We start from the raw sequence: 215,299 nt of genomic DNA, 5'->3' as shown, positions 1-215,299 counted from the left end.
CCTGATAGGACGCAGCACCTTGGTGACTGTTGGGGAACAGGCTGGGCTTCAGGTGCCAGAGGACCTTGGGTAAATCAAGAGGTGCCAGTCCCTGCAGTCCAGCCTCAACTTCTCTTCTCTCTCCTCAGTCGGGAAAAAACAATTCATTTCACTTGGTAGAAAATGTGCCCAGTCAAACTGGAGCCTTTTCTGGGTCCCATGCTTACCAGTGTGCTGCGTTAATCTGCCAGCCCTCTGTCAAGGGCCTTCCTCCTGTGGTGTGCCCCTCCCGCTGTCACTCTCCAGCAACCAGGTGTGCTCTTCAGAAGCCACTTCCTCCTGGGAACTGAACCTGGACTTTGGAGAAGCGGCCACGAGTCCATAGTGGGAGCCAGGCATCCTCAGAGTGGGGCTGAACAAACTGAAGATGATAATTAATAATTAAGATGGTTAGATGATTAATTAATTATCTTAATCAACATACTTGTGTATACATGAGGGAAAGCTAATAGGTTTGCCTCAAAGCACAGCTGGCTGGAGCACTGGATTGAGATGGCTCTGAAACTGAGCTCAAAGGAAAGGAGCGTGGTGATTAATTAGCGTCTGCTGCCAACCGGGGAGGGGAGAATGGTAGCTTGCCCACCATGCACTTGTCATCCTGATCGAAACAATTTCTTCCTGTTTCCTATTGAGGCGTAACCTTCATAAAGTGCATTGATTTTAAGTGTATAAGTTGAGGTATGTTTACGTATTTATGCTTAAATGTGTATATATGTGTATAAATGTTTATACACATATGCACACATTACCACCACTGAGATCAAAATACAGACCATTTCCAGAGGCCCAAAATGTCCCCTTGTGCCTGTTTCGAGTTACTGTTGTCTCAAAGGCAGCCAGTATTTTGACTTCTATCACTATAGATTAGATTTGCTTGTGTTCTATTTCATATAAGTTGAATTAAACAATATATATTCCTCTCTCTGGCTTCCTCCACTCAGTTGAATGCTTGTGCAGTTCGTTAATGTTGTTGAACGGTTTGTTCTTGCTCATTATTCCATTGCGTAGCTACACCTCAATTTGTTTGTCTAGTCTCCTGTTGCAGTTGTTTCCAGTCTGAGCTATTATGAATGAGGCTGCCGTAAATATCCTTCTACATGTCTTTTGGTGGACTTAACTGCTCATTTCTGTTGTGTGTACATATATCTATATCTATACATCTATATTTATATGTACATATATAAATCTCTCTCTCTCTCTCTCTCTCTCTCCCTCCCCCCTGCCTCCAGGAGAGAGAGAGAGTGCAGAGTCACAGGGTAGATAAATGTTTAGCTCCTGGAGTAACTGAGTTTGACTCACCAAGCCCTGAACTCATCAAATGTGAACAGTTTCCATTACATGTCAAACAATATGCTGGGCTCCAGGTATACACAGACCCGTTAAACTCAGACTCTGATTCTGAGATATGATATCAACTTAGAGCAAGACTTAAAGAAAAGCAAACACCTAATACAACCAGGCAGCTCAGTCTCTAACCTTTCCCTATTTTCTTCCTTTCTTCCTCCCTTTCTCCCTTTCTTTCTCTCCTCCTTCCCTTCCTTCCTTCCCTCCCTCCCTCCCTCCTTCCTTTCTTCCCTTTCTTCCTTCCTTCCCTTCCTTCCCTCCCTCCCTCCCTCCCTCCCTCCCTCCCTCCCTCCTTCCTTCCTTCCTTCCTTCCCTTTCTTTCTTTTCTTTCCAGGGTCTTTGTCACCCAGGCTGGACTGCAGTGGTGAGATTTCAGCTCCCTGAAGTCTTGACCTCCCAGCCTCAGGTGATTCTCCCACCTCAGCCTCCCGAGTAGCTAGGACTACAGGTATGTACACACCCAGCTAATTTTTGCATTTTTTGCAGAGATATGGTTTCACCATGTTACCCAGGCTGGTCTAGAACTCCTGGGCTCAAGTGATCCACCTGCCTCAGCCTCCCAAGGTGCTGGGATTACTGACATGAGCTGTCATGCCCGGTCTCCATATTTTCAATTACTTAATTGAACTTTGGTTTCCTGCAGGCTCTAATAAATCTTGAATTCCTCCCAATTCTTTCTAGACTTTCCAGAGGTTTGTTTAGGCTTGTTTTGCCAGATATCACATCTTTAGCTTTCTTTGGTTGTCCTAGAGCAGTTTTATCTGTATTGGCTTGGAAGAGGTTTGGGGACACATCCCCAGTCCAGTGATCAGTTCTCTATGCCTAGAAATTGTTTTTTCCAATCAGAAGAAAATAAACTTCTCCAAGAATGACCTGTTTTAACCTGGGCGTTTTGAAATAATAGCTGCTATATGTATAGCCTGTATTGAATACTTATATTTGTCCATGAAATACTTCTGGCTGTAGAAGACTCCTGACTTGTAAATTTGCTTTTGATTTTAACAAGGATCACACATCTTGTTTCAGCAATATAGGGCTTTGTTCATGGTGGATGCACAATAAATATTTATTGAATGAACTTAATGAAAATCATTTAAGAAAACATTACATCGACTGTAACTAGAGGCAATGGAAAGTTCCTTGCAGTTCTAAGGTTTTAAGGCAAAGCCCTCAGGATATCTTCGCCATCAGCCTTTGGGAAGGAGCGGGGAGATGGAGAAGGGAGGGAGGGAGTGGCTCTTTCCTTCACAGCAGACAGGAGTGGAGCTGCGTGGGCAGCCGTCTGGGGTCCCTGGGTTGGGTGTATTCATCCAGCCTCCAGCTACTCTGGCTCTAAACAACTGTCAGTACTCTTGGATTTCTAAATTCTGTCTTTCCTCAAAGATGAAGGACTTGGGTTTTCTAGTCCCATCCCAGTTCGTTTCCGTTTCAAGCATTTATTGGGCACCTACTAGGTTCCAGTGACTGGGCTGGGGGCTAGATTGCACACATGAGTTGCACAGAACTCCATCACCCCGCTTACCGATTGAGACGAAGCGTCTACCTAGACGCGGGGTGATGGAGGGAAGGCCTTCGGCTCTCCATCAGTTCTGTGATCTTGGAGCAGCTACGTCTCCTCTAGGGGCGCTATTTCCTTACCTGTAAAATAGGGAGGTTGCAAGGTTTTCCGTCCGAAGTCGCGTCCAGCTGTCCTGGGCCGGGGCGCTATGCATCTGCCCCCCACCGAGGGACGCTGAGGACAGGGTGGCTGGACAACCGGACGGGCCTCAGGGTGGACAAACCCAGAGCTTCCCAGGGTGCGCCCCTCACAGATGGTGCCGGAAACCTCCTGGAGGGCCTCTGCGCCGCCCCCATTCCCGTTTGTCCCCGAGGCGCTGTTTTGATTGATTCAGCGGAGGCGCGCGGTTTCCGTCGCCCCTCTTAGCAAACGCGCCCACCCCCAAGCGGCGGTCCAGATGGCCCCGCCCCGCCCCCGCGCGTCCTCGCGGCCCCGGCCCCGCGCTCTGTCCCGCGGGAGTCCCGCCTAGCAGAGCTGCGCCGCCCCGCTGGGGAGCCAGTGTTCGCGAACCCAGCCAGGACTCCGGGTTCCGCGCCGCTGCCCCGACGCCGTGGGCCAGCTAGGGAATTTATGGAGGAGGAGGAGAAATCCTCCAAGGACCCAAACTGGCTTGGCGGAAGCCCAAACAGCCACCAAACGGTCGATTTAAAAAACTCATCCTGCTCTCCCTGGAAATCTCTCCAAGCCTTTCTCGCCTGGCCTACCTCGGCTCCCTGACCCAGCTTCAGTACTGCGACGGTTATTTTAAATCTGCCAGCTGTGTTGACGCCGTTGTCTGGCCTTTGCAGGTGCTAGGCCTGGGCACAACAGGGGGCTTTGCCACCCATCGGCTGCATAACCGAGCAGCAGTCGACGACTCCTCCCAGGCTCCGGTTTATCCTCTGTAAACAGAGGTAACAGCACCTCCCTTACAGCGTTACCTGCAGATCATTCCTATGTGACATCATTCCAGATGTGACATCAGCAGCACGCAGTTTTGTCATTGTGGAGGACAGTAAAAAGGTTCAGGGTGACATCTGACATCAGACTGCCTGGGATGAGATCCCCCGTCCCTGTCGGTGGGGCACGATGAACAGCCTTCTTAACTCTCTGGGCAGGAGTTGCTTAACGCTAGCGATCACCAGCAGCAGGAGACAAAGACCTATGGAGGACCCCTGTTCTGGACCACATCTCCCTTAGCTGAGCCATTACTTTTTATTTTTTATTGTGCTAATATATACATGTGACAAAATTTACCATTTAGCCATTTTAAGTGTACAATTAGTGGCATATAGTGCATTCATCATGTTGTGCAATCATCACTATTTATTTCCAATTTTTTTCTCACACATAACAGAAACTTTGAACCCATTCAAAGGTAACTTCCCATTCCCACCTCCCTCCAGTCCCTCGAAACCTCCAATCTACTCCCTGTCTGTATAAATTTGTCTGTTCTAAATATTTTCATACAAACTGTCATTTATTTTTTATTTTATTTTTCTGAGATGGAGTCTTGCTCTGTTGCCCAGGCTAGAGTGCAATGGCATGATCTTAGCTCACTGCAACCTCCACCTCCTGGGTTCAAGCGATTCTCCTGCCTCAGCCTCCCAAGTAGCTGGGATTACAGGCATATGCCAGATCACCTGGCTCATTTTGTACTTTTAGTAGAGACAGGGTTTCTCCATGCTTGTCAGGCTGGTCTTGAATTCCCAACCACCTGCCTCAGCCTCCCAAAGTGCTAGGATTACAGGCATGAGCCCTTGTGCCTGGCCTGGCTAATTTTTGTATTTCTGTATTTTTAGTAGAGACAGGTTTTCACCATGTTGACCAGGCTGGTCTTGAACTCCTGACCTCAGGTGATCCACCTGCCTTGGCCTCCCAAAGTGCTGGGATTACAGGCATAAGCCACTGCAACCTGCTCGTGGCTTATTTTTATTTTATTTTATTTTGACACAGAGTCTCGCTCTGTCACCTAGGCTGGGGTGCAATGGCACGCTCTTGGCTCACGACAACCTCTGCCTCCCAGGTTCAAGTGATTCTCCTGCCTCAGCTTCCCAAGTAGCTGGGATTACAGGTGGGTGCCACCACGCCTGGCTAATTTTTGTATTTTTAAGTAGAGACCGGGTTTCACTGTGTTGACCAGGCTGGTCTTGAACCCCTGACCTTGTGATCCGCCTGCCTTAGCCTCCCAAAGTGCTGGGATTACAGGAGTGAGCCACTGCGCCTGGCCTCGTCACTTATTTGTTTAAGCACCCTTTGCAGAGCTATAGCAGCTCTCTCAGTGCAGGAATGTAAAATTTGTATTTAGTATTTAGTGTGTTCACATAAAATCATTAAATTTGGTATGTGAAATTTAGTGGTAATTTTATTCAATCTATAATTTGGTAATTACATTATTTCTAAAATCATTTTTTGTAGCTCATTGTAGAAAATAGGGAAAATATAGAAGGGTATAAAATAAGAGGCTAAACATCATTGATAATTCCAATGATGTTAACATTTGGGTGGATTTTCTTTTAATTAGATTAGATTACTTTTAAATTCATTGAATGTTGGCTGTGAGCTGCTGAATCTGAGTTTTTGCCATTTTGAGAAGGACAACTGTATTTGAGATGAAAAGGCCACCCACAGTCTGTGAGGGAAAGGAAAGGTCTAAGAATATCTGGGTTTCATGTCAGTTACACAAGCAGACCCAGAACACACACATTTGCAGAAGGAGCTAAGGAAAAAGAAGATGAAGAAATCCTCTAAAATTACTTGCACATAATGTTTGTCAAATGGAACTTTCTCTAGACAGACCTGTTCCCTAAATAATCTCTATTACCACTTTTGTCTTTTTTTTTTTTTTTGAGACAGATTTTTGCTCTTGTTACCCAGGCTGGAGTGCAATGGCGTGATCTTGGCTCACCGCAACCTCCGCCTCCTAGGTTCAAGCAATTCTCCTGCCTCAGCCTCCCGAGTAGCTGAGATTACAGGCACGCGTCATCATGCCCAGCTAATTTTTTGTATTTTTAGTAGAGACGGGGTTTCACCGTGTTGACCAGGATGGTCTCGATCTCTTGACCTTGTGATCCACCTGCCTCGGCCTCCCAAAGTGCTGGGATTACAGGCTTGAGCCACCGTGCCCGGCCCACTTTTGGCTTTTTTAAAAAATGAACACACTAGCCACATGCCTGTACATGCAGCATAAGGCATGGTCTTCTTTCAATTTTAAAATTTATTATTATTATTACTTTTGAGACGGAGTTTTGCTCTTGTTGCCTAGGCTGAAGTGCAATGATGTAATCTCGGCTCACTGGAACCTCTACCTCCCAGGTTCAAGTGATTCTCTTGCCTAAACCTCCCAAATAGCTGGGATTACAGGTATGCGCCACCACACCCAGTTAATTTTGTATTTTTAGTAGAGAACAAGATTTCGCCATGTTGGCCAGGCTGGTCTTGAACTCCTGGCCTCAGGTGATTTGCCTGCCTTGGCCTCCCAAAGTGTTGGGATTACAGGTGTGAGACACCACACCCAACCAAATTTATTATTATTTATATTTTTACTTTTTTGAGAAAGGGTCTTGCTCTGTTGCCCTGGCTGGAATGCAGTGGTGCGATCACAGCTCACTGCAGCTTCAACTTCTTGGGCTCAAGCGATTCTCCCACCTCAACTTGCTGTAGCTGGTACTACAGGCACAAGCCACCATGCCTGGCTAATTTTGTATTTTTTGTAGAGACAGTGTTTCGCCATGTTGCCCAGGCTGGTCTTGAACTCTTAAGCTCAAGTGGTCTACCTGCCTTGGCCTCCCAAAGTGCTGGGATTATAGGTGTGAGCCACCACGCTCAGCCCATAAGGTACTTTATATGTATTATCCATTCAATCCTCACACTGGCCCCAGGAGGTAGATCTTAAATAAATGCATATTTTCCATCTCAGCTCTGCCACCTATGTGCTGTGTGACCTTGAGTGAGTGACTAAATGTCTTTGTGCTTCCAGTTCCTTCTAAGTTTCTTGGGCATATTAAATAATTTACTAGGTAAAGGTCTTGGAACACTACGAGTGCCTGGAATTTGTAGGTACAATGGGAGTGTTTGTTAGTTGGTAGGATTATTCTTTACAGACGAGGACCCCAAGATGCAGATGAATTAATGAGCTCCCTGATGCCACATTTTTGTCACCTTCTTGGACTTTGGAGAACTGAAGGCTGACTCAGATGGAGAAGCGTTTGGGTATATGACGGGCTTCTAAACAGGGTCCCTCCTTCCCACCTGCCATGGGAGGCAGCAGGGTCTGAGGCAGAAGACAGAGGAGAGAACATAGGTCCTATGTCATGCCTCGGCCTCAATCCACAGATGGCTTCCCAGTCCCCTTAGATGGGAGCAGAGTGCTGACCTAACCCACAATGAGGAAAGGCTTCTTGAGGAGTTGCTGCTTAAGCTGAGACCTGAAGGGTACAGAGAGCCAAGCCAGGCCGTTATGATGGGAAGACCATTCTAGCATAGGAACCGGCCTGCACCAAGAGCGTTATGTGCTTTATAAACTGTGAGAAGCTCATGTGGCTGAGGTCCCTTCCTCTCTGGCCAGCTTCAGGGCACTTGTCAGGGTCATGTCATTATCTATTTGCTTGACTGTCTTTCCCCAGCACACAGAACAGGTGTATGTATGTATGTGAGATGGAGTCTTGCTCTATCGCCCAGGCTGGTGTAATCTTGGCTCACTGCAACCTCTGCCTCCTGGGTTCAAGTGATTCTTCTGCCTCAGCCTCCTGAGCAGCTGGGACTACAGGCGCATGCCACTATTTTTAATAGAGATGGGGTTTCACCATATTGGCCAGGCTGGTCTTGAACCCCTGACCTCCTGATCTGCCCGCCTCAGCCTCCTAAAGTGCTGGAATTATAGACGTGAGCCACCATGCCTGGCCTACACAGAAAATGTTTTGAGGGCATGAAGTATTGTCAAAAGACTCTTCACATTTCTGTTTCTGGCCAAGATGATATAACGGGATAGTTTTACGCCTCCTGCCTTAAGCAACTGAAAAGCCAGAGAAAAAATGGAAACAACTGTTATGAGACACTAAATGATGGGTATCGTGGGGCAGCGATTTCTGAGAGAGGGGGAAACACGTGGGGCGAGCCCTGTAATTGCCTGGCTTACAGCCTGGAGAGAGTTTCTAGGCTATGGAGCAAGAGGAGGACCTAGGTGGAACCCGGCATCAATCTGAATTGAGGAGTCAGAGCTGAGGGTGCGGTGAGGCCAAGGTGGCTCAGGTTCCCACCAAAGACAGGAGAGGAAATTGCTACACAGAGAGACGAGTAGCTAGAGATCTGCAGATGGTTCTTCTTGCCGTGCCACCCTCTCCTCCCCCAGGCTTCAGCTGAGAACTGATCAGTGCCTGTGTGTAAACTGTCTGAAGCTGGGAAAGTTCCACCCAAAAGAAGCAGGCAGAACAACCCTTGGAGTTTCCACAGGGTTGTGATTAGCTGGCATTCCCACCAGCCAGAGCAGAAACCTCCTAACTCACAGGGCATTGGGGAGAGTATTCAGAAGGGTAGGGAAATCAGCCCTTGGCTAGTCACAGGCTAGTCCTAGTCCTGCCTGAGAAAGCTGAAAAGCAAGCCTCAGAAGGATCCAGCTGGCTCCAAGTCACTAGACTCTGTTCCAGGACAAAGCTCAAGAATATTTTTTCAAAATACAAGAATATCCAGCACCCAACAAGGTAAAATCCACAATGTCTGGCATGAAATCTGTAATTACTGGGATACAAAGTACAGTAGCTCTCCTCTATCCATGTTTCCACTCCCTATAGTTACTGGGATACAAAGTACAGTAGCTCTCCTCTATCCATGTTTCCACTCCTGTGGCTTTAGTTATCTGTGGTATAGTACAATAAGATATTTTAAGAGAGAGGGAGCTAGAGAGACTACATCCACATAACTTTTATTATGGTGATTGTTATAATTATTCTATTTTTATTATGAATTATTGTTGTTAATCTCTTATGGTGCCTAATTCATAACATAAACTTTATCAAAGGTATGTAGGTATAGGAAAAACATAACAGAACAGGGTTTGGTACATAATATCCAGGTTTTAGGTATCCCCTTGGGGTCTTGAATGTATCCCTGTGTAGATCAGGGGGGACTACGTAGTAGGAAAGTGTGATCCATAATGAAGAAGAAAAGCAATTATTTCAAACCCAGAAATGATATATATAATATAATTAGCAATGTCTGAGATAAACATTGTACCAGGTGGGGTCAGGTGCGGTGGCTCATGCTTGTAATCCCAGCACTTTGGGAGGCCGAGGTGGGCAGATCTCTTGAGGTAAGGGGTTCAAAACAAGCATGGCCAACATGGTGAAACCCCAGCTTTACTAAAAATACAAACATTAGCTGACTGTGATGGCACATGCCTGTAGTCACAACCACTTGGGAGGCTGAGGCAGGAAAATCACTTGAACCCCAGAGGTGGAGGTTGCAGTGAGCCGAGATTGTGCCACTGTACTCCAGCCTGAGCAACAGAGTGAGACTCTGTCTCAAAAACAAAAAAAATTGTACCAGATGGGATTAACAGCCGATTAGATACTGTAGAAGAAAAGATAATGAACATGACAGTCCACCAGGAGAAACTCACCAAAATGAAAAAGAGAGAGAAACAAGACTGAAAAAAGGAAGAGGGCATCATCCATCCACTATGAGACAACTTCAAATGGCCTGATATATGTGTAAATGGAGCCTCCAACAAAGAGAAAAGAGAGGAGGGAACAGAAAACAAAAGTGAAGAAATAATAGTTGAAAACTTTTTAAGTTTGATGAAAACTATGAACAACATACAAGAAGCCCAGTGAACCCAAAGCACAGATCTCTTCTGTTTCCAGCGCGTGGCTCCCAGCTGGCATGCATTCAATGTCTGCTGAATGATGAACGGTTGGCGTCAGTGCAGGCTGTCTCCCTGCGTTCTCCCTTTCTCCTCCTCTCCTCCCACCCCAGCACCCACTTTGCTTCTCTCTTGCTTCCAGTGCTTCTATTGGCCAGAGCTGTCTTGGATGCCTATGGTGGCCTCTGGACTTTAAAAGCCACTTGACCTTTAGTCTGGGAGCTTTTCCTTGCTGTAGGCTTTGCCACTGAGAGCCTCCAATGGTTTAGCCTCCTCCAAATTTGAGCATAGCCAGGGGTTTAGAGATTAAAGCTAAAATATCATCAGTCCTGCTGGCACAGACTTCCTAGGGACTCGTGTTCCTGTAGTTCCCCTGTGGTGGCTGGGTCAGGAGGAGTGCCCAGGCTGGACTGGATGCTGTGTGACTTGCCTCATGTACTTCTCATTGTTGAGAGAGCCTTTCTTCATGTTTTGTTGCCCAGCAAATGCCTATTTATCCTTCAAGACTTAGCTTAAGTGCCTCCTCTTCCAGGAAGCCTTCCAGCCCAACTCTGTGCCCTCACTCTGGGTTCTCTGCAATTCCACATTCACTGACACCCAACTGATTACGCTTTCCTGCTTCCTCTTTCTGTGTCTCCACTGGACGGTGAGCCCACTGAGGGCTGGGGCCATTCTTGTCCCCTGTTGGATTGCTGAATTCCAGTATAGCACATGTAGTACACAGATACTCTATAAGTGGTGTTTATCAGATGTCTACTTAGCAGCCATTCTGTCTCACTTTTGCCCTTTGTGGTTTGGAAATCCACTCCACAGTGCTCCTTAGCCTCACCCAGGCTCTCCTGATTCTTGGTACTGCAGAAGGGGCTGGTGGAGGTGGGAGAGAGGACCCTGTTCAGAAGCTGTAAGGAGGGCTGTCTCCCTGAGTCACACGTGGGAAGTGGTCCTCAATTCCTGGCACATGTGGCTGAGAGGACTCAAAGGGGACATATGCCCTGGGATGGGGAGACTCAATCCCAAGTTTTCTTGTCAGGGGGTTGCCCTACTGGCAGCAGGTGAGCAGGGACAGGCTCGGTGGAGTATTCCTGGCAGCAGCAATGCACCAGACCTGCCTCCTCCTCACTCGTGCAGTGGGAGCAGGTGGCCTGGCTGTAGGGAGGGGGTAGGGAGACCCAAGAGAGGGAGGGGCATGGGAGAGGAAATTGAAAAAGCAGAGGGGGGCTTGGGGGTGTGTGGCTGGCCAGGCGGTTGTTTGACGAGTAAATGTGCTGGGCACGCTAATGAGCTGTGCTCATTCATGGCGAGCTGCCTCCTGAATCGGGGAGCTGGCCAGGTTCTGGGGTGGAGGAACCAGGGATGGGAGCCAAGCTGGGGAGCTGCCCGGCTGCTGGGGCAGGGCCTCCTGTGACGAGCTGTCGGGGGAGTCTTTGTCCTGGGTCTGGGGGGGCTCCTTCCTTCCCTCCCTTCAGAGGAAAAGCCAGGTTTTGCCAGGCAGCAGCAAGTCAGCTCAGGGCCTGCTTGGAATTCACTGTCCAGGCTGGTCTGGAAGCTTCTAGGGCAGGGGCTGGCTCTCAGGACCCACAGACAGGGCTGATCTTGCACCCTTGCTCTCCCACCCCTCCTCACACCCCTTCACCCTGTCACTCTGAGAACCAAAGGACATGGCTAATCAACACTCTTTCCATTCTCCACATGGGTCCTGGCTTCTGAGGGGCCTTTCGAGGTCATGGGGCTCAGAGCTACTGCCGGAGCAGAAGGTTGGAGGCCAGGCATCTCAGCAGCCTGAGTGCTGTCTGTGACAGGCCTGCTAAGTGCCATGTGCTGGGGTGTGTGTCTGGGGGAGCAAGTGATGCTAGGGGGTGGGCAGGGGTATGGGATGTGGAAGGGTATGAAGAAGCAGCTGCAGGTGCCAAGAGGGGATAAACAAAGCAGCAGGCACCAAGGAAGGGGGATGCCACTCTGTCCGAGGCTGCAAGGGCACGGATAGAGGGGCTGGGGCTGCGTGGAGCAGGAGCAGGAGCTGGTGGGCTGCAGGGCAGAAGTGGCCCTCTCAGACTCCATCCTGGTTTGTGGGAAGCTTCCCTAAAATCCCCCCACACAGACACCCCTGAGAAAGCCTGCCCCTTGAGAAACTGAACTGATGCTCAAGAACCCACTGCCCAGATGGAGGTCACTGACAGGGATGTGTGAAATCAGCTGCATAAATTGTGACACACTGGCCACGGCTCTGTTTGTGCCGTGATAGCAGAGAGGCTGCAAAATGTTCATCAACATGGAAAAGAAAAACAAAGAAAATGCCTGAGACTTGGGTACCTGGCGGGTGATAAGGCTCAACCTTTCGGAGTCTATCAACCTCCCCCACTCCCACCATATCTGACACCCTCCCTGCCTAATGCATCCATGCTGTACCTGCTCCTGGGCCACTCCTGGGACAGGAGGTGCTTCTCAGGCTGCCCAGCTGTGTCCTCTTGCCAGGCAGCCTCCTATCAGGGCCCTGACTGCTGGACACTGCCCCAGTGAGCCACAGCTGTCCTTAGTTTTGAGGAGGTCTTTCAGCTTTTCTGGGGTTGAGGAGAATTCTCTCCCCACCTGGATGTCCTGTGCACGCCCACATCCACACATGCCTTACAGTGAGAAAAGTCCCTACCCAGCTGGGTGTGAGGCCTGGGTCTGACTGGGGTGGCCTATGGGGTTCTCTCCAAGCAGGCTGCCCAGACCTTTGCCAGCCTTCTCTGTTTCTTTTGATGGCAAGATGGATATTCGTTTTCTTTCTTTTTTCTTCTTTTTCACTCCCCACACAATTCCACTCTGAAGCAAGGATATTCCTTTCATTTGTTTCCACCTGTCAGAAATGGAGGCACACTGATGCGAGTGGAGGAGGACGTCTGCCAGATTTCCAAGTCCCCTTAATGTCTCAACCCTCTCTTCTACAACTGGGGAAGAAGCCGGTGTAACTATGGCACAAATGTGCCCTGCTGAGCCAGTGTCCCAATCAGAGCCATTCTCATCCTGGGTGTGGGGCTGGCTTGTTCCCCTCTGAGAAGTGGGTACATTGAGGTAGGGAGGAGACTGTACTTAGCCTAGGGCTTTCATGGACCCCCAAGTCTCCACAGTCAAAGTCCAGGCTAAGTAAGGTTGGTGGCTTTAGGATGCCACCTGGGGCGCAGGGTTTCCCCTCACCAAGAATTGACATAGCCAGTCGGGTTGGGCCAAAGGCCGCTTCTACCGTAGGGAGATGGCGGGGGCGGGGGGGGGGGCGGGGAACGGGTCAGGGCCCCAGGGGAAGGCGTCCAAGCGGCATAATAAGATCCCCCTCCCACCCTGAACTGGCAGCTGGGGCCAGGGGTGCCATGGTGCGTGCACCTAAATGTGCGCGTCCTCGCCGTGTGCGTGTGTGTGTGTGTGTGTGTGTGTGGTAGAGTCGGGACTTGGCAGGTCAAGCCACAGCCCACTTCCCTCCTCCCCCCTCCCGCGCAGCCCCTGCTCGCTGGCGGCGCCTCGGAGGTTCCACCTTTGAAACTGTAGGCGGCTTGCAGCCGCCGAGTGGTCGTCTGGAGAGGGGAGCTGTTGGGGGAGGGCGGGGAGGAGCCTGGCCCTGGATGTGTGCTTTTCGATTGATGGATGACTGCTGGGTGGGAGCGAGCGCGCGGGTGTGTGTGTGATCGTGTGTGTGTGGTGTGTGCACGGGGTGCGTGCGCGCGCGGGGCCTGCCCATTTTTCTCCTCGCAGCAGTCAGTTGGGAGCTGGAGTGAGGGAGAGGGAGACGCAGGCGGCGGAACAGCAGAGGAGCCGAGAACCCTCCGCCCAAGGCGTCCTCCCTCAGTCAGCGCACAGGCGCCGTCGCTTGGAGGAGCAAGGTGCCTCCCAGCCCGCGGGCTCTTGGGTGGCTCTGCCCGGGGACTGCACCTGGAGGCGGCCCCGGACGGGGATGGTCAGCGGCTGCCGCCGTCTGGCTCACGAGCGGGACGCGGTGAGGGCACCATGGCGCTGACGCCCGGGCGGGGGTCCTCGGCGGGGCGGGTCCGGCCGGAGCTCTGGATGCTGCTGTGGGCAGCCGCTTGGCGCCTGGGTGCCTCGGCGTGCCCCGCCCTCTGCACCTGCACGGGCACCACGGTGGACTGCCACGGCACGGGGCTGCAGGCCATCCCCAAGAACATCCCGCGGAACACCGAGCGCCTGTGAGTATGGCCCCCGCCCCTCGCAGGGAGCCCCAAGGTTGCCCTCCCACCCAGACACAATTCCGGGCTTGAGGGCGGGGGCAGGACCATTGGAGCCTGCCCCGGGTTCCGCAGCCCACAGGCGGGTCAGTGCCTGCCAGGGTCTTTTCCGAGACAGGAGCCAGGAGCGCCGTGGTTTCCCTTTCCCTGGGATTCAAAGGGCCCTCGCGGGTTTGTCAGTTCCCGTCCTCACACCTGCACCCTGCACTTCGCACCCGCAGGCCCTCCCCACTGCGCTAGCACTGTATTCCTCTAGGGTGCCTGCGAACTGCTGCCAGAAAGCCTTCCTGGCACCAGGAGGGACGCTTCCCACACTCACCAGGCACAGTGTCTCCTTTTGGGCACATGGGGCTGGCTAGGCTGCATTCAGAGCCAGCTGCTCGGATTCCCGATGCGAGAGCTTGCTCCTGAGGATAGGCAGCAGGGTGGGATGGAGGCGAAGTTTCTGGTCTGCCCCTTCTCCATTGTTTCCCCCAGAGCCTCAAGAATTCTTCCCCGCAGGTACCACACATTGGTCCCCACTTCGCTGCCTCCTCCACACCCAGCCATCCCCAACCCAGGCAGACAATGGGACCTGAGGGCTTTGGGTATGGGCTTGGGGTATGTAACATTCGGCATCCAGAGAGGGGTAGGTGTGTCTTGGATGGAGAACCCAGCGCATAATGTCAAGAGGTCAGAAGCTTCGAGAAGGGAGCCCAAGGTTAAAGACATTGACCATGGCAAGTCATAAAAAAACAGCATTTCTCTTCCCCTGTTCTCTCTCACTTTTGAATTCTTGAGGAAACTTGACCCTTTTCTAGACTCACTGAGCTAGTAGAATGTGTGTGTGTGTGTGTGTGTGTGTGTGTGTACAGACCTTTATACTCTGTTTTCTGTGATTCCCCTGCAGAATGTGTTTGTGTGTATTCCTAGTATTAAGGGGCCACCTTAATAGCCTGAGGCCATGAGAGTCCCTGTAATGGGCTGTGTGTGTGTGTAGATTTTGGTCACATGCAGGGCCTTTGTACTGCTCACAGAGATGACTGCACCAGGAGATTTTTGAACAGGGCTTTGGAGAAGGCTGCTGGCGCCTTTGAAACCTACCTACTCCTCCTTCCCACACTCCTCAGTGACTGCAGCGGCTCTCAGGAAAGGCGTGCATATTTTGATAACTTTCGTGCACATTTTCATGGCTCCCAGCTGGTCAGAGACAGAAATTTGACCCTGAGGAGAACTGTCTCTTGAATCAGACTCTGTACCAAGGCCAGCAATTGGCACACATTTGCCCCAGACTCTTCTTGGCTGCATCTGAAAAATTCCTGTGGAGGTTTCAGAGAATTTGCAATCTAGATGCAATCTAGATGAGAAGTGTGTGCATGTGTGTGTGTGCGTGTGTGTATGTGTGTGTGAATGCCTGTGTGTTTTAGGGCGGGGGAGAGGTGGTACCACACTGAGTTTCCATGGGAAGCCTGTGCATTATCCTATGTGGAACCAGAGAGGAACTGAGGGTCAGAAATCTGTTCAGAGGACCCCTGTGGTAGCCTGGTCACCCTTCATGCCTGTCCCCTCTGTACCTGCTCCCTGCTCCCCGCTTATTCACTAGAGTTTCTCCTGCAGCTGCTACACTGGCTGTAGTCTAGATTTAAGATACACACATTAGCCTCTCTTCTTTGCTTTTGAATCTTGAATCCTAATATCATCTCCTTCATCCTTACTCTCTCATCACCTTTAGGGTTTAAGACTTCATGAACTCTTTAGCTCTTTTGTGATCAGAGTGAGGTGAAAGTGAAATTTCCTAGTATCGAGGAAAGAATTGGTGTTCTGGGAGTTATACTACCTGGGTTTCCCAGCTGTCACCTATTAGTTGTGGGACTTTGGGCAAGTTTCTTAACTTCTCTGAACCTTAGTTGCTTTCCATCTGGAAAATGGGGCTGAGGCTACATAAAGTCTCTGGTTCTTGTGAGGATGGAAGAGCATGTATGGGAAGTGCCTGGTACCTTCTGATGTTCGCTAAATGAGAGCCATTATTATGAAGGGATAGGGAGGGGACTCTCATTATTTTAATTCAGCAAATGTTTCTGGAGCCAGGAACTGCCCTCGGTGCTGAGGGAGTGAGCCCACCCCTGTCCTCAAGGGACACATGGTCTAGCGGACTGGGCAGAGGCCCTCTAACTGAGCTCTCAGGAGAGGGAGGGCCAGGCAGCCTCAGGGAATGGGCTGTGGGAACACAGGGTTGATAAGCCCTTTTCAAGGTGAAGGGGTTTCTCAGAGGATGGGCCACTTTATCAAGGTTGGTTTGGATTTTGCCAAGCAGAGAAGGGAGGCAATCTAGGCAGAGGGAACAGCTGGGCTCCAGGCCCAGCACATTCTGCTGCTTGTCAGGTCATGAGACATGCTCTCTTGCGCACCTCTTTTTTTCCCCTGTTTTGTAGAGATGAAGATCTGGCTATGTTGCCCAGGCTGGTCTTAAACTTCTGGGCTCAAGCAATCCTCCCACCTCAGCCTCCCAAAGTGCTGGGATTATAGAGCATGAGCCAAAAGCCTGCAGGTGTGAGTATAAGGCAAAAGCCTGCAGGTGTGAGTATAGGGCAAAAGCCTGCAGTGTGAGTATAGGGCAAAAGCCTGCAGTGTGAGTATAGGGCAAAAGCCTGCAGGTGTGAGTATAGGGCAAAAGCCTGCAGTTGTGAGTATAGGGCAAAAGCCTGCAGGTGTGAGTATAGGGCAAAAGCCTGCAGGTGTGAGTATAGGGCAAAAGCCTGCAGGTGTGAGTATAGGGCAAAAGCCTGCAGTGTGAGTATAGGGCAAAAGCCTGCAGGTGTGAGTATAGGGCAAAAGCCTGCAGGTCTGAGTATAGGGCAAAACCTGCAGGTGTGAGTATAGGGCAAAAGCCTGCAGGTGTGAGTATAGGGCAAAACCTGCAGGTGTGAGTATAGGGAAAATGCCTGCAGGTGTGAGTATAAGGCAAAAACCTGCAGGTGTGAGTATAGGGCAAAAGCCTGCAGGTGTGAGTATAAGGCAAAAGCCTGGAGGCATGAGCGTGCCTGGCCTGATATAGGCAGATGGACCAGCTTGTCCCTGGGGCTGAAACATGCTGTGGCCAGTGGCTAGTGGGTGGGATAGGACTTGAGGCTGGAAAGAGAGTTGGGAAAGGTCAGGAAGCCTTTCCATTTGTGGACTTTTCCTCTAGAAAATTCCAGGGGTGAGTTATCCTTCAGAAGTGGAGCAGGTCTGATCTCTGCCATGTGGTTAAAGCTTCCTGGACTGGGAAAGCGCAGGGAGCCTGCCTGTTCTCCAGGCAGCTGGTGAAGGAGCTGCTCGAAGAGGAAAAGAACATCTTGAAAGAGGCCTTGGTGAGAGCCCAGGCAGACTCAAAATAACTGTGGCAAATGCTCTCTCTAATCAATATGAGTGTCGTGCAGTATCAGAGCCTGGAACAGCGGCTTCTTCTGAGGCGGTGAAATTTTTATGGACTGCAGCTGTGCATTCGCCTTTTGTACTTCGGGCGGTTCCTGCGGCAGCCTGTGAGGCCCAGTAACTTTATGATCATATATTCTATAACTCTGGGTCTAGTCCTGTCCCCCCAAATGGAAAGAGATTGTCATTGCTGCGGGGACTTCTGGGAAGAGATTGAGTAGGCCCCAGAACTGCTGAGGAAATTGGTTCAGCCAGAGGGGCTGTGGGCTGGGCAGGGAAGGGATGCTAAATAATTCACTGTAATAAACAATTAAAATACAGAGCCAGGGATGGGAGAGGCAGCGGGGGAGGCTGGGAAGCCTCGACTCTTTGTACTGCCCAGGCACAGAGGGATCCATGGTCACCAGGAAGTTTTTTTTCTTCCACAATGACCTTGACTTTCAGTTGGACTTGATTTTTAATTAAAACAATCTTATAACTAAAGTGTCCAGGAGAGTGTGACAGGAGAGTGCAGTATAGATAGACATCGCCCAGGTGCGAGGCTTTGCACCTGTGGCAGATTGCCCTTGTGGGTGCAGAGAAGGGAGGTCGCCTGAGCATGGAGGAAGGTAGGCAGGGCCACTGGGAAGGGCTACTGTTTTCCCTTTACCTCCAGGCCCAGCACATTCTCCTGCTTGTCAGGTCATGGGGCCTGCTCTCTTGTAATCCTCTTTTTTTTTTTTTTTTTTTTTGCTTTTTTGTAGAGATGGGGATCTCGCTGTGTTGCCAGTCTGGTCTCAAACTTCTGGGCTCAAGCAATCCTCCCACCTCAGCCTCCCAAAGTGCTGGGATTACAGGCATGAGTCATCATGCCCAGACTTGCTGTCCTCCTTATGTGCTCTTCCCTCCTTGCCGGTCCTTCCAACCTGCCCTATCTCCATGCCTGCTGCAGAGGCCTGGGAGGCGCGCTCTGGGCTCAGCTCCCTGAACTGGAGGTCCCATTGAACAGGGCTGGGTGGTCACACATAAGGAAGGCTGCCCAGGGCAGCTGAGGGTGATGCTCTGGGGAGCCTGTTTGGAATGCCAAATAATAATTGAATGCTGACCTTGGTAAATGAGGTCAGGGGCCATTGCAGCCACATTTGCTATCAGGCCTGGTCGGATCTGAGGGGGCCACTGTGGTCTCCTGCAGCAGAGACCTGCACTGTGCAGGGGAGGTACTTCCTGGCAGGGCAAGGGTCTCCAGCTTGCTTAGGCTTTGGTGTGGTGGCCGGTACGCTGGCTTATGGCTGGGCTCTGGATGACTGGTGTTAGGATCCTCGTGCTGTGCCTCTCCTTGCTCCAAGACTCAGTTTCCCCATCTGTAAAAGGGGATGATGACAGTTACGCAGGTTGGTAGGAGCATGAGGCAGCGCACCTGGCTTGGTGCATGGCTGGTGTTCACCCTTGCCTCAGCCTCTGGGGATGATAACACCTACTATCTCAAAGGGCCTTTGCAAGATTCACTCATGTGATGGTTGTGAAATGCTTTGTGATTCAGTCGTTAGATTATTATTGTCATTACTTGGGAAGCTCAAGCTCCAGGCTCGAGGTTTCAGGTGGGGCAGAAGAGAGCTCGGGAGGTAAGGATTTGAGTGTTGGGGCATGCTGCCGGGGGCTCTTGCAGTCTGCCTGTCGAGAGCACTCATTTACCTTCCCTGGGCATCTCTGCCCGCTTCCCTTGGGATCTGGGGACAGAGTGGGGACTGTATGCAGGGAGGGGGGTCGTGATGGCATGGTTGTGAAGCCAGACTGCCTAGGTTTTTAACCCAACTCCGCCACTCAGCAGCTGGGGAGGGCCTTGGGCAAGTGATGGGGTTTAATTTCCTCATTCAGCAGATAGCTGTCTATTGAACGTCTGCATTGTGCGGGGTGAATAGTGCCGGACAGAAACAGAAACCCGAGTTTTAGTCCAGCTGGGGAGATAGAGATGAATGACATAATACAAGAAGAAGCACGTAACTGCAAGCTGGGAAAAGTGCTCTGGAGGAAAGGGCGACTTCTCAGAACCCCCATTTCTTTTCTTATAAAGTGGGGATGATGATAGGGCCTGCTTCAAAGGGTGGTCCTGAGGATTAAATGCAGTAATGCTCGAAGAAGCGCTTTGCGCAGGGCCTGGCAGACAGCGAGTGCCCAATAAATGGTAGTATTATTGTTATTAAGGTGACAGAATTGCAGGGATGTGAAGGAAATTTGGGTGTCACTCAAGGCTGGATTCCCAGGGTGGCCCTCCTCTTCCCCATCAGGCAGCCGCTGGGGACCCTGGAGCACAAGGGAGGAGCTGACCTTCCAAGGTCCCCCTTCTGGGGCGGGGTTGGCTGGCGGTGGCCCTGACTGCCTGAGGCTGCCAGCAGGGGCGGCCGTGCTCTTTTGGGGCTGGGCGGCTCCTGCATTATTGGGAGCAGACGGGTGCTTGGCGGAGTTGCTGCCTCCAGTTCTGTGCCGGCATTAGCAGCGCGGCGGGGCTCTTGCTTAATGGGATTTTCTTCCCAAATGCTGTAATTATCACCATACAAATACTTATTACCCAGAGCAGATGACGGCCGGGCCTTGGGCGGTAGCCAGGAAGTTTGGCTGTGCTTGGGGGGTGGAGAATTGGCTTCACTTTTTGACGGAGCTCATGACCCCCTCCTCTCCTTTCTGGAAGCCAGCCTGTGGTGGACAGACAGCTGTTGGGCACCTGCAGGGCGCTTAGTGTCGTTGAGAGAGGTCTGAGAGGTTGCGGCCTGGTGAGGGAGAAAGAACAAATATGTAAGGATGTCCTTAGGGATGAGGAATACAGTGGCTACCAGCTCAGGCTTCCATATGAGAATGGCCCAGTTTGAACCCTGGCTTCATCACCTACCACCTGAGAGATCTTAGACTACTCACTAGTGACTTAGTTTCCTCATCTGTAAAATGGCACCAGTGGCAGCATTTACTTCGTAGGGCTGTGAAGTTCAGATGAGATAATTTTTTTTTTTTTTTGAGTCAGAGTTTCACTCTTGTTGCCCAGGCTGAAGTACAGTGGAACGATCTCGGCTCACTGCAACCTCCGTCCCCCAGGGAGGAGGGATTACAGGTGCCTGCTACCACACCCAGCTAATGTTTTGTATTTTTAGCAGAGAGGGGGTTTCACAGTCTTGGCCAGGCTGGTCTTGAACTCCTGACCTCAGGTGATCTACCCGCCTCGGACTCCCAAAGTGCTGGAATTACAGGCATGAGCCACCGCGCCTGGCCAAGGTGATTTTTTTGAGATGGGGTCTCACTGTGTTCCCCAGACTGGTCTCAAATTCCGGGGCTCAAGTGATCCTCCCACTGAGCCTCCCGTAACTAGAACTACAGGCATGCACCACCAGGCCCAGATAATTCCTTAGTTTTGATAACTGTCCATGGTTATGAAAGAGGTTAATGCTAGGCAAAGCTGATTGAAGGCAGCAAGAATAACGATGAATCATTAGAACAGAGTAATGCCTCGCACATAGTCAGTGCCCCTTCAGTGTGGAGATGAGCTGATGAGAGTCTTGAGATGGGAGTGAGATGGGAAGGAGGGACTGGATTGTTGCTGTGTTGGGGAGGCAGGGTTCAAACTGGGTCTTGAAGGCTGAGCGAGACTTTGGTAAATATCGAGGCGAAGCGAGGGTAAGGGAGTCTGGGAGCATTCAGAAGTTGTGCCATGTGTTTGGGAAGGAGAGTGAGAAGCAGGACCCCCTGACTGGGGAAGATTTGTGTTGGTGAGTTCTGGCAGAGGAGATTAAAGTAATGGGTGGGCACCAGGCCATGGGGCAGGGAAACAGGAGCTCCCAGAGGGGAGTGTATATACCACCCAGAGCGGGGTTTATAAAACTTTTTATTAAATTTAAAAAAATAATTCAGTGATTTTTAGAATAAACTTAAGGACTTGTGCAAACATCACAATTCAATTTGCTTTATCATAATCACGCACAAAGGTAATTTTTTTCTGAAGCATTTTAGAATAGCTTGGAGACATTGTAACATTTTTCCTTTAAATACTTGGTGAGTGTTTTCTAAGAACAGTGAGGCTACCAACATCAGAAAATTAAACATCAGTGCAAAACTACTCTTGACTCCAGAATTCACATTCAGTTTTCATCAGTTGCCCCGATAATGTCTTTCATGGCTGTTTTCTTGCACGTCTACAATCCTGTCAGGATCACACCTGGCATTTAATGGTCACGGCTCTTTCGTCTCCCTGGATTTGGAAGAGTTGCTCAGCCTTTCTTTGTTTTTCTTGACCTTGACGTTCTTGATGTATGCAGGCCGGTTATTTTGCAGAGTGCTTCTCGTTTGGCTTCATCTGATCTTTCCTCACTGTTGAATTTGGGTTATGCATTTTTGCCAGGAATGCCAAATAGGACTCCATGTCCTTCCTGGTGCAGCATGTCAGGAGGCATGTGATGTCGGTTTGTCCCAGTAGTGGTGATTTTGTCTGTAATCACTTGGTAAGTTGACATCTGCCAGGCTTCTTTGCTGAAAGGTCATTGCTTTCCTCTTTGGTATTAACAGGTAATTTGTCGGGGGATTGTTTGAAGCTAGGTACTTATCCTGTTTCTCATCAAACTTTCATCCCCCTAATTTTAGCATTCATTGATGATTTTGTAACTCCATCATTTATTCTCTATTAATTGGCTTTATATTCCCTTCTCTCTCATCTGTTTTTTTTCTCTTTTTGAGACAGAGTTTTTGCTCTGTCGCCCAGGCTGGACTGTGGTGGTATGATCTCGGCTCACTGCAACCTCTGCTTCCTGGGTTCAAGCAATTCTCCTGCCTCAGCCTCCCAAGTAGCTGGGATTACAGGCACCTGCCACCATGCCCAGCTAATTTTTATATTTTTAGTGGAGACGAGGTTTTACCATGTTGGCCAGGCTGGTCTCACACTCCTGACCTCAGGTGATCCACCTGCCTCGGCCTCCCAAAGTGCTGGGATTACAAGCACTGCACCCAGCCTGATTTCCTTCTTTTTTATGGCTTCATAGTATTCTGTGGTGTATCTGTACCACATTTTCTTTATCCAGTCTACCGTTAATGTCTTGCCACCACCTTGACTTTAATGTGGTGAGGCTGATTTTGGACTTCTGTCTTCCAGAATGGAAAGAATACATTTGTGCTACTTTCAGCCACTAGGAATCTTCTAAAGTCATAGACTTCAAAGCCATTTTTTTTTTTTTTTGAGACAGAGTTTTGCTCCTGTTGCCCAAGCTAGAGTGCAATGGCGCAATCTTGGCTCACTGCAACCTCCACCTCCTGGGTTCAAGCGATTCTTCTGCCTCAGCCTCCGGAGTAGCTGGGATTTAAGGCTTGTACCACCATGTCTGGCTAAGTTTTTGTATTTTTTAGTAGAAATGGAGTCTCACTATGTTAGCCAGGCTGGTCTCGAACTCCTGATCTCAGATGATCCACCTGCCTTGGTCTCCCAAAGTGCTGGGGTTACAGGCATGAGCCACTGTGCCTGGCCAAGTTCAAAGCTATTGCAGAAGCCAAGATATGAGAGGAAGTGGAGCCTCAACCAAGGCAGAGAGAATAAGTGTGACGGGCATGGCAGACTCTGAGGCTCGAGAGCCTGTGAGAGTGATCTTGAGACTGGAATAAAGCTGGAAAGGGCAACTGATCCTGGAGGAGAAGCTGTGAATTTGGCTTTCGCCTGTTTTCTTTGAATTGCCATTAAAAGTGTATGTGAAAAAGATGGCCCCAGAGATCATGATGGGGAAGGTTACTCTGGAGTATGTTCAGGCTGAAGAGAGAGATGGGGGGAGAGGGGAGGCTCCAGGGAAGCACTTCAACCCATGAAGACAGTGGAACAGAAACTTCGGTGGGAATAAAGATCTCCTGGGAGGCTGGCACGAAATGCAGGAGGTGTTAGTTCTGTAGATCTTTGGCAAGGCAATTCCAGTGATTTGGATTCTGGAGTGCCCAGGACATAGTTTAAGAAACACTGCTTGGTACTGGGGTTTCCTGGAGAGGAAAGCACATCCTTTGACGACTCACACACTTTAGCTCCCACCCACATCAGAGGGCAGGAGAAAGGGAAGGCGTGGAAGGAGGAGATGGCAGAGAGGTGGGAGGAGCTTCTGTCCCACGTTTGACATGGGGGAGTACTGGCTACATGTTTGTGGATTTGAACCTGGGCCTAGTAGTTATTGCAAAGGCCAAGGAAGGAGTTTGGTGAAGAGGAGGAGGGTTAGCAGTGTGGAGTGCATTCAGTCTGTCTGAGGACGAGGTCCAAGGAAAGCTTCTGGAACACAAGATCAGGGGTCACTGGCAAAGTGGGGAGAGCAGTTTTCTGGGAGAAGCCAAAGACAGGAGGCAGATGGCTGGCAGCAAGTAGGTGGTGAGAAAGTTTGCAGAGGAAAGGACAGGCACAGGAGCTCTGATGGGGAGCAGGCTCAGGAGAGAGTTGCTTGCAGCATAGGGGCAGGTGGACTGGAGTCTCTTTGAGCGGGCAGGAGAGAGCCAGGGGTTTTGGGGAATTTGGGAATGGGGAGGGCTGGCAATGGGCCAGAGAAAGGCAGAGGCAGAGAGAGGTGAGAGGGAGTTCTGATGGTGGCGTGTTGGTGGCTTAGAGCCCCTCCCTCTCGCCTCCAATGAGCTGCTTTACCTGAGTTCCCTATTTTACTCCTCATCACACTCTGGTGCAGGGGAAGGTATTACTCTCCTCTGCTTTGCAGATGAGGAGAAGGTTCAGAGAGGTGGAGCCATGTTCCTAGGGTTGAACAGCTGGCTAGTAAATGGTAAGCTGAGATTCCCTGAGTCTCAAGGCTCTAAGACATGCCTGTGTTTAGTTTTTAAATTTGACTTTTGCTCTCTAGTCTTAATGAGGCCTGACTTCATTTACTCATTTATTCATTATTTGCCAGACACTCATTCAGCATCTACAAAACACCTGCCAGTGCTTAGCACTGGGGCTGTAAAGGCAAATTGGGCGTGATCGATTCCTGCCTGCACGTGTTTGCTGGGTGGACCCAGTTGCAGGCTGGTATAGGGAGTGAGGTGTCTGGTGTGGGGGTGGAGAGTGGTGAGCAGAGTTGGGCACATTCAGGGCGGTGGTGGTGCAGGCAGAGGTCAGTGGCAGGGAGTTGGTGGGTGGGTGGCCTCCCAGGGGCCTGCGTGGGTAGAGAGCACAGAGGCCTAAGGGCTGTCAGGGGGGCCCTGGCTGCAGGGCTGTGGTTTTGGGGTGGGCCCCAGATCTGGGAAGGGGATTGGCAAGAGCAAGGTGGGGCCTCAGAAGTGAAGGGACTGGGGTGCCCTTTGGGCCTCAGGACAGAATGTACCATGCAGTTGGGATTAAGAGCTGGGCCCGACTACCTCACACCCACTAGGATTGCTGCTATCAAAAAACGGGAAATAACAAGTGTTGACCAGGATGTGTGCACTGCTGGTGTGAACGTGAAACAGTGCAGCTGCTGTGGAGAGCAGTATGGTGGTTCCTCAAAAATTAACAGCTGAATCACCGTATGACCCAGCAACTTCACTTCCAAGTAAATACCCAAAAGAACTGAACACAGGGTCTCGAAGGGGATGTGTACCCCCATGCGTTATTTACAATAGCTAAAACGTGGAAGCAAGCCACATCTCTACCCACAAATGAAGGGCAGTTGCCAGGGACTGGTGGAGAATGAAGGAACTCCGTAGTATAGAGCTGCAGTTTGCGGGTGAAAAGGTTCTGGAGATAGGTTTTCACAACAATCTGAATATATACGTTTTAAAGTAGTACAGTATGCTACAGAACTATACACTTAAAAATGATTAAGATGGTATGTTTTATATATATATATATATATATATAACCACAATTAACAATTAGAATTTTTTTTAAAAAAGAGCTAGGCCCTGGGGTCAGACATGCAAGAGCTCAAGTCCTGCTCCTTGACCAGCTGGGTGGCCTGGAACAGGGCATTGAAATTCTTTAGGCCTCATGCCCTCATCTGTCAGTCAAGTCTGACAAGGAGCCTTTGAGTCAGGTACTACTGTGAGGCTTAAATGAGCTGGCTTGTTTGGATACTAATGTAGCGACTGCTATTTCTCCAGCCAAGGAAACAAAATGGGACCCCAGGAGCCCAGGCGCATGGGTGGAGTGGATTGGTAGCAAATGGGCCCTGGCGTGGGGTCCCTGCTTCCTCCTCAGGGCTTCCGCACTGGTCACATGTCAGCAGGTGGTCCCAGGCTGGAGTTGGTGTCTGGCTGTGGCTCAGCCTGATGTGTTGGAGGACTGGGATGCTTGGAGCCCTGGCTCCTCACCGACTGAGGCCTGAAGATGTGGAGAAGGCCCAGGTGGATGACAGAAGTGCATGCAAGGCCTCGCCCATGGTGTGCCAGCAGCCCCCAGGCTCAGTGGGCAGGGTTGCTCCCACAGCCTGTATTCAGTGAGCACCTATTACGTACCAGACACCCTTGCAGGTGCCGGGGATACAGCAGTGAGGAAACCAGCTGTGGCCTCTCCCCTCACAGGTAGCTGGGAGGCTGGCCTTGGACAAAGGACCTCCTATTGACTGCAGCTCCAAATAACAGTCAGAGCTCTGGAGGAGGGAATAGGCAGGCACCTGGGGAAGCTGGTTTAGAGGAGAGGCATTTGACTGGGAGCCTGGTGCGTGTGCTAAGGGCAGGGAAAGAGGGCTGCTTGCTGAGCTCCAGGCTACTCCAGGCCAAAAGGAAGCACTGACCCTGAAGGGAATGGAGGAGCAGAGTGGAAGCCCTAGGGCTGAGGGGCTGACATTTCCTATTAAAGGGCTGAGGAATAATTATTCTTCTACCCTATGGGCCACGGCAGGTTGGCCAGAGGCCTCCGCACTTTGGGAGCCACAGCTCCCTGTTCCTTGGGGTCAGATTCTGTGCTCACTCTGCCCTTCTGGGCTCAGGTCTCCAGGACTTCAGAGGCCCCCAATACCTGCCCAAGGCTTGCAGATGCTCTCAGGGATCCCTCTGTGATCCCCCCTTCCCCATAACCTCATATTCTCGAAACTCTGGGCTATGCCCGTTGGGCCCTCAGGCCCTCCTGCCTCATGGCTGCTTGAGGCCAATGGTGGCTTTGCTCAGATCCTCGTCACCCCCACTTGAGCCTGGGAGGTCAAGGCTGCAGTGAGCTGTGATCATGCCCCTGCACTCTAGCCACAGAATGAGATCCCATGTTTTTTTAAAAAAGTGAAAGGTAGAGCTGGGATTCCAGCCCAGGCCTGTGTATCCAAGGCCTGAGTTATTTGGCCCAAACACCGAGCCATGTGGATTGGCTTCCCAGCTCTGCCACTCAACCTGTAGGGTCCATTTCCTTACCTGTAAGGTAATGTCAAAGACTCCCACTTCCAAGGGATGTTGTGAGAAGTATGTGGAGCTTATATTTATGCAGCAGCCAGGCCAGTGCTGCCCTGTGGAAGGCACCTGCCCCATTCCACTGGCTACCCTGGTGCTCCTGAAGCCTGAGACAGCCCCTGAGCAGGAGGAAGACACCTGTCCTTTCCTATTTCCTGCTGAGGGCGTCTGGAGTCACCCAACTGTCTCACTTAGCAGCTTCGACCCTAAGGGAGCTATTTCCTTTCTCTTATTGGGCTCACTTATAAGAATGAAGGACCTGGAAGAGACAAGGTTGTTGGTGACAAGGCAGCATCCTCTGCATGTGGAGCTTTTTCGGGGTGATGTCTGTTTGGGGAGAATGTTTATTTTCCTCTCTCTTCTTTTCTTCTCTCTCTCTGTTCCTTCATTTCTCTTTCTCTCTCCTCCTCCCTCCCTTCTTTCTTTTCTTTCTTTCTTTCTTTCTTTCTTTCTTTCTTTCTTTCTTTCTTTCTTTCTTTCTTTCTTTCTCTCTTTCTTTCTTTTTCTTTCAACAGGGTCTTGCTCTCTTGCCCAGGCTGTAGTACAGTGGTGCAATCATAGCTCATTGCAGCCTCAACCTCCTGGGCTCAAGTGATCCTCCCACCTCAGCCTCCCAAGTAGCTGATATTACCATGACTGGCTAATTAAAATAAAATTTTCTTTGTAGAGATGAGGTCTTGCAATGTCGTCCAGGATGGCTTCAAGCGATTCTCTTCTCTTGGCCTCCCAAAGCACTGGGGTTATAGGAGTGAGCCACCACACCTGGCCGAGGAGAGCATTTCTTAATGTATGTGTTTTTATTTTTGGAGTAGGGAAATAAACATGGAAAACCCACTCAACTGATGCGATTTAAAAAGTCAGTTTTAATGCAAATTCTTTCCTGCATTCAAGAAACACTTGTTGAAACATCTATCATGTGCCACGTTCTATGTTGCACCCCGGAGATGCAATAGTGAGAAAAACACAGTCTGTGTCCCCAGGGAGCTTCCAGCTCATGTAGAGGCTGGGACATCAGTCAGGGAGTCCCCCAAATCAATATAAATTAGCTCTGGCTGGGTGAGATGGCTGACACTTGTAATCCCAGCACTTTGGGAGGCTGAGGCAGGTGGATCACTTGAGGCCAGGAGTTGGAGACCAGCCGGGCCAACATGGTGAAACCCTGCCTCTACTAAAATGCAAAAAAAAAAAAAAAAAAAAAAATTAGCTGGGCATAGTAGTGAGTGTCTGTAATCCTAGCTATTTGGGAGATGGAGGCATGAGAATAGCTTGAAACTGGGAGGCGGAGGTTGCAGTGAGCCGAGATTGTACCATTGCACTCCAGCCTGGGTGACAGAGCAAGACTCTGTCTCAAAAAAAAAAAACCAATATAAATTGGCTCTGATTTGTGCTACATAAGAGAGGGTTGGGGTGCTCTGTGGGCCTGTGATGGGAAGGTTTGCCAATTGGAGTTAGTAGGCAAAGAGGAAGGAAGAAGCATTCTAGGCAGAGGGATTAGCAAGTCAGAAGGCATGGGGCAGGCTGGGTTGGTGGGCATAAAGCAGGCCACTCAGGAGCTTGTAGTTCATAGTAAGGAGATTTTTGTTGTTGGGGCGGAGTTTTGCTCTGTTGCCCAGGCTGGAGGGCAGTGCTCAATCTCGGCTCACTGTAACCTCCGCCTCCCAGGTTCAAGCGATTTTCCTGCCTTAGCCTCTCAAGTAGCTGAGATTACAGGCACCTGCCACCACACCCGGCTAATTTTTGTATTTTTAGTAGAGTCAGGATTTTGCCATGTTGGCTAGGCTGGTCTTGAACTCCTGACCACAGGTGACCCACCTGCCTCAGCCTCCCAAAGTGCTGAGATTACAGGTGTGAGCCACTGTGCCTGGCCAGTAAGGAGACTTTTTTTTTGATTCCAAGAGCAATGGAGATTCATTGAAGGCTTAAAGTGGAGAGTAACATGATCAGATTTGCATCTTGAAAAGACCACTCTGGCGGTGGCTTGGAGAGCAGATTGGAGGGGGGCCAAGGTGAATGCAGGAAGCCTGTGAGGTGGCGTTGCAGGGCTCAGGCTCAAGGATAGAGGACTGGGGTGGGTGTTGTTGCTGGGGGGTGGGATGGGAGAAATGCAGCCAGGGCCAGCCTGCAGACTGGGGTGTTAAGCCTCTGTGGGCCCCTTTACCGCTGTCTGGGCAGCGGCTTGGGAGGGACATTTTTCTTTCCTCTGTTCTCTCCATCTGACTCTGCAGACTTTCAGCGCTGCAGGGGTAAGATTTCAAAGCAAAGAGCTGGGTGTACAGTTCCTGAGTAGGCTTGTCTTATTCAGTGACAGCATGTGCAATTTTGTTTTTTTGAGACCCTGCAGGAAGGGTGAGCCTCCCCATTCACTGCAGGCTGTGATGAGAAAGGAACGTTCTGGTCCCTGAGGGAACAGGAATGGCTGGAGCTTCAGCTTGAGAAATTGCGAAGGCAGTGCCAGGAGCCCCCCAAACAGTCAGAGGGGCCTGGGGAGTGTATTCCTGCAGCCCCAGGAAATCCCAGCATTTCTTTTGGTTTCTCACAAACACCCAGAGACTGGGGATCAAATTCTTGTTTCCTGAGAGGATTCAGGAAATCCTTGTGTGTTTTTGTTTTTGCCTTGGTAACTTTGCTTTGGAGGATTTTCTCCCAAATCATTTGCCACTGAGGTTTTCCTTTCAGGCCAGGACCACACAGGAATGGAGGGAAATCAGGGCCATTTGCTACTGGAGCATTTTTCCTCCTTGGGGAGAAGGATGAGTGTAAACTCATCACTTGTGGAAGGGGAGAATCGACTTAGGGTGTCTTCTCTGGTCTTCTATCCTCCGGCCTGCAGGGAAGTGAGTCTCTGACTCCTCCCAGTTCAACCTAGGCCTGCCAGTCAGAGCTGAGCCTGGGGATACCACCTCTTGGCAGAGCCATGGTCCTAGAGGGAAATCACAACAGTGGCAGTTAGTAAGGATAATCGCAGCCAGTATTACTGCTATAGAGAGCACGAATTGTGTGCCAGGCATTATTCTTGGTGTTTTAGAAATATCAAGATGTTTAAACCTCACCACATCTCCAAGAGGTGGGTCCTGCCACCTCCTCGTTGTATAAATGGGGAAACTGAGGCATAGAAAAGCTAACTTACATGTCCAGGGTCACACAGCCAGTGTAATGGTGGGGCCAGAATTCAAAGCAGAATGGTCTGGCTCCAGAGCCCACACTTTTGGAGACTAAGAACACTTAGCTCAGCCTGGCTGGGGAGCCCCAGATATTATTGTGTAGGCAGAGCACATGGTTTTGTTACAGAGCCCCAGTGCAGGCATGTCCTCTCCAAAGCCCCCAAGTTATGCTCTTCAACTCTGTCCAAGGAATGGCCATTCGAGGTAAGAGGATGGGATGAGGGGAGAGAGGGAGAGTCCAGCAACAGGAGGACTTGTGACGTAGGAGACAGTGTGGAATCACATGGGCCAGGGGCTAATCCAGGCCCCACCATTTATTAGCTGTGTGGGCACTGTGCAAGTTGCTTCATGCATCTGTGCCTCAGTTTCTTCCTTAGCAAGTTGGAGAGCATGACTCCCCTTATAGGTTGCAAGATGAGGGTGAAACGAGATGAAGCATGCTTAGGGTCAGGCCCAGAGCCTGCACACAGTAGGTGCCCAGGAAGAGGTGTGGGCTCTGGTGGCAAAACTGCAGGGGCCCCAGGTGGTGTCTGGATCTTGGGATCTTCCTGAGACTGGAGGCTGGGGCCTACCCTGGTGGCCCCACTCCCCTGGCTGCCCTGGTCTTAAGATCCCAGCAGCATCTCCCAGTCTCCCCCTAGCAGCTTGTTGGGGGAGGGGGCTCCATGGGAACATTGAGAACCTCCTATTGGACAAATCAGATGTGGCAGAAAAATGTCCTCCTAGCCTTATTCTAGCAGCCTTTGCTCAGGGCAAGTGGCTGGCTGTGAATTTGATCCTGGGGGGAGAGAGGGTGGGTTACCCAGTGGAGGTCACTTTCTCGGGCTAAGTGGCAATAATGCCCCCTTAGGCAGCAGCCCTCGGACCTGGGAGCTTAGTGAGAGCTTGCAGGCTTCAGGCTGGGGTGAGGGGTTCTTTCCTGAGAGGAGGCATCAAGCTCTGCGTTAGAGAGCAAGGCTGATGGTGGCAGGCTGTGGTGGGCTTGGGCCTCTTTTGACATTCTGGCCTGGAAGCAGGACCTCAAGGGAGAGGCTGTGCCTGCCTTGCTGTCTGTGCCAGTGTCTTTTCCCCCCATTCATCTTTAGTCTTATGTGGTGGTGGAGTGGGGTATAGGAAGTAAGGAGGAGGGGCTGGACCAGGGAATGCACCCCTGCACCGGCATTATGGGGGCTGGTACAAAAGGGTGAGAAGAGAGGTGTGCTAATGCGGGGTGTTATCAGAATGTCCCTTCCACCTCTGTCCCCCCTTAGTGGGATTTCTGTCCTCAGGGATTCTTGAGTTCCATTTTGGGTCCTGCCTTGTTCAGATAAGTCAGTGTTTGTCTTTGCCTCAGTTTTGTCATCTGTGAAATGGGAATAATTGTCATAGTCAATTGCTTTTGTTGCCGTGAAAAGGAATGAGTGATGAATGATATGTAAAATTCATCAGATTGGTCATGACCTTTGACCAAGTAATTCCTTTTGGAGGAATGTATTCCTCCCAAATGCCCATCAAGATTTATGAAATATTGTTTATAACTGGACAATATCTAAACAGTGCAGGGATTCCAGTCACAGGGAATCAGGGAGGGAGTGGTCCAGTAACTTGATATATCCAAATGAAGGGACACTTTCTGGCCGATCGGAATCTTAAGTGGAGAACACACAGTGTATCGGGCTGTAGAAGGAGGAGTACCATGTATGTTTCATTCATCCTCTTATCTTCAGAACCTTGCAAAAACACTTTGCACATAGAAAGTGTTCCATAAACATTTGTTGACTTAACTACATAAAAATTGTATTCAACAAAAACAGGCTTAAGGGCAAATATTTCAGAACATTAATGGGAGTTATTTCTTAGTGATGGGATTATGTATGACTTTGTTTTTTTTTATTTTTTGGGAAATTGAAAAATATTCAGTAATATGCACAGTACTCATTTTTAAATGCAATAATTTTTATTTATATGTTGACTATTATGGATATTTTATGTTGGATATTATGTTGGTTTGTAAAAAGATAGATGTCTTTAAAAAGATGAAAACATTGCAGAAAAGTATAAAAAAGAAACTAAGGTCACCTTGAGTCCTACCACTCAGCTATGACAGCAGCCATTACTATGTGGCACGAAGCCCCCAGCTCATTCTGTGTTCATTCGTATACGTGTATTCATGTGTGTGTTTGTGTTTCCACATAAGCAGTGTATTAGTCCGTTCTCATGTTGCTAATAAAGACATACCCGAGACTGGGTACTTCATAAAGGAAAGAGGTTTAATTGACTCACACTTCCACAGGGCTGGGGAGGTCTCAGGAAACTTACAATCATGGCAGAAGGGGAAGCAAACACATTCTTCTTCACATGGCGGCAGCAAGGAGAAATGCAGGAGAACTGCCCTTTATAAAACCATCAGATCTCATGAGACTCATTCACTCTCAGGAGAACAGCATGGGAAAGACCTGCCCAGATGATTTAATCACCTCCCACCGAGCCCCGCCCATGACACATGGGGATCATGGCAGCTACAGTTCAAGATGAAATTTGAGTGGGTACACAGCGAAACCATATCAAGCAGGTTCATAGAAAAGGGTTGTCTTGTGACCTTTTCCCACATTCTGTGTCATGCACAATTTTTGTTGTCAAGACAAATAGAACCGTACCGTTTTAAATGGCCACATGGTATTCAGTTTCGTACATGTGCTGAGTTCAATCAAGCAATGCTCTACTAGCATCTGGTTAAGTTGTTTAAGATTGTTGCTCTTATAATCATTGATGACATATTTTTATAATAGAAAAACAACAACCAAAAATGCCTTGTGGTTTTAGGTTTGGGGATAAACATTTCAGCCCAAAGAAAACCAGCCCTGCTTGGGAATAGAACCACTTTTAAAGGACTTCATGATGACATTCAGTGTTTGAAGAAAGGCCAGGGTGCAGAGGGAGCAGGTTGGGGTACAACACAGTGGGGCTCAGAGCGGCTGTTTCTGGAAATAATATTTAGTTCATTGAAAAATGATCTTTACATTGAGCAGAGCCATCTCATTCGGAGAAGGTGTCCTTGTAGCAGGGAGGCAGCTCAGTCCGGGGCTCTAACCAGTGGCTTATGTTAGCACCGAAAGGCCTCAGGCCCTTCTGAGAAATCCTGTTAGGAAAGCAATGTGGAGCAGGGAACGAGTTTTTGCAGCTGCTTCTGAGGATCAGGAGCCGGGCCCAAGGGAAGGGCATCGAGAGGATGTGTTGAGTGTTGAGACAGCCTGACCTGGTAGAAAAAGCCTGGGCCGGCGGGTCAGATGACCATGGGTTCAGATCCCTGCTCTGTCAATTACCAGCAGGTGACCTCGGGAAGATACCTAGCCTCTTAGAGCCACTTTCATCTGAAGGATGAACATGGTTTTACCACTTTCTTGCATTGTGTGAGGGTGTGTATAATGCCTGGATCGTGGATGATGCAGAAGAGGAATCTGTGTGTTGTTGATCTTAGTGGAAGCAACCCTAGAACATCACCCAGACCAAGCACTTTCTAAACACCTGGAGGACAGGGGCTTTGTTTCTCAAAGTAGCTTGGACGTGGGTTGAGCTCATGGCTATACCCAGAACTTTTGACTAAAGCTGGCTAAGTGAGAAGACTGGGCTGCAGGTGAACATGGAGTGTGTGTGTGTGTGTGTGTGTGTGCGCGCGCGCGCGCGCATGTGTGAGTATGCATGTGCCCATGTGTGTGCCTGTGCATGTGTGTGTATTGGGGTAGGTCCAGTTAGGTTTTGCAAAGCACACTGGTGACAGTGTTGAGGAAGAGGAGGAGGCAAGCGGGGAGCTGCCCCAGGGAGACAGATGCTACAAGGGACAGCTGAAGTGAGGACTGAGGGAGATTCTGCTGTGTGGGGCTCAGTGAGGAGAACGTCACTCCTGGAATGGCCTGCTTTGGTGAGACTGAGTGAGGCTAGGTTGGGCAGACAGCTCTTCAGGTGGGTCCAAGGTGGCCTTGGAAGGAAGGAGGTGCCAGGCAGCCCAGCATGTGTGAGAGGAGGAGCGGTTGGTCTGGCCCCAGGGCCCCAATGACGGTGGGGGAGGGGGCCTCGCTTCCTGGCCTGCCCTCCTGCTCACCGCTGCAGGACTGGCCCCCTGGCAATGCCCCATCCTCCCCGCCCAGAACCTCCGCTTGCCCTGGTTTCTCCTCTGTTTGCACTCTCTGGCCTTCTGTGATCTGGGCCCGGCTTCTCCCATCCCTGCTTCCCACAGCTCCCAACTCTCCGCCTGTCTGCTGTCTGCTTCGGCCCTCAGCTACTCCAGGCCAGATGCAGTGTGGTCCTCGGGGCACATCAGCTCCCTTCCTGTTGTCGTGTGCGGTTCTTCCCTGTCTTTTGGGTTTCAGCTTGTGTCCCGCTTCCTCAGTCCTTTAAAATTGCATTGCCCTCCCTGCTCTCTCCTGCTTAGATACGGACAGCTCGCAGGAGCCAGTGCCACCAGATGATAACACTGGTGTCCCCATGGGGCCCTTTTGCAAGTGCAGGTGATGCCCTTTACTTGCTTATACCTCTGCTAACCCTATGAGGTAGACACAGTTGTTGCCCCCATTTTATAGATAAGGAAACAGGTTCAGCGAGGATTCTGCCTGAATAGCCTCTCTCCTTGACTAGTTTCCAGATTCCTCCCTGGGTGAATGTCTCATCTCCAACCAGACTGAGCTGCGTCAGGGTGGAAACCACATTTTTGGAAACGATACCCCCAGTGGTGCGTCCTGCACCTATGACTTCAGTTGGTTGGATGTCTGCTGGGAAGAGGGCCCTGCTTGTTGGGCCTTGACACAGACTCAACTCACAGAAGCCCCCAGCCCCACTGATGAGATGACTGGCGAGCCAGACGGGGAGGGTGCCTGGAGCAGAGACCCTGGCCTGGGGGCCCCCCGGGTCACCTCCCTGCTTCCTTCTCTCCTTCCTCCTCCAGGGAACTCAATGGCAACAACATCACTCGGATCCATAAGAATGACTTTGCGGGGCTCAAGCAGCTGCGGGTGCTGTGAGTATGGGGTGCTCCCTCCCATCCCACCCCCAAGAATGCCACAGCTGTCCTTGGCAGGGCCCTGGCTGTGGGTGGTAGGGTGGTGGGCTGGCTGGGCCTCTCCACTGTGGAGTTAGTCTTGGCAAGACATCCTGAGGGGTGTCAGGTGGGGTGATGTTGAGTCTTGAGTCTGAACTCATCATAAGGTCCGTCGCCCTGTGATCCAGGGGAGTGCAAGGGTCCTAGGACCTCATTCTTTCAGAACTCCCAGCTCTGCAGTTCTGAGGGTTTCTGGAGGATCAGGGACCTCATGAGCAATTGTCTCTGAGGTCAGAGCTGACAGGCCACTGGGCGGGGATCTACTCCAGAACCCCCGACCTCTGCCCTTCCCAGGCTCTGGGAGTCCCTTCTGACTCCCAGACTCTGTCTGCTGCGGGAAGCCCATCCTCTCTCCTGGGATTCCCCTCCTCTCTGCCCCCAGGCCTCCAGCAGGAGCTTCTCACACTTCAGGTTTTTGGAAACAAAGCAGAGAAAGAGAAGTGCCTGGTGTCGGTTCCCCCTGCCCTGCCCCCATCATCTTCTGAGGCCCATGCAGGGGTACGCAAGCCACCTGCTCACGGGTGGAGAGGGACAGGTGCAGGGGGACAAACATACTTGACTATCTCAAAAGTTATCATGCAACAATCAATCTGTGCCCCACCAGCTGGATGCTCTGGGTTTCAGGCATGTTGGCGGCGAGGGGATGCAGAGTCCCACAGAGCCAGGTGGTTTGATTGGCGTGGGTACCCCGCTCTTTTCTTCAGCAGATGGGGCCAGGCAGGGTGAGGTGCAGGCAGAGAGGGTGTTATCTGCCAATTGTAGAGTGTGTTGCTGCCTGTGTGGGCTCTGCCCACTTGGCACAGGCTCCCCTCCCCTGATACTGGCCGGTTCCCCTGCTCTGTCCCTTGGACACATGCCTTCAGGGCCCCAAGAGGCCAGGGCATGTGCGCCAGCAGCTCAAGCCAGCCTGTGCTGCCTGCTGCTGGGCCAGGCTCCCTGGAGCCTGATTGGAGCTGAGACCTGGTGCTTGGGTGCCCCGTGGACTTCTGCCTTGGAAGGCAGCTTCAGAGGGTCGTGGGGCTGCAAGTGCATTTTGTGGTGAGGTAAGATGTTGAGAGCCTGAGAAGCCCGTGTTGGGGAATTTGCAAAGGTGTGAGGAAATTGTGTCCACTCCGGCCAGGCATGGGCCTGTGTGAGGCTTGGGCATGGCTTCTGTCTCACTCCCTTGCCAACACTGCCCTGGCAGAGTGTGCCTCTGCCCCTCTGTCACGCCCACTTCTTCTAGCAGCCTTTGTCCTATACCCTGTAGCTGTCCTTGTCTCTTTGCTTCCCCAGGCAGCTGATGGAGAACCAGATTGGAGCAGTGGAACGCGGGGCTTTTGATGACATGAAGGAGCTGGAGCGGCTGTGAGTCCTGGTGGGGTGCGGGTTGGAGGGTGGGGGGCTGGCATGAGAGGGAGCTGGCAGGCCAAGCTGCTGCTGTGGATGAGGGCGCTCAGGGGAGGGGACCCCATGCCCAGCCTGCCTCCATCAGGTGATGGAGCCAGGAGCAGCTGCAGCTGTGAAAGTGGTCACAGGGCATGGTCACAAAGAAACCTGGAGTGGGTCCCCACCCCATATTCTCAATGCAACTGTCCCTGTTATTTGTCCCTGAACATACATGATGGTTAAATGTTTACATGATACAGAGGAAGTGAAATTTCTTCCTGTCATCTCATCCTGGCATAACGACTGTCCATTGATCTGTGTGTCCTTAAAGGAAGCCCTGATATGCCAAGGGGACCCATCAGGGAAGCCCTGGTGGATTGGTGTCTTAGGTGCACAGGGCCACAGTACAGAAATAGGAAGGCAAAGGCCTGTTCTGATTCACATGGTTTATTGCCAAACAGGGCTTTTAAGTTTGAAAATGGGTCTTGATCAACTTTTGCATTTCAGTTTGGCAACGATGAATAAAAGGAACGTGGTGGGGTGAGGTGGGGGATGGGCACTCATGTCACCATGGGTTGCCCTTCTGCAAAGGGGTTTGTCTGTACATATTAAGAGTCCTTGCAGCTGTGTCCTTTACAGAAAAAAAAAAAGAGTCCTAAAGTTCATGCTCTTTGAACCAGAAAGTCTATTTTATTTTCAAGAAATAATCAGAGACATGGCTAAAAATTATATATCGGGATATTAATCGCACATCATTTATTTGTTTACTTATTTTTGAGATGGAGTCTTTCTGTCTGTCAGGCTGGAGTGGCACGATTTCAGCTCACTGCCATCTTCACCTCTGGGTTCAAGCGATTCTCCTGCCTCAGCCTCCCAAGTAGCTGGGACTACAGGCACATGCCACCACACTTGGCTAATTGTTTTTGCATTTTTAGTAGAGACAGAGTTTCACCATGTTGGCCAGGGTGGTCTTGATCTCTTGACCTCATGATCTGCCCACTTCAGTCTCTCAAAGTGCTGGGATTACAGGCATGAGCCACTGTGCCCAGCCATTGCACATTATTTAAATAGAAAAAAATTGGAAACCCATTCTAGTGGATACATAAGATATGAAATCACATCTTTGAAGAACGGTTAAGGCCATGGAAATGTGCTAAAAATATAATGTGAAGTGGAAAAGGTAAAACACAATTGTTACTAAAATTAGTTTGCATGTGGATAGAATACAGGAGGAAGAAGACAGTTGGAACTAAATCTCATTATAGTGAATGATGGATTATTGTAACTTTAATTTTATTATTTGTGTTTTTCTCTTTTAATGGGTTTTCTTATGACACGTTGATAATTATGATTATAGCTATCACCACTCTATGCCAGGCCCCCCGGGTAATCTCTTTGCCCTATAGCAGCATCTCATTTAATCCTTAAAACAACACTGCTCTAAGTGGAATTTCACAGATGAGAAACAGAGGTACACAGAGGTTAAGTCACTGGTCCCTAATTGTGCAGAAGAGAGGACTAGAACCCGGGTCATGTTGCCTTCAAAGTCTGAGCTTTTAATGAAGATGACCTGACACCTCACCTTTCATTTTTATATTAAAGAAAATAAGATATTAAATAAAAGGAAAATAATATGATTGCCTCATTGCCCTCCTACAGCCTGAAAGAAAGCAAGGCAATCTTTCTTTTGAGTTCCTCATCCGGGCCGAAAACGAAATGGTAAGAAGCCCAAAGCTAGACCAGATGTCAAATGCTGCAGTTGTTTTCTTTAAAAGACTTAGAACAAGAGAGGATTAAAAACAAACAAACAAAAAAAAAAAAACAAATAAAAGACTTAGAACAAAATACATGTTAATGACCTGGCTATGAGGGGCTGATTTGGACCTGACCCATCCTGGCTCCACCTCTGGTGCTGGGAAAGGGGAGGAGGAGAGGAGTCTGGGGGGTCAAGACATGACCCCAGTGGTGAGTGGTGACTTTAGCCCTGCAGGCATCTTCCTGAGTGGTGCTAAAAATATAGTTTAGTAGCTGCCGCCTAAGTTGGTGGAGACCAGTGGTGCATCAGTTAATCAGAACAGGTGATTAAAGTGCAGAGTCATTAAAAAACCACACATTCCGGCCAGGTGCAGTGGCTCACACCTGTAATCCCAGCATTTTGGGAGGATGAGATGGGTGAATCACTTGAGGTCAGGAGTTTGAGACCAGCCTGGCTAACATGGTGAAACCGCCATCTCTACTAAAAATACAAAAATTAGCTGGGCACAGTGGCACGTGCCTGTAACCCCAGCTACTCGGGAGGCTGAGGCAGGAGAATCGCTTGAACCCAGGAGGCGGAGGTTGCGGTGAGCCAAGATCGTGCTGCTACACTCCAGCCTCGACGGCAGAGCAAGACTCTGTCTCAAGAAACAAAACAAAACAAAAAACCTATACATTCTTTAGAAATTCCATTTTATGTTAAAACATATAAGTGTGCATTTACTGACCCCCTCCTCCTTTTCTTGGCTAAGGTCTTTCTCTGGTGTGAAACATTGGCGTTCTTTCTGCGTTGTTTGCCTCGCTTAAACCCACACATACACCTTGTTTATGATTTTTGGTTTTGGTTTCTGGAAGGTGGAGTGAGATTTTCCAAAGGGAAATCCCACGGGGAGCAATCTCGGGGAGAATTCCTGATTTTTATAATGACACCCACTCCCTGCTCCACCACCCATCTTTTACTTAATTTAACAGCCGTTTAATTAGCAGCTTTTCTTTCATCAAATCTTTCTAATGTATTCCACTTTGTGTTCATAGAGATGACTTTTTTCCACTAGTAGTTCATTCATGTATGTAACAGTTAATTAAATGACATAATTAGAATGACAGTACCTCTGGCATAAACAGGTTTGGGCGTGGACATAACTGGCTCTTGTAAGCAGTTACAAACTTCAGTGTAGATGCAGTAGTGTGCAGCTGAGCTGGCTTCGAGGGCTCAGGACAGTGTGGCCTCAGCGGGTCTGCAGCTGGGAAGGAGTGGAATGTGCCCAGTCACCCTGGGAGATGGCCTGGCACTGTACCATGGCCAAGATCATAACATGGGAGCAGCCAGGGTGGGGAGTAGAGAAAGGCAAGCTTCAGGATCCTACATCTACCATCCAGTAATGGCTTGAGTGACTCACTTACCTGTTGGCATTCCTCTTCTCTCACTTTTCAAAGATGGGCAACTCAACAAAGTCAGCAAACCTATCTTGGTCACTTGTGAAGAGCCAAGCCACGTGTCGAGGTGGTGGCAGGAAACCTTTGGTGGGGGGGTGGGTTGTTGGGAGTCGGGAGGGTGAGTGCATGACTGCAAAGTGCTGTTGTCACTTCCAAAAGAAAGAGGCTTACCTTTACATTCTTCTTTCCTGCCTGTGATCAGGTAATAGCCATAATGCATTTGCATCGGTGCCTGGCACCTAGTAAGGACTGATTATGATGGTAGCCACGACTACCGTCATAATCATTCTCAGCAATCTGCATGTCCCTCGCCATGTGGGGTCCTTTCTTTAGTGTCCTGTAATTTTCCATTTTAAACTAAAAATTTTAGTTTCCCTTTTCCATTTTCCCTTTTCCTCCTAAATAATTTTCAGAACCAGAAGCCAGAAAAATGAGAAAGTCTTGGGGGGAAAACAAAACAAAATGAAAAACAGTGATTACTAGACAGTGTAAATACAGGATTAATTTATTGGACCAAGGATAAGGAATTTGGGGCTTTCTGATGTCTACTTCTGTTGCTTTAAGGATTATATTGATTTTTGTTCCCCCCAAGGCAATGAAGTGTTTCCTTTGGAGCCTGCCCTGAAAAGTAAACTTCCTATGGGTGCGGTGGCTCAAGCCTGTAATCCCAGCATTTTGGGAGGTCGAAGCAGGTGGATCATGAGATCAGGAGTTTGAGACCAGCCTGGCCAATATGGTGAAACCCCATCGCTACTAAAAATGCAAAAATTAGCCGGGCGTGGTGTTGTGTGCCTGTAATCCCAGCTACTCAGGAGACTGAGGCAGGAGGATTGCTTGAACCCAGGAGGCAGTGGTTGCAGTGAGCCAAGATTGTGCCATTACACTTCAGCCTGGGCAACAGAGCAAGACTCTGTCTCAAAAAAAAAAAGTAAACTTCCAGTGGGTCTCTGAATGTTGATTTAATTGTCTGTACTATGGGGAACATGACGGTACCCCGTGTGGTGGCGATGGCCTTTCTCACATATTAGATGAAGGATAACCTTCTAGGAGATAACCACAGACCAATTACTGCTGGCTACATGGAAGTAATATTTTCCCCTTCTCTCTGGAAGAAAGCTTTTGCCTGATATGGTTTATCATACAGTTGTCCTTTGGTATCCATGGGGGATTGGTTCTAATACCCCCTCAGACCTCCCTGGGGCTACAGGCCTGAGCTGTGATGCCTAGCTAATTTTTTTGTATTTTTTGTAGAGATGAGGTTTCTTTTTGTTACGGAGGTGAATCTCAAGCCCTGGCCTTGAGCAATCCTCCCCCTTGGTCTCCCCAAGTGCCGGGATTACAGGCATGAGCCATGTAATCCTTGAGCATGCTTTTTTTTTGAGACAGGGTCTCACTCTGTTACCTGGGCTGGAGTACAGTAGCGTGATCTCGTCTCACTATACCCCCCACCTTCCAGGTTCAAGTGATTCTCCCACCTCAGCCTCCCGAGTAACTGGGATTACAGGTGCATGCCACCACGCCTGGCTGAGCATGCATTTTTATTAATGATAAAAATAATCTGCTAGGCTCGGTGGCTTATGCCTGTAATCCCAGCACTTGGGAGGCCAAGGTGGGCAGATCACAATGTCAGGAGTTCTAGACCAGCCTGGCCAACATGGTGAAACCCTGTCTCTACTAAAAATATAAAAATTAGCTGGGTGTGATGGCGCACTCCTGTAATCCCAGCTACTCAGGACGCTGAGGCAGGACAATCGCTTGAACCCTGGAGGCAGAGGTTGCAGCGAGCCAAGATCATACCACTGCACCACAGCCTAGGCAACAGAGAGAGACTCCATCTAAAAAAAAAAAAAAGTCAATAAAGCTATTTTCTTTCTTTTTTTCCTTTGAGAAAGACTTTTGCTCTGTCGCCCAGGCTGGAGTGCAGTCATGCGATCTCAGCTCTCTGCAACCTCCATCTCCCAGGTTCAAGCGATTCTCCTGCCTCAGCCTCCTGAGTAGTTGGGATTATAGGCGCCTGCCACCGTGCCCAGCTAATTTTTGTATTTTTAGTAGAGACAGGGTTTCACCATCCTGGCCATGCTGATCTCCAACTCCTGACCTCAGGTGATCCACCCACCTCGGTCTCTGAAAGTGCTGGGATTACAGTCATGAGCCACTGCCCCTGGCCGCTATTTTCATTTTGAAAAAAGACCCAAAGCAAACAATGAAAAGAAAGTGAAACCTCTGTTGAGCCAAATGTGGATGAAATTGGGGCTGTGTGGCCATTAGGGCATGTCTCCCATTTCAAGTGTAGTCAGGTTTCCAACTCACAGGGGGAGATGGCTTTAGAATCAGTGCCTTGTAAGCCACACAGGGCTTGCAGATGTGAAGTGATGATGACGATGGCTATGGGAAGAAAGAGTGGAAGGAGAGGTGCTGGTCAGGGCTTCCACAGACACTCTGTTCCTATCCTTCCTGTGTGCTGGGTGGTGGAATCTTCACTTTACAGATCAAGAACTGAGGCCCAGAGAAGGTAATTTCCCTGGGATGCCACATAGACCCTGTTAGGATTTGAACACTGGGCCTTCTGCCTCTGAATCCATCTGGCACTTTCTGAGAAGTCCTTTGGATTTCCTGGCCGTCTCGGTGATTTCCAATTCTTCTCTTTTTTAGGCGACTGAACCGAAACCAGCTGCACATGTTACCAGAACTGCTGTTCCAGAACAACCAGGCTTTGTCAAGACTGTGAGTGACTCTCTGTGGCCAGAAAGCTCCCCCTGTGGTTTTGTCTCTCACCCTGTGGGAGGCACAGTGTTCGGTCAGTGGGGCCTGGATGTTCCCATGACCTTGACCCTGCACTCCTCCCCCGGCAGGAATGGTCCAGGACATCGAAGGCCAGGCCCTTTCTATAGGAGGGTGCTGTGCAGGGTATTTCTCCATGGCAAGCACTTGGAAGAACCTGCAGTTCATCCAGATTTGTGAGCTGCTGCTGGCAGAATGGGTACAAGGGTGTTCTGCAGGCAGGCATGCTTATGGACGGCGATGCCAGCCTTTACAAGGGGTCATTCTTACCCATCTCTCACCAAGTCTTTGATAACCTGCAGGGAGCTGAATATTTGTTCATTCAATTAAACCCTTCTTGAACCTATTTCTATTTCCAGCTCTTTCTACCTTTTAGGGTCATGAGGTCTGTAAGGTTATTAACCATGGCATAAAGTTGTATTTTTATTTGCTGTCAATACTTCCTTCAACTTTAAAGGATAGTTCTGCTGCACCATGATTCGCCACATGTGTCTGTAATTTTTCTACCATGTTTTATTTTATGGGATCTTGGGTTGGGTAAGGCCTTTGAGATGATCTAAGGTATGTCTTCTGCAGCTCCTTAGCATATGGTCCTGCAGTCTTTGCTTGCCTACCTCTAGTGATGGAGAGCCCATCACCTCTGCAGACAATCAATTCTATCAGTGGACAAATAAGTCAATTAGAAAAATTTGTTACTTTGGGCCCTAAATATGCTCTCCAATAACTTATATTTTCTTATTTTTGCTTTCTCTAACTACCTAGCTTTTGGAGGGCTGTCAGGTTTTTGAGTTTTGAGTTGGGAAGTTTTTTAGTTCCCTTAATTGCTGTCTTTAATGACCTTAAGAACCACTGGCGGGGCCTCCTGCATGCCTGGCATGGCACTGCTGGTTCATTCCTGAAGGAGACAGCACCTAGGTAGAGAACGGGGTAATAAGCAATGTAGGTAAGACTGAGGGGTGTGGGTTGGGTGGGAGGTGGCAACCTGTGGTTACCTGAGGGCTAAGGGGTATGACCATGGGCTCTGAGAGTCTGGGGCTGGGTTTTGTCTCCTCTGATTAAACATAGCTAGTTCTTTCTGCCTCTGTCATGATTTCCAGACCTCTCCCTAAGCCCAGTGATCTCCAGAATTTGTTGTTGACCTTACCTTCAAACTTTTATTTATTTATTAATTTATTTTTGAGATGAGATGTTGCTCTGTCACCCAGGCTGGGTACAGTGGCATGATCTTGGCTTACTGCAGCCTCAATCTTCTGGGCTCAAGCTATCCTTTCACCTCAGCCTCCAGAGTAGCTGGGACTACAGGTGTGCACTGCCATGCCTGGCTAATTTTTTAAACGTTTTGCGGAAATGGGATTTTGCCATGTTGTGCAGGCTGGTCTCAAACTCCTGGGCTCAAGCGAGCCACCGGCCTGAGCCTTCCATAGTGCTGGGATTACAGGCGTGAGCCCCTGCGCCTGGCCAAGCTTTTGTCTTTACAATGGAACTCTAATTTTCAGTCTGTTTAAATGGTCTCTCTGATCACTTCCTGTTGCTTTCTCCTCCTGGCCCGGAGACCATTCCACAGCGACCCTTAGTGATGCTCTCTTTTGCTGGTCTTTGCCACCATCCTTGGGCTTGAGTTGGGCCTTCTCCTCCAGTTTCCTGTAATTGGTAGCTTGGCCAATCCATTCTGTGCCAGACACACACCGCGGGTGCTTAATTTTTCCCTATGTGACTGTGAAAGGCCGAGGATTCTTTCCAGCAGGTGCATCCATAGTGATGTCTGTTGAGCCTGAGGGCCATGCACTGGATTGTGTGGTCCATGCTGTTGCTGGCCACATGCAAGCAGCTGGCCTTGCCCTATCTTGGCCCCAGCAGCTCCTGTTTTCTCTCTGCTGACTTGCAAATGTTATCACAGCTCTACCTTTCTGCAAATATTTGTCTTGAACGTCTTTTCTCTTGGTCTCAATTCTGCAATTCTTTTCCTCTCCTGAGTCCTCTTAACCTTTCAAGCTTTTGCTGTCACCCTCCTGGTGTGATTTGCCTACTTGGGTCCTTTCTCCTTCCCATTTTGATCTGATGCCCTCCACAGGGATCAAGGTGTATGTATACTGCACAGTTGCCATCAAGCCCTGGGTGCCCACTTTCGCTCTCCCTCATTGATTTTAAAATCTCTGAGACCCATCATGTGAATCTGAATCCAGCAACTTCCAGCCCTTTACTTGAGATCATCTCCAGCCATATTCATTTTTAGGGGGGAGCTGACTTCTTTTGTCAGAACCTTCCACCAGCCCTTGGGGATAAAGGATAGCTCTGCGGGGGACTCCCTCCCTCCTTTACTCGAGTCCACCCTTCTCTCGGGACATTGGTGCCTTGCACACCCCTGTGTTCCTTCCTGAGGAAAGTGACAAATTGGCTGTCTTCTTGGTCTGTGTCTGGGAAACTTGGATCCCCCCCTGGAATGAAAGGTGGCTTGGGAAGCAGAAAGTGGAGGGTCAGGTGGTCCTGGGCTCTTCAAGGCATAACACTAGGTGGTTTCATTGTTCAGAGCCTATTTCTCTAACCCATACATGGTAGGGCTAGCAGGAGTCTGAACTGGTACCATGAACGGATCACAATCAAGCCCGCAGCCGGCCAGCAGCAGATGTTCATCCATCGTGCCCCTGGTAACTCATGGTGAGCAAATAGCTCCTTGGTGAAGTTGGTGCTCCTGTGCTTGATGTCTTGCCTGACACATGTGGCTGTGAAGCAAGCAATATCTCCCAGCATTACTGCCAGCGAGGCAGGTTGGAAAGAGGAAGTGACTTCCCGAGAGTTAGGATGAAGCCCTCTGACTCCTAGTCCTGCCCTCTTCATGGTTTCATATTTTCCAGGAGTCCTAGAGGAAAGGACATCTATATTTTAATGAGTATTAAATAACCAGATTCTATAACCAAAAGCTGGCACAAGGAGATTCATTCAAGGAGCAGAAAGCCTTTGCAGAGGACAGCAGTCTGTGTGACACCTGGTCTTGGCACCCTATGGGACTGGGAGGCAGAGGGCTCCAGACACATTGGATATCCTCATTGTAGTGGTCCCAGGCCAGCTGCTTTGGGGAAGGGGTGGTTGGCAGCCAACAGAGGGACTTCCAGAAGGGGAGTGGAAGTCTTGGTGGCCCTTTGGGGGACGTTTCTAGGCTCTAGAGCCAGAACTTCTCCCTAACACTGCCTTTTCTTTCCAGGAATCAGGTTCTTAACTCTTGGCATCCAGGAGCATAGCAGGATTTGGGTGAAGGGAGACTCTTCTTTAGCTCATCTGTAAGCAAGGCATGCAAACTGGGAGCACTCCTGCAGGGCTCTGGCAGGACTCCCACGTGGTGTGCCCTGCTTCATTTGCATTGAAGCCAAGGCATTTTGTGGCCTCCAGGTCAGGCCATCTCAAAATGGGCACTGTCTTGGGGAAATGATTCAACAAACCTTGTTGATCTGGTTGTTTGTCCTGGTATCTGGGCTCACCTTGGAGATAGTTATAGGGAAGGATACAGGAGCAAACGTTTTGTTTGTTTTGTTTTGAGACAGAGTTTTGCTTTTGTTGCCCAGGCTGGAGTGCAATTGTGTGATCTCAGCTCACCATAACCTCTGCCTTCTGGGTTCAAGCGATCCTCCTGCCTCAGTCTCCTGAGTAGCTGGGATTTCAGGCATGCGCCACCATGCCTGGCTAATTTTGTATTTTTAGTAGAGATGGGGTTTCTCCATGTTGGTCAGGCTGGCCTTGAACTCCTGACTTCAGGTGATCTGCCCACCTTGGCCTCCCTAAGTGCTGGGATTACAGGTGTGAGCCACTGTGCCCAGCCAGGAGCAAGTATTTAAAAATCTACTTGTTAATATTCTTCTAATATTATACTTCCCGCGCATGCCCCCCCACCCCGCCCCATTCTATTGACCTGAGTACCTGACATTCTAAGGTATCTCTGTTAACTCCCCCAGTTGGTCTGGCCAAGGAGTTCTCAGCACACTTGGTTCCAGAAACAGAATATCTTGCCAGCTGGTGATAGTAAAGGTGAAGGTGGGGTTTTATGGGGCACAGCTGGCAGGCTCAGAGGCTCCCAGAGCAGGAGGTGAGGTCCAGCTGGCCCTCCCAGGGACTGGCACTGAGACGTGAGGGCCGTTTCTAGTTCTTTGTGAATATGCATCTTATTGTCTGTTCTTCCCTGCAAACCAGTGTGCTGGGCTTAGCAGCAGCATCTCGGTTCCATCATGACTCGGGTCAGCCATGCTGCCAACTCGCCTCCTTCCTGTTACCTCGGAGCTCAGATCCACACAGTGTCTCCAGACCCCAACTCCAGATTTCTGGGAGAAAGAATCTGATTGGCCAAGATTAGGTCAAGCGGTCACCCCAGGCCAGTGAGCTGTGGGGGGCTTGTGGGATCCGCTGGGGCGGTGACACTATGGTGCCTGCTCTGCCTTGAGAGCTGGAGGTGGGACCTATTCCCTTAAAAGGCAGTGCCCGGCATTCCTGGTCTCTCACCTGTTGACCTCCCCTTTGCTTTGGAAGGATCTGTTACTAATCCTTCCCATCTGGAGCAAATTAAGGACTTTCTTGCCCAGTCTGTTATGCTAAATCAGCATGAAAATGGGCTTGAGAGAGACCAAATGTGCGGGGTAAGGCATGGTCACCCAAGTCTGTAGGTGGTGGCGCAGCCCACATTTCAGTTGATTTTGTCCGTGTGGCCTCCGGAAGTTAAAATCCTGCTAGGGGTTATTCTGCACTAATATTTCCCCTGGTGTGTGGGGTTAGTCTGTCCATTTCTTTCCTATGCAGGATCTATGGCTCAGACAAGTGTTTGCCTTGGACCACAGAGCAGCTTGATGATAGGGTTGGAATTAGACACCAAGCCTTCCAGGGACTCTCAAGAGCCTGAAAATGGTCTTAAACTTTGACCTAGGAATTTCATATTTGGGGATCTGCCCTAAGGAAATAATAAAACATGAGCACAGACATGTTCGTTGCCATATTACTTAGAATGTTGAAATATAGAATAATGAAAAGAACATGGAAATAACATACATGTCCAACATTAGGGGCATGAAGAAGTAAACGATGATGCATCTACTTGATGGAATATTTATAGTCATCAAAAATGGCCTTTATGAAAGATGTCAAGAAATGCAGATATATGTGTTTGATATCAAAAGCCAGGATTCCACATGGCATTGACAATATGACCACTCAATAAATCACTCTAAATAATGCAAGAAAAAATGCCTGGAAAATGCCAGCAGGGATTGTCTGTGGGTGGCTTTTTCCTCTTCTGTTTCCCAGATGTTCTCTAAGAAGCATGTGTTTTATGCTTATGGTGGGAAACCTCCTAGTTTTTAAATAAGGACTGAAAAGCCCCTGTGGTCTGAGGTGAAGGGAAGGGCTGTGATACGCCGCTGCAGCGCTTCTCTTACCCAGCCTGTTTGCTCTTCTATGAGATACAGATAAGGGCGGGCTGCCCCAAGGGGCTGACCTGAGGATTAAAGAGAGCTGTGACACTCTCCTGTGTCAGATGTGAACACTGTGGCATGCCGGAGGTACCCAGGAAATAATGTCAAGTGAGTCCACACTGGGGCTGCTTTGGAGGTTGGTGCAGCCCTGGGGTGACCTGCTCCTGGATCTGTGTCCCGTGTTGATTCCAGCTTCCCCCATCCCTTGTGGCAGCTCAGCCTTAACTTACAACCATCCCTTCACTTTGCAGGGGCCTTCCTTCCACAGGGTTGTTTTTTTTGTTTTTTTTTTCTCAAGGGGCTTAGGTGCCCCTGCAGAGACACCCTGAGGAGGCTGTAGAGGGAGGCTGGCATGTTCAGGCAGGAGGGCCTTGGCTCTGGCACAGCACCTGGGCTGAGGATGTGGGGGATCTGCCTTCTGTCCTCTTGGGCACTTTCCTGAGCAGGCTGGGGAGGGGGAATGTGAGGCAAGTAGGTGATGCTTCCCTGGAGGCATTTCTCGGTGCCCTGAAATTCCAGATGCCTTCTGCACTTCCTCAGGGATGCCCCCATTGCGGGTGGGCCTGGGGTTCTGCACAGCAGCACTCACACCTCTTCAGAAAAGAGCGTGACCCCTCTCCCTCCCCACTGCAGAAGTGAGCCTGTCCCATGACATCCTTCACTGCCACACTCTCCTGTCACCTCAGGGCCTCATGAAAGTTCTCAGGGACCGCAGTCATCATAGTGACAATTAGAAAGAATGGAAGGTTATTGTGTGCCAGGCTCATGCTGAACAACTTACAAATATACCTGATTTCATCATCAGAACATCTCTATGAGGTCAGCATGTCCGACATTTTACAGATGAAGAAATGCAAGCTCAGGGGGCATGTGACACACCCAAGGGGCTAAGCCAAATGTGAACCCATCTATCTGACAGTAAAGCTCATCCTTACATAACACCCCTCACCTGCCTCACACACACACCATCTCCACCCATCCACCCATCTGTCCATCCACCTATCATCCACTGCTCTTCACCTCCCATCTACCCTCCCTCCATCTACCAACCCATCAGTCAACCCACCCATCTCTCTCCCTACTCCTGACCCATCCCTCCATCCCCCATCCCCTCCCATCCATTCTCCCATCCAGCACTGACTACCCATCCATGACCTGCCTATTCATCTACTCTTCCACTCCCACCCATAAACCATCCCCCTCCCCCCACTTATGCATCTACCAACCTACCTATAAACCCAGACATTCTTCTATACACCAATTCCTCCCCACCTTCCTCCACCCTTTTATTTACTCCTCCTCACCTTCCATCTGCTACTCACCCACCCACTGATGCAATGGTTCCTGAGGGTCTCCTGTGGGCCAGGCTCTGTGTTGGGTAGTATGAACCCTTGGAGTGATGTCTATGTAAGATGGATAGGGAGGTGGTGGCCTCTCAGGAGGTGACAGGCATCGGTGCTCTTTGAGAGCAGCTGGCCACCCTCTGACCTACCAGCAGGTTGGAGCAGGTGGGGGCAGGTGCTGTACTGGCTGGACTTAATATCTCCTGTGGGGGGGCAGGTATACCCTGATACCAGGTTACCTGGGTTTGGGGGTCAGCTTCATCACCTGACAGTGAACCCTCAGAGGATGTGGTGATGTTGCTTTCGTGAACACACAGAGGTGTTAAGTTGAGGGCTAAAAGGATATGCTGGAAACCTGATTGCTTCTTACAGCACCGAAACTTACAAACTCACCAGGTTTGGATGGGGAGCAGGGTGTCTGCCCACCACGCATGCTGCCACCTTGGCCTCTGATCTGGGGAGGATCTCCACTGCTGTGCTGCTCTGCTCTGGCTGATCCCCTCCTCATCCAGAAGCTGCTTCTAGAAGCCCAGTTCCTCTGGGGTTCCTTTTAGCCTTGAAACCAATATGTGTCCTGACAAGATTGACCTTTTGTGTCTCTGCTGGACCTGGAAGGGGTGGGGGTGGGTGACTAAGGGCAGCCCAGGGCATTTATTTCCCCTTATTTATATCCCTGTCATAAGGACCACCGTAACTCATTAACAGGGCCCTGGTGGGTGGAGAGGCGTGGATGTGAGATTCACAGGAGTCCTGTTGAAGAATGCCTGACCCTATCGACCCTGTCTCAAGCTGGGTTTAATTAAACTGTCAGCACTGGTCAGAAGAACAAAGCTTCCCTTCCCGTCTGGGTCCCCAGCCCCCATCAGAGGCAGGAGGGCATTCTCTGCTGAAATGAAGAGCTGTTAAAAATGGATCTGTCTTGCCTCTGAGGGAAATTACCCGAAGCAGGAAGGTGACCTCACTATTGTGATGCATCCGTGCCAGGCAGTGGAGCAGCAAAACGGAGTCAGCTGTGCCAAGACACCAGCACACGAGGAATGGGGTTCCCAGCTGCCCCTCCCCAGCCAGAGCCTACTTCCTGCAGGAGCTCCCTGGGGACTCCTTACAACACCGTCCATCACTCCTTAGACTTCCCTTTTCCCAGAAAGGAGTTTCACTAGCTTTGTCCTTCGAGATAGTAAGATGTTCCTGGCATGAATGGTAAAAAGGAGCTTCCTTGGTTAGGCGGTTTGGGGAAGAGCTGGGCTAAGCAGAGCCCCGCGTCAAGGACTGTTCAGCCTGTTTAACACACTCATGTGTGCTGTAAAGCTCCCGGGAAGATGTGGAGTGTTGGGTCTCCCAAACATATCTGACTGTGAATCTCAAAAAATTTATTTTTTTCAGGGGATATCTTTCAGTATCTCATGGGCCTAGCATTAAGTAACTTTCAGAAGTCTCAGACAATAAGAATCAGAGCCGAGATTTGAACCCAGGCCCACCTGACCCCAAACCCACATATTTACCTTCAAACTGTCAGTCCTTGAATTAGAGTATGATTAAGAGTTGTCTCAGTGGGGAGTTTATTAAAATTCAGATTCCCAGGGTCACACTCGTCAGAGACTCTGAATCAGTCAGTGTGGAAGGGCCCAAGAATCTGCATCACCATCCTGCTCCCCTTTATCTGGCTCATACTTGAGAAGCCTTGCTCCCCAGCAGGCGTGGTGAGTCTTAGGAGGGGCTTCCTGTCGGGTAGAGCTCCTCTTTGCTTCTGCCCCGCCTGGTTCAGTGTGAGAGCCATGCTAAGTAAGCAAAGGCTCCAAGCACAGATGCTTCCCCTCCTGCAGCCACGCAGAGAACAATTTGAGGATTATGAGTTGGCAATTATGGAGCACTCTGGATTTTCGAAGTGCTTTCCAATCATTAAATCTGCGCCTGCTGTCAAGGCTCAAGTGAAAGAGGTGAGCATCCCACTGGGCCGGCACGGGAGTCTCGGGGAAGAGGGCAGCCAGCCTGAGATTGACATCCCGCACGCCAGAGCGAGCTGATGCGCCCAGCATGGATGAAGTGTCCTAGACACAGCCCTGGTGCCCGGCTGTGGGCTTTGAATCTGGCTCTGCCCCTGCTGGCTAAGAACCGCACAGGCTTTTACAAATTTGAACAGCTGAGGGAGCCCAGGGCCTGAAGGAGGGCCATGGGGGGTGGCGAGAGGTCAGTGGGTCATCCCCAGAGAATGCCTGGCAAACGCGGGGTGCCCTGCATTTACAGGGGCTCAAAGGCATAAAAAGCCACTGGTCCTCTCCTATAGCATTACAAAAATCAGTATGAGACAAACAGAATTTGTAAGCATTGAGAAGATTCTGAATAGAGAGGCATGCATGCAGAAGCGGGCTCTTATGAATAACTTTTAGGGAGGTGAGGATTTTAGAAAAAGCATTTCAAAAATTATACAAATATTTTTCAATTAAAACATTAAAAATAAAAATTTATTTGAAATACAATTTTAAAATACAAAAATAATTTTGCTAGAGAGTGAACATTTGAAAAATAGAGAAAAGCAAAGAACGGCGATAAGGGATTTAGTTTTCCAGCTAAATAAGGCATTTAAAGATGATTGAGCTAACATGCAATTTTTTTTTTTTTTTTTTTGCTTCAAATACCTTTATTTCCATTTGATTCAAGGCTTCTTAGGGTAGTTAGGAAGCTGCCTAGTGGCTGGAGGGAGAGGCTTAGGCAGAAGCCCTGTTATTTTGCAAGGGCCCTTCAGAAGTCACTGGGCTCAGTAGGCTTAGTCATGCTTGAGAGTGAGCCTTTTGAAGAGATACTCGCCCAGCCCAGCCTGCGGAGATTGGTCAGGTGGTCACCCACCTTGATGATTTTCACTTCTTCATCTAGGAAGTAACTCTCCAGGAAGTCACAGAGATGGGGTGTCTGTTCGGGCAGAACCCAGGGCATGAAGATCCAAAATGGCCTGGTTCAGGCATTTTTCTGGGGCCATGGCGGCTTCCATGGTGTCCAGGGTTTTACCCCACTTATCTTGAGTCGGCTTCTTGATGTCCTGGAAGAGAGTGCGGCCACCACACTGGTTTTGCATCTTCAGGAGACACTCGTAGCCCTCGTGCTTTTCCTTGGCCAATTCGCAGAAGTGGCTCACACCTTCCAGAGCCACATCCTCGTGGTCAAAATAGTAGCCCAGAGAGAGAGGTGGGTGTAGGAGGCCTGCAGGTACACATGGACCAGGCGGTTGACGGCTGCCTCCATGTCGGTGGAATAATTCTGACGAACTGGGAGCTCATGGCTGGTCAGCAGAAAGGAGCTAACCACAAAAACGGTGTTAGCAGATCCCCAGAAGCAGGAGATGGTGAGAAGATGGTTCTGGAGGTTGCGAGTAGAGAGGAAATCGGAGGGTGGTCGGAGGCTGGAAGAAAGAGTCCCCGGGATCTGTTCCTCCAAACACCGTTGAAGCAAGAGACAGATGGGTGGGACCGCCAAACGGCTAACATGTAAAATTAAAAAAAATAAAGTTTGGGCCGGGCATGGTGGCTCACACTTATAATCCCAACACTTCGGGAAGGCTGAGATGGGAGAATTGCTTGAGGCCAGGAGTTTGCGGCCAGCCTGGGCAACATAGCAAGACCGTTTCTACGAAAAATAAGAAAAAATAGCTAGACGTGGTGATGTGCACCCGTAGTCCCAGCTACTCAGGAGGCTGAGGTGTGAGGATCGCTTGAGCCCAGGAGTTTGAGGTTATAATGAGTTATGATTGTGTCACTGTACTCCATTCTGGGTGACAGAGCGAGACACTGTCTCAAAAAAAAGTTTAATACCAAAGCAATATGTTATTATAATGATAGTTACTGTTTGTTAAGCACTCATGTGCCAAAAACTTTATGTGCATTTTCTCATTTTAATTGTCATGGTCCTATGCAGTGAGTGCTGTTATTTTCCCATTTTCACAGGCAGGAGAATTGAGGCACAGATTAAGTAAACTTGGTTGCATAGCTAGTTGTCGGCAGATCCAGGCTTGGAGTACGGGGAGTGTCTCCCAGAGGGTGTGTTCTTCTTCACCATGCTATGCAGTCTTTTCATTGTAGAACATGTGAGAAAATAGAGAAGCAGGAAGAAGAAAGGGACTACTCATGAGTCTCTGGGAAGGTGGGTTTCAAGGTATCAAAGGGCATGGGAGGCACAGGAGGGTGAAGAGGAAGAATCGGACTCCAGTGGAAGGAGTGGCTGTGCAGACACAGGGGTGGGGATGCAGTTCCCTGTGAGCAGGGCCCCACAGTTTTAGAGTGTTGTGTGGGCTCAGCCTGGAAGGAAGTGTAGATGGGCTCTAGACCTAGAATGTTCTGGAGTGAGGAGTTTGGATGGGTGATAGAGGGAGCCATGGAGTATTCTGGAAGAGCAGAGTGATTTAGTGGAGAGTGAGCCTTAGCCACTCCCCACAAAGGCCTCCTTCCCCTCCTCTGGCTCTCTGAGCCTGAGCTGTGAACAAGAGGGAGAGATTGGCCCACCTCTGCCTCACCTGTGTCTCCCATGGGTGGCTGAAATGCCACCTACCCATCATAGCTCCTTAGTTCCTCCCTCCCCAGAAAGAATTGGTTGTTGCCTCCCCAGTGCCCTGTTTTTTTTTTTTTCTTTATAACACTTTTAAAAATCACGGTAAAATATACATATTTATAATTTCAACTATAAGTGCACAATTTAGTGGCATTAAATACTTTCACAGTGTCGTGTAACCATCATCACTATACCCAAAATGTTTCATCATCCCCAACATAAACTCTGTACCCAAGCAATAGCTCCTCATCTGCCACCTGCAGCTCCTGGCTGCTTCTCTTCTGACTCTATGACTTTGCCTGATCTCAGTACCTCACAGACATGGACTCATACAGGATTTGCCCTTCTGTGACTGGCTTATTTAACTTAATGTAGCATTTTTTAGGTCCACTCATTTGTGGTGCATATCGAGATTTCATTCTTTTTCATGGCGGGATACTATTCCACTGTTTGGATAGACCACGTTTTGTTGATCCATTCAGCTATTGATGGACAGTAGGTTGTCTCCACCTCTCAGTGCCATCTTAGCAACTGGAGCCTCTGTCAGAGCCCCCACAATGCTCCTCATAGCTCTTTGCCCTGCCTTCCCCACCAGACTGGACAGGGGCTCAGGCAGGAGTCATTTTTGTTTCCCCAGCATAGGTGGGGTTAACAGGCTGGCAGGTGTGGTTTCTTTCTGGTGGCAGACACTGTCCCGAAGGCTGAGGAAGGCCAGTGACCAGAGCTGCTTGTTCTTTGCTGTCTGATTTCGGGCCTTGGGGCTCTATGGGTCTGTGCTGGGCTCCAGCTTCATGGATTTTGTAGATTCAAAACTTCCCAGATGACTTATCTTTTGTTTGGCCTGTGGTTGGCCTTGACTTGTGGCCCAGAAACATGAAGCCAGTTATTTAGGGTTTAGTGCTGGCTTGCAAGATAAATAAAATCTACTGGGGGGTGTTGAGTGGAGGGGGGCTGGGGTACCTCTTTGGGGGGGTAGTCACAGAGCCCTGAAGAAGGCTCCTGCTTCCTGTGAGGCAGGGAGAGCTTGAGCAGGGAGTGAAGGGAGAAGGAATCCAAGAGGAAGCATGGACCTTTCAGTGGGTGGAGGCGGGCATGAGTTGGTGCCAGGCTGGTGTGGTCCAGCATCCCTGGATGGTGTGGTCCAGCATCCCTGGATGGTGGGGCTCAACCAACTCAAGTTTTGGTTAGGATGGGCCAGGACTCGCCACCTCCTAGTTAGACCTTCCCGTAAGCCATGACGCAGGTGGTTCTATTTTGTATTTGGAATTTCCACCCAGGCATCAGTAGATTTTGAGGAGCTCAAAGAAGTAATGATGGGGTTCCTTAAGCTTTTTGCAGTGTGTGCTCTAAGGCAAAATGTGATCACTCTAATGCAGACTTTGATTTGGGGCTGGATTCCTATAGTTTGGAGTCAGTTTGGTGGTGCAGCACTGGCTCTGATGCTAATGAGCAACGCTGCCTCACAGTGGATTAATCAGCTCTGGAGTAATCAAAATATGGGAAGACTCATTGTTAATATAATAGCTCAGATCTTTCAAATGTTGTGTTTGGGGTGGGGTGGGAAAAGTGTCACAAGGCTTCTTTTTGGTGATGTGGCTGGGAATTGCTGTCCTGTGCGTTTGGGCCTGTTCCTGCCCTATCTTCTCCATCCCATACTGCAGGGCAAGGAGCTGCTGTGCTCCTCATGTCACAGTCCGTCTGGCTTTGGCCCCAGTGTTTACATGGAGCATCTTGGAGAAGCATGATCTTTGTCCCAGAGGAGCTCTGAGTGTCTCCTGCTCTTGCAGGAGTTTTGGAGTAGGGGGAAGGGGATAAAGAGAAGGTAAGGAGCTGATAACCCCATACCCAAGCCTTAATCTCTGGCTCTTTTCCCCTTACTTCTCCTGGATCCAGTCATGTACTGACTTTTATCTGGCCATTTGCTGGAGCTGACGAGTGGCCTGTCATAAGTAGACCTTCACATGGAACCTGCATACAAGAGTGGACTACGACCCGGCAGAGATGGGTCAGGATTCTCACATTAGAATTGGGCCTGACAAGGGCCTGACAAGAGCCTGTTGAGGTGGATGCTCATCTGAAAGGAAGTGCTTGCAATTTAGGAAAAATGGACAGCATAAAAACAGGTCGGGCACAGTGGCTCACACCTGTAATCCCAGGACTTTGGGAGGCTGAGGTGGGGGGGGCGGGCTGATCACCTGATGTCAGGAGTTCGAGACCAGCCTGGCCAACATGGTGAAACCCCGTCTCTACTAAAAATACAAAAATTAGCTGGGTGTGGTGGCATGCACCTGTAGTCCCAGATACTTGGGAGGCTGAGGCAGGAGAATCGCTTGAACCTGGGAGGTGGAAGTTGCAATGAGCTGAGACTGTGCCATTGCATTCCAGCCTGGGTGACAGATTGAGACTCCGCCTCAAAAAATACTGAACTTTTTTTTTTTTAGATGGAATCTCTCTCTGTTAGCCAGGCTAGAGTGCAGTGGTACGATCTCTGCTCACTGCAACCTCTGTCTCCTGGGTTCAAGCGATTTTCCCGCCTCAGCCTCCCAAGTAGCTGAGATTATAGGCACCTGCCACTATACCTAGCTAATTTTTGTATTTTTAGTAGATACGAGGTTTTGCCATGTTGGTTAGGCTGGTCTCAAACTCCTGACCTCAGGTGATCCACCCCTTACTCGGCCTCCCAAAGTGCTGTGATTACAGGCATGAGCCAGTGCACCCGGCCAATACTGTACATCTTTAAACCACTTGATTCTTTGCAAAATGCTCTTAATACGACTCTTAGAGTTTGATACATGGTATATTTTTTTGCATCTTAAAGAGTCAACTTGTCCACTGACTTATCCAGGCTGCTAATGGACATGGACCCCATTTCTGTATGATGCCTTGTCACAGTTTAATAGACTTGGAACCAGTTTTGCCTTCAAGAATACTGACTCATTGGATTTTCCTCATCTAGCCAGGATCCTGGGCCTGAAGTATGGTCATAGCTGCAGGCTGGGCTGCCATTAAAAACTACCATAGACTGGGTGATGTAAGCAACACAAATTTATTTCTCATGGTTTTGGACTCTGGATGTCTGAAATTGGAGTGGCAGCATGATTGGGTTCTGGTGAGGGTTCTCTTCCTGGCTTGCTGACAGCCGCCTTCTTACTGTGTCCTCACACAGTGGATGGAGGGAGAGCAAACTCTCTGGTGTCTCTTCTTAGAAGGATGCTAATCCCACCATGAGGGCCCCACCCTCATGTCTGCATCTAATCCTAACAATGGTCCCATCTCCAAATACCATATATTGATAGGTAAGGCTTCATTATAGGAATTCAGAGGGGACGCAGTTCAGTCCACAGCATGCTCTTGCTGTCTGGGTTAGCTTCCTATTGCTGCTGCAACTAATTGCCACAACTTAGTGGCTTAAAACAACTCAGATTTATTATCTCATGTTTCTGGAGGTCAGAAGTCCACAGTGGGTGTCATAGGGCTAAAATCAAGATGTTGGCAGAGTTGTGCTCCTCCTGGAGGCTCCAGGGGAGAACCTGTCCCTTCCCTTTTCCAGTTTCTAGAGGTGCCTGCATTCCTTGGCCTGTGGCTGTATCGCTGATTTCTGCTCCTGTAGCCACATTTTCTCTGACTCTGACCCTCCTGCCTCTGTCTTTCCTTGTAGGGACCCTTGGGCTTATACTGGGTTCACCTGGATTATCCAGGCTCATCTCCTTAAGATTCTTACTTAACCTAAGCACATCTGCAAATTTGTCTTTACCATGTGAGGTAACACACTCACAGGTTCTAGGGATCAGGATGTGGACATCTTTGGGGACAGCATTCTTGTTTGCCACATTGTCTCTTCCCTTTGAAGGAGAACAGTAATTCTCAGTGACAAAAGGCACCCTGATCCCCTCCCTGCCAGGGGGCACAGAGGCATGCCCCCACACACCACCCCAGCCCAGGAGCATCCAGGAGGCAGCTCTGCTGGCTCTTCCAGTTGGTAGTTAGGCTCCTTGGCATTGAGTCCTCTCTTTTCCTCCGAAGGTCCTGGGTACTGATTATCTGTGGAGCTCTGGACAAGTTACCTAACCTCTCTGTGTCTATCTTCTCATCTGTAAAGGGTTCGGGGGGAGTTATGAAGATTAGGGGTGATCGTATGGAGCATGTAGTGCAGGTATTATGATTGTGATCATCACCCAAACCATTGCAAGTGACAGAGTGGTGGGCGGACATGTCCCATCTTGCCCCATTGCTTGGATGCAGAGGACAACTTACTGTCCTAGAAGTTCTCACAAGTTGGTTTTGGCTGGGGGGTTGCCATCTCCCAGTTCATCCTGGACTTGGCCTCGCCTTGGCCTCAGCAGGAGGTTACAGGCCGGGCCCTGGAGCCTGCAGGTTGCCTCCCTGCCTGTCTCTGACTCAGCGGGGCCTGCCCTCAGTTTCAATGCCGGTCTTCTCAGCAGGGGTCGGGGCTTCTTATCTCTCTCTTGCATCTTGCCTTAGCGCACTCAGGGTTTGGCAGGCAGCTTAGCCTGCTGCCTGAGAGCTTTACTCCTGAAGTCTCTCTTTTCTTTGGTTTATTGACTGAAAATGGGGTAGTGACTTCATACACTGGAAGAAAACTGGCTACAGCCTCTTTCTCTGAATGCATTCCCCAAGAATCGTTTTAAATATACAGTTCTTTATTAGATTAACTTGGTGTGAACATTAACATGAATTAGAACTTACTACCCTTAAATTCTTGATCTACAACAGAGCAAGATTTGAAGAAATAAACACCTGGATACAGTGCCTTACCTTTCTTACCTTTATCATTAATTCTTAACTGGAATATATCTCCACTTACTCTAATCTCTTTCTTTTTTTTTTTTTAGATGGAGTCTTGCTCTGTTGCCCAGGCTGGAGTGCAATGGTGTGATCTCGGCTCACTGCAACCTCCACCTCTTGGGTTCAAATAATTCTGCCTCAGCCATCTGAGTAGCTGGGATGACAGGCGCCTGCCACCACACCCAGCTAATTTTAGTATTTTTAGTAGAGACAGGGTTTCACTATGTTGGCCAGGCTGGTCTTGAACTCCTGACCTCAGGTATTCTGCCCACCTTGGCCTCCCAAAGTGCTGGGATTAGAGGCGTGAGCCACCACACCCAGGCTGTTTAATCTTAACTTTAATGTTGAGCCTCTAAGCATCAAAAGTCCTTCCTAGGACATGCACATAGTTTCATTACTTTGGGACTTCAGGTGATCTTGGCATTAGAAGTCTGTGGAGGCAGCAGAGGTTGTTGTGTGTAAACGAAGGGTTAATGTTCATATTCACAAAGACACGTTGGCATTCATTGATGTATCTGCAGCTCGGTTCTATTCCACTCAAACCCAAACCCCGTCCCTCCTTTTTTCCCAGTTCTAAGCTGTCCTACCTCTCGTCAGTAGTGGCTTTTCTAAAATTTGTGATAAAAACACATAAAGCTTACTGTCTTGACTCTTTTTAAGTGTGCAGTCCAGTAGTGTTAAATATGTTCACATTCGTCTTAAACAGATCTCCGGAACTGTCATTTTGCAAAAGTGAAACTCTATATCCTCCATTCCCCTCTCCCCACAGCCTCAGGTACGTACCATTCTATTTTCTGTCTATGAATTTGACTACTTTAGATACCTCCTATGAAGGGGACCATATGGCATTTGTCTTTTTGTGTCTGGCTTATTTCACTTAACATCATGTCCTCCAGGTTCATCTGTGCTGTAGCATGCGTCAGAACTTCTTTATATTTTAAGGCTGGATCATGTTCCATTATATGTATATCCCCCATTTTGGTGATCCATTCATCTGTGATGGACAGCTGAGTTACCGCTATGTCTTGGATATTGTGAATAGGGCTGCTGTGAACATGGGTATACAAGTACTTACCTCTTTGAGACCCTGCTTTCAATTCTTTTGGATATACACCCAGAGTGGAATGACTGGATCATATGGTAGTTCTAATTTTAATTTTTTGAGGAAGTGTCACACTGCTTTCCGTAACAGCTGCACCATTTCACATTCCCGCCATCAGTGCATAAGGGTTCCAATTTCTCCACATCCTTGCCAACACTTGTTATTTTCTCTTATTTTTTAAATAGTAGACATCCTAATGAGGTGATATATCCTCATCGTTTTGATTGCATTTCTCTGATGATTAGTGTGAACATTTTAGTTATGTTGAGCACAACACGATTAGCTATGCTGGTCATCTGGATATCATCTTTGGAGAAATTTCTATTCAAGTCTTTTGCCTGCTCTTTAATTGGGGTTGTTTGAGTTTTTGTTGTTAAGTTGCAGCAATTCTTTATATATTCTAGATAGTAACCCCTTATCAGATATATGATTTGCAAATATTTTATCCCATTCCACAGGTTTCCTTTCCATTCTTTTGAATGTCCTTTTACAAATGTGGTTTTAAGTTTGATGTAGTCTCATTTGTCTATTTTTGCTTTTGTTGCCTATGCTTTTGGTGTCATATTCAAGAAAGCACTGCCAAGTCCAATGTCATGAAGCTTTCCCCCAATGTTTTCTTCTAGGAGTTTTATAGTTTTAGGTCTTACATTTAGGTCTTTGATCTATTTTGAATTAAATTTTGTATATGGTATACAAAAAAGATAACGTCCAACTTCATTCTTTTGCATAGAGATATTCAGTTTTCCCAGCATCATTTGTTGAAAAGACTATCTTTTCCTCATTAGATGACCTTGGCACTCTTGTCCACATATACAGGTAAGGGTTTATTTTTGGGCTGTCTATTCTATTCCGTTGGTCTATTTGTTTGTCTTTATGCCAGTACCATATTGTTTTGATTACTGTAGCTTTGTAGTAAGTTTTGAAATCAGGGAGTGCAAGTCTTCCAACTTTGTTCTTTTTTAAGAAGAGAACTAGTTTGGCAGTGTTTGTTGTGAAAAGGGCCTATGACTTCAAGCTGAGGATGAGTCAAGAGTATGCTAAGAGGCCAAGCATGGTGTCTCATATCTGTAATCCCAGCACTTTAGGAAGCCCAGGTGGGAGGATTGCTTCAGTCCAGGAGTTAGAGACCAGCAAAGGACCAGAGAACAGTGAGACCCTTACTCTACAAAAACAAAAAATTAGCTGGGTGTGGTGGTATACACCTGTGGTCCCAACTACTGGGAGGTCAAGGGGCTGAAGCAGGAGGATTGATTGAACCCAGGAGTTTGAGGATGCTGTGAACCATGAGCATGCCACTGCATTTCAACCTGCATGACTAGTGAGACCCTGTACAATGCGATGTGGTGCGATGCGGTGCAATGCAATATAATACAATACAGTGCACTAAGGTGGCCAAGAGAGTGAATGTGGTCTCCGTTTGAATTAATTGAGACAAGGTGTCCTCTCCAGGAAAGAGGACAGTCCTGTTTCAGTCTGTGCTGATTCAAGCACATCCAGAGAACAGTGTTCAGAACCAGGATCAGTTTTATCGTGTGTGCTTGTGGGGAGGTCTCTGAACATGCTTGGAGGAGGACAGCTAATGCTGGAAGCCATCTGGAAACCATTTCATATGGGATAGAGTCAAGGGGCCTGGGGCTGTTTGGTGCAATGGAAAGAAAATGTAGAGGAACCCTGGGAGTAATTTTCAAATCTATGTGAAGGGCTGTCATGAGGACAAGGGAGCAGATTCGTTCCAGAAGCTGGGTCCAGGGGGTGGAAGTGGATGTTGTTCTGCATGAGGCAGGCTTCCTAGACACGAGCTGGCTGCTGAGGGGTGGGCTGCTGTGCTTGTCACCTCATTCCTGGAGGAGTTCTGGGAGGGGCTGAATCCGAATCAGGCAGGACTGCATGCTGGAGCTGTTGTGGGGAGCCAGGGCTTGATAACCTCAGGGTGCTTTTAGATGCAGAGCCTCCCATAAGGGAGGCACGGGTGACTTGGGAGCAGGGGAGAGGCCGATCCAAGTGGTGTTTCAGATGGTTAGTCTGCTCACAGACACACGCAACTGGCAGCTGGTGGGAGCCTGAAGTCCCCGAGCCTGAGCCTCAGTGTTGGAAGCCATCCCCTCCAGCAAAGTGGCTCCAGCGAGCTGTGTAGCAAAATATTTACCAGACCTCAGATTCTGGCCCACATTTCAGAGTCACATTTAGAACAATAAAATCAACGAATCGCTTTGGAAACGATGTCTGATTTCTAAAGAGACACAGAAGGTTTATCCCTGGGCGAAGCCAGAGGTGCGGAGGAGCCCGTGCTCCCCTGGGCCGTCCCCACCCAGCCATCGCCTGCTGAGCAATGACTCATTTCCCCCTTTGAAGTCCACGCAGTTGTCTTCGGGGGCCCCGGTGTTTGTACCCCTCTGGTCCTTCAACAAAGGCCCTTCTGTCAGCCGATCTCGGAGGCCAAGCAGGGAAGGGTTAGAAAGGAAGGTATTGACTGAATACCAATAAGGAGGGGAAGTGTGTTTATGGAGAATGAGGGGCTCCAGGCAACTCGGGGGCCCACTCGTGCTGTGCAAACACAGCAGAGTATTCCCTTTGGCCGGTTTGTTTTACTAAAGGCTCTGGGGCCCAAGGAGGACAGTGGGAGGGGAACAGGAGAGGGAGAAAATATTTCACAATTCCAAGTTGAAGCTTAGCCCCTTGTTTGGGAGGGGCCTGCCTGAGGGCTGCAGGGTAACAAAGAGGCAGTGTGGGCTGGTGACAGTTGGGGAAGAACACAGGGCAACTAATGGGGTAGTAATGGGTGGGGAGGTGACCTGGGAAAAGCTGGTACGAAGAACGCTGGCATATAAATTCTGGTGGTGAGACACCCGCCTTGGCAGGGAGACAGGGGCCACTCTTTCACCCTCCCCAGGGCCAGAGCCAGAAATGTTCCCGCTCCCAGGGACATGGCCAGGGTAAGGGATGGCGGGAAGAGGGAAAGCCACACTGGGGTTTCATCGTCCTGCAAGGCCCCTGGAAAGACAGAGAGGAAGAGGGAGCCTCCGGCTAAGTGCCAGAAATCAGCACAAAGCAGAGGCTTCCGTTCTGCTGCCTCCCCATTCATAGTGAGGGGCAACAGGCACTTTGCTGAGACCCTGTGGTTGGGCCCCCAGGGGCACTCACCTTGTGAGAGGCTTTGCCAATTTCAGGAGTCCCCAGCTGTTCAGCTGGAGCCAAGGGCCCAGTGCCCTGTGTGCACACGGACACTGCAGTGCCCATTGTAGGGGACCAAAAGACAGGGTTTTCCTGTTCATGGAGGCCCCCGGAACTCTGCACGCCATTTCTAGGAGAATCCTTTAGACATGTCAGCTCTCAAAGCAGACAGTATTTATTACCTGGGGGCTTTTGGAGGAAGCCATTTAGCAGTTTGGATTTGGACTTTTATGACTTCCATGAGGTTCCCCAAACAACCACTGGTGTCCCGGAGAGTTCAGAATAGTGTGCTTGCTGATGGGGGTTTTGGTTCCCCATCTGTCACAGAGCAACTGTTTTTTGATCAAGTTGATAATACTCTTTTCTTAGAAAACAAAACAGAAAAGCAATGCCACTTTTTATGTATTTTCCTATCTTTGTGTGTGTGACCAGCTCTCCTCTTCGTAGTGCTTCTTAGGAAAGAAGAGATCGGGGATGCCCCTGTTTGATGGAGCACATTGAGAGCCCCTCTCTCCTCCAAGGCTCCCAGCCCCAGGAGCGTGAATCCTTAATGCGATTCCTAGTGGATATTTGCAAAGTAGCAGCTGATCTTAGACTCCTGAGTACTTCCAGTTTCCCGTGGTGAGTGTCGCTCCTGAAGGCGACTGAATTCTCGAGATGGCCCCCAACCTGCTGTCTTTCCAGGCTCACTCTCCCCGACTTGGCCGAGGGGACCCTGGGCTCTGCTTTCCTCTCTGGATACGTGGGTGTATTCATTCACCTGACGCACTCATTACAAGCCTGCGGCGTGCAGTCATTTGTTGGGCACAGGGAATATCAGGATGGATTATACATGGTCTTGGCTTAGGCAGAGTGTTGACTGGTGGTGCTGATTCTCAAGTGGGTGATGTAAGCTGTGAGAATTTGATGCCTTGTTGGCAGCCTGGCTTTTTCTCTCCTGGTTCCCATCCGTGTAATGAAAAAAATTGGAATATAAAAGGAAACAAATAGTGAAGCATTGTCTTTCACAGGCACAGATGCACACACATCAGTTATACAGCTGGTCCAGCAGAATCCCCCCCCTCATCTTCCTCTGTCTCAGATATATTGAAATTTGGTCACCACACCTGGGTGTCTGAATGTCTTGTTCCTCTAAAGGCAACTAGAAAAAACACACCAGTTTCCTACAAGTCACAACTCCATTTATAGGAAACGAATGACAGGAAATCATTTTGGGCATATCCTTCTGGTAGACTCGGAACTCATGTATTGATGATTTTTTTGTTTTTGTTTTTGAGACAGAGTCTTGCTCTGTCACCTAGAGTGCAGTGGCGTGATCTTGGCTCCCTGCAACCTCCGCCTCCCGGTTTCAAGCGATTTTCCTGCCTCAGCCTCCCGAGTAGCTGGGACTATAGGCACGTGCCACCATGCCCAGCTAATTTTTGTATTTTTAGTAGGGACAGGGTTTCACCATGTTGGCCAGGATGGTCTCAATCTCTTGACCTTGTGATCCACCTATCTTGGCCTCCCAAAGTGCTGGGATCACAGGTGTGAGACACCATGCCTGGCCGTATTGATTTTTAATAGCATCTTTCCCAGCCAGCTGGATATGGCATGAGACCTCAGTCGAACCTGGGGGAAGGCTGTGGACAACTAACTGGTCATTTGAAAACAGACCGTGGCGACTGTCCCTTGGCCTCCCTCCAAGAGTACATCCCTTGCTGATAAGCACCATCTGTTGATGGTGGAGGTGAATGCAAGTGTCAGCTGTACATTGCTGAAGGCAAAGGTGATTGGAAGCCCTTAGGTGGGGAGGCCAGTGTGCAGCTTCCATCTGGACTTTGCATGTTGCATTCTCTGGTGCTACCCAAATACAACTGGCCACTGGTGTACTTGGTAGATTGGTTCCACAGTCAGTCTTTCAAAACCGGCATATATAAAATGTCAGCCCTTGGTATACACAGGTTTTATAACCTGCAAATGCTGTATTTTCCGTCTGCCTCTGGCTGAAAAAAATCCAATATAAGTGGACCCAGGCAGTTTAAACCCATGTTGTTCAAGGGTCAACTGTAATCTTAATGGGGAATCAGGCACAATACGAAGGTTGAGTGTCGATTCTGGAATCCAGTAGCTCTGCTGCTTACTGGCTAGGAGACCTGGTAAGTTGCTTAATCTTGTTTAGACTCAGTTTTCTTTGTGGAAAAAGGGCATAGTAAGAACCAACCTCAAATTATCAAGCATAGATTGAATGAGATGATACTGGTAATGGGGCCCAATGTGTGATAAACCATCAAGAACATTAAGCAACCAGCCTGGGCAACATGATGAAACCCTGTCTCTACAGAAAATAAAAAATTAGCTGGGCATGGCGGGGCATGCCTAATCCCAGCTACTTGGGAGGCTGAGGGGGGAGGATCACTTGGGCCTGGGTACGTTGAGGCTACAGTGAGCCAAGATTATGCCATTGCACTCCAGCCTGGGCAGAGAGAGAGAGAAAGAGAAAGAAAAAGAGAGACAGAGAAAGAGAGAGAGAGAGAAAGAAAAGGCAAAGAAAAAGGGAGGGAAGGCGGGAAAGAAAGGAAACAGAAGGAAGGAAGGGAGGGAGGGAGGAAGGGAAAGAAACATTAAGCTTGTATTTTTCTTGGTAGTTAAGTCACAGTCCCTCCAAGTAGAAAATGTGGGGAACAAAAGAAAACAATTACATTCTAGCATCTTGATCCTCATACTGTACTTAGAATATGTTAGAGCAAAATTTTCCAGATGTGGTTTTCTGATTATTTGTAGATTATTACTTTTTTTCCCAAACAAAGAGAATCAGGCAACCAAATGTGGCTGAGATTCTAGAAATTTGGTCTGGATATTAATCATGTGGAATTCGTTCTAGCAAGAGAGGAATGAGCCTCGAGGATTCCTCTCTCCAAAACGCTTCAGTTAATAGCTAACGTTTCTTGACGGTATAAAGGATTTCCTTTATTATTTAGGAAGAGGAAAACAATATTTTTAAAGAAATAAAATGAAATAAAAAAAATTTTTAAAAATGCTGATAAAAGGATTGCAGTTAAATCCTCAAAGAGCGTCCTTTTTCTCTTATTTGACCTCAGTGCAGCCCTGCTTGGTGTGAAGTGCAGGTTGGAGGGATGCTTGCTGGGTTTTCCAGCTCATTTAACTCCAAGAGCATCAGGCTTTGTTGAGGGTGAGACCTTGACAGTTATCTGTTTTGACTCTAACAGGGAGGACTTGTCCCTGTTCAATCGGTTCTGATCTCCTGTCTCCATTGTTAATATCAGCTCACATCCAGAAGGGACCTAGGTTGAGAGGTGTTCCCAGTGACCCGGCCACTGCCCCCAGGCACGTCTCATCCCGCCAGGAGGACACAGCGTTGCCTCCTACACACAGACAGCGTGCCTTCAAGTCTTGCAGGCTCTGCAATTAGGAGCTTTGTTGGAAGGATCACTCATTTCTGCTCATTTCCTGGCTTTCAGGGAGGGCGCGGTCATGCTCACCAGTACTCTATAAAATGCCTGGCAGAGATGGTTTGTTTTTTATTTTCATGAAAGGAGATGGGTTGTTTGTTTGTTTGTTTGTTTTGTTGGTGGGAGCCTGAGGCTTTTTGTGTTTTGTTTTGTTTTGTTTTTTGATGGGGATCAAGTAATGATATAAAAAGATTACTTTGACAAAATTTACAAAATTATAATACCATATGGACACATTATTGGTGACCTCCTCATACTGTGGAGGAGGCCAGTGCAAGTCAGTGGCCTTGAAATACGTTTCCTTAGCTTCATGGTAAACCCACTTAAAAAAAACTTTATTTTTTAATAACAGTTTTTGGTTTACAGCAACACCAAATGGAAGGTGCAGATATTCCCCCTGCACACCCCCCTCCCATGTGGACAGCCTCCCCAGCAGAGTGGTGCACCAGCTACAATGGATGAAGGGCCAAGCTGGCACAGCATCATCCAAGGCCATAGTTGACATGAGCCTTCACTCTTGGTATCTGACTTTAGAATATGGTTTTATGAGCGTGTTGCCATTCTTTCTTTATCACCAATGCCAAGTGCAGATGCTGCCATCTCTGGTTAGCCAGCCCTAGTGCCCCGTTCCAATGTTAAATTCCATCATCACCCCAAGGACCCCAGGAATCTAGGAGCCCACCCAGGGGTCCGGGGTGCCTTTCAACCACCAGCCCTTCTTGATCCCTCCCCAGGGCACAGTGTTTCAGCTCCGGGGGTGTTTTATGGGGAAATGGTTTTAACAGAGGACCCACCCCCCAGCCTGGTCTCTGTCATTGTCCTTTTTGGAAATGGGACCATCCGTGGCTGTTTGAATCCCCTTCTGCAGCCCTTCCTCCACCTGGCTGAGTGGCCCCTCTGGGGAGAGACCTGAGCACAGCGTCCAGTGAGAGCTGCCCTGAGGGCTGGGGGGCACCTGAGCTGTGGGTAGTCACTGCAGCCCCTGGTTTAGCTCTCCTCTTGGGGCCTCAGGCTGCCCTGCGGGAGGCTGCTTCCACTCCAGCTTCTTCACTACTCTGCTTGGGCTCCAGTTCCCGGGACACTGAGCTTGCCCCACTTACCCTTGCGGATTCCAGGTTTTTGAGGATTTCTGCTTGTTGCTCTCTACCTCCCAAAGGAGTGCTGTTCTGTTGCCCTGGCTCATCAGGTCTGCTGTTATCTTGCAGGGGCCTCCCTTCTAGGGAAGAGGGTAGAATTGCATGTCCCTTCCTTCCTCTCTCAGTGAGATGCTGGTGGAGGTGTGCAGTGGACATTGGGCCTAAGTATTTTATAACCATGTTAACTGGCTGACCTGTTACATACAGATGAAGATGCAGGCACACCTCCTGTCAGGGGATGGGGAAGGGAGCATGCGCTGCTGCTCCCCACCTGCTTCGCGGTGCCTGGTGGGTCCCGTTCATGAAGCCCATGCCTTTGAGTCTGCAGGCACCAGGCTTTCCCCATGCTGGGCCCATAGGCCTCTCACTGGCTTTTCCTAGGTCAGATCTTCAATTTTTTGTCTGTAACACACTCAATAAATATTTATGTTTCTGCCTCATTCTGGTCTCTGGGGGTATCGTGGTGGGAAAAAGGCTGTGGTCTCTGCTTTTCAGAGCTGGTGGGTCCTGTTGGGGATGGGAGTCGATGTGAGCTACAGAAGAGACTCCTTGTTGGTGACTTGCCCAGGTTGCACAGTGAGTGATGAGTGGCTGGGAGGGAGGTTCATCCAAGGGCCTGCCTGATGGCAAAGCCCGTGTCCTTGCCTCTCCTCCAAAACTACGTGATCAAACTGGGACGCTGGCCCAAAAAAGTCAAAGGGGAAAAAGAATGTCACTTCCACAGGCGAAAGGTGACAATGGAAGTCCCCCAAACAGAAGTCTGAACACCTTGAATCAGCTCTGGGGGAACGAAGTCCAGATTTGGCTGGAGTGGAGGGATGCCTGCCAAGGGAGAGGAGGACCAGGGCTGGGCTCAGAGAGGCTTTTGTCCCATGAAGAGGCATTCACAGCACCCAGGTGGGAGAGATCTGCAGCTCATGCTTAGGATGGGCAGGTGGGCTCAGAGGCCCCCACCCTCAGGCTTGAATGGAGACTCGGCCCACAGAAGTGGTCTGCTCTGCTCCTACCCAGAGGCACAGAGAGAATAGGCTGCCCTTTCCCAAACTGTGTGTGCTTTTCCCAGGGGCCATTGTTCCTGGTTGCCAGGAAACCGGGGCCTTCAGGTGTCACCCGGGAGACTGGGGCCTGGGTATTTGGGTTTAGGTCAGGCACAATAACGCCTGCAGAATGAGATGGTGTCCCCAAGACCTCCTCAGTCATTTGTCACGCAACTGTGGCTGTGACTGTAGGGACACAGGGGCTGTGGGAGGAGGTGGGTGGCACAGGATGGGGTGAGCTAATGATCCCCCACCCAGAGCAGAGCAAACACACCTCTTTGGGGAGAGGAAGTGAGGCTGCCCTAGTATCTTGAGATGGCAGAAGGCCTTCGAGGGACCTGACCAAAGTTCAAGGCTGCCCGCTGGGAGGTGGGGGCTCGTCAGCCCTCAGGCTTGACAGCACCCAAGGGAACATGCGGCAGCTTAATGGGGTGTCTACTCTGTGGCCAGATAGCCCTGCGGCACAGTCATAGCAGAGAAACAATCCAAATCCAATACAGCAAGGGTATAAGGCTGTCCAGAAATGATGGCAAATCAGAGTGACCCAGGGACAAGGTGGTGGGGGCACAGGACCTGAGGGTGGCACCGGCGTGAGTTTTTAGCAGGCCTATGAAACATCCAGATCCTTCCCTCCCCAAACCCTCAGTACAAATTCTCATGAATGTAATTCCAAGCAAATAGAAGGGGATTGGTGATATGTAATTATATGTAATCTACTTGAAAAATAGTCCTTGTTTCACTTTTATTTAAAAATTTTAAATTGTGGTTAAATATGCATAATATAAAATTTACCATCATAATGATTTTTTTTTTTGGAGATAGAATCTCACTCTGTCATCAGGCTGGAGTGCAGTAGTGTGACCTCAGCTCACTGTAACCTCTGCCTCCCAGGTTCAAGCAGTTGTCCTGCCTCTGTCTCCTGAGTAGCTGGGACTACAGGCTTGCTCCACCATGCCGAAATAATTTTTGTGTTTTTGGTAGAGATGGGGTTTCACCTTGTTGGTCAGGCTGGTCTTGAACCCCTGCCCTTGTGATCCATCCACCTTGGCCTCCCAAAGTGCTGGGATTACAGGCATGAGCCACCATGTCCGGCCCCATTATAATGATTTTTAAGTGTATAGTTCAGTAATGTCAAGTTCGCATCGCTGTGGAACAGATCTCCAGAACATTTTCTCTTTATAAAACTGAAGCTCTATAGCCATTAAATGACAACTCCCATTGCTTCCTCCTCCCAGCCCCTGGCAGCCACCATTCTACTTTCTGTCTCTATAAGTTTGACAGCTCCTAGGACCTCATAGAAGTGGAATCATACAGTGTTTGTCTTAAAAACAATTTTTTTTTAAGTATAAGAGATGGGGTCTCCCTATGTTGCCCAGGCTGGTTTCACTCTCCTGGACTCAAGCCATCTTCCCACCTTGGCCTCCCAAAGCCTGGGATTACAAGTGTGAGCCATCCCGCCTGGCCCAGTGTGTGTCTTTTTATGACTGGCTTATTCCACTTAGCATCATGTCCTCAAGGCTCATCCCTGTTGTAGCATGTGTCAGAATTTCCATTTTTTTTGAGCTGGAGTCTCACTCTGTAGCCCAGGCTGGAGTGCAGTGGCACAATCTCAGCTCACTGCAACCTCTGCCTCCTGGGTCCAGATTCAAGGAATTATCCTACCTCAGCCTCCCAAGTAGCTGGAATTACAGGCATGAGCCACCATGCCCAGCTAATTTTTGTATTTTTTAGTAGAGACGGGGTTTCACCATGTTGGCCAGTCTGGTTTTGGTCTCCTGACCTCGTGATCCCCTGCCTCAGCCTCCCAAAGTGCTGGGATTACGGGCATGAGCCACCGTGCCCGCCCCCCACCCATTTTTTTTAAGCTGAATAATATTTCATTGCCTGTACACATTTTGTTCATCCCTTCATCTGTGGATGGACACTTGGGTGGCTCCCATTCTCTGGTTTTTGTGATAAAGTTGCTATGAGCATGCATTGCCCTGATTTCCAGGCTCACCTGAAATTACTTTATGATCAGGGGATATCAGCTGGAGACTGTTTTCATCTAAGCCTCAGGAGGGCCTGCCCTGCACGTGGGGCTGCTAGTGATCCATTTCATCCCCTCCAAAGAGACTCATCCTCAGTTGTTCCCTTCTTCCTGACAATGTAGCTCTAGCTAGAGCTGTGCTCCCTCTTGCGCAGAAGGTCTCCATCCAGATAAGGAAGGGGATGGGCTAGGAGCCAGGAATGCTGGCCCTGTGGGCCCTGGAGATTGAGGCAGGTCCACAAGGCGTAGAATCTCAGAGGCGTAGGAAGCTCCAGCATCCTGACAGATGTGCAGGGGGCCTAGTGGTAACTGGATCCTCTGAAGGTGGGAGAATACATAGTGACAACTGAGGGTGAGTGACCCCTGGAAATGCAGTGCTGGGCCCTTGGCATTTTAGATTCTGTTGGGTCATAATTTGGGGTTCAGGGATAGGCCCAGGGCTCAGAAGAGGATGGTGGCAATGGGCTGATGACTGGGTGGGTAACACCTGGGATGGGAGCTAAGGTGGCACTCAGCTGGACAACTTGGGTACCAGGCTTTGGCCATGGGACTGTGGGCAGGTACCTATTGTGGGGGCAGCTCTGGAGGTGGTTTGAGGCTCGGGAACCAAGAGGACCCTCAGACATTAGAGCTGGGAAGGGTCACCCTGGAAAAGAATGAGTGCTACAATCCTAAAATCTGTCACCTTGGTGGAGAGGGGAGAGACTGAGACTGTAGAGAAAGCTCAAGTTGGCTTTGTCTGGGACCCTGGGTTACCTGAGCCCGCAGAGGGGCCAGACTGAAGCCTGCAGGGCCCAGGGCCTGAAGAAGCCAAAGGAGAAGGCTGTGGCTGGCAGAGGGGCATGTCAGTTTGCAGTGCCTAAGCCTAACCTTGAAGGCAGGGTACTGCAGGAGTTTGGGCACCTCAGGGGTCCAGGACAGTGAGCCTGTGGGCACAGGGCTTCAGTGGGGCAGCGTCCTGGAGCTTCAGTTCTACTTTAAACATTTGGGGGATGGGCAGTTAAGTGATTAAAAACAGTTGTATGTATTTCGTTTACACAGCCATTAAAGGAGTGCACCTGGGGGCTGGGCTGAGTTCCAAGCCCAGCTCTGCCACGTGGGCACATTGCCTTAGTGTTCTCGTCAGCAGCATGCAGATACTTAGTCCCCACGCATAGGCTGGGTTTAGCAAATGCAGTGCTACACACAAAGAGCTCAGCACGGTGCCTGAAACTTGGCATGTCTCAGTGTGTTTGTGGCTGTTATTATTTCAGGGGAAAAAAGCGGGCATTAAGGAGTAAGAATTGGTTAGAACCTTTAAGATGAAACAAGAGACCTTCAAGAAGTTCTGTGCTTGGGGCTGCTGCCCTCCAGTCCTCTGCCTTTAAGGTGGTGGAGCCATTTGGGACCCTCACAGCCTCCAGAGGGCAGAACTCACATCTGCTGTTCACAGGGGTCTCCAGGGCCTGGCTGGTAGCGGGGTGGCGGTAAGTGCTTGTGAATGTGGTGAGTGTGTCGTTGGCCACACTCAGCATGGCTGGCAGAGGCATGGGCCTGTGTGCCTGTAGTACTGCTGGCCACTCCCCACCCTCTGCCTGGTCCAGGGCTGGGTGGGCGCAGCCTGAAGAAAGGCCTTGTTTGTGGTTTCACATCCACCAGAGGCTGACAGCGCCCAGGCGAATTTGTTTGAATTAGCTGCTTCAATGGGCCTGTTTGTGATGAGAGTGTGTGTGGTGAGAGATGCTGGCAGAATTTTAAAGGGCATTAGAGGCATCCCGTGGGCCCTGGGTGGACAGCTGTGCAGGAAGAGGAAGGCTGTTTTTGGCCTGTGTGGCTCTTTAGGGAAGAAGGGAGTGCCCTCCTTTGGTGCCGACCGACAGGGAAGGGCAGGATCAGACCATCCACGATGCCCTCACTTGGCCTGTTCCAGGCTGTGGTCCTCACCTGGCAGGGTGTGCTTGAGCCCCACAGGCTCCATTCTACCCTGGCCACCACAGTTTCATGACCAAGATTGAGGATGTCCATGTGGCCGAGGTCCTGCCCACTCAGGGAACCTCAGACTCCTTCGGGTTCTAGATCACAGGGCATGTTCCCTGAGCAAATCTAGGGAAGAAGGAAGGAGGACAGAAATGTCCGCAGACATCCAGACCATGGACCGAATGGTAGCCCCTCCCCCATCAAAAATAATAGCGGTGCTGATGTGTTTTTATGCACCTTGTGATGTTCTAAATGCTTGACACATATTAGCTCATTTAATCCTCCTGGTAGCCCTATGAAGTATAAGTGCAGCTATCCTTATTTTTATAGATAGGGAAACTGAGGTACAGGGAGTTTTTTTTTTTTTACACAGTTGGGGAAACTGGGGCACATTTGGTCAACGAAATATGTTGCTCAATATACACCTGGAAAGAAGAGCCAGGACTTGAACCCGGGCAGTCAGGCTCCAGAGTCCAGCCCCTGGCAGCCACCATTCTACTTTCTGTTTCCATGAATTTGACCATGCTGGGTACCTTGGACAAGTGAGATCATACGATATTTGTCCTTTCATGACTGGCTTATTTCACCTGGTGTAATGTCATCGAAGTTCATCTATACAGTGGCATGTGTCAGAATGTCCTTTCTCTTTAAGGCTGAATAATCTATTGTGAATATCATGTTGGTTATCCATTCATCTGTGGATGAACACTGAGGCTGCTTCCACCTTTTGGCTGTTGTGAATAATACTGCCATGAATGCAGGCGTACAGGTATCTGTTTGAGTCCCTATACACTCCTCTTGGGTACGTACCCTGAAGTGGAATTGCTGGATCATGTGGCGATTCTATGTTTAATTTTTGAGGAATCGCCAGATGGGCCAGACTTTTTAATACCAGTAAATCCCTGCATCTGAGCATGTGCTTGATTTAGGATTTAGAAATTTTGTTCATCAGCCCACTCAGGGTGCTGTCCCAAACCTCCGCTTTTCCTGAACTTGGCTCCTGTTCCTGGCGGCGGAGAGACTGCTCTGCCAGAAGAGGTCGTTTCCTTCTGTTTTCTTTCTTCTCTTTGCCTTCACCCGCTTTGCGATCTAGGAGCAATGCCAGGACCTCAGAACCGGCGGAGTAGTGGTGGGTTTTGTGGAGAGAGGCCGCCTTGTTCTTGAGAGAGCATTTGGCTGGGGGCAGGAAGGGGGCTGAGCGTGTGTCAGCTGTGAAGGCTCCATCAGCAGTCCGCTCGGGTGGGGTGAGGGGAGCAGGGCTGTGTCTACATTGTTCTCACTCCACGTCTGGTACCCCGTGGGGCAAGGCTTGTAAGCCTGAGCTGGAGAGTCCCAGGGGGTTCTTCATCGCATTTGAGAATCAAACCTTCTGAACAAATGCTGGTACCCCATGGGACACCAGCAAGTGAGGTACTCGGGACCTGTGTGCAGGATGAGGGATGAAGAGAGCAGAGCTGGGGCTGCAGAGCGCAGGCCCAGGATACCTGCTTGGGAGGCTGATGTGGTGTTTTATGTGCCTTGTGAAATGGGCCGCCGACTCTCCCAGGGCAGAGGAGGGAAGGTATGGTGGAGCAGCGTGGAAATGACCCTCTCTCCCCTGGTTCAGTCCATTCTGCAGTTCCAATTCCTCATCTTAGAATAAGGAGTTGCACCAGATGCTGCAGCTACGACAGTCCACGTCTAGAAACAGTGAACATTCATAGGTCCTAACTGAGCCCAGGCACCGTGCTGGGTACTTTACATGGGTTACTGAACTTAGTCCTCACAATACACTATGCGGAACTTACGTTAGCTTCTTTTCTTTATTTTTTATTTTTTTGAGACAGAGTCTTGCTCTGTCACCCAGGTTGGATGCAGTGGCATGACCTTGGTTCACTGCAACCTCCCTCTCCCTTGCAGGTTCAAGTGATTCTCCTGCCGCAGGCTCCCAACTAGCTGGGATTACATGTGTGCCACCATGCTCAACTAATTTTTGTATTCTTAGTAGAGATGGGGTTTTGCTATGTTGTTTGGGCTGGTCTCGAACTCCTGACCACAGGTGATCTGCCTGCCTCAGCCACCCCAGTGCAGGGATTACAGATGTGAGCCACCGCACCCGCATATTAGCTTCTTTAACGTAAGTGAAAACGGAGGCACAGGGAGGTTAAGCAATTTCCCCAAGGAAAAGAGCAGGAAGCAGAGGAGCTAGCACTGAATGGAGGCAGTCTGAGCCTCACTTTGGATTTGCTCCTCCATTGCACTGCATCTTACAAAATATAATAGCTAATTTTTCTTTCCTAATATTTGTTTTTTGGCTTAGTTTTCCAGGGCAGATATTTAAGGAACAGGGAATGAATGGGGCTTTTAGCTTGTTCTGAGGCTGGAAGGCTGGAGGGCCTGAACATCGTTGAGTATGATCCTAAGTGAGACCTTTTCTCCCTCCGGCAGGATCTGATGGAGGCCGGAATTCATCACAGCAAACACGTCCTCTCCTTTCCTCTTCATCTTGCTCTTGCACAAACAAGAAACCTCAGTCACGATTCCAGCTGGGCATCCTCTGTCTCTTAGCAACCACCGCCAGCCCAGGCTTTGGGTTCTGGGCTCCAGGCGTGCCTTTCTTTGCTGCAATACTTTCTATGGATCCTATACACACAATGCAGGTTGTGGGCATCAGGGCAGGAGGGGCCTGTTAAGCCCCTGCTCCCAGAGCCTGAGGGAGGTGGGGAAGACCCATTCTGGGAGGTTAACTTTGTCGGGGTGAGCTGGGGGGTCCTGGTGGATGCTCACAGCTCTTTGAAGAAGAGAAGTGGGATTTGCGGAGCATGTGTGCACACACGTGCGCTTCTAGCCATAGTGGGGGCATTGTGCCAGGAGAGAGATGAACACTCCTGCTTGTCCTGCTGGGCACATCTTTATGATTACCCACATTTGTTCAAAAGGTTTGTTCCTCAAATGCGATGAAGAGCCCCCTGGGACTCTCTGGCAGGGGCTCACAGGGAAGGGGAGGGACAGGGCCCTGGGACCGTAGAGGTCTGGTGAGAGAAAGCAGCATGGACCAAAGAGGGGAGAAGAGGGCTAGGGCTGAGGCCAGCCTTATCCACAAGAGGCAGAGGTGCCGAGGGGCTTGACCACAGGAAGGGCAGGAAGAAGGCATCAATGCAGGGCCTGTGAGCAGGGACTCCGTGGTGCATTTGCTCCCTGACCCTGCATGGTAGGTTACCAGGGGCTTCTTGGAGGCCAGTGTGGGAGCTGGGTCTGTCCTGAGCGGCTGCTTGTCAATTTATGAAAAAGCTTTGCCTTTGGGGATTCTACTCTCTTCCTCGAAGAAACATTGCTTAAGTCATATATGAACTGGAAGGAACCTGAGAGAGGTTCTAATTCATGTCCTGTCTTTGCAGATGAGGACAGTGAGGCTCGAAGAGGTGGCAGGAGTTCCCTGGAATCATAGCTGGGAGCAGAGCTGGGAGCGCCCTGAGGCTGCTGGTTTCCCGCTGTGCTTTCTTACTTTGCTGGGGTCCTCCCTGCACACTGGTTGGTACTGAACTCACCATGTGCTGATGCATGATCCCTGAAGCTCTAGCACATGTTTCTTTGTAGAGTGGAAGTTGTACATGTAGAGGTGAGGTCTTAGAGGCTGTTCGGCTCATCTCGGTACCCAGAGGACATGGTTCCTGATGAGGTCCTTGCTGGTCAGACTGCTTCTGCCCATCCTGAGTGACCTGGCCCTGTCCAGGAGAGGCCTTGAGTTCATTTGCTAAGGAGAGAGTGAGCTGTCTTCCTGGCATCTGGTAGGTACTGCATAGACATCATCCTAACTTACGGACAGAGTATGGCAGGAAGAGCCCTTTTCTCTTTTAAACTACAAGACCGGGCCGATGAGTCTGATTAGTTTGGATACTTTACGGAAATATCAGACTGGAAATCAACTTCAAAACCTTTACAGCCTGAGAATGGCATCGATGGGAGGAGTGTTTGGCCATATGTTGTGTCTGGAAAAATGTGACTTCCGTGCATGCTCATGGAGATGAGAGGGCAGGAAGTGCTAGGTGAGGGTCACAGGTCTTGGGCTTGAGCCTTGGCTCTTCTTGCTATGAGTCTTGAGCAAGTCACACCAGTACATGGGACTGAGGGGCTCCCTCTGGAAAGTTCTTCCAGATCTAACAGCCTGTGAGCTCTTGGGACCTGCCCGAGACCAGCCGCTCATTCATCCATTCCACAAATGTTCACTGAGCCCAGCTAGGTGTCAGTGAGGCTGGGGAATGCCTCCTGCTCAGGCTGTAAGGTGGAGCTTATGGGCTGGTGTTGGAATCTGTCTGTCAACAATCAAAAGTCTTGTGCATCCCTCAGACCTGCTGTTTGAGAGCCAGTCTGGCCTTGAAGTTGGTTTATCAGGTGAAATGTTATCAGTGAAGAGGTTTGGTTCCCGGGAAGCAGGGCGATGGTGATGAGGCTTTGAAAGACTCCCTCTGCCACCCTGAACGTCTCAGGTAAAGGCCAGTTTGGACTCTGTCACTTTTGGTGGCTCCTGAAATACCTGTGGGGATGAATGGGTTGAGAACTGTAAAAAGCTGCTGGTGCTGCATCTGATTCCTCGTTCACCCTGTGGGGTTTCTTCTCTAAGAGACACCCATGTTTCACGTGTCCCATGCGCACGTGCATGTCTGTTACAGTTTATAGCCCTCTCTCATCTCAGCTGCATCGAATTTTCACACAGTCAAGGTGCTTTCTGTTTAAGCTATACAAAACCCTCACATCTGAAAGTTATTAAAAATCTAATACCTAGTTTAAAAAATTAAATAAGACAGAGACGTATAAAATGAAAAGTCTCTGTGCTATTTCAGATCTTGGAGTCCCCTTCCCAGAGACAGCTACTAAAATAGCTTCATGTAGAGATTTCCTGAAATGTTCTCTGCATATAAAAACATGGATATTCTCTTTGTCTTTCTTCAAAATGGGAGCTTACCTGTTCATTTCCCTCCTGTAGAGCTAAGAGACTGCTTTATATCAGGACATCTACAGCAGCTGTTCCTGTTCTTAGCACCACACACTCAGACTCTCTTGTTTTTTTTTGAGACAGTGTCACTCTGTTGCCTAGGCTGGAGTGCAGTGGCATGATATTGGCTCACTGTGACCTCTGCCTCCTGGGTTCAAGTTCAGTGATTCTCCTGCCTGAGCCTCCCAAGTCGCTGGGATTACAGGTATATGCCACCATGCTTGGCTAATTCTTGTATTTTTAGTGGAGATGGGGTTTCACCATGTTGACCAGGTGGGTCACTTTTTTTTTTTTTTTTTTTTTTTTTTGAGACAGAGCATTGCTCTGTCGCCCAGGCTGGAGTGCAGTGGCTCAATCTTGGCTCACTGCAACCTACGCTTCCTGGGTTCATGCAATTCTTCTGCCTCGGCCTCCCAAATAGCTGAGATTACAGGCATGTGCCATCATGCCTGTCTAATTTTTATATTTTTAGTAGAGACAGAGTTTTGCTGTGTTGGCCAGGCTGGTCTTGAACTCCTGACCTCAGGTGGTCCACTCACCTCAGCCTCCCAAAGTGCTAGGAGTACAGGTGTGAGCCACTGCCAGCCTACTTTTTTTAAAAACAAACAAACACAAACAACAACAACAACGCAGGGTCTTGCTTTATCACCCAGGCTGGAGTACAGTGGTATGATCTTGGCTCACTGAAACCTCTGCCTCCTGGGGTCAATCTATTCTCCCACCTCAGCCTCCCAAGTAGGGCACCACAGGCACGCACTACCAGGCCTGGCTAAGTTTTTTGTTTTTTGTAGACACAGGATTTCTGCTATGTTGCCCAGGCGCACAGAATCTTATTATATGTATTTCATGGAGGGACGTTACATTGTGTCAGTCTTTTTGCTCTTGTAAACATTGTTACAAAGAAACCTCCTTGTTTGCCTGACTCCGGGTTCCGGATTCCTGCGTGGATAGATCAGTAGGACAAACTCCTAGAAGTGGAGGTGCTAAGTCAAAGAAAAGATGCGTTTTGCATTATGATGACTATTGCCCAATTGCTGTCTGGAAATTTGTCCCATCTTCTCAGTATACAAGAAGCTCTGTTTTCCTGCACCTTCTCCAGTATTGAACATTATTAATATTTTCCACTTTGCCAGTTTGTTGGGCTGAAATACATCTTGTTTTAATTTGTATTTATTTAATTATGAGTGTGGTTGAGCATCCCATTTTAATGCTTTTAAGGCCATTTGTGTTCCTTTTTTGTTTGACTGCCTATTTGAATACTTTACCTATTTCTCTATTCCATCTTCATTTTATTAAGAATATACTGGGCCAGGTGCAGTGGCTCAGGCCTGTAATCCCAGCACTTTGGGAGGCCAGGGCGGGTGAATCACGAGGTCAGGGGTTCGAGACTAGCCTGACCAACATGGTGAAACCCCATCTCTACTAAAAATACAAAAATTAGAGCCTCTAATCCCAGCAACTCAGGAGTCTGAGGCAGAAGAATCACTTGAACCCAGGAGGTGGAGGTTGCAGTGAGCCGAGATTGTGCCACTGCAGTCCAGCCTGGGCAACAAAAGTAAACTCTGTCTCAAAAACAAACAAACAACAACAACAACAAAAAACACTGACACTCAGAGAGGTTAAGCAACTTATGTTGGGTCACACAGTGGGTAGGTGGCAGAGCTGAGACTAGAACCTATTTTTCCTTCTCCTGCTTTAATGATTATTCTAATGTCCATGCTGCTTCTCTAAGAGCTGGACTGGGTATACCTAGTGCTCCTGGGAGGGGAAGGAACCTCATGCTGAGTATTCCCAGGGGTCCCATTGGCCCTGAGTGGAACATGAGGATACCTTCAACACTGTCTCCAAAGCTCAGGCTTCTTAGGCTGGAACGTGATTCTCAAAGTGCTTCTAAGCCTTGTCTTCCCCTGGGAAGCTGGGTGGGCACCCATGTGGACATTTGCTTCTAGAGGGTTAGAGGTTTATCCTGCAGCCTCCTCTGAGGCCCCTTTCCATCCACAGAGGAGATTCAACCGGCATTATTGTTTGTACCCATGAATTATTGGTAAGGCATGAAATGGCCTCAACCTTGGAATAGCAAGGCTCCAGGGAGGGCAGCCACCACGCTAAGGAGGAGCATGGGGCTGACAGAACCCCCTTCCTGGGGTCCAACCTTCCCCAGGCCAAAGAGCACTTTTGAATGTTAGAAGACTTCATAGTTCTCTGCCTGCCCTGCCAGGTTGTAGTTGGACTTTGAGCATGTGTCATTTAAGAAAATGTGCAGGGACAAGAGCTACCTTGAATTTCATACCATTTTTGATATTTAGATTATTTAAAAATATATAAGGTTATACATACTCATGATAAGATTCAAATATCCCAGAGCTGTATCATGCAGAGAGTGAGCTCCTGTGTGGTCTCACCCCCAAGGCTTCCGCTGCATAATACTTTTAAGTGGGTTTGTTTTTCCCTCATCCCCTGAGCTTACATGCATGGGAAGAGCGTACTGTTTATTCAGGCAACAACGTCTGATGGAGGGATTTAAGGACTCCTTGGAATACATCTTACTCCACGTGACGGCTGGTGACCCTCTGCTGGAAAGCTGAGGCTTTATGGCTTTGCCGTGGACCCTGCTTCTTGTGTTTCAGTTCCCAGCTGTTGAGTCCTGTGACTGAGCCACTGCGCTATGCTTCTTCCCTGTCTCCAATTTTTTTTTCAAACAGAGTCTTACTCTGTCACCCAGGCTGGAGTGCAGTGGTGTGATCTCAGCTCACTGCAACCTCTGCCTCCCAGGTTCAAGCAATTCTCCTGCCTCAGCCTCCTGAGTAGCTGGGATTAGAGGCACCTGCCACCACACCTGGATAATTTTTGTATTTTTCAGTAGAAATGGATTTTCACCATGTTGGCCAGGCTGGTCTCAAACTCCTGACCTCAAGTGATCCACTTGCCTCAGCATCTCTGTAATCCCAGAACCCTCCCAAAGTTCTGGGATTACAGGCATGAGCCACCGTGCCTGGCCTGTCTCCAAATTTGCCTAGCATTGGGCTTGTTCTGAAATTGTTGGAGGACAGTTCAGACATTCTGGAGGAAAGGAATGACCTAGTCTCCCCATGATTGCATTCTTTGCCAGATGAAGGGAGGCTGCTCTGCTTCTCCTTTTGCAGATGGCTCACAATTTTATATTCCACAGGAATTTCGAAGGAATCTATTGTTTTGCAAAAATGTGACATACTGATAAGAGGTGTCAGATTTTTAGGGAAAAGCTGCTTGACCTTTGTGACTTTTTGGCAACCTCTTTAGGGAAGGGAGGGCATTGACTTCTGAAGATCATGTCTTTGGGAAGAGCATGACAAGATCTCTGATGTGGCAACTGTCACTGCCATTCCCTAAGCCTCAGGTTCTTCATCTGTAAAGTGGGGATAATAGCATCTCTGTTTGGGGGATGTTGGTTGGGTTCTTTGAAGGATGTTTGAAGGCCCCACTGTGCAGGGCTGGGCTCCACAAACATTAGCCCCATTCCTTTGGTGGATAAATGATGGTGGTATCTGTTGATGAGGACTGCAGTCGAAGGGCCTGGAGGTGGTGGAGGGGATGGGCCCTCAAGGTAGAGGGAGGTGAAATATAGAGCTGCTGAGCAGGTGAGGCATAGACCTGGGGACTGTCTGAGGAACTTAGAGAGGAAGCAGCTCTAGGACTGACTTTCTAAGCTAGATCAGTTTGCTGGCACTAGTAAGCAGCTTCCAGACAAGGAGCTCCCAGGAAGCATCACTGGCATTTGGCAAACATTTGTTGAACGAATGAGCTCCCCCGATGCTCTCTGAGCACCTCTCAGATAAGCCTTCCTCATGCTCCATTCTGGGCTTGCACACACTGTTCCCTTGGCCTGGAGGGTGTACCTCCCTGGACATATGCACATGCATGTATGTAACACACTGTCACATACACATCATCTGGGCCATGTCTGCCATCCTCTGGGTCTCAGCTGAAACACCACTTCCCTGGCAAGGCTTCCCTCCTCACCTCATGGACTAGATGGGGGCCCTCTGCCACATGCTCCCTGGACACTGTGGCTTCACCTTGTGTAGCAGGAGTCTGTTTCCCTTGAAGGACTGGGCTGCGTTCTCTGTGTCTGCAACACCCAGCATAGCCCTTGCTATCTATCAGGTGTTCAGTAAATGTTGAATGAATGAGGCAAGAATCATCTTCCCTTCTGAGTACTGTTTACTTGAAAACAGGGTTTCAGTTGCCTGCAGTGGAGTTGTGGGAACCTGTTGGTACTCATCTCAAGATATGCGAGACCCCCTCTTCTGTGTGGCTGGAATCCTTCTCTCAGTAGCAGCGTACCTCTCAGAAATGTGGTTGGCTCTGTCCTTGCAAGGGAGATGTAGAAGTAGACACTGGAGTCAGAACACCTGGCTTCAAGTCGAGGTTCCGTAACTTACTGACTGGATGACTGCAGACAGTGGCTCAGTAGCTCTATACCCTGGTCTCCCATGTGTAAAATGTGTCTGATAATTCCTGTGGTTACTTGCTTGATAAGATTGCTGTGTGGATTAAATGAGATAATCCAGGAATATATTATAGCAATAATCAGGCCGTGCGTGCTCAATAAGTAGAATTTGTTCTTCCTGTTCAGCCATGTGTGTCCATCCTGTCAAGAATCTGGCATCAGTAAAGCAATGGGGTTGAGCAGGACTACAGCTGATGAGGCAGGAACGGGCAGACAGAATGGAGCTAAGGTAAGAACCACATATCCAAGAGGTCCTGCAGGGGAAGGCAGGAGGGAAATGGGATGTAGCAAGAAGGCACTTACCCTCAGGCTAAGTGCAGCATGATTCTGCAAGCCCACCCCTTGCCTTCTTGTTACATCCCATTTCCCGCCTGCCTTCCCCTACAGGACCTCTTGGATATGTGGTTCTTACCTTAGCTCCATTCTGTCTGCCCGTTCCTGCCTCATCAGCTGTAGTCCTGCTCAACCCCATTGCTTTTCTGGTATGTGAAAACCCTCAGATCTTGAATTCAGATCTTGGCTCCACTCCTTGACAATGATGCATTATTTTGGGTGAGTTACTTCATCTGTCTGAGCCTCAGTTTCCTAATCTATAAATAGGTTAATAATGGTGACCTCACAGAATTACCAAACAAGAGACTGGGTGACCGGTACCTACACATGCCCTGGCACATAGTAGGGGTGCATTCATGTTGAAGAAGGGAAAGCTGGTGGGGCTCTGCATGTGTCTGAAGGGACAGCAGTTCCAAGAGCAGGGTGGACAGATCAGCTTGTCCTGGTAAGAGACCTCCCATCTGCAGGAGCGAGGGTGAGCCGAATGCCTTCAGCATGGCTTTGCAGGGTGACACCACTTATTGTGTAATTATGGAACAACAGGCATAAAAGTGAAAATGTGGGTCCAGATGGCAGACCTTCCATGCTGTTGAGAGGCAGAGCTAATGAACTTAACAAATCACTGATAATTAATTTTCAGAAGCCAAAGGAAACTGGGGGGCAATGAATAGGTCTACAGAAGGAGGGAATGCAAAGTAGTGCCAACTGTCAGCCTGAAGAGAGGTGTGAGATGCTGGCACTTCCAGGCCAGGGAGAGCGGCTTGACATCTAATAGTTTTGGTGGGATGGAGCCGGGAGAGAGAAGGTGGTCCAGGTAATAGAGTAACAGTCGTGACAATATCAGCCAAGCTTGACTGAACCCTTCTCCGTGGCAGGAACTGTGGTAAGCATATTATTTGGATCGGCTCTCATTTCGGGCAACTTCTCCCAACCAGTAGGGAGAGAGAGCCAGAGTCCAGTGGCTGAGGGGGACCTTTATTTTAGTACCATGGAGCAATGAGGCAAAGTGATGGGAACAGCTAATATTTACTGAGCACTTGCTGTGTGCCAAGCCCTGTGTGAACTCTTCCAGAGGTGTTGTCTACTTAGCATCATAAACATCCTAGGAGGAGACACGCAGAGTGTGGGTGGCTCACCCTGCGCCCTCAGCAGGATGCAAAGTCTGAGAAACCGTGGACCCAGGAAGGACTGCGCCGCTGCCCAGAGCCGCCCGTGCACACAGCGTGAAGCAGGACTGTAAGTGGCAAATTGTTTCGGCTCTGGTACTCCTGACATGAGAGCTTGAGCCTGCCCAGATTCTTGCTTCTTTAACTGTAAGATGTGAGTGGTGGATTAGACTCGGGAGGACACATGCTTTTCAGGCAGCTGTCCTGTGTGTTCCCGTCAATCTCACAGGGCACCGGAGATGTAAAGCTGATATTGGAAAGGGGAGTGGGGTCTGCTGACTCATGGCCCTTCCTTTCCCACAGAGCCCCAGAGCTGTTCAGAACTCATTTGGGCAGCTGGGGATGAGCTCAACAGTCACATGGACGTGGTTGTAGGGAGTGGGCCTGGCACTGTCTTCTTGCCCAACTCTGGGCTGAATCTGACCCCACACTTACTAGCTGTGCAGTCTTGGGCAACTAGCATAACCTCTCTGAGCCCTGTTTTGCTCAACTGTAAAATGGAGATAAAACTTCATTGGATATTCATAAGGATTAAATGTCGTGATGTTGTAATGTTGTAAAGCTCTTAGCTCCATGGATGGTGCCTAATAAAGGCTCAGCTAGAAGATAACTGACAGATAAATGTTTGTTAAATGGATAAGTACTTTTAAATCTATACACATATACAAGTGTGTGTGTGTGTGTGTGTGTGTGTGTATAAATACACACACACCCCTTTGGAAAAAAAATATATTTCCCCCTAAACTTTCAAGACTAAGTGAGGAAGAATTGGAAGCCCCAGGAAGATGGGCCAGTCTGCCAGCATTGGGTATATTTGCTCCAGGTGGAAACGAAGAGACTGATCTGGCTGATGGGGTGAGATGTTTGAGTCCCTTTGTCTTCCTCACTGGCTGCCAACACAGAGCAGGCGTCCACCGGGGCCCTCCCACCTGTCCCTGGGGGTCAGATGCAAAGCCAGGGAGGATGGGTAAACCCAAAGCGCCTCCTAAGTCCTCCCAGCTGCTCCGATGACCTCCGCGCAGCGCCCCGCTGCACCCCACCTTCTGTTCACGGCCCATCAGCTGGCTTTCTCCCTGACTGCACTCGGATTTGAGCCATTGTGAATTCATGTCTCCAGATTAATTAGCAAGGCCCCATGTCAGATGCTAACTGGAACCCAGATGTCGGCGTGGTTCCTGCATCAAATCATTTTGTCCCTGTAATTGAGGAACTCAGGCAGCAGCCAGGCTGGCCAGACCCACTCGCTTCCCCCTCCCATTTCCATTAAAAGAGAAACCCATTCCCCACCTGGGAGGATTGGGGAAGGGGGATCTGCCTGCCATCTCTGTCCAATAGGATGGCAATGAGCTGACCCCTGACCTCCCCGTGAGGGTGGGGTTCCCTTGAGGAGTTTCCCTTGGGTTTACAGGAAGGGGAGAGGTGGAGAACTCTTTCTAAGTTAGATTTTAGCCAAATACCCTTTCCCCAGGCTAGAGTACTGCCCCTCCAGAGAAACATAAGAGAGTGCAGGCTGTGCTTGCCTGAATGGCCCATCAGTGCTGGGCTGTGTGGGACCTTCCAGCTTTTGGGTCACATTATATATGTCTGAGTGAAACAGACATGCCAGGGCAGGGATGTATTTCCGTTTCTCTCCAAGCCGTATGTTGTGCATGTGTGTGGATGCTTTTTGTTTTTTAGCTACAATTTCTTGAGCACTTACTATATCTTAGTCATCATGGCTGACATTTTACATGTATTATCTCATTTAATCCTCACAGCAATTCTATGAGAGACGATTCTTTTAAATCCCCATTTTTTTCTGATGAGGAAATGATGCATAGTTCGGAGAGGTCAAGTGACTTGCTCAAGGTTACATGGCTAGTGTGTGTGTGACAGAGATGGGGTTTGAATCATTCAGCGTATCTTTTAAGTGGCAGCAGCAGTTACAGGAAAGACTAGCCACCTTTTCTTCCCCCTTGAGAATGTGTGGTCTCCTGGGCAGAAGCGGTGCAAACAGGTTTGGTCATAACCTTCCCCTTTTCAGTGGAATGTCAGAACCTACGACAGCCATTTTGGAGCTAGAGGGGCACTTTGGTGGGTGGCACAGGAGATACCAAGGGAGGCCTTGAGATCATGGGCTGGAATCTGGAGCATGCCCCACATCTGCAGAAAGCCCTTAAGAGTGGAGTGGGATCTGACGCCATGGCTAGGTCAGTGCCCCCGCCCTGCTGCACCAAGACGTGGAGGACAGAGTCCTGAAGGCCCTGGGTTCTTTGGGAAGTTCACGGGCACCCCAAAGCTGAGGGTTCAAATGCAGCTCCAGCTTACTCAGCCTGTGACCTCAGGCTGCTTGTGTCACCTTTTTGAGCCTCAGTTTTCCCATCAGCAAAATGGACCTAAAACCTTCTTATGCCATAGGGTCCCCGTAAAGCTGCACTGAGTATTTTGTGATATTCAGGCCCTCAGGAAATGTGAGGGTACTGCAGTGGGGCCGGACACCTCAAAACATCTAGATTTAATAAAGCAGAGTCTTAAATAGTAAATGCGAAGATTTGGGATAGCCATGCTCGAACACTAGAGATTGAAGAACCTGCTTGTTGAAAAATGTGGATTTCAGAGCTTCTTATTGAGAACCTGAGGCTGGAACCAGAACTCTGCATTTTGACAGATCGCCCTGCAGTTTCTGAAATGTATTCATTGAGCTTTCATTTGAGACAAGTTTATAGAACATTCAACTATAAGAGCTGGCAGTGACTTCAGAGATCTTTTAGGCCCCTTCTTGTAGAGAGAAGGAACTCAGGTTGTAACTCAGAAATGAGTTGCCCTCAGGGAGCGCCTGGAGTGGATCTTAGTTCACTGATTTTTCAAAATAGTTGCTGGTAACTGAGTGACTTGTGTGTGGGTCACTTGCATGGCCCAAACCTCACAGCCTTTTTCAGACCTAGCAACCAAAGAGATTACATGCTTTCAAATTCTACCCCTCCAATTTAGGTACACTGTCACCAGGTGGCAGTAGCATGCTACAGAGCCTTGAGGTGTTCCTGGAAATCCACACCCTCGTGGATTTATACTTGAATAGTCAATCTCCCTCCCCCACCTTTTTAAAAATATGAAGACAAATTCCTTTATTAAGCTAGATAAATGCAAGCAAACATCAAGCAAATATTGACATGGAGAGTGTGTTTAGAGCAAATTTTCCAAGCAAATAAGTTATTAGAGACAGGAAGCTCTTTCCTCATAATTACTTAGTAGATGTTGTTCTTAGTCCTCCGTCTCCCTGTATTTTTTTGGAAAATTGACCTGCTTTACTCTTTGCACACCCACTTCTCGTGCTTTATTCTCAGATCTTTCAGGGTAGGGGTCCTTGATGTTGAAACTCACATCCCTGTAACTTTTCTCCATGTCAAACGTTTTTCTAAGTCTCTGTCTCGTAGAAAACACAGAGATAAAATAGCTTTTTTTTGGTTTCTGGTTTTCTCTTCTCTCTATGAAGCAACGTATTGGCATGTCTCTGCCACCCACTGTAGTTAGGGATGAGGAGGGAGAGAGAGAAAACCAGCACAGTGTTGGGTACTGACTGTGAACCAAGTTCCAAGCCATATGCATTCCTGTCACCTCGCAACAGTGGGCAGCCAGAGCGTGCTGCCATTTCACAGACAGGTAACAAGCTGCTGGGGGCGGAGGGCTGGGCAGGAGTGATTTCCAGGTCTCTGTAGCTCCAGAGCCCACCCATCCTCTATTTCCATGGTGGGCTGGGCATGGAGGGGATGTGAGCTGCCAGATGCTCCCCACCCCTACAGAGGAAGCCCAGATGCTCTGGGGCGAGGGCCAGGCCTGGTGACAGGCTCTTCCACCCCCAGCCTGCACCAGGGAGGAGGCAGGAACACCTGGACTCCTCTCCCTGGGGAACCCAACTACAGGGCAGCTGCTTCACTGGCATTCTTGAGAGTGTTAATTGGGAAGGACGCCAGTCCCCAGCCCCTCTCATTGCCTCCTGAAATGAGCTGGATCAGGGACAGAAACCTCACTGCCCACCAGGCGTAGAGGAGACAGGATGGGTTCCTGGTCAGCAGCTCAGGGAGGAGGCCCAGGATGCCAGGCTAGACCTGTGGATGGTGGGTGCCTCTCATCAGCGGCCTCCACTCTTCCCTCCTCTGGGGAAGCTGGGAAAGCAGTGTTGACCCCAGGGCTCAGGATAGGCCCTAAGGAGGAATAACCTGGAATCCTTGTAGTGGGCTTCCGCTAGCTCAGGAAGCTGTACTCTCTAGCTGCAGGGAGAAGGTGAAGTGAGATGGTGTTAAATTATTTCTCTATCTCCTTCTCCTTCTCCTGTCCTGCTGCTGCCTCCTCCTCCTCTTCCTTCTTCCTCTTGGTAACTGAAGACTTATTCAGTACCTGTGCTGACCCAGGCTGCCATCAGGACTCTCCATACATTATTTCATTCTCATCTCTCAACAGCCCAAGAAATGTATTTTGTTGATTCTAGTTTTAAATTAATGCTCAGAGAGGGCAGGCAGCTTGCTCCAGGTCACACAGCAGGTGAATTGGCACAGCCAAGGCTTGGATGAAGGTTTGACTCCAGAGCCTGTCCTCTGTCAACTCGGCCCCCGGCTTCTCATACTCTGCCCATTAAGGACAGAGTCCTTTGGCCTTATGGGAAGGTTCCTTTTATTCCTGGTGCCCCAGTCCTCATGGGAGGAGTCTGTTTTCTGTTTTCAGAAGACTTGGAATCTGACACAGCCTTCCTTTGTGAGCCTGAGCTCCTCAGAAGGAAGAGCAGAGAAACACCATTTTCACAGTGAGAAGGCTGGGTGGCTTATGGGTGGGGACTGGATTTCTAGAGAAGGATGCAGGATGCCCAGGTGCCCAGTGCTGGGATTGCTGTTGAGCCTCCCCTCAGCAGTGACCCAGTGGCAGAAAGATGGGAGGGACTCAGGGGTCAGGATGCCCAGGGCTCTTCCAGGCCTGGAAGACTTGGTCAGTGAGAGCCATCAGGGAGCTGAGGGCTACTGGGAACACCCTTCTCGGACTCTGGTGCCTGGCTCCATGCTCCTCATCTCCAGAGAATGTTTACCAAACTTACGGGCACCCAGAATTGGCCCCCAGATCTGAGGGTGCCAGTGAAGAAACAGGAGAGGTTTCAGGTCCGCAGAGCTGAGGAGAGGATTTGAAGGCATGGATGTGGGGCATGGGAACGTGTGGACTTACTCTCCATTCTCCAGAAGAAGTAGGATGAGTGCTGGCAGGCAAGTCTCAGGGCAATTCCAAGGAACAGCGAGCTGGGAGTGGATGTTGAGCCTCAAGCAATGGTGAGCTCTCTGGCCCTGGGCGGGATCAAGCAGAGCCCAGGTGGCAGTTCCTAAGCAACCTTATGGGGAAGCTAGGAAGGGGCCCCTGCTCTGGGCCAGCCTTCAGACTCCATGATCCAAATGTTTCCTTGAAGCCCACATGGCCTCTGATGTCCTGATGGGAAGGACACTTTTGTGCTCTGCCAGGCCATTGCTATTTGCTGAGCATCTACTCTGACACCAGGCACCGATGGTGAACAAGATAGACAGCTGAGTGTCATGGGTAACGGCAGGAACCATCACAGCAGCACGAGGTGCCATTTATCAAGTGTTGGGGGTTTTCCATGCATTGCCTTATGTAATCCTCTCAACAGCTTTATGAGGCTGGAATTATCACTATCCCCATTTCATAGAGGAGGAAACTGAAATTCAGAGTAGCCAAGAATTTGTCCAACATCACACAGCTAGGGAGGGCTTGGGTTTTTATTTTTATTTTTGGTTTTTGGTTTGAGAAGCCTAGGAGATGAGTTTCCTTAGGACTCTGCCATGAGCTAAGGGATGACTCCAAGTAGCCAGGTAGATGACTCCATCACCTACTTTGTACTTTTGTTTTCTCTCTGAGACAGGGTCTCACTCTGTCACCAGGCTGGAGTGTAGTGGTGCAGTCACAGTTCACTGCAGCCTCAACCTCTTGGGCTCAACTGATTCTCCCACTTCAGCCTACAGAGTAGCTGGGACTACAGACATGCATCACCGCACACAACTAATTTTTAAATTTTTGTAGGGACAGGGCCTCACTATGTTGCCCAAGCTAGTCTTGAACTCCTGGCCCCAAGTGATCCTCCCACCTTGGCCTCCCAAAGTGCTTGGATTATAGACATGATCTGCTGCACCCAGCCTGTGCTTTTGATCTTACTAGGAAGACTTCAGAGAGTGCAATAATGATTCCCATTGCTGTTTTTGTGCTCACTTAGGCCCCCTTTCCACCGGCTGGCTTCCCATGGGCAGGCCCCAGAGTGGGTGCTTCTGAGGGGACTCAGGGCCTCCACGGCTGCTCCATGTTGACCCTAAGTGTTGGGGTGAATTGTCCTTTGGTGTCCTGGCTTGTAACATTGCCACTATAGACAGTTACACTGTGATGTGGTCAGAAGCTAAGCAGGTGGGTGCTCCTTTGCTGGGTCCCTTGTCCTCACTTCCTGCCTTGCTAGGATAGTCCCTGAGTACCCTGAGGGGCTGGGAGAGCTGGAGTGGCTTCAGGCACCTGGTAGCAGGGTGAATGTCTTCCCCTCAATGCCTCTCTCCCACCTCTGCCCTGCTTGGGAGTCTAGTGAGACTCTCTATGTGACTGTGAATGTGTCTTTGTACCAGGTCAGGCCACCCTTGGGAAGACCCATAAAACTCACTTAAAAATCCTAAAAGAAAAATATTCGGGGCTGAGCATGATGACTCCCACCTGTAATCCCAGCACTTTGGGAGGCCAAGTTGGGTGGATCACCTGAGGTCAGGAGGTCAGCCTCACCAACATAGTGAAACCCTGTCTCTAAAAATACAAAATTAGCCAGGCGTGGTGGTGTGTGCCTGTAGTCGCAGCTTCTTGGGAGGCTGAGGCAGGAGAGTCGCTTGAACCTGGGAGGCAGAGGTTGCAGTGCCACTGCATTCCAGCCCAGCAACAAGAACGAAACCCCATCTCAAAAAACAAAACACCCTCCCCCCCACCACCAACGATAACAACAACAAAATAACTGTGTTCAGAAGAGCTGATTCGGATGAAAAATCCTTTGAAATTGCAAAGGCTGTATAATCAAAGATGTTGCCACTAATGCATCTTTGTAGATGAGTAGAAAAATGATCAGGGACACAAAAATGACCACTAAAAGTTGATACTGCTTTCCAAGATACCTTTCAGGCCTAAAGTCCTCTGATTTCAACATTCTAATGGCATTCAATTGCTTATTTAAAACATTAATAACCAGGCTGAGCATGGTGGCTCATGCCTATAATGCCAGCACTTTGGGAGGCTGAGGTGGGAGGATTGCTTGAGCCCAGGAGTTTGAGACCAACCTGGGCAACATGGTAAAACCTGTCGCTACAAAAATTAGCTGGGTACAGTGATGTGTGCCTATGGTCCCAGCTACTTGGGAGGCTGAGGTGGGAAGACGGTTTAAGTCAAGGGGCAGAGGTTGAAGAGATTGTGCCACTGCACTCCAGCCTGAGTGACAGAGTGAGACCCTATCTAAAAAAACAAAGAGATCCTGGGCTTTGGAATCTAACAGTCTTGGGTTACAGACTGTGTGGTTTTATTCCTGATGCTGGACTTTTCTAAATCTGTTTCCTCATCTGTGAAATGGGGATGGAAGTACCTCATAGTGTGGTTGTGAAGGTTAAATCAGATAGTGCTTCGAAGGCTCAGCACAGGTCCTGGGCCTGCACACGATGTTGATTATCTGTCCTGGCCCACTGCTTCATGTGGTCCTAGGACCTGAGGCCCAGGGGACACACACTTTTATTTAGAGCATGCTCTGAATTCATGTCTCCCAGCCTACAGGCTGTGGATGCAGAAAGAGGAGCTCAGAACCGCGGGAGGATAGAGGAGAAAATGGAGAGAGCTGGTGCCAAGGGGTGAGCACCACGGGCGGTCTGTCAGGGAGTGGGGAGCCCAGCAGTGAAGCTTGGCCGAGGCTCCTTGGAGGAGGAGGCAGCATTGCTGGGCTCTGAGGGTCTGGGAGACCTTAAGTAGACCAAGAGAGGTGAAGAGGGGAAGGATGGAGGGAACAGCCTGTGTATCCTTGGACGACGAAGGGAACGCCATGCGTTTGAGAACCTGCAGATAGAGCTGAGCTGCCGGGTCAGGGTGCGGTGTGAGTGGGAAGGGGCAAGCTCTGCCTGTTCAGCCAGGACATGCCATTCTGCGGAGGGGCTTGGCTTTAATCCTGAAAGTGATGAGGAGCCTCTGGCAGATTTTGGGCCACAGAGAGGCACACATTCCCTCACAAACAGCATCCTGTGGTCCCTGGGCACCCGAGTCTTATTTTCATGGTGTGTTAAATTGACGATGACGCGTAATGGGGCAGTGGGCCATCTGGGTACGGATGTGAGCGCAGACATAAGCGTGTCTTCATGGAAGTGAGCAAACACTCCCAGGTGAGCCACAGCCAGCTCCGCAGCAAAAGCCCTGTTTGTCTGACACCAGGCACTTCAGAGAATAGGCATTATCAAAGCAAAACATTTGGTTATAAATATTTATAAATATGTGTTGGATTGAATTGTGCTTTGGTTCATTCACCATTTATATCTATAAATATTTGAGAGACTGCTTGGCATCGTGGAAAGATGCAGTCTTTGTAGGCATGGACAGACAGGGAGTGTTTGGTTTCTCACTCTGCAGCGGGAGCAGCTTGATGACCCTGGCCTTGTCACTTCACCTATCAGAGCTGTAGTTTCCACGGTGATAATGACACCCATTCTGCATAGTGGCTGTGAGAATCAGAATAATCTTTGCAAAGAGTCTAGTGTGGGCAGATGCCATGACGGACACTCAGTGAATACAGTTATTGTTCATTTGTCTCTGCGGTTTTTAATAACTTGGACTCTTAGCTGGCCGTCTGAAGCATTTGGAGTCCCTTTTTGCTTTCAAATGTCCTTACCTATATTAGGGTCAGCCCTCTTTTCTTTTCTTTTTTTATTTTTTTTTGAGACAGAATCTTACTCTTGTCGTCCAGGCTGCAGTGCGGTGGTGTGATCCCGGCTGACTGCAACCTCCCAGGTTCAAGCAGTTCTCCTGCCTCGGCCTCCTGAGTAGTTGGGATTACAGGCGCCTGCCACCAGGCCTGGCTAATTTTTGTATTTTTAGTAGAGACTGGGTTTCACCATGTTGGCCAGGCTGATCTCAAACTCTTGACCTCAGGTGATCTACCCCACAGATCTTGGATTACAGGCATGAGCCACCACACCTGGCCAATCCTCTTTTTGAAAACAATGCTTTGGAAGTGATTTTTTTGATAATGAAAGAAAATTTAGAATATGTCTTGATGTGTATGTTAGTGGTGAAGCATAATAATAAAATGAGTATTCATGAATTCAACACCAAACTTAATCAAAACAGCATAGCAAAGCTGCAGGAAGGCCCCGTGCCCTCTCCGGCCCAACCCCAGCCGGACTTTGGGTTTATAACTTCCTTGATTTTCTTTTTGGTGTTGCTACATAGATGTATATATGTAAGCCTTAGCTTAACTTTCGCTTATTCTCTAACTTTTCATAAAGGAACCAAACTATTGTATATTCCTTTGTAAGAGGCTCTTTTTTTTTTTTTTGGACTCCGCATTACATTTCTGAAATGCATCCATGACAATGTGGACCGTGATTCGTGCGTTTTTCACTATTATGTGGCATTACCACGATTTAATCACTTTCCTTTTGATGTGTATTTGGATTGTCTTCAGGTTTTTCTGTTACAAATAATGCTTGGAACATCTTGGCAGGTGCTTCCTGGGGCACAATTGGGAGAGCTTCTTAGGTGAATACCTGGGAGTGGATCAGCTAAGTCACGGGCACGTGCAGCAGCTCTACCGTATCTTAGCAAATCGTCTGCAAATTTAAAGGCTGTAAGGAGAAGCTGTCATCGGAACTGTTGACTAGGCCTTGAGTGAAGGGCTGGCACCTCTGTATGGTTTCAAGCCATGGAATTGTTTCTGTGCCTTCTTCCCAGGCACAGAATGTCCTCATTCCATGACATGCAGAGAAGGAGCCAACAAATATTTTAAACGTAAAATCTAGTTTCAGTGATAGTTGGATGGAGAGATAGTTGGAGTGGATCATTAATAGTTGATCCACTGGTCAATGAATAAGGGATTGATCCTTTGCTCTGTTTGCATCCTTCTGGGAAGGCATTAAGGGTCTGTCCTAACTACTGTCTGGGTGTGATATCCGAGTAAACTGAGCTGAATACAATGTTCTTTCCCCCTCAAATTCTGGCCCATTTGATGGAGTTTTGCAAGAGAAGAGCCAGGAAGACAGGGCTGTGTCTGCCTGCTGGCTCGGCTTGCACCCAACAGCTTGGCGGGGACAGAGAGGTTTGTCGGCGATGTTTCTCTTTAATGTGCTGCAAAAGGGAAATGAGATGACTGATCAGGCACAAAAGCTGTGGGCACACACATGCCAGACCCGCCCCTCACCCCTTCTCTGCACCTGCCACTCCAAGGCTCAGGCAGCACTCTTCCAGTATTTACTTTGAAATGGTAATTTCCAAACTCCATCCTTTCATCCCTTCCTCTGTGTTTGGCAAGGCTAATGGGGCAAGAAGTTAGATGGCAGAGTTAGAGCAAGACATGCAGGGAGTGGCCGGGACCCGCAGCTTTTCCCTGGGAAGGTTTCTTGCTGGGATGTTTCCAGAACCTTCTTGTGCTCTCCTCTCGTCCCCAGCATCTTGGAGGCAGTCCTTCTGCCCTACTTTCTTCCTTTAAGCACCTCTGGAGAGAGTAGCTCAGGCTGCAGATGGTCTCAGAGCACTCACTGCTCATCGCCGATAGGAGTGCTGGCATCATTATCACTAACAACAAACCCATTGTATTTATTGTGACTTACTAAGTGTCAGGTACTGTGCTAAGCCTCTTGAAATAGCTTTTCATCTATTTCTCACAGTAGCTCTTTTTTGAGTGGGGGGTGGGTAGAGATGAGGTCTCTTTATGTTGGCCAGGCTGGTCTTGAACTCCTGGCCTCAAGCGATCCTCCCACCTTGGCTTCCCAAAGTGCTGGGATTATAGGTGTGAGCCACTGTGCCTGGCTTTTTATTTTTTTTAGATTGTAATTTTAATTTCATGCTTAAAGATGAGGAAAACGAGGCTCAAGAAGTAAAGGAACTTGTCCTTTTCACTGCACTCCGATCCTGGGCCTGTGCGTGATCTCAGGACCTCTGAGTCCCCAGTGCGGCTCTTAACCACCAGCCAATACTATGTTGGGCCTGCTCCACCATTGCCATGGGGGAGGTGGATGCTGGGGTGTGCTGGGGGCACCGCAGGGAGGGGTTACATAGAGCCTGGGCCCTTGGGAGCTCTCGATTTGGTGGCCGAAAAGGACAAGTTAAAAGCATGAAAGTTTACATTTACTCCATGAGCCAAGTGCTTCCTGGGAACTATTTTATTCACTCCTCAGCACTGTTACTCTTCTTACTTCACAGAGGAGGAAACTGAGGCACAGAGAGGTGAAGTGACGTGGCTACAGTGACATAGGAAGTGGCAAAGCTGGTATATAAACCCAGGCACGGGGAGAGCCCATCCTCCTGCCTACCTCCCCGCTGCACCTTCCAGAAGGTTCTCACAGGGGCATCCAGAGGGTGCTGATGCCACCCTAGGGGAGGGCATAACCAGCCCTAGAGAGGAGGAGGATGGTAGAGCTCACTGGACTTCCAAGGGAGGGAAGATGGGAAGGAAGGGCAGCCCAGGCAGTGAACACTGGGGCAGATGCCTCGGGGCAGGGAAGAGTTGGGAACATGTGTGTGTGTCACTTAGGATTCTGTTTAACTCCGGACCGGAGTCTTACCCCTTTCATCTCTCTTTGTGAAGTGCTGCTGGCCCTGCCTGCAGGTTAGCAATCCCTCAGTGTATCTTCTCCTCCTTTGTGTGGGTGACATGGGCCTCGAGTGTGGTTGGTGGGCAGTGGGGTGGCAACTTCCAGTCCCGGTCCTGGCTCCTACTTGACTCCTGGGGGCTGGCCCCATGGGTGGGCTCCTTGCCTCCACCCCACTCACAGCTCAAAGGGCAGCATGTGGGGGTGGGGCAGGATCTTTGAACCTTGGCAGGGCCTGAGTTTTCCCATCTAGACCTTGGGGGAAGCTGCTTGTGCATTTCCTTTGTTTTTCTTCAATATTCTTTGAATATTCCTCTATGGCATGAAGAGAGAAGTCTTTGAGAACAGAAATTGCTCCGTTACCAAAAGGGTTCCAGTGCCAAGGGGAATCAGCAGAGTTTTGGGGGCTGGTGTGATGCAGTGAGGATGTGAGGTATCTGGGGAGAAGGCGAGACTGGGGAATAGAGGTGGCATCCCTTGGCCAGCTGCCCTGACTTACCTGGGGAGAGATCGGGGTTTTATTTAACAAAGGAGGCTGAGTGAGTCTTTCCAAACGAAGCACAGAGTTAAAATAACGCCGCTGCTTCACATTTTACAACACATTGCTGTTGACAAAGCATGTTGCCATGTGCCATTCCATCCAGCCTCAGCAGCACGGGAGCCAGCTCAGGTGAACATGCCTCCAGGAGGCCCCCGCAGCTGCAGTGGTACTTCCCCAGGGAGAGTGCTTTGTCTTTTGTTTCCAACATCTTCCTGATGCGATACCTGTTGGGTACCTTTTCTGGCTTTGGGCCTGTGCCTTTGGCAAACATCCTGAAGGACCCTCAAGGCTCTCTCTTGCATTAAAACTGATAGCTGAGTCACTGCTGTACAAAAAGTTGAGATTACTGCCAGCTCTGAATGGATTACCCAGGATTACTGTGTATCTTGACATTTATCATCTGCTTTTCAGCTGGTTCCCCAGTCCTTGGAGGGTGTGAGGATGCACATTGCGGCAGATGTGGTTTTTCTCTCCCAAAGAGCATTACGCCTGTCAGTCCCTTAGCTGACGTTTCCAGGGCAGGCCTACTCTAGGGTTCGGTTATCAAAATAGGAGCTCTGCCAGCACAGCCCTCTCTGCACCTCTGGCCTGTCTGCTCAGGGGTGGAGGAACACAGCATGAAGATCATAGCCTTGGGGCTGATCCCTGGTCTCTAAATTCTGTCTCCACTATGTGTGAATGACCTAACTGGGCAGTTTAAAACACACACACACACACACACACACACACACACACACACACACACACACATGCTCTTTAATCTGTTTCCTTATTTACAAATAGATATTTCCCCTAAATAAGCCTACCTCCCTGGGTTATTGCAAGGACTAAATGCAATAACATTTGCACTGTGCCCAGCTATAAACGCTCAGTGCCCTTTAGCTTCCTTCCTTTGCAGTCTGGCAGACTTGAGTCAGATGAGGCCTGATCAGGGGCTCAAATGATGCTACCAGGGCCTAGATTGATTGATTGATTGATTGATTGGTTCATTCATTCATTCATTCACTTCGTCTCTCCCTCCGTCTCTCCCTCCGTCTCTCCCTCCGTCTCTCCCTCCGTCTCTCCCTCCGTCTCTCCCTCCGTCTCTCCCTCCGTCTCTCCCTCCGTCTCTCCCTCCGTCTCTCCCTCCGTCTCTCCCTCTCTCCCTCCCTCCCTCCCTCTCTCTCTCCCTCCCTCTCCCTCTTTCCCTTCCTTCCCAATCTCTTCCATTTAGTCCAATTTCTGATTCTCCCTTTCTTCATTCATGTCCCAAGATGGTTACAGCAGCTCCAGCTCTGACCTTGCCTTAGCTCCAAGTACCCCAGAAATGTTAACCTCTGCCTCAAAGGTCTCACACATCACACTGGCTTTGATGGGCTTCTGTTCTCATCTGGCCAGGGAAATGGTGGGCCATCCCTGGAGCTGGTCATCTCCACCTGACCACAAGACCAGAGCTGGGGAGGGGCTGATCTCCAGACGAAAGTTGGGGTTATCCCTGAGAAGTAGGGTAAGCAGAAGCTGCAGACAAAAAACAAAAACCAGTGGATGCCCGCTGTGGGTGCCATCTATGGGAGCTTCTCACCTGGAAGTTCTGTCCCATTCCTGACCTCCTGCATGCCTTTCCCTGGCATCCACCTGACAGTGCCCCTGTCGAGGCCTCCGGACCAGATTCTAGGTGTGGTTGTCTCTCTGGCTGGTCCATTTCTCTGTTTTGTTCTTGGCCCTGGGCAGAGTCTGGGCTGAGGCTAGCCTGGAGAAAGGGCTTGAAATGCCTCCAGAGGGGCCACGGCTAATGACAGTTCATGTGTCCTGGCCCCATTTTCACCTCAAGCTTCTTAATTAAGACCCTCTGGAGATGTCCTGTGGTCCTGTAATTTACCCACATCTGGTTAGGCGGTCATCTAGAAGATTCTGACCCCGGTTTGATCTGCCATCTCTTCTGCCTGCTTCAGAAACTCGTGTGGGAGTTCAGCAGTCTTCAATATGTTTTCTGTAAAGACAGGGATGGTGATTTATGTTCCCTGCTCTCATTACACCACGGTCACTGGAGGCTTCTGTGATGTAGCCAGAGCGCTCTCTGCCACTAATTTGGCAAGGAGGGCCTTGGGTTCCCTTTCATCCAGTTCTGGCTGCTCCTGGGGCCTCATTTATATGTGCAAGGTGCCCTTTCTGCAAACACAAGAGCTTGAGTGTGGTCAGACAGTCCTGCTTGGCCTTTTTGTGTGTGCTTGAATCTCCGCATCTTCTTTATCATGGCCTGTTTTTATCTTGTCAGATAACTTACCTGCATCTATGGTCGGAGATGGTGGTGAATGGAACTGAGTGGTTGTTAGATATATTTTTCCTTCTGACTTTTTTATGTTAAGGAAGGGCCATGCTCTCCTTTTTTTCTGTTTATAATTATGCTGGTCCCTAGGACACTGGAAGAAGCCAGCTCTGCTCTCTCAGCATCTTGGATTGGCCGGGTCTCTGTCACATGGAGGGGGCCAAATAGGAGTTGTGAATTTTTTGGTGTTATTCAGCTGGCTTTTTTTTTTTTCTGTAGAAAGTGATTTCTTTAAAGAGAGAGAGAAACAGGAGAAGGAGAGAGAATGAAACAGCTAACTCACACTGAGTGAGAGAATCCAGAAAGAGAGAATCCAGAAAGATAGAATCCAGGAGAGGAAAGCAGCTTCTACACGGAGTGGAAGGGAATAGAGAGAGATGGAGTTTAGGAGGGGAAGACAGGCTTCCATGAGAGAGAGTGGAAGGAGACCCCAGAGGGGAAATTCAGGAGAGAGAAAGATGGCTTCCATGAAGGGAGTGTTCATGGAAGGGGACCCAGACATGGAGTCCCATTCAACTGGTTTTAAAAGTGATCTGTTCAGCCCTGGGGCGAAGCCTCATAGATGAGCTTGGTAGGTCACCATCTCATGGGTGGTGATGGGCAGGAGGTGGGGTTTGCTGAGGAGATGAGACCAGCATCAAGGACTAGATATCCATGAGTATCCCAGCATGCTTGGCCATCTGTGGGAGGCATGCCACCCATCTGGGGATGCATGATGGACGAATTCATGGAGGAGGTGGCCTTTGAGATGGGTTATGACATTGGGTAGGACTTCAGGAGGTGCTGAGAGGAGGAAGGAACTTGCACAGGTGAAAGCAAAGAAGAGGCCAGGCGTGGTGGCTCACGCTTGTAATCCCAGCATTTTGGGAAGCTGAGGTGGGTGGATAACATGAGATTGGGAGTTTGAGACCAGCCTGACCAACATGGAGAAACCCTGTCTTCTACTAAAAATACAAAATTAGCCAAGCATGGTGGCGCATGCCTGTAATCCCAGCTACTCGGGAGGCAGAGGCAGGAGAATCACTTGAACCTGGGAGGCAGCGGTTGCAGTGAGCTGAGATCATGCTGCTGCACTCCAGCCTGAGTGACAAGAGGGAAACTCCATCTCAAAAAAAAAAAAAAGTAAAGACAAGGGAAGAGGTGTAGATTGAGGGAGAAGAGGGAGGCTGTGGCTGGTGGGGTGGGGGCTGGAGGTGTAGATTGGGCCTTGTTATAGGGATTTGCATCCAAGACCGAAGGGCCTGGGGTACTTAAATAGGCAGAGGGGTGTCATTGAAGGGTTTTCAGTGGGCATGTACATTTGCTTGTGTGTGGAGTGACTGGATAGAAACAGGTGTATAACAGTTACTGATGTTAACTGAACACTTACTATGTGCAAGGCACGTTCCAAGTGCCTTATGTGCATCATTTTCTAAATGTAGGTCCCTATTCTGTTGGAACCGCTGATGGCTACTGCTTTATCACAGTGGTATCCAAAGTCCTGACTCTTGACTACTTTTCCCCTTTCTCATTCCAGCCACCCTGGACTCCTTGCTTTTCCGTGAACCCCAAGGATATTCCTGTCTTAGGACCGTGGCACCGACTGTTCTATGTGCGCTAGAATACTCTTTCTCCCAGATACCCATGGGGCTTGCTCCCTTCTGCCTTTAGGTCTTTGCTCAAAGGCCTTCCCCACCACCCTAGAAGAAGGTAACTCCCACTCAGCATCCCCAGCGCTTCCATCCTTCACCTGCTTGATTCTTTCGGTAGTACTCACCTCGTCACCTGCTCCCCAACAGAACATGAGCTCCACAGGGCAGGGCTGTGCTCCTTGCTGTATCCCTCCCCAGGAACAAGGCCTGGCACACAGGGGGTGCTCAGCAGAGAGCTGCGGCATGAGTGAGTGTTCTGCAGGCAGCAGTCCCGCGTGGGAGTTGCATGTTATCATCCTCATCTTGCAGACAAGGAAACCAAGTTGAAGGTCAAGTAATTGGGCAAGGTCACCTGCTCGGAATGGCTGGAGCCTGCCCACCTCTGACCCTACTGTGTAACCACACTGCCTTGTCATGGTTGAGACTGGGTAGTGACACTCACGTCTCTGTCCTAGGGGCTTTGTGAGGGTTTTTTCCAGCTTTATTTTGAACAGTGTTTTTGTTAGAAGGAACTTCATTCCCAGAGGGTTCATTAATCGAGGGTGTTGCATTTTGTGAAGAAATCGCTGTCTAACTTGGTTTGGAAATCTCACTGTGTGCTTTTCAGATGTGCTACAATAAACGTTTAGGGGAGAAAAAAAGAGTCTGATTGTTGTAAAAATTAGGCAGTTGGGGAGAGAGCTGGAAGCTTGTTAAAATCCTCACCAAGGGGCCTTGGAAGTCGTTACTAAGGAGACCAACGGTGGGTTCCTTTCTGGTTAGCCGGTGGGAGGGCGTTGGGAATTGCTTGGAAGCTGCTGCTGGGGAAAGAGTATTGGGGGTTTTCGGCAGCTTTGTGGCCCCCACTCCAGCATGGCTTTGTCCTGACCTGTCCAGCTGCAAAGAGAGGGGAAGCAGGAGACCCTGTCTGGATCTTGGAGAAGGCTGAGGGCGTTATCTTAGAGCAGCAGAAATGAGGAAGCACCTGACTCTCCATCTCGTCTCCCCTCCCAGCCATGCAGCAAGCCCTTCCTGGACCCCCTGATGTATTTGCAGCTGTCCTTGCTGAATGCTTGTCATAGGAGAGGTCGCTGCCCACACAGTCCCTCTCCTGCATGGCTGAAGCTGCTTATCAGTTCTTTGGGGTGCCAAGCCCAACCTGCTGTCCTGGACTTGTAAGCCCTGGTCACCTGGCCTAGATCTGCCCCACTTAGGGCATTTGGAGAAGCAGTAAGCCTCCCCCTGCACCCTAGATTTTGATTGTAGCTCAGACTCTGAGCACCTGCCAGGGACCAGGTGATTGCCAGCTTCTCACATTAGGATCCGTGCACATCCTTACATCACACTGGTGATGGGGAAATGAGTTCCAGAGCCCCAAATGCACTTGCAGCAGGTCCTGGGGCTGCTAATGAAGAGTGGGCACACAGACCCAGGTTTGTGGGGCTCCAGGGCCCGCACTCCCCAGATACTGTATAGAAGCAGGTTTCCCAACCTGGTGGCTGCGCTGTGACATCACATAACAGTGCACATTGAGCTTGCTGTCATCTATGACTCAGTACTCAGTACCTCTCTACCTGAGCTGCTGCTGAGCCAGGCACCTCCATCCTCCCCCGTGCCACTGTTACAGAGTTATAATGGCAGCATGTCACTAACGTTGTCACCTTTGCGTGTCCCTACAGTGCCTCACAAGTTTTTTTTTGAGATGGAGTCTCATTCTGTTGACCAGGCTGGAGTGCAGTGGTGCAATCTTGGCTCACTGCAACCTCCGCCTCCTGGGTTCAAGTGATTCTCCTGCTTCAGTCTCCTGAGTAGCTGGGACTACAGGTGCCTCCCACCATGCCTGGCAATTTTTGTATTTTTAGTAGAGATGGGGTTTCACCTGTTGGCAAGGCTGGTCTTGAACTACTGACCTCAGATGATCCACCTGCTTTGGTCTTCCAAAGTGCTGGAATCATAGGCATGAGCCACCGTGCCCAGCCCAGTGCCTCACAGGTTTTAATGTGCATCTGTGTCACCTTGGGATCGTGTGTCAAAGCAGGTCCTGATTTAGTAGGTCCAGGAGGAACCTGATTCTGCTCCTACAAGCTGCCAGGTGAGGCTGACCTGCCGGTCCACGACCACTCTTTGAGAAGTAACAGTTGAACCCAGAACAGGGATCACCCTGAGGCAGGATGCCAGCTGGGTTGGGAGCAGTTAGTATTTTCCAAGATCCCTGATACTCCTGAATTTAATGATAGTCCGGACCAGTTCCAACAGGGATTAGACCATGGGAGAGAAACAGTCTTACTGGCTATGACTCAAGAGGTATGTGATCAGCACTCCGGATGTGCAAACTCATATCCACCTCCAGAGCAGGGCTGGTGCTGCTGGTGCTGCTGGTACTGGAGCCATGCTTCGGTTGCTCACAGCCAGTCCAGGCTGCTGTCTGAGGCCGGAAGGCGTGTGTGGTGCATCCTCCCTGGCACAGCTATTGGAGGAGGGCAGGATCTAAACCCATAACCACTGACTGCGATGGCTCTGTGATATGGCATTGCTCCCAGCAGCATCGTGGGAGGGGGTGATGGGAAGAGCATCAGCTAACAAGCAGCATGCCTCCAGAGAAGGCACTTGACCTCTCTGGGCTTTCTTTTCATCTGCCAGAAGAGAGAGTTGAACTAGGTCATGTTTAAATTCCCTCCTGGGTCTGATTTCCTTTGTGTGTGAGCTCCCCACTAGCAGTTCACTGGCTCCTTTGGCTGGCAAGACAAGCTAGAGAAGTTTTGCTTCCAGGAGGAGAGATGGAAGTACAGCCTTTTGCTCCCTGAGAGGTTGTCCTGGATGTGAGGGAAGCAGTGTTCTGGGTCTGGGGAGGAGCACTCCATCCAATAGGAAGAAGACCAGGAAGCTGGTTCTGATGCCTCCCTCTCCATTCTTCTCTGCAGACGCTCCATCTTCATCCCTAGCGGGAGGCCTATGACTCTCCCACCTGTGTCTGTTCTTGCAAGGCTTCTGAATATGCCTTTGGGATTTACTCTCCCTCCCTAGTGCTGCATGGCCTCCCCATCTCCCTTGAGGACACTGGCAACCTGAGGGGCTCAGTGCCAGCAGGAAGGGGTGCATCTTCATTGGTGCATGGAGAGGTCCGTTCCCTTATTGTTTTCTGCTATTGTAGGTGGGCAGACTATATCCACGGGGCCCAAACCGGCCTGCATCTGTACCGCCCCTAGAAATACGCAGGAGCGCTTTTCCCCTCCGCCCTGAGCAAGCCAGGGAGCCCTGTGCCTTCCAGGGCACTTGCACCTGTGGTCACCTCAGGCTGAGGCAGTGGCATACCAAGGGGTAGCAGTGGGAAGCAGTGGTGGGGAGCAGTGTTGTGTCACTGACATGCCTTAGAATTGCCAGTGTGTGATGACAATGAAAAGCGAACTGACTTTTATTGCTGGTTATATTGTTATGGTTATTATTTTAGTGAATGAATGAACAATTATTGTTTAAAAAAATTTTCTTTTTTGAGATGGAGTCTCCCCGATGGAGTCTTGCTCTATGGCCCAGGCTGGAGTGTAGTGGTGCAGTCTTGGCTCGCTGCAGCCCCTGCCTCCAGGATTAAAGTGATTCTCCAGCTTCAGCCTCCTGAGTAGCTGGGATTACAGGTGTGTACCACCACACCTGGCTAATTTTTTTGTTTTGAATTTTCTGTAGAGATGGGGTTTCACCATATTGGCCAGGCTGCTCTTGAACTCTTGGCCTCAAGTGATCCTCCTGCCCTGGCCTCTCAAAGTGCTGGGATTACAGGTGTGAACCACTGTTCCTGGCCAAAAATTTTATTGTTGCTGTACAGACAATGCACCTCTTGCTGGCTGCATGCAGGTGAACCACTCCTGCTGTGCTTCCTTTGCGGGGCCAACGGTCCCCTCACCTGCTCCCTGCCTGCCCGGTCCCAGCTCAGTGACTTGGGAAGGGGCGTTTTCATGTCAGACACATTTCTGAGTCAGAGTTTCTATGCCATATCAATCCAAGAGCCAGCAGGAAGGGTTCCCGACACGAGAACACTTCCTGATTCAAATCGTGTGACATCACGTCACTTATCATTAATGGGGAGAGGCCTGGATTCAAATATTGTGTCTTTTAGGGTGATGGAAGTGAGAAAATTGGTTCTCTGGCCATACTCTAAGTATATATTGTCAGAGGATTTTAACTACAGATAAGACATTTAATTATTAAATGGCTTTTCAGCATGAGACTCAAATGGAGCTTTCTAATTAGCTGTCAGTTCTGTCACAGCCGTGACTGGGGTGCCCTGGGCTGGCTTCTCTCCTGATTTTCATGTATAAATTCTATTTCATGGCAACCAGACACTGCGGGGGCATTGCCCCGGGTCTACGGCCTCCCCTAGGCAAGAAGGTGCCAGAGCTTCCCTCTCCTTCTGGGACTGCCTCTCCCCGCTCCTAGGCCAGGGCAGGGGACCATCAACTGGATTCACTTGGAAAAGTGAGAGGAAAGACTGGAAGCACCCCACTCCCTGAGTACTTAACACACACGTATGTACACACGCAGAGAAAGAGGGCTGGGCCACAGGCAGATATGGAGACTGGGTGAGCCAGCAGCAGCCAGAGACAGACAGACGGACACCTACCCAGATCCAGGAGCTTCCCCTGGCCTCTGCCTGCCGCCCTGCCTCCACCTGAAGTTTTCTTCCCATTGTGCAATTTTAACTTTTCGAAACTCCGAGGTGGCTGCAGCCCTGCTCCACTGTGTTGAGCCTGCTGCACTGGGTGGCCGAGCTGGGGCAAGCCAGCCTGGTACGGTGGGGCCTGTGCTGCCTGCGTCTCTTCCTTGGAACTCTTCCTGAGATCTCAGGCCCTCTTACGACTTCAGCCTTCCCTTCCCCCCACCAGCCCCCAAATCAAGCCCTGGCTCCTCTCTTAGTCCCATGTTTCCAATGGCCTGAGGGAGGGGCAGACACAGGATCCCCCCAAACCAGCCACTCCCTGCCCCTCCACTCCAGCCTCTTGTTGCTGTTCACGTTAGTCATGGCAGCTAACAATGGTGAGGGGCACTGAGAACCAGGCACTGGGCTGGGACGTCTCACATGCACACTCACTCCCTCGGTCCCCTGACACCTGTGCATGAGGAGGCGGTCTCATTTCCTGCTGCTTTATTGCTCAGGAAACTGGGGACAGGAGGGGCTGAGTGTCTCATCCAGGGTCAGTTGGTGAGGCCACCTCCAGGGTTCCTACTGACAGCCACGTGATCCTCCTGCCCCCTACGTCCCCAGGCATTGTCCCTTTCTGGGGGAAGCCAGGTCCCTCCATTTGGGAGTCGGGAGCCCCATAATTGGTGCTTTAAGGACTATTATGGCCCCACAAGGGACTCCTCTGCCCTTCCCCTCTTCCAGCCATCGTACTTGGTGCTAGGGGTTGTCTTCCTGAGACATTACGCGGATCTGCTCTTGTTTTCTAGTCTTCAGTGGTCCCGTGGCTGTGGGTTCAAGATCCCTGCCCTTAAATAGCATTCAAAGGCCCTGGGCACCTGCCCAGCTCAGGCACCTCCTAGCTTATTTCTCTGTGCGCACCACTTGGACACCAGGCTCTTCAGCTCTGGCCCCAGCACACGCTGGGCGTCCTGCCTCTGCTCGCTCACTCTGCCTCACCAAGTCCCACCGTAACCCTGGGAGCCCTTACTGCTCCCAGGTCCCTTCAGCCCAGGGGTAGCTTCTCTGACTGAGAACCCCGCTCCTGCCCCTCCCTGCCTAACAGCGTGGCTTTGCCCTAGTTCCCACTTCCTCAGCCTCTCTTCTCCAGCTCTGAGTTGGGAGCAGCAGTAGGGCTTTCGTGAACAGAAAATGGTACTCAGCGTAATGTTCAGACCATAGACATAGCGAGAGCCCCAGAAGTCTCAACCCCCGGGTCATCCCAGTCACTGTTTTCTCAGGACTGGGCTGTGAGCTCCTTAGAATGGGGCTGTGGCGGTGTGCATGTTCCATTCCCTGCTCAGCCCCATGGCTGTCCTCTCTGTGGAAGGCGCTTGGGGAACAGTGGTTCCAGCTGTGATGGTCCAAGCTTATTCATTTTGCCAGACCATGGTAGCTGGCAGCGCAATCAGAATTTTGCAGATTGACCTATAGACTGGGCTTCCTGATTCACTTGAAATGGCAATATCAGAATAACATTAACAGAATCGTTAGGCTGGTGATTGCGACTGCCTGTGTTGAAGTGAAAGGAAATGCTCTGGACAAAGCACACACAGCTTGCCACCTCTCTTTGTAGGGCATGGCAGAGAAGTACGAGGCCCGATGGCTGTCCACAGACCGTATGGCTGGGGAAGGCCTTCCTGGAGTAGTGGAAATAATGAGAAATTTAACATTTTTCCTGGGGCTGCAGATTGCAGACCAGGACATATAGCAGAGGCTTGCAAGTTAGCAAAGTAAACAAATGATCAGAGTGGAGTGAATCAGGGAAGACTTCCTGGAGGGGGCTCCTTGAGACTTAAAAAACACCCACTATCCGAGTTTTAGGTTGTATGCTTTTGTATTAGCGTCCACATAGGAAAGGCAAGAAGTTGTTGATAAATAAATGTAAACTGGGTATTCTTTCCATGTTTTTAACAGCTAGCTTTTCCTCCCACAGAAGCATCGTTCTCACCTCTAAACTCCCACCCTACCTCCACCATCTTAATGAAGTGACCTTTTAGTGCATTGAGTTGGAAATGCTTTCTCTGTAAAAATTATTTCCTCCATGACCCAGGAGTAAATTATTTAGTGGTCTCTGAGATCTTCTACAAGTGAAGTTTCCAAATGAGCCAGATGCATTCCCATGAACTTTGACCTTGCTCAGCAGACATAAAACACAACAGTGAATCTCCCGAGACAGCAAAGCATCAAGGCACTCCATGCTCTGGTATCCTCTTTCTCAGGCCCATCTGTGAAGTAGCCGCCAGGATGAGATGTGGTTGCGGTGTTAGACGCAGTAGTGTGTGTGGGGGACGTGGAGGCCCCTGGGTGGGGGCCCAGTCTAGGCTAGGTGGGTGCTGGTGAGGAGCCTGGGGGCAAGGTCAGCTTCTTTTGGGGTGCCAGGCACCCTACACTCTCATCTTGCCCTCCCAGTATCCCTGGGGAAAAAATGGGTGCTTTGGATGGTACAGAACTCCAGAGAGGAGCAGGAAGGCTATAGGTTCGAAGACAGCTGGTGGGGCGGTTTAAATTTGTCCAAATGAGGATAAAGCCACCCAGGAAGGGCTTGGTGGTGGCTCTCATTAGATATAAAACTAAATGGGATTTAATTTTTCTGCCTCTATGAGTCTTTTCACATCCATGCATTTCTAAATCACACCACGTGCCCTGATTCTTGAGAGAGAAAATGTGGTCACTAGAAGTGAGAAAACCGCTGGCCCGAGTGTTGTGGGTTTGCTGGGGGAAGGGGGCTCTCTGCCTCCCCGATCTCAGGGTCGAGTTGGGGCGGGTGGGCTGTGCTGTGGGCAGGTGGCGAGGCAGCTCCGCAAGCCGTGGGAGTGCCGAGCTGCTGACATTTCACTCCCGGCCCCTCCTGCTCAGGCTCCGTGAAGGCTTTTTAGCTTGGCTGCTGGAAGCTTCGAGCTGATAATGATGAGGGAGTGTAAATGTCAGCGGGCTCCCAGCTTCAATCAGAGTTGTTAAAAATAAGCCTGGCAAGGCAGCTCTGCCAGAGGTGCACTCAGAGAGCGGCAGGGAGGGCAGGCAGGATTGGGGGAATGGGGCACCGGTCGGGGGGCTCAAGGGCGCGAAGGCAGGAGGATGGCAAGGTGAGTCTCTGGAAGTGGTGAGTGGGGGCAGGAAGCAGAGACAGACATGAAGAAAATGCTTATTTTCTTTTCTCAGTCTTTTTTTTGTGTGTGATTAAAAAACAAACGACATCTCAAATTTCATTTGGAAAGGAAAAAGCAGAAGGCAGCAATCTGGGTCCCTAAGCTTGGGCCACAGCTGGCTGTTTTGTCTTCTGGGCTGAAATTCTAACGGTGCCTGAAATCAGAGTGCCCAGCACACCAGAGCAGAAGCAGGGGGAGGGGGAACAGCTGCCAGCCTCACTCATGGTGAGGGATTCTTCCTCTTCTTGACCACTGGGGTTGAGGCACAGCCCCAGGTGAGAGCCAGGAGGGACGTTGTACCTCTCAACTCAGAGGATGCTGTGTGGCTGGCAGCATCAGCCTTTGCAGGGAGCTGGGAGTAACGCAGATGCTCAGGACCACCCAGACCTGCCCATCCGAGCAAGTCCCCAGGAGATTTGTTCTCTCTCTCCATCTCTCTGTGTCTGTCTCTCTATCTCTCTCTGTCCCCGTCTCTTTCTGTCACCCAGGCTGGAGTGCAGTGGCACGATCTAAGCTCACTGCAACCTCTGCCTTCCAGGTTCAACCGATTCTCCTGCCTTAGCCTCCCTAAGCTGGGACTACAGGCGCCCACCACCATGCCTAACTAATTATTGTATTTTTAGTAGAGATGGGATTTCACCATTTTGGCCAGACTGGTCTCAAACTCTTGACCTCAGATGATCCACCCACCTCGGCTCCCAGAATGCTGGGATTACAGGCCTGAGCCATCACACGTGGCCTTTCTCTCTCTCTCTGGCAGTTGGGACAGGGATAGGACAAATAATTAAAGTTGAGAATTAAATAATTTATTGAGATTTGCTCATTTGCATTTATTTGTTTAAAATAATTCCATAAATTATAAAAGTTCTTCCTTCTCCCCAAGGGGAGAAAAAACTGATAGGATGACATAAAGTAGCTTTAATTAACTGTAATAAAATTCAAAGCTATTCATGCCTTCATTCATTTAGTTGTAGACTGATGCATTCCACAACTTCCTATTAGACTGATTTCTCCCTAGGCACTGTGCTCGATGCTTATCAGACCAGGCAATTTCTGGTCTTGGTGCTGCTGTCACCTACTCCACACAGCTGCATTCTTCTTATGAATCCTATTTAACCCAGGTGCCCAAACTTGACACTGTGTCATTTTTTAGGGTGGATACTCCTTCTGTCTCCCTAATTAGGGGCCACATGGCCTCACATAATCATCACTTGATAAGGCTGAGACAACCTCAGGAGCATAGCATTTGGCCAGTTTTGGAGCCATGCTGTCAGTGGAGGCGTGGTGGGACCAGACAGCTATGCAGGGTCAATGTGTTCAGTTGCTCAGGCTGTGCACTGCCCAAGTGTACCGCCTCTAAAGGACACCATTCTCATTATGGATGTGGATTTGCACTTTTATTTTGATGATTTCCAAATAAATGAAATATCTTGAAAAAGAGGTGCCTTTTTCTAATTCCCACAGAGGTCCTCTGTGGCCTAGCCTTGGCCCTGGAGGGTCTCGTTCTAGCACTAGCTCTGGTACTAGCTGCCTTAAATTATTCCCACAGGTCAACATGCTTTGGTACCTTGGCTTTTCCTTTAAGTAGGACGCAGGGGGTCTTCTGGGGACAGGTTACTCAGCGGCCATTCCAGTAAGTGAATGACAATCTTAGCACTGGGGAAGCCTTTTCCTAGGTGGTTTTTGTCGCCTTCTGAAAATGCCCATGTTTGCCATTGCTGGTTCTTTGGCACTCCCATGTCAGTCATTTCTTGTTTGTGTCCTCCTATTCTCCCTCGCTGCCAGCCTAAGAGAGTGTGTGGGCGTGAGGGAGGCCTTCATCCCAGGCTTGGCTTCTCTGCTGTGGTCAGGCTCACAGGTGCCCACATATCCGCCACCTGCCTTGGCAGGATGGTATTTCTGCAGATGAAGTGTTGGGTATTGCTAGCTCTGCTCGTCTTTCCTCATAGGTGACTTCATGCCGGCTGGAATTGGGTTTGGCTCTACATAAGATTAAAAACCTTTTTAAAAGATGACTTAAACGGAGATATGCAAATTCTTCCTGTCACATTAAAGTCTGGCAGCTCCAGAGCCAGCTGGGAGTCAGAGTCCCAGGACCCTTCTAGCTTTTGCTCCAACATTCTTAAGCTTTATCTTCCATTCTCGTGGTTCCTAGATGGCTGCTAGAGCTCCAGCCATCTCATATGGCTGCTTTAGGCAGGAAGAAGAAGGAAAGTAGTGAAGGAAGGGCACCTCTCCAGCTGAGTCAGCCTCCTTCAGAAAGATTTTTCTGGAAGCTTTTTTGTTCAGCAAGTTCTACTTAAACCTTCTTAGCTAGCTGGAGATGCAAGGGAAGTAGGAAATGTCATTTTTATCTGGGCACATGTCTGGCCAAATCAAATCGCGAATCTCTTAAGAAGGAAAAAGGGGAGAATAGATTTGGGTTGGGAACACTGGCAACCTCCGCCACATCTTGCTGCTTTTCCCCTTCCCTACCCACCACCCTTCCAGGGCCTCACAAATGCTGTTCTGGAGAGCTTCACAGCACAGGCTATATCTTCCAGCTGCTGCCCTGCCCTCTTCCCAGCCCGCCTCACAGCTTCTTTTTCTTTGCTCTGGTTCTCCCTCTGTCACTTCTCCCATGAATCCAGGGAGGGTAGTTTTTTTGTACAGTGGTTAAGATGTGGATTAAGCAGACCCCAGCCAGGTTGTAGACTGGACTCCCAGCTGTGTAACCTCAGGCAAATCACAGAACCTCTCTGAACCTCGCTTTCTTCATATGTGAAACGGAGCCAACAACTTCACATATGAAGAAATTGTAGTTCAGTGGCCTCGTGGAGCTGTTGTGAGGAATACATAGGGGAGGCACGAAGACCACTTCTCAGGGCCTGGCACATTGCAAAGGGCTCAGTGTGTGTTGGTTACTGCTACTTTTATTGTCATTTTTGGGTCTTGCCCTTGGCATGGCTTTTATAGATATCAGCAACGAATGGTGTATTTCTTTCCTCTTGGACAATTCTCATTCAGTCAAGAAATATTTATAGAGCATCTGCTACACACCAGGCTCTCTTCCAGAAGCTGGGAATAATCGGCAACAAAGCAGGTAAGAATCTCTGCTTCAAGGAGCTGATATTTCATGGGGAGAGCCCCATTGTGCTGGGTGACACCCTCTGGCCCTTGGCTGCTCTTTTGCCACTGAAAATGGCATCCGTGTAGTTACATAGGTCTCTGGGCCTTAGCTTCTCACACATGCTCTTATGGCTTCTGAGCCTCTTAGGTGTTTGACCAATGAGCTGCCCCAAAGTTTGACTTTTGAATTGTGTTGTTCTCATATTCACAAATGCTTGGACCTGCTTTAGCAGGTTAACCTATGCAAGTGCTTAGAGATGAGTGCATTTCTCTTCCCAGTTAGTTCATTTGCTTCTAACAGGAGCCTTCTAGAGACAATCTCTCAAAGCAGGGTATGTGACATTTTTGGGGTCACAGATCCCTTTGAGAATCGGATGCACCATGCACATATGCACAATTTGCACACAGTTTTAGGGGCTGCACAGACCTGGGGCAGCCCATCCTAGAGGCTTCAGAGCCTCCAGGGGCCCCAGCTCAGAACCCTGCTTGACAATCTCAGGAGTGACCTGTGCCGGAGCTGCCTTGAGAGAGAGCAGGTGAAGGCAGGCCCTTGCTTCACAACACTGCGTGCTAGTCACTCTTTCTTGCTCCTTGTGGGTGGCCTGGTTTGAGCAAAGACTTGAGATACGTGTAAGAAGATGAGGCAATGGTTAGTTGAAAAACTTCCTTTCTGCCAAGGTTGCCCTTTGTCCTTTATGAGTGTGAGACTGTGCGCAAGACTTCTCACCACTCCTGGCCTCAGAGTGAGTTCTCGCCTGTAAAAGACTGGAGGTTGTGTAGATCATTTCTAAGGCTCCTTTCAACTTGGGAACTGCGAGGGCAGTTAGCCAATGGGCCTGGCATTGGACGAAGGGGTCCAAATCCAACTTGTGCTCCTACTAGCTCTGTGCGCTTCAGCCAGCTCCCTGGCTTCTCTCAGCCTTGGCGTTCCCATCTGCAAAATGAAGATAAAAACACAGGCAAAGTATGATCATAAAGAAGCTAGAAAGGTGAGAGTCATACAGATGTAAAGTGGTGTGTGCCAAAAGTTTATACTTAATTCATGAATGAAGGGACCAGCAGGATGGTAAAATTGTTTCAAGGAGAACGTGGACAGCTGAGAGATTAATATCAGTGAAAGGCAGGAAACACTGAAATAAGACTATAAAGTTGGCGGGGCACGACGGCTCACGCCTGTAATCCCAGCGCTTTGGGAGGCTGAGGCGGGTGGGCCCTGAGGTCAGGAGATCAAGACCATCATAGCCAACATGGTGAAACCCCGTCTCTACTAAAAATACAAAAAACTAGCTGGGCATGGTGGTGGGCACCTGTAGTCTCAGCTACTCAGGAGGCTGACGCAGGGGAATGAATCACTTGAACCCAGGAGGTAGAGGTTGCAGTGAGTTGAGATCACACCACTGCACTGTAGCCTGGCGACAGAGCAAGAATCCATCTCAAAAAACAAACTACAAAGTTTAATACAAAACTGGGTAATGTTGGACAGGGTTAGATTATTTTTATCTACCAGACAATAATGATTTGCAGCTCGACCACACAAATATCTACAAGTTCATGTGTAACTGCACAGAGGATAGACCCTTATCAGTAGTAGATAGTGAGACAAACAGAGGTGAGTTCCCTAAGGAACCCAGCTGTCTTCACAGAAAGACAGGGGGAGAAGCCCCTTTTGAGAGGAGAAGGTGGCAGCGTGGTGCATGGAGCGTGTCTGAGCTGATCCACACTGGTTTTCGGATGCAGCTGCAAAGTTCATGTGAAATGGGAAAAAATCAAATCCGTACTTTGAATCCATAGTGCTTGCCTTTTGCAAGAGGCAAATTCTCAGTATGGGGATAGGTGATAGAATTTTATCAAACAGGAGTGAACATATGCTAGGACGGGTAGCTATCTTCTCAGCTGATGTCAGTGACTGATCTCAAGTATATCACAAAGTAGTTTTCCGCCAGCACTGCCTGGGACATTGAATGAACCTCCTCCCATGGCAATAAGGCAGGGGCAGATGTGCTCTGCAGTGGTGCTTAGAACCAGGGTTCCTCCAGGCCTGCTTGTCACTCCTCCAGCACTAGCAGAGGGCCACTTTCATGGATGGGACGTGGGCTTAGGAGACAGCGGCCAGGGCCTGTGTGGCCCAGCACCCGCTGGATGGCTTGGGGTTTGCAATTTCACGTCTTCTGGGAAAGCGCCGCAGTGTGGAGCCTGGTGTGTGCAAGCACTCAGTGAAGGGAGCTGTCGGTGGCACCACTTCTGCCCCTTCCACCGTACGGTGTGCTTGGTGTTCTCATCCCAAAAATTCTACCTCCTTAGGCTGTCAAGAGGGTTGCTTCTTGCTTTCACTGTCCCCCAACACCCCTGAAATCCAGTCACCTCCCAGCAGCCAGTTCTCTTTACAGAATGTCAGCCAGACCCTGCTGTTCTCCTGCTGACACCCTCCAACTCACTTCAACTCCAACCCACATCCCGGCCCTGCCTCTGAGGCCCTCTATGACCAGCCTCTGCCTGTGGCTCCAGCCTCTACCTTCTTCCTGTTCCCTGATACTTCCAGCTCTTCCTCACCTCACAGCCTCTATGCCTGCTGTTCCTCTGCCTGGGATGCTCTTCCTGGGGCTCTGCCTGCTCCCTGCTTCTTGTCACTGGTTTCTCCCTTGACAGCAGGGAAGCCCCCTCCCCGCAGGCTGCACAGGCCCCTCCTTCTCACTCCCTCTCCATCCTGGCCCCCGTTTTGTTGCCTTCTCAGCACTCCTCCATCTCTGAAATCGTGGGTGGCTTTGGCTCCCTGACTGGGGTGGAAGCATGAACCTCCCTTGCCTTGGTTGCTGTTCTGCCCAAGCCTGTGGTCCGGCCCTGAGCACAGAGGAGGCCTGGGCGAACAGTAGCGGCAAGGATGCTGGTGACAGGCACATGAGCCAGCAGGGACCGAGTGGAATGCTTGTCACGTGGTCATTCATTGAATCTCTACCACAGCTGGATACTGTTACTATTTGTTATTCCCATTTTATGCAAGAAGAAAAGTGAGGCACAGAGAGGTTAGGGAACAAGCTCAGAGTCACCCAGCTAGTGAGAAACAGAGCCAGGATTCAACCCAGACAGTCTGGCTCCAGACTTTCTGCCCTTAACTGACATGTGAAATGCTTGTTGGATTTGTGGTGTACAAGACAGAGCATGAGCCATCCTCCCTCGTGACCCCCACCCGTCCATGATGACAGGCTGTCCCTGCTGGCCTTGATCCCCCTGCCTGCAGCCATTGGAGCTGCTGAAGCCTCCTTCCCCCAGCCAGCACTGAGGACAGGATGCCTTTCACCGACTCACAGGAATGTGATTTGGAGACAGGGCTGCCGCGGCCAGAACTCCATTCCCACCTCTGCCCGCGATTAGTCACACAGGACACATCCCCACAGGCAGGATACCTGCAGGCTTCACACTCATCTTCAGAGTCTGACACCTCCAGCCTTGGGCAAATTATCTCTCTGCCTGGCCGGCCTAGAGAGACAGGCAAGTGGCAGAGCCCAGCGCCCCAGAGCGGAGGGCCCCAGCAGCCCCACGCTGCGTTCTTTTCATTTGCACCTTAGCTGGCTGTCAGGTGTGACGGAGACTCACTGCCACCCCTCGCTGCGGCAAAAAGCCAAGTCCCCGGGCTTCCCGCCTCAGAGCCTCACCCCCCAGTCCTGGGGGGTTGGTTGACATCTCCCTGTGTCTTCCTGTCTGTCTTTTTTTCTCCTTTCACTTCTTTCTTTTTCATTCTGTTTTTGCCCTTTTCTCCTTATTGGCCTCTGGGATCCGGACTGTCTCCCTTTCTCTCTCTGTCTCGGGTTCCCTTGCCCTTCCCTGAGATGGCTGCACCGTGGTGGCCTCAGCACCTGGGAGCTGGGTGCTGCTCCTGCCGGACTTCAGCATTACTTTTCTGCAGTTTCTCCCTGCAGGGTGCAGCCCAGGGCTGCACTGGCAGGTTGGGAGTGTAGCCGGGGCCTCTGGCTTCTGTGTGGCACTGCTCATGTGATAAACAAGAGTGATCTGGCCTCTTTCTTCCCTTGGCCTCTGGACCCTCCCAATGACAGCTCATGAGAGGGAGGGGAGGGTTTTGTGTGGGGACGTTGACACCAACTCACCACAAAAGTGTGGCAGACACAGTGCTTCATTCCTTTTGTGGACGTGGGCTCCTGCGATCCTGCCACCCACTGCCCTGGGTTCCTGGCTTCTGAAGGTGCTGTCTTCACTCACTCCCCTTTCTTTTGTTCTCTTTCCTACCAAAAATGTTAGCAGGTTGCAGAGATTTAGGCACATCCACACAGATAGACACACAGGTGTCTTTGCTCAACTGTCTAAATTTAGTAGCAAACTTTCACCCATGCTGTGCACAGCTCTTTACTGTACAGTATGCTTAGCTGTATAGAAAAGGCTAGTCCAGGGTGACCAGCAGAGCCCTTTCTGCCCAGAGCATTTCCTTTACATTCCCAGACTGGTCAGATGTCACCAGTGGTGGACTAGGCTGAGCCAAGACTCCCCCTGACATGCTACATGGAAATTAGAGCTGTGAGTCATTCACCCTCTAGTCTGAATTACTCTTCCAAGCCCAACGTCCTCAAAACCTAGTTAGCATCAGTCATCCTGAAGCATCAGAAATACTGTGAGAAAGGGTTGGAGAAAGAGGTGACTCCATAAGAGGGGCCCTGGGAGAGGAAGGACACAACAAGGGGCTCGAGGGACAGAGAAGATAGTGTTAGAGGTCATACGTTTCGAATGAGGGCTCTCAACCCTGGCTGCACACTGGAATCCCCTGGGAGCTTTGAAAGATCCCAGAGCCCAGGCTCCATCTCTGGCATAGGCCAGGCATCAGTATATATATATATTTTTCTGAGATGGAGTCTCACTCTGTCTCTAGGCTGGAGTGCAGTGGTGCGATCTTGGCTCTCTGCCACCTCCGACTCCCTGGTTGAAGCGATTCTGGTAGCTGGGGTTATAGGCATGTTCCACCATGCCCAGATCTTTTTTTTTTTTCGTACTTTTAGTAGAGATTGGGTTTCACCATGTTGGCCAGGATGGTCTGAATCTCCTGACCTCATGACCCGCCTGCGTCAGCCTCCCAAAGTGCTGGGATTACAGGCGTGAGCCACCGTGCCTGGCCGGCGTCAGTAGTTTTTAGTTTCCCAGATAGTTCCAGTGTGCAGATGAATCTGAGAGCCACTTTCTATCCAGTGCTGTGCCACTTGAATGCACACACAAATAGCCTTATTAAAGGCAGATTCTGATGCAGCAGGTCTCGGGAGCTGGCGAGATTCTGCATTTCTGTCACTGCCAGTATAGCGCGTCTTCTTACCAAACTTTGGGTGCCAAGGCTTTAGTTTACATGACTTGTTATTCAACCTGGCTGGGTTCTCAAATGAAGCAAGATGAAAACGGGAGATATTGCTGGGCTGATCAAGACTCTATCCCTCCAGTGCACAGCTCTGGTAAATCTGAGTTGGAGCTCAAGCTCAGAGTGGAGGCCTTGAGCTCCCCAGGCTGGAATCACATCCGCAGATGTTACTACCCACTAGATGCTCAGGGCAGGAGCTGAGAGTGTGATCAGGAGGCTCAGGCAGAGAGCTCTGAGGCTAGCCTTTGTGTGTACACCATTGGATTATGGTGTGGCTGTGCTGGCTTGTAGGCACGGCCTGCGGGTGTGCTCTTTACTCACATTAGCGTACCTTCCTCCAGGAAGCTGGCAGAAGGCAGGTGCATCTTTCTCCACAGCTGTGCTGCCATCCTTATTATCAGGAGGCTCAAGGCTTGCAGACATGCAATGTGACAAATGCAGGGATGGAGACAGGGGACGGCTCTGGTGGCCAGAGGGAAATGTGTTTGTATAGGGCAACAGCGACACAAGCAGGAGGATGGTGAGCGGGGTCTGGAGGGGATGGTCGGAATTTTCTTCTGGGGCTGTGGCCCCTCTGCCCAACACAGGCACAAAGACAGATGGCCTGTTTCAGGGACTTTTGTCATTTGCTGGAGAACAGGCCCCTTGGAGGAATGACAGCTGTGTGTGGGGCTGGATTGTGGGGGGTAAGGGGGTTGATGGTGGTAGGGGCTTCATACATTTATCCAGTCCAGTCAGTCTTCACTGGGGGCTAGTACCTGTTTATTTTAGTTGTTTTAATAAACCTTATTTTTTAGAGCAGTTGTAGGTTACCAGCAAAATTGGGCAGAAGCCACAGAGATTTTCAATTTACTCCCTCCCTGTTCCCTCACAAGCACAGCCTCCCCATTATCACATCCCCCACCAGAGAGGTACATTTGTCATAATCAATACATCTATGTTGACACATCATTATCACCTAGAGAGTGTAGTTTGCAGTAGGGTTCACTCTTGGTGTTGTAGACTCTATGGGTTTGGACAAATGTCTGATGACGTGAGTCACTGTTGTAGTATCACACAGTGGTTTCACTGCCCTAAAAGTCCCCCGTGCTCTGCATATTCATCTGTTTCTCCTACCACCTGCTGGCATCCACTGATTTTTTTTTTTTAACAGTCTCCATCATTTTGCCTTTTTCCAGAATGTCATACAGTTAGAATCCTACAGTATAAAGTCTTTCATTCCGGCTTTTTTCACTTAGTCATATGCATTTCACTTTCCTGCATGTCTTCTTATGACTTGATAGTTTTTGTTTTTTTTTTTTTTTTGGAGATGGAGTCTCACCCAGGCTGGAGTGCAGTGGCATGATCTCAGCTCACTGCAACCTCTGCCTCCCAGATTCAAGCGATTCTCCTGCCTCAGCCTCTCGAGTAGCTGGGACTATAAGCATGCACCACCATGCCCGGCTAATTTTTGTTTTTTTTAAATAGAGATGGGGGTTTCACTGTGTTGGCCAGGCTGGTCTCAAACTCCTGACCTCAGGTGATCCACCCACCTTGGCCTCCCAAAGTGCTGGAATTACAGGCATAAGCCACCTCACCTGTCCAGCTCATTTCTTTTTAGCACTGACTAATATTCCACTGTCTGGATGGTCCACAGTTTACTCATCGATTTACCTACTAAAGGCCATTTTGGCTGCTTCCAAGTTTTAGCAGTTGGGAATAAAGCCACCATAAACACCCATGTGCAGACTTGTGTGTGGATGTAAGTTGTAACTCCTTTGGGCAACCCCAAGGAGTGTGTTCACTGGGTCCTATGGTGAGAGTGTGCTTAGTGTTGTGGGGACAGGGAACTGCTCAACCATCTTCTGAAGTGGCTGTACCATTTCATATCCCCACCAGCAAGGGACAAAGGTTCCCAGTGCCCCACATTCTTGCCACTGGCGTCAGCGCTCTGGCTTTTGGCCACTCTGAGAGTGGTGGGGGACCCGTTGTTAATGTCAAAACATCGCAGACCCCTCCCAAGGGCTAGTTTTGACCTTTCTGAGTAGCCAAAGGTAATCATCAAATACCGATTATATCCTACCTGTTTGCTAGGTGTAAAGTAGACACCCATGGCCCTTGCCCTACTGGAATACATGATTAAATGAAACATATAAAATACCCAGCACCGTGCCGGGCACATCATTACATTTAATTACATCATTTCATGAATAATTGGTTGATTAAAACTATGGTAAATACTAAGAAGGAAAAGCATGGGTACAGTTAAGAAGTGACTGAGGAAACACATCATGCCTTTGAAGAGGACCTTAGGGGTCCAGCAGTGCCTTTGAATATCTTACTTGTCCACAGGGCATTTGCATCCACATGGGAGGTATAAGAAAAGTAATAGTGGCAAGGTGCTGTGGCTCACACCTGTAATCCCAGCACTTTGAGAGGCCTAGGCAGGCAGATCACTTGAGGCCAAGAGTTTGAGATCAATCTGGCAAACATAGCAAAACCCTGTCTCTATTAAAAATACAAAAATTAGCTGGGCATGCATGCCTGTAATCCCAGCTACTCAGGAGGTTAAGGCATGACAATTGCTTGAACTTGGGACATGGAGGTTGCAGTGAATTGATATTGTGCTGCTGCACTCCAGCCTGGGTGACAGAGCAAGACTGTCTCACAAAGAAAAGAAAAGAGACAGCAGGAGCTTCTGTTTATTGGGCCTGAAACTACCTCCATGACTCTTACTTTCTCCCATTTTACAGATACGGAAAATAAGGCTCCCAGAAGTAAAGCCCATGGTGTTTAACCCTCATTCACTCTGCACACAATGCTGGGGGTGCATGTGGATGACAGATATTGCAACAGCTGTGTGGCCTTTGAGGCTCTGCAGCCCAGGTGGGGATACCCGGCCCAGGGGTGGAGAGAATGAGGCAGGCAGCAGGGTGCCCAGCAGCACCAACCCTTCCCTGGAGGAGGGCATGGCTGCTGGAGCTAGCCTCTAGAAGTCAGAGAAAATTTCCACCCCTTCTAGAGAATCAGAATTTGGGCCAAATTGGTTGCTAAGATAAAGGCTCCTGAGCCCTGAACAGTTTCTGGTATTCACAATGGTGGTGGGAGCTGCCCATCCTCTGCCTGTCTCCCCCAGAATTTGGCTGCAGACACCACACCAGGAGGGGTAGGTGCCCTCTGTGTTCAGGTTTTGCAGAGCTGGCCATCACTTCCACACCAGGGGCCAGGAACCCTGGTGTCACTGCTGCTGGGGGCTCTTGGGTAGTAGCCAGGGACTGTGAGAAGTCAGGGGCCGATGGCCTCTGATCCTGCCTCTAGGCTGCTCCCACCATAACTCCCTTCATTCTTGGAGGCCCTAAGGATGCAGTCTCAAATGCAGCTGCATGTCTGTAAGGGACTTCTGATTGAAGCCTCTCACCACAAGATTCCAGTGCTTGCCTCTTTGCCTTTCAAACCTACAGGGGTTTGGAAGGAGTGACAGTTCCTGAGACACTTACAGGAATCCTGGGAGGCAGAAGTCCCCAGACAATGCTCACTGCAGACAGGGGCTGACATTCTGTACTTCTTGCAGCACGGCTGCTCAGGGAAAACATGGGAACCGTATGCCATTTTTGATGAGAATATGCCCAAAATTTATTATACAAGCAGCTAAGTTCTGAAACAGAGGATCCTGAACATAATTTCACCTTTCCTGGATGATTCAGTGTCAACATTATGAATGTTCATGATCGTACTCTGCTTTCTAGTCTTTCACCTCCTCCCTCCAACTTCATCCATCAAGTGTCACTGCCGACATATGTAGGCTTCTGGAAGCCTCCCCGCACACCTGCCCATCAGTTTGAAGATTCTAATGTGCTGTGCTGGTGTACTAGCTTGTGGGTTCTGCAGTCAGGCAGCTTGAGCAAGTTATTATGCCTCAGTTACATTATCTGAAAAATAGGCATGATCAGAGTACCTTTAAAAAAAAATAGACTGGCCAGGTGCAGTATCTCATGCCTGCAGCTCCAGCACTTTGGGAGACTGAGGTGGGAGCATTGCTTGAGGCCAGGAGTTCAAGACCAGCCTGGGCAACATAGTGAGACCCCATTGCTACAATATAAAAATCAGCTGGGCATGGCAGGCATGTGCCCGGAGTCCTAGCTACTCTGCAGCGGAGGCAGGAGGATTGCTTGAGCCCAGGCTTCAGTGAGCTATAATCATGCCACCACACTCCAGCCTGGGTGACAGAGTAAGACTGTCTCCATAAACAAACAATAGACTTTCATTTTTAGAGCAGTTTCAGGTTCACGGCAAAATTGAGCAGAAAGCCCAGAGTTCTCATATGCTCCCTGTCCCCTCTCACACATATTCTGACTGTTAACATCTCACACATGGTGAGAGTATGTGTCTCATGAGGTTGTTTTAGGATTAAATGAACTAATGTATATAAAACATAAAATACCCAGCACAGTGCCAGGCACATAATAAATGTTGCTACCACCATCACTGCCACCACCGCCACCACCACCAATAACAATTGTATTACTCAAGAGCCAGTCACAATCATTCATGTCCTAGGAGTACAGTGAATAGTTTTTTTGTGTAAGGATTTGGGGTGTGCCCAGATGCCCTCCCAGCACCTCTCTGTGCTTGCCTTGTGTCTAGGCAGGCGGCGGGGAGGTCTGACTTCTAGGGAAGTGGGAATTGGGGCAGGATTAAGCTTCATACAGTATAGAAGTAGCTTAGTGATGTGCACTGTGCTCAGCACACACCTCTCCTAGGAGTCTAAGAGTGGGTCCCTTGAGGGTCATAGGGAAGCTATGCTGACCTTCTGGGTGTGTGTTATGGACATGACTCTCTGTAAGCTTTGCAGAAAGATGAGCTGAGTAGACAAGGTTTGATGTGTGGGCCAGATGTGCCAGGCTGAAAGTGGCTGGTATCCAAGGAGAGTCTTTATCCCTGAGCAGAGGAAGTGTACCGATGGATTCAGGACCACGGACAGCTCCCAAGACAGCGACTCCTTGTGGCTGTTAACTCCTCGGGACTTTTGCTGATATGGCCACCTGCAGATCACCCTCATCCAACTGGAAACCTTCCTTGCTCCTGTAACAGGCAGGGCTGTGTTTCTGCCTGCCTGGAAAGTAGTTAGGGTCTTATTCCCTTTGAGCATCCCTGTCTATGTATGTGGTGGGGACCTCAGGGGCTGCAGATGCCCTGGGGAAGCTGACCTCTTGCTATTCGAATCCCTCAAGCCCCTTTCTTCTGAGAAACTCCCGAGGCGAAGACCGACAGGGTATGACAGCCCTGTAGGAGACTGAGGTGTGGAGGAATGGGGCATGGTCTTTTTTTTTTTTTTTTTAAGATGGAGTCTTGCTTTGTCTCTGGGCTGGAGTGCAGTGACACAATCTCGGCTCACTGCAACCTCTGCCTCCCAGGTTCAAGCAATTTTCCCGCCTCAGCCTCCCAAGTAGCTGGTACTACAGGCATGCACCACCACACCCAGCTAATTTTTGTATTTTTAGTAGAGACGGTGTTTCACTAGGTTGGCCATGTCTCGATTTCCTGACCTCGTGATCCCCCAGCCTCGGCCTCCCAAAGTGCTGGGATGACAGGTGTGAGCCACTGTCCTTGGCCTAGAGGCATGGTCTTTTTGGTAGAGAAATAGACTGCATTTCCCCCAAGAAGGAGGGAATGGAAATGCCCCAGGGGCTAAGCGATGCTCTGCTGGCCTCCTTGGTGGGCTGCTCCTGGCATGACTTCAAGGCAGATATCAGCTGCCCTGCCACACTGGTGGGGCTCCCAGCCACTCCCTGGAGAAGCTTGGGTTTGCAGCCCCTGTGCACTGGTCACTTCTCCGAGCAGAGCCCTTTCCCTCAGCACACCCTGGGTTTTACTTGCCCAGTCCTGTCACTTCTCACCTCAGTTCTCTCTCTTTTCAAACCACATTAAATCCTGCCTTTCCCAACCCTAGGCCCAACCCTGGTCCTTTTCCAGGAGAACCCAAAGCGTCTGCCCCTTGGAGTCTAGATGAGCTTTCCTGAGAAAAGTGATGCCTGTGAAGGGTGGCCTGCCTGCTGGGTAGCCTGTGCATCCCTCAAAACACCCTAAAACCCACCTGGCTTGCACCTGTTCAACAAAGAGCAGTGTAGTAGGTGGTGGCACTGACCCTGCAGAATAACTTCTCCTGAGATTGGGTACCAAGATGAGCCCGGCCTGGGAGTGTGTGAGTAATTACACTGTGAAACACATTGCCGTGACAGAAGCAGATCAATTTGCCAAATGTCATTTTTGCTAAAAGCCAATTTACCAAAAGTCAATTCATGGAATGGCCAATTTGTCAAATGACCGATTCATCAAATTGACACACTTCTTTTAACTATTTGGTGTGAGTCGACTGGTTTGCATTTTGTCTTTATTAGAGCAGTTTAAGAACCATTCCATTTGTCTCTGCCACACTCCAGGTGTTTGAACTGTAGTGAACACACCCCAGCCTCTTCCTTCAGATGAATGGTGGAGCTTGGGGTCTTCCTACAGGAAGAGGCTGGGGTGCGGCAATCCGACTGTCCTTAAAAGGCTATTGTGAAGGGAAATGGGAAACTGCCCAACTAAAACCAAACTGTTAAAGGAAACAAAGAACTTAGCGGATTGATCCTTTGCAGAATTAGCTTGTCTGTGACTTAGCTTTGTGTGACTTGGATGGTGTGGCTGAATGTCCTTGACACCCACTGGGGACGCCAGTGAGGGTCTCGCTTTTCTCTCCTAGTCATCTCTGTTTTTGGCAGGGGTAGCAGTGGACCTCCTTGCGGCAAACCATCTCCTACGGTCTCCTCTTTATAGAGATTTGTGGGAGGCCTCTGTGCTTGGTTTAAGATCCGGGAAAAACCACTCTACTCCCAAGGTGGTTTGTCCATAGACTTGGCAAATTGTGTAAGACACCAGTCTCAGCAGTCGCCCTGGGCTGTGAGAAGCCCAGAGCCCATTGACAGCAGATGCAAAGGGCTTCATAGGCTGCTCTTCTCTCTTGTTTGATATTTCCACCTATTTCTGTCTTTATGTTTTTACTTCTCTGATTCCTGTTTTCTCACTCTATTTTATAATGTATCCTTAAGACTGCCCTCATTGCTTCCTGCAACAAGGCAGAGAAGGCATTCGGACCTTCTCTGATGGCTGTTCCCTTGACCTATTTGCCACATTCCAGCCCTGGCTCTCCCAGATCCCTGCTCCTGCAGTTCTACCCCCTGACCTGGAAATCTCATCCTGAAGCAGGGCACTGTGCCTGTTCTTCAGGGAGACACAGAACCTGAGCTGGCATTGCTATATTAGAAACTCTGGAAGATGCAGCATCTTCACCTGGCAGAGTCAGATGCTCACGTCTGCATGGTGCCCATTTCCCACCTCCACCTCTGTGTCTGTTGGAAGCTGGCCCTGCTCCCTCATCACTGTTGACTGGGGATTGTTTCTGCCACACTGTCCTCTGTAGTTTCCTCTCAGCCTGGGAGTTTCCCCACTGCTTACAATTGTGAGCCTGGCATCTTGGCATATTTGTCATTTGGCAGATTTTTCCCCATTTGTCTCCTCCAGCAGGGACTCGGGAGGGAGGGCACTGGCATTTGTTGAATGCCTACAAAGCACGTGCTAGAATCAGCACTTCCCGTGTTACTTTTTAAAACTTTTAATTGAAGTAAAACATATATTCTGAAAAGTGTACCAACGAGTGTACAGCTCACCACATTTTCACATAATGAACACACTCATGGAACCAGAACTAGATCAAGAAGTAAAACATCACGAGTACCCGGAAGCCTCCTGTACCTCCTTCCAGCCACAAGTCCCTGCTCTCCCCATCCCAAGTAACTACAGTCCTGACTTCCAACAGCACAGATTAGTTTTGCCTATTTTGAGCTTTATATGAGTGGCACATGTGATATTTAATCCTCACAACTCGGAAGAGGGGGCTGTGATTAACCCTCCTCTATCCATGAGTAACCGGATTCAGAGAGGTTAAATAACTTGCCCAAGGTCACACAGGCAGTAAATAATGGGGCTTGGAGTCAGGCCCGGGGTTGTCTGGTTCCAAAGCTCATGTCCTTTCCTCTATACATCAATTCTTTGTCCTCCTGCGCCACCTCCCCTGCTCCCGCCATTGTGTGTCTGGCCTGGGAACCTCTGAAGTCACTGGTCCTAACTGTTCCTTGTGAGTGCCTGGGACAGCAGCCTTGCCTCTCACGCTCCTTGCTGCATCGCCGGCAAGGATTAGCAGGTCACCAGGGTACTCCAAGGTCTCCATGCTCAGCACCTGGCGTTGAGTAAGCGTGGAGACCTTGCCCTGGTATTCACATGCAGAGGGGCCTGCATTCCTCTGCCTGCTTCATCTGCCCTCATGGCCTGCTACTGTGCCCTTGCCTGGGTGTCTGGGACTCAGGCCTGCCTCTTGCTGTTGGCAGAGTTGAAGGATGAAGTTGGTTGTGTCTCCTGCGCACACTGCGCCTCTCACTGCTGAGTGGGACTCAGCTCTGAGCTGCTGTTCCTTAGCAGGAACGAATTTTTGCTTCAACGCAGGGCTGCCTTGTGGGGTGTGCCCCTGATATCGCCATTGTGTGAATGCATGCTCAGTAGCTGCACAGCAAACAGCGCAGCTCAAGGAAATGTTACCCTGGTGCTTTTATGGAGCAGCGTCCCGGGCAGCTTCGTGCCTCTGCCTGATGAGGCTTCTGCAGCGTTAACTCTGGTGGTGCTGGAGGGAGGGGGCTGCCTCAGGAGGGTTTGCAGCTTTGCGGTGGGCAGGGGAGGGGGGCACCTCTCTAGCTGATGGGACCTGGGACGTGCTGGGTGCTCAGGAAATGTAGATGGGATCAATAAGGGCAAAGCTCAGATGCCACCATCCATGGTGTCAGGCACCCAAACCACCTGCAGGAATTGGACACCAGGAGCTCCCTGGGACCATGTTAGCTCTTCCACATTTAATTTATTTTTAAAATTTTGAGACAAGGTCTCACTGTGTGGCCCAGACTGGAGTGCAGTGGCATGATCACAGCTCACTGCAACCGCCACCTCCTTGGCTCAACAATGCTCCTAACTCAGCCTCCTGAGCAGCTGAGACTGCAGGCATGCTACCACTCCTGGATAATTATTTTAAAACATTTTTGTGGGATGAGGTCTTGCTCTGTTGCCCAGGTTGTCTCTCACTCCTAGGCTCAAATGAGCTTCTTGTTTTGGCTTCCCAAAGTGCTGGGATTACAAGCGTGAGCCAGTGCCTGGCCTGTGGTTCAATATTTAAAAAAAAAAAAAATTTCCAGACTTCACAGAGCATATGTGAGCTTTAATTCCATGAATCTTCTCATCCTCTTAGGAGTGGGAGAGCTGGTAAAGGAGAGGGAGCCGTCATTTCTTCAGAGTCGCGGAGCTATAACCGCTCTATACTTAGTAGCGGCAATACTTGCTCAGTATTTAGTAGCCAGAAGCCTCAAGGACAATACGACTGATTGTCACCCACTGTGTGCCAGTCTCCTCCTACAAACTTATGTTACAGAAAAGGAAACTGAGACCCAAAGAGGCACCAGTTGGTGCTGGGCTTCGTTTTGAATACAGGCTGCAGGACTCCACTCCCATACTAGCTGCCATGACCTGAGGCTTCCTCTGGGGATGCTGGCTGATCTGATGACCCTGCCATCCACTCCAGCTGGTCTGGCTCATGGCAGTCATTGCAGAAAAGCGGGCAGGAGAGCACTCAGGATTAGGAAGAGGAACTCAGCATGCAGAGGACTGCAGCCAGGCTTAGAGGAGGTGGCAAAGGCAGCTCCCAGGATCTGTCCTGTCCTGTGTGATGTTTTTTAAGAGACAGAGTCTCATCTGTCACCCAAGTTGGAACGCAGTGTTGTGATCATAGCTCATTGTAACCTTGAACTCGTGGGCTCAAGCGATCCTCCTTCCTCGGCCTCCTGTGTAGCTAGGACTACAGGCATGCACCACCATGCCCGGCTGATTTTTAAACTTTTTGGAGAGATGGGGTCTCACTATGTTCCCCATGCTGATCTCTAACTGGCCTCAAGCCATCCTCCCACCTCAGCCCACCAAAGTGCTGAAATTATAGGTGTGAGCCACTGCCCTGGTTCCATTCTGTATTCTGAGAAGCTGGAGAAGTGGGGGACCAGGTTAAAGAAAACTGGGCTTGTGGTGAGTGGGACCCACTCTCCCTTCACTGTACTGGTATGGTCTCTGATACCACCGCTGGGTCTCCTTGGTACCCTGGCCCCTGCCCTGGTCTCTACCTGAGCTTAACTTCTGGAGAAGATAAAACAAAGAGATTCACACTGAGAATCAGCCGACTGATAAGCTTTCTACTTGCATCTTCTGGGAGCACCTGAGCCCCCTTCTCTTCATGGGAGGGCGGCCAGCTGGGGTTGCTGGATGCTTCCAGGCTGAGTGGGAGCTGCTTTTGGTGGAGCTTGCCTCCTGGGTCTCTAGATCTTGGCGAGGTTTATGAGTGGACAAAGCTCTGGTCTCTGAGTTGAGGCCAAAGGCAGCATGATTCAGGTCCATATGATCAAATGCTCACTGGAAGCCACCTTGAAGGTGAATTAGACCTAGTCCCTGACCTGGAGCCAGGTGCGCACACGTGCAGTATGCACACAGGGTAGATGTGCAGCACTCGAGTGTTGTTTCATGGCTGGAGAGAGCAGGCAGGGAGGGCACTGCAGAATTAATTCCCCTGCTAGGTGGGAGGCATAGGATCTAAAGAGAGGTGTGGAGGATGGGCAGAGACAAAGGCGTGGATGGTCCAGCGAGATCCCAGGAGTATCTCTGAGGAGCACGTGCATCCCAGTGTCCCACCCACAGGCACTGGTAGACTCCCTCCTGCCAGGCCATCCTGTGGTGGAAACCTGGAGCACACACTGCCCTTAGGAGTCTGTCTCCCCTTCCCTGGCCCGAGCAGGGAGCCAGAGCTGGGATTCCTGACCTCCTGCCTGGGCTGGAGATGCCAAGGCTCCCTCTGCTGTGAGTGCTGGAGCCGATTCACCCGGGAACTCCACACCTGCTCCTCACCCACGCCCTCAGGTGTCTTCCATGCAGATGAGCAGGAATGCAGGAAGGGCCTCTGGGACAAATGTAGCCTCTGGTCTCTGCTCCCCAGCCTGTGAGGGCCTTCTGTGTTCCTGGGAAGGTTGGCCTCGGTGAGCTGCAGCTGAAGGTTGGTAGCTGCTCTTCCCTCTCTCCACTCACTAGGGGTTTCTATGTGCAAGTCTCCCCCAGCTCAGTACCCAAAGAATAGGAGTTGACACCTCTGCCCGCTTGCTTTGAAATGCTAACTGGTACAGAGGTTATAATCCAGTTTTCTTTAGCTCCAGTTGGGGACATTAAAACACTTTCTCACACCTGTAATCCCAGCATTTTGGGAGGCCAAGGTGGGTAGATCATGAGGCCAGGAGTTCAAGACCAGCTGGGCCAAGATGGTGAAACCCCGTCTTTACTAAAAATGCAAAAATTAGCAAGGCGTGGTGGCATACACCTGTAATGCCAGCTACTCAGGACACTGAGGCAGAGAATTGCTTAAAACCCTGGAAGGTGGAGGTTGCAGGGAGCTGAGATCGCACCACTTCACTCCCGCCTGGGTGACAGAGTAAGACTGTCTCAAAAAACAAAACAAAACAAAACATTTTACACCTTCCCTCTGCTGGAGGCAGCACTTCTCAGGCTTCAGTGTACACCTGAGTCAGAGGGATCCTGCTGAAATGTAAGTTCAGACTCGGGAGTTGGGGCCCAGAAAATCTGCTTTCCCAACAGACTTCCCAGCGACAAGGCTGCTGCCGGTCCACTGGTGGCAGGGACTCGCTTGCTGAGTTATCTGCAGTGGAGTCCTGGGCAGCTACTTCCTGATAACAGCCGTTTGAGGCTGCCCTGTGCTGGCACCAGCGACCAGTGGGCATGCTGAGTGTGTGACACACACAGCACGCAATCCCATGCTCCCAACATCCCTGGGAGGTCAGTATCGTTGCAAATGTTGGGAACTAACTGTGATCCTGCTGGAGGTCCTGGAGTGGGTTGGTGGCCTTGAGCCTCAGCCTCCTGACTCCCAGGCCCTGACCCTCCCTCCTCCTCCCTACAGAGCCCAAAAGACAATTATTAAAGTTTGGCTATTGCAGCCACCTCTGCCAATCCTGGCCCACACTCATCTTTGGTTAAGCTGTATGATAATTATTCCCATTTTACCATGAGAAGACTGAGGCTTGGGAGTTAGAAGATATGCATGAGGCTGGGCACGGTGGCTCCTGCCTGTAATCCCAAGGTGGGCAGATCACCTGAGGTCAGGAGTTCAAGACTAGCCTGACCAACACGGAGAAACCCCTGTCTCTGTTAAAAATACTAAATTAGCTGGGCATGGTGGCACATGCCTGTAATCCCGGCTACTCAGGAGGCTGAGACAGGAGAATTGCTTGAACCTGGGAGGTGGAGGTTGCGCTGAGCATGCAACTGTACTCTAGGCTCAACAAGAGCAAAACTCTGTCTCAAAAAACAAAACAAACAAAAAAAAGGCCTGGCATGGTGGCTCACACCTGTAATCCTAGCACTTTGGGAGGCCGAAGTGGGTGGATCACAAGGTCAGGAGTTCAAGATCAGCCTGGCCAAGATGGTAAAATCCCCTCTACTAAAAATACAAAAAAATTAGCTGAGTGTGGTGGCAGGTGCCTGAAATCCCAGCTACTCAGGAGGCTGAGGCAGAGAATTGCTTGAACCCGGGAGGCAGAGGTTGCAGTGAGCTGAGATCATGCCACTGCATTCTAGCCTGGGCGATAGAGGGAGACTCTATCTAAAAAAAAAAAAAAAAAAAAGGAAAAAGATGTGCATGAGGCCAGAGCCTGAGTCCTTAATCCAACTATCTTCTGACAAGGGTCTAAGCCCCCAGATGAGGTACCCTGGAACCCTTGGGCTGCCCTGGTTCAGGGTAACCACTCAGGCTGCAGGGGGCTGAGGGGACAAGCTAGGCTGCCCAAAGCTTCCAGGTGGCATGAAAGGCAGACAAAGTAAGGTCTGTGCCCTGCAGTGGCAGCCGAGTGGGCAGCAAGAACCCAGAGCCCAGTCCATCCTTGGCGGGTGCCCAGCGGCTCCCTGTGTTTTCCCACCCCCACCCCCGTGCTAATCCCCTTAGAGGCTGGGCTGCCAGCAGGGACCAATCAGGTTAGAGCGTGAAGGCAGATTAGCAGCCAGAACATGGGGTCTTGACCTCAGCTTCCCCAGTCCCTGCCTCCCCCAGCCCTGGTAGAGGATGAGGGATTGGCAGAGTGGGGTGCCTGGGGATGGTGCCAAGTTAGAGTGTGGACCTGGCAGCCCCCTTCTCTTCAGGGGAGGGGGACCAGCTGGGGTTGCTGGATGCTTCCTGGTGGAGTAGGAGCTATTTTTGGTGGAGCTTGTCTCTTGGGGCCCTTGATCTTGGCGATGGGGTTCAGGCTTTGCCTGCAGAACCCTTGCCTTGAGCTGGTGCAAGCTTGGAACTACTCAAGGGCGTTTAGTTGTTATTACTCCGAAGGATGTGTGAAGGGCAGAGGCATGGTTGATGTGACATCATCCACGATAACAAGTACTTGCTCATGCTTGCTTTCACCTCCTGAGCCTGCATCTCATTGGGTCTGCAGCCTGGTTAGGCAGAGCAGGTACAAGTAGCGGCAGCACAGCTGAGGAGCTGTGGTCTCTCACTGTGCAGAGCCAGCCTCTCTGGCCCTGAGCCCCTGCCTCCCCCTTGGCTGGTCCTAACTCCTTGTTTTGGCCAGGAAAGTGCCAGAGGGATTAGAGCAGGGGACTCATGTAAGGATGCCTTTTAGTTCTTTCAGCTAAAAATTACTGAGTCCCTGCAATGTGCTGGGATGTGAAGGAAAGTGGGAAGTGAAGGAAAGTGTCTGGCAGAAGGTTATGGTCTGGAGAGGGAGATGGACGTTCACCAAGAGTCAGTACTTCATCACATGCAGTGCACCTGTATTTTATTACAAGCCTGGGTTGGTGCTAAAAAGGAAAGCAGGGTGCTGGGAGCCTGTTGCAGATGGAGCGGCTGTCTCCGGCTCAGGGGAGGTGTTTGTAGACTGAGGTGTAAAGGGTGAATAGCGTCTCCTGGCAGAGGCCACAGCAAGTGCACAGGTCCTGTGGGTGGCTGGAAGGTTCTGGGAAACTGAAGGAATGTCAGCAGAGGTGAGGAAGAAGGCAAGGGCCCCTCTCCCATCAGATCCTGCAATGTAAGTGCCGCTTTCCATCCCCATGTTGCAGATGAGGAAACTGAGGCTGGAGAGGTTACGTGACTTGCCCAAGACCACATGCTTAAAGTGGGTGGACCCAAGTCTCCCCTGTGACACCCAGCTGTGGGCTTTGTCTTCTGCACCCTCGCTTCCCAATCAGTGCTCACTGGACCAGCATCCTCACAGCCCCAGGGTGCTTGTCAGAAGCCAGGACCTCGTCCCCTGTCTCAGCATCTGTCCCAGCCCTGTATCTTCCCAGCACTGTCCTGGCTCTGGCTCTGGGGATCTGCCATGGTACTCTTGTCACTGTTCTGCCCGTGCCCTCCTTCTGAGCCTCTGTCTGGCCCTACTTCCTGGGTTGTTAGACCCCCGCTGCCCTGGCCTTGGCGGTTTGTCCTTCTAGCTACGAATCCCACCCGCTTCTAGGACAGCCGTTCTCAGGATGTCTCATTCTGCCTGGATGCATCCAGGCCATCTCCTCACTTCGGGGCCTGTGACAAGGCCACGTAGGAGGAGGACAGGGAGGAATGACTCCGTTTGAGGGAGACAAAGGCAGCTCAGAGCCCTGGGAAAAGTGATGGGGAAAGGCTTAGGTGGTGCTTTTAGGGAGTTTCCACGCAGACCAGGGGCAGAAGATATGACACACTTTAAAAGGATTTTGGAAAGATGAGACAAGTACTGACAAGGTAGGAAGTCAATTGGAGCAAAAAGAAAAAAAGAATAGCTTTGTTCTGGTTTGTGATGTGGTTTAGGCATCCAGGTCCAGAGAATGCTTCTGGCGCCCCCTCGTGGGAAAGCTTGAAACAACAGAGCCCTCGGGTTGCTTGGGTTGTGCTTAGCCGGCATTTCTTGAATATTGCTAAATGGAGGTTCTGGTTCAGAAGCTTAAGTACATAAACTCACACAATCTTCTCCAAAGTCCCACGTGGTATGTATTTTACAGTAGGGCACCTGAAGCTCTCAGTTGCAGAACTTCCCCAGGCCCATCGTTGGTCAATGGCAGAAGCAGGAGTTGAACCTGGTCCTTCCCTCTGCAGGCTTCTTCTGCCCAGGGCTCTTTGCTGCATTGTCCTGAGGCTTCCAAGGTTCACCTGTTTTACTCTGGCCTCTCCTGGGGCCCCAAATTCACTTTCCTGTCTTCATTTAAACAGTGTGGGCTGCTTCTGGCTGAGGGCTGGCTGGCCAGGGTGCAGCAGCTCCACACCCAGCTTTGGGCCATCCATCATCTCTTGACTGGCCCTTGGCCGCCTGCCTGCCTGGGTTGTGTCTTTCCTCTGTAAGCTTTGGTGCCCCAGAACAAAGCCTGAAAGATGGTCAGAGCTGGACACAGTGCCTGTGCCTGTACTCCTAACTACTTGGGAGGCTGAAGTGGGAGATCACTTGAGCCCAGGAGTTTGAGTCCAGCCTGGGCAACACAGTGAGACCCTGTATCTACAAAAATATTTTTAAAAAATAGCCGGGCACGGTAGCATGTGCCTGTAGTCCCACGTACTCAGGAAGCTGAGAGAGGAGGATCAACTAAGCTCAGGATTCAAGGGTACAGTGAGCTGTGACTGAGTGACTGCACTTCAGCCTGGGTGACAGAGTGAGACTCTGTCTCCAAATAAATGATCAAATAGGCCAGGGGTGGTGGCTCATGCCTGTAATCCCAGCACCTTGGGAGGCCAAGGTGGGCAGATCACGAGGTTGGGAGATTGGGAGATCAGACCATCCTGGCTAACATGGTGAAACCCTGTCTCTACTAAAAATATAAAAAATTAGCTGGGTGTGGTGGAGGGCACCTGTGATCCCAGCTACTTGGGAGGCTAAGGCAGAATTGCTTGAACCAGGGAGGTCGAGATTGCAGCGAGCTGAGATTGTGCCACTGCCCTCCAGCCTGGGTGACAGAGCAAGACACTGTCTCAAAAGAATTAATTAATTAATTAATTTAAAAGATGGTCAGATCACAGCCCTCTCTGGTCTATTCCATCACTCTCCGGGCCTGTGTGAGGCTTCTCTCAGCTGACACTTGCTTCCTAGAATCTCTGCTCCTCCCACATATGAGACTCTCATGCCCCAGTGTCTTTGTATAGACTGACCCTGCATGGAGTCTGCTTCTCCCTTCTCCCTCTTCCCCACTTAGTTTCTGAGTCCTTATAGAACTGCTTTTGCTGAATCGTACTTTGATGCTATTATAAGCAACAGTCGCTCGAATCCCATTTATTATAAGGATCCCGTGTTATTGATTAGGCTACACTGTCATTTTTAATAAAGACCCCTGGGAAAATTCTTGCCTCATCTTACTGCCAAGCCAGCTGTACTCCTGAGAAGTTGATCCTTTTAGACTTATGCATGTCCCGTGGGCGCTGTGAGCTGACCGGCTCTCCTTTCTCGTTGGCTGTCAGCGAGAAAGCTCAGAGCCCAGCTTAGCCTTGCCTGGCGTGTGCTCATATGGGGCATGCATTTTTAGTACCTGCCATTGATTTCTCCTCTGTGCCTCATTTTTCATTCTTGCTCTCTTGCTGTTTTGAAAATCCCTATAAGCCACCTTAAAGCCTTTCTAGAACAAGGTTGGGTCTAAATCGATAAGCAAATCAATACGAATAAAAAACCTTCCTTGCAGCGTTGTGGTGAGGATTAAATGGAATAATGAATGGATGTGAGTGCTGGCCCCAGCGTTTCTTCCCAGGCTTGGCCAAAGGGTGAGTGGCCGGCCAGGCTGAGATAAGGGTCCCACTGGAGCTCCTGCCTTCCTGACTCTGGAGACGTCCTCGGGCCGCCACTCCTCTCGCTGCCACCTGGCTCTTAATGCTGTCATCTCCCTGAGTCCCTGAGGGTCAGCAAAGGCAGAAAGCTGTGTCTCTCTTCTCCCCAGAGCCCCTCTTTCAGAAGGTGTATGGCCAGCAACTTTCCTCACCTCCTTTCTGGGGCCCCAGATCCCCTAAAGAAGCAAGCACCTTGCTTGATGTGTATCTTAGTCTGTTCCAGCTGCTATAACAAAATATCTTATTGGGAGGCTGAGGTGGGTGAATCACTTGAGGCGAGGAGTTTGAGACCAGGCTGACCAACAAAGTCAGACCCTGTCCCTACCTGTAGAGCAAGTGTAGTCCCAGTGCATCTTGCAGTCCCAGCTACTTGGAAGGCTGAGGTGGGAGGGTCGCTTGAGCCCAGGATTTCAAGGTGACAGCTATGATTGTGCCACTGCACTATGGCCTGGATGACAGAGCAAGACCTTATCTCTCAAAAAATTAAAAGTGCCATAGACTGGGTGGCTTATAAACAGCAGAAATGTGTTTCTCACAGTTTAAGAGGTGGGAAGTCCAAGATCAAGATACTGGCAGATTTGGTGCGTGGTGAAGGCTGCTTCCTGCTTCGTAGATGGTGTCTTCTAGCTGTGTCCTCACATGGAAGAAGGGGCAAGGCAGCTTTCTGGGGTCTCTTTCATAAGAGCACTAATACTGTTATAAGGATGGAGCTCACATGACCTATCACCTCCTAAAGTCCTCACCTCCTAATACCATCACATTAGGGATTGGGTTTCAACCTATGCCTTTCTTGGGAGGAAATGATCATTCACAACATAGTAATGTGTCTTGCAGGTGGGTGGGTCTGCACTGGTGAAGAGCTTAGAAATCTTCTGGTCCAACTTATGAATTAGACAGATGAGGAAACTGAGGCCCTAAAAAAGGAGAAGTGATGTAACCAAGTCTCTAACATGATTTCAGCTCATTAACTTGAGTCTAAGGATGCCCCTCCCTTCCTCAGGGTCATGCCTCAAAACATCCCTGGATGAATCATTGGTTGTTGTGTAACCAATGACCTCAAAACACTGCAGCTTTCAAGAACAAACAATAAACATCTATGATTTCACAGTCTCTGGGGGTGGCTGGGTGGTTCTGGCTTGGAGTTCTTGATGAGATTGCAGTCAGAATTTGGGCGATTGTATCATCTGAAGGCTCAGCTGGGGCTGGAGAATGTATTTCCATGATGGCTGGCTCACAGGGCTGGCAAGCCTGTGCTGGCTGCTGGTGGGAGGCCTCAGTTCCTCTCCATGTGGGCCTCCCCAGAGAGCTGCTTGTGTGTCCTTATGACCTGGGCTGGGCTCTCCCAGAGAGAGCAGTCCCAGAAGGAACAAGGAGGGAGCTACAATGTCTTTTATGATCTGGTCTCGGAGGTTATCAATCACATGCTGTTCTTCAGAAGTGAGTTACTGAGTTCAGCCCACATTCAAGAGGAGGAGAATGAGGCTCCGTCTTTTGAAGGGAGGAATGTCAAAGAATTTGTCGACATATTTTAATCACCACAACCTCCCACGTACCTACACCAGTCATACCAAATCACATGAGATTCCCTGAGACTGCCTTGTTCCTTCCTGTCTCTGGGCTTTACACATGCTCTTCCCACTGCTTAGAACACCCTCTTGACCAGGTGTGGTGGCTCACACCTGTAATCCCAGGACTTTGGGAGGTGGGGGCAGGTGGATTACCGAGTCAGGGGTTCGAGACCAGCCTGGCCAACATAGCAAAACCACGTCTCTACTAAAAATAAAATAATTAGCCAGGTATGGTGGCAGATGCATGTAATCCCAGCTACTCAGGAGGCTGAGGCAGGAGAATCGCTTGAACCCAGGAGGCAGAGGTTGCAGTGAGCTGAGATCATGCTATTGCACTCCCACCAGGTGACAGTGTGAAATTCTGTCCCCAAAACAAAACAAAACAAAAAAAACCCTCTCCTCATTTTCCGTTTCTGTCTGGGACGCATCAACTCTGAAAGATCCGATCAGGGACCACCTCTCCTCCCTCCGGCAGAATTGCTCACTCACTCCTCTGCACTCTCCCATCTTTTTGGCAGTACTGCTCCTCCAGCCATTGTTGAAAGCTGGCATGTGCACCCCATGAAAGCAAGTCTTTGGGGGTCCCCAGCAGACCATCAGCTCTCAGTACACATTTGTGGAGTGAAGGATTGAGGGTTTCCTCACTGGTTTCCTGTTGGTGCCTCTTCTGGGCATGAGTGCTCTAGGGTGTACCATGTACCTGTGGTTAGCTCTGCATCCGTAAGCCTAACCCGGCCACTGGTACCTGCAGGCACTCCATCAAGGTGGGCTTGGTTTTGTGTTGGGCTCCTGTGTCAGCCTGGGATCCTGGTTATTGGGGAATTCGCATGACCATGAGCCCCAGTGAGGGCAATTCTTGTTTACCTGTGTGACCTGCACAGCCCTGCTCCAAATCCAGTAATTCCCCTGCCAGCCCACTCTGCCCAGTGGCAGCACCCCAGTTAGGAAGATGGAGAGAACAAGTCCACAGTCCAGGAGAACCATCAAGCCATTAGGGCAGGCACCGCCAGGGCAGCAACTTCTTGTATGAATCAGAGAGACTAAGACGAGTTTGTAGCAGCCAAGGAGCTCTCTAGGCAAGGAAGAGATGAGAACCAGGACTAGCCAGGCAAAGACTGAAATGTGCCTCTCAAGACATATGGGGCTGGGGTAGTTGCTGCGTAGACAGGCAGCAGGGAGTGGGCTGCTGGGGCCCTCTGGGGAGTAGCCTAAATTGGTAGAATTTGGGGAATGTCTCCAGGAATACTGACAGACTACACAGGGGAGCTGGAGATATGGCACAAGTAACCAAGATTGAAGACGAAAGATGCCAAGTACAGAGCAGGGAGGGGAGGTGGGGGTGGGCGAGTGTGGGAAGAGGAAGCTGCCCAGCAGGAGAGGAGATGCCTCGGGGATGGCAGGATGGCTCTGGAAGAGGGACAGCTATGTCTGTGCTGCAGGCTTGAGCAGTCTCCTTTCCAGGAGAGAGAGATCAAGAACAAGGGGCACTGATGGTGCCAAGGCCCCTTCTAACACGGGTGCCTGGCTGCTTTTCTGAAGGCTGTGGGGGGACAAGACAGGAGGGTCCGGGCTTGGGGGAGGGAGCGCACGGATGTTGGTACCCACTCTGGGGGGAGGGGGGTTGGAGGGCAATTGCTTTGCCAGGTTCTTATTTATCCCATTTTGTCCATGAGGAAACTGGGCTCGGGAGGGAAAAGGTGCCTTGCAGATGTACAGCCAGGACGGGGAGGGTCAGGACTCGAATCCCAGGCTCTTCCCTCCAACTGCAAGCCCCCAGCCCAGAGAAGGGGAGGTGGCTGGAGACGGAGTTCCCTCCAGGACAGGGTGCATCTCTCCAGTTCCATCATCCATCCATCCATTCAACAAATGCTTGCTGAGTGGCTGCAGCGGGCCAGGCGCTGTCCTAGGTGCTGGGTGAAGCAGCAGCTGGTACCCTCTAGCTCACCTGCCCCCTACCTCTGCGATTCAGGGCTCAGCACACTGCTGGGTTTCTCAACAGGGAAACCCAGACAGAGTGGTGGCAGCCTTGACAGTTCAAGGGGCAGTGTGCAGCGGGTAGGGGACTGTGGGCTGTGTTCTCAGACCCTGTGGGGTGAGGGGCTGAAAGGAAGGGCACTATCAAAGCCCACAGGCCTGGCCTGGGAGGAGGAGGTGGGGCTGTGGCACTGCCTGGCATTGGGGCCCACATCAGGATGGTACGCCTCTGGTTGTTCACCTTGAGGACCCCGGTATGTCTGGGGCAGGGCTCTGAGGCAGGCTGCCCAGGTCCAGCCTCAGATCAGTTACTTCACAACTCAGAGCTCAGTTCCCTCCTCTGTGAAATGGGCCCCCAGGGCTGCTGCACAAGCTGGGGCTCTGGGACCTGAATGCCTGGATTCAAATTCTGGAGCCACTAACCTCCAGCCTGGTTACCTTGAAGAAGTCGCTTAGCTTCTCTGGGCCTCCCTTTTCTCCTCTATATAATGGGGATGGTGATAGTATCCACGCTATGCTCCTGGGGTAGTGCTGGCCTGGGGTAGGGGGCATGTGGCTGTGAGTAGGAAAAGCTGACCTGGAAAGGGTTGTTGGTACATGTCTGTGGATGCCAGGGAGGCTGCTGAGAGGCAACTGAGGCAGGTGGACTGGTGTCAGAGGCCAGGACCTGCCAGGGAACAAGGAAGGGCCCCAAAGCTGGTCTGGAACTCACTGAGGCTGAGGATTTGCAGCCCCAACAGTGGCCCCTCCCTCACACCAGGGCATTAGTGGAGCGGCGTGAAGTCGTCAGTCATCCCAGCTCCCAGCGTGCTCCTGACTCCCTGTGACCCAGGCTCTCAGAGGCGCCCTGCTGCCTGCAGTCCCCAAGAGCACAAGGTTTGGAGTCAGGCCCTGCCTAGAGTGAAAGACCTGGGTTAAGGCCACTGGCTGGCTGGGTCACCAGAGCCAATTCTGTCTGTCTTGAGTCAGCTTGCTCACATAAGACACAGAGCATAAGCCCCAGACGTACTTGCCACAGACAGCCAGGGGCGCCGTTCTTCCTGCCCTGGTGGCAGACATGGGTCATCAATCCACCTCCAGAAACACTTCTGTTGTGTGCTGCTTTGCAGCCTGCACGATGCCATGGGGGACTGAACTAGCCTCTGTGGGTCCAGTGGGCTGACCTCTTGGGCATTAGGCCATTCTCATATTACTATCAAGAATTGCCGAGACTGGGTAATTTATAAGAAAAGAGATTGACTTGGCTCACAGTTCTGCAGGTTGTGTAGGAAGCATAGGCATCTACTTCTGGGGAGGCCTCAGGGAGCTTTTACTCCTGGCAGAAGTCAGAGGGAGAGCAGGCCCTTGATGTGGGAGAGTGGAGGGGGAGACACCATACCCTTCAACAACCAGAACTCCAAGAACTCACTGGCCATTCAGAAGTCAGCACCAAGCCAGGAGGGATCAGCCCCCATGACCCGATCACCTCCCACCAGGCCCCACCTCCAGCACCGGGGATTACAATTCAACATGAGATTTGGGCGGGAACAGATATCTAAACTACATCAGGTGGGGTCTGGCAGGGCTGGTCATAGCTGTCCCAGGCTCTTCCCTCCAGCTGCAAGCCTCCAGCCCAGAGAAGGGGAGGTGGCTGGGGACTGACCTCCCTCCAGGACATGGCGTGCCTCTCCAGTTCATTCATTCATTCAACAAATGCTTACTGAGTGGCCGCTGTGGGCTGGGCACTGTCCTAGGTTGGTGGAGTGCAGCAGTGGCTGGTCCAGGGCCCTCCAGCCCACCTGCCCTGCTTCCCTGGCTCCTCACAGCACTGCAGGAACCTCTCTTCTGATCTGTGTTTTCTCTCCCTCTGGCTTTATCCTCCCAGGGACTTGAGTGAGAATGCCATTCAGGCCATCCCCAGGAAAGCTTTTCGGGGAGCTACGGATCTCAAAAATTTGTGAGTACAGGCCTGGGAGGGAGAAGGGTGCAGGGGCTCCAGGGCCACTCCTGGCAGCGTCCTCAGGGTGTCCCTGAACCATGTGGTCTAGGCAGCCAGGGAGCTGACCTGGGCTCTTAGAGGGCTGGTGCCAGCATGGTCTTCTGGAGCAATCTGGGGTTGGAGGAAACATGCAGCCCTCTCCCTTGGGTGTGATTTCATGTGAAGAGCCAATGGAGGGGACTCTTGGGGACCTATTGAAGCAACTTATCAGAATGGTGATATTCGCAGTCCATTTTGATGGCATAGTGTCTGTGCCCTTGTCCTCCATTGCCTGCCTCATATTTGGGTTGGGAAAGCTGGGTTTGAATCTTCTCTTTGAGTTACATGTCACGTAAGCTGCTGCAAGTCAGTGAACATTACTGAGCCTTGATATATTGTTCTTGAAAATAGGGATAATAAGATCTACTTCACAGGCCTGTTCTGAGGTTTGAATGAGACATGGAAGTAAATACACTTCAACAAATGCTATTTAAATGTAATGGCTTACTATTGTTATTCAACTTTATTCTGGTCCAGGCTTACCACCTCCCCAAGGTCTGACTACAACAGGGATGGCAAATGCCTGGCATGCTTGTCACACACACTCCCTCCCACGCCTGTGGCAGACATTGGTAATCAATCACCACATTCTTTCACATAGAGCTCACCTCGAAGCTCAGTTTACTCTGACAGCAGCACTCCAGGTGGCCACCTCTAGTCAACCTCTTTGGCACTCAGGCTGAAATCTGTTTGCCAGCTCTGGCTGCCACTGCTTTGTGATTCTCTCCTTTTTCACCTGCCAGCACCAGCTAGGTGGTCTCCAAAATGCGTGTGTCTGTGGGGGGGGGGGTGCCTGCTTCCCAGGGAATATGTAAGGTTGAGTAGAAGAACATAACTTTTACTTATATCTATGATTTTAACTGAAGATTAGAAAAAAAACTTAAGTTTTTACTATTTGGATTGATACATATACAGGTAACAAATGACTAGGGGCATGCCTCTTTTGAATGAATGGAGCACGTAGTCAAAATGTTTGGACACCCTTACTCTAGGCAATGTGTCCTCTCTACAACCTTCCTTTGCTTCACAGACAGCTGGACAAGAACCAGATCAGCTGTATCGAGGAAGGGGCCTTCCGTGCTCTGCGGGGACTGGAGGTGCTGTAAGTAAAGCAGGGAAAAGGAAGGAGGGGTGTGGTGGGCTCTGATATGCAGGTGCCAAGTGCCACAGCCTGGGAAGTGGGCACCAGGGAGACAGGAAGGGGGAAGCCAGTCCTAGAATTACCTCGGAGGAGGGGAGGACAGGTCCTCATGGCTCAAAGGAGGGAAGGACAGACCCTCCATGGGTCGGAGGAGGGAGGACAGGAACTTATGGGTCAGAGGAGGGAGGACAGGCCCTCATGGGCTTGTGCCTGCAGTAAACAGTGTGCCCTGGTGTAACCTGCTCAGGATGAAACCCAAGGGTTTCTGCCACTCGGCCTGGAATGCTCCCTCTTCCCCCTGCCTATCCAAACCTCACCCTTTCTTCCAAGCCAACCCAAGTCTGGGATGCATCCCATCACCCGCCCTGCTCCATCTCTCCATCCTACCAGCCTTGGAGTCTATGGTGCCATTGGCTCACCATCACCGTCCCAGCTAGGGGCTTTCCCATGGGGTGGGATCTGCCTCGTGCTCTTTGGCTTAGCCCCTCCATGTCTGGCACCGTGCTGGTCCACTTCAAGGTCTCCCCATTTGTCAGCAGGGTGGCCCTGTCCCACATCAGCTCCTGCTGGGCAGGTGCTAAATGGCTCTGGTTTCTCCCGATCAGGACTCTGAACAACAACAATATCACTACCATCCCTGTGTCCAGCTTCAACCACATGCCCAAGCTACGGACCTTGTGAGTCAGCCGGGGCAGCTGGGAGTGGGGCAGCCAAGCCCGGCTGATGCCAGGGGGTGGGCGGGATAGGAGGTGAGGGTTCTGCAGACAGGTCATGAGCTCATTCTCCCCGAGGCCAGCCCAAGGTGAGGGCTCTATGCAATCGGAGGCAGAAGGAGTTGAGATACAGTTGCAGGCCATCCAGTGCCACTTAATTTGGTTTTCCCTTGGAAAACAAATGATTTGTTTTTGTGCTTGAAAATGAGCCAGGTGGTTTGGGGCTGTGAGCCTGTGTGAGCTCAGTGCGATGACTTGGGCTTTGCTGGGCACATTCCGGCCCAGGTGTGACCAGAGCATGTGGGAGGGGAGGGGCAGCAGCGGGATCCTCATGGGACTGTGGATAATACTGGGTTGGAGCTGAGCCACCTACTTGACTAAATGTGTTTGGCTTGAACACAGCACTGGGGGCAGCCTCCTGCCTGAGGTTGGGGGTTCCCACAGTCTGGCTGGGCTGGGGGCCCAGATGGGTTGTGAGCCACCCTGTCTTCCTGCAGCCGCCTGCACTCCAACCACCTGTTTTGCGACTGCCACTTGGCCTGGCTCTCGCAGTGGCTGAGGCAGCGGCCAACCATCGGGCTGTTCACCCAGTGCTCAGGCCCAGCCAGCCTGCGTGGACTCAATGTGGCAGAGGTCCAGAAGAGTGAGTTCAGCTGCTCAGGTGGGTACATGCCACTGCCAGGCTCTCAACTGTCCAGCGCCACTGCTGCCTCCTGCCCTGCCTCTTGTCCCCGCCCCTAACTTCAACATTGATACCTGGCCCCGCCTATCACTTCCTGCCTCTGCCCATCACCGTCTGGCCCCGCCCATCACTATCTGGCCCCGCCCACCACCTCCTGTCCCCCACTATCTGCCACTCCTGCCCCATATGCCACCTCCCGTTCTTACCATAGCCTTTGTCTCTGTGTGTTACTTCTCATCTTATCTCCTTTTTCCTCCTGCTCCCTCACTGCCTCGTGCACTCAGCACCTGCTTTGTTCCATCCCGTCCTCCTTCTGGTATACTTAGTGCCGCCACCCACTCGTCCTCTGGGCTCCTTGCCTCTGCTATCACCCCCTCTCCCCTCCTCCTATTGCCTCACCTCTGCTGCCTTGGCGAGTCGTTGAATTGGGCCCTCTAACCTTGGCTCCAGGGGAGGCGGGTCTCAAAGCCCATGCCCCTTCACCTTCCCCCTGGGGTTCTGTGATAGCTTCCTGACTGGTGGCCCATGTCCTCCCTGGCCCCTTTGATGTCCCTACTACACCCAGAAGACCAAAAAGAACCCACAAGTCTGGGTGGTCACTGCTCGTGTACTCACCCAGCGGTCAGCACTGCTACGAGAGTCTGAACTGCTCTCAGCCTCCGCAAGCCTGGCCAGGGCCAGCACCATCTCCCTGCTTCCCGCTGCCTGCAGCTCCCCCAGCTGTGTCTGCCCCTTCCTGGCACGGGTTCCCCCATCCTCTGGCCTCACAGGCGGCTCCCCTGTTGGACACGCCCTTCCCTCCTTGTTGCCTGCCTACTCCTCCTCACCCTGCAGAGCCCAGGGAGCCTTCTGTGATCCTAGGTGAGGTCCCTCATTGCGTTTCTGGCGCATCCTCAGTACTTTGTCTTCGCTTGGCGCAGGAAATGCTAGCTGAATGAATGCACAGTTCTCAGATTTGTGACAGAGGATTTGTTTTTTTTTTTTTTTTGAGTTGGAATTTCGCTTTTGTTGCCCAGGCTGGAGTGCAATGGCATGATCTTGGCTCACCACAACCTCCGCCTCCTGGGTTCAAGTGATTCTCTTGCCTCAGCTTCCCAAGTAGCTGGGATTACAGGCATGTGCCACCATGCCCAGCTAATTTCGTATTTTCGGTAGAGACAGGGTTTCTTCATGTTGATCAGGCTGGTCTCGAACAGCAGGGAGACAGTGCTGGCCCTGGCCAGGATCAACCTAAGGTGATCTGCCCTCCTCAGCCTCCCAAAGTGCTGGGATTACAGGCATGAGCTACCATGCCCAGCCTTGTGTCAGAGGATTTAGAGGCTGTTTCCCCCAGTCCGCGGACTGGGTCTGCCAGCCACAGTGCTCTGAAGGAAAGCATCTCCTAGGCTTGGCCTCCCTGCCTCAGTGTAAGGCTCTGGGCTGTGGCTGTCACCTCCTCCATTGCACTGGCAGACACCCAAGACTGAGCTTGAACACTGCTGTACCCAGCAGTGCTCTGTGTGTGTGTGCGTGCAGATGTGTGTGTGTATGAGTGTGTGAGTGTGCCTGTGTGCTAGAACATGTGCACGTACACACGGCTGTGTCTCAGGTGTGAGCCAGGACTGCCTCTGCATCATTGCAGCTACTACAGTTTTTAGGAATAGGAATGGATAATTCACTGGGACAATTTTTATTTTGAAATGAAACATTTTTCTTTGCATTTGGAAGACTATGGTTTCTATTTTCAGACATTAGTTTTTCCTCTGGGTCTGATCACCCTGGCAACCCTTTTCCTCTGAAGGCTACTGTCACAATATGCCAGGAATCCATGAGGCTTTGCTTCATTTGATCCTGGTGCCCACTTTTTGGGGCAGCCAGGGAAGATATTTGAGGTTCAAATGCTGGTGGGGATATCAATTGGCTTGACCACTCTGCAGAACCGTCTCACAGGATCCTCCTCTAAGGCTCAGCTTATGTCCACCCTGTGACCCTGCAGCTCCACTGCTAGGTGCTTGCATCTTTTTCTGCAAAAATGTCCAAAAATATTAAAGGCAGCTTTTTCCATCATAGTGCCAATTGGAGACAACCTGAATGTCCACTGACTAATTATGGTATATCCATGTAATGGAATACCACTCAGCAATGAAAAAGAACAGACTACTGATACACACAGCAACATGGTGAATCTCAAAGACTGTATATTAAGCAAAAAAGCCAGACATAAGAGAAACTACTGTTTCATTTATGTGATGCTCATAAGTGAGCAGAGCAAATCTTTGGCGATAGAACTCAGAATAGTGGTTACTTTGGGGAAGGGGCAGGAGGGAATCTTCTCAGGTGATGGAATTGTTCTATGTTTAGGTTGTGGTTCCACCAGCTACATGTTTCAAATAGAGTACTTTGTATAAATTAAACCTTCTTCAGAGGGAGCGTTTTGTATAAGTTATACCTCCATGTTTTCAAAGGCTGTTATATAAGACACTGGGCTGGATCCTGGTTTTACCACTTACTAGCTGAGAATTTCTACAAATTAGTATCAAGGACTCTGTTTTCTCAGCTGTAGAATGGCAACAATAATAGGCTCCCCTTAGGCTTAAATGCAATACTGAATGTACTACACTTATAGCATGTGGCACAGAGTAAGTGTTTAAGTGTTTAGGAAACAGTCATTGTCACCCTCAAGTGACAGATGAGAGGACTTAGGCTCAGAAGTGTTAAGTGACTTGGACTAGAATCCAGAGCTTCAGAATTGTAGGCCAGGATTTCTTAGTGTATGAATCACACACCACTGCAATTCAGTTTAGATTCAAGGGCAGCAAACATCTGACAAATACCCGCTGTGTACCAGGCACCCACAGAGTTATACCAACGTCTGGAATCATTTCATTAGTGATCTCTGCTGGTTCATCCTCATCCAGAGAAACTGCCGCTGTGCACCCTATCCCATCCATCAGTCTGTATCTGGGCTCGAGGGAGGTGATGATGCAGGACAGCCTGAGGCCACACCCCCTGTTTCTGCAGGCCCAGGAGAAGCGGGGCGCGTGCCCACCTGCACCCTGTCCTCCGGCTCCTGCCCGGCCATGTGCACCTGCAGCAATGGCATCGTGGACTGTCGTGGCAAAGGCCTCACTGCCATCCCAGCCAACCTGCCCGAGACCATGACGGAGATGTGAGTACAGAACAGGGCAGGGCAGGTGCTGGGGTGGGCACAGGTCCCTCCCCTTTGGCAGACCTGGCTCTAGAGGTCCGGTGAAGAGCTGGAGTAGGTGCCACCTCAGGGTCCCTAAGTGACCATGGAGAAGACACCGTTTACTTCTGCTGGGCTGAGCATTGTATCCAGAGCTGGGGTGGGACCACAGAGGTGGTCCCACCCAGCTGCATGAGTCTGCTGGAATCCGGTTCTCAGCATCATTTATAGGCCCCTTTCAGCCTTAAATGCCTGGGATGATGGAGCTCAAGTCAGAATTTTCTCTGCCTGTGCTAGTGCCCCTACCCCAGACTTCAACTTCTGGAAGGGGTAAGGGAGCAGGGGCAGGAGGGCCAAAGGCTAGTTCAGGGCGGGTGAGCCCAGCAGGTAACCCCCAGGGCTGGGGTAACCTGGGCCCTTATGCCTCCCGTTTGTTTTCTCTCCACAGACGCCTGGAGCTCAATGGTATCAAGTCCATCCCCCCCGGAGCCTTCTCACCTTACAGAAAGCTACGGAGGATGTGAGTGCCTCCAGCTGCTTCCTGGGGAGCTGGCACAGGGCTGACTGAGATCCTAGGCCAGGCCCTGACTCAGCCCCTGCAGCTGAGTGGCCCTGGGCCAGCCACCTGGCCTTCCTGCCCTTCAGACTGCTTGTGACATGGGGACCTCCTTGCAGGGCTGTTGTGTGACCGAAAGGGAGTGCTGAGCCTGAGCCTGGCGTGTGACCAGAGTTACTTGTCATCCTCCCATTTCAGCTTGGGTAGCAATAGGAGCAGTTAAGGATGGGAGGGGGCTAGAAGACTACCAGAATGCTCAGAAAAGCCTCATCCATAAATTCCCAAGCTGGAGTGCCCCCTCATGCCCAGTCCTCAGACTACACAGGGAAATAGCAGCCATGGGCTTTGAAATGGAGGGATCTGGTCTCCCACTATTCTAATTTCAAAGCACCCCACCCTGCCCCTATGGCATCTACGAGGTGGAGGGGACTGGGCAGGGCTCAGTGGCCACTGAGAAATTCAGATGCCCCCTCTCCTTCTGCTCACCTTGCAGAGACCTGAGCAACAACCAGATCGCGGAGATTGCACCCGATGCCTTCCAGGGCCTCCGCTCCCTGAACTCACTGTGAGTAGCAGTGGCAAGGCTTCCTCAGTTGTCCAGGGCATCCCTCGAGGAGGCTGGCAGGGCCTAGGGCCCCTCTGGTAGGTGTAGGAGGAGGAGCAGGGCTATGCCCCCCTCCACATTGCCACTGCCCACCCCAGCCTCAGTGGGTCATCCTTTGGCTGCAAAGGGTTTGCTGTTCCAGCTCCCTCTTCCTCACTGTTGGACGCTCTGACGCTGGGAGCAGGAGAAGTATGGAGAAGCTAGGCAGAGCTGTTGCCCCTGGCAACTGGGATGCACTTCCTGGCATGGTGAGGATTTTTCCAGCATTCTTTGCACAAGCATCTTGGCCCTGTGCTCCTGAGGCCTCTGTGGTCACCACAGGGCCAGTGAGCACCAGCTCCAGTTGTGACATCTGCCACACCTTGCTATCTTTTATCCCAAATGTGATGGATCCCATGATGCGGTGGGTGCTACTGGGACAGTATTTTCTCACTCCGCCTTCCAGTATTTCCCTTCCTTCAGGGTCTGCTGGGGAAGTCTGTCAGTAGAACGTACAAAAGGTAGTGAAGCACTCCCCTCTCTCACTTACCAAGTTCTTCACTCCCCGAGGTCCTACAGCACTATGTCTGTATGGAGAGCACACTCAGAGTGCCCTGGAGTTGGGTGAGCTCCTGTAGGAGGGGCCATTTGTTACGCTAAGGGATGAGTGTTTTCACCTGCTCCTTGGCAGCACAGGACACGTGCTTGGCAGAGACTAGAGACCTGGCAAGTACAACAGAATGGAACTCCCCCGGGGAGTGCGGGAGCCTGCCAGCTCAGCCTTCTGTGCATGTCATCTTTTCTTGGAGCAGAGTCCAAGTAGTGGGTGGGGCCAATTGTGAATGGCACCCTGGAAGTTGTGCAGTACACACCCTACACAGCTGTACACGACAGCCTGGTGAGGGGTCATTGTCATTGGCTGAGGAGATCAGATTCTGAAGGTGGCCTGTCAAAACTCAGGGCCCTTCCTCTGAGAAGGGAATGAAGCTCTTTTAAGTGGGAACATGGCAGTCTAAAGAGGTAAAAGGTGAAGAACCCATCCAAGTGGGTTTCTGTTGTTCATGGGTACCTGGTCACAGCTGCCACCCTGCGTGTAGGAACGTGGATGACTCCAGTCCACCCCACAAACAGTGTCCACCTTGGCCAGCCCTGGCCTTGCCTCCCTGATTTGGTTCCTGCCCCCTCTGCTGCATTTCCCACCCAGCAGCTTGAGGGGTGTTTCTGAAATGGGAATCTGATGCTGCCTCAGTGGCTTCCTGATGCTGGCTCGGTAAAGCCCAAGTTACCGTCCCATTTGTTCCCTCCACTCCAGCCACACTGGCCCTGTCACCTGTCCACACGGGACAGGCACACACAGCTCCCACTGCAGGGACTTTGCTGTTGCTGTTCCCCCTCCAGGAATGACCCTGGAGCCATGTTTGAAGAGGCAGTACCCAGAATTCTTTACTCAGCTTCGTCGTTTACGAGGATAGCTTGTGGGGTCCGATTATGATATTGGGAATGGCATCCAACCCCCTCCCCAAACCATGTGGATACTTTCACTGTCCTCCTGAACCTGCCCATGTCTACATGTGTTTTTTTTAACTTTTGCTTTAAAAAAAATCTATACATGGAATTCATGCTCAATGCAGAAAACTTTGAAAATACTAAAGTATAAAAAAAAAATGCTTGAAGTCCCACCATCCGGATCTCACTGCATGTGCCGTCTGGCATTCTATTTTTTCCTGTACTCTCTGAAAAGATGTTAATTATTCCTGCCCATGGGATTTCTCTTCTCTGAACAGTCTCCTTTTGGATTCCAGACCAGATTAATTTCCCAGGAAGCGCCCCTTCACAGCTTCTGTGGGGTCCCTGTGTGAGGGTCTGCTTTTTTGGTGATTGGGATCAGGGCCATCTCTAGCGCATAGGGCACTTTACGTTTAGAAGCAGGCAACCCTAGGCAGGTGGATCACAAGGTCAAGAGATCGAGACCATCCTGGTCAACATGGTAAAACCCTGTCTCTATTAAAAATACAAAAAATTAGCTGGGCACGGTTGTGCATGTCTGTAATCCCAGCTGCTCAGGAGGCTGAGGCAGGAGAATTGCCTGAACCCAGGAGGCAGAGGTTGCCGTGAGCTGAGATCACGCCATTGCATTCCAGCCTGGGTAACAAGAGCGAAACTCTGTCTCAAAAAAAAAAAAAAGAAGCAGGCAACCCTTTCTTAAGACAGTTTGCTGTCATCTGTGGACAAGTTGCTATAACAAATATACACCATTAGGATGTGCTTCATGTAAATGGCTTAGGGGCAGTGCCGTTGAGCTGGGGCCATCTGCAGAGCTGTGTGTTCGCCCTGGTGGTCTGTTCCCTAACCTGCCTTTCTGCTGCCTTTTCTCCAGGGTCCTCTATGGAAACAAGATCACAGACCTCCCCCGCGGTGTGTTTGGAGGCCTGTACACCCTACAGCTCCTGTAAGAATGAACCCTGGGTGTCTTGGGTGGGACCCAGGGAGGGGCCAGCATTCCTCTGGCCTGGTAGACTGGCCTTTTGGGCCTCTTTGTGGTATGGGACTCACTTGAGACAATGAGCTTGGAAGACAGGCAGACCCACTAGGGCTGAAAGAGTATCCAGGGCTCTGCAGAGCCGAGAGGGAAGCAGAGGCAGCTTCAGAGCTGCTCACAGGATGCCAGGGCAGGGAGCCTCCTGAGACTTGGCCCATGCTCCTGAGGAGCCTGGTGTGGCTGGGGACAGAGCTTTCTCCTGCAGGAGGGCATCCATGCGAGCTCGGTCTCCTTGAACCATGAACTTTTAAACAAGGATTTTCTCCCAGGACTCAAGAGGCACTGAACACGAATGCTCCAACTCAGCTGCCTGGGGAACCCAATGGAACTCTGAGAAGGAGAAGGAGCTGCCCCCCAAAAAAATGCCTTTGCAAGGTGGCTCTCCACCTTCCCAGAATCCCACAGGGCATCTCTAGCAATTCTTGGAAAGAGAGAAGAGTGGGTTGACTGAGATGTACCTGTGCGTGGAGAAGGCAGAGTTCCAGGCCCCTCTGTGTGGAGCTGACATCCAGAGGGCAGATTCCCTGGGTCCGCTTCGGTGGGCTCCTCCGTGTAATGATGGAGGCAGGGGCTGAATATCGATGGTGATGATGACAATGATAGTATAGTCCATTGGTTCTGAGACACATGTCGTTTCCACACTAACAGCTCTGAAACTGGGATGCACACTATATTCAGTGGCACATCATGTAGTTGGCAGCATTTTGTTCTTTATTGATAGTACAAAACCCCCAGGACATGGGATGGGTCTGATGCTGAGCCTCTCCCCTCTCCACCTGGTCCTGGCTCTGCCCACAGGCTCCTGAACGCCAACAAGATCAATTGCATCCGGCCCGATGCCTTCCAGGACCTGCAGAACCTCTCGCTGCTCTCCCTGTATGACAACAAGATCCAGAGCCTTGCCAAGGGCACGTTCACCTCCCTGCGGGCCATCCAGACTCTGTGAGTGCCCTGATGCCTTCCTCTTCTCCCCTCCCAGCAGGAGGGCCTGGGGGAGGTTGCAGTCTCCAGGGACAGGCAGCTGTCCAGCTCTGGGCTGCTGTGCTCACTGGGGGTGGTCTCTTACAGAGGAAGGATACCGACCTGGGTTAGACCGTCCTGGGTTCAAAGTCCACCTAGGCCTCTTATGGCTGTGTGACTCTGGGCAGCTTCTCTGGGCCTCATTTTTATTTATCCATAAGATGGGGACACCTTTGCATAGAGTTGTTATGAAATGAAAGAGGATGTGTGTACTAAGCTTAGCTCATCACAAGTGCTTGATAAATGCCGGCTTTAGCTAACAATATTGACGGTGATGATGATAATATAGCGCATTGGTTCTAAGACACATGTTTCCGCATTAACAGCCCTGAAACTGGGAGGCATGTTATCAGTGGTACATCAAAAATAGTAGTGCCTCTTACAATTCATAATGTCAAATCAGATGAAATACAATAATGACAATGGTGACTGTGAGTAAAAAAATGGCAATAAATCTGTTAATTTGTTGTAATATTTAATTGTGGAAAATTAGAAGCAGATTAAGAGTAGTACAGTAGGCCAGGCATGATGGCTCATGCCTGTAATCCCAACACTTTGGAAGGCTGAGGCAGGAGGATTGCTTGAGCCCAGGAGTTCAAGACCAGCCTGAGTAACATGGCTGGGCACCCCATCTCCACAAGAAATGTTTTAAAAATGTAGCCAGGCATGATAGTGCACACCTGTAGTCCTAGCTACCTGGGAGGCTAAAGTAGGAAGATTGCTTGAGCCCAGGAGGTTGATGCTGCAGTGAGCTGTGGTCACACCACTGCACTCCAGTCTGGACAACAGAGTGAGACCCTGTTTCAAAAAAAAACAAAGCGTACTACACTACAGTGAACACCCAAGTATTCATCACCCAGCTTTAACTCCCATACAGTCTTGTTTTATCTATCCCTCTCCCCTTCCTTGCCACCCAAAATATTTTGAGCAAATCCCAGACATTATATTGTCATCTGTACAGGCTTCATACATATCTCTAAAAGACAAGGATTCTTTAAAAATGCAATGACAACACTATTACTATATCTAAAAAAAATTACAATTAATTCCTTAATATCATCAAATATCTAATTAGTGTTCAAATTTCCAAATGTCTCTTACATGTTATACAATTTTTAATAGTTTGAATCAGGATTTAAATAAAGCCTGTGCAATATAATTGGCTGATGTTGGTTGATGTTGGTTGATGTACCTCTTAAGTTGCTCTTAACCTCCGTGTCCTCTCCATTTCCCTTTTCCTTGCAACTGATTTGTTGAAGACACTGCATCATTGGTTCTGTAGGGTCTAGATTTTGTTGATTGCATCCCTGTGGTGTAGTTTGACCTGTTCCTCTGTCCTCTCTGTGTCCTGCAGATTGAAAATTGGATTTAAGAGCTTGGTCAGGTTCGGTTTTGATTTATTTGTTTATTTGACAAGATGACTTTGTAGATGGGATTGTGGACTTCCTATCAGGAGGTACATGTCTGGCTGTCTCCCTTTTGTGATAAAAACAGCCATTGATCTCAGTGCCTGAACCCATTAATTCACTAGGAATCCTGAAATGGTGATTTTGAATTTGTATCAGTCCATTTTTGTGTTGCTATAAAGGAATACCCGAGACGAGGTAGTTTACAAAGAAAAGAGGCTTACTTGGCTAACAGTTCTGTGGGGTGTACACATATGGTACCAACATCTGCTTGGCTTCTGGTGAGGCCTCAGGAAGCTTAAAATTATGGCAGAAGGCAAAGGAAGGTCATGTGGCAAGAGAAGGAGCAAGGGCGGGAGAGGGGAGTGCCATGATCTTTTAAATAACCCAATCTTGCATGAACTCAGAGTGAGAACTCACTCACTATCACGAGGGCAGCACCATGCCATTCATGAGAGATCCACTCCCATGCCTAGCCTCGCTTCACCTTCTGCTATGATTGTAAGCTTCCTGAGGCCTCGCCAGAAGCTGAGCAAATGTTGGTGCAGTACTCATCCAGCCCACAGAACTGTCAGCCCAGTAAACCTCTTTTCTTTATAAATTACCTAGTCTCAGGTATTCCTTTATAGAAACACAAAAACGGATGGATACAGATTCAACCAAACACCAAACACCAATCCGGACACCTCCCACCAGGCCCCACCTCCAACACCAGGGATTACGTTTCAACATGAGATTTGGCGGGGACAAACATCCTTTTTCATTTCTAATGCAGTTGTGCCTATGCTTTAAAACAGAATCCTTATATTTAGCTGGAATGTTTCCATGTAAAGAAAATTCTCCTCTGCTGTGTGGTTAAACTTAGGCACTTAAGAGGTCCCCTTCATTCCTCATCTTTAATTCTGAGCCTGAAGTTAGATGGGATGTGCTGACTTGTGGGTCCTGTGGTGTGCACTTAATGAGCATTAATGATTAATATTATCATGTCCATTGTTGTCACTGTCATCCCTGCCTCTATGTGGGGCAGTGCTCATGATCAGATAACATCTGCATGGGGTATTGGGATAGGTTCCAAACAGGCTGTGTAAAAGGTACAGCTCATGACCCCTGGGGACTCTGCACATCACCAGAGATGTCAGCCACAAAGACAAACTCATTAAAGCCCACAGATTTGCCTGCAGCCCAACTCCTGCTAATTAATTTACTTATAGCCAGGGAGACGAAGAGGAAGCCCCATGGGGAAACCTTGCCAAGTAGGTGAAATTAGAGGGTACAGGGAGACACTGGCAAGGTAGACTATTTTAAGAAGCTGGCAGAATGTCTGAGGGAAACATGCGAAGGAGATTTAATGGTCGGGAGCCCCCACACAGGAAAACCTTGGGGATGGGGAATGGGAACGCGAGACTTAAGTGAGCCACTGTCCTTTGCATGTATCATCTTAATACTTACTGTGACACTATGAAGTACGTTCTATCATCCTGATTTTACTTAAAACCAAGACTGAGGGAGGTTATGTGACACACCCAGTGTTGCAGAACATCCAATAGAACAGGAATTTGATCTCAGGCTTCTCTTCATCATTACTAAGAAAGTACTTAGCTTCCCCTTTAATTGTGCTTCTTCTGTAAGAACAGAACTCATTGCTGAATGATGTAATGCAAAACTGAACTTTCATGCACATGTATTGGATGTTGACAACTGAACTACGGTTTGGAACAAGAATAAAAGAAATATAAATCCAAGGTACTGTCAGGTACTGTTATTACAACCTCAAGGGGTTCAGCTCCTTGACTGAGTCTTATTTTATTAAACCTGAGCAGATTTAAATTTACCAAATCATGTTTGATTGGTCCATAGCTCCAAGATCTGTGGCCACGTGCCTGTGTAACAGTATCGACTTTGCTGCAGTTTTACTTGCCCCAAGAGATTTAACACTGAAAAAAAAGAGAGAAGCGTCTCTATTGAGGTATAACTTGCATCCATAAAGTTCACCTGTTCTAAGTGGACAATTCAATGATTCCTAGTAAATTTCCAGAGTTCAACTATCACTGCAATTCAACTTTAGAACCTTTCCACCACCTTCCTTTCCGAATCCCTTGTCCCCATTTCCAGACTCAGTTGCTGGCCATCACTGATCTGTTTTTCTTTCTCTGTAGATTGGCTTTTCTATACCTTTCATTAAAATGGAATCATACAGGCCAGGTGCAGTGGCTCACACCTGTAATAATCCCAGTGCTTTGGGAGGCTGAGGTGGGTGGATTGCCTGAGGCCAGGAGTTTCAGACTAGCCTGGGCAACATAGTGAGATCCCCATCTCTACACAGAATTTTTAAACATCATCTAGGTGTGGTGATGCATGTCTGTGGTCCCAAGTACTCAAGAGGCTGAGGTGGGAGGATTCCTTGAGCCTAGGATTTCAAGGATGCAGAGAGCAGATTGTGCCACTGCACTTAGGCTGGTAACTCAAACAAACAAACAAATGAACTCATATGCTATGCCATCTTTTGTGCCTGACTTCTTTCTTTAGCATGTTTTTGAGGCTCATTCATATTGCAGCGTATCAGTACTTTGTTCCTTTTTATCACCAAATAATTTTTCCATTGTGTAAATAGACCACAATTTGCTTGTCCATTCTAGGTGATGGACATTTGGAGTGGTTTCCACTTTGGGGACATTATGAACAATGCTACTGTGAATATTCACTCACAAATCTTTGTGTGGACCAACATTTCTTTTGGAATTTCTGGTTTATATGGTAAATTCATGTTTAACTTTTTTAAAGAAACAGCCAGTGTTTCCCAAGATGGCTATACTATTGTACATTCCTCCAGTGGTGCATTATGAGGGCTCAAAATTTCTCTCATTCTCATCCTCACCAACACTTGGTATTGTTTGTCTTTTTTTTTTTTTGCATTTTGATTCTAGCCATCCTAGTGGGTGTGAAGTGGTATCTCATTGTGGTTTTAATTTGCATTTCCCTAATGACTAATGATCTTGAGCCTTTGCCTCCACAGAGCTGTGACTCCTTAATGCATGTATCTAGAAAGACACTGAAAATTAGTCCTCTCTTCCTTTCCTTCCGCTACCAGAAATGTTCACAGAGGGAGCTGCATGGCCTCATACGCAGCATGGTTTTTGGGTGTTCTTTAACATGATTGTTTTTTCCCAAATGGATTTTTTTCTTCCTCCTGTTTTCCCTTTCTAGCTTCCTGCCCTTTGAAACTGTTAAAAATTCAAATTTGTATAACATACTAAAGTTTATACAGAAGCCACCTGTCTCTGTGGGTGGTTCAAGTTTTACAGGTTGTCTTTGACACAGTCCGTTTTTAGAAAGGAGATATTCTACACCACACACCTTGGATATTTTAATACACGCCTAAGTAACACAATTGGGATGATTATACAGTTTTCTGCCAAGATGGTAATAAAGAGAAGCAATTGGTTCCTGCAGGGGCTGGGGCACTAAGGCACAGCCAGGTGTGGATGGGCAGCTGGGGAGGAGCTATAAGCAGTCCTTAAATCCTGGTATATTTTAAAATAGCTGCAAACTCGGCCCCCAGGATATCAGCAAACACATCCTCTCTGTGCAAACTGACAGTTTAAGAGGGGAAATAAATGTCGAGCTGGATGCAGAAGAGGTGGGCGGGGCCTGGTCCACCTGGTAATGCCGAGAGGAGCTAGAACTCAGGGGGGAAATAGGGAAGGACACTGAAAAGGAGAGGTGACAGAGACCCAGCTGCCAACTGGGGGCCGGAGGACAGAGCCCAGGAGGTGAGGGACAGCAGAGAGTACCACCAAGGTCTGAGCTGAGCTGGGCATAGACTCTTGGCAGAGTTTACTCCTCTGCTTGGAGAGTTCTGCAGCCCCTGGCAGGGGGCTGGGCTGAGAACGGTAAGTCAGGTGGCCTGAACTGATGGCACTTGGAGGAAAAGTGGACATGGCAGGGCAAGTCCCTTTGGGTTGGCCCATTGCTCTGTCTCCCTGTGCTGCTGCTGCTGCTTTTTTTTTTTTTTTTTTTTTTTTTAAGCACTGTTGGAGTGCAGTGGCACAATCTCAGCTCACTGCAACCTCCAGCTCCTGGGTTCAGGCACTTTTCCAGAGCCAGGACAGGTGTAGGAATGCTCTTCCCAGGCTGTCTTGGTTTGGACAGCCATGAGCAGGGCGTGCCCAGTGCTGTGGCAGCTCAGAGCCCACCCATGGCCATGCCCCTGTGGAGTTGCTCACAGCAACCCATCACTGCCATCTGCTGCCCGCCACCATCCTGTTTGTCCTGCTGACCACACAGGCAGCTCATGAGAGAATAGGAGTGATCCCCAGCAAGGCGTTGCTTAGTCGGTTTCTGAGTTTTCTTTGTGTTGAGAGACAGCCATAAGGTGGTCAAGGAAAGGTCACTCCCGTGGCCCTGGGTGGAGATGGTGACTCCTGGTAAAGCCCAGGGACTCTAGCAGACCTTGCCACCCCAGCCCCATCCCTCTCTATAGGAGACAGGCTGCTACCCAAGTCTGAAGGAAAGGGGACAAACCAGGGCCCATGGCCGCTGGGGAGGGTCGGAGGCCATGGTCTGGGTGCCAGCAGTTCTGGGTTTTGTTACCTCTCCTGGGCTTTGGCATCCTTGCCTGTGAAAGGCCAGGGGTGCTCTGGCGAGTCTCTGGGTCCTTCCTTTCTCCACTCATGCTCATGAAATGTCTCACAGCAGAGGTAGGGAAACGCAAGTAGAAAGAGGTGGGGCAGGATGAGACTTGATGGGGAGTACGGCAGGGATGGTAGGAAGCTCCGGGTGGCAGAGACTCTTCCTGTGGTGCACTGGCAGGACCTCTCCAGAGGTGGTGGGCTGTACCCTGGGGGTTCACCCTACTCTCCCCTTCTCCCTGTGGCTGACCCTAGGCTCCAGACCACAGGCAGCCTCCTTGGTCCCAGCCACAGCTGGGCCCTGTGCAGGTGGAGGTCTGTGCGGGTTTGCAGCCCTTGTCTCTCATAGCTGATCTGCCTGCTTCGGACAGGCACCTGGCCCAGAACCCTTTCATTTGCGATTGTAACCTCAAGTGGCTGGCGGACTTCCTGCGCACCAATCCCATCGAGACGAGTGGGGCCCGCTGTGCCAGTCCCCGGCGCCTTGCCAACAAGCGCATCGGGCAGATCAAGAGCAAGAAGTTCCGATGCTCAGGTATCTGTCTGCCTGCTCACCTGTTCACCTACCCACCTGCCCACCTGCCCACCTGCCTACCTCCATACCTGCCCGCCTGTCCACCTACCCGCCTGCTCACCTGTTCACCTTCCTGCCTGCCCACTGGCCTGCCTGCCTACCTGTCTGTTTGTCTGTCTGTCTTCAGCCTGCTCAGGGACCCCGTGATGTTTCCTGGATGGTTTTTACAAAGGTGTCTTTCATTACTGTGAACCCAGGCTGCAGTGTGTGGGCCCACAATTCTAGGCTTGATCTGAATGGTAGTTCAGTCCCACCTCATTTTATTGAGGCCTAGGGAGGAAGCAAGTCTTGTCCAAGGTCCCAGAGGGAGAACTCGGGTCCCTCCACTTCCAGCCAGTTCTCTTTTATGCCTCTGTTGTCAAGCCTTTTAAGACACTCAGGCCTGGGAACCCTCCTCAGTGAGACAGGAGCCTCCTCCAGGCTTTGGAACACAGAAACAGCCTCAGCAATTGTAGTCCCCATGGCATGTGGCTGGGGACAGTGCAGCGCAGCTTCTGAGCCTAGATCCTGGTCAAGGACCTGATGCCATCTGTAAAGTTAGCACAGTCCCCACCATGTGCCATTGCAAGTGAGAGGTCGATGGTTTTGGCACTCCTTGCAAGAGGTTTAATTGGATGGGTCTCCCCCAGCGTCAGCCTGGGCAAGGAACACGCATGCTCTGCAGCTCACCCTTCTGCACACAGGGACTGGGCAGATGGGTTCCTCAGCCCTGTCTGGGGTGCCTTCCACTGAGCATTGGGGCTGGGGCCTGGGCTGCTCCTGCAGGTCCTGGCTGATTCCTGCATTGTGGTGTTTCTGCTTCTCTCTCCAGCCAAAGAGCAGTACTTCATTCCAGGTAGGAGCGGGGGGGTACCAAGGCCAGCCTGGCGGGGATGGTGGGAGTGGGTGGGCAGGCTGGGGGCCCTGGTTGGCCCAGACTGCTAGGAGCCTGCCCCAGGTCCCTCAGCCCCTGCCCCCGCCCTCTCATGGCAGGCACGGAGGATTATCAGCTGAACAGCGAGTGCAACAGTGACGTGGTCTGTCCACACAAGTGCCGCTGTGAGGCCAGCATGGTGGAGTGCTCCAGCCTGAAGCTCACCAAGATCCCCGAGCGCATCCCCCAGTCCACCGCTGAACTGTGAGGGTCCCCAGCCCCCCCCACCCCCGATCCCTCCCCTGTCCCTAGCTGCCACTAACCCTCCTTGGCCTACTCCTGGATTTTCTTGGTCCAGCCCTGTCTGGGCCTGAATCACTGGAGCCTCTGGCTCAAGACATGCCACCCGCTGGCTTGGGCAGGGAGAAGCCCCTACCCTGCTGCCCTTGGCTTCATTCACAGCCCTCCTCACCCCTCAAATGCAGGTCACCAGCCTGAATCAGGGATGGCTTGTCTCAACGATGCATTTCTCTTCTTCTGGGGGATATGATTGTAAAATCCTTTATTTTTATTCCTCTATCTAAAAACATGAATTTGTGTACACATATGTCTATGCGCATAGATGCCTGCAAGCATCTGTCATTTACATCTGTAAATTTTTCATGGCATTTTTAATGTTAAAAATATCCCCATTCATATCCTCCCCAGTACTAGGCCCAGCCTTCCTTTGAAATAGGATCAGTTGGCTTTGCCAGATAAATTCTTCTGGGAGTCCTCTGTGTTTGAGTCCCAGATATTCTCAGTTTGGAAGGGATTTGAAATGTCCATCATTTGTGGATGTGTAAGTTCATTCTTGCCTCTTACAGGCGATTGAATAACAATGAGATTTCCATTTTGGAGGCCACTGGGATGTTTAAAAAACTTACACATCTGAAGAAAATGTGAGTTCCCCTCTAACAAAAAAGTGTCTGTCGGGATGCTGGCCGGGATGGAGAAGGGAAATGGCGGGGTCAGGGCAGCCTCACTGGGGGGCCAGGGCTCTGTGCATGGGGGTGTGGCCTGCAGGAAGCTCTGGGTGCAGGCCATATGTAATCCTTCCCACCGCCTCTTCTCTCAGCAACCTAAGCAACAACAAGGTGTCAGAAATTGAAGACGGGGCCTTCGAGGGCGCAGCCTCTGTGAGTGAGCTGCACCTGACTGCCAACCAGCTGGAGTCCATCCGGAGCGGCATGTTCCGGGGTCTGGATGGCCTGAGGACCCTGTGAGTGTGCAGGGCTGGGGAGCAGGGTGGGCCAGCTGTAGGAGGTAGGCGAAGCCAAGGGAGAGGAAGAGAGAGAGGCTGGAGGAGCCCCTCTCCTGACCCCTGACTGTGTTGGGACAGGCCATCAAGTGTTAGCCACTCTATGGTGAGGCCTGTTCTCTTGTACCCTGGGGCATGGGGCCGATGCCCGGTTGGCATCAAGGGATGGAGATACGTGGGCCCTCCTAGGGGTCCCTTCCCATTACCATCTGGCCAGGCTGTAAGAGCACAGCTTGAGTTCAGGAGTGGCTGGCGCTACTGCAGGCAGGAGGGGCTGGATGACCTTGCCAAGGTGACTCAGTGGGTGTAGATGGGGGAGCAGGGGTGTTGCGCTGTCTCTGAGATGCTGGGACCCCATAACCCAGAGCCCAGCCTGAGCCGAGCAGACCCCTGGAGCTCAGTGGGATCCTGGGGTCATCCGCTCCTCCATGAATGATGCAGGACATCCCCCTCATCTGCCCAGGCAGTGCTGGCTCTTCAGATGATCCTGCGGGTGTACAGCGTGTCCCATAGGCAGGGCAGTCCATCAGACCTGCCACAGAGATGGAAATGTGTTGTGTCTATGCTGTCCAGTCCCGTCACCTCACGTGGCTGTGGAGCAGTTGAAATGTGGCTAGTGCTACTGAGATACTGAATTTTGAATTTCATTTTATTTTAATACATTTAAATCTAAATAGCTACATGTGGCTAGTGGCTACTATATTGGACGCTCTAGAATATAGTGCACAGCTCTAGAAGCCACTTGGCTGGGTGTAAGTCCCGAATCTGCAGCAGGATGCAGATTTGTCTCTGAGCACATATCATGGAATTTATAGAAGGTAAATTAATGTGCAACGGGACTCCCTATGGATTTTTGTTGCTTTATTTTCTAAAAAGCGAATTTTATGCACTGTGTTTTGCAGCTTGCTATTTTCACCTGTGAATATAGAATTGCCATCTTTCCAGGCTGTTCCTATAGGGCTGCTTCATTTTTCTTTATGCTTACCTAGTATTCCTGGAATGAGGGTGTGGAGGCTGTGTAGTCCCTCCCTCCCTCCCTCACTCCCTCTCTCTCTCTCTCTCTTGCACTCTCGCTTTCTCTTTCTCTCTTTCTTTCATCTTGCTCTGTCTCCCAGGCTGGAGTGTAGTGGCGTGATCTCGGCTCACTGCTACCTCTGCCTCCTGGGTCAAGCCATTCTCCTGCCTCAGCCTCCCTAGTAGCTGGGATTACAGGCACCCACCACCAGACCCGGCTAATTTTTGTGTTTTTAGTAGAGATGAGGTTTCACCATGTTGGCCAGGCTGGTCTTGAACTCCTGACCTCATGATTCATCCACCTCAGCCTCCCAAAGTCTGGGATTACAGGCATGAGCCATTGAGTTTGGTCAGTTGCATTCTTTTAAAGGAAGATTTGGATAGGGATAGGAGAAGAGAAGGGCCCATACCCTGTCACTATCCAGAAATGACCACTGTTAATTGTTGGTATAAACAACCGTCTTTCCAGTCTTTTACATGTCTCTAAACCTGCATACGCATACATGTACACACATACATACATGCATGCATACCGAAATATTCTAATGGAATAGTACATTTTATTTAGTAACCTGCTTTTTCCTTAAACTTAAGAGGAGCACCATTACATATTAAAATTTTTTTCCATTTCACATTTAATTCCTGATATAAAAAAAGTTCTGCATCATTTTGAATGACTATGTATTATATAATTATTGGCAACATAGGCTGTTCTAAATTTTTTTAATTATAAGACATGTTGTATTGATACCTATCTTAGGAGGTTCAGGCTGCTATAACAAAATGCCATAGACTGGAGGTTTGTAGACAACAGAAGTTCTGGAGTCTGGAAATCTTAGACCAGAGTGCCTGCATGGGCGGTTCTGGTGAGGGCCCTCTTGTGGGCCCACTTCTGACTTCTCATAGTGTCCTCACATGGTCGAAAGAAGGCAAGAGAGCTCTCTGGGATCTCCTTGGTAAGGGCGCTAGCTCCATTCACGAGGGCTCCACCCTTAGGATCTCATCACCTCCCAAAGACTCCCCATCCTAATCCCAACACATTGGGGATTAGGACTTAAACACAGGAATTGGAGGGGAACACATTCAGCCTGTAAGAATATCTTTATTGTAAAGTTCATGTATAATGCATGATTAAACTCCTGTTAGGAATTCCTAAAGATGGAGTAGACAGGTGAAAACATAAAGTGTCTTTTTAGGGATTTTGATACATCTTACCAAGGGCACTTCCAGGGTGGTACGAGGGCATCTCACGCCAGTGCATGGAGGTGTCTGGTCACTCACACTCTCACAGGTCCTGGACTTCATTATGATATTTACTATTCTTATTATCATATCTTTTATTCTTTTTCAATTTGGCAGGCAAAAAAATCAATATTGCTTAAACATTTTTGATTAGTAGTAACATTGAACACTTATGAATGTTGATAAACATTTTAATTTCTTTTGTGAGTTCGCTATTCTGTGTTGTCTTGGTTTTTGTTTTTACTTTTGATTGAGGAGTGAAATTGAGCTGGTTTCATTGTTACTGTTGTGTAGGGAGACAGGGTCTTGCTCTGATGCCCCGGCAGCCGGGGTGCAGTAGTGCCATCTTAGCTCACCGTGACCTTGAACTCCTGGGCTCAAGAGATCCTCCCACCTTAGCCTCCCAAGCAGCTGGGACAACAAGCGCACACCACCATGCCTCGCTAATTTTTAATTTTTTTGGTAGAGACAAGGTCTCACTGTATTGCCCAGGCTTGTCTCATACTCCTGGTTTCAAGTAATTCTTGGCCTCCCAAAGTGCTGGTTTTTATAGGCATGAGCCACTGCATCAGGCTTGAGCTGGGTTTTTGAAGATGAACAGCAGCTTTTCCAGATGTAGATGAGGAAAAAGAGTATTCTAGAAAGCTGTCACAGCGGAGCAGCCGGCTGAGGGCTGGTCCATCTCTCGGGAGGCAGGCAGGTACCGGGGCTGAGATGGTCCGGGTTCGGGTGGACACGGTTGCAGGTCACAGGAAGGAGTTTGAACATGACTCTGTGGGCAGTTTGGAGGCTGTGAGTGGGCTTTGAGCTGGAGAGTGACATGGTGGATTTGGTTCTAGGAAGTCTCCTGAGCACTGACGTGGAGTGTGGCCTAAAGACGGGCAGGAACTCTGGGTATGCAGGGCATGGGGGTGAGGCCAGGACAGTGGCAAGGAGAGAGGGAGACACAGCCTCGAGGCTTCTCAGAGGCAGGGGCAGTCTGGAGTGAGCACAGGTGTGTAGAACTTGCCTCACCTGGCCAGGGCCTGCCTGGCACGTGCTCCTGGCTCTGTGGCTTGGCACCTATGGAGGAGAACTGTAAACGCGCCATGGTGGCCGAAGCTGCATGGTCCAGCAAAGGCCTCCTCCGTCCCTGCTCCTCCTCCCCAGGATGCTGCGGAACAACCGCATCAGCTGCATCCACAATGACAGCTTCACGGGCCTGCGCAATGTCCGGCTGCTCTCGCTCTACGACAACCAGATCACCACCGTGTCCCCAGGGGCCTTTGACACCCTCCAGTCCCTCTCCACACTGTGAGTCTGGCCCCCAGGACAGGCGGGCAGGGGATCTGGAAGCAGCTATCCCAAGGGCATGGTCCTCTTGGGCAGCCACTTTTAAAGAGCTCAGCCTGGGGATGCTGGGTCTTCGTGGTTTGCTGAAACTGGGTTCCACATTTCAAGGTGTCCCTCTGGTCCTGAGAGCCGGTCCTCTTGGTGATGGGTGGTGGTCTGGGACAGAGTACCATGTGGCCAGAGTGTGGCATGTCCTGCTTTGGTGGAAAGGAGGGGTTTGCTGGGACCGCTGAGGGACAGGGTGTCTCCATGGCCACCTGGCCTGCCTCTTCCAGGAACCTCCTGGCCAACCCTTTCAACTGCAACTGCCAGCTGGCCTGGCTGGGAGACTGGCTGCGGAAGCGCAAGATTGTGACAGGGAACCCTCGCTGCCAGAACCCCGACTTCTTGCGGCAGATTCCCCTGCAGGACGTGGCCTTCCCTGATTTCAGGTGTGAGGAAGGTAACTCGTCCCCCCCAACCCTCTGCCAGTGGCAAGGGAGAGGGCACCCTAGGTCCAACCAGCGGGGTGGGGCAGGTTAGGAGGATGGGGGTGGGCAAGCAGTACCCCCGGCATGCCCCTGAGAGGAGAGGAGAGGTGGGGTGGGAGGTCCTGTGTTCCGGAGAGGCGAGGATTCACCCTGCCTGGTGGTGTCTTTGTGTGGTTATGAGAGCAATAAAGTTTCTATCATTAAAAAATGGGAAAATATGGATAAAAGAAGGAAATAAACTTTACCTATTATCCCATCACTCAGAGAAAACAGTTCACATTTTAGCATAGTTTTCTTTATTTTTCCCCCTCCCCTCCCCTCCCCCCCCTCCCCCCTCCCCTCCCCTCCCCTCCCCTCCCCTCCTCTTCTCTTCTCTTCTCTTCTCTTCTCTTCTCTTCTCTTCTCTTCTCTTCTCTTCTCTTCTCTTCTCTTTTCTCTTCTCTTCTCTTCTCTTCTTTTTTTTTTTGAGACAGAATTTCACTCTTGTTGCCCAGGATGGAGTGCAATGGCTCCATCTCGGCTCATGGCAACCTCCACCTCCCGGCTTCAAGTGATTCTCCTGCCTCAGCCTCCTGAGTAGCTGGGACTACAGGCATTAGCCACCAAGTCTGGCTAGTTTTTGTATTTTTTTCATAGAGATGGGGTTTCTCCATGTTGGTCAGGCTGGTCTTTAACTCCTGACCTCAGGTGATCTTCCCACCTCGGCCTCCCAAAGTGCTGGGATTACAGGGGTGAGCCACTGCGCCTGGCCTAGCGCAGTTTCTGTATGTTTGGTTAACTCAGACTTGCCTTTTGGCTGTCCCTAAGTACTCTAGACTCATGGGGTCACCTTATCTTAATATGCAATGGAACCCTTTTGAGTCCCCTCCCCCATATGTAGGAAGCCCTGGTCACTTTTTGCTCCAATGCCCTGTTTCCTGTGACTTCTCAGGGTAGCTCCACCTCTCATTTTTTCCCCACAGCACCAAACACCCAAGGTCATTGCTGGAAGCGGATTTTTCTCAGTGCAGCCATCCTGTCCATAGAGTCTCTAGCACCCTGCCTCGAGGAATTTCTCCCTGGCTGACCTCAGCTTCCAGCCCCCTTCTCCGCTTCTAGGTGCTGAGATGCCTCCCTTTTCCCTGGTCTCTCCCTTCCTCGCCCTCCACCTGCCTCAGGCTGTTCCCCGTGGCAGATCCCTGGCACCACTGACCCGGCCCAGCCACGTGGCAGTGGGGAGCTTTGACTTTCACCCCAAGAAACACCATCAGGGTATTTTTCTAAACAAAATTAATGAATTCTCTAAGAACACTTTTTCTTCCAACTTCTAAAATTTAAAAAAGACTCTATACAATTCACATATATATTTTATTAATTTATATAGTAATACTTGCAAGTCTTTTAAAAATTTCTGATTTGTTTAAAACCTAACTTTGGGGGCATTTTCTTATGCCATTAACTATCCTTTGGAAGATTATTTTTTTTATAAGTTTATTTTTATTCTTCTTATTACAAAAGAAATGCATCCTTATTCCTTAAAAACAGTAACAACCACAAGCAACAAGAATTTTAAAAAGTTATTGACAGGCTGGGCACGGTGGCTCAAGCCTGTATTCCCAGCACTTTGGGAGGCTGAGGCAGGCAGATCTCTTGAGGTTCAAGACCAACTTGGCCAACATAGTGAAACCCCCTCTCTACTAAACATACAGAAATTAGCCAGGCACGGTGGTGCCTGCCTGTAGTCTCAGCTATCTGGGAGGCTGAGGCAGGAGAATCATTGAAATCCAGGAGGTGGAGGTCTCAGTGAGCCAGGATTGTGCCGTTGTACTCCAGCCTGGGCAGCAGAGCGAGATTCTGTCTCAAAAAAAGAGAAAAAATTACTGATGTGCCCACCACGCTCTGGCCCCCACGCCCCAACGCTGGATGACTCCTGTTGACATTCACTGTGTGGCTTTCCAGACCTTTGCTGTTGCTCATGTGCACAAGTGTGGCACACAGGGGGTCTTGCAGGACCACCTGTGAAAGCCTTTCAGCAGGATGGACGCTGTCTGGAAGGTACCACAATTGGTGTAAGCAGCCCCCTGCTGCTGGGAATTCAGACAACCTCCCAGTCCTACTCCAATGTGCCATGCTGCCAGCAGCACCCTCTTAGATGCTCCCTGCATATATTTTCCACTCCCCCTTAGAACAGCTCCCTAGAGGTGAGAGGATGTGAATAGTTTTGAGATGTTGCTGCAGAGAGGTGGTGGTCAATGGAGCAGGTTCCAGAGGCAGCCTGCTTGGTTGGATTCCAGTCCTGGTGCAAGTTTCTGAACACTCTGCCCCTAGTTTCCTTGCTGCTCCAATGGACTAATGGTAACACATTCACTAGAGAGCTGTTCTGAGGATGCAGTGGGTTCACCCTTGTCACTCAGGCCCTGCACACAGGCAGCCTGTGTAACTGATGGTCACTGTCACAGGGAGCATGTGTCACCCACATACTAGTGTCCTCAAGATCTCTGACCGTGTGATATTCTCATCCCTCTGACACCCAATCAGCAGAAAGGAAGGCACACATTTATTAAATAGATGAATGAATCAATGAAGGGGTAGTGTAGCGAGAGCTCAGATTTTGCTTCAGCCAGACCTGGGCTCAGACTCTGCATTGCCTTGGGCCAACTTTATGAATCGAGCAAGTTGCCTAACCTCTCCAGATCTCAGTGAAATGGAAATCCATCCACTTGCTCATTTATTCACTCAACTCCTCTGTTGTGAGGGCTGCTGTGTGCCAGGTGCTGGGCTCTATCAATGAAAAAAGAGGCCCAGGTCTCTGTCCTCCACGTGCCTGTGTTCTAGGGGTGACGCTGCACCCTTGCCTGCGCTGTTAAGGAGATGATGTCGATCCAGTGCCTGGAGCAGCAGGCACTCCAGGACAGGATGGTGTGGGGTCATCCTCCAGCTCTGCTTTGACCAGGTCCACTTTGAGTTTGAGCAGAAAGAGATCAACTCACGACCTATTTTAACCTCAAAACTGCTCCACAGGGCTTCGTCCCTGGTGGCGGTGGTGCCTGGCGGGGAGGTGTGGTGCAGAGACTTACTGGTGGCCGAGGTACTGTCAGAAGGGTTTTCTGTTCTGAGTGGCCCCAGAACATGGCTCTGACTGTAGGAGGCCCTACGGCGTCTTGGCCCCCTCCCTGACAGGGGCTCTGTGTTTTCTTCCTCAGGCCAGGAGGAGGGGGGCTGCCTGCCCCGCCCGCAGTGCCCACAGGAGTGCGCCTGCCTGGACACTGTGGTCCGATGCAGCAACAAGCACCTGCGGGCCCTGCCCAGGGGCGTCCCCAAGAACGTCACAGAACTGTGAGTAGTCCAGGCCTCGCCCCTTCACTGGGTCCACCGGACGGGGGTGGTGGGGGCACTTCCCGAGGGGCTGGGGCCTGGCAGCCAGAGGAGGAGGTGACCAAGAGCAGGCATTAGCTGACTAGGAGCTTTTCTGCAAAGCTTCAGGCTTTTCAGAAAGCACTGCTTCCAGGAAGGCTTTGAGTTTCTCTTGAATCCCCCTCTGTGGTCACCTGAGGATCCTGTGGTGAGTGAGCACTTCCTCCCTTTAAGCTCCGCCTTTAAAGTAAGGAAGATGTTGCCTTCCCACCTACCATTGGTGCACCTACTGAGCACTCTCCTGTGTCAGGAAGACGTGCAAACATGATTTTTGTACCAGCAGCGTAACGTTCTTCACATGAATCTACCAGGATCCAGATAACAACCCCTTTTTTGTTGGAAATTTAAGTTGTTTCCAATTTTATTTTTTACTGTCATAAATTGCACCAGTGTGAACACCCTTCACTGAAATTGCTGGCCGAAGAGCGGTGTGTTTTTAGGACTCTTGCTGCTTTTTCCTGATGGTCTTCCCAGAAAATCTGTTTCCTTTGCACTCCCGCCGACCATGTGAGAAGGTGGCCTTCTTGCCTCCCTGGTCAGCCCTGAGGATGGTGGTGCTGAAATCCTAGTTGATTTGTATTTGGTATCTGAGCACATGTGGAGGAGTGGACACGGAGTAGATGCATATGACAAACAAGGATGGAAAGCTGGGACCTCTTCAGCAGACACCTCCCAGCCAAAGGCTCTGGCCAGCTCCTGACCTCTGAGCTCTTCCTGTCCTCTAGGGTTCAGTCCTCCAGGCCTCCAAAGCTGAGCTCTTCTCCCTGCACCCCCAGGACCAGCGATGAGGTTTTTATTTATTTCTTGCATCAGCAAGGCTGACCTTTTCTTCACAAGCACATCAACTGCACGGGCCTTTCCCTGCACCTGGCCTGCCCCGTCTTCACCCCGTTTCCCACTGCAGAGTTAGTGCTCTGCAGACCTTGTGAGTCCCTGTTTCCTCCTTGGAGCCTCCTGGCAGCCCTGAGAAGAATGGGATGGGTGGGGCACCTACCTCCTTTGACAATGGATGCTGAAGTTCAGAGCCTGTGAGAATCTTGTAACTTCTCTAAACCTCAGTTCTGTCATCTGTGAAATGGGACTACTTGGGTATGTGGACAAGGGCTGCTTCGAGGATCAAACGAGATGGGTGGGAAGTCAGTTTGTATGAAGCCACGCGAGGGGTAAGGATGACACAGCCCTGCTTTGGCTGTTCTCTGGGGCTTTGGGAAGTGGGGGAGAGCTGTGCTGCAGGCTGCAGTTATTGGGTGGGAGGTCCTGTGCTGGAGCCCAGCTTGGCTCAGCTCCTGGTATTGGACCACCGCTCAGCAACCACCAGGCTGGAGGCATGAACGGTCGGGGATGAAGGGAAGAGGGGGAGGTTCAGAGCATCTTGAATCCCAAGCTCTGTCCTGTAGAAATGGGAACCTTGGGAAGTTTTGGGCTTAGGAGGACTTTGGTGGACTTGGTTTTAAGGACAGTGACTTGGGTAGCAGTGGGTAGAGTGGAGGCCAGAGGGGAGGTTCAAGGTACAGAGAACAGATAGAAGAGGCTGCCGCAGGCGCCCAGGCATGGTCGGTGGGTGGCGTGAGAGCGCGATGAAAGCAGCGGCAGCACTGGCCGCAGAGGGAGGTGGAGCAGTGGCATCAGGCGCAGAGTCTGGATGGCAGGAAGGCCGAGGGACACTGTTAGAATGAGGGGAAACTGGTTGGACGGTCTGAATTGGAACCTGCCTCAGAGCCCACACCAGCAGGAGAGGGGGCCCTGGGAGCTGGCGGGGCAGTAATGTGCGAATCAGATCTATGTAGCCAGGGAGGAGCAGAGTAGGGAGGGGAGGGCAGGGGCCCGGGGGAGTGTCCGTGGACAAGGAGGAGGCTGGGAGGGTGAGAAGGGAAGCAGGAAGGGAACCGAGAGAGGCCACTTGTCCCTTGGCTTTTCCCAAGTCCTCTGGGTGGCACCTACCACATGGCCTCAACAACGTACATATTTTCTCCTCTCATAAGCGATTCCAGAATGGCTTACAGCTCATCATGTGGCCTATGTGTAAGAGAGGACGTGAGAGTGAAGTCCCTGACTACAGGGCTGTCCTCCGCCTGGGGCACTGCCAGAGGTGGCGATGGGCACTAACACTGTGCTCTCTCCGCAGCTATTTGGATGGGAACCAGTTCACGCTGGTTCCAGGACAGCTGTTTACTTTCAAGTACCTGCAGCTCGTGTGAGTATCCAGGCCGCGTGAGGACAGGAGGGCCTTTGGCATCTAACCATCAGAAGTCCAGCTTCCTGGAATTTCTGACAAACCTCACTTCTGGGCAGATCTGCTTTTTTTCCTTCCCCCTCTTCCCCCATCCCCATCCCTGTCCGCGTCCACGTCCCCTCTGTGTGCCTAGAGCTGTTTTGCCACCTAGTGGCCACGATTAGCAATTGCATAGTGCTGGGCCCTGTTGGGCTGGACCTGTCTCCTCTTCCTGCCCCATCTCCCGAAAACTCCTTGAGGCTGGTTGCTACTGTTAAGAGGGGTTATCCTTGCAAGGTTAGGTGCCAGGAGAAGCAGAGGGTGATGGAAGACTTCTCAGTCCAGCTCAGCTCTCAAACCAAATGTGAACGATGGCAGCTACAAATACATACCTGTAACTAGGTTTTCTTTAGGCTAACCTCTGCTTTTCTGTGATTTCCACCTTTGACCCTTTCCACTCCATGGAAACATGCAAAATAAGCCTCGGGATAATAAGTTCAGCTCCTTTTAGTCTTCCAGCCTATTTAGTTCTGCCCTGAAGTTGCGGCCCCCTCTCTAGACTGTCACTTTGATTGTCTTTATCTGCTCCTGGGCCAGATTCTACCAAAAAGAAACCCAGAGCAGTGCACTCCAAGTGCAGTCTGTGGGCCCACGTGAGTCCCAGAACTGTTTGTAATGGGTCTGTAATTACACAAGGCGCTTACACCAGAATCTAAATCAATATATTGCCTCCTTCGCTGAGAAAGTCTTGCTATGAAAATCATGTTAGCTAAGCGAAGCTATGCATGGTGACCGCATCTTGGCCCAAGTTTCTTATTGTGGGCTGGTGAAAGTTAGTTCAAGGACTGGGTACTTTGGGTGGTCTGGCTTACAGGGTTTGGAATCTCCAATTTTTCTGTCTTTGCTTAGTGACCTGGCCAGTGTGTGTTGAATGTTCCAGTGGGAGGCGTGGAGAGGGGATGGAGTGGGTGTGACTCAGTGGCTGGTGACAGTGCCAAAGAAAGAGAGTACTGCAAGTTCCCCGGCTCTTCTTTGGTCTAACCTGAAACAGCTCCACTAGTGTCTCGGACACGCTTGAGGAGGCAAGGAGAGGAAAGAGGACTCATGTCGAGCGAGTTCTTCCTGGGAAACTGCCTCTTGGGGGCTGAAGTGCCACCTCCTCATCACAGGGAAGGGTCACAAAGTGTGTTGAACATTCAGTAGAGCACTTAACTATATCTCCAAAGACAGGGGATGACTTGGAATCAGAGTAGAGGAAAGTTCAGGAGGAGGAGGTGAAGGTAGGTGCATCTTCTCAGTGTTTCCTCAGCCAAGAGTGCATGCAGTGGGCAGCTGTGAAGGCCCTGAAATTGTGGCCCCCTCTCTAGACTGTCATGGATTAGGAAGGATGCGGGGGGAGCGGAGGGAGGGTGATAAGGCTTCCAATAGAGGTCAATGGTGACTAGGACTGCAGCTGGAGGAGGATGTGATAAACTCAGGGAGGGGCTGGAGTTCACTGGTGTGGGCAGAGGGAGCAGGCTGTCCAGGAGCAGAGTGTGGTCTGCTCGGAGGACTTAAAGAAGCATAGTGAATCCCAAGCCTGGGAAGCCTGGGGCACGGGGAGCAGAGGGAGGGAGGAGCAGAGGCCAGACCCAGGAGCACTGAGAGGTGGCCAGTAGAGAGGCTGGAGTCCATATGCTAGGCACGTGGACACCACTGTGGTGTTTTGGTGAGGAAGTGGCCTCATCAGCTTTGTGTCATAGACTGCTCTGGTGCCACCTGTATGGCAGATGGATCAAAAGGGGCAAAGCAGTGGGTGAGAGATGAGGGCAGAATCCCAGGCAGGAACCAGGAGAGAGAATACTGGCTCAAGAGGAATAGGAGGGCAGGGTGTGAAAGGTGACCAGGGCCACCAGCCAGGGGCGGATCAGATGGGTGGGACGAGAGGGTGGATGTATGGGCAGGGGGCGTTGCTGGAGCTGGAGCTTGGGGAATGGGGTGTGGGAGGGAATGCAAGATGTGGACGGAGTTTGAGTGTGGGCATCAGGTGGAGGAGTTCATGAGAGGACAGGCTGGGACTACAGGGGAGGAGGGCACCATCAGCACAGGGGCATCCCTGATGGCACCCAGATTGGACTAAATGGGCCACAGATGGGGCTTAACGATCCCCATGACTCTTGGTTGAGTATGAAGGAAGCTTCTAGCAGAGACTGAGAAGGCACAACCAAAGACCCCGAAGACGGTCAGGAATGGAGGCATGAGGGTGGCTGGAGTTTTGAGAAGAGGAGGAAGGCGGTCAGTTGTGCCAGATGCTGCAGGTGACTTGGAGGGGCCATGGCAGCAGCCTGGGCATGGGGCTGGTGGACTGGCTTTGAATCTGCCTCTGCCTCCAATCAGATGGTGACCCTTCGGGAGTCACAGATCCCTGAGACTCTGGGTCTTTGCGAAACAGAGCTGCCTTCTCCCTCACAGGACTGCCTCGTAGGGAGGGTTCCTGAACCAGCCCAGCTAACGTCCTGGCGGGAGAGAAAGGAGTGGTGTGGTGGTGGTGCATGTGCCAGAAGCTTTCTCGTAGCTGAGCAGTGTTCCACTGTACCGAGGTGGCTGTGCCACAGTTTTCCCATCCACTCATCTGCTGGGGGACACAGGGGTTGTTTCTAGCATGGAGCTATTGCAAGTGTGATTTCCCTTCTTAATCTGCCTGGATCTGGTCCAGAGGCCACCGACACCCTGATGGGAGTGTTCCGATGGCGAAAAGGGGCAGAGCCAGGCTCTGCACAGAAGGGTGGGGTGGGGGTCAGGAAATGGAGGAGCCAAGCCCTGGTACCCGAGGGAGCTGAGGGAGCAGTGCAGGGCTGTAGCTAAGCAAGTGCTGTGCACCTGGGCTCCTCTCCACCCCTGGTTAACATGGCTGGGGAATGGCCCTGGGCAGAGTGGGGGAGGGGAAGAAGCCCATGACCATGAGCCAGGGCTGAATGAGTTCTTTCTAAACCATGATGCCTTTGCCTTTTCCAGGGACTTGAGCAACAACAAGATCAGTTCCTTAAGCAATTCCTCCTTTACCAACATGAGTCAGCTGACCACTCTGTAAGTCCCAACAGGGCTTGGGTGGGGGGCCACAGGGCTATGGGGCAATGGCTGTGAGTCATTCCTCAGCTCCAGCCTGTGCTGTGCGTTGCTCCCTGATCCCTCACGTGCAGACACTGTGCCCTCTGGAGAGGGTACTGGGCCTGAGAGCCTAAAAGACTTTCAAAAAACATCTTTCATTGTGAACCACAACATATGGTATATACAGAAAATAATAATGCAAAAAAAATTAAATGTACAGTTTAACAAATAATCAAAAAGCTAGCACACGTGTAGATACCAGGTCAAAAATGAAGAACTCCCAGCAGGGTATGGTGGTTCATGCCTCTAATCCAGCACTTTGGGAGGCAGAGGCAGGCAGATTACTTGAGGTCAGAAGTTCAAGACCCACCTGACCAAAATGGTAAAACCCTGGCTCTACCAAAAATACAAAAATTAGCCAGGCACTCCAACCTAGCGACAGAGCAAGGCTCAGTCTCAAAAAACAAACAAAAAAAATTAAGAGCACTTGGCTGGGCACACTGGCTCACGCCTCTAATCCCAGCACTTTGGGAGACAGAGTTGGACGTATCACTTGAGATCAGGAGTTTGAGACCAGCCTGGGTAACATGTGAAACCCCATTCACCTTCCAACGCCTTGTTTTACAGATGGAACAGTAGAGCCAGTACCCAAGAAAGGAAAGGGCCCTGACCCAGCCAGTCTCCAGGAGCAGGATGTGAGCCCAAGCCAAAATACAAAATGCAAAAAATTAGACGGGTATGGTGGTGCACATCTGTGGTCCCAGCTACTTATGAGGTTGAGGCAGCAGGATGGTTTGAGCCTGGGAGGTACAGGTTGCACCGAGCCCAGATCACGTCGTTGCACTCCATCCTGGGTGACAGAGCTAGACCCTATCTAAAAAAAAAAAAAAGAACAAAAACGTGCTATCTTTGATAATCCCCTGCTCCTGCCTCTCCCAGCTCCAAGACCCAGGCAACCACTGATCTGCTTTCTGTCACTGTAGAAAGCAGTGGGAGGCTCACTGCAACCTCTGCCTCCTGGATTCAAGTGATTCCCCTGCCTCAGCCCCCCGAGTAGCTGGGATTACAGGCACCCACCACCATGCCTGGCTAATATTGGCATTTTCTAGGGTTTTACATACAAATGAAGAGACTTGGTTTTGCTTGGCTTCTGCGCCCAGCATGATGACTTTGAGATTCATCCACGCTGTGGTGGTGGTGCGTGTGCCAGAAGCTCTTTCTCGTAGCTGAGCAGTGTTCCACTGTACCGGGGCGGCTATCCTGCAATTTGCTCACCCACTCATCTACTGGGGGGCACGGGGGTTGTTTCCAGCATGGAGCTATTGCAAGTGTGATTTCTCTTCTCAATCTATCTGTCTGCCATGGATGGATTTAATTACTTGGAAGCATTTTGGGACAGTGGCTTAGCCTGTGGGCTCTGGAAACTGAAAACTATAATGAAAATCCCTCCTTAATAACTTTTTTTTTTGAGATGGAGTCTCGCTCTGTTGCCCAGGCTGGAGTGCAGTGGCGAGATTTTGGCTCACTGCAACCTCCGCCTGGTGGATTCAAGCAATTCCCCAGCCTCAGCCTCCCAGCAGAGTAGCTGGGATTACAGGCGTGTACCACCATGCCTGGCTAACATTTGTATTTTTAGTAGAGACAGGGTTTTGCCATATTGGCCAGGCTGTTCTCAAACTCCTGACCTCAGGTGATCCACCCACCTCAGCCTCCCAAAGGGCTGGGATTACAGGTGTGAGCCACCACACCTGGCCCCTTCTTAATAACTTAATAATGTGACCCTGGAGAAGTTCTTTCACCTCTCAGGGCCTCAGTCTCCTCATCTGTAAGATGCGAGTAGTAACAGCACCTTCCTCACTGTCACAGCTTAATTTACAATAGTAAATTATTGTAGATGACTTTACTTGTCCACCCTGGAAGTGGTCGGCTGAGACAGTGAGCTCCCTGCAGGCAGGTCCTGGTCACGTGGCACCTTCACAGTGAACTTGCCTATGCGCTGCTGGGGCAGCCCCTTAGGGAATGTTCTGTCATAGCAGCAGCAACTCTGCTTTGTGGAGGGTTTATTAGCGCCTCACCTTGATTTAGCCCCCAGGACAGCCCTATCAAGTTGGCATTATTTTTGTCCCTATTTTATAGCCAAGGGAACTGATCGAGGCAGAAGGGGTTTAGGGGGCATGCTCAACTGGGCCACCAGTTTCTTAGGGCCCAGTCCATGCGCTTGCTGGCTGCGCTGTCTCCCTTCACAGAGCATGAGGTGGCTGCTGGGTGAGAGGGGCCTCCACATCCTGGGCAGCAGCCGAGCCTGAGGGGCCAGGCGCCAACACGGTGCCCTTCTTCCTCTGCAGGATCCTCAGCTACAATGCCCTGCAGTGCATCCCGCCACTGGCCTTCCAGGGACTCCGCTCCTTGCGGCTACTGTAAGTCTCCTCACTTGCCATCCCGCCAGGAAATCCGCCCCCCACCCAGGGTCCTGCCACCCACCTGGTGGGCAGAAATGTCCCCATGTCTAGGGCCTGTGCTGTGCCATGGTGGAGTCCAGAGCACTGTCACTTAAGCCGCTGTGGATACTCTCATTCCCAAGAAGCTGGGGTGTGTGTGGGCAATGATGTGAGATATAGGGGTTGCTGTCACCCCGAAGATGGATTTGTGGTGGTGGTGGGGGGACATCCAAAATAAGGCAGCCCTTCATTTGCATAGAAGACTTCTGTTCAGGTTGAAAATGTTTGTTTACAAGAGATTTGGGAACCTTTTCTATGAGTTCTCACTGTGAGGTTTTGCCTTGGGATCAAAGCCCTCAGTCCATCCATTAAGATGGCTTCAGTCAGCCCACCAGGGGCAAGGTGACATTCTCCCAGCCCTACCTGTGGCTGGCCTTCTTAACTTCCTTCCTAAGAAGAAGCTCCTCCCATTTAGGCTCCTCCCACTTAGGCTCCTCAGCTGAAGAGGGAGGGCTCTGGGGTCCTGTTTGTAATATAAACACAGTGTTTCAGTCCTCCTAAGGGCTAGGGGACAGGCGGTCCACCTGGAGGGTTTCTTCCCTGCGGCCAGTGGGGCAAGGTCTCTGAGCTGGGGGCCATCTCCCTCAGGGCACTGGAGGGTAGGCGCAGCCTGTCCCCTCTCTGCAGAGGGCTGGGCCTCTCCCTCCAGCAGCTCTCCCACAGCTGTCCCTGGATGAGGCACCAGCAGCCTCTTCTCTTCTCAGGTCCCTCCATGGCAATGACATCTCCACCCTCCGAGAGGGCATCTTCGCAGATGTGACCTCCCTGTCTCACCTGTGAGTACTCCAGCCCCATTCTCTGGGCCTCTTTGGATTTCAACAGGAAGACCCCACCTCCTGAGATTGTCAGAACTTGTTGCTTTTATCCTGAAATTAAGCTTGTGAACCTCCCATGTGCACCTTCTGGGACTCTTGTGTGTCCAGTGGTTGATCAGCCACAGCAACAGAGCAAAAAGTTCCTCGCGAGCAGTAGTGAAGGGTCTAATGACCAATGGTCGGTTGCTGTGCACTTTGTCTGCCTCAGCTAATGTGCTCCTCGCAGTTATCCTGCAACATAGGTACTGTGGTTCTCATCTTCACACCAGGAAGTGGATGAAGAAAAAGTGAGACACTTGCCCGAAGCTGCACAGCTGCGGGTGGTGGGGTTTCTGACTCCTAGGCCAGTGCTCGGAAGCGCTCCCACCGCACTGCGCCTCTGACTTCACACGGTGGGGGATAAGCTCTGGAATTTACTACCTCCAATAGGTGCTGTAATTTGATGTAGAATTACTTCCAAAACCTTTAGCTGGCAGTGCTATGAGAATTCTTTAAAAGTGGCAGGCTTGATTTCTCAAAAATCTCGACAAAGGATTACTGTATAACCCAGCAATCCACCCTAGGGGGTATATTCAAAAGAACGCGTGTACCCAGTGTTCACCACAGCAAGATCCACAATAACCCTGAAGTGGAAACAGCCTGTGTCCACAGATGATAAACAAAATGCAGCACATACATACAATGGGGCATTAGCCATAAGATGATGATGTTCTGATGGGTGCTACCACATGGATAAATCTTGAAGGCATTGTGTTAGGTGGAAGAAGCCAGACACAAGATGATGACTATTGTATGATTCCGTATATATGATGTACCTAGAACAGCCGAATTCATGGAGACCAAAAGTGGAATGGTGGATGCCAGGAGTGGAGGCCGAGCCATGGGGACTTGGTGTTTAATGAGCACAGAGTTCTGTTTGGGGTGATGAAAACACTTTGGAAGTAGGTAGCGGTGAGGTTGTATACCACTATTCAATCAATGGCACTGAATTTTTGTACACTTAAAATGGTAAAAGTGGCAAATTTCATATTATATATATATTTTTCCATATTAAAAAATTAATGAAGTCAAGAAGCACTGGGCTGTGACAGGGGCATCCTAATTCTGGAGGTTGGGTTGGGCACATTCTCTCCTGGTATCTCTCGGCACTACTGGCCGAGGCAGGGTGGGGGAACTGTGGCCACATGGACTATGCCTGGAACCCCAGGTACAACTGTCTCCTTTGGCTCTCAGCCCCATCCTCAAGCCCCAAAAGGGCCTGGTGGGCAGGCATACCCAGGTTGGAGAGCCTTTTGGGCCCCAGCCACTGTTCTTGAAGTTCATTCACTCATCAGTCTCGCTAGATTTTCTCAGTTCTAAGACGCACCTTTCCTACATTTTAAACTCTAAAACCAGAGTCTATATTTAATATGGTAATGTTCCCCATCCCGCCGAAAGCATGTTAAATCATCAATTCATCAGTCTTAGACTTCAAGAAATAAAATAGTAATAGGTGCTGCTCTTTAGGGTCTCCCTGAATCAAATACTGTACTCTGTGCTTAATCTATGAGGTCTTGTTTACCCCATGACTGAATCAGGAAGTGGGTTTTTTGTTATGCACCAGCTCCACATGATTGGCAGGGACTGCCTTGAGGACCCAACTGAAGATTCCAGGGCTGGGCCTGGACTCAGTAGGAGGGGTGCAGTGATTGATTTGTAAAGTCTGCCATGACAGTGGGAGAGGTAAGGGGCTTTGCCGCAGGTGGCAGGATTTGATTTATTTTTTCCATTTTACAGTCCTAGGTTCTAAAAAGATAGGCAGCTTCTGGCCAGGCGTGGTGGTTCATGCCTGTAATCCCAGCACTTTGGGAGGCTGAGCCAGGTGGATCCAGGAGGTCAGGAGATCGAGACCAACCTGTCTAACACAATGAAACCCCATCTCTACTAAAAGTATAAAAAATTAGCTGGGCATGGTGGCATGCGCCTGTAGTCTCAGCTACTTGGGAGGCTGAGGCAGGAGAATCACTTGCATCTCGGAGGCAGAGGGTGCGGTGAGCCAATATTATGCCGCTGCACTCCAGCCTGGAAGACAGAGCGAGACTCCTCAAAAAAAAAAAGTTAGGCAGCTTCCCTAGGATCTGAATTTAGGTGCATCTAATTCCAAAGTTCTTTACTTATTCTTTGCTCTGTTACCTTAATAAATACATCCCAGGTAACCAGAGCGACTCTAGTGCTGAAGAATTTACTAACACAAGGTTTCTGCCCACTGTGACAGTTTGGGATCTTATAAAGAGAATTCAAAAGAAGCAGTGACTAACTTTGGGCAAGTCCAAGGGCCTTCACAGAGGAGGTACCATTTATGCTGCCATTGGAGAGGAACTAGGAGTTGGCCAGTTGAAGAAAGTGAGAAAAAGAATTCTACGAAGAGGGAAGAGCATGTGCAAAGGCATGAAAGCCAGCAAAGGGCATGTTCAGGGATGCTACGTTGTCCAGTACAGGATAAAGGATGCTTGGCTAGGGAAGGAATGTGGGGTGGGAGGAGACGGATCTGGAAGGGGACACTGGAATTCAGTTGTGAAGGGCCGTTTGTGTCTGCTAAGGAGTTCGGACCTCATTGTATATAGAAAGGGAATTGCAGAGAATTGAGTTGTAGGAAACTCCTGGGAAGCCCATGGTGACATACAGAAGGTGAGTGGGATGGGCGGAGGCAGGAGTGAGCCCTGCTGGAAGTGGTGACTCTGGACATAGGCCAGGTGGGGACAGTGTTGTTTATCATTCCTACTGACCTCCAATTCACAGGGGCTTGTTTCCATCTGTGTTGGATAATTTTTGGTTGCATGCTCATTTTTGCTAGCATGTCTTTAGGAATTCTGAAGACCTAAATTGGAGATGCTCTGGAGATGCTCCTCTCCAGAGAGCATTTGTGCTTGTCTCTGCTGGGCACCAGGGGCCGCTGCCACCCTGGAACCACGTAGCTTTTGTTGCATACCCCTGGGCATAGCTGAGTGTCCACTTTCACTGTCCACCTTGCCGGGCTAGGCCTTTTCAGCATCTGGTCTACATTTATACCTTCGCATCCCCCCTTAGTGTCTCTTCTACTCAGGGTTTAACTGTGCAGATGGGCAGCTTGCTACCTTTCCTCCTTTCTCGTGAGAACCAAATAATACCCAAGTACATCTTTTTTCCAGCTCAAAATCTGGAGGGTTTTTATTTTTTGTTTGATACGAAGCCTTGCTCTGTCACCTAGGCTGGAGTGCAATAGTGTGGTCTCAGCTTACTGCAACCTCTGCCTCCCGGGTTCAAGCAATTCTCTTGCCTCAGCCTCCCAAGTAGCTGGGATTACAGGCACCTGCCACTATGTCTGGCTAATTTTTTGTATTTTTAGTAGAGACGGGGATTTCATCATGTTGGCCAGGATGGTCTCGAACTTCTGACCTTAATTGATCCACCTGCCTCAGCCTCCCAAAGTGCTGGGGTGAGGGGAAGGCATGAGCCACTGTGCCTGGTAAACACTGTAATTTATTATTTGATGAAACCCCAGAATAAAATAGACTGTACACTCTGATGGACAAACATATACACAGGAAATGGAAGGGAATACACTAAAATCAAATTAGTTGCATTTATGGGTTGATAGATGGTTCTCTTCTTTTTGAATTTCCTTTGCACTGAGATGTTGTGCTTTTCTTGTGCTTTAGACAGGCATTCATTCATTCAGCAGATATTGGTGCCTGCTAGTGCCTGACACAGCTGCGGACTTACTGGTCTCTGCCCTCAAATGCAGGAGACAGTATTGCACACAGAAAGATCGCCTGGGAGCGGGGCGGATGGTTCTACAACTTGCGAGGCAGCAGCAGAGGCTATTTCAGTCCAGGTTACATAAATAGGAACCAGGAAGGGGCTTGGCATGGACAGATCAAATAGCTACTGTTTCAACTATTTCCATATTATGCCAGAGATCAAGAACAAGGGTTATTTATACTCTGGCTGGGGTGTGAACCTGAATCCACAGTCCTTCTGGATTGACGTGGCCTGGCTGCAGTGTCTGCCCAACGACCCCTGCCCACCAAATACATCTCCGTCAGGCCTTGGCTCTGCACACCCCACTGAGTTCACAGCAGTTTTCGTCAGGAGAAATGGTCCCCAGATGAATGTGAATTACAAGTACTACCAAAAAGACGGCAAGGTGGTCCTCAGCCACAAAAAGCCAGCCTTTGGATCGATGAAAGCTTGTGATGTTGAATTCAGATGTGGCTTAGAGTCTGCTAAATATAAAAACAAGGAAAAGCAAGTGTGGGCCAGTCCAGAATTCATATTTTTGAATCACTTTAGCTGGGCCTTTGCACCATCTTTTTTGTGATGAAGTGAGGGGAAGGAGCACTTAATCTCAGGTGCCACTTGGCTGCCGTTTACGGAGGGAACCATAAGCCACGTCACGGGCCACACATCCACAGGGCCTCAGATTTCCTCTTGTCGGCCTTTTTCTCTAAATGAGCTACAGGACTGAAAGAAGGCATTCCAATCACCCTTCAACTCATGGCTCATTGCCAGGCCACACTCTGTATCATGTGCTATAAAAATACTTTTACATAAATTGTGTATTTATCTTTTGATAACATACTTATGTGACATCATGCTTTTTATTAGTATAAAAATACTAATCTGGTGAGTGTAAGCATTTTAAATATGTCACCATTTTAAAATTCCTGTTATCTTAGAGTCTTTGTTTTTCTAAACATACTGGCGCTTCAAAAAAAATCTTCCATCCATTAGCCAGGATGGATGCTGTCAGCAATTATGGAGCAAAAACCCAACCCATGCCGAGGTAGAACCTGCTGTTTCCAGAGCCCCTCCCTCGGCACCTCTTTGAGGTCATGTTTGCTTGTCTGTCTCCTTTCTCTAGGTTGCAGGCTCTTTATTGAAGCACGAAGTGACCCCCAGAGATGTTAAGGGAGCCACTCAAGGTCACCCAGGCAGGGTGCAGCTGCCTGGGGCCGGAGTCCAGGTCTTGTTCAGCCTGATTCATAAGATCATGAATCATCAGCTGAGCTGTTTTGGGGAATTGCTGTTCAGAGCCACTGCCGCTTTAATCGGCTTGCACCCATCTCAAGGGAACCACTTCCTCTGTCCTGCCCAGGAACAGGTGGAAATGGCAGGGCATCCATTGGTTACTTAGTAAATGTGCCCATTCTCATTCATGTTATTCAGCCTTATATCTTCAAAATAATGTTGCTATCGATGAAGTACAGGCATAAGGTGTTGATTTTCCTATTTGAATCAGAGAACCCTGGTTAACCCTCCCTCCCTCCCTGCCTGCCTGCCTGCCTGCCTGCCCTCTTACCCTCCCTCCTTTTCTTTGTTTTTTTTTTTTTTTTTTTTTGAGACAGTTTCACTCTTGTCACCCAGGCTGGAGCGCCTGGTGCAATCTTGGCTCACTGCAACTTCTGATTCTCCTGCCTCAGCCTCTCTGAGTAGGTGGGACTGCAGGAATGCATTGGCACGCCTGGCTAATTTTTGCATTTTTAGTAGAGATGGGGTTTCACCATGTTGGCCAGGCTGGTCTTGAACTCCTGACCTGAGGTGATCTGCTGGCCTCGGCCTCCCAAAGTGCTGGGATTACAGGTGTGAGCCATGGCACCCGGCTGGAACTCTGGCTCTTTTTTCCTCTCAAATCCATGTCTTGTCCATCTTTAAGTCTCTCACGTGGTTTAGTGGAGAGATTCTGAGCTTGCCCATCAGACTGGTAAGAAAGAAAGGGATTGGCAATATGTTGGTGCAGACGGGAGAGCAGGCACAGCCTTGGACTGATGGCCAGTGTGAGTGGATACAACCTCTGCCAGCAGGGCGGCTATTAGCATAGTACACGCTCTGCCTCTGCCCCCTGAGTCCTGCTTCTAGGCATCTGTTCTAGAGAAATATTCATACCTCACACAGAGGAGCCGGGCGCAGTGGTTCACACCTGTAATCCCAACACTTTGTGAGGCTGAGGTGGGCGGATCACTGAAGGCCAGAAATTTGAGACTACCCTGGCCAACATGGTGAAACCCCTGTCTCTACTAAAAATACAAAAAAAAATATATATATATATTAGCTGGGCATAGTAGTGCACACCTGTAATCCCAGCTACTCAGGAGACTAAGGCATCACTCAAACCTGGGAAGCAGAGGTTGCGGTGAGTCGAGGCTGTACCACTGCACTCCTGGGCCACAGAGCGAGACCTTGTCTTGAGGGAAAAAAACCAAAGAGGCACGTACAAGTGTTCACTGCCATTGGAAGCAACCAGAATGTCCAGCAGCAGGGACGCTGCTCACAGTGCCCTGATCATCCACTCTTCGGGATATTGTGGGACCGTGGACACAGTGAGATGGATGCTTATATACTGACTGGGAAGATTCCCCAGGTGTGCTGTTTAGTGACAAGGAGCAAGCTGCTCAGTAGAGCTGTGCTTTGTAAGGAGGAACCATGTGTGTACGTTGGGGGAAGGCCTGGAAGGCCTCACGCCTGAGCATGGTGACCCTGCAGCCGTGTGTCCCCTTGTGAAGGGCAGTGACAGTGAGCTGTAGACTTCTGTTTTTTGTAATGGGAATGTATGACAGTTTATGTGACCACTCCCCATTGACGAACATGAGGGTTTCCAGTCTTTCTATTACAAATAGGGCCATTGCACGGATGTCTTTACGTGTGCCCACAGGTAAACACCCAGAAACAATGGCTGGCTCAGAAGGCAACTGTGTGAGTCATATGATAAGTGTCACATAATCCCCCTCCACAGGGGCTCTACTATTTTGCACCCCCACCAGTAACACAGGACTGTGCCTTCAAAAATTGAGGTGAAATTCACATCATATCAAATTAACCTTTTTTTTTTAAAGTGTACAACTCAGTGGCATTTAATCACTCACAGTGTTGAGCGGGGCGGAGGCTTGCTTCGTCTGCAGTGTCTGAAAGTGGCTGACAATGAGAATGCATTCATGTGTTCTGTTTAATTAAAAATGCAAAGGAAAATAAGAGCATGGGTTTCAGAGGCAGGCAGCAGTGCATCTGGATCCAGGCGCTGCCCTTCGCTAGTTGTGTGACCCCAGGGAAATTACTTATTCCATGGGTGGCTCAGCGCCCACATCTTTGAGATGGAGAGAAGACTTGCAGAACGGGGCTGGTGACATGATGTGGTGCACAAACACAGGAAAGCCGCTGTCTCACTGCAGCGGTCGATGTGGGTTGCCTTCTCCCCATGCACACCGGAGGCAGTGCATTCGTAGGCTCTGGCCCCAACAACTTGGGTTCAAGTCCCAGCTCCCCGTTTCTCTGTGGGATCCTCAGTCTTTGTGAGCCTCGGTTTCTGCACATGTGAAATGAGGAGAGTAGTGTGTGGTGAGGACTGAGACAGTGTGTATGCAGTGCTTAAAACAGCACCGGCGGCTGGGTGCGGTGGCTCACACCTGTAATCCCAGCATTTTGGGAGGCTGAGATGAGTGGATCACCTGAGGTCAGGAGTTCGAGACCAGCCTGATCAATATGGTGAAACCCCGTCTCTACTAAAAATACAAAAATTAGCCAGGTGTGGTGGCGTGTGCCTGTAATCCCAGCCACCTGGGAGGCTGAGACAGGAAAATCACTTGAACCCAGGAGGTAGAGGTTGCAGTGAGCCAAGATCGCGCCATTGCACTCCAACCTGGTGACAGAGTGAGACTCCATCTCAAAAACGACAGCAACAACACAGCACTGGCTACACAGTAAATGTGAAATGGAGGAGGCTCAGATTTTTGCCAGCCCCTGGTGTAGTGCCTGGGATCCTAGGTTCACAGTGGGTGAGGAATCCTATGAAGCTGTAATGCCTGCTTCTCTCTGCTTTCTGCTCAGGGCCATTGGTGCCAACCCCCTGTACTGTGACTGCCACCTCCGCTGGCTGTCCAGCTGGGTGAAGACTGGCTACAAGGAACCAGGCATTGCCCGCTGTGCTGGGCCCCCAGACATGGAGGGCAAGCTGCTCCTCACCACGCCTGCCAAGAAGTTCGAATGCCAAGGTAAGCCCAGGAGCGTGTCCTCCTGCTGCTGGGGGCCACAGAACTGGCCCAGCACTTCAGGGTCTTCCCAACATGCCTGCATCCCTGTGGTGACCACTGGGCCGGGAGTCAGGGGACAGGAACAAGGCACCTGCAGCTTGATGACTGCCTTCCAGTCCTGACATGTCACGGACAAAAAAAGCCAGGCAGAAAAATCTCCGGCCATCAGGGTTATAATCCCTCCCTGTGGTTACACAAGGAAAATAAAAATAGCAGCAGTGTTTCTGGAAGCTCCAAGCCTCAGCAGAGCCAGCTCACAGACCTCCGTTTGGTAGGAGTTGTGTTCAACAGTTAACTGAGACCTCTCTCCATCCCTGGTGGAGCAGGGGACCCCGCAGCCACTCTCCTGATATTTTCAGAAATACAGAGCCAGAGTGTCACTGGAGGCTGCTTCCGCTTTTCCCCAAGACCCTCCACTGTGAGCATTGTAAATACATGTTCAGGGATTGAGTGACAGACAGCTCAAGCCCCAGAAGCCCTGCTGAGCACAGACAGGTGGCTGAGTGGCCGCTGGGCCCGGCTTTATGTGCAGGGACACAGCAGGGGGAGGGCACTGGAGGCCACGGAACATGGCCCTTGCCCTCTGCAAGCTCAGAGGCCACCGTCGGAAATGAAGCTGACAGCCGTTGGTTAATGAGGAGGTCCTGGGCCACCCTGCTCACAGGATGCTGTCACAGCCGTGACAGAGGGGTCTGATCTGTGGCTTGGCTGTTGGGAGCAAGTCAGTTTATGCTGAAACATTTGCTCTGTGTTTATTTAATGGGTAGGATTGGTGTTGGTGAGAAGGGTTTTCTTTGTTTTTGTTTTTTTAATTATTATTGAAATAGAACATGCACACACATTAAAGTACACAGATCATGAGTGAATGAGTTGCTGAAGTTTCACAAACCGAACTCACCCAGATAACCTACATCTGGATAAATAGAACCTCACCTGGGTGTGGTAGCTCACACCTGTAATCCTAGCACTCTGGGAGGCTGAGGTGGGTGGCTTGCTTGAGCCCAGGAGTTCGAGACCAGCCTGGGCAACATGGCGAGACCCTGTCACCTCAATAAATGTTTTAAATTAGCTGGGTATGATGATGTGTGCCTTTGTCCCAGCTACTGGGAAGGTGGAAATGGGAGGATCACTTGAGCCCAGGAAATTGAGGCCTCCGTGAGCCATGTTTGTGCCAGTGCACTGTAGCCTTGGTGACAGAGTGAGACCCTGTCTCAAGAAAAGGAAAAAAAAAAAAAAGGAAACAACCACACCTCCACCCCAGAAGTCCATCATGTGTTGTAGTTTTTGCTGTAAAGTGTTTTTATTTCTGTTCATGCTCTTGCCTCCTCAGCAGCAGCAATATTCCACCCCTTCTAGAAGGTGTCTTCTGGGGAAGGCTGAGATCTCTGGTCTTCCTATTTAGTCTCCTGAGATCCTGATGCCCCTGGCGGGGGTTGTCCCAAGTAGCGTGGCTGCTGGCTCCTCTGGTTACCTCCACAGCCAGTGCATTCTGGAGATGCTGGAGGGGTCTGCCATAGCAGGGAGGTGGGGGGAAATGGTCCTCCCTGGCTCAGGCATGGAGAGGAACAACCTCTGCTCCCTGGCATGGCCAACCTGCAGAGCCAAGCTTGGGCACGATGCTCACAGAGCCACCATCTCCTCTCTGCCAAGGTGGCCACCTTCTGTCCTCCTAATCAGCAGGTGTCAGGCTGGGGTCATTGTCTCAGAAGGGCATGAGGGGACACAGCAAGGGTTGACCAACTTCGGTGGCAGCAGCTGTGCCCTTCTTACATGGATCATGCGGCCCTAATGGCTGCTGTGCACAGCGCCTACTGCGTGCCTGCCAAGCACACTGCGCACACTGGAATTCACTGGTTTAGCTCTCCCAGGGCTGCACTGAGTCCTCTGGCTATGATTGGAATACATGCCTGAGGCAGGGGCTGTCATTAACCCTGTTTCACAGAAAAGGGTCTGGAGGCTGGAAAGGTGGGCAGTGCTTGGGTGGGGGGGGAGCGGGTGGTATGAGCACAATCTAGGGAAAAATCAGGAGGGAAATGACTCCTTGGAAGTGGGCTCCTAGGGGGGTGAGAGGCTCTATACCCAGCCCTGGGCTGCCCACCCCTCCCCCTGTACTAATACCCTCTCCTTGCTGCAGGTCCCCCCACGCTGGCTGTCCAGGCCAAGTGTGATCCCTGCTTGTCCAGTCCCTGCCAGAACCAGGGCACCTGCCACAATGACCCCCTTGAGGTATACAGGTGTGCTTGCCCCAGCGGCTATAAGGTAAGTGGAGGCAGAGGCTGGGGAGGAGGAGGGCTCCTCGTGTGCGCTGCAGACTGTCCCTCCCTAGGGCCCAGAGCACTGCCTGGCTCAGAGCAGATGCTTGAGTGAACCTGTAATCAATGACTTAACATATGAATGAATGAATGAATGAATGAATGAATAGAGTGGGCAAATGAATGAGTGAAAACAAGTAACTCCTGGGACAGGGAGGCTGAGCTGCTGAGGGTCTGGCTGGCTGTTGGCTCATACTAATTCCCAGGTCTCCCTGGGGTCCCCATCACTGATTTTCCCCCCAGGGCCGAGACTGTGAGGTATCCCTGGACAGCTGTTCCAGTGGCCCCTGTGAAAACGGGGGCACCTGCCATGCACAGGAGGACGAGGATGCCCCATTCACGTGAGTTGCCTGAAGGGGCAGGAGCCTGGTGAGTGCTGATGGGCCAGCACCTGTGCCTCAGGGCCCTCCTCTCCATCAGGGATGGCCCAGGCTTCCCGTGCCCTGAGGGGAGGTAGAGGCAGCTGTGGGGAGCAGGCATGTATACCAAATCATAGCCAGATGGCTCTCCAAGCCCACTGGGCCAAGCCCCTCCTTGCCCAGATGCGGTGGGAGCACAGAAAGACCAGTGGACACCTGAGCTGTGCAGCTCCCCAGCTCTAGGGAAGAGCAGAGCTTGGAGCAGGCTCAGCTGCCTCCTACTCCAGCCCTTCTTCCTGCTCCTGCCAAGTGCCATGGGGGTGTTTTTGAAGGCACCAGGAATCCATGGCCAAAGCATATACAGTGCAGTGCCAAGCGCCACAGTGGGAATTCCTATAAATTTCCACTCACTCCAAAGCCTCCAATCTCCCTTGAACAGCCTGCTCCTGGCAGTGCTGCCTACAGGCAGGGCCCTGGCCAGCCCCCTGAAGCTGCCACCCTGAGCCCCCGAGACACAGCTGAGGCTGCTGCTGGGTGGGTGAGGCCTGCCCGGAGGTGGGAGCCCAGGCCTGTTTGGTCTCTTTGGGGTCCCCCCATCTTATAAGTCACATTGGGCACTGTGGGAGGGGTGGCCCCCAGCCCTGCCCTGAGCAGCCCATTTCCTGCTATTCATTGAAGGGGCCAGCGCTAGTGACCCCATCTCTTAAGTCCTTCCAGAGCCGACATCACCGCCCAAACCCCCTCCCACTGGCTACTTCCCCCAGGATCCCCCAATAAGCCCCACCCTCCCAGAGCTTTCCTGAGGAATACGTAGTATTTAGTTGCTGAAAATAAATTGCTGGCACAATGAATTGGCTCTTCAGAAAATGATGTTGAGTCTAGGGCAGAAATGGCTGTGCCTGCCTCTGCCACCCAAATCACCAGATGTAAAAATGAAACAGTACGTGGCCTCTCCTCCCTGGGTTGCCTTGGAAACGGCATCCTTACACTCTGCACCCAGCCTCTTCTGGGCTTTGGTGAGCAGCTCCATGGGCGCGCCCCTCATTCCTGAGACACTCAGTGGGGGCTGAAAGGACACCCCTTTCACCTTGAGATGGAGGATAGGCCAGCCCCTTCACCTCACCGCCTTACAGATAGGGGGCCGGGGGGAGCGGGCCCTGCAGGTGGAAAGGGGGTGCCTCCATGAGTCCCCCTCAACCCTGAGGCTCTCTGGGCGCCTGTTATCCCCTGACCCATGTCCACTCCCACTGCCCTGCTCTAGCTGCTACCAGAGGGCACCTCCTGAAATGTGCGGCTGATCCTGTCACCCCAGCAGAAAACCCTGCTGCTGGTCCCCTCCAGCCTTCAGGGGAAAAAGTTCACCACAGACCATTTCCTGAAATGGTGGTTTGAATTCTTTTTACTCACATACTCCCCAAACATATTCTAAAAACCCTCACACATTCTTAGATTGACAGCTAAAATGTTCATGATAAGTTTTTCATTGCAAAGGAGGTAATTTTCCAGATATTGTAAATATTATGAACATTTAAAGATAAAAACTATTGCTTTATTTGGGAGGTTGAGGTGGAAGGGCCTTAAGACCGGGAGTTGGAGGCTAGCCTGAGCAATATGGCAGAATCCCCATGGCAAAACGCATCTCTACAGAAAAGTAAAAATCAGCCAGGTGTCATGGCGAGTGCCTATAGACCCAGCTTCTCAGGAGGCTGAGGTGGGAGGATTGCTTGAGCTCAGGAAGTAGAGGCTGCAGTGAGCCGTGATCACACCACTGCACTCCTGCCTGGGCAACAGAGTGAGACTTTGTTTCTAAAACCAAAAATTAAATTAAGTTTTAAAAACTATGACATTAAATCATTCTTTTATCATCCTCCAGTGAAATCTAAACAGCATAGCATTTTGACACTGTTTTTTTTTTTTGAGACAGAGTCTTGTTCTGTCACCCAGGCTGGAGTACAGTGGCGAGATCTCGGCTCACTGCAACCTCCACCTCCTGGGTTCAAGCAGTTCTCCTGCCTCAGCCTCCTGAGTAGCTGAGATTACAGGCGTGCACCACCAAATCCAGCTAATTTTTGTATTTTTAGTAGAGATGGGGTTTCACCATGTTGGCCAGGCTTGTCTCGAGCTCCCAACCTCAAGGGATCCACCCATCTTGGCCTCCAAAAGTGATGGGATTACAGGCATGCACCACCATGCCCAGCCAATTGGATCCCACTTTAAAATGACATGATCAGGTTCTTTAACAGTTAAATATTTTACCTTGTTCTTGTTTCTCCTCTAGCATTTCCATTTTATTCCTTACCCTCCCATATTTCTTTCTAACCTAATAGGTTTTTATGCTAGTGTCTTTTCTTGGGTACCCTGCCATACGTCTCTGTCCCCAACATAGGTACACGTAAGTTAAAACTGAAAGGTGTTTCATTATTTCTTATCACCGTAAGCCTCTGATTTAAAGTTTCTTTTGCAGCGAGTTATCCCTACAATAATTTAAAACGACTTAACTGTATTATAAAATTGAAAATTAGTACATATAAAAGGAAAATGTTATTAGACTGTGTCTCTCTTAATGAGATGGATATGGGATGCTTTGCTTTTCTTCTCTCAGTTGGTTTATGGATGAATGTTGCAGAATACGAAAAGACACAGCAGATTTACTCCTGTTTTGTTTTTATAGATATAAATTCTGGAAAAGTTTGTTCATGTAAATAAACTGATGAGATTAGTTTTATTATAGCGGTGTCACTTAATTCTTTGAAAGCCTTCCCAGTTTATATGCCAAATCTCCACAGTGACCTGTCATCAAGATTATTTTTAATATTCTATCAGCTGACAGTTCCATGAGGCCTTCCTTCAATTACTTCCAGTACACAGAACTGGAAATCTCTTGACTTAGATTGTATGTATTCATTCACTTTCTAAGCATCAGGATTCCTAATTGCCCCTTTACTTGGCACCTGGAAGCATGCCCCCCGTTCTACCTGGAGGGTGTGTCCCATTGCCTCCAGTCTGTTAGAGCTGGGACTGGGAGACAGGCCACCTTTTTAGTGTTCCAGGCCGCGTCAATTTAGGGAGGAGCTCATGCAGATATTTGAAGATCTGGAAATTAATTTCTTGGACCTCTCTCTGATCTACACACCCCTTGGAAAACCTGGGGTGCCCCAGGGGAAGGTGTATCCTGGCTTGAAGGTCACTGACCCCCAGGGCCCCTCGTGACCAGGCTCCTGCTCATCGCAGCCCCTTGCTCACTGTGCCTGAAGTCTGTGTTCCTGAAGTATTGAACCGTGTGAATGGGCAGGGCCCTGACAGAAGACTGGCCATGGGGTTCCCTTCCACTCCAGGCTTTTTTTTTTTGAGATGGAGTCTCACTCTGTCACCTAGGCTGGACTGCAGTGGCATGATCTTAGTTCACTGCAACCTCCGCCTCCCAGGTTCAAGTGATTCTCCTTCCTCAGCCTCCTGAGTAGCTGGGATTACAGGCACATGGGACCATACTCAGCAAATTTTTGTATTTTAATAGAGGTGGGTTTCACCATGTTGGCCAGGCTGGTCTTGAACTCCTGACCTTAGGTGATCCACCTTCCTTGGCCTCACCAAGTGCTGGGATTACAGGTATGAGCCACTGCACCCAGCCACTCCAGGCTTTTATACACTCCTTTGCCCCAGTCAACTTCCTCCCCTTCCTGCTCTCCCTTGTCAGGGTCCTTGGTTAATTCATCACCTCCTCCAGGAAGCCTACCCTTATCACTCTTTGCCAAGGAGGAGCCAGGTGTCTCCTGCTCCTCTGTCCCGGCTCCCTGGCTTCAGTGCTTACACCACATTTCCTTACTACCTCTCCTTTCACTGCCGACCTCCCCTTTGCCTCCCCACTAGACTGTGAGTGAATCCCATGAGGGCAGGGTCAGTCTCGGTCACCTCTAGCCCCACCCAGCACCTGGCAAGGGCCTGGCCCAGAGTAGGGACCTTAACTCTGTGGGATGGTGATATTGACTGGGAGCCACAGGCTTCCACCAGTGTCCCAGGAGGGCTGTCTCTCCGTCCTCCCCTTCCCCACACAGGTGCTCCTGTCCCACTGGCTTTGAAGGACCAACCTGTGGGGTGAACACAGATGACTGTGTGGAGCACGCCTGTGCCAATGGGGGCATCTGTGTGGACGGCGTGGGCAACTACACCTGCCAGTGCCCCCTGCAGTATGAGGGTAAGTGTGTCAGGGATGCAGTGTCTGGGGGAGGCGGGGGACAGAGACAGCCCGGAGTCCCCATGACCCGGAGTGGAAGGGGTCCCCAGCTCAGTGTGTGCAGGTGGTTTCTGTGGGCCTGGCCACCTGGCAGAGCACAGGAGAGCAGCTTTTCTCCTGCCCCTTGCTCCTTCTTTCCCCAGGAAGGGCCTGTGAGCAGCTGGTGGACTTGTGCTCTCCAGATCTGAACCCGTGTCAACACAAGGCCCAGTGTGTGGGCACCCCGGATGGGCCCAGGTCAGTGTTTCCCCTTTCCAGGACCAGGGAGGAGCGCTGGTCACTGAGTCAGGCTGGATTCCAATCTGGGCTCCATACCCCACCCTCATTTCCGCACTTATCCAGTGGGTTTGGTGTCAGTTCTACAGGGTTCCTGAGAATCCATGCAGGGTGGTGGGTGGAGGGGTATGAGGCACAGAGACCTGGGTGTGAAGCATGACCCTGCAGGTGTCACTTGCCTGCTCCGAGCCTGTTTTTTTGCCTGTAAACTGGCGCAACAGTAGCTTCCTCCTGGGGTGGTTGCAAGGGTAATTGAGAAAATGCATGGAAAGCACTTAGCTCCAGGTCTGGCATTGTTAAGTGCTCCGGGCTACAATTCCAGATCCACCATTTCTTATCCCCAATTACAAAATCCACAAAACGAGGGAAAGTGTCCCATCTCATGGCAAAATCTGATCTGACCTGGACGTATTTGGTAATAAAAGCTGGCCTGCACTGGTGTGAGATCGCTTTCTGTTGTTATTCATCCCAAGTAATGTGAATATGTGTAGATTTTGTGGCAGAAACATGAATAAGCCTGATTACGGGGCTGCCTCAGCGCCTACCAGCAGGCTGTGTGATATGCACAGTCTGACCTTACCAAAACCTAAAAAGTGTTGAATTCCAAAACCTATCTGGCCCCAGGAAGTTTGGGGAAAAAGTCATTGGCCTGTATTTTCGTCATGGTTGTTGCCAGCATATGTGAAAGTGTCTGCTACTTGAAGACTGCTTTGTGAAGGTCACACATATTTTAAATGACGCTTCTGACTGCAGTTTTGCAAACATAGTCTCATTTCTGAGACCTCCCCATTCCACCCATCAGGGCAGCAAGGGGTGGTCAGGGCAGAGCTTCTTGGGGCTTGTGGCTGAGGAACCCAAGCCCAGGGACTCAGGCCAACTCTGGTGGATGGAGTCCCCCAGGAGCCCCCTGTCTAGCTGGGGCAGCCTGGGGCCCATGACAGGAAGTGAGAGTCCAGGATCATTGAGGCCTGCTTCCACGATCAATGGGCCCACAAGAGCCTCCATCCAAACAGTGGACCAACGCTGCACTCCTGTGGGGGCTTTCAGGGATGGGGCTTGGCAGGCAGACCAAGCAGCAGTGGCAGATCGGGTGGCGTGCGCCCTCCTTGGAGGGTGGGATAAGGCAGGACTACACACTGTCCAGCCTGGAGCTCCTGGCACAGTCCCTCAATCACGAAGGGCAAACATGGTGCTTAGCTCCGGACCTGGGGCTGGACATGGGGCAGTGCTGGTGCATATTCTCTCAACTGCCTGTCCTGGTGGAAAGATGGAACTGACATGCTCAGCTGTGCCTGGCTTTACCTGGAACCCAAGACATATATCCAATATATAGTCATTAAATGAATGAATGAGTAGGTGGTGGCTTAGTTACTATAACATTTTTCAGAGTATAACTCCAGACTCATTAGCAGATTGTGATCAATTGGATATAAAGGGAGCCCCAGCCCCTGTTTGATGTTAATGTCAAGATTAACATTAAAAGGTGAAACAAAGTATCAGGAAGCAACATACCATCTTATAAGGATAATAAGTATTGTATGAATTCAGTTTCAAGTGTGTGTGTATGTGCGTGCGTGTGTGTGTGCGTACTGGGCTTGAAAGTATTTCTTATGCCCTGAAAAACACTGGACAAGGAATGAGTTAAAAACACAGGCAAGAGCACCCATCTGCCAGGTTGTGTGGTTGAGCTTCAGAGTTAGGAGTTTAGAAGGAGTTCAGACAAGGAGACTGCTCAGTGAGGGCTGGAGTACTCCCCAGAGGCTCCCTGGAGGAAGTGAGGTATGGGGCTGGCTGGACCATATAGGGAGAAAGGAGGTAGCATTCTGGAATCCATGGGTGTGAAGGCAGGGAAGTGCTTGGTGAGGTGGGCTTGGTATAGGGGAGCAGGAGGCCTTCAGGATGGAGAGCAAGGCCATTACTAGAAAGGTCTACAGGAGGGTGTCCTTTATTTGATAGGCAGACAGTAGCCCAGAGAGATTTGGGGCCAGCAGTGAGGCATGGTGGCAACTGGGAAGCTGGGGGCTGAGCTGGGGTCGCAGCACCCACTGAGCAGTCCTGCCGAGGACTGGGAGACTGGGGAAAGAGGAGTTGGGGAGCCTGTGGAACTCAGTCACGGGTGGTAGATCCTGGAGAACAGGGAGGGTGCAGCTGAGCCGCTGGGCAGGTCAGGAAGGGGCTGACAGTTCGCCTTGCATGTGCTGTTGCTGGGGAGGGTGGGTCTTCTATGATGAGACTCCATCTACCCCTGCCACTCGGGTCCACTCTTCCAGCCCCCGGCCCCTGCCTCAAGTCCACGTGAGCTCTCTTCTCCTAGTAGGAAAGGCTCCCAGGATGGCCTGGGGGCCCTTTTAGATCCAGAGCTCTGTGTGACCTCCTGGAGATCCCCACAGCCTTACTGGAACTTGAGGTTCTCTCTCTCACATGTACAGGCTGTGGTGAGCGGCGGGGTGCGGGAGGCGGGTGGAGCCCAGTGCGCTCCTCTGGCTTCCCAGGCTCTGTGCGGCTGACTTCCCCAACCGTCCCTTCTCCCCCCACCCCACAGGTGTGAGTGTGTGCCAGGTTACGCAGGTGACAACTGCAGCGAGAACCAGGATGACTGCAGGGACCACCGCTGCCAGAATGGGGCTCAGTGTGTGGATGAAGTCAACAGCTACTCCTGCCTCTGTGCTGAGGGCTACAGGTGAGTGGCCCCTGGACACACTAGGAGAGACTCCTTGTGGCTGTCATCCCCTGGGCTGGCAGGAGCCTCCAGCCATTGCTAAGGAAAGGGATATGGGTCAGAGCCTGGGAGTTGGATGCTGGGGTTTTAACCATGCCTTTGCCAGTCACCAGCTGTGCAGCCTTGGGAAAGTCATGAACTGCTCAGGGCCTAGGCAGAGGACCCCTAACCTGCTTGTTCCTGTTGCTTACCTGCCTAGCCGAGCCTCTGAGGACACATCCTACCACAAAGGGCATCTACCTGCCCACTTGGCTCCCCTGGGAGGTTAGAGGGCCCACCCTCCCTCTGGCCACCCACATCCCATGCTCCACTCACTCATTTAAAAAAAAAATAGCTTCAATGAGATATAATTTACATACCATACAGTTTACTCAGTTACATGTAAAATTCTATGGCTTTTAGTTTATTCCCAGAGTTGGGCATCTGTCACCACAATCAATTTTGAACATTTTCCTTTCCCCCCAAAAAACTCCACACCCCTTATCTGCCATACCAGCCCCTCTTCATCCCAGTTCCAGACAGCTACTACTCTCCTAATATTTGTGTCTATAAATTTGCCTGTTCTGGAGATTTCCTGTAAGTTGCATCGTACAATCTGTTGTTCTTTGTGGCTGGCTGCTTTTACTTAGCGTCATGTTTCTGTGTGTGTGTGTGTGTGTGTGTGTGTGTGTGAGCAACATGGCTGTTTATTCACCTGGGTGCAGGTGGGCTAAGGCCAAAAAGGGCATTAGGCACTCAGCGTCATGTTTCAAGATTCATCCATGTGGTGGCAAGTGTCAGCACTTCATTCCTTCTCATGGCTAAATAGTGTTCTGTTGTATGGACATACCACATTTTGTTTACCCACTTATTAGTTGATAGGTGTTTAGGTAGTTTCCACTTTTTGGCCATAATGAAGACCGATTCTACCTACATTTGTGTACAGGTTTTTGTGTAGATGTACACTTTTAATTCTCTTGGGTATATGCCTAGGTGTGGATTTTCTGAGTCATATGTTAACTATGTTTAACTGTTTGAGGGACTACCAAGCTGTTTTCCCCAATGGCTATACCATTCCCACCAGCAGTGTATGTGTGTGTGAAGTGGTAGCTCATTGTGGTTTTGATTTGCATTTCCTCAGGGCCCAATGATGTTGAGCATCTTTTCATGTGCTGTTGGCCGTTTAAAAATACCTTCTTTGGAAAAAAAAGTCTATTCAAGTTCTTTGCTCATTTTTAAATTGAGGTATTTGTCTTTTCATTATTAAGTTGTAAAGGCTTTTTATGTGTTCTAGGTAAGTCCTTTATCAGATATATGATTGGGAAGTATTTTCTTCCATTTTGTTGGTTGTCTTTTCTTGATAATGCACAAAAGTTTTTACTTTGGGTACATCTAGTTTATTTTTTATTTTGTTGCTTGTGCTGTGGGTAGCCTAAGAAACCATTGCCTAATCCAAGGTTATGAAGATTTATACCTATGTTGTCTTCTAAGAGTTTTATAGTTTTAGCTCTTATATTTAGGTCATTGATTGACTTTGACTTAATTTTTATATATGGCATGAGGTAGGGGCCCAACTTTATTCTTTTTGTATGCAGATATACATACAGTTGTACTAGCACTATTTGTTGAAAAGATAATCCTTTCCGATTGAACAGTCTTGCCACTCTTGTCAAAATCAACTAACTCTAAATGTAAGGATATTTCTGGACTCTAAGTTCTAGTCCATTAATCTGTATGACTATCTTTAGGCCAGTACCACACTTTCTTGATTACTGTAGTTTCTGTAATCTATTTTGAAATTGGGAAGTGTGAGTCCTCCTAGTTTGTTTTTCTTTTTAAAGATTGTTTTGGCTATTCTGAGTGCCTTGAATTTCTGTATGAATCTTAGGGTCAGCATGTTGATTTTTGCAAATAAGTTAACTGGGATTTTGATAAAGATTGTATTGAATCTGTAGATCAATTTAGCCAGTATTCCCATTTTAACAATATTAAGCATATTGATCCATGAACATGAATGCCTTTCCATTTATTTAGATCTTCTTTAGTTTCTTTCAACATCTTGTAGTTTTCAAAGTATAAGTTTTGCACTTTAAAAATGTATTCTTAAGTATTTTATTCTGCTTGATTCTATTGTAAAGGAATTGTTTTCTTAATTTCATTTTTGTTTGAATTTTGTGCATTCTGGTATTCTACAATCATGCTGAACTATTTCATTAATTCTAATAGCATTTTAGTGGAATCTGTAGGATTTTCTTACACAAGATCATATCATCTGGATGCATTTTATTTGTCCTTCCTTCCCTCTTTCTCTTTCTTGCCTGCCTTCCTGCCTTCTCTTCCTCCCCTTCCTCCCTCTCCCTTCTTCCTTCATTCCTTTGCTTTTTTCCTCTCATGACTAGAACCTCCAGTAAAATATTGAATAGAAGTTGTGAGAACAAATATCCTTGTGTTGTTCCTAATCTTAGGAGGAAAGAATTCAGTCTCTCATTATTAAGTATGATGTTAGTTGTGTTTTTTGTAGGTGCCCTTTATCAGACTGATGCAGTTCCCTTCTATTCCTAGTTTGTGGAGTGTTTTTGTCATGAAGGAATGTTGAAGTTTGTCAAATGCTTTTTCTGCATCTATTGAGATGAACATTATTTTTTTGCTTTTTTGTTTATCAATATCATGTATTCTATTAATTGAATTTCAGATGTCAAACCAGCCTTGCATTCCTGGGGTAAATCTCACTTGGTCATTGTATATAATCTTTTTTTTAATGGTGTATTTGATTTGCTAATAATTGTTGAGGATTTTGGTGACAAAATTTATGATATTGGTCTAGTTTTTTGTGATATCTTTTGTTGTGACATCTTTGGTTTTGGTATCAGGGTAATGCTGGTCTCATGGAATGAGTTAGAAAGTGTTCCCTCATTTTTAATTTTTTGGACAAGTTTGTGAAGAATTAATATTTATTGTTTTTAAATGTTTGGTAGAATTCACCAGTGAAACCATCTGGACCTGGGAAGTTTTCTGATTACTAATTCAATTTCTTTACTAGTTATAGGTCTATTCATATTTTTTATTTTTTCTTGGTTCAGTTTTGGTAGTTTGCATATTTCTAGGAATTTGTCCATTTCTCTATGTTAGCTAGTTTGTTGGTATATTTTTATTCATAGTATTCCTTTATAATTCATTGTATTTCTTTTCTTTTTTTTTGAGACGGAGTTTCGCTCTTGTTGCCCAGGCTGGAGTGCAATGGTGCAATCTCTGCTCACGGTAACCTCCGCCTCCCGGGTTCAGGCAATTCTCCTGCCTCAGCCTCCTGAGTAGCTGGGATTACAGGCATGCGCCACCATGCCCAGCTAATTTTTTTGTATTTTTAGTAGAGACGGGGTTTCACCATGTTGACCAGGATGGTCTCGATCTCTTGACCTCATGATCCACCCGCCTCGGCCTCCCAAAGTGCTGGGATTACAGGCTTGAGCCACCACGCCTGGCCAATTCATTGTATTTCTATAAGGTTTGTAGTAATGTCCCTTCTTTTATTTCTTATTTTAGTAATTTGACTTTTCCCTCTTTATGCCTGTGCCTTAAGTCTCAGTTTTCTTTTCTGTAAAATGGGTATAGTAAAATCTGCCTTGAAGAGTTATTGACATAGGCAGTAATCATCTTGGATATTGTTAAAAAGCAGATTCAGTGGGTTTTTCATTTCTATCGCGTGTCTAGGTAATGTTGATGCTGCTAGACTAGGGACCGTACTTGTTTATTGGTATCCTTCCGGTTCTCAGCTCTCTCATGAAAAGTGTTTGTTAGGAGCATCTTTTGTCACTTTAAGAATCCATTTTCCCAAAATGTTTAGTGAATTTCTCTTTAGGGCTGTGGGAGAGGAAGATACCCCTTCCTCTTTGGCTTTCTCTGACTTGTGTCCTTTCCTCTCAGCGGACAGCTCTGTGAGATCCCTCCCCATCCGCCTGCCCCCAAGAGTCCCTGTGAGGGGACTGAATGCCAGAATGGGGCCAACTGTGTGGACCAGGGCAACAGGCCCGTGTGCCAGTGCCTCCCAGGCTTCGGTGGCCCTGAGTGTGAGAAGTTGCTCAGTGTCAACTTTGTGGATCGGGACACTTACCTGCAGTTCACTGACCTGCAAAACTGGCCACGGGCCAACATCACCCTGCAGGTGCGTGCCAGAGGGGTTGGTCATAGAGGGGAGTCAGGGAGCAGGGGACCCTGGCTTAGGCCAGAGCATCAAGATGCGTCCCTGTATGGTGCCTGGGGAACTAAAAGGACCCTGTGTAACCAAAACTCTTTGCATATGGATATCAGAATCTCAGCTTGAACTAGTTTAAGCACAGTTAGAAAGGTTATAGAGTCACAAAACCAGAGCAGGGGTGGACATGGTCTCATGGGTAACTGGATTCAGAAAACTAGACTTGCCATCATCCTCTCCCACCATTTCTTGTCCTAACTACTCCTCAGCATCTGCCTCCAGTGCTGCAGAGAGGCTTTCTATGTGTGGCTGGAATATGGCCTGAGTTAACTTTGGGCTAATCCCTATAACCAAATGTGCCTCGGGTCCCTTAAATCGCCCTTTCCATGCCTTCAATTCCATCTCAGAACATCTTCCTAGTGGGGGGAAGGTAAATTGAGTCCCACTTCAATAGCATTGGTTAAATATATCAATGTTTTGCTAAATACTTTTAGGGCATGGAGAGGAGAGTGGCTTATATTGCAAGCACATGATAAGGAATGTTAAACTCTCCTTTAGTCATCTTTCTCTTTCCTCCAGCTTCCATTCCCTGTCACAAATGCTACCTCTTTCTTCCCTTTCTTTTGTTCTCTTTTCCTTTTTTCTCAGAGCTCTTCAGCCTCTCAAACATGCGCATTCTGCTCTTCCCCTATGTCACCTCTCCAATATCCTGCCCACTTACATAGTCTACATGGCAAGACAACAGCTAGCCTAACCACAAAAAATAAAATTCATCAAAACCCTAATCAGCCATTGCCTTGGGCATGTTCTGGGTTTATCCTCATCTTTTACCATTTACAAAGGCTCTTCCTTGAAAGCTTTAATTCCGTCAGCTCAAGAAAGATCTCTGATTGGCCTGGTGTTAGTCACATACCCATCTCTGAACCAACTGCTGAGTCCAAGGAGATGGGGCAGGGTGACTGGACAGCCTGGGTCCTATGCCTGGCTCCACAGACCACGGGGCTCAGGGTCTTTACCAGATGAAATGGAGGAAGGAGGACAAGGTAGGGAACAGTGATCATGGCTCCTACAGCATCTTAGAGGGATCTCCCTCCTGAGGCAAAGATCTCACTTTGCTTGCACAGTTCCAGAGACAGGCACTACTTTCTGAGTGGCTCCTTCCACTAGGCTTGGATGACTCTGGCTCTCAGAGAGCCTTCCTGAACTTGTCCTTTCCGTAGTTCCCACCCTAAGCAGCTAGCTCCCTGAGGCCCACAGGACAGGGCACCCACACTCAGCAGAGAGAGGTCCCAGTCTAATTTTTCTCTCTGGAAAGATTGTCCTGAGGTCTCTTGGCCACTCTCTGGCACACAGTTTCCAGGCTTCAGTGGTCCAGCACCCTCCTCTGCCTGGACCTGGCCAGGCTGGCAGTGGATGGGGCTTGAACCTGAGGCTGCAGCCTCTGTCAGCGCCCTCTGGAGGAATGGTCCTGGGGAGGCTGGCCAGGTGGAGGAAGAGAGCATCTCTCTTCCAACCTTGGGTCCTCTCTCTGCCCCACCTGCCAGCCTCTGCTGCTGCTGCGTGGGGTGGGGTGGGGTGGGAGAGAAAGTGCCACTGCCCATCAGGTCTCCACGGCAGAGGACAATGGGATCCTTCTGTACAACGGGGACAACGACCACATTGCAGTTGAGCTGTACCAGGGCCATGTGCGTGTCAGCTACGACCCAGGCAGCTACCCCAGCTCTGCCATCTACAGGTAGGGCTTCCTCATGTCCCCCAGCTGGCCTCAGGGGTATGGGACTGCCAGGGCGAGGCCTCTTGGGCCAAAAGTGGGTGGTTATCAAGGGCTGTCCAAGTTTGAAGGACACTTGAACCATCAGGTCATTGAGGCCTGTGCAGGGGTCCCACCCTTCTCCATCCTTCCACCACCTTAGAGGAAGCTCCTTAATGGGGAGGAGGAGACTCGTAAGTTTGAGACCCCTGCCTGAAACCTCTCAGCCTTGCCCAGGGAGTCCAAGAAGGGGAGTGAGAGGGATCAGGCACTAGGCCGTTGAGCCCCCACAGTCCTTAAGATTTAGTCTCCTGGGGAGTAGCTGCTGGTGTTTCTGGGGAAGTGCCCAAGCAGGGATGGTCCAGACTGATGCTCACTTCCTGGGGCGGGGAACCCCCTCTTCTTCCAGTGCCGAGACGATCAATGATGGGCAGTTCCACACTGTTGAGCTGGTCGCCTTTGACCAGATGGTGAATCTCTCCATTGATGGAGGCAGCCCCATGACCATGGACAACTTTGGGAAACATTATACGCTCAACAGTGAGGCGCCACTCTATGTGGGAGGTGAGGACCTGGCCCTGGCGGAGGGGGGGCCTCTTTTGCTGTCTGGCCTGAGTCTGGCTAGGAGCACTGGTGCCCAGGGACTGAGCTGTGGGAAATGTCAAGAAGGGAGATGATCCTGGTGGTAGCCAAGCTGCAGGACTGGCCTCGCTGCCTGGAGCCCAGCTGCTCTCTGCCTGGCCCAGACTGATCAAGAAGGATGGCTGTTTGGGTTGGGTGTGAGGCCTGGCTTAGGGGAGGTCCTGGGACTATTTAAGCTGTCTGCGACACCGTGGGCACCTTTCCTCTTGGTTTTGGGCCAGAAGGGGCTTTTCAGTGGCTTAGAGTCTAGTCTTGGGGCCCTCAGAGGGCCAGACTCACTGCAAGAGACTCAGGCACTGAGTCCCTACATCAGCCTCTGCCTCTGCTGGCCTTAGAGGCTTTGCAGGCTAGATGACCCCATCTACCACCTGCAAGCGTTTCTAGGTCTTGATGAGCAGGCTGCTGGTCTCCACCCTGCGGGGGTTGTGCTAAGGCTGGGGCAGGGGTGAGGGATGGCCCTGCAATTACAGGCCAGTCATGAGCATCTGTCAAATGGGGCTTAGCAAGCCCTACTTCAGAGGGCTGCTGAGAAGGGACAGCCGTAAAAGCAGTGACCCAGCACCACACACATGAGTTCTCAGCCCCACCCCTTTGCTATGGCTGGGGTCTCTGGGAGGTAAATGCTCACCTGGGAGAGAAGGTGGCTTGGTGAGGGCAGCCAGACTAGGAACAGGCTACTGCCAGGCCTGATGCCCCAGCTCCAATCGAAGAGGAAGCAGCTTTTCCCTTTCATCTGGGAAAGGAGTCTGGGCCCTCCAAGGTGGCAAAGGACCTTGAATCAGGGTTGCAGAGATGAAGGACAGAGGCTGTAGGCAAGAGGGAATGCCATGGAGCTGCCCAGACCTCAGAGGTGATTGTCCGGCATGGCGGAGCCTGACTCAGCCCAGCTCTGCTTCCGTCCTACCCCAGGGATGCCCGTGGACATCAACTCAGCTGCCTTCCGCCTGTGGCAGATCCTCAACGGCACCAGCTTCCACGGATGCATCCGAAACCTGTACATCAACAATGAGCTGCAGGACTTCACCAAGACACAGATGAAGCCGGGCGTGGTGCCAGGCTGTGAACCCTGCCGCAAGCTCTACTGCCTGCATGGCATCTGTCAGCCCAATGCCACCCCGGGGCCCACGTGCCACTGTGAGGCTGGCTGGGGGGGCCTGCACTGCGACCAGCCCACTGACGGCCCCTGCCATGGCCACAAGTGAGCCTGGGGCCCTGGGGAGCCCTTGCCCCTGCCCACCTACTCCTTTCCCATGGGAAGGGCTGCCTTACAATTTTCCAACCTAAATGAGAACATCTGGCCCAACCCAGGGTTTTATTACTTTTATCTGGCTTTCACTTTTTTATTAATAGAGCAAGGCCCATAGGGACACATACAGAGTCACAGGCAACTCCGTTTGTTTTAATCTTGGGAACAGAATAAAAGACCTGTGAAGTCAGTGCTGGGCAGGGTGGGCTGCCTCGGGTGGGGCTTGGCTGGGCCTGTCCTCACAGCACCGTTTCTCTGCCCCTGCAGGTGTGTCCATGGGCAATGCGTGCCCCTCGACGCTCTTTCCTACAGCTGCCAGTGCCAGGATGGGTACTCGGGGGCCCTGTGCAACCAGGCTGGGGCCCCGGCAGAGCCCTGCAGAGGCCTGCAGTGCCTGCATGGCCACTGCCAGGCCTCGGCCAACAAGGGGGCACACTGTGTGTGTGACCCTGGCTTTTCGGGCGAGCTGTGTGAGCAAGGTCAGGGGCCCCCCTCCTGATGTGCCTTCCCCAGGGTCTCCCACAAACTGCTTTAGCAATTTGACTCTTTTTCCTCCCAGCCTCAGCAGCCCTTCTGTCCTGCCCCAGCCCTGTGCCATGGGCTACTATGAGGCTTTTGGGGTCCCTCCACCCTCTGGACACTGCCCCCCATCTCTCCTGGCCCAGTTTGCCCTGAAGCTCCCTTATCCAGGGTATGTGCCTCTTCTGGCTGGGGTCTCTCCTTGCAGAAGAGACCACCTGGGGTAACAGCTCCTGGCCCAACCTCTGCATCTTGGCCCCATCACCTCGTGACCTGGGCGCGGCGGCAGGAAGTCCGAGGGTTGGGGACTCCTTCCAGGCCCTCCCTGCTCCTTGACCAAGATGCTTCTACTGGAATCCGGACTGCTAAGGCCGGGCAGGGAGAAGCCGGAGAAACCCAAAACTCAGGCACCTTAAGGGTCCTCTAGGCCATCCCTTCCCCAGCACGAATCCTTTTCATAATGTTGCCTCCGGGCCTCCAGCCTCTCTTGCACAGCTCTAGCAATGGGGACCCCGCCTCCCTTGGGCAGTTCAATCTGTCCCAGAGGGCCCTGGGAGGAGCTTGTGCATGTCAGCAAGAGGGGAAGTATGATGGGGTCTGAGAGCCACAGGCTCTACCCTACAGATGCTGCCCTCTTCCTCCTGTCTCCCTGGAGGCAGCAGCTCACCCATGGGTGTGCCCTGAGGCTTTCTTTTGGTGTCTGTCCCATCCAGAGTCCGAGTGCCGGGGGGACCCTGTCCGGGACTTTCACCAGGTCCAGAGGGGCTATGCCGTCTGCCGGACCACGCGGCCCCTGTCATGGGTGGAGTGCCAGGGCTCGTGTCCAGGCCAGGGCTGCTGCCAGGGCCTTCGGCTGAAGAGGAGGAAGTTCACCTTTGAGTGCAGCGATGGGACCTCTTTTGCCGAGGAGGTGGAAAAGCCCACAAAGTGTGGCTGTGCCCTCTGTGCATAGCGCCAGTCATGGACAGGTGGTTGAGGGTGGGCGAGGGGGGCCCAGCCGCTGCAGTGGGCTGGGGTGCAGGTCATCACAGGATGGCTCCTGGGCAGCTGGGCCCTCCTGGGTGGGGTGGTGCCAGAGCAGCCTTTTAAAAGCAAATTGCGCCATAGCTGGGGGCAGAGGGGATGGGTGAGGCCTGAGCTGCGGGCTGCCCTCTCCGGAAGTGCCTTGCACAAATAGGCGCTTAATAAATATTTGTTGAATGAATGTGTGCATGAGGTCAGGCCAAGAAGTGCAGAACGATGACACCCCTCCTCACCTGCTACCTGGGTCTGGAGAAGATAAATGACACCTTTCCAAACCAGCCCTGCCCTCTGGCCTGTTGCCCAGTCTGGCTTGGAGCTGGGTCCATGGCCCCAGAAGTCTCTTACCCCTCTGCAGGTAACAGTGAAGTACTCTCAGCCTCATTAGCAGCCAGCCTGGCTCATTCCACTGCTACAGAACCTGCTGGCGGTAGGCCAGGCTGCGGAGTGGGGGTGCCGCCTCCTGCTGGCCAGGGAGGGTTGGACCCTTCCCCTCTGGGCTGATGGCTGCTCTGCAGCCACTGCGGGTGGAGATGGTTCTAGGACAAGGCCTCTGAGTCCAAAAGTTCTAGGATGACTACTGTAGCTTCAAGGAGGGCTTATGTGGAGGTAACAGCCACAGGGGCTGCTTATGGTGGCAGACCCCACCAAAGAGGGCAGGGGCTTCTTTGCTCTAGGTAAACAAACATCATCTGCTTCCAGACACTGGCCACAGAAGGGGCACTGGTCCTGGGATCCCCAGCCAGCAGCCAGCCACAAGCTGTCGGTGAGCTATCGGCAGAGGGGCTGGGAGTGGGGGTCTGTGCCAGGGTGCTCAACTAGGGAGCAGCTGGTTCAGAGTCCTTCACACCGAAAGCAGGTAGGGAGCACTGGAAAGGATGGTGCTACAGGCATTGGGAAATCCCCACTGGCTCTATCACTTGGGGCAAACTTCTCCCCACCTGGGCCTCGGGTTCCTCAGCTGTAAAATGGGTAGGTGGGATGACAGAAGAAACAGTGTAGACTCCCCCACTGTGGTCCTGGGAGGCCAGAAGAGTTAGAAGACCCATCTTCATTGATCATATCAATAAGTATTTATGTGCCTAACCCGGGACTGGGAACTGTGGCCATTCTGGCCTAATGGACAGATATAAACTAATCCCAGAGCATCACAGGAATGACTAGGATGCCTGGGAAGAGCTGAGCTGAGTGTGGGCTCCAGCCACAGACAGCAGCCCAGGCCAGAGAGTTGCTGGCAGCAACGGAGCCCATCTTGGAAGAGGCACTGAATATGATCATCTATGTAGGCTTCTCTTCCACACACACTGAAAATGTGGAGAGATGGTTTGTGAGGCCAAATTGTGAATTGGCTAAAGGGAGGCAAAGTTGCCCTTTCCTTCCCCAGAGGGTCTCACCAAGAGGGCACATCCCTGGGGGCTTCTGGTGGGCAACAGGGGTGAGCATGTCCCTGCCCTGGCTCCCTCCACCTGTGACCAGAAGGCATGGCTGGGTGTGTGTTCAGGTGAGGGTCGGAGTGACGTTGTGTCCGTGTCCCGTGCCCACATCCCTGCCCAGGGCAGTTGAGGGGAGCCCTTCATGCTGATTAGAAGGCTACAGCTGGGGTAGGGGGTGCCTGGCATGTCCCAGACCACAAGGACTCAATCTAGCAACTGTGAGTCCGTGGGAAGAGAGCCCACCCTGCCCACCGGGGGAGGCATCCTCATGGCAGGATCTGCCCCTCACCAGGTAGCTGGGATCTACTTGCTTGTAGCTCTGAGAATGGCGACAGTCCCTGCCCCCACCCCAAGTAGACGGCAGCCTGGGCCTCATGGGGCTTCTCCCAGGGCCACATAGCATAGCATCCCTCTCTTAGAGTTCCCAGGACACTGTGGGACCCTGCAGAGCAGCTGCACTGGGCTGGAGAGGGCAGGAAAGCTCAAGGGCAGCTAGCTTGCCTCTTCCCTAGAAGAAAGGTGCTCACTAACCCTGAGAAAGAAAGATTCCCTGGCTACCACCATTCTCCACCACCCTGGAGAAGCCAATTCCCAGGCTTGAAGACCTCTTCATTCTGCAGGTGGTAGAAAGGGCACCTGTAGACAGGTGATACCTCACCCCTCACCTGGTGCCACAGGGCTGGGAGGCGAGTGGCTGGCGTGTTTGTTCCCAGGGAGCACCATGTGAGCTTAAGCCTCCCCTGACCGGCCCCTCCACATGGCCCAGCCTCCTAGCATGGCCGTGCTGACCTCGGAGCAGGCTGAGGACTGGAATCTGCCATGAGGTGAGGTGAGAGCTGTGTGCCCCAGGATCAGCTTTTTCTCCAACGTGGCCATCCACCAGCGAGTTACTAAGGACCTGAGTCCACACTCACGTTGCCTGTTCACATGCGGCTTGCAAGTCCGGAAGGTGGCTACAGCGAAACTGTCCCTCTGAGAAGTCCTCTCCACATCTTGCCCCCGCTCCCTTTGTGAAGACCCCTAGTTCTCTCTGCATTTTAGACATGAAGAGATACAGCAGGGTGCGTCCCGAGGGAGCTGTGGCCTTGGCAACAAACCTGGCGACAGGGCTGGGGCTCCCGGTGAAGGTGTCAGGAAGTGGAAAAGGCTGGACTTTGTCTCCTCTTTGCCTGATGGCAGCCTAACCGCAAAAGTATCTCTTTATACAGAATACTTACAGATTCTAATATATATTTGTATTTCATTTTGTTATAGTATTTTTATATGTTAAAGTCAACATCCAGCGTCTTGTTTTGCCTTTTGGATGTGATGTGGTCGTGACACATTTTGTCGGGGTTTCTGTAATCTTGATGGACTCTTAAGAGACTGGTGTAGAACAGGCCTGTGAGGGAGCTGCGCCCACCCCTGAAGTATCGTTTTAGACTATGTTGATACTGTCTGTTGTCTTCCATGTGAACATGACATTGATTCACTCTGCCTTGTTGGTGTCTGTCTTTATCTCCACCAAGGGTGAGCCCGATGCTGCTGGCATTCTCTCCTAGGGCACTAGGGCTTCTGGGCTGATCACACCTGGGACCCCATCCAGGGATGGCTCCAAGGGGCTACACATGTAGGACATCTGTCCCTGGAACGCCCTGGTGTTCCTGAAATCCATTCCTCCTGAAGGAGGGAGCCCTGGGAGAGGGCTGGGGCACAGCCCCCCGGGGTCTGTCAGTGCGAGGCTGAGCTGCGGAGGCTGCCCATCCTCATCTCCCTTCAAGTAATTGCTGTGACAGGGACATTCTGTAAGTTTGCGCACAGAGCCACACCCATCTTTAATCTGGCTCTGAGGGTTTCGGAGCCCATCAGGACAATCAATAGTGTGACTTCTCAGATGTTTGTGAGGTTCACTTTCCTGTCTCTAGCACAGTGGCTGTTAGACATTGGTGGAGAAAGCAGGCAAACAGGTCTGCAGTGATTCTGTCACCATTCAGATGAGAAAACTGCAAGCACAATTTGATGATTTATAGGACACAGGATGGATGGGGAAGGCCAGGCCTGGGCAGGTAGGCTGGGCAAGGTCACTGACAGTAAAGGACCTGAGCCAGTACCATGGACAGATTTCAGTGGAAAATTGGGCCACGGCAATGGTCATACAAGCCACACCTTGACAGCACGTGGGTCATCTTGAAAGGGCCACCTGCTATAACTTCAGTGGTGCCTTCCAAAAAAATTAGGGATTTTGCAGGAAATGTAATGAAGAGGGTGCAGGAGAGAAAATGGGTTCCAATGGGGTTGGATGCTCCTGTGTGGCAAGGCCAGTAGCTTACCTGTCAGTCACCTGGCCTATCATTTGTGTTGCCACTTCTGCTAAAGCAGCACATACACAGACCCGTTTCCCTGCTGTAAAGAAACAGTGATGACAAATGGGAATGGAGAGTCGGGGACATGTTCTCCAATGTACTGTGTCTGCAGACTTACCATCAGCTAATTCTGTCAAATCTTCATATTTTCAACTTTTTTAAAAAGAGAAGTCAGAACTCTTAATGTTACAAAAGCGCATTTTTTTTTAAAAAAAGCTCTTCATATTTTTAACTTTTTTAAAAAGAGTAGTCAGAACTCTTAATCTTTATGTTAAAAAAAAAAAAAAGCTCATATTCTTTTAAACTCTCGTTAAAGAAAGCACATCTATGGGCCACCAGTTTGCTACTTCTGAGTTAAAGTAAAATCAGTGGCAAATTTCACTGCTAAAAGGAAGGGAATAGGCACAGCAAGGCTTGGTTGGGACCAAAAGGCAGTGCCCAGACTTGCAACAGGCAACATCCTGATTACTCGGGCTGCCAAGTTTTCCTGATATTGGTGATGACACATCGCTATCATCTCTAAACCCAAAGCCCTCAGAGTTAATTTCGAGATGCCCCTTACCCCAAGGCAGCCAGTCTGTACCTCTTGGGTCAGTATTCTCATTCCACTACAGGACGACTATTGGAGGAAAAGAGGTCTATCTTAACAATGAAAACAACTAATCTGAAGCAAGGTAATCTTCCAAATTCAAATTAGAGGGGTGGCCTGGCAATCAGCTGCAGGGTTATTTTTGCTGAATGTGGTTCTGCACAGTCAAATGAGCTTGTAAAGAATCACCGGGCCCTTAGGCTGACCCCCTTCAAGCAGAGCCGAAAGAATATAATGAAAAAATTCATGAAGCTAGCAAATAGAAGGACTTTTTCTTCCATACTCCAGCAAGGACGTTGAGAGCTGGGGCAGCCCGGGGGCAGTGGCTAGCCCGAGGTCAGGAGCTTGACCTCCATTGCTCCCTGCCCCTCAGAATAAAATGCTGGCATCTTTCCAACCCTGCCATGGGAATCTCAAGGATTCCTCCATTGTCTTGTCTTTTTCCTGAAGTTAGGCAAAACTCACAAAATGATTTGTTACTTACATTTAGCAAACAAGGTTCCTCTAAGCCTGGACACTTGGTGGAAGTATTGCTTTGTGGTTCCTTCCAGTAACTCATCAATTTTGTCTTAGGCTGCGAGTTGAATGCCTGGCTTCCAAGGCGTTCTGTGCCCTCTTCAGTGACTACACATACACACTTGAATATCAAAGAAGTTTAATACGCTGCCATAAAATAAGCGCCTTGAAAAAGCTCATGGAATAGATGTCAATGTTAGAGAAACCCTTCCCACACATCCTCTGGCTCCACACCCCATCCCTCAAAACCAAACAAGAGAATCTGAAACAACACAGGAAATCCTTCCAAGCTTGGATTTCAGTGAGGGCCCCTCTACCAATAACAAGAACACAGTTTCCTACATGGCCTAATAGGAAAGCAAAACACAGAAGCACAAGAAGTCTACAAGATTTCAATATTTAAGAGACTTGGTACATATTCAAAGTTAAAATAACTCCAACTTTTATAGCTATACATATTGTTTTAAAGCAACTTAATATATTTTTAAATTTTATATATACACTCTCAAAGGTTCTTCAGGTGAGGTATGTAAACATTGTCTAATGAAAAATTTCAATGTTTCAAACCAACAAATTCACAGCATACATTGAATTTTCATCCATTAAAGACACAGTATATTCCTACACTCACTAACATAGTAGAAATCCAGGCCCAAGAGATACAGACTGATCTTCCAGGTTGCCACTTGCAGAATTTCTCATTTCACTGCTTCTGGAAAGACACCGTCACACAGGCCAGGAGCACACGCTTGGTACCAGGAGGACGCTAGGCCCTCTGGAGGCTCTGTCCTTGGGCAGCTGGATCACTGGCTAAGACTCACAAGACAGCAAAAAGGAGCACAACTGAACAACTACGAGATCGACCTCGGCAATGACAACACTGGGAGAAACCAGAAAGACCTTTAAAGGAACGGTAGAGATTCATGTTAGAGCTCCCTGAATCCACAGCCGGATCAGCAGCCCTGCCCTAAATGCATTCAGAAGGGTTGCGGCCTAGTAAGAATAAAAATCCAACGTGGCACCTGAGCTTCAGTTAAATTGCATGGGCCTCCTACGGCTCCCTGGCCCCTCAAAGGCATTCACGCTAGCCTCAGTTAGGGCCCTGGGCTGTGCTTTTCATACAGGTTGGGGTTGAATTTCTTAGTATCATAATGCATATGGGGAGATAATGCCATGAGTTTACAAAGATGACCAATGCTTGCACACAGGCATCGGCCAATGACCTTGGAGGAGCTCAATTTTGAAAACTACTTGTTCCCTGAGGGTAAACAGCAGGCTTCTATTGAGATTAAGTGAGGCTAATAAGGGGATTTTTCATACAAGGTAATAAGACTTGGGGAGCCTCAGGCCAGAATTCTATTGTACCCCCACATAATCTACAATGTCCCATTCCCCCCACCCCCTACCACCACAAGAAGTAGTCACCTCCCCAATGATACAATACAGGTCAATTTCTTTCCTCTTGCTTGCCTTCAGGCTCAGCAACAGAAAGTTTTATCCTAATGCACCCACTTCAATCTAAAAAAACACTAGTGAAAAGTTCCAAACACCATCATAAATACAAAAGAGAAGACATATTCCAAAAGCCTAAAAAACTACATTACTTCTATTCATGGTTATCTGGGTGTGGGGTATTTTTTTTCACAAAGTTTAGGACGGTCAAAAAGAGAGGCTGCTTAACATCTTTAGAAATCTGTTGAACTGGATATGCTGGGAGAGATGGAGGAGTGACTGCCCTCTATAGTGACCTACATGGTTTAATCCCAGACACCAAGGCAGCTTTAGACATTTCAAGCCCAGGAACAGAAGAGGCTTATAGGAAATGGGCTAGCTTTTAATGGTAGGTCAAATATAGCCAAAGGACATTTAATTGGCCACTTAAATTTCCATTGTAACAAGTCTTACATTTCTCTACAGCCAAATGAGCTTTGCCTCAACTAGATTCTACATGTTCATGAAAAATTGCAAATGTTTCAATCTATACGCCCAATCTTGATGTGTCTGGTGTTGGCAGATTTTTCATCCATTGATAGAGTTCTATGACATGAAGGAGTGTGCAGACAAACAGAAGGAAAAATTCAAGTACAGCAACCTCTCCGGCAAAGGCAAGAGGTCTTAGCAAGAGCTGTTCTACCCCCACCCTATCCTCTGAGACAAGGGCCAGTGCGGCCCCGGAATAAATGTTATTACCTAGGATCTTATTGCTTATGGGCAACACATCAGAAAGAACACCTGGAAATCTGCTCTGCAGATCTGGGTACTGACCACTGACCAGTTTATCACACACAATATAACCAGATGAGAAGAGGGGGCAGTTAAAGCTTAGATTTGATGTAACATTACAGATCAAATGCCCCAAACAGCTCTCAACCTGCTGGTTTTTGTTCTTTCTCCATATGTGAACTGTGTTATGAAAGGAAGTCCACTGCTCAAAATATATTCTATAATACTACAATGCAAACCAACATCACTCAGAACATGAATTTGTATACGGCACAGGTAATAAATATTTTTAGAAAACTATTTACAACATTACCTCTTGTGAACATTTAGATGACAGCAAAATTTATTTCTTCCTGCAAAGTTAAAAAAGTTCTGACCGTCTAGTTCAGTGCTAAATTCCCTGGCACCTAGTTTCTCATTCACATTTCATCTTAAAACCAGATTTGCTTAGTCTCTTAGAAAAAACATTCTCCAGCACTACTGTTCAAGTGTCTGCCTCATTTGTTTAGAAAAGACAAAGGGAGGCCTTAAGAAAATATGCAAATAATGGTACAAATGGGTAGCAAAACCCCCTGCATGGCTAGTCCCAAAGCTCCCTGCTGTCCTGGAGTCGCAATTCTCAGTCCAGCCAGCCCTGCACAATGAGGATCATGACTCACATGGGGGTGCCCAAGGACAGGGCACAGGGAAGAGGAACTTGATCATAAAGCACTGGTTCCATCCCATCTAGGGGTGCTCTGAATTGTAGGACAGGACTCCTGAGAAGCTGACCACATCTTAGAACAGACGGTCTCATTCTGTAACCACTGGCTACAGAGGGACTGGCCCACATCTGCACAGATGCATGCTGAGACAGGGAGAGCGGGGAGGAGGAGAAAGAGAGCCAGGTGCTCACAAGCATTGCCAAGGTGCAGAAGGTAACATGCTTATCTCCTATGTTTAATGAGAGTGTGAATAGATGCCTTTCACCAACATGAGAGAAGGACTGGAAATACATACACCTTAATGCTTTCTTTAGGCGACCAGTGGTTTCTCCGTATCTCACAGGCATGGGTTTGGATTTCCTTGGGGCTACAACTAAGGCTCATTTTCCTGTACAGGCTGTTAAGTGAACAGCTGAAAGTACCAACCATACATGCAAGAAGTAGGCTGCATGGGGCATGTCTGATGCCATGCCTGGCACAGCCATACCCATGGTGGGAGTCCCACTTTGTTGTGAGACGGGGTGACAGTGTGGAGATGCATTTATGTTGCATCTGTCCAAATAGAGTGAAGGTTTCAAGGCCATACCTTTCTGCCTTCACTGTTGTCTGGGGTCTCAATGGTTGAGCATGGTAGCTGGGGAGGATGGGTGGCTAGAAAGAACACTTTTTGGAAAGCCCTTTTGACAGTTAATTTTCTTGTTAAAATAAATACTTTCTATAGAAGTATTTGAACAGGAAGATATTTACACAGTGAAATAAATTCCACAGTGATGTGTGTGTTATATATAGGTATTTGAAACCAGTTACTAACACAGTCTCTGGGAACTATTTAGAATGCAGAAACCACACTAGTGAAATTAATAACCTTAAGCTATAGTGGCTCTAAAAATAATCCCTACCTGTGGTATAAATATACAAAATTATGCAAATCTTGCTTGTATAGTCTCTTTCCCACAAATTAGCTCCCAAATACCACAGCTTTAGCTACAAGACAACTATGAGGTGCAGATCATAGAAATCTGGGGTCAAAAAAAGTAGATAAACTGAATAGCATTTGGACCCAACAGCTAAATACTAGAGGAAAAATAGTTTTGAGAGAACAATGTGATGCATGTATGTTCAGGGCAGCACTGGGGAAGTGGGGACTGTCCCAGAGAAGATGCCTCCTGGAAGGGGGCTGGCAGCAAGAGCAGAGGCGGAGGAGGAAGGGCAAGGTGCCAAGGATGACTCCTTAGAATGAGCAGGTGACTCGGCTGGAGAGCCCCGAACTTGTTTTGTCTAAAGCTGCTGGTGTCCTGACAAGAAGCCACAGACATGCTGGTATTTTTAAGAGAACGTGTGATCTGCACTTGAAAGTCAAACAGGCAAACACCAGGCATTTAAGTTCACATATCACGACCAGAGCTTGAAGAGTGAGAAACCTGCAAGGATACGATAGAAAAAGAGAAATGAAGGGTTCTAGGAGCAAAACCAATACATTGTGTACTTTCGGGGAGAGGCACTATTCTTGGCTTTAAGTTTATGAGTAACTTGCTTGTGCTGAACTGCTGTTAATGGAATGTCTCTCTGCCAGAGTCATGTTCATTGATTCATCAAAAGGAAGACTGTACTTTTAAAGACTGCACTTTTAGTTTTAACTACATACCCTAATAGATATGATCACATGCCCACAATTCATTAACAAGTAGACAATTGGAAAGGGGGATAATGTTTCTTTTCTGCAAAAGCATTGTTCAGGAATAAAGTGTATCAGCAACTGTGTACTGATATGAACAGGCAAGATACTCTAAAATCTAAAAGAACTGTGGCAATGTCAGACTACATGAAGAAAAAAAAAGTTGTGTGTGTCTAAACAATTTGATCTTGAATGACTATTCCAAGGACCAGTAGAGCTTTTCTATAAAAGGGTCAGGAAGAAAATATTTTAGGCTATGTGGGTCACATATGGTCTCCATTATTTATTTTTTTACATAACCCCTTAAAAATGGGTAAAAAAAAATCCATTTGTCCAACCCCTGGCATGTTATAATACCATGAGTACCTGATTTTTTTTTTAATGGACAGTCTCTGCTTTCATGAGGCATGCATACTGAGCACGCCATGTGGGATGGTCCCAGCTAGGGGAGAAAGTTTCTGAAGTCTGTGCTCACCTGGTAGCATAACCACATAACTGCCCTTCTGAAGGATGGAGCAAAGGACATCTCCTGAGCACTGAGCATCAAGCACTGAAGCTTTGGGAAAAGGAAGATCAGACAGAGAGGAGGGAAGTGGAAGGAACTGACCAGCTTCGGTTCAATAACAAGGCAAAAGCCTAAGCAGGGACACACTCCACAAGTGCTCAGGGTGATTTCCCGGGCCCCAGGATGGCATGGCACGGCACAGCACAACACAAAACAGCAAAGCCCTGAGAGCTCTGGGTTTCTGCCCAGGTCTGATTATCTATAAAGGAAAGAGGCTGGACCCTCAAGTCTTCTAATCCATCCATTGTAGAATACAGGACTCAGTTCTGATGTTCCAAGGGATGAATTATACTGAAGACTGCCTCAAAAAGACTTCCCAGTCTGGGCAACACAGAGAGACCTTATCTCTGCTAAAACTGAAAAAAAAAAAAAATGTGGGTGTAGTGGCATGTGCCTGTAGTCCCAGATACTCAGGAGGCCGAGGTGTGAAAATCTCTGAGTCTGGGAGATGAAGGCTGCAGTGGGTGTCATCAAAATGAAGACAACCGTAAAAAGCTGCACTTGTAAACTATATGATCATATGCCCACTGCACTCCAGCCTAGGTGTCTTTAAAAAAAAAAAAAAAAAAAAGACAGCTTCCCACAATTCTGCTTGTTTCAAATACAATAATCTTTTCGTTTTTCCCCTGAAAAGGATTTGAGAGCAAGTATGGGGAAGAGCACTTACTGCTAGATATGAAGACTGCCTTATACAGATGTGATTTCATACTTTAAAATAATCCTGTATTTTCACTGGATATCAAGTCATAAGACATCAGAGTAACACTAAGAATTAAAAATAATAATTTTTGGTTTCAAGACAACTAAAACAATCACTGCTTTGGGGCCACTGACAAACATTTTTCACTGACAGGACATTCAACCACATTTAAAAATAATGGCACAGAAACTTATGCTTGTGTTGGTGTGGTGGCTCATGCCCATAATCCCAGCACTTTGGGAGGCTGAGGTGGAAGCGCAGCTTGAGGCCAGTAGTTTGAGATCAGCCTGGGCAACAAAGCATAACCTTGTCTCTACTTAAAACAAACAAAAAAAGATTACATATAACTTATCCTTGAGTTTCTGGAGCAGGAGGAAGACTACGATGGCTTTTCAGTCATACTCTGGTTATAACTCTAATTTTTTAAATCATGATTAAAGCACTCCAAAAGCCTTTATGTTTTATTTGTTGGCTTACTTTTAATAAAATTATTTTGAAAGTTGTGACTAAAAAGGTATCAGTGCCAACTCTTTATTTTCCTAAAAGCTGACCAAAATATTACATTAGAAAAACAATGCTTTAAAAAATAAAAAATAAAGAAAAATAATGCTTTGGGTTTGTGATCAGACTTGGTTTCTACTCTGTGAGAAACGTTTTCCGCATCTAAATGTGACATTCAAAGGACTAAAAGTCCAACTAAAGTAGTCTCAACTAATTTTACCAGCAACAAAATCTTGGCTTACTTTACTAAACAATAAATAAAGCCAGTATCAGTTCTGCATGAGTGAAATGAGAGGCCCAGGACATGTAATTTTAGAACCCGAATCCCTTCAGGCTCTATAGGGTAAGGTGGCCTCGTTTTGGCTACTGTGATAGTTGATTTTAAGACAGATGGAATGCTAAGGTTACTCAAGTTTAAGAGGATGGTAGTGTGTATCAATATAGCGTGTCTCCTTTGTAGCAAGAATAAAGAGGTGTAAAAGAAAAAAACAAAATTGAGACAAGGAAAATGGTAAATACAGAAGAACAGAGAAAGGGGCAGAAGAAAGAAGGAAAATCAGAGAATATTTGTTCCTGAAAAAGGATGACTTTCTCAAGCAGGGATCAGATGTTTTCTGAAGGTCCAGATAGTAAGTATCTTAGGCTGTGAGGGCCACAAGGGTTTCTGCTGCAGATACTCAACTCTGCTCTTACAGTGTGAAAGCAGCCACAGACAGTACATAAGAAAATGGGTGTGGCTATATTCCAAACACATTCTATTTACACAAACAAGTGACCAGCCCACAGTTTGCAGACCCTTGATAGATCATCTGGAATCCAAAAGGCAGCCTGCACAGGCTGACCTAAAACCAAAAGGAATGGGGATGGCTCTCTGGGCTACTGGCCAGCACCTTGGGATATTCCAGCCCAGTCCCAGGTGTTGTGACAAGACACAGAACCTGCTGATGGTTAACACTACAGCATCTCCAGCTTGCATCACATAGCATGCTATGTTTTCCTACTTGGCACTTAGGTCCACTAATCAACAGGAATGCTGCCCATAAATGTGAATGACAGCTCCCACCCTCACCACAGAACCCATCACAAAGCAGGAAAAGAGGCCAAATCTTAATTCAAAGTAACTATCTTTAAGTGATGCCTTTTACTGATGACCTAACTGAACAATGAGAAACTCACCTGCATAGTATGTGATGCACAGAGGATCCCATTAGAAAGCACCAAATATGTAAGGGATGACTAAGGGTACCTCTTCTATCCATACTATCTTAGGAACAATACAGCAGGAGACTCACAGCCTGCAGAGAAGTCTTTACTAAGGAATCCAAGGGGCTAGTGACTACTGACTTAGACACTAATAGCATTCCTATGAAGGAAGCCCCAGGAGCAGAACACAGGTCTGCAACGTTCCTGCTGTACTCCAAGACTGCTATCTGTCTGAGGAAGGGCTAGCTGGGGACCCTAAGTGAGGGAGTGGTCTCCTGGGTGTCCACCTACAGCAGGGGGCCTCATGGGATAGAAGACAGGTGTTCTGAAGAGGGCCCTCCTCTAGGGGAGTTATGGCAGAGCTTCAGTGATTACTTCCCAGGCATCTACCAGCATCTCCAGAAACTCAGAGAATACCAGAATCCTCTGGTCATCAACTTCAGCCCCAAGACTGGGATGGTCACTTCACCAAGTATACACCCAGGAGCAGAATTCCTTTCTGATTTGGAATCAGAATGTGGGATAGACTGCTTTTGCATCTGGTGGTGGGCCATTCTTGAAGACGGCTCTAGGAAGATTTCTGCAAGGGAGGGAAAACTAACAGACTTGACTCAATACCCAACCTGAGCTTGGAGGTGTCTGGGAAACTGCTTTGCCAGTACCTGCTGCAGATATCAAAGGGCCTTTCGGGATAGGCCCTCAAGTTTTGCTGTTTTCTTTTTTCTAAAACAAAATTAACTGAATCAGCAAAAATGAGATTTAACAAATTTTAAAAATTCTAAACTTTCAAGTGTTGTAATTATGTAGACTCTCGGTCTATTTAAATGTCCTTATTATAAAGTATCAGTTGATTTTAAAGATGATCCATTGCATTGTTACGTATGTAAGATACACAGATACACATTAACACCTTTTCTCACACACAGCCTAGAATGGGAAAGAAGGCTATTATCTTTAAGTGAGCTTTTAAAAATGAAAAAGAACTTAGAAAAGGAATGGAATGAGTTACACACTTGGAACTGGAAAAGTTCCACCCACTTACTACCTTACTACTCTCCCTAACCTAATCCAAGCACCTTACAAGGTAGTTTGTATGCAGCCAAGGGGGCACCTCTAATGTACAGGAATCAGCATGCCTGCCACTGGCAAACATCAGCTGTTTAAGTCACCACAAAAACAATATCCAGTGACAACTATATGAAAAGATATTCTTAAAACCATAAAACCATTTTTTAAGATTAAATGAACCTATTCAAAACATATTAATGCTTCTGTGCAACTTAATGCTGAGAAAGGGTTGCCAACATACACACTCAGCAGTTTTATTAATAGAGGTAGCTCTTGAATGGCCAGAGTCAAAGATAATAAAAGAAAAAAAAAGACTCATCAGACAGAGAAGACAATAAAACAAATCAGGGCTTCATAAGATAGCAAGCTTCTCTAGCTATGAAATTCAACACAATTCTAAATTTCTCATAAATCAAATGCTTTTCTCCAGTCTTATCCAATCATCAGAAGTTTCCATGATATACAGCACACCTTTAACGGAATGGGTAGAAGGCCTGTATTATCATGATTCGCATGAAAAAAGTCCATCTGGGCTTATCTAAAGAGATCTGAAACAACCTAAATGGAAAATTTTAAATGAAACGGACAGGGCCACAGCTGTCCATGCAAGCTGATTTTGGTGACAGAACAGGTTAAACAAGCTGGCTGAGGCTTCAGCAACCAAGCCTTTTTTTGTAAAGCAGCCCAATGGAAAAGTCATAAGCACTAGGCTAAAGCCAATGCGCCCGTCTAAGGCTTTACCTGGGAAAGGCAAAGTCAGTGAAAATACTGTAGTTCTCACTTCTGAGACATGGAACAGAGCCTGACATGACATGGCAGGAGTGAAACTACAAGCGTTTAACTACTAGGATGGCATCAATCAATCAGAATGGACATCTACTCCAACAAGTACGTTCACATTGGAGCATACAGCTGCACATCAGCTCTGGGTATAGGGGGTGTGGGGGCTCCCCACAGATGTTGGAGCTGCTTCCTCTCACTGC

General features: G+C 49.9%; 1 protein-coding gene and 1 long non-coding RNA gene across 7 annotated transcripts; one reads left to right on the top strand and one right to left on the bottom strand.

Annotated features, from left to right (window-relative positions):
• Nucleotides 1-206: 206 nt before the first annotated feature.
• Nucleotides 207-3,824, bottom strand: LOC118146361 (uncharacterized). Its single transcript, XR_004732102.3, has 3 exons — nt 3,646-3,824; nt 2,906-3,021; nt 207-400 (listed from the first exon to the last, which is right to left on the bottom strand). It is a non-coding gene; the product is annotated as an uncharacterized LOC118146361 (long non-coding RNA).
• Nucleotides 3,825-13,510: 9,686 nt separating this feature from the next.
• Nucleotides 13,511-203,706, top strand: SLIT1 (slit guidance ligand 1). 6 transcript variants are annotated; one of them, XR_004732101.3, is made up of 39 exons: nt 13,511-13,954; nt 34,784-34,855; nt 36,212-36,283; nt 42,149-42,220; nt 138,137-138,208; nt 139,320-139,391; nt 139,970-140,107; nt 140,641-140,804; nt 143,826-143,973; nt 144,440-144,511; nt 145,041-145,112; nt 147,508-147,579; nt 148,468-148,611; nt 155,095-155,258; nt 156,109-156,132; nt 156,270-156,414; nt 157,017-157,091; nt 157,268-157,411; nt 160,856-160,999; nt 161,314-161,480; nt 164,691-164,823; nt 167,027-167,095; nt 170,108-170,179; nt 172,546-172,617; nt 173,403-173,474; nt 181,353-181,516; nt 183,690-183,814; nt 184,111-184,208; nt 188,279-188,418; nt 188,601-188,694; nt 191,276-191,413; nt 195,353-195,590; nt 197,225-197,355; nt 197,780-197,934; nt 198,922-199,210; nt 199,526-199,737; nt 200,491-201,155; nt 201,500-201,563; nt 202,944-203,706. XR_004732101.3 is itself a non-coding variant. In XM_035268647.3 (37 exons), exons 1-37 carry the CDS (start codon nt 13,758-13,760, stop codon nt 200,727-200,729), a joined length of 4,605 nt encoding a protein of 1,534 aa, XP_035124538.2. In that variant the 5' UTR covers nt 13,511-13,757; the 3' UTR covers nt 200,730-203,706. The 6 variants fall into 6 exon arrangements, 4 of the variants coding, with proteins under 4 accessions (XP_035124538.2, XP_035124537.2, XP_078202313.1 ...); XR_004732100.3 differs by having other exon boundaries at nt 201,500-203,706; XM_035268647.3 differs by having other exon boundaries at nt 140,036-140,107; nt 200,491-203,706.
• The last annotated feature ends 11,593 nt before the right edge of the window (nt 203,707-215,299 follow it).

The sequence above is a fragment of the Callithrix jacchus genome, chromosome 12, assembly GCF_049354715.1.
Source record: "Callithrix jacchus isolate 240 chromosome 12, calJac240_pri, whole genome shotgun sequence".
In the NCBI taxonomy this organism is placed as follows: Eukaryota; Metazoa; Chordata; class Mammalia; order Primates; family Cebidae; genus Callithrix; species Callithrix jacchus.
This window is presented reverse-complemented; position numbering and strand designations above follow the sequence as displayed.

Coding starts and splice junctions, on each gene's coding strand:
- SLIT1 (XM_035268646.3), top strand. CDS start 13,758: ATGGCGCTGACGCCCGGGCGGGGGTCCTCGGCGGGGCGGGTCCGGCCG. Junction 13,955..34,783: donor CCGCGGAACACCGAGCGCCT/GTGAGTATGGCC, acceptor TTCCTCCTCCAG/GGAACTCAATGGCAACAACA. Junction 157,412..160,855: donor CTGGATGGCCTGAGGACCCT/GTGAGTGTGCAG, acceptor CCTCCTCCCCAG/GATGCTGCGGAACAACCGCA.